Here is a 288,358-nt window from a genome sequence, read left to right as displayed (position 1 = left end):
TTAGGGGTTAACATGAAAAACCCTTTTTCAACATATCTGCCAATGATACCTTGGACAAGGGTTTGATTTCCAAAATATAGAAAGAACTCACATGACTCCACTCCAGGAAGACAACCCAATTGAAAAATGGGCAAAAGACTTGAACAGACATTACTCCAAGGAGGACGTAGTAGAGGGCCCAGAGACATATGAAAAGATGTTCAGCATCACTAGCCATCAGAGACATGCAAATCAAAACCACAGTGAGCTACCGCTTTACACCTGTGAGAATGGCCATCATAAACAAAGCAACAAACAAGTGTGGGAGAGGTTGTAGAGAAAAGGAAACCCTGGTGCACTGTTGGTGGGAATGCAGACTGGTACAGCCACTGTGAAAAACGGTATAGAATTTCCTCAGAAAATAGAACTGCTTTTTGACCCAGCAAGTCCACTTCTGCAATTATGTCCTAAGAACACTGAAACAACAGTCCAAAAAAACCCATGCACCCCAATGTTCATAGCAGCACAATTTACAATAGCCAAGTGCTGGAAGCAACTTAAGTGCCCATCAGTAAATGAATGGATCAGAAAAACTATGGTACATTTATGCAATGGAATACTACACAGCAGAAGGAAAGAAAGAAGGAGCTTCTACCCTTTGAGACAGCATGGAGGGAACTAGAGAGCCTTATGCTAAGTGAAATAAGCCAGGGGGTGAGGGACAAATACCATATGGTCTCACCTGTAAGTCGAACCTAGTCAACAAAACAATCAAGCAAAATATAACCATGGACATTGAAGTTAACAACAATCTGACAGTAACCAGATGGAGGGGGGAGGGGAAATGGGGGGTCAGGGGGAGAGGGTTTTCAGGAACAACTATAAAGAACATGTGGACAAAACCAAGGGGGATGGAAGCCAGGGAGGGAGGTGGGGATGGCTGGGGTAGGGGAAGAGTGGTGGGGTGTAAATGCAGACCATTGTACTTGAACAACAATAAAATAATTTTAAAAGAAAAGAAAAATCTTTCTTCATCATAGACCACCAGTACCTTGCCAGAAAATCACTGTGCTGCCACTGTGTGTGCTTCTGTCACTCTAAGTGGGGTGGGTGGGGTCAGCCTCCCCGCTCTTCGCTGGGCAGACTTAGGTGTTATGACAACAAACATTTGTTCCTCCCAGGAAAGCAGAGGTGGTCCGGTGCTGTGGTCACAACAAGAACCCAGCAGTCCTAAAATGTAATTCAGCCCCACTGTTGTAACCTCCATAGCTGATAAAAATTCCACAGATCCTGAAAGAAAACTTAATTATCAAACCTTCTTGGCTAAAATATACGAGGTCTGTCCAGAAAAAGTAGAGCTGTTGTTAATATAACAAGAATGGTTTGCGCAACATCAGTGTAACCTGGCAGCCAAGGAGAGTGGGCTGGAATGCTCATGTGTGGACAAGGATGACTTCACTGTACTAGTCAGTGGGGGCAGTAGATGCTGTTGAGTGAGCATGTGCACTGTGTGGTCATCACACTCAAAATGACTGAGTGAGTAGAGCAACACATTTGCATCAAATTTTGCATTAAACTTGAACATTCCTCCACAGAAACTACTCAGACAATTCAGAAGCCTGCAGCTATGGACAACTGGTGATTGACAGCTTCATCACGACAATGTGCCTGCTCATGTATTGTGTCTCATAAAGAATTTTTTGGAGAAACATCAAATCACCCAGGTGACTCAGACACACTACAGCCCAGCTTTGGTACCCTGTGACCTCTGGCTTTTCCCAANACTCAAAATGACTGAGTGAGTAGAGCAACACATTTGCATCAAATTTTGCATTAAACTTGAACATTCCTCCACAGAAACTACTCAGACAATTCAGAAGCCTGCAGCTATGGACAACTGGTGATTGACAGCTTCATCACGACAATGTGCCTGCTCATGTATTGTGTCTCATAAAGAATTTTTTGGAGAAACATCAAATCACCCAGGTGACTCAGATACACTACAGCCCAGCTTTGGTGCCCTGTGACCTCTGGCTTTTCCCAAAACTAAAATCACCTTTGAAAGGGAAGAGATTTCAGACCATCGATGAGATTCAGGAAAATATGAGGAGGCAGCTGATGGCGATTGAGAGAACTGTGTGAGGTCCCAAGGTGCCTACTCTGAAGGGGACTGAAGTGCCATTGTCCTATGTACAATGTTTTTTTGTATCTTGTATCTTCAATAAGTGTCTCTGTTTTTCATATTACATGGCTGCATACATTCTGGACAAACTCCATATATATAGGTCTATGTTGACTATATAATTTTAGTGATCAGTTTGGGATACATTTTAAAACCCAAGACAAAATACATTTTCAAAGGTAACTTCTGTATTTTTCACAAATGTAATTTTATTTTAATTACATAAGTAATATGTTTTTATTGTGGAAAACTTAGAATATATGGTCAAACAGGAGAAAATGAAAAATGCCTATAATTCTACTATACCCTTAACATTTATTTGTATAACTTCCAGATTTTTCTGAAAAAAGGTTTTGGTGCACACACAGCATTATTAAATAGATAAGCTTCATGTTCTTATACTGAAAAAGTCCTTTTCAAAATATGAGTTACATGCAAAAACACTGTTGGATAGATAGATACCTTTGTATTGGCACATTTCTTAACTATTACTGTGAACCCACTATTCACAAAAGTTCTGTCATTGAATATTGATTAACTGCTTTTTATGAATAACAAGAAAAACAAAAAAATGTGTACCAGGCTGCTGGTAAGTAACATCAGTCCACACAAAATAATGGCTAAAACTAAAGCCCCAAAGCTTCACATGTGACAGGTAGAGTATCTGCGGTTAACAATGTTTCTGTATCCACATGTTGTGAATGGGTTTTAGGATCAATCCCAGAGATGCTTAAAGTCGAAGAGAATTAGATGGAAACCTGGGTTCTTGGTGTCTGAAAAGATTGTTATTGCAGATTGCTATGTATGCAATTTCTCGATTATATCCATAACTTGACGTTCATTTTTTTCTCCTTAAGATGGTGCATTTGAAATAAAACTTTGTACAAAATGAGGGCAAATTACAACAGCCTTATCACCGTAACCCAGAAGTAAACATGAACTTTTTTTTCTAAACAGAACAGCAGCCAAAACCAATATTTTCTCTTTATTTGTTTAAACAACTAGTAAGTCATTTTGACCTGTTATTTTTTTTTTCCCTGAAGAATTACTGAACCAAAGGGAAACATTCAGATATCATCTGGACTGAATCTAAACTAGACTCATAGTGCATTTATTTTGAATTTCTGCTCTTAAGATCAGTGAGACTCCACACAAGCAGAGGAGGCATTTCGGGCGCGACGCCGAGTGACTGCTGATCTGTGCACAGGCACTGCGGAGTGGCCCTGCATGTGCTGTGTCCCCTGCCGCAAGGCTTTGGGGATGCGGGGTGAACACATGGACAGGCTTCCTACCCTCCTCGTTGAGTTCATTGTCCAGGAGGAGATGAACATTAAACAAACAAGTATTTAGTCCCAGTTGTGGCGAGTTATAAAGGAGAACAAATTACTTTAGGAGTGAATAACTGGAGAACCAATCCTTGCCTCCAGGCTCGAGGTAAAGCTTTCCTGAGTAAGCCTTCTCCTCCGAGCACCAGACCTGTGCTTGTGTGGGTCATCATCGGTACTCTTGCAACCTAGAGACACTCAAATTTAACATGCCCAAACTCTTTGACCGCCCCGCCCCCACCTAAAATTGCTATTCCTCTCAAGTTCCTCTCTTTAGTAAATAATTCCACCATCCTCCCAGCTACCTGGGCCAGAAAACTGAGAATCAGGCTTTGTTGTCCCTCTTCCTTACCCTCCACAACCCATCAGTCACTAAATCCTGTTGTTCTGCCTCTTTGACTGGATCTCCGCCTTGCACAGGCCCGCTGACACAATTTCGTTCATGTATTTCTGTCCTGAATTATTGCCTCTGATGACTTGCCCCACCACCAATCTTGTCTCCCACCAATCCTGCAGGATTTCCCCTGCCGCTGGGGAAATCCTTCCACATTGCGACTGCGACCATGCTTCAGATTCTCCAGTGGCTCCACTTTGCCAGGGTGTCCAAGCTTCGAGGTATGGCCTGCAAAGCCATGTAACATTAAGTCCCTCTCTTGGTCCTAAAAGGTATTTCTTGCCCTTTCTCCTTCTTTCATCTCCATCTTGCTCTGCCAGCACCATTCACAGTAGAACAAGGATGCACAGGAAGTATTTGGAAGATATATTTCTGGGTCACGTTCTCAGAAAAGTAGTTTTCTTGGTTATGCAGGCCCCTCACAATTCTGGGTAAGTGGGAGGGTCCCTGGAGCCAGTGTGCCGACGTTTCTGAAAGTTAGCCACATAGTGGAAAGGCTAAGTGGAGTCACTAGCCCACATGAGCGGAAGCTACAGCCATGCTTACTCATTCCAATAAAAGGGATACATTTCTGGAAATCTGGGCTGTCCAAAAAAATGAATGGGCAAGGTAATGATGTCCCCACCACTGAAGGCATTCGAACATAGATACTCGCTCCATGGTTATTAAATGCTTCAAAGGAATCATACACCTGAGCAAGTGTTGAATCAAACAGGCCCAGATGTCCCTTCCCTACTCTGATATTCTTATTCGTCTCTGAGTCAGGATAATTACACAATCCTCTGTTTCACTTTGGTTGTGGAGACCTCAACTTTGGGTAACAGATGGGAAGACAGACTTTGAAACAAATGGCCCAGGAATTAGTGTGCCTATTTTCATCAGGTGGCTTTGTATAATCCTGAGATTATAAAATACCCTGAAGAACGTTGTGTGTAGAATCAATTTCATCACAGTGAGTATGGTAACATTAAAATATTTTTATAATCAGGACATTGTCAAACAACAAATGATGAGCCACTATTATGAACACCTTTCAATGCACTGAAAAAAATGAGATCCTTTTTACTGGAGTTTGACAAGAATGCTTTTTTCCCTTATACTCTGTTGGGTTGATTTTGTGAAATAAGCAGCTGGTTGTATCCAGACGTTTAAAGCTCTGGGTTTCAAAATAAAGATCATAAAGCAGCCTTGAATTAGTTTAAGAATTCAAGCTCTGAAAAATTATGCGTAGTATTAGTTGGGATCTATTTAGGAAAACAAATTATTTGAATATCAGACAGAGGGAGCTTATTATAAAAATTGTTTACAAGGACGTCGGAAAGGCTGAAGGAGCAAGACAGGAGAATTAGGTTACTGAGAGGAAAGTCCTCCCCGGAAACCAATTTCTCCCTGAACCAGGGGCGCCAGGAGTCAGGAGCGGAGTCTGCGGGCCAGCCCTGTGCAGCTACCTGTGCTGTGGCGGCTGCTGATGGAGCTGCTGCCCTTTCAGCCCAGACTGACGCCCGAGGAGGGAAGAGAATCAGGTCTCTTCCTCTCTTCCAGGTTCCCTCCCATGGCTCCCCCGTCAGGGGAAGTTGGTGGGAAACCAGGGGACTGGGTGTGGGGGAGGGGCTGGAAAGCGCAGTTGCCAGGGTCCCAGCCCTTCCCCGCCCCAGCAGTGCACACAAGAGCAACTGAGCAGAGGGCGCATGAGTGGTGGCCCGGACCACGAGGGAATGGCAAACACTGTCCTGATTTCCACCAAAGGGCTAAAACTGATTTCTGGTAAAGAGCAAACCCGTGAGACTGACCCCAACCTCTAGCAAGATTCTTGAATGGATGACTGATGATTAGCATGCGTCTTCACACTTGGAGGGGAGAAGCCACGGGGACTGCTAATATCTCGGGGAACCAGATAATTGCAAGGGCCAAATCTTAGCGATTCAGAAAATAGCAAGTATAAAAATAATAAAATCTGAGAACTTGTCCCAAACCAGAGAGAGCAGATACTTTACACCAGCATATAGTCACCTATCCCATTGAAGTCCAAGCATAGGTGACATTTCACAGGTGGAGAAGCCTTTGCAGATTCAGAAGGACCACAGAGACCTTTTTTCTCAGGTAAGGGCGGCTGGGCCTCAGAACCGCTGAGCGCCTGTTCTGAGGTCACACAGCTGGCAAGCTGCAGGGCTGGAACTGCAATTCAGGTGTCCCAGCTGGTGGTCAGGGCTTACTGTGTGCCACTCCCCGAGAAGGGCTGAACACACTACACGGCTGTGTGTGTATCATCTTTGCGAAGGATGACTATGGTCTCTCCTGTTGAAGGGGGTGGGGGAAGGTTTGCAGGGCATTGCCCAAATACTCATTCCCCGGCCTGCCATATGACCAGTGGCGAGCACTGGTGAGGCAGTGAAGTGGATGGGGGCGGGGTTAAGGAGTGTCCTTCACACCTGGCTGTGCCTGGGCACTATGTGAGCCTCCAGGGCCCCCTAATTTGCATATCTTCTTTCTAGTTCAGCCAGAAACAGTGTTTCGAAACCGTCGTTTAGAGTAAAGGCATAGCTTCCTTAATTTATTAAAGTTGACCTGAATGCATTTAAGCATCACTCCTTTTTCAAAATTAAATCTATTGGGGTGACATTGGCTAATAAGATCGTGTAGGTTTCAGGTGTACATTTCTACGACGCTAGATCTCTATATTTCTGTATTGCACTGTGTGCCCACCACCTAAAGTCGAACCATCTTCTGTCACCGAGTATCAGATCCCTCCAGGCCCCCACCCCCCTACTCCCCACCCCCTTCCCTCTGGCAGCCGCCACATTGCTGTCTGTGCCCATGAGTTTCCGTTCTATATCCCACGTATGAGTGAAATCACATGGGTCTTAGCTTTTTCTGCCTGACTTATTTCCCTTGGCATTACATTCTCAAGGGCCATCGTAAAGGGCGGCGTAAAGGGCGGTATGTTGTCGTAAAGGGCGGTATTTCGTCTTTTCTCTCGACTGGGCAGCACTCCGTTGTGTGTGCGTACCGCGTCTTCTTTAACCGATCTGTTGACAGACACTGCGGATGCCTCCGCGTCTTGGCCGGAGTGCTGCAGTGAACACAGGGGCGCACATATCTCTGCGGAGGCACGTTTTGGGGTTTTCAGGTAGATGTCCAGGAGAGGGACTGCGGGGTCTTGGGGTGGTAACTGTAGTCTTAACGTTTTAGCAACTGCCAGACTGTTTTCCATAGTAAGCTTTTCTACTTTAAAGCATCTAGTTTACCTCAAGGAAAATGTAATTAAATTAAAAAATTTGGAAAGAAAACAGACTATGTCTACTGCCTTAGTCCATCTGAGTTACTGCAACAAAATATCACAGGTTGAGTGGTTTATAAACAACAGAGATTTATTTCTCACAGTTCTGGAGACTAGAAGTCCAAGTTCAGGTGCCAGCACATTGAGTGAGGGCCCTCTCCCACGTTGCAAACTCCCCCGGGGTTCACATACAGTGAGAGGGGCCAGGGAGCCCTGTGGAGCGTCTGGTGTTTTTCACAGGAAGGTTAATCCCATTCATGAAGGCTCCATCCTCATGATTTAAGCCCCTCCCAAAGGCCCCACCTACCAACAGTATCACGTGGGACTTTGGAATTTCAGCATTTAGTTTGGGTGTGGGGTAGGGGACACGAGCATTCAGACTCTAGAACCCACGTAATTCCCATTCACTAAATTACCACCTGCAAACCTGCCGTGTGCCTGGCTCTGACTGTGCCTTTTACACACACTGTTCAATATCCTTCCTACATGTATGTATACTGTGAAGATCACCCCTATTTTAAAGGTAGGAAACAGAGGTTCAGTAAGTTGCCACACAGAGTAGGAGAAGGAATCTTTGAGACTTGAACCCACTCCCTCTAATACTCTTTATTTAACACTTACCTAATGAATACATGTGAATTTTTGTCTGGAAAAGCCATAAAAGTTATACCTTGAGTACTTGAAAAGACGTTAAAAAGAAAAAAAGGAATCCAATTTTAAGGACAGGCCAGTGCCACATTCTAATAAAATAAAATAGGCCTCTACGTTCCTAAAGTGAACTACTCTTTCTGAAATAACCGTGTGGTTCCCAGAGAGAAGTTATTTAGCCATTACTAAAGTTCCAGGACTTCATTAACCTTAATAAAATTAGGTCTGCTCTTTAAATTGAACAAGCACAGTGCAAAGCTGAGGGCAACTTCTGGCCCAGAGTAAACTGTTGCCCTTGGCTGGTAGACACATTGCTGCAGTGACACCGCGCATCTGAAAGGGCTAGTGAACGTCTGCAGCCTGAGGTTAATGGGAAACCAGCTGTAAGACTAATGTATTGTTACTCTACTAGGAAACTGCTTTACCAAAGATAAATGATCTCTCTGGGGAGGAGATAAGTAAGAAAATAGATCACATTTTTTTCTTGCCGCATTTTTCCCCAAAGTTTCTCCTACTAACTGTCTGGCTCAGAAGTTGCCTACCTTTCTGTAAAGGACAAACAGGTAAAAATGTCAGGCTTTGCAGGCTATATGGTTTCTGCACGGCCATTGTAGCATGAAGGCAGCCTTCGACAACAGGTAAACGAATGTGTGACTGTGTTCCAATAAAACTTTATTTACAAAATGGGAGCCAGCAGGGAGACCTGTAGCGTCTGGTGTTTTTGCCTACCCTTGGGCTACAATGTCAGAAGGCACCAGATAATTACTGTTTCTTTTACGTGTATACCTAAGAGACTCTCAAACCAAAGAAGCTAAGTGACATTTATTAATTTTTTATCTGCCTGTGAATATTGGAGCATTCAAAGCCAATGCAGAACATGACATTTCTTTAATGTGAATGTTACCACACTTAGTTTAACTAATTTGAATGAAATCTTGGGTGTTAATGTATCCATTGTATTTCTTAATGGCTTTGTATAAAAATAGAAAAGAATCTAGAGGCAGGTGATGGACAGACCCCAGGGCGAGCATGTGGGTGTCCAGATTCCCACGACAAATGGCAGTGCAGGATCAGCCTTTGAGTAACAGGTGATGAGTAGGTTTCCAACTAACGTGTTTTGTCATCTCTGGGACTCCAGAATTGTGCAGACAAGCAGGCTAATTTCACTTGAATAAGTTATAAGAATATTCTACTGCCAAAGTATAGGCTAAGTCTTCTAAAGTATTGATCAAAATTAAGCAATTTTTCATGATGGTTCACGGCTCTGTGTGTATGTGGGCTTAACCACTGAATGCTGAATGGAGGTATCATTTTTTTAGATGGTGAGATAGTGATGATTACATATTAAAAAAGGTTTAGTGAAGCTAATACATTAAATCAACTGTAAATCTTTTCCCTAGAGCTTTTTTTCTGGATTATGTTTCTTGTAAAAACGATACTTATTTTATATAGTTTTTTTAGCTATGCTGGAGAACCTCTATGATAATATAGAAAATCCAATACATGATTTCTTGGAGTCTTAGCTAACAATCTCATCATAATGTCCTAGCATGTTAGTTATTGGACCTCACCTTTAGGTAGGTAGAGAGAAGAGATACCATCAAAAATTTTTAAATGATTTTGAAATCAATCATTTCATTTAGCAATAACAGTAGTACCATAGTAAATGCTACCACAGTAGCACTCAACATGGACTGAGCTACAACAGACAAGACACCATGCTAAGCAGTACACACACATTGTTTCATGTAATCCCCTAGAAGCCTAATGATGGAGGCATAATTTACAGATAAGGGAACTGAAGCCGAAAGACAGTATATAACTTAGTTAAAGTTATACAGATTAGTCTGATAGTCAAGTCGCTGACTTTAAGTCTCTGTGGTGATTCTCAGCGTGCCGTCCCTAAAAATGCAGCTCCAGCCCAACCGGCACAGGTTAGGGGTGCAAATCCCCCTCCTCATCAGCTGCCTGTGGGGTCAGAATCTCTGGGGAGAGGTCCAGTCATCCACGTTTTAACAAGCTCTCTCCTGGAGGTTCCGTTGTCCACTGACCTCTGGGAAACACCCCGCTGTGCTGGACTGTGTTTAGAAGAAGACTGAACTTTAAGTAGACATTAATCGCTCAATCAGCTAAATGCAGCAACAGGAGAGAACTGCCTAGCACAGTATGGGGCTCTCAGTGAGCATTGGTTTATCGTAGCTTAGCTCTATTGTATTAACGTCAGTCATTTATTCCTATTGCGAGGTTAGAGGAGTCGGCACTGTGCCTGGGCTGCTATCCGACTTAGAAATTCTCTTTTCTGAGTGAGAGAAGCCCCAGGGCAGTCTATTTGGGAGGAAAACAAGGGCAAATATGAATAAATGCTACTTACCGGTCAACCAAGGCCTTGAGAGATTATTTTAAGCTAAAAATGAATTCTATGTTCTTTGTCAAAATAGCGATTGCTTTGTCTGATTTCAGGGTAGCCATAAAGTTGCATATTTGACACCATTTCTTTGAGCGGGACTAAGAAGTGTTACTGGTGGTGGTAATCTGAACAGTGAGTGTGATAGTGACAGAGAGTAAATAAATGGTCACTAAAGAGACTTAACAACGTTTCGTTTTTATTTTTAAATTGAATTTATTGGGTGACATAGGTTAATAAAATTATTAAGTGTACAATTCTATGATACATCATCTGTATATTACATGGTGTGCAATATACTTTTTAAATAGTAAAATAATGGATCATATCAATTATGTACCTATTTTATCCTCACTTGAGGACATGCTTATCAATTATAGAGACAGGGGAAGGGAGGGAGAAAGAGAGGGAGAGAACATTGATGTGAGAATCATCAATCAGTTGCCTCTCACATGCTCCCCAACCAGGGACTGAACCCGAACCCAGGTATATGCCCTGACCTGGAATTGAACCCGTGACCTTTCGGTTTATGAGCTGACACGCCAACCAACTGAGCCACACTGGCCAGGACTCAAAGATATTTGAATGGATGTTATTAAAGATATAATTTAGCAGGCTTTTTCTAATGCTTTTTAATAAATGTATACTTTTATAATGTGTAAAATATTTCTCTCACTGCATCCTCTAGGTTCTTCTCTGTCAGGAGCTGACCAACAGCCGTCCCTTGACACAGTTGGGACGGATGAGATGCATCTGCACAGCGGAAGCAACTGTGGCTGGATTTCCTGTCTATCTCTCTTCGCATGTCTGTCTTTGCAATTCATAGGTGGTGGGATTTTTAGACACCTGCATTTCAGGTCCAATGATCTGCATAATTCCAGTGAAGTTGTACAAAATGATTTCTTGGCCATAGAATGAAAGTCCCCCCTGATGGGGTTGCCCCCGAACGTCTAAAAGTTGATGGAGTAACAGCCCCTCCTCCACCTTGGACAGGAATATGTATTAATGGGATTAGACAGGTAAAGAAACAGGGAAAGCTAGTTAACTACCACAAACTAAGCACGCAGGAACAATTTCTAAGGAGTTAGAGTCCAAGGTACATAAAGAAAGATTCTCTAGTCAGGAAGATAGATAGCTAAGTTAGACACCACAAAGGCCTTTTAATAAATTTTCTATAACCACTGTTCAGTCGAACGTATCCTTTTGACCCATGCCAAATTCTAAGAACTTTAATATACATCTATTCATCAATAAGACATTTAAAAGTCTGTACATACACAGCTATTTCTAATTGTCTGATTAATGGCCTTCCTGGTCAAAATAACCTTTGTTTAACTTAATTGAATCTATAGAACTTCCTGTATGTTTCCAAGTTACCTCTGTATTGATTTTTTCTGCTTAACTGATCACACCATGCACCTGTTCCTTTGATGCCATGTAACATTCTCTATAAAAATAAAGCTTAATCAAACTCTGAGAGTTCGGTCAGACCCACAGAGGCTGGCTGTTTTCCGGCATCCAACCGGGTGTCTGGCTCTTCATTCATCGCCTGCGCCGTCCATCCTTCTGGGACCCTAAGACCTGCTGAGGCTGGACCCCAGCACTTCTCTACCTCAGTTTTTACAAAACTGCTCATGTATGTGGCTCAACATGCAAAGTGTAATGGGAAAGAAAAACTCACTGCCATTGAATTATTGACATTAAAAACTGACATTGCTAAGTTGTGCTAGGAATCAGTTCATAATAATTGTTTCTCCCCCCAAATTAAACAAGGTGGGATCTAAAATTTACCTAAAAGGATGTGCTCAATGCTGGAAACCCCTGCAAAGGGAAAGTAGCACTAGCACTTTGTGCGAAAACAAGCCCAGAGCACACATTCCTGAAGATGCTCAATGCTGCCCACCTGGTGGCCTGCTGTGGCGGGAGCCTTGGACCGGGGAAGCAGGCTGCTGTCCGGAGCCCAACTCAGGGGCACAGTGCTTTCCTTGAAATGTTTTACATCCCCTGGTGTGCCTAACAGTCCACTTGAGTAAGACACCCTAAACCTGGACAGATCCCTGTGAGACCTGATCCCAATTTCTGTCCCTCAGAACATTCTTTGACCCTTGACCCTTGTGTGTGGTCACCACTTGCCCCACGGAGCTCTGGGACTCATGCTCAGGGGTTCGTAATTCTTGCCTATGGACTGGCCTGCTTCCAGGAGGGTGGGTGTGTGAGCTGATCATTTCCACTGGGTTTTGGGATGCAGTGTTTTTTTTCCCCAGATATTGTGCCTCCCAAGATGTATTGACACTGATTTGAGATGTTTAGGCTTTGGGAGTACCAGAGAGACCCCACTCAGCTTTGGGCTCGAGCTTCTGCAGCATCAGCTCTTCCCCGCCCCTGTTCCCACCCTGGCCTCCTCTGGGTCACAGCACCCAAGGGCAGCAGGGAGGCTGCAGGCATCCTTCACCTTGTGTACCCGCCACTGCTGGCACCCAGAGGTTGCCCCTGACCTGTCCATAGGTTCTGCACCTCTCCTTGTTGGAAGCCCTTGGAGGTGGCCAAGCCCATCTCCTCCAAGGGCTTCCCAGACTATTGCTTTAGAACACTGACGGGCCCTTCTGAGCAGGGTCCTCCTTTCCCTCCAAAGGATAGGGTGGCCCCCGTTCTCTCCTCGGGTGAGGGACAAACATTTCTTGCAAAATGCGATTGCTTTATTCATTCCTCCCGAAGGTCCCTCGCCTATCCTCCTGGCTGGTGGTGACGTGTGGAAGTCAGGGAGGGAGATCACCTTCTGGAACTACAATGATTTCTCCCTAGGGAGTTTAAGAGAAGACAGAGTTGGAAAACATTTTGCTCTACCTTAACGCTAAACAATTCCAAACTATAAATTTGATGCAACCTCCCAAATGGATTATTTTTCATATTTCCTGGAACTCTCTAGGCAGGATTTATTGGTGGTCATTATCAATGATGCTCTAATTGCCTTTGAGAGAGTCATTGGAGACCAGGACCCACAGGCCGCACAATGGGTGGTCCAATGTCACCCACAGGTGTTGTCACCAGCACTCCAGCGGTGCCCCGATGAGATTGTATGGCTTCAGCAAAAACAAGTTCCAAACAGATGCAACATTCTGAGGAAGAGCAACATTGCTACCCATTTTTTTTTTAGGATGGAAAACATGAAATTATCCAGGAAGGGCACGTTTGACAACCAAGAGCATGAAAAGATGATGCCAGGACCTAAACAAGAAAAGATGGTGCCTGGACCCTTGCAGGCCTGGACAGTAAGGAGTCCACACATTTTGCAAAATGCCCACACATTTTAATCAAAGTGTTTAGTTAGACAGGGCCTTGCAGAAAAAAAATACCACCTGGGGCCCTCTATACCCCACACAGGAGAAGCTCTGCTTGGCTGCAATCTTTTGAGTCAGAAATAACAAGTGTTAATTGATTCACTGCACAGAGCCATGTTCTGTGTCAGATGCCAGGGGCCACACCTCATCAAAACCCGTCTAATGCAACCACTGTCCTCAAGAACCACAGTCTTGTTAGTTACACAAGACTTGGACATGTGAAACCTGTCAAGGAGAACATAAGACCAGACATTATATGGTGTTTAATTAGCTACATCACAAAAAAACATACGGCAGAAATGATTCAATGCTCAGGGTGTAGGAAGGGGTGAGCTCAGAGTGGGCCGGTGTCTCCAAGGAGGCTTGGTGCTTTGAGATGCAAGCTGGCTGTGGACAGGCTCAGAAGTGTGACAACAGCAGACAGGACAGGGGCAAGAGTGGGGGTGGTCCCTTGAGGGTGGAGCCCCGCTTTGAAGTCAGACTTGAGGACGTTCTGACCCAGAGAAGGATTAGCCTCTGCTTTCGCGGAACTAGACTCTTTCTGAAGGGCGCTTAACTGCCCTGGCGTGCAAGGGCCTTGGCTAAGGAAGCCCTGCACTGCCCTGTGAACAGGCGACATTGACAGGACACCTTCTGGGCAGAAGTCTCTCATTAGAAACATTCTGGGTGGTTTCTTCTAAAGCAAACGCGTGGCATAGACCTAGCTCGCTGCACGCTCGCCTACCCCTCTCTGCACCCTGTTCCTGTCCTCCCGCTACCCTGAGGACTCGGGCGTGGTTTCTGTACTTGTCTGCCTGCTGTGCTCTCTAAGCATGAATACTTGTCCTCACCTTGCACTCCTAAGCAAGCTTCAGCTCAATGCGTCTATGACGGCACGAGCCCTGAACTTGACGTCAGAAGACCTGTGGTTGACGCTGGCTCTGCCAGGTACTGGCTCTGTGACCTTGGGCAGGTCACACGCCTCAGAATGCCTGTTTCTTTGTAAATGGAAGTAAGGATGATTTACTACTTATTTTCTGGGTGTTTGAGGAGAAAATGAAGTACTTTAGCTTAAAACAATAATGTTGAATCCTTAAATAGAACTCACTTTATGCCAGGCAACCGTCTAAGTGCTTTAGACATATTAGCTCTTCTCACGATAACCTTGTGAAAAAGAAACTACTACTATTGCCATTTGTAGTGGAGAAGTCTGGGCACAGAGAGATTCAATAGTTTACCAAAGATTAACACTTTTATTAAGTGTAAGAGCTGGGTTTGAAACCCTGGAAATCTGGCTCTGGAATCTGTTCCCTTAACAATCGAATTATCCTGTCTGATTATCCTACACTGTCTAAAAGCTCTAACACTTACGTGAGGCTCGGCACGTGCCAGGTATTGTGCCAAAGGTCCGATCAACTCATCTCGTCCTCACAATAGCCTCTGAGGTATCTGTGAGGCAGGTGCTGTTATTACCAGTAGTAAAGCGATGTGTAAAGGCTTCTGCGTGAGGGAAGGCGGACTGGATGTACCTTTCCCTAGTCCTCCCACTAAGTACAACCGAAAACCCTGCGCAGCATTCATACAACGAACAGAGGAAGGTTCTGCAAGGCGGAGAGGAGACGGCAGACAGGCTGGAGATCTCAGAATTCAAGGAACAACGTGGTGTGAGTCAGCTGGGCTTTTTTGTATGTTTGTGTGTTTGTTGTTCGCCTTAGATATCCCAGACGTGGAGCTGAGGAAGCTGGCAACCTGAAAATGCCAGTGAGCGTAAACCAAAAAAGCGCCCCCGCCAAAACTTGTTCTTTTTTGCCGAAGGAGCAGCCTAGCAAGACAGAAACATTTTAGATAATAACGGCTCTACTTCGGCCAAACACTACAGAAAATCTGAGACTCCACAACCGCTCCAGGAAGGCTGGTGGGGAGCCTAGATTTCCACTCTCGAGATGCTTTAACCAGGAGCCCGAACCTCTCGGCCAGAGCACTTTCAGAGGAGGCTTCACAGAGAGCCAGGACTTTCCTCCCTCGCAGCTAGTGAGGCCTCCTCCATGTGGTGTTGGAGGAGACTGGCCAGGCTCCCGGACTGGCGCCCATACTGGCAATAATAAGACTCCTGCCGCCTGGACACACACACACATACACACACACACACACACACACAGTGGGGGGGTGTCAGAGGAGGCCTAACGGAGAGCTGGGACTTTCACAGACGCCGAACAGCAGTGAGGTCCCCCCACATCCCCATCGGGGTGTCAGTGGAGGCTATCTGAGGAGCAGCAGTGAGGTGCCCTGTGCTGCCCAGCCAGGGAGGTGTCAGTAGGGGCCTAGTGGGGAGCCCAGCTCCCAGCTCCCACCTACACCTGGCAATAAGAGGAGCCCGCACCTCCAGTGTCAACAAAGGGGAAACCTGGACTTCTACCCTCACCTGGCAGTGATGAGGGGGTCCCCTTTGCTCCTTCCTGAAGTAATGTCAGAAGAACGCAGGAAAAAAAAGATACAAAGGTTTAAATAAGATCTAGAGTCATAACATAATAGCCCAAATGTCCAGGATTAAAAAATATTCTCCTATCAAGGACAAGGAAGATCTCAAACTAAATGAAAAAGGCGATCAGTAGATACTGGACCAGGATGGCAGAGGCTGGCACGATCTGACCAAGACTGCACAGCGGCGGTCATCCAAGCTTCTGCAGCTCACCGCCCTGAGCGCGATGCCCGCCCTGGGGGCCTTCGGTGGGAAGGGACCAAAAAGAAAAGAGGTCCACGTGAGCCCATTTTTCAAAAAATTTCCCCCTCTAATATCTTGAAGAAAGTTGACAACTTTCTGAACTATTGCATCTAAAGTGTTTCTTGAATGTGATGATCAGAATTTCTCTAAATCCATTAACCAACTCTCATAACAACCCAGAATATACGCCATAGAAGCAGGGATTTAAAGATATTTCAACATTCCTCACAGCCCTTTTTTCTTATACAATTCACTCCATACAACTTTATATTTTTATCTTCCCAAAATTCTTTTTTTAAATTTTAACAGCAATGTTGTGTCCCCCGAGATTTCCAACCTTGGTTCCCCATTGTTTACCCCTTGCCTGTTTTTGTCTGTTCCCATTACCACTGTAGGTAAATCGCGAAGTCCTCTGTACTTTAAGGATCTTGGTCACCATTAACAACCTCCCGTTTTCTTCTCTGGCTTTATATCTGGGTCTTAAGTCTTCCTCCGACTGTAATCTTCCTCTGTCTTCTGTTTTCTACTTTATTACCACTGTGGGACTTTGCTGATACCCTTTTTCTGTCACCACGATAAAAATCTATTAATATTTATTACTTTTATTTCTTGCCCTTGAGCATAAGAAAAGATAAATAGGTTTCAGCACCACAGTGTACTTTTTTTCTAAATCCCCTTAGGACTAGATGTTTCCCAAGTACCTTATAGAACAGAAATCTCAAACAAAAATCTTTTTTTTTTTCACTGAAATGAAGGGTGCCAGAGTGATCAAAGAGATGGAACCTTCTTTCCTATTCTCGAGTACTTAGAGAGAGGATCTTCCAAACAGGAATACAACTTAGAAATAGCCGGGATTGGCATGAGGTCTCTGCGGGGTCGTGTATTGAGGAGTGAGCTGTGTCCTAGGACTCTCGGAATAGACGGTGTCCCTGCCCACCCCACGCCCACATCAGCGCTGGAGTGTGTGGGCCGGTTCGGCCGCAGCTCAGGTGCGCTCTCCTTCATTTTCCTGATGAGGGCGCCTCAGCGGTGGGGCAGTCCTGGGGAACCACGGTATCTCAGGCTTCGAGGGCTCTGAGGCATTGATTCATGAGATCTGAATTTATTCCCCCAAAGCTGGCCGAAGATTCTGACAGCAGATTCCACTCAGATCAGCCTAATATAAAGAACTCATTTTTAGATCCAGAGAGATTCTGGAATGCTAGGGAAGTCAGACCTCCTCTCACAGGAACTGGAAACTAGAAAGGCGGAATCTAAGGTGCTCTCTCTGGGTCTCCCTCTCTCTTCCTAGAGAGGCCACCTGCCTGGAGGGCCACTCCTGTGCATGTACCTACTTGCTCTCTCTCTCCCATCCCCACCCCCATCTCATTCTGATTCTCTTTCTCTAAGGGCTTGTGGCTCAAAATGTCCATCAGCCCCAACATTTCATCATCACCTCCCTGTCCAGCCTCCTCCTCCAGCTGACTGATCTCAAATCCTGGAGGGGGAAATCTGGTCCAGGCGCCTGCTCTTGGAGCCAAGCCGTGCAGGTCTGAAAGGGTGGAACTGTCCCTGGATTTAACCTGTGACCTCTGGGATGTGCAGTCCCCACTCACCCAGGGCAGGGGCAAGAGGCAAGATAAGGTTCTCTGGAAATGAGATGGGGCAATTTAAAAAAATTACTAGTGCTCTCTTAAAGGATATTTGTGTATTTTATCCTGGCAACACTTTTCCCAAAAGTTCACTATTGGCTGTGGAAGGAGAAGTCACTTTTGCGCAATTCAGCCTGAACCCATCGGCCCTCTATGCACTGGAGTCTGTGGGGGCTGCTATGTCATTGTGATAATTGTGATATGGGAGGCTGGGCTACTGGAAAGAGGGATGGGTTGATGGGTGGGAATGCGAAGATTACTCCTGGATCCCAACATGATCCTAGTGTACTCTGTGACCTTGAATAAATCAAACCATTTCCTGGGATTTTTTTTTTTTTTTTGGTAAAATGAGAGAGCCGATGTGAATCAGTGGTCCTCATATGTTTAGAGTATGAAAACTCTTTTTAAATTTACAAAGTTATGGATTCCAGATAATAATGGTGTCAGTTTGGTGGCCCCATGAAAGAAGAACAAAATCCTATGAGTATGTGTGGGCTCTAAGACTTGCAGGAACTCCAGAGTCTCTGTGAGTCCAAATGCCAAGGCTGGAACCATTGGTCTGGATGACTTCGAGTTGTCTTCTGGCTCTGATATTCTGGGACTCCAGTCAGGGGAACGCGTGGTCCTTGGGAAACATTCACTTATCCAGGAGGAATGCTGACGTGAACTATTACCAGGTCCAAGAGCAGCACTAGAAGTTTCTAATAGAGACACATTAAGGTGGATTTCAGGGTCTCAGAACCTGAGCTGAGAGGGAAGATGGAAGGTAGGATGAATACCAGCTGCAGGGGGCAGCTGTGGGGTGATGGGAGGGGCACCAGGGTTCCTTAATGTGGCTCCTGGCAGGCGGAGGGTCAGACGCCCCGGCCGCTAATGGAAGGAAGCAGAGAAGTCAGCTGCAGCTCCCAGGAAAGGCAGATCAGCTCTCCTGCTCTTACATAAATATATTCTACCATAAGGTATTACATATAAAATAATATAACATGTAATAATATAGGTTCTATTAAATAATACCAACATGTAAAAGCCAGGATGGTGCATAGCAGGCTGGTTGTCCCCTCTCCTCCGTAATCGTAACAACAGTTGACATGTTACTTAGTAGCCTTCTGGTTAAACGAACTTCTCAAAAGGTGAGGACCAGCTGAGCTGACATCAAGCAGCCACTGGTAATGCCTCAGGGCCATTTCTAGGACACACGCACAGGAGACTCACTCTCAGAAAAACACACTCTTGGAGCCAGTCCCTACACAGTCTCTTTTATGTTTTTCAACGCTTTATATGCTTAATACCAAAATAGAGATTGATTCTTAAAAATACGCTGCTTTATAGCACTCTTGCTGAAGTTTTGAAGAGATCTGAACTTGAAAGTTTTTATTCCCCAAAGTTAAAAACGTATTTGGGCACCAGGCTGAGGAAACAAGGTCAAACTTCTACCCGAAGAGACATCCAACTGCACTGAGAAACAAAACAGGAAAACGGGGGCAATTATCGAGAGTTTTTAAGGTTATGAGTATTTTAATTCCCATATTCTAGCAAACATTCCCATAGAAGAATAGAAGCCCCCTCTATTTCTCCAGTAAGCTCAGCTGGAGGAGCTCTAAGAAAAACATAAAGCTTGCAAGAAAGCCTTGGTCTGAATGTGGGTCACACTACAATGTATGATATTTTGAGCAGCTCGTGGAGTGTAAGAAAAGTCGGCCTTTCACATTCTCCTTGAGGTTGCTCACGTGCACTGGTAGTTATAGTTCTTTTTTTTACGACTCACATTGCATTACTTGATTCTTCAGTGAAAAATGTACATGTATATACTCATGTATTGTGAATGGTGTGTTCTGTTTTCAGAATGAACCTTTAGACAAGTATGTTTGAATCTAAACCTTACAATTTTCGCATTGATGATACAGCTGATAGAATTTGAAAGTAGGGCAGGAGGAAGAAGGAGGGGGAAACAGGTGTTGACTTCCCCCTTTAACACAGATAAAGACTTCTAATTTGAAGATGATGGGAGAAAGACATTTCTATACTTTTGTAAATAGTCAGCAAAAGTAACAACAATGACAACAAAAATCAGAAACATATTCCAACTTTGCTGACACCAGGTAAGACACGGACCAGACAGTACCAGGTAAGACACGTTTATGATAAGCCATAGTATAGAAAGATGGATAGCAGTGCTTCAGTTATTTTCCTGAATAGCACCACACCCCCATAACTTTTATTAGTATATTGTTATCATTGTTCTATTTTTATCAGTAGTTATTGTTGCTAGTCTCTTCCTGTGACTAATCTATAAATTAAACTTCATCCTATGTATGTATAGGGAAAAACTATCTATAGGGTTTGGTACTATCCATGGCTTTAGGCATCCACTGGGGGTCTTGGAATGCATCTAATGCATCTCCCGTGGATACGAGTGCTGGCTGTGTTCCTATAAAGTTCTGTCGAAACAGTCTCTTCGCCCCCTAGTGCATTTCCAGATCTGACACAGTGACGGACGTAGTGTATGTTGGCCTGGGTCTGCCTCCCTTTGCTGGGAGAGCTCTTTCTTCAGGTGCTCTCTGCACTGGGCAGTGGTGAGTGTGCATTTCCTCACCCCGGGCCAGCCAGCCTCAGTCACCACAGTCTCCGCAGAGCCTGGCTCCGACCTGCTGTTGCTGCACCAGGATGGTGACGACGCCTCTTTCCCTCCGGCCTGAAGCCAGCCCTCCTACAGACACTACAGTACCACGGCAAGGGTTCTCTCCGCCAGTTCCCCAACCACTGACCCACCCACACAGAATTCCACCAGGTAGAGAAGGTGAGGCAGTGAGACTCTGCTTACATGACAGCAAACATATTGCGGGGGAGGGGAGGCACTGTGCCTGAGAAGTACTTAAGGATGGAGGCTCGAATTTGCTATTTGCACGAAATCAAACCCCTTCCTTCCTTGATTCTGTCTCTGCTCTCCCCAGTCTCCCTTGTGCTTCCCCCATGATGGTCTAACAGTACTACCCACCCCAGGGTCCTATCGGCCTCTATTTCTACTCCCATTACCCCATTTTTATTTCATGGATTTTTACGTGTCCTGTGTCCTTATAGCCTGCAGATGCCAGCAACTGTTCAGACGGGCACTTCTTTTTTTTTTAAGATTCTATTTATTTATTTTTAGAGAGAGAGGGAGGGAGGAGGGAAGGGAGAGAGAGAAACATCAATGTGTGATTGCCTCTCACGCTCCTCACACTGGGGACCACGGCCTGCAACCCAGGCATGTGCCCTGACTGGGAATTGAACTGGTGACCCTCTGGTTCACAGACTGGCTCTCAATCCACTGAGCCATACCAGCCAAGTCAGGTGGTCACTTCTTGTACCACTTAGCTTTTGTTATATAACAAATTATTCCAAAACTCGGTGGCTTCAAATAGCAACCATTTTCAGCTCATGACTCTGCAGCTCAGCCATTTGGAATGGGCTCACCCTGGTAGTTCTGGCCAGGTGGTGGGGGCTGGCTTGTTGGATGGCCATCTCTGCTTTCCATGGCTTCTTGTCTTCCAGCGGGCTCCCCTGGGCACGGTCACCTGGAGGCTGCATTGTTCCAAAAGCACAGTGTAGGAAGCTGCAAGGCCTCTCGAAGCCTAGATTTGGGACTTGTACACGGCAATTTCCACCATATTGTATTAATTAAAGTAGGTCTCCAGACCATCCTGGATTCAAGGGGACCCCATCTCTAAGTAGGAGGAACTGGTGCAGTATTATGGTCATTTTAACAGTGTCCCATATTTCAATGGAAAAAGCTGGAAGTGGGGGAAGAAAGCAGCAGACAACTTTTGCTTTTCATTTATACCATTGTTTCATTGAAATTTTAAAAATCATATATATATATATCCATACTATTTTTGTAACAATAACAATAATGATAATAATATTAAAATACGACTCCAAATACTTGTTGCGTTATTTTAGTTGCACACCAGAATAATAACCCACTGACATTTCAAAGGACCCATAATTTTGGGTCAAAACACTTCATTCGAGCTATATCTTTAGACCTCCTTTAACTGGACTTCAGAACTTAATAAGTCCTTAATAAATGTTTGTTGACTCTGAATGAGAAAATAGGAGCAAAAAAGCTGTATGAATCAGCGGAAAATAGCCTTAAAATCTGTCCTATTAATTCAGTGTTTATAATCCATGATAAAGTGGACTTTAATGGGCAAGAATATAAATTTGCCTTAACTTGCGTATACCTATAGCCATGGTTGTTGGATGAAAACTGCAGCCAGTCGGCCATCGCCATAGGCAACAGCAGCTGGGAAGTGTGGCCTAGGGCAGAGTCAGAAGGGCCCTTACCGCCTAGTCCTTAACCGATGCCATCGGTCTGGTAAAGAAATTGTATGTCTTTACAAATGCCAATGACACTCCCTGACTGTTTCATGTGGGATCCCGGAGAAGAGCACAGAGAAGCTATTTAAAAAAAAAAAATTCCTTATTCTGTTTAGCACCTGTCACACAAATTAGCAAGAAGTGCAAAGTGACCTCTGCCTTTTGTTTTAACAGACCCATATCCACTTTAGGCTGGTGTAAAGACAATAAGAATACATTAGAAAAATTCTTACTGATTTTTTTCTTGGCTGACTTTTCGTCTAAGATGTACTTCCCTAAGCCTTGCTTATGAACCAATTGCAAGAATAGGCTGGCTATTTACTTACTGACCATTAGAACTCATCCTGCCCCTTCCCAGGAAGGTCAGAGAGTGGCCTGTTATTTGTGTGACTAATTTAACTGAACAAAGGAAATTGCTTTCATCATTTTTACTTTGCCCTTCCTAACTGGATTGAATGTCAACTTTCCACACAATGTTCCCCAACACACACTCATGTTCCTAACCGCAACCAGATTAGATCATTCTGCACTTGTCTCTGTTGTTCCCTGGGACCGCATAAACATCAGATACATGTTCATTCTGTGGATTTTATTTCCATGCTAATTCAAATGCTAATTCCTGGAATTTCCGGAAGTTTTCAGCATGATCATCTTCCTTTATTCAGCACACGGAAACAGCAGCTTGCTGTTTATGACAAACAGCCTGTTTAAGGAAAAGGGCCAGCAGGAGAGCATTCATTTCTGAGCAAGTAGGTCTGTGAGAGAGGTCTTATCTTTGTGACGATGGCAAGGATAGAAAAATCAAATCATCTGGTACTTTTGCAATATGCACGGTCTCGGATAATTTTCTTTGAGATTAGAGAGAGTACAGCCCAGTAGATGACTCATTTGGTATCTGAAGACTTGAAATGATCCAAAAAGTAGCAGATGCTTTTGAATCTATATCAATTTAAGGGTAGGGTTGGCTGTGTGTAACAGAAAACTCAGTGCCTTTTACAGTGTGCCTTTGACGCTCTTTCACTTGTCCAAGATCACAGAGCGTCTCTCTCTCTCTCTCTGTCTCTCAGGTCTCATAAAATTAAGTCCTTCTCTTTTTGCCATGATCAGATCCCCAGCGCTTTGTAGCCAACCAGAGTTTCCTGAGGTTTACATTTCCTTCCTTCCTTCCTTCCTTCCTTCCTATCCTATCGTATCATATCTGGAATTACTGTCAAAGCAGTGTCCTTCTCCAAGGAGAGCAGTTCTGTCTTTGCTCTAAACTCGGTCTTCTCGCTGTTTTCTGTCCTTGAATCTGAAGGACTCACACACACACTTAAATGATCATTCCCAGTCTACCTCTGGGCTTGCTCTTGAACCCCATTCTTATCCCTAAAGAAGGTTTCAGGGCATCAATCTCCCCTCCCTCCTGGAAAGGTGTGGCACTCTCGCCACAAAGTACAAAGTTCCGAAAGCAGCACAGCTGGAAGACAGACCTGTTACGAGGAACTGCCATTTGGATTTACTGAAACAAAAAATCTTGGGCCACTGACCACAGTCTTACTTTCTGTTCAGCCATGTTAGCATCACATGGTGAAGTACAAGGTTAGAAACACAGGTAAATTATTTAGAAATAAGGAAGTAAAAGCAAGGGGCAAGAAATAAAAGGCTTGAGGATAGTTGATTCTGGGGATCGGATGGGGCATAGGCAGGGCGGCCCTTCTCCATCAAAGCCGTGCACGGTCCCTCTCATTTTAGAGCAGGTACCAATAAACCACAGATATAAAAACCATTGAAATGTGTATGAGATTGAAAAACACCTGGAGAGGTTACTGTTTCTATAAATTAATGCTTCTGAAGATTATACATATGGACCCGTTACATATTGCCTAAGTCCCTCCGTGTACCAGCCAGTCCTCCTGGTGCTGAGTACAGTGAACACAACAGAAAGGGTTCTGCTCTCCAGAAGGCTGTAGAGGGGTTGCCCTGGCCAGTGCGGCTCAGTTGGTTGGAACGTGGTCCCGTGTACCGAAAGGCTGTGAGTTCCATTGGGGGTCAGGGCGCATATCCAGGTTGTGGGTTTGGTCCACAGTCAGGATGTGCACGTGTGAGAGCAACCAACTGATATTTCTCTCCCTCCCTTTCTTCTCTCCAAAAATCAGTAAGGATGGCTCTGGGTAAGGATGAAAAGAAAAAATAGAAAAAGAAGGTTATAAAAGGGAGATGATAATGAATAAATTTATATGTAGCACAAAATAGATAATAAGTATAAAATAATAAAACAAAATTATATGAAAATATATAGAATATATTATTTGCTATGTACTAAGGAAATATATAAACAATATTAAATGTTGTATAAAATAAAAATATACAATAAATCAGGTGAGCACTACAAAGAAAATCAACTGGGGTCAAGGGCCCTGGTATATACTTGGTGTATTTGACACCCAGAGCAAATTTTTAAAATTCTTCCTTCTTTATGTGTCAGAATTATTATGTGAAAAGTTATATTTAATAATCATGAAATAAAACGTGTAGCAGACAGACTCTAAGGGGACCCCCATGGCACCCCTACTTCTGTTGTTCCTGTCTTTGTGAACCCTCTCTCCTTGACAGTGGCCAGTGCCTGCGACTGGCTTCTCACCAGTGGGCTGAGGCAAGGTGATGGGATGTGATATTGTGGCATAAGATTGTTGCCCATCTTTCCTGGAGGCCCTCTCTCTCGTCAGCTTTGAGGAAGCAAGGACCATCTTGGGAAGGCCCACTATTAAGGAGCTGAGGGTAGCCTCTGGCCAACATCCAGCAAGACAGAGGTCCTCTGTCCAACATCCCGTGAGGAACTGAATTCTGCCAACAACTATCTGAGCACGGATCCTTGCCCAGACTAACGTCAGTTGACACCTTGGCTGCAGCCTTGTGAGACCCTGAAGCAGAGAGCCCAGCACAGCCATGCCCTCATTCCTGACCCACAGACACTGTAATAAATGTGCTCCAAGACCCCCGTATATTGCCTGAAACTGAGGGTTGGTTTGAGCCATACAAAGACTATGTTTTTTCCCCATACACACATACCTATGATAAAGTTTAATTTATTAGTTAAGCACAGTGAGAGATGAACAACAACTAATGATAAAACAGAACAATTATAACGATAAACTGTAATAAAAGTTATGAGAATATTGTGTTACTAAGTAAAATAAGGGTCAGGCGAACACCAGCACTGCAATACCATGACAGCTGATCCGATCGTGGAGAAGGCTCCTAAGTGACTAGTGGGCGGGGGGATGCTACAGCGTGGAGGGACTGGACACAGGGACGAACCAGGTCTAGAGTGGGACGGAGTGGGAGGGCACAAGACTTTATCATGATGTTCAGAATGGCACGCAATTTAAAACCTATGAATTGTTTGTTTCTGTAATTTTCCATTTAATTTTTTGGACCACAGTCGACCACGCGTAACTAAAACCAGAGAATGTAAAAGCGTGGAGAGTAACCCCACGGACAAGGGGGACTACGGTAGCTAGATTTGTCTATTTATTGCTGCCCATGGTTGATCCTTACACAGGAACATGTCTGTATCACGGGGGTGGGGATCCCAACTACACCTAAAGCAAGCCTGAATGACTGAACTACTACAAATTAACTCATAGACAAAACATGTATAGCCCTGTCTATATCAGTTGCCAACTGTACAGCTTAGAGTTTCCTGAATTAACTTCCAAATAGATACCATGTTTGTTAAAGGATAAGTAATAAACTGTGCTAATTTAAAGTGTACATATAGATTGCTATAACTCAAAAATAATTGCAGAAATTATTTAGAACTTAGACTAACCAAAGATGGGTTTTATTTTTTCTCAGGAGGGTATTCCATCACCAAGGTTGTTTAGAATTCCTGGTGCATGGGGATGATAAAAAGCTGACTGAGTTTTAGTCCATTTTCTTATTGTGGTCTCTGCCTGGGCTGGTCTACTCTATCCTTGGTGTACTGCGGTAAAGGAGATGGGGAGAGATGAGGACCACTGCTATACAGGTTTCTGGGGACGGTGCTCTCTGACGAGGTCAGATTTGAGCAGAGACTGGAGAGAAGTGAGAGAATGAGCTGTGCCACTATCTGGGGAGAAGAACTCCATGTTCTGAGCCCCGAATGTAGCTGGTGTGTTTAAGCAACAGTAAGAAGCCAGGTGACTGAAGCAAAAGGAGTGAGGGATATGCAAGGGCGGAGATTAGAGGAGTCTGGGGTTGGGAAAGACAGGAGCACAGCATGTAATACCTGTTTCCATCCCAGTCCTTCACACCGGGCGAGCGCTGGCCTGGCGAAACCACACTGGATCTCCAGCTGGGAGACCTTGATCGAATCAACTATCTCTCATGTAATAGAACTCAGTTTCCCAGCGTAGAAAATGAGGACAGCCCTAACTGGTGTGGCTCACTGGGTTGTGAGTCGAGCATCCTCCTGCAAATCAAAATGTCGCCTGTTAGATTCCTGGTCAGGGCACATTTGGGTTTCGGGGGCCAGGGCTGTGTGAGAGGCAGCCAATTGATGTTTTTCTCCCTCCTTTCCCCTCTCTCTAAAAATAAATAAATACAATTTTTTAAAGATGAGGATAATAAAACCTATCTCACAGGACTACTGTGCTTATAACCTAAGTAAGATAATATTTGTGAAAGTGCTCCGGAGTCTGCAAAGCACCATGATAAGAACCCTTCTCGTTGCAAGTAGGGAAGGTAACGTTTAAGAACTCAAGAACCAGGAGGTGGAGCCATTGTGGGCTGAGCGCTCAGCTGCTGTGCTCTTCCCTAACTGCTCCATCCCATTGATTTCCGGGGCGTTTTGCACAGTCTCTCCTTCAGCAGGAGGCCTGGGTGAACACAGGCGGGCAAGCTTCTCATCAGCACGACAGGAGGTGTATATCCACCCACGGCGATAACGTTTAACCAAGCTAAACAGTGTAAGATAACCTTCATTTGCAAAGCTGACAAGCAAAATTACATGGTTCAGCTCTAATAGAGGAGGGAAATGAAGCTCAAGCTCATTATTTCCACATCTAAGATTAGATGGAAAATACAGTACATCTGTAAAATGACAGTGTCAAAGATACCCCTTTGTTTTGTTTGACACCAGCATGTGTCAAACTTCTCCACACAAAAGAGAAGTCACTTCAGGGAGTAGAAATGGAGACGTTGTTCTTTGAGAATGTCAGGTCCGAGGGGCATATCTGAGTGCGCACCAAGTGCCAGCCCAGGCCACCGTGACGTCATTTGTTGAAAGTACTGATCAAGGTTGTCGGAAAATATCTGCCAACGCAAAGGAAAACACGAGCTGTCTTTCCATTCCTCTCCTCTTTCCTGGGTCAGAAGAAAGTGTTCTTTGCCTGGAGAAATACTCCCGTATAGAAATCAAGTAGGGGGCACAGATGGGGATGGAAGGAATACATGTAGGAGTAAGAAAGAAGTTGTCTCAGGAGAAATAGAAAAGCATCTTCCCTACATTTATTTCTTTTTCTTTATTTCTTCATCATAGTCAGTCATGTACTGGTAGTCTTGTCTCCCAACAGACGTGGGGGCGAAATCTTGTTGTGAGACCCGGACAAGCCACTTAGCATTTCTGCATTCCCGCTTTCTCATTCAGGAAGAGGAGACGACAAGGCAGTCTAATGGGGCGGTGGTGTGGGTTAAACGGCCACACGGCAGTTCATCCGAGGGAAAAGACATGTGGATGAGGGAAAGTATTCAACTTTGACAATCATGCTTAGTTTCTCAGAAGTTATCTAACATGTATCTGCTATAATTCTTAGCTCTGTGAACTATTTAAAAAGAACATGAAGGAGTTTCTTTGAGGTAGAACATTTCAAAACATGCTTGGTTTAGGATTTTTTAACATATTAAGATTCAGGATGATGTGAATTACTATTTAAGAAAAACATGCATCACCCTGGCTGGTATAGCTCAGTGGATTGAGCACGGGGCTGAGAACCAAAAGATCATGGTTTGATTCCCAGTCAGGGCACATGCCTGGGTTGCAGGCCAGTTCCCAGCAGGGGCCAGCTCCCAGCAGGGGATGCATGAGAAGCAACTTACATTGATATTTCTCTCCTTCTCTCCTTCCCTTCCCTTCTAAAAATAAATAAATAGATATTTAAAAAAAGGAAAACATACATCATAAAGTTTAAATGATAGTATTAATATTTTTAGAGCAAACGCTACTTTTTATGTCACCAATTGAAATAACTATTATCAATATAGTAGGATCTTATTCATCTGGAGCCATGAGTAAATTAAGAGTTTATACCATAGAACTTGTCTAAATTACTAAAACAAAACCCTTAAACATCAAAACCTTAAAAATATTTTTAAAATGTATTTTATGTTATTTCTATTGTTTATTATAATACACACGCGTATATAACATTTATATAATATTTTAGTTGGCCATATTGGATGATTTGCTTTATTCCTAGTATTTTCTTCTTGGCTTTGCCTCGGCGATCTGCACATCAATTACAGCGCAGTGCGGAAATGGCGATGCCCTCAGGAGCCACTAAAGCTCCTAAGAGAGAAACTCACCAGCCCCAACGGCCTTGCATTAAAGAATTTTTCAAAAAGGACAATTAGAATTCTTTTTTAGTATTTTAGAAGAAGAAAAACTTTTCCATGCCTCTCTTCAGTCCCTGGCTGGGCCTGAAAATTAAGCTAACAAAGACAGATTAACAGGAGAAAAGCATACACATTTGTTTAATTAATATGAGTTTTATGTGACGTGGGAGCCTTCGTGAGGAAATGAAGACCTGAAAAAAAAAACACCTGAGTGTTTTTATATTATGGTTGAGGAAGAGTAGAAAGTCCTGGAAAATATGTCAGAGGACAAAAGGGTAAGAGCTCACGGTGGCAACCTGGGGAAACTTAGCAAGACCTGTTCGTTCGGACGCCCTCCACCTTCAGAGGAGAGGATGCACCTTTTCTCCGAGTACAGGAGGGCCCCTCTCACCAGGGGGGCTACAGCCTGCTTCAGGGAAGAAGGGGGAGGTCAGAGGGCCTTTCCTGAACCTGTTGCTTCTCAAATTCCTTCTGCTTCAAAGATCCAATATGCCAAGGTGATATATTTTGAGGTTGCGTGTCCTAGACCCTATAACATCCTTATCCTCTGGCCAAGCAGGGAGAAAAGTGGATTTTTTTGAAAGACAAATGGGAAAAGTGAGGTGCGCAGCTGCCCCTCTGTGTTCCTCAAGGTCACTCACATCTCTGTATTGGCCTGTGAATTTCAGAACACCCCTAATTCTCATATCTGAGCTTCTTCCAACCCAACTATTAAGAGTGGCCTTTTCCTACACGTAGGATTCATTAATAGGGAACGCAGCTGGTGGGGGGGGCGGGGAGGATTCTAAATCTCTTTCCAAGTCTTTGCCTGTTAGAATCCTGTAAAGGTGCAAATCTGAACTGATGATCAAATGCCAGCACATTATGGTTTCCATGGCCATTAACTACCACCGCCATCAGCAAAGACAGAAGGTCACCAGTCCAAGTGGCCCGTGGCTTTTTAATGACGGCGACATAATAGTCATTCAATGTTCTTAGTTGAGTTAAGGGCAATGTATTATTTTTTTTAGAAAAAGAGAATACATATAACAGTACTCACACTTATAGAGTACTTATTATGTGTCCAGCAATGTTCTGAGTGCTTATGAATATTTACTGACAACCCTCACAACCTGTGAGGTCCACAGGCCTTGTCATTCCCATTTTACAGATGTTTATTTATAATCATTTTATAAAGAGAAGTGTAGTACTTTGCTCAAGATCACTCAAGTTAGGAGATGAAATTCAACCCGGGCAATTCATGCTTTTGTCACTAATCCACACCGAGTCCATTTTTATGTAGTCACACTGATGTGTGCGCACAGAGAATATCTGGGAGGTTGCAGATGCCAAATGCGCACAGTAAATTCTATTAGTTCCTTCTTACCTATTTTTTGATCAAACATCTTTTCTAATTTTGTACTTTTTTCATTGAAATGTTTCATCTTGGTCTAGATAAGGTGAAATAAGGATAAACCACCCCATGTCTCCACTAAAGCAGGTATAGAGTCTGGACGCAATGCGTGGTGCAGCTGGTTGATGACCGAAAAGGAAACAGTGGCAAGAAGATCAGGAAGGAGGACCAGGATTAAAGTCCCACCAATCAGGCAGTCGGTTTGCTGTTTTAACGCTGGTTTCTTCTTAAACTCAAGCAAGGCTGAACCTGGAAGGACGTAAACAGAGAGCGCTCTGGAAGCCTTCCAGCTGAAGAGCAAGCCTAGGGATTTCTGATCTTCAGAGAGAGTGGGAAGCTCTTCATTTGTTTTCCCCCTTTTCTTCATTTTCTTGCTCTCCATTAATCCCCCAGCAATCCTGAAACAGTGGCAAGGACAGGGACCTAAAACTGAGCCAGAGGGAACTTTCTCTCCCATTGAAGAAGCTGAGATCTCAAGAAGGTAGAACAAACCCTTCCTTCTCTCCTGAATCCCCCTCCAGCCTGTACCAAACGCCGGTGCCCTCACTGGAAGTGCTCGGAAGAACAGGGACACTACAGGCCCGGATTCCTGGCCTAGGGACTGAAAGGGGGAAGCCCAGGGCCCTTCAAAGTACCAGGGAGCAGGCAAAGAGAGGAGTTTTAGAATATAACTCCATAAAATTTCTTTACAAACTCCTAGGCTTACCTCTGAACATGGGTTTAATCCTTAACACCGTAACAAGGGGGTTTGGCCTCTAGCCAGACCCCAGACTGGCCACCCCGTGTGGTGGCCACAAGACTTGCCTGCAGAGCACAGCCAGGCCTTTGGTAGGAGAGCTGACAGTGAAACCACAACCAACAGAATTTGCTGCCTGAACCAAACAAAAATATCAGCATCATCCACGGGATTCAGAAAAGACCCAGAGTCTCACAGCATCACATTCCAAAGGTTCAATTTTCAATCCAAGATTACTCAGCATATGAAGAACCAGGGAAATCTCAATGTGCACGGGAAAAAAAGAATCATAACTAGGTACCAGAACTGAGATGGCTCAGATGTTGAAATGCTCTGACAAATGGAATTGGCTTCCCTCCCCAATTTTGGTTTTCGCACCTGCACAGTGTGTGTGTGGGGTGGGGTGGGGGGAGCGATGCTAGGAAGTGTCTCGCCAGAGAGTGAGGCTCAGCCCAGGGGCGAACACAGTAGCATCAGCCAGCCGTCTCCTTAGTCTGTCCTCGGCTTCAGTCCAAAACACTTTCTGATTGAAAAACAATGTCAAAAATCAGTCTTAATTACCTAAACGCTTTTTATATAAGTTCCTTAGAAGATTATTTATAGCAAAGCCATTTAATATCATTAAGATTAATCTCATATGCACTTTTTTAAAAACTTACTTTAAATTCCAGTGATGCCTCAAAATATCTTTCCTAATTTTTAGGTTTCACTTGCTTAAAATAAAAATTTTACCCAAAGGCCTAGTAGGAATTTTGAAAAACAAATATGTACTTATGAGTGGGTAAATTCTCATAACTAAATCCTAATTTACCTCAGTACTGTGGGGAAAACACAAAGCTGTATAGGCAGCCCTCAGCAAAAGTGCACATAATAACCTCAGTTTCTTTTTCCGGAATCAGGAAAAATGACTTGAAGATTGAATTTTTATTATGAGGACTCATTTATTCTAAAATTTTAAAAGGGTGCTCTGGCCAGGTGGCTCAGTTGTTGGAGGCCCTCCCATACACCAAAAGTGTGGGGTTCAATCCCCAGTCAGGACACACACCCAGGTGGTGGATTTGTTCCTCGGCCGGGGTGCCTGTGGGAGGCAACCAATCGATGTTTCTCTTTCACGGGCGTTTCTCTCTCTCTCTCTCCCCTCGCCCCCTTCTTCTCTTTCTAAAAAATAAACAAACATATCCTTGGGCAAGGATTAAAATTAAAAAATTTTAAAGTCTTTACTTTGGGAGAGAGCTGGGGCTTTCTAAAAGAGTATGGTATAGCAGCATATTTTTATGTTTTGTTACACATGATAACATTTTAAATTTGTATATAGTAAAATGCAGAATTCTCTTTCTTGTGATTCCTTTTTATCTTTTCTGTGCCTAGAAAGTAGTTCCCCATACATTTCTCACTCATGTAATTTATCTTATTTACTTAATAAATACTGAGCATCTAATATACAAAACATTGTTGGAGGCATACATCAGAAAATAAAAAACAATATTTCCTGTTGTCATGGAACTTCCAGAAGGAGACAAAAAACATAGTAAGTACATTAGATGATATAGAGAAGGTGGTAGGGGCCACGGGGTTGGGGGGGGACTAGAGCTGGGGTACGGAGATCAGTAGTTGTGGGACAGTGGCTCAGAGGCAGGAGCTTGTCGCAATCATAGGCAAGGTGATCAGAGTAGAATGCATTTGAAGAGATGACATTTGAAAAAGATGCTTAAGAGAGGTAACTGACTGAGGCAGGTAGATATTTAGGGAGAGAACATTCTAGGTAGGTGAACAGCATGTACGAAGGCCCCGAGGCCAGAGGGGTTCTGGAATGCTCAAGGAACAGCATGGAGTCCGCTATTGCTGGAGCAGAGTGAGCAGATGGGAGAGTGGTCAGAGAGGCTGGGGATCTTGGGTGACATAGTAAGAACTCTGACATTTACTCTGAAAAAAAATGGAAGCCATTGGAAAGCTCAGGATCTCAGACTTTGACGGGATCATTCTGGGGTCGTGTTGAGAATACAGTAGTCCCACCTTATCAGCAGTATTGCTTTCCAAGGTTCCAGTTACCTGCTGTCAACTGCGGTATGAAAATATTAAATGAAAAGTCCCAGAAGGGAACTATTCATAAATTTTAAATTGTGTGCCGTTCTGAGTAGCATGATGTAATCTCATTCCTTCTTGCTTCATCCTGCCCTGGACATGGATCGTCCCTTTATCCAGTGGACCTACTGTGTATATACTGTCCATCCTTAGTCACTTGGTAGCACTCACAGTTATCAGATGGGCTGTCACAGTATCCAGAGTTTGTGTTCCTGTCACCCTTATTTTACTTAATGATAGCCCCAGAGCTTAAGATTAGCCATGCTGACAATTCAGATATGCCAAAGAGAAGCTATAGAGCTTCCCTTAGGTGAAGAGGTGGAAGTTCTCAATAAGGAAAGAAAAAACATCATATGCCGAGGTTGCTGAGCTCTATGCAAAGAATGAATCTTCTATCTGTGAAATTCTCTATGTTATAAATTAAAGGTATAAGCATGTTTATGTAGAAAAAAATAACATGTATAGGATTCATTGGTGGTCTTTGGAATTCATTGGTGGTTCATTGGTATCCCTTTTGGATAAGGAGGGATTACTGTTGACTCTAGGGTGACAAGGGTGGACGTCAAGCGACCGGTTAAGGGATTATCACAATAATGCTGGTGAGATGTGACAGTGACTTGGACCCCAGTGTAACAGTGGGAGTGGAAACAAGAACAGTCAGTCTGGGTAACGCGAAGGAGAGACCGGGATTTCCAGTGGAAGGATGGAGTTGTCATCAACTAAAGATGAAGAGCAGGGATAGAGTTGGGATGCACAAGATCAGTGCCACTTTTGACATGTTGAATTGGATGTCCACTTGACGTGAAATGAAAATGTTCAGTAGTGTGTTGGGTTAACTAGTATCCCTCCAAAATCCTACCCAACCAGAACCTCAGAAGGTAAACTTATTTGGAAATAGGATCTTTGCAAATATAATTGTTTAAATTAAGATGAGGTCCTACTGGATTCGAATGAGCGCTGGTGGTCTTAAAAGAAGGCCATGCGAACACATGGACACACAGGGCAGAGTGCGACCCAAGGACAAGGGCAGAGATTGGAGTGACGTGTCTGAGAACCAAGTCATGCCGAGAACTGCCACAGCTATCAGAAACAAGGGCAGAGGCGTGGGACACCTTCTCCCTCAAAGATTCCAGAAGGAACCAATCCTGCTGAAATCTTGATTTTTAAAATTTCCGGCCTTTCTGAACTGTGTGAAAATAAGTTTCTGTTTTATGCCACCCAGTTCATGGTAGTTCATTATGGTAGTCCCAGGAAACTACTGGGTTGGCCAAAAAGTCTGTTACATTATATCTGTGCAATGGTTCTAGTAGTGCTTAGTTGTCTTTAACTTCATTGGAAATAATTTTGTTAGATTGTATTGTGACAGCTGTCATATCAGCATGCATTAAAAAGAAGACTTATTAAAACTGGTGGATTTTTGTGCTACCATTTTAATATTGAAAGTGGAAGAAGATAAGCAACATTTTTGGTATATGATGCTTTGCTATGTCAAGAAAGGTAAAAGCACAACTGAAACACAAATAAAAGATTTGTGCAGCGTGTGGAGAAAGTGCTGTGACTGATGGAACTTGTCAAAAATGGTTTGTGATGTTCTTTGGTACAATTGATATTTTGGCCAAATAACTTTGCTGTGGGGACTGTCGTATGCATTGGAAGATGTTTAGCAGCACCCTGGCCTCTACCTACTAGAAGTCAATAGCGGAAGATGGCCGACATACTCAAAATATCCAAATCAATAAAGTTATTGGTGAAAATGAAAACTATGTCTTTTATTTTACAGAAAAAAAAGTAAGCAGGCTACTGAAAATATGAGAGTGTAGTTTAGGAAAAAGGCCTGGCTGGAGGTATAAATTTGTGTGTTAGAACCCATAGAGAGTATTTAGAGCCCTGAAGTTAAATTTTAATATAAATAGAGAAGCCCTGGCTAGTGTGGCTCAGTGGATTGGATGCCAGCCTGAGAACCAAAGGGTCACTGGTTTGATTCCCAGTCAGGAAATATGCCTGGGTTGCAGGCCAGGTCCCCAGTTGGGGGCATGTGACAGGCAACTACACATTGATGTTTCTCTACCTTTCTCCCTCCCTCCCTCCCTCTCGCTCCAAAAATAAATTTAAAAATATATATATATATATAAATAGAGAAGAAGATCAAGTACTGAGCCCTGGGACTCTTACTGTTTAGAGTTTGGGAAGAAGAGCCCTGGGTGGTGTATCTCAGTGGATTGAGCACGGGCTGCAAACCAAAAGGTCACCAATTCAATTTTTGATTCCCAGTCAAGGCACATGCCTGGGTTGCAGGTCAGGTCCCCAGTAGGGGGCACATGAAAGGCAACCACACATTGATGTTTCTCTCCCTCTCTTTTTCCTTCCCCTCCCTGTCTCTAAAAATAAATAAATAAAAATCTTTTTTAAAAATGCTGAGAAGTGAAGAGAAACAGATCTGGAATTCTGATGACATTGAATTGCTGAATTTATTAACCTGGAATCACTTATCTCTGGATTTCTTTTAATAAATAATAAACAAATAAACACGAATTTGGGAAGAAGAGAAAGAACCAGGGAAGGAGTGTGACCAATGAGATAAGAGGAAAAGCATGAGGATGATATAATTTTCCTTATGAGAACTCCAATGTGCACATAAAAATAGCAAGTAAAATTTGTAGTTTTTTCCCCATTAATCTGTTTTATGTCAGCTTATTTCTCAGGCCCAGCTGTGGAGCCCGAGAAGGTGCAGGAAGTTCCCCTCCCCTACACCAAGTAATATGCTTCGTATGTTAGGGCCATTCCTACCCTTCCTTACGGTTCACAACTATTTTCAACATACTTGCTTGTTATGACTCCAGATGAAATTTTAAGACATTTTGTCAAGTTTCCAAAATTATTTAGTAGAGATTTTGTCTGGAATTACTCTAAGGATTCAAGGTAATTTGGAAAAAAGCGACATCTCTACCATATCTTGTTTGCCATTCAGTATCTTAACACACTTTTCCACTTATTCAAATCATTTTCTCTCTCTGTAATTTTATAATTTTCCTTCTATAGATGCCACACATTATTTTTTTTCTTTCTTAGAATTTTTTTATTTGGGGTCCATTATTGCTATTACAAATGGAATATTTTTTCAATTTTTTCCCCATTTCTAGGTGGGGGATTCTAGTGTGCTGGAAAGCTCTGAAGTGTTGTATACGAAGTTTGTATTTTCTCTCTACGACCTGTAGGGACCTACTATGTTCCAGACTATGGGCAAGTGCTGATCTTCCCCACAACCATGGGGAAACTGAGATTAATTTATTATTTCAATAGTGTTTCCATTGATCCCTTAAACTTTCCTTTATATGCTATTATATTGTCTACACAACATAATAACCATGTCTCTATCTTTTCTATAATTACATTTGTTATTTCCTTCCTTTGCCTTTATTCAGGCCAAACGGAACATCGTTTAGCCTTTTTCGACTCCAGCACATCATTACGGGGATTAGCAATGCAAATAACTTATATTGGGATGTTTTGCCCCTAATTGAGATGATTGCCACTGCTGTTATTTTTTTGGATATCACATCTGTTTATTAGCCTCTAGCTATTCTACCTCACCTATTCTGTAGTTTCTAATCTGATAAATAAACTGTTAAGTCAGTAGGCTTCATTTCAGACTAATTTCCAGTCGCTGTTGTTGTAGGGTTCCACCGGCATGCCTGGTGGCTCTTTGGTGCTCCGAGGTGCTTTCCTGCTTGCTCTGAACTGTTGAGGTTATCAAAAGCCTGCCCTTGAAACCCAGGATGCACTTGCCTGACTACTTTTATTAAAAATCGCCAGCACAAGAGCTAGGAGACATGGATTCCCAGTTCCATTAACTTGCAATACGTGTCACTTCTGCCCTTGGGGCCTCGTCTATAAAATGGCTAGAAGTAAGACAACACTATTAATATTGTCTACTCCTAGAAATATGTCACAGGTTTCTGCACTTTTTCATACTATTTTATTTGTTCCTTCCAATAACTTTTAAAAGCGATCTGTTCAGGGACTATCATTCCCATTTCACATATGGGGAACTGAAGCCCAGGAGACTGGACTGTAGACTCGTAGGGGTTTCTAGAGGTTGAGTGTGAGCTAGAACCTTGGCCGTGTGTTTTCCAGTGCACTGCTCTTTCCTCTGCCTTGTGCCCTCTTTAAGCACAGGTTCCTTACACTCCACCGAAGCATTTTCCTTCAGTGTGTCCGTGATAACTTCCTTTCAGGCTTGCAGGAGGGTATAGTGAACACTGCCCCTCGTCCCCCACCAGCACCCAAAACTGGGGTACTCCCAGTCTCAGTATAGATCCTCCCCCAAGAGCAAACTAGTTCCTTATTTCCAGGGTCTGGGGTCTGAGAGGGTGCATGTGAGGAATTTAGGGCCAAGTGCAAAGTTAGAGGGCAAAGTCCCCAAGATTGTCTTTACTTTTGACAGTAATTGCAAGTTCAAAGGATTCCCAAAACCGGCCTGTAGCTTGGTATTCTCTAGGAAGGCTCATGGAACCCACTGAAAGCAGGAACATATGCAGTTATGGTTTACTACAGGGAAATGGTACAGACTAAGATTAGCCAAAGGAAGAGACACCTAGGACAAAGCCCAGGGGGTTCCAAGCGCAGAGCTTCTGGTGTCTTCCCCCTGGGAGTCAGGACACACTGCCTGACATCGGTGTGCCGCACTGCAGAGTATTGCCAGCCAGGGAAACTCACCCAAGCCTCTGTGTCTGGCTTGTGCTGGGGCTCATGACAAAGACGAGATTGATTGATCAGTTGCCCTCGTGGCTGATTCAGTCTCCAAGCCACCAAAGCCCCCGCCCCACATCACATTGAAGGCATTTTTGGCGTGGCCAGTCCCCACCCTGAATCTCACCGTTAGACTATCTCCATGCCAACCCCCCAGCGGCTCCCACCCTGCCCAGAAGAAAGACACTGAGGATTCCCTTCCAGAAGCTGCAGACAAAGGTCAGACTTATTTCACTACGCTGTGCAGCTGACATTTCTGTTTCCTGTGTAGTCCGGAGGAGAGCCCAAGAGCTTTAGCTCAGGAGACCCGGACTTTTTGAAGAGAGAGCTTGCTTTGGCTCCGCCTGAAAGGCGCTGCTCTTCAGTTCTCTAAGGAAATGGAACTCACCCGCGCTGGGAAGCAGCCCTCAGCCAATCCGTAACACAAACAGAATGCACCAGGAGGCCTTGGTGCACTAATCAGCAACCTGAGTCGCGCTGAGGAAATTGCCCTTAATGTGTCATCCAAATTTTATGTAGACCCAAATGTTTCATTTAAATGTAAAACCATGATAACAGAGTGTGTCCTAGTGAAATGCCCCTCTCTCCCAATCATGCCGCTCTTTCCCTGGCACTCAGAATCCAAACCCTGCTGAGAAGTAACCCTACAGCAGCTTTCCAGCCAGCAAAACACTCATCAGAGAAAGCCAACAAAGTGTTTCTTCAGCCCATTTCAGACAGATACAAACGTAGTCAGTCCGTGACCAAGCACCTACTTGGCCCCAGCAGGAGCTAGCGCTGGAGAATACAGAAGTGAATCAGCAGTGCCTCCTGCCCCCTGGGATCTGAGTGTCAAGAAAGACAAGGCACACGCACACACTCACAAAATAACCCAAGGGTGGAAGAAGAAATGGCACCACCCAGACTTTCGGGGACAGGAAGTGAGAAGTTCTCGCCTCAGAGCCCAGGACACAGGCTTATCTCTTGTCCTTTACAAGGCTGACGGGTCTTTCTCTCTGGCCTAGTCTGGAACATCCATTTCCCTTTGAAATCAGGCCTCTTCTTGGAAATCCTAGCTATAAAAGTCCAATACGGACCCATTCTAGTCACTGGAATGCATTTCCATGGGGTCAGGTTTTCTTACCCAGCAGCAGTGACTGTGGGAGAGAAATCATGAGGATATGCAAACAGGACTAGGGTTCGAAGGGCGCCCTGGGGCTCTCTCACCTGAGCTGCCTCACAGCTGCAATCTTGGGAGAGTTTCGAGGGAGACCTAGGAGGTTTTTTTCTGCAAAAACAAGACAAAGCATGGAGCAGTTGGCAAAGATGCTTCCTTCCCTACTGGCTTCATGGATGATAAAATTAAGTTCAAAGGTGTAGGTAATTGTTCTTTTTATTAAATTCTTCAGTGGAATTTGAGTATTAGATTATCTGTTTAAAAAGACAAGACTTTCTTTTTTAGTAATATGAAATATGGTTAGGGTGAGAGTGTGAGATGAGGCCACGGGGAGCTGCAGCCAGTACCGAAAACACGAGAGCCAGAAACCTGCCTTAGTCCATATGCAAATTGTGGGAAGCCCCTGAGCTGCTGCCTGTAGTGAGCAGCTTGCAGCCAGGCCACTCACTCGCCCCCATGTTAACTGTGCAAATGGCCACATCAACTTTCCATTACCTCAGTTTCCATTTGGGCTAGTCTTTGCTCCTAAATACCTGATATTTTTCCTTCCTAGGGCCTCAGTCTAACTTTCAAAGCTGAGCCTACCTGAGCTCAACCCCATCACCCAGCCCCACACCCAACCTCATGTCTCGACACCCCTCAGTGTTCTGCATTCTCAGCAAAGTCAGTGCCCTCCGGCAACGACGACCAGGAATGGCCCTGCACAGGCCCAGCTCATTACTCCCAGAAAGGAGAACACACCCCGTGGGGAGACATGGGTAGCTCAGTACCAGGCTGCTGGGAAGATGTAGGGGACTTAGGTTTGTGTTTGTAGATTTGGGGAGCAGTTGAGGGAGCAGGGCTGCTGTGGGTTGGATGCTGTCAGGAAGCTGGGTCATCCTATGATTGGTATTGTGCAAGTGGTTAGGGACTGGCAGGACAGGCTGGAGGGAAACTAAAGCTGTAGTTGGTCAGGAACAACTGTCATTCGTTTGACGGGGAGAGATGTTTGGTATTGTGCGGCTTGGATAAGGTTTCTGTTTTGTCTGTGTTCAGACACGGTTATGGAATGGTTTTGCTTTTCCCTTGATCCTTCAGGAACACAGAATGGCCTTGTGTGGTGCTGATGCTCTGTGGAATTGCTGTCCTTCACCAGCAGCTTGGTTGTTCATGTCAGGCGGCTTCCTGAATGTCAGGGCTGCTTCATCTGTTTTCCGTCTGGAGGGTGTCCTTGTTTCCCTCTGACCAAATCAGTTCAAGCCCATCCTCGGAGCTGGGACTAGGCTGAGGCCAGTGAGCTAAGAGGTGCCCGTAGCCGAAGGAGGAGCTCCCTCTCGGGAACCAGCTGTGCCCTGTGCGACCCGGACAGGGAGAGAGCTTCCTTCATTGCCTCGCCTCGGCCCTGCTCTGTGAGATCCTCTGCCCTTCCTTCTTCTCTCATCCCGAGTCCTACTCAAGCCAGACACAGACATATGGAGACCAGCCCTGGTATTCAGGACGGGCCGCTCCCGAGGACGGCACCTTGGCGTGTTGAATACTTTAAGCTGAAGAAGTTGGAGCAAAGGGCAGAGACAGGGACTTCCCTCCACGTCTTCCCCGAAACAGGTCATAAAACCCTCATGTGAGATGCGGTGAGACATGCCCTGCTGATACCTGGAAGCAAGGAGCGTCCTTATCTCCTAAGACAAAGGGTCACCAGGAAGAATCCTGACGAACAGGTTGCACTGTCTCCCACTTCCCCACACTCAACTCTTGCTCTCTGACCCACCACATTCCTCATGACCATCTGCTCTTCACCAGCCCAGCACGGAATCGCTCAGGTCTAACTTTTCTTTGGGTCTTCATTTCCTTCTCAAGGTTTCCATGTTGCATAAAACTTATACTAAATAAATTTGTATGCTTTTCTCCTGTTGATCTGCCTTTGTCTGTTTAATTTTCAGACCCTGTCAGGGACCCTAAAAGGACCAAGGAAAACTTTTTCCTCTCCCACACCAGTTAGCTCTGGCTGCCCCTCTGACTGTCAGTGCTTTTAGGATTAACTCCCCACCCCTCCCATAGCGTAGTAGCGCCTAATAGTTCGCTAATTGCTTCCTGCGGATTTGTTTGGTTTCCCCGAGTGCACTGCAGATCTTAGCCTGGCTGGTTCTTTCTCATCACTCATGTCTCAGCTTACATATGCCCCTGAGAAAGGACTTCCCAGCCCCCTCTAACTAAATGACACCCAACCTCAGTCATTCTCTGCCTTTAGTTTTATTTTCTTCATCCCTGACCACTATCTGAAATGATGTTTATGTATTTTTATGTTATTTTTTGTCTTCAGCAGCCACCCCAGTGTTAGTTCTAGGAAGGCAAGTGCAATACGTTGTCTGCCTTGGCCATCCTTGTATCTCTGGGGCTTATCACGTAGATGCTTTCCACAGTCAACCTGCCTTTGAGCTCGTGTGTGAGACGTGGCAAGTACCCCGTGAGTAGGTGCTGGAGACAAGGGAGAGAGATGTCCAGTAGAACAACACAGAATCCTNTATTTTTATGTTATTTTTTGTCTTCAGCAGCCACCCCAGTGTTAGTTCTAGGAAGGCAAGTGCAATACGTTGTCTGCCTTGGCCATCCTTGTATCTCTGGGGCTTATCACGTAGATGCTTTCCACAGTCAACCTGCCTTTGAGCTCGTGTGTGAGACGTGGCAAGTACCCCGTGAATAGGTGCTGGAGGCAAGGGAGAGAGATGTCCAGTAGAACAACACAGAATCCTCGCCTTCACACGGTTCACAATCCCAGTTTAATCCATGCTTGGATAATTGTGGGCTAAGCAAACAGGTGTTACAGGTTAAAAATACATCGTTCATATATATAAACACTGCTAATTGATGCCCTGATTAGCGATCATTTAAGAAGTCTCATGATCCTATTTCAATTCACTACATATAATTAGTAATTAAACTACACTTTAGAAAAGAGAATTTGGAAATTCAGGGTTTTCTTTTCTAGGTTTTCCAAATTCATGGAGTTTTAAATTCTGACTTGGTGAGGATTCTATGCAGTTCAATTCCTGATTCAATGCTTTGGAACAGGTATAGGTGATGAGGCTGGAATGGAAATAACAATCGTCGGAAGGAGGGAGGGCGGGCTGACAAACAAAATTTTCATTTGCTTGTTTAGGTCTCCCCTTTCCTGTGATCATCTTGTATGACTTTTTATAGTCATTTGTCGTGAGGGAACCTCCATTTTCATCAGCCGACCCTGTCCTCTATGCCTGCTCAGTCCAGCAGCTACTTGTTAGGCAATGTGTACAGAGTTCACAGCACCTAATGGGGCGGGGCCTGAGCCATGGATGTCTCTGCTCCTGGAATAGGGGCCTCTGTCACCTGTGTGCCTTTTTGTGCTTTGGCCTAATAATTCCTTTGGCCTTTGAATTATCTGCTTAATTGTTTAGGCTTTGTTGGCATTCAGTATCTGAGTGGAAATAGGTTGCAGGTATTTCTAAAATGTGAAAAATCTCACCCATCCACTCCAGTTTAGTGGTTCTAGATTGCAAAGTACTGATGATGGAATAAAATAGGAGCATCTCTATAGAAACGGGTCTAAAAGGCTACCCAGAATGACCTTGGGGGAAGAAGAAGGATTTGGAAAACAGGGTCAAAGGTAGACTTCGGTTTTATCAGTACCGTTTGGAATTTTTACAGTGAGAATGCAGTTGGATGCTATTTCTATAAGTAGAAGAATTCCAAGAAGTAGGTTTAACTGATGGAGAAAATTACATAATGAATACTATATTCTTAGATTCTATGCTGAGGCTGGAATTCATAGAGAAATCTCAACTGTCAGTGAGATTGTACATATTCTCATGAAACTCACAAGCAGAGAAAGTGTTCCTGACAGTCTTCAGTGGCTTCCTTGTAGGAAGCTGTGTCTCCAAAGCAGGTGTTTAATTGATGACTCATGGTGTGTAGTTCATTCCCCCAAGCACACTCAGTTCCCTATTGAAAACTTCTCTGCCTCTTCCTAGTTCTTCCCCTCCCCCCCACACACCCCCTCTCTACACAGCTACCACCCGGTGCCAGTGCCACTTCAGGATCTTTCTCTGCTGCGGCTGACCTGGGATTGATGGGAGATCAATTCTCGTTACTGTCAGTCATTGCCTGCCAAGTCCATAGCCTCTGTGAAAGGAGCTAGGTGTACCCACAGCTCTCCTGGGGTCACAAGGCCTGGTCGGATCCCTAACTCAAGGGCAGTCAAAACGTATAGGCCGGTTTAGAGCTTATGAGATATTCTGGCACGGGAAGTTCTTCCAGACAAGGATAAGTTAGCTTCAGCAGTCTGGTTCCCAGAGTTGGAATTAAGAAACACTGAGATGATACAGCAGTCCGCAGTGAAAGTTGTTCAGAATTCATAACAGAAGGAGTCCTTGAAGTAGAGTGGGCCCACGACAAGCCAGGAACAAGTTGAAGTTAAGAGAAAACAGGATCAATTGGTACACAAGTGCTATAAGCAAAGATTGAGCCCTGACCAATTTGGCTCAGTGGGTTGGGTATCATCCTACAGAGCAAAAAGTCACCGGTTCAATTCCCGGTCAGGGCACATGCCTGAGTTGCAGGTTCAGTCCCAGTTTAGGGCTTGTATGAGAGGCAGCCAATCAATTTTTCTCTCTCACATTGATGTTTCTTTCTCTCTCTTTCTCCCTACCTTCCACTGTTTCTAAAAATAAACAAATACAATCTTTAGTAAAAAAAAGAAAAGATTGTGAGTAAAAGGCAGAAAAAGCAATTGATAATGAAAGAGAATTGACATCCGTAGTGAACAAAGCAAACCTACAGAGAGTGACTGGGTCATGTATGGTGGCTGGCCATCCAGAAGTCCCAGAAGTGCCACCACCTGAGCTCCCAGAATGGTCTTGGCATCTAGATGACTTTCTCATTCCAGTCTCCTTGAGCCTGGCTCTGATACCGTTCTACCCTTTCTGAAGCTCATTTGTTCTGCTTTTCCTGGTTTCCTGGTGACTTGGTACGAAGCTGACATCACTGTTTCTTCTTTACTAAGAAATATACATAGCATGTTCTGCATTACTTGTGGGAACCTGAGTCTTATTCTTAAAATCAAAAGCGCCGAACTCAAAGGGCCAGCTTGCTATACAGGAATCCCTTCACCACAGAAGGCAGGGTGGACACAAGTGACCACAGTGAAAAAGGCACTTCTGAGCTGGCTGGGCTGAGCTGGGGTCCGGGATCTGCCGAGTGTGGGTTGTGAGGCTTAGGGAAAGTTACTTTACTTCTGAGACTCGTCCTTTCTACCCTGAAATGCCTCCAGCTTAGGATTGCTGTGAGACCCAAGAAGGATTTTTGTAAGCAGCTGGGTTAGTACTTAGTACAAGTTCATGCCCTTCCTTCTGCTCTTTGAATGCTTCCTGTCTTTCACAATAAGGCCCAACCCACCTGTCCCCCTTCAGTAGCAGCAGCTATGGTTAAAATTGTCTGCTTCCTCTCCCCTGGGTTCTGTGTTACTGTTTTGCGCTCACATACTTAAATGGTAAAAGTTAACCTGGCCAAGCTATAAACAAGGGGCCCAGAGCTTGGGCCCATTTCATTTCTCAGCAGACTGAGAGATCATTAGAAGAAAATGGTAAGAAGCCCCCTGTAATGCAATCACTTGTGCATGGGGGTTGGGGGTACACCCAATTTTACGCCTACACCCAATCAGCCTGCCATGGACAAATGCTCATTGGGTTGCTGTTATGTGCAAAGATACTGTCAAGATAGGAAGGACACAGCACTGCTTCTGGTGAAACTGTGGTACCAAGTAACTGGATCACAATAAGTTTATTTCAAGAGTTTCACTTATTTAGTATTTGCAATTGTATGCTAATATTTAAACAATGTAATAAACAGTGTAAGGGTATTGCTTGCTCTCTTGACTAGCTCTTAACTAGGACCAACTAGGATCTGATCTCAAAGTGTCTCCTGCGTAGTGCCACAGCGTCTTGCTCCTAGATAGGGCTTAGTAGACATTTACGGTCCAGTGACTCAGCAGCTACTCTAGATGCCGCAGTAATCACCAGACATACCTAAATCTTTCTGAACTAAACTAGGGCGTTACTATGTAGAAAAATATATGGTGGTATTGTAACTATAATGGTACCAAATTACCATAAAATAATAAGTTCAAGAGGCATCTAAACATATATTCTCCCTGAGAATCTGACTGTTTTCCCTGTTTGGACCTTCTTTTCCTGTAAGCTTGCAGATGGTAATCTTAGAAAAAGGATCTGTAGAGCCCTGGCTGGTGTGGCTCAGTGGGTTGAGCACTGGCCTGTGAACCAAAGGGCCGCTACTTCAATCCCCAGTCAGGGCACATGCCTGGGTGGCAGGCCAGGCGCCCAGTAGGGGGCATGTGTGAGGCAGCCGCACATTGGTGTTTCTCTCCCTCTTTCCCACCCTTCCCCCTCTCTAAAAGACAAATAAATAAAATCTTTTAAAAAAACAAAGAAAAAGGATCTGTATAAATATTTCTGGAGCTGCTCACAATAAATTATTTTCTAATAACCTCAGAGAATCGGCTTTTTGGGACCCGTTGACCTTGTTCTCTCAAAACAAAACAAAACAAACAGAAAGAAAACAGACTAGAAAACCGAGCATCTTCTGTAATCTAACCGGGCAGATTAGGTGACCGAAGTCAGCATCCACCATGGATGCCCCACAAGCACTGCCAGTTATCTTTCAGGCATAAAGGGCAAGTGAAAGTGTTATTGCTCCAACAACTTAAAGATCTATCTTGGAAAAGCACAAACCACAGCATCAGCAATTCTAGAAGGACAATGAAATGAGAAAAATATTTTATGAAAAATCAATGAGAAAATTTGATAGATAATTCACTCTTCCTACCACACACAAACGCTCCTGCAAAGGGTGTGTTAAGCCAGTCGGTATAAATTCCAACTTGAGTAAAGAGCAATGTGCGTTCTGCAGGAAGGTCACTGTGACTCTCAGCCAAGAAACACACAGTCAGACCAGGCCATGGTAAAGCTAGAATCTGAAGTGATATTTCCTTTTCCTGGGGGCACTTGTCATCTGTCATGTCATGTCAACAATATGTCCTGTGCCTTTGTCTAGGTGGTTGGGCAGAATATGTTTAAATCAGTGAAAATGTTATTAATTATAAAAACGAAATCATGAACTGACTTTTTGCATTGAAACCCTTCATTTGAAAAGTTCCCCAGCAAGGAACAACCCAAAACAGCTTGCCTAGGTGGCATCAAAATGTTAGTGCTCAAGGCGAGAAAATACCTCATCTAGAAAAGGTCAAGTTGAAGTAGGAGAGGAAGACATGACATGTAATTACCACTTCCTGACTTGCCATTTAGTTGCTAGGGAAGTACCACCAGACAAGATAACTGATGGAAAGGAACAACTTAAAGGGGGGTGGAAATCAAAACTGTCAAAATTGTTCAAGAAAGAGAATGACTTGGAATATGACCTTTAGGATCCATACTTTAGGATCCAATGAATCTGGGGTCATTACAAGGTTATGTTAAATGGAATCCAGTTATTTCTCATGATTAAGTGACTTGGGATGGGAGCCAAGACTGCATTTTCTTTTATTTGATTTTATTTCATTTTTAAGAAGACACGTTTCCTTTCATCATCATTGTCGTTGTCATCATCAATCATTTAAGAAATAACCGTGTGTTTCAAATAACTGTGTTTCAAAAGAGAGTGGGCCGGAGCATCTACTTGCTAACACAGTAAGGCTCTAATTCTGTTCTCCAATTCTTATTATTCTTTCTTGACCTGCCTGTTCCCTGACACAGTTTGCCCTGTACTGTCATGGGTGTGGAATGTTCCATGTGACTCCCTCATGCCTAAAGCAATTCCTGGTCTTACACTCAAGCCCTACTTTTCTCAACTTTTCAAGGACAGCACTGAGCATGTCACAGACTTTCCACAGACACCATCGAAGTGAAATGAGTCAAGCACCCAGGTTCTTCTCTCATTAGAGACATTTTCCATCCAGAATCCTCGCTCTTCCTTTCCTGTGCCTCGGCAATGGTAATGCCATCATTCCCATCAAGAATCCATACAATGAACCACAGAGATCTTTCTAACGATTTTATTTATTTTTAGAGATAGGGAAAATGGAGGGAGAAAGAGAGAGAGAGAAACACTAGTGTGTGGTTGCCTCTCATGCACCCCCTACCGAGGACCTGACCTGGCCTGCAACCCAGGCATGTGCCCTGACTGGGAATGTGACTGGCGACCCTTTGGTTCACAGGCCCGATGCCCAGCCCACTGAGCCACACCAGCCAGGGCTGAACCTTAGAGATTTCTTTTTCAGACAGGTCATCCTGAGTTTTCCCCTGAAGTCCCTTTGTTTTCTCAGAATTCTTTTGTTTTATGTTCCCTCATGTAGCCTCCAGTAACGGAGAGTGTGGGCATGCCTGTTTATCGTGCTCTCTCTATGGCCCCCACCTCTCTCCGCCTTGGAACTTCTTTTGAGCTAACCGAGTCTCTGCACAAAGTATTGTGCTTGGACAGACACACTGCCTGGCACGATGAAAAGCTCTGCGAAAGGAAGACTTTAATTTTATTCAATGAGATTAATCTGATTAATTATAATGCTGTCATTTTTAAAAACAGCACCTCAAGGAGACAGCAGAATTCAATAAGTTAATGCCTTATGGGGGTTTAAAGATACAAAGCATATTCACAATCTAATTATTATCTCCTGGAAACTAAAGTTCAGAAAGCCATTCTTTGCCTCCAAATTGCTGCGTTTCTCCCATATCAGACCATAAGAACGTGCCCTTTCCTCCATAGAGTAGACCCTCTGTTCATTTCTCTCTGCCTAGGTTTATTAATTAATTAATCAGTTAGCTAAATGATTTGTTAATTTGTTCCCTTAATACCTGCTCCTAAATCCCACTGCTCATTCCCAAAAGAATTTAAGGTAGATTGTTATTATTCGCCTGACAAAACAACAGGACAGTCTCATTCCTCAACATTTCTTCACCAAGCCCTTTGTCCTCAAGCCGGGCTTCTGCTTCTTATCTCTCTTAGCTGAGATGCCTACTCTGTGTTTTTGGAGATGATCTCATCTTTCTCTTCTAAAGCAGCTTCGGAGAAGCTGGTTAGAACAGGGGAAACATACCCTCCTTCCCCACTAGGGCTTCACTCTGAAAATAAATTGTTCATAAAAACAGCTCTGTGCCACTTAATGATGCAGATGCATTCTGAGAAGTGCATTGTGGGGTGGTTTGTCACATGCAAACGTCACAGAGTGCACTTACACAAACCTACACGGTCTAGCCTGCCGCACGCCTGGGCTTTATGGCGTAGCCTATCGCCGCTAGACCTTTACAGCATGGTCCTGTACAAAACACGAGATTGAATCACACACAAGAGAAAACGATGCGATCGGACACTTGGTAAAAAAGATGAAGGGATTAAGAAGTACAAATTGGGGCCCTGGCTGGTGTAGCTCAGTGGACTGAGCGCGGGCCTGCGAACCGAACAACCACAGCTCGATTCCCAGTCGGGGCACATGCCTGGGTTGCAGGCCAGTTCCCAGCAGGAGACCCATGAGAGGCAACCATACATTGATATTTCTCTCCCTCTCTCCTTCTCTTCCCTCTAAAGATAAATAAATAAATAAATCTTTTAAAAAAAAGAAGTACAAATTGGTAATTATAAAATCGTCCCAGGAATGGAAAAAACAGCGTAGGGAATATACTCAATAATAGTGTAATAACTGTGTATGGTGTCGGCAGCACTAGAGTTAGGGGGAATCACTTTGTAAGTTATATAAATGTCTAACCACTATGACGAACATTTGAAACCAATCTAACAGTGAATGTCTACCGTAATTTTAAAAATATTTTAAATGTTTTAAAAAGAGAGACTTTTTAAACATGACATGTACGCAGCTGATGCTGGAGTACATGGCACACTGCTTGATGGCCAACTTTTTATCTAAGTAGAAAGAGTACTCGCTAAAAGAGCAACGAAAATACAGTACAGTAAATACATAACCAACGACAGTCATGGATCATCAAGTTCTGTGTGCTGAGCCTGACTGTGTGCGCGCCGAGCTTTGACGCAATGGTGGCCCAGCAGGTGCAGGCACACCGGCACATTCACAGACACGGGAGGAATTCCGAGCGGTGTCGCCAGGTGACAGGAATGCTTCAGTTTCATTGTAACCTCACGAGAACGCTATCGTACATGCTGTCCATTCACCTGACATGTTGTTGCACGGCGCAGGACTGTAACTCCTTTGAACTCAAAATCCACATACACAAAACATTTGATAAATAAAGGAAAAGAAATTTCAGGCAGCCTCTCAGGGGCCTTCCCTAGAAACAGTGTTCATGTATTGAACATGCATCTGGATCGTGACGAACTGTGTCATGGGCTGGGCCCAGGAGAGTCTGTCCACGGACCCTGACAATGAAAAATGGAAATCTGTTCACACATTTTCCACATGTGTTGTTCATTTCATGTATGATAATTCTAGAACGATGGCTTTTAGAGAAGAAATATATGGCTCTTAAACTTCTCCCCCTTCAGCCCTGGCCAGGGTAGCTCAGCGGACTGAACGTGGGTTTCGAACCAGGAGGTTACTGGTTTGATTCCTGGTCCAGGCACATGCCTGAGTTGTGGGCCAGCTCCCCGGTGAGGAGCGTGTGAGAGTCAACCACACATTGATGGTGCTCCCCCTCTCTTCCTCCTTTCCTTCTCCTCTCTCTAAAAATAAATAAGTAAATTTTTTTGAAAATAAATAAACGTCTCCCCTTTCAATTGCCATAGTGAGGTCTAAATTCCTCTTGCCTGAGACCTAACCGTACCATATAAGTTTCTCTCGTATCCCCGTCGGCTTTAGGGAAAAGCCTCTGGTTTTCCCGGGGCTGTTTTTCCTGTAAAAAGAATCCACAGCAAGACAACACCTCAGTGATCAGCCCTAACCCTCTCCCCCTTCAGCTCGGACACGCTCTTTGCCATACGTCCGGAATCACGAGGAGATTCTTTATCATCTCGTCACATTCAGCTGTTGTTTACTTTTTAAGAATTAAAGTTGACAAATATAGTTTGAGGGCTTTTTTTAACAGCATATGCTGAACAAGATAAAATATTTAGAACAACTTACTTTGGACTTAGTAATTATGTTACATGCTTGCAACCCATTTATGACTAAATTAGAACATTTAGTAATGTTTGGTGACAACTCCCACACTTTATAAGCATGGAGGGAAAAAAATATAATTTATTCAATTGGTTTTCATTTGGAAGGGAAATAGCCCCATTTCAAGTGTCTCAGTGTTAGAAAAGGCATTATATATTCCCCACAAAAATACACAGATGCTCAGACATTTGGGAAATTAACATATATCTTCCACGAGGAAACTTATGAAGGCGATTTCATTACATTACAACTATTTCTTTCAACTACAGATTTTCTCAGGGTCACTACCAATCGTGTTCTCTTCCCTTTACATATTCTCTACCATGAGCCCTGAACTTCGGACAGATATGAGGTAATTGAATCATTGTCAGTTTCCGGGGCCACCACAGACAGACGAAGTGGCATCATTCACTTAATAAGCACTTAAGGAATGCCTACTCTATGCCAGGCCTATGCTGGGCACTGGAATTCGGAGATGAACTAAATGTAGTCCCTTCTTTAAAGAACTCGTGACTTAAAGGCAAAGAAGAACATGCACCATTACAATGTGTAGGACAGAGGAGGCACGGAGGGCGCCTTAATGAGCCCGAAGGGGACAGGGTGGCAGCAGGGCAGCTGAGCAATACCACCCAGTGCGGATGTTTGAGTGAGTGAGGGGGAGAGGGGAGCTTTATACAGTGATGCCCCACTGACCCAGAGGCAGGAGAATGTGCCCCTAACGGCCATTAGTTCACTGGGGAGCTGCGGGGAGAGGGGATTTAAACTGAAAAGTTAGGTGCAGAGCAAATGGTGCTGGGCTTTGCACTTGAACTTTTACTGTGAAGACAGTGGGGAGCGCATGAAAGATTCTGCATTTTCTCTGGTGTATGATCCAGGAGATAGACGGGGGCAGTGGCAAAGGGGTGCAAAGGAGAGGACAGATTTGAGTGAGTTTTCAGGGTGGATCAGTATGTTTGAAGTGTGGAAAACCTTGTTTTGGGTCGTGTGGCTAATAGGTAACAAGTCTGGGATTGGGACCCATGGCTATACGACCACACAGCCTGACCCTTCAACAACTGTGCTGCAATCCCAATGTGGTGGAGAAGACGGTCTAACAGAGCCAGTAGACCTGGATTAGGGTGCCAGGAAATCCGTGTTCTAATCCTAGCCTTGCTACTATCAACAATAAAGTTAGCCATGTAAATATTTGTGCTGTTCTCTGTAGTTCAGAGAATCAGGTCATGACGTGAGATGAAGTATGACTTTGAACTATGGGCTGAATTTGTGTTCCCCTCCAAATTCCTGTGTTGAAGTCTTAACCCCTAGTACCTCAGAATGTGGCCTTAGTTGGAGACAGGATCTTTAAAGAGGTATTTTAGTTAAAAGGAAATTGTTAGGGTGGGCCCCAAACCCATCTGACTGGTGTCCTTATAAAAAGAGGAAATTAGAACACAGATTTACACAGAGGGAAGAACGTGCTAAGACATGTTCTTAACAGGGAGAAGACAACCATCTACATGCAAGGGGAGAGGCCTCAGAAGAAATTAGCCCCACCATACTTTGGTCTCAGAGCTCTAGCTTCTAGAATGTGGGAAAGTAAATTTCTGTTCTTTAAACCGCCTGTCCTCAATCTTTTTGGAACCAGGTACTGGTTTCGTGAAAGACAATTTTTCCAAGGACCAGGGGTGGGGAGGATGGTTGGTGGATGATTCAAGCGCATTGCATTCAAGCTCGCCTCCTACTGTGGCCTGGCTCCTGACAGGCCACCCTGGAGGTTGGGGCCCCTGGTTTAAGCCTCAAACGAGTACCCAGTCTGTGGTGCTTTGTTCTGGCAGTCCTAGCAAATTCATAAAATCATGCGCAGTCTATCTGTGTTTTATCAACACAGTTTTTAAATTCCTCTTTACCCCAAGAACTATTCCAATTTTGTCATCTATGTTGATTACGTTAGTGAATCCACAAGCTAAATCACAGATGTTTAAATCCTATGGCTCCAAAGGCAATAAAACTAAGCCTTTTCTGTTACACGCAAAACAAATGCCTATACAGGCCTTAGGCATTAACTGGGTTGTCAGTGGCTGTAACTGGAAAGAGGGAAGGTAAGCGGCCGAGTTCCTGCTGATGACCTTATTTTGAGCTGGTCTCTCTGCTTAGTTGGGTAACTCGACTGCCTCAGGCTTGACTGAACTGGGATGACCCAGTAGGTCACATCAATACTGTTCACCCCACTGCAAAGCCCTAAGTGGTTGCCAAGGGAGGCCCAAGGAGAGGGAGCCGTCTTGAGGGTACTCATCTTGACAATGGAGAAAGTGAGGAGGGGGTAAACCGAAGTCCCCAGCTGGAGGACAAAGCCTTTGCAGAGGGATTCTGAGAGGGGCCTGGGGGATGGGGGCAGAGGACGACAACCAGTGGCGTAGAGACAGAGCTGAGGTGGGCAGGGAAGCAGGAGAGAGACATGGCAGGAGACATGCAGGGCGGAAATGTAAAGAATTGATGAAAGGCACTTAGAAAGGTTTTGGTGTGTGATTCGTGACATGAATTCCTCTTTAACCTATCTATAAAAATGCTGATAAAACGCTTTCCTGTTGAAGGTCGGGCTGGCTATTTGCCCGTTTAGCCTCAGACCCCCATTCCCTGCCTGGGCTCCGCCTGCTGCTGTGAGTCGTGATTCCCAGGCTGTCCTGACCATCAGCTCTAGGTCTGCAGTGGGAAGCACTGGTAGAGACTGGAGTTTGGGAGGAAAGGAGAAGCCAAGGTAATTCTGCCTTTTCTCTCTGCTTTGGGAGGCATATCTGGCTGCAACTGCTACACCTCTTTGGCTCTAGCTCCTGCCCCAAAAGGCCCCTTATGATGCCACTGTCAACCAAGTGTCCCCCGCTCCTGGGCTCAGGTAACACCATCTTCTTCATTTGTCCCTTCTGCCCTAAGGATGGGTAATGGCTGCCCAGTTACTAATCTGTGGGATGACTCATCTACCCAGGTTATATTATGGTTCTTCTCACACCTTTGTAACTAATTCCCTGTGCTTAACACCCTTTACTCAATAACCCTGGTGTGGACTTTGTTTTCCTGGCAGAACCCTGACTGATGCAGAGAGAGGTACCTTTTCTCTCCTCCTGGTGTCTAGAATGAGGATTTACCTGAATGCAGGCTTTGTCTCTTTTTGCCCCTTTACGCTTCCCACCCCTGGGGCTCTGGAGTGAGTAATATGATCATAATTTTGGAAGAATTGCTGGGACTGTTGAATCAGCTCTGCTTCTTCCTTTTTGGAGCAAGCCTTCCAAGGGAACACAATGTCTCCCTGTATCCTAAGTCTTGTCTGTTCCTGCCTACCCTGGCCCTGCAAGTGCCCGCTGAAGGGCAAGGCTGCCTAATTTCAGCCCACTTGGCCACCAGACCTAACGCCTAATCTTCCAGACTGGTCTTAAGCAGTAACGAAGCTGATTTCTATTTGCTCTATTTTTGTTTTATTTCCTCAGCTTTTTCAGAACCCAGGTGGAAAAGAGGAATACTAATTATTGAGGCTTCTTCAAAGACCTTAACATTATTCATTAGTTCTTTTGGAACTGGATTTATGGAGCTATTCGTTTGTTTGTTTTTGAGATTCTACAATAGCAGGAAAAGGCCTAAAGGCCAAGGCATCTGGGCTTAGCTGATTAAACATGTTCCCCTCAACAATTTCTGGAACTCTCCAGAACTCTCCAATTTGGCTCACATGTGTCTGCAAGTCTGCCCTGCTTATATGGCTTACTCCGCAACCGCCCTCGCCTGACAGTCTACAGTGGGGCCACTGGGCTGGAATATGTTTGCTAATGCCAGCTCGGTGTGGCCAGAATGAATGTCTGCCTGTGAGATTGGAACCCCACCAGCCGATGCTGTTAGAAGCAGAGTCCTGCTCTACGTGGGGGTCAGTAAAGCTGATTTCTAGTGTAAGGCGCCTCACTTCTAGAACCACAAAGCCTCCTCCCTCATGGAGCATTCTTCCCTAGTGGCGCCTGTCGTTCACTGTCCCTGTAACCTGGCTGCTTTGGTCCCCCTGGCATTCTCACACACACACACACACACACACACACCCCCCTAGATCTTCCTGGGTGTACATGATTCAAGTTTTTTTTTCCCTGGAGGCTCCTTAGCTCCCATGCAAATCAAGGATTCAAATATATATACCAGGGAGGGTTGTTCCCAAAACTCTTTCCAGAAGCATCCGAGTCTCAGTCAGGGCCTTGTCTCAATGTATATGAGAAAGCTGAGCCCCAGGGGAAGAGTCCTACCCCTAGGTACCCCCTGGGCTATTTTTCCATTCTCCATTCTTTTTGATCAATTCACATGAATATCGTGGAGAAAATTTGAGCTCCTGGAATGAAGTCAGATAAGAACATCTTACAAAAGAGCATATTTCTTCATAGTTTTACTTGAATCCCATGATGAGGCCAGGATTCCAGGACGAGAAGTAACCAGATCGAGAAACAGATCAGAATTCCGCTGCAGAGGGTGTACTTTGGCCGCCAGGGCGATGGAATCCGTGATAAAATGAGGTCATTCGTGACAATTCAACAGAGAACCCTGCAGGCTGACTTGAAGCTCCTTGCTTTTATTGTTAAAGGTTTTATCTATTTATTTTTAGACAGAGGGGAAGGGAAGGAGAAAGAGCAGGGGAAAAAAACATCAGTGTGTGGTTGTCTCTTATGCACCCCGCACTGGGGACCTGGCCTATAGCTCAGCCATGTGCCCTGACTGGGAATCAAACCAGCAACACTTTGGTTCCCAGGCTGGCGCTCGACCCACTGAGCCACACCAGCCAGGGCAGTTCCATGCTCGCATAACAAAATTCCAGTGATAGAGACCAATTTGCAGTGTGGACTCCCACTTCCTTCTTGTATTCTTTTCCCCAGCACTAGTTTAGAGGACACTCAGTAGGTGAGCAATCAACTATGAATGAATAAACAATGCATTCATTGAGGCCAGAGAGATTTAAGAGTTCTGGGAGAGAAGACAGCCAACCCTGCACAGCAAAGAGACTATTTGTCTTAAAAAATGTGCTATTTTAACCTTTCCCCTTTTATTGCTCAAACCTTATTTTTTTCATTCTCTTTAAATCTTTGTCCTCTTATTTTACTTTATTTTTCCCTTTAGGCTCTTATCTGTGGACAACAAACTCCTTGTTCTGCGATATGACTAAAGTAGAGGATGTTCTTTTCTGGTTAACAGACTCCAGAGAAAGCGGAACACCTCTTCCTGCCACTTCCAGGCTGCCTGTCAGATGGGCAGGTTGTTTCACCAACCTGGGCCTCTGACGTCTCACTCCTCAGCGAGGTTAGTCAGAGCAGCTTTATGAGTCTCCTAGCAAAGCATGAATGGAAGATAAAAAGACAGCTGAAAACACTGTGTTGGAAGTTAAGAGCCCTGTATTTTATGAGCTGATTATTATTCCCAGTGTGACCAGAAAGGGCCAACTGTAACAACTAAGCACGGTGAAACCTGTAAGACTTCTGTCTCTGAGGTCCTGGGGCCCCCAGGGGTCCTGTATGTATGCATTTGTCATCAGCATCTCATTCTTAGAATGAGAGACAGAAAAACACATCCCTAAGAGAAAGAAGCAGAGGTGGGCGAAGCTGTGGTTCTGTTGATGGTTTAGAGAGGGAACACCTTTCTTCCAATGTAAATAGGGGTTACCTGGGAGCTGGGAGGAAACGTCCCTGTGTGGCTCTAGTGACCTTCTGGGCAGGGTGGTGCGGTGTGGCTGCATCCTGGTTGTAAGCAGAAGAGAAGAAACAACTGAGAAAGAAGAATTAAAGATGTATGTAAAAGTGGGGAAATTGATAGTGTGGTCATAATGACAACTTCTATCAAGTGTCTTACCAAGTGCCAAGTGTTTTACAAAGCTTGGTGATATATTTGTGTCTCATCTTCCCACAGCACTATGAATTAGGCATTGTTATTCTTATTTTTCAGAACAGGACATAAGCTCAGAAAAAGGGGTCCCTAAGTTGCTGAGTCATTTAACTACTAAGTGGCAGAACGATGATTTGAGCCCAGATCAATTTTAACTCTTGAGCCTGTAGTTTTTGTTCTTTATTTTGTTCTTGGATAGACTGAATCTTTCAACTTCCACAAAATATGGAGGCCACTAGTATTTGAAAGAAGGAGAGAGGCGAGAAGGATGAACGGAGAAAGCATACCAAGAAATGTCCAAATGCTCTCCAGGTGGCCTTAGGGAAGGACCTGTTGTAGGTGTTTCCACCGTTGTATCCTTAGCACCTAGTAGTTTTAGCATAAAATAGGTGTTCAAGAAATAGTTTTGAATGAATGAAAAAGTAAAATATCACAGAGACTTTGAAGGGTACAGAAGAGAACATGAGGAACTTTGGATTGACTTCACCCTGTTTCTTCTAAGTCTTGAGAGAACATGTGAGGGTTTAAAACAAGTAGATCAGATTCAGAACAGCCATGTGGGGAATAAGATAGAGCCGTCAACAGGAGTTGAAATCAAGATGGCTGAGCAGTCAGGATGGTCCCGCAGCGTGTACGAGTTCTCAATCATTTCTGAATAGCACTCTCTTGGTGAGGAGACTGTAGAAAAGACTTGGGGTTTCTCTCTAACCTCACATAATCTGTTTCAGTATCATTTTAAAAATAAATTTTAAAACCCTCCCATAAACAAGGCATGTTATAAAAATATAAGATTGAGCCCTGGCTGGTGTGGCTCAGTGGATTGAGCGCCAGCCTGCGAACCAAAGGGTTGCTGATTCAATTCCCAGCTGGGGCACATGCCTGGGTTGTGGGCCAGGTCCCCAGTCAAGGGCATGTGAGAGGCAACCACACATTGATGTTTCTCTCCCTCACTTTTTTCCTTCCCTTCCCCTCTGTCTAAAAATAAACAAATAAAATCTTTTTAAAAGTAAATAAAATGATGATGTTGGGAATTATGATTTAATTAAGTGGTTGAGGAAGCTAATAAGTATGTACTAGATAGAGCCAGAAGTCGTCTGTTATGCTTGAAAGGTACATCTAAATATCTATTTAAAATAATAACTATTGCTACATATATTTTCCATTTCACCCATAATATGAGTATATCTATATATGGTAGAGATTCTTTTAAAAAACATAACCACAGTACTATTAACACACTAAAAAATTAATAATTATTTTAATGGCATCAAATACCCAATGTTCAAATTTCCCTGAATTTAATTTTTATAGGTTTTTTAATCAAATCAGAATTCAAATATGATGCATACATATGTTGCAATTAGTTTACATTTTCTAGCAAGAACTCATCGTAAGAGGTGCTGTGCTCCTATAGGAGAAAGTCAGGACGTTTCTTTTTGAGAAGTTTGCACTCACTGATCATCATGGCTTGGGTTAATTATTTCACTGAGGGCTGGGAAATAATTTTATTCTAATTCTATTAGTCACTCCTTTATTAGTTGAATTCTCTTAAAAAGAGAGATTTCTTCTTGTCTACAAGTTATCTTGAGGTAGCTCATACACATAAAGGTGGGAGGAATGCACGGTTCTTCCCATACTGGCCATTTTTAAAAACATCGGCGCGGTTCTGTGGCGTCCTCCAGGTTACCAGTGAGGGTGTGCGTTGTGGCTGTTGTGAGTGTGTTCGGTTTTTGTGTTCTGAGCAGATTCTGAAGCCAGACTGCCTGCAGTCAGAATCCCAGTTTTGCCACGTGACTTTGAGCTAAGCTTGTAACCTTTCCGAGCCTCACTTTCCTCATTTGTAAACTGGGGATACTTAATGGTGTCTTAATGACAGGGTTATTTTTGAGGATTAAATCACATACATATACCAGTCTCAATTAGAAAAGTGTTTGGAACAGTCACCCCGGTATAAGTGTTTGCTATCATTAGTGTAGCTACGGTTGTTTTTAAGTGGCCTTGACCGGATGCTAGGCAATAACTGTTTGAAATGTCCCCAAATGATTGCAGTGTGAAGCCAAGGGGGAGAGCCACACAATTGTGTAGTATAAAGAGATAATGGTCACAAAGTAGGGAGTGAAATGACTATCTTATTATTTTAAAAAGATAGCCCAGAGATTAACTCCCTGCTACTTCTACTCACTAAAAGTGTGGGGTTTGCGAGCAAACTTCTCTTCTCTCAGCCTTAGTTTTTCCATCGGAAATAAGATTAATCATAGGCAGGGCTCACAGAGGGGCTGCGACGATCAATAATTCTGCAGACACTTGGTACTAGAAGTGCCTGATAAGTGTTCCCTGGGGTGCGTCAAACAATCGCGCCGCAGGCCGCAGTCTGTGCGCCCAGCCGACGCTCCTCCTCTCCCAGCCATCGCGGCTCCCAGGGCGCCGTGTGTTCCGCCTCTCCACTGATTCTTCATTCAAATCAAAAAGGCAAGCACTGGACATCTGAGAAAAACATATTCCATACAACCAGCTGCAATAGAAAGGCATCTGTGCTCAGCGCGGTGAATAGCTACGTATACACTTACACTCCAGCAGTTAACAGAACGTTTTAATGTAAATGATATTTTAAAAGAGGGAAACGTCGAGTTGGCTAAGCACATAAATACAGGCCATTGGAACAGCCTCACGCTCCAGTCCAAACGGATTTTCTGTTATCTTATGTGTACTTCCTGCCTGATCAGATTTTCCCTTGCCCTCCCTTCGCCCAGCTCTCTGCCATTTGTTTTTGTTATCTGCACAGCATAAATTTGGGGCATTTCATTGGAGATGCTGTGTACTTTAAAAAACGTATTTTGTTTTTCCAATATTCTGTCACCCTCCGTAAAGACAAACAGACCAGATAGTCTTTAAGAGACAGATGCTAAGAGATGAATTATTGATCAAACCATAAACAAGTTGGAAGATGAAATGCACTTGCTAAATCGTTTTTTTTTAATCTTTTCTAAACTTTTTGTCCTTCTACACTAGGGATGTGTCAATAACAGAGGAAAAATGCCACATACACAGGTAGGACCAACAGAGACCATGTTTTTTTAAGGCAGTGCTTCCAAATATTTTCAATACTGAGATCCCCTTTTATGATTTCCCATCCCCATGGGCTTTGTGTTTTGAAAAACTGAATACCAAACTGCATTTATCAATATTTAATTATTTCCCCATTTTTAATACATCAAAGTCATTTGTGAAACATCCAGTATTAGTCATCCAGTCTCATCTGGTGTGAGGTACCCTGGGTTACTATAGTATATTGTTGGATTCTAGCTAAAAGCAAGAAAATGCTTGAGCTGACACTATTTTTAATCTGAAAACACATTGTTTTCTCCCCAGGCGTGAAGAATGGGGATGACAGTTTTGACATTCAAGGCTTTTTAATTTTTGGTTCCAAGCTGTGGTAAGCAGAATGGCCCCTCAAGTGTTTGTTCCCTGGAACCTGGAAATATGCTAGGTTTCAGGACAAAGGAAAATGAAGGTTGCAGATGGAATTATGGTTGCTAATTTCCTGCCTTTGAGATGGGGAGATTATTCCAGATTATCCAAGTGGGCTCAATGGAATCACAAGGGTCCTTAAGTGTGGAAGTGAGGGACAGAAGAGTCAGTATCAGAGTGATGTGGTATGATGGGTGTGGTAAAGACTCAGCCACTGTTGGCTTTGAAGATAGCCAGGCCCGGGAGCCAAGGAATGTAGGAATGTGAGCAGCTTTCAGCTAGAAAAGACAAGGAAACAGATTCTCCTTTGGAGCCTCCAGAAAAGAACTCAGCCCTGCCCACACCTCAATTTTCACCAGTGAGACCCAGGTCAGATTTCTTTCCTCCAGAGTTGTAAGATAATACATTTGTGGTATCTTAAACCACCAGTGTTGGCAGTTTGTTGCAGCAACCAAGAAAACTACTACATAATGTTTTCCTGCAGATTGTGGACCTCTATGCCCTTTACCAGTCCTGTATTCTGGCCAAAGCGGCCTCCTCCCGTGCCTGGGCGTGCTCCTCTACCTACTTCCGGATCCTTGTTTATGCCCCGCCCCTTCCCATGAAGATGTCATGCCACCTCCATCAGGGCACAGGTCCATCTTCCAGGTGGCTCTTCTGCCACAGGGTGCACTGTTCTTGCATCTGTCAGACGCATGCGGTCCCGTCCTCCTTAGGACTCCTACGTCACCGTCTCCTGTCACCGTCTCTCCTGGTGCTTGCTGCATGGACTCCTGCAGTAGGAGTTGTCTGTGCCCCTGCCATATCTTCTCCACTGGATTTTAAGCTCCTTGACGACAAGGCTAGTGTTTGATTAATCTCTAAATCTTCTACAATGTCTAGCCTCATACACGTATATCCTATAAACTTATAATAATTGTAGTCCTATATATATATACACGCAAATAACGTCATAGAACCACCGCATGCCCTTATAGGAATATGAGAAAAAAGAAAACTAAGGTTTTTCACCAGCTGCCACAAAAATGTGAAGCACCCCAGGCATACCTACTGTTTTCAGGACTAGCCGATACACTTGCCCCTTCACGAAATGGAGGCTGAAGAATAGATGAGTGTGGGGGAGTTTTTATTCCCCGACTGAGAAGATGCCTGAAAGAAATGGAGAGCTGTACTGAACACTCCTCAGTGTCCACACAAAGGATCTGAGCTAAGAGAGCAATGAGGGGTCCGTGAGCGACCGCAGGGAGGTCTTGGGCCAACAGCCTCAGTTTCCATTTTACTGGGGATCCAGCCACCAGAGAAAAATGCAAAACATTTTTTTCATGCAGCTATTGGTCAGTATCCTTCTTTCTAGGAAGAAAGGAAGAATGAAATGAAACAAGCCATCTCATCAAATGGCTGATGCTGCAAGACAAGGCTATTTTTTAAAAAACAAGCAACAAGAAAGTATGTTTTGTCTTCAAGATAAGCAGGTACCTTTGTGGCCCCATAATTTCCAGTTCTGAAAATAGAAAATTGTTAATATTTTGCCTATTACAGCAATTATTTTAGCTTTTGTCTTTCTAAAAGAAACATTAGTACTAGGACCACACATCCCTTCAAAGGCTATTCAAATCCTGGTATGTTTTTAGTTCTTTTTTTCTCTGAGTCAGGAAATGATAGTAACAGATGCATTTTTAATTGGTTGTACTTCTTTTATGTTTACTATATGCCGGACATTATGCTAAGTACTTTATAGATATTCTGCCATTTAAAACTAGTAATCCTGAGAAGTAGGCATAATTCTTTTCATTTTAAAGTTTAGATGCCTGAGCAGTGAGGAGTTTAGGTTCTTGAACAAGCTCTCATCGCCCATAAAACGTCCACTTGAAGCTTCGTGCTCAAGTGTAGTTCATAAATAAACTTACTATCTCATTTCCACTACATGTGTTGTCTCTTGGCTGAATTATTCTCTTGAAAGGAGACAAGAACCAAGGAGGCAGCCCCCTAATTTGGGTCTCCCCAGTAACATGTCTAGCTAGTCTATCTCAAACAATCAGCTTTTTGAAGAGAGCTCTATACCATCTTAGGCATGTTTAATCTCTGAATCCTCAGTTTTCTCATCTGCAAAATAAGGAGGTTGGGCTTGATTAGTGATTCTTAATCTTGGTTGCACATTAGAAATACTTAGAGCTTTTTATCACATTTATTTTAATAATGAAAAAGAAAAATATGTAGAGAACTTTTAAATACACAGATATCCAGGTTTTTGCCTCAGCGTTTCTGATTTAATTGTTTTTCGAGTAGGTCCTATGAGCTTGTAATAAAATACAAAAACAGAAACAAAAAACAAAACCTCCCACAGTTACTACAACATACCACCAGCTAGGGATTAATGAATTTAATGATTGCTCAATTTTCTTCCAGCCAAAAAATCTAGGCTATTCTGATATGATGAGCAGGTTAAATTTTTTAAAGTTGTTCCCTGCGCCCCACCCCCACCCCCAAGGAGAAAAGGGCATTGACCTTGAGCAGTATCCCTTACAACACTTGTTTTCACATTCTATTTACACAAGGAATTGGCCCACCCCCCACAATTCTGACTGTGTCTGTGCACCTGGGTGGGGCTACACACTGCACTTGCATCAAACATCTTAGGCGACTCTGATGGAAGTGGTCTCAGGAACACTGCGCATCATCTCAACCACTGTTTGTAGTTCCCACAGTCCTCAGTGCTTGGCCCTGGGCCTGTGGCTGGTGCTCTGAGTTGTTTGCTAAGTGGCTGCACCCCAGCCTGCCTGCACACTCCACTGCCTTGAGCCAGCTCCAGGGCTTCATGCCCAGTTCCCATTGTTCTTTGATCCCTTCTCTAACTTATTCCAAACATTCACATTCTCCTTTTTCTCCTCCTCCAACCACAATTATGGGCTTCTATATTAAAGTTACATTCAAACTGGGTTCGATATTAACATTACATTTGCAACCTTGATTATATGGTGGTAGTTAAAAACAGTAGAATGAATTTAGAACACAACTCTTTGAAACTGACTTAACAAATATTTTTATAGTGCTAACCTCTTGCCAGCCATAGTTGTTGAGGGCTTTATAAACCTTAACTCAGTTGATGTCCATCGATGATGATCCTATGAGGAAGGTGCTATCATCTTCTTATTTTACATATTAAGACCCTGAAATCCACTCTCATCTGTAGCACTGATTTTACTTAATGATTTGAAGAACAGTATTTTTTTAAAGATTTTATTTATATATTTTTTTATCTTTAGAGGGGAAGGAGTGGGAGAGAAACATCAATGTATGGTTGCCTTTCGTGCATCCCCTGCTGGGAGTTGGACTGCAGGGAACTGGCCTGCAACCCAGGCATGTGCCCTGACTGGGAATCGAACCGTGATCCTCTGGTTCGCAGGCCCGCGCTCAATCCACTGAGCTACACCAGCCAGGGCTCTGGAGAACACTATTTTTTAATAAAACACATGATACAGTTGAACATGGAATTTCAGTTAATATTTTAACATGAGGCATGAAATAAATCTAATTTTTGTGGTAGCCTGCTGCAGGCTGACTTCCTGTTAGAGACAAATTCTGTGTCTTCCACCATTAGAAATACTTCAGTGGAAAATAATGGAGAATGTAGTATTAAGGAATTACTTTGTATGCATTCTTAATTCATCCATGTAGGAATTTCCTTGAATAATCTTATGTAAGATGGCTTATCTAAGTTTTATCTCTAGCCCCGGCTGGTGTGGCTCAGTGGACTGAGTGCTGGCCTGTGAACCAAAGGGTCACTGGTTCAATTCCCAGTCAGGGAACATGCCTGGGTTACGGGCCAGGTCCCCAGTGGGGGCCATGTGAGAGGCAACCACACATTGATATTTCTCTCTCTCTCGTTTTCCCTCCCTTCCTCTTTCTCTAAAAATAAATAAATAAAATCTTTAAAATCAATCAATCAATCAATCAATTTTATCTCTTGCCGAGAAAATATGTATTCCCTAATAAGTATTTTTGTTAACAAATATTATTTGCCAATAAATAAGAGACTAGTATATTATCTGCCAATTGACATACATACATACATGCCTTCACTTTGATGTGTAATCATTTATTTGTTGACTAATTAGAAAAGATATATTTCTAAAAGATGACTCCACAAACAAAGGAGTATTTTCCACTTTTAAGGTCCATATATTAACTGCCTCTCTGGGTTGATGTCATAGTCTCACCCGATGCTCGGACTTTTCCTCCTCCCCATCTGCAAAACCTCTTTCCCACCTGCAGATGAATTTGTAGCAAGGAGGCCAGACACAAATATTCGGTCCATGAGTGTCATCGTCAGACGAGACCAGCAAGTTATTGTAAGTTTTGTTAAATGTGGCACTTATCTTGTGCTCATGTAGGAAAATGTCCTTAGGTCCCACATACGAAATATTTAAGTATGAAATAGTATGAATTTACTTCACTTCAGAAAAAAGGTAAAGAAGATATGACAAAGTTACAAACGGTTATAAATTTAGGTTATGGCCACACGAACAGCGTTACATGATTGTTTTTACATTTTGGTTTCTTCCGTGGTTTTCAAAGTGCGTCACTTACTAGAGATGCACCTTCTTGGGCCCTACTCTGGACCTACTGAATCAGAAATCCTGGTGGGAGAAAATGACAGCAGTGCTTTATGAAGCCCACAGGATATTCTGATACACTCTAGATCAAGTTTGAGAACTTCTGCCACAGGACATGGTGCTGTTAGGGGACAGTGGATGGTAGGGAAAAAACTCACCTGGCAGTGACAGGAGATTACTCAGGAGAAATATAACATCAAAAATTAGCCCGTGCTATGTAGACACAGAAGTGGAGACAAGAAGCCAAGCTCAGTAAGCAAGGTACCAGCTGGGTCTGAGGCAGCAATGACCATGATGCAGGGCACCCGTCCAGGGCCCAGACTGGCTGCCATGGACCACATGGCCCACACAAGCTATATCTCCTCTTTGGTGGGAGTGTCTGGTGCTGCCACTGCAGAACCTACTGGTGCTCTCATTCTTTGAAAGACAGGCACTGTGAGAGATTTATTCCCCCCCTTCACTGTTGTGGAGTGCGGACAGAGGGTGTTGTGTTGATGACGGTCTGCTCAGTTTCAGAATGCTGTTTGTTCTACTTCCTGTTACGGCATTCCACGCAGATGTATCTTGGGATATGCCTTGCTGGGCATCAAACACCATGTTCTGCTGCTGCACTGGACCTGCCCCAGCATTTCCCCCACCTTAGAGGAAGAGAGCAATCGTTCCTGGTCTATTTCACCCCATTTTGGTTAACCAGTCAAATCCCAGGCTTGTCTCAGGCTCACCTTGTGAATATTAGCTCATATTTGGGCACAGATGATAATGTTTCATTTTATTTTATCTATTTTATTTTTTACAGTGTAAAATTTTTATATTTAGAATTTAGCTAGCTGGACTCAGTTTAGATGATCCCAATTTTGTTGGCAATGTCAAGTGTCATGGTTGGGAGTCAGGTGAACAAATGCCTTCTTCTCTCCATTGGGTCTGATCAGTTGTTGACCTTTGCCACCTCAATGTCACAGAACTTCTTCACAGCCTGTTCAATCTGGTGCTTGTTGACCTTGACCTCTACAATGAACACAAGTGTATTGTTGGCTTTATCTTCTTCATGGCTGACTTGGTGGTCAGGGGAACTTGACAATGGCATAGTGGTCAAGCTTGTTTCTCCTGGGACACTCTTCAGAGCATATTTAGGCTGTCCTTTCAGAGCCACGGTGTCTCGGGTCATGGAAGTGGGTGACATACAGATCTTTGTGTGTGTGTGTGTGTGTGTGTGTGTGTGTGTGGCTATGGATGCCTTTTAGCACCACTTTCTTTGCCTTCAAAGCCTGTGCTTTGGCTTTGGGAGGGGCAGGGGCTCCCTTCTCTGCTTTGGGCACCCTCTTTGTGAAAAAGTTATAATGCTTCATTTTTAAAAAGCTTCATATATAAAATGTCACTAACAAACTTTTTTTTCTCTTCACTTCCCCTATTTATCATGCATTCTCTAGAACAATAGAATTCCCCAAAACGTGTTTTTAAAAGATGGTGCATGTGAAAATGGTCTGTGGTTAACAAACCTGGGAAATGCTAGGCTAATCACATTTAATCAAGTTTATTTTATGCATGACTTTTTGGAGTCTCATCCATTAGAACTCATTGTGAATTTCTATATGGGGCAGTTCCTTTTGTAAGCATCCCTGCCCACAGAATATACGCATAAAGATTATGGCTCGGGGCCCACATTTTAGAAAATTAATCTTTAAAGATTAACAGGTAAAGTCTTGTGAAAAAATATATCTATAAATTAAGCATGCAGTGATAGAGGGCTTTCTTGAAGTTGTGGGAATAGAAATATTATTTCTAGAGTTTACAGATACAAGCACACAATAGTTTAAAGCAACAGTAAATCCTCCCCAGCATGAGTCTTAATGACCTAAGTCTTCAAAATAACTCACCTTTGCAAAATTCACAAACACCAACTGTCAGAGGGGAGCTGCTGCTGGCACAACTCCAGAATAGAGCGTGAATGTCGCCTCCGGAGTCAGGCACTGCTAGGGTCTGGAAAGCAAAGCTCAGTGCTGACCAGGGAGAGGGCCCTGGTCCTGATGCCCTGGCAAGATGTAAGATTCCACTGGTTTTCAAGTGTTGAGCTTTGCTTTGTTTGTACTTATGAAAAAATAAAGTTATAGTTTTCAAGTTTCTGTCTTTGGTATATAACATAGTTTACCTTACCGTAGAATATTGTGAGACACATTTACTGCTTGGATAGTGTCAGTTTAATCATTAATTTTACTCTTTTTTTTCCTTTTTCCAGAAAACTTGAGATAAGAGTTAAGTATAAAAAGCTCTGAGTGCTGTCAATCCTTGAAGCTGGAGAACAGGCTGCAGGAACCCTGCATTTTAAGTCTTAACAATACAGCACTAACTTCTCTCATGAATGTCAAATAATTCTGGTTCTTTTCACCAGACCATCGCTTGATTGCACTGCTACTTTTCTTGAATTAAAGAGTAAGGTGACAATAGCCAAAATGGAAAAAAGAAGAAACCTTTAGGGTAGAAGATAAAGACCAGCGTATGTATGAAATGAAATGCAAGCATGCACTGAACTGTTCAGACTCTTACCCCCAGTGGGGCTGGAAAGGCCCAGGGGGCATTAGCCACCCAGATGACTTATGTAAAGTTGAAAACATGAAGAGCAGTGAAGAGAGTTCCCATAGAGTATGGCTGTACAATAATGTGAATGTACTTAATACTGATGAACTGTGAACTTTAAAAAAATGGTTAAGGTTACATTTTATGTGTATTTTACCATGACAAAAACTGAAATATACATATAAAACACTGCAGAGGCAGGTAGGAAGCCTGCCTGTGTAGGATGGAGCAGGAAAACAGTGAGGACTGTGCCCTGGGGTTATGGAGTGTGTACTTTCGAATTCCAGAACTCTAAGAGAATATGTGTCATTTTAAGCCATCGAATTTGTAGTATTTGTTACAAAAGCCACAGGAAATTAACATACCTGCTAAGGAAAAGCTTGTCCCTGTGTCTGTGACTGTCTGCACTCCTACCCACGTGTGAAGAACAGGACCATGATGTGACTGGTACAATTTAATCCATAACAGAGTGGGTTCATCACTGATCCAGTACCTGGTCCTCAATCCTGTGTATCTAAGAACTCCTTTTCTGTGGTTCATCAGGTATGGTCAGATTGAGGAGGAATAATACATACTAATTTAACTCACAAGAGAGACATAAACCACAACACCCGTTTATTGGTTTATTCATGGAAACATAAACACTAAATGCATCAGTTTACTCAGATTAGCAGCTAAAGGCAGATTTGTCTTGCCTGGGAAATGTAAAGTCAAAACAAAGGCTACTGCTAACTGGTCTTGAAGGCAGATGCATGGCCTGGAGCACTAATCTGCTCCATGGATTAGACCAGGGGTCCCCGCCCCCATCCTGTTAGGAATGGGGCTGAAAGAAAAGCTCACCTGAGCTCCCCCTCCTGTCCCCCCAATCCCCATCACTCCCCACCGCCTTCCACAAAACTGGTCTGTGGTGCCAAAAAGGTTGGGGGGACACTGAATTAGAACATTTAGATTGGTCAGACAGGCCCCCCTTCTCCTGGCTTTGCTGGGACATTCTGGCAAATTCCAACTAGTAGTCTCAACTTTTAGTCCTTGAAGGTCATCGTAATGCTGCTTTGGCAACATCCCTTCAGATGTGCTATAAGGATCACATATTTTTTTAGGTATCTCCTTAGAGACCTGGGCTGTCTTCTCACCAGGAACACATTCACACACCAACTCATCATTCATTCACTGATCCGTTCAAGGAAACATCTGATATTTACTAAGTGCTAGACATTGTACTAGGATGTGAGACACAAGACAAGATAAAAGCTTCATTTCACAGGAAGCTTCTGAGTTTTTGGTGATTAAAAGCTGCTGTTATTTCTTCTGTAGATAGCTAATCTCCATTTCCTGTGATTTCATGAACTTCACTTTTGACGGATATTATTTCCTTATCCTCATCAAATTTAGGAATGGTCCAATCAAGGAATGATAAACTAGTCAACTCAGTGAAAAAACCCACTATTCAGACAATATTGTTTTGACTGGTTTATCTAAGTATTAACATTTCCCTTATCTAGTGTGACAAAGGGCCCAGCATTTAAACACTTCCGGATGTTAACATTCCTACAAAACAAAGTGAGGGGTGGGGACACTGCCATGTGTCAGAGTTGTGTACTGGGTGGTCCCTTCCATCTCCTAGTTTTATTTAATGGTGACTCGTGTTGTCATTAAGAGCAACTGTGTTCTAATTTTTTCAAGTCCAAAATTCAATACTATTGAAAATATTCTAAAATCACAAGTACGCCATTGCTCTAGTTTACATACATAGTTCATTGCACATCTGACCACTAAACTTCTGGTGACTGAACTACAGGGTTTTCCCTGCCTGGATTTTCATAGAAGGACCATGTTTGGTAAGCATTCTTTCTTGGCTTGGTATTGCTGCAAGTTAGCATTGTGGTTTGATGCTAATATAAACTAGAAACCAGGATAAACTAGGAAAAGCCAGTAGAAGGTTGACATTCTGTGTGACCTGGAACAAGAGAACTCGCCTCTCCTGGTCTGTTTCTCTGTTGGTAAATGGTAGTTCAATTTGATGTCTTTAGTTCCCCGGTTCTAAAATACAATGATTTGTTTAGGAATCTCTGGAAAACATGATCACAAAAAGTCAATTTTTAAAAAAATTATCCAATCCATTTCATGGATACCTTCAGAATTATTTTAGACAAATTCACTTTGAGTAGTTTATCAAGTAGATGTCATGACTACTTACTTGCCCTTGCTCTTACAAAGCTAACTGGTTAATGGAAGGGGGAAGCACCATTAAATGTAGCCACACATACAACCCACAGCTACTTTTGTATAACAACTTTTTAATTTCCATTTTCTGTTTACAAAAAGGCAAAGAGAACAGGGAGTGAGAGGCAGGAGTAAAAACTGGTCAGCCCCAGAGCGTGGAGGAAGAGGCCACAGCCAACGAGGTCGGGTCAGACCGCTCTTTCCTGCTATTACTGGTAACAGCAAAGAACCAAAGGAAGTCCAAGTGTGGATCACCAACTTCTGTTAACAAGATCAGTCTACTGGGCAGAGTCAGATGATTTGTCAAGTCCACGTCCGTGAAGACAAAAAAGGCCCAAGTCCGCCTAATGAGGCCTTGGCTCAGGGTGGGCCCGAGCCTGTCTCCTGTAAGACTTGGGTGGCTGTCTCCAGGGCGCATAGGGGCCATGAGGCACACTCCGGGGAAAACCCCTGTGAACCACAGGGGCCGGCTGCTGATAATAGGGTGTGGGTCTAGGGGCGCTTGGAGGCTGGGGATCAAACATAAATTCAGCTTTGAAATCAAATCCTGTCTGCATAGATGAGGGGACACCTGACTGGAAATGGTTAAAGAATTGACCCGACTGGAAAGGCTGGTCTGAGGTAAAATAGGCATCTTGGGGATGCGGCAATAAGTGGGGGCTTACTGCTGAGTGACAGGCAATGGGAAGAGGCTGTGGGGGCAGAGGTCGGGGCAGGGGTAGGTGGGGAACTGGGAGAGGGAGCAGGGGGCGCTGCCTGGGAGAAAATGATGGGGATGGTAGTAAGGCCTGTTGTTTCCTGCTGGTCTGGGACTGTGTCTCAACGCCCTGTCCAGGTCCACTCCTGATCAACTGGCTCACAGGTTGGCGGCAAGGCAGCTCCACACCCCAGGCATCAGCCATGTGGGCCAACAGCAGCTGGGAGAGGTGTCGGTGCGCCCGTTGGTCCCAATGGACCCCATCTCCCTGCCGGTGCCCTTCTGCGTGGCGAAAGTGGAAGTGCAAATCCAATACATCAAAATTGTGCTTCTGTGCCTCGATGAAGCTGTAGAAGTTAGCTTCAATCACCTTTTTTTTCAGACCCAAGGACAAGGACGACTGCTTCCTCGGGAGGAAGCCCCCAGTGATCTTCTCACCCACGGGCATGGCCGTGTTCCACACCAGGAGGCATGACTCTGGCAGCACCTCGTCCAGGTGCCCAAACAGGTTCTCCAGGTTCTTCCGGTAGCTGCTAAAGGAATCCTTCCCATACCTGGAGATGTCCCAGAGACAGGAGTTAATGATGACCACGTCCGGGGTGTGCTCATAGGACTGCAGCTCTTTCAGGATGTCTTGGACATAGACGCTGTACACACGTGTGAGGAAGTAGAAGCGCACCAGATGGTGGTTGGTGCAGAACTCCCGGACTTCACGGTAGTTGGTGCCATTGTGCATGGTAGCCTTCTGTCCTCCATTCACCAGCTTGTCCTGTTCGAAGGTCAGCTCCCCCTTGACCTTGAGCTGCCTGTAAGTGAGCAGGCAATCCTTCTGCAGCAGGAGCACCAGGTCCTTGTACACAGACCTCTGGACAGAGTCTCCCAGGATGACAACAAACTTGTTGTGGAGCAGCTGCTGCACTTCGCAGGACCGCAGGTGGGCCATGATGCCTAGGTCAAGTGACGTAGCTCCTTCCTTTGCTCGTGGGTGGGTCTGCAGATAGCTAGGACAGAAGCAAAGAGCAGCTGGGATGAAGGAGCAGCCTGTGCAGGCAGGCCCTCTGCGTGGTTAAGACTCAGGACCAGGGATGAAGTTTTGGCCTGAGAAACCCTCAGGGCAGAACTCCACCGCGTTGAGGCTGAGAGAGAGGAGAAAGAGCAAGAAGGGAGACTGGAGTCAGAAGCCCTGCTCGGCCTGGCCTTAACTTGGGCTGGGATTTGACCTCTGAACTGCCTGTGGCTGCTCTCGGAGGCCCAGGTTCCACCTAGCCAGGAGAGGCCAACCTGGCCTGCCCTTCCCCGCCACCGGTGCAAAGGGCCACTGGGAAGGCGGCCCAGATGTCTGACAAATGGAGAATGGTTAGGTTAACTTTGCAGCTGCTTACCAATGAGTGTGAGTAAGCAAAACCATGGAGAATGCCTGTGTATGCTAAGGGGAGGAAGTTACCACATGTGTACCCTGTATCACTGAAACTACGTGAAATAGATATGCATAGATAACACTGAAAGAAAACACGCAGAAGCAGAGTTTTTAATAGTAGGAGAATGGATGAATTGCTTTTCCCCCTTTTTTGTAAATATTCTATATAATCTTATATTACTTTTAATAACTTAAGAAGAATTCAAATGGAAAGCAACATAAAGTAAGAGTACCTGTACCAATAGGTCTTATACAAAAGAAATAACCTTGGGCCTGACTGGTGTGGCTCGGTGGACTGACTGCCGGCCTGTGAACCAAAGGGTTGCTGGATGGATTCCCAGTCAGGGCACATGCCTGGCTTGCAGGCCAGGTCCCCAGTGCAGGGCGTGCAAGAGGCAACCACACATTAATGTTTCTCTCCCCCTCTTTCTCCTTCCCTTTTCCTCTCTAAAAATAAATAAAATCTTTTAAAAAGAGAGAGAAATAACATTGGAAATAACTCATGTGTGTTTCTGCTATAATACTCTTTGCTTTCCATTTGAAAATCAGAACAAGCTACCCCCAAATATGCCCCTTTGGCATAAGGATGATTCTGAGCTGAAGGCAACTAAGAATCCAGAGGCAGGAAGAGTTCTCTGCACTACCCTCACCTGCCTAAAAGCAGTGTATAGATTCCCCTTTGAGGAAAGGTCCTTCCCCCAACCAAAGAGTCAAGGAAGAAGGCAGGGAGGGGTTGACACCAAGATGAGTTTTCCTGTAGAGACCTTACCAAAATGGCCCAGATTTTCCATCAGTTTCCCCATACAGTTGCTAGTCACTTCCCCACAGTTTCTCATCCCCTGAAGCCCCAACCCTTTTTCCTTTGTTAAAATGGTATATACACTCCTGGATATTTGAGTTTCATTTCTTTTCTATGAACTTTAATGCACTTAAATATTAATAAAAATTTTGTGCCTCTTCTCTGGCTAACCTGTCTCTTGTTAGTTTAATATAGGGCCCCAGAAATCAAACTTAAGAGTCAGGGGAAAAGTTTTCCCTTCCCAGCATATTGAATAAAATGCTGAGGAGGCGCCACTTACAACCGTAGGTACTGATGGATAAAAGGGAGAAACACATTTCAATACTACGAACAATCTCAGATGAGGAGGAAGATGGCGTCCAGTGCACGCACTTACAAGAAGCCATTAAAATCCACTGTGGCTTGATGTCTGCAGGCTTTTATGCATTAATCAACATTTTAATAGGTGTGTGTGGAGAACTATTATTAAATGACACATTCAGTTTTTAAAAGCTATACTATTTGTGGTTTTAAATGGGTACAAATACAAAAGTAAAACCACAAAAATGAATAGGAGTTGCCTTAAGACAACAGAAAATAATGCCTTAATCCCCCCCCCAAAGAACCTCCATTAAAAAAAAAAAAGTAGCACTCTGGTGTGGCTCAGTTGGCTGGGTGTCGTCCTGTAAACCTAAAAATGTTGGGTTTGATTCACAGTCAGGACAGAAACCTTAAAAACAAACAAAACAACAGAAAATTTAACTTACTGTGGTGCAATAAAAGAAAACTTCATTAAAGAAAACTCCATACCCTACTTGTTTACAATCATTTATTTATCCAACTTACACTAACTCCTACTAAATGCACCACATTGAGGATATAAAATGAGTCAAAGTTGGTCCTTGCCTTCACGAGCAGATTAGAAATACTCATTGATAACTGTGACACAAAGCGGACAGTGCTGAGTGCCATGAAACAGGTGTCTTTGTGAACAGTATTTCTACACCCCAGACCCAAGTCTCCGAAGTGCAAAGCAACGGGGAAGCCCTCTTCCCAGTGTTTCCGGGGCTCCCATGCCATCCAGCTGTGTACCCTCTTTGGGCTGGCGCCGCGGCCGTAGGCTGTGCCTAGTCCTCCAGGGTCACTGGGCACCAACACCTGCTGCCATCAGAGTTCTCTCCCTGAGGTTGGCCGACCCGATAACCTACTGCTGTCTCTCTCTGCACTATTTTTAAAAAGATATTCTATTTATTTATTTTTAGAGAGAGGGGAGGTGAGGGAGAAAGGGAAGGAGAGAAACATCACTGTGCGAAACATGGATCAGCGGCCTCTTGCACAACCCGACCAGGGAATAGGCCCACCACCTAGGCATGTGCCCTGACTGGGAATCAAACCAGAGACCTTTCGATTGGCAGGATGCTGCCCAGTCCACTGAGCACACCAGTCAGGGCTCCTTCAGGGCCATTTTGCTTAAGTGTTCTAATGGATTCTTCCTCTGGGTATGAATAGCCTCAGACTCGGGCTCAACAGATGAGTCCAAATGCAGCAGGAAAGAAAGGCACTCAAGTACACTACAGGCAAAGATCACCGGCCCTGAAGTCACGCTGTAGGTTTCGATCCCAGCTCTTCCATGTGCTCTTAGTCCTCGGGCAAGTTATTTAGCCTTTCTCTGACTTACGTTCTTCATCTGTAAAATGGGACTTACAGTGCCCACTTCATAAATTTGACGTGAGGATTAACCATAACGTTTAGAACAACACCTGCCAAGTAGTAAGCACGGATGAGAGCTCCTATTATTACTGAGCAAGTTTGGGAACACCAGTTAACTGTCTGTGAAAAGGAGACTACAATATTTCTGCTGCCTGCCTTGCAGGGTTCTGCGAAGATTAAAGGAAATGATGGAAGTGAAAGATTTTGAAGAAAACAAAATGACTGTTTATTGAATGGCTACTGGATGGTAGGTGCTTTACAAATGTTATCCTACATATAAGCCAATCCTTATTATTCACCTTTTCTAGGGAGGAGTATTGACTGATGGAGCTAAGACTTGAAACCCCTGACTCTCAAATCTGTCTCCGTGGAAACCTCCTTCAGACCAGAACGCCCTGCAGGCTAGTCTCAACCCTGAAGCGAGGCTCAGGTGGGGGGGGGGGGGATGGGGGGATGAGATGGGATGAGGGTGTTCTGGTGTCTGCCTCCCGGTTCAGGCAGACAACCACTACTCTGCCTGCTCAGGAGGGTGGTCCATGTGTACTCGGGTGTGTGTGTGGGGAGGGGGGGATGAGGAGGGGGGTTAGTAAGGGTGGAAGTGGGGCTGCGTGTAAATAAAGAGTATACTTTTTTCATCCCATTCCATAATCTCAAGTGAGAGACATGCAAAACTTTAAAAATCAAACATCCATCTAAGAATGTTCTTCTACAGTGGAACATGTAGGCAAGACTGTGGAAAAGAAGGAGGAATAACCAAGAAGCACTCCAGTTAGGAAGTCCGTGCAGTTCTTGATGGAGAATGCCACAATTGTAACAGATTAACAAATCAGACACCCTCAGGACTACTGTGGGGAAGAGTCCTTTAAGCTCAGATGTCACACATTAAAACAAACCGACCTAAAAAAAAGGAGGGGGGTAGGGGGGTGAGGTTTGAGTAACGAATAATTGGGAGAGCTAAATCTCTCATCTTAAAAAAAAAAAAACCTGTTGGTTACTTCTAAATATTTTCAAAGCCCCTTTCAATTAAAAAACTGAAGCAAAAAGGGGATTTGAAAACAAGTCAGTGGTCTTTTTAGGCCACACTTCTTTCCTGGCTTCAAATTTGTTCAACTTACTTATTTGTTTTGGCAGCTATTTTACAGATAGATAGAGTGCCTCATTCATTCTTTCCTCCATTCATTCAGTAAGGATCACCAAGAACCAGATGCTGTGCCAGGCAGAGGGAGTAGGTATAAAAATGCAGTCTCTTCTCTCAAGAAGAGGGGGTACGGAGCCCCGGCTGGTGTGGCTCAGTGGATTGAGCACTGCCTTGAGAACCAAAGGGTCCCCAGTTTGATTCCCAGCCAGGGCACACGCCTGTGTTGCGGGCCAGGTCCCCAGTACTGGGCACATGAGAGGTAACCACACTTCTTTCCCTCTTTTTCTCCTTCTCATCCCTTCTCTCTAAAAATGAATAAATAAAATATTTTTTAAAAAGAGGCGTATGGAAAAGGACATGTGAAACATCACAGGAGCTGGCGGCTGGAACCGATGGATGTACAAGAAGTGTCAAAGCCCGTAGGAAAGGTCAGGGGGGAGAGGAGGTGTTTGCGCGAAGATCACCACGACCCGGGATCCCACCATCCAGTGAAAACCAGTGTTTACAGAGTCTCATGATGATTCCTCAAGTCGTGATTATAGGTAGTACCGCATTTTTCTATTTTCAAAGTAAAATTTGGCTTTTGGATAAAGCTCTGGCAGAAATATGCATTAATAATGGCTGCTACTATAATAAATGACTTTCGAGCATCTTGCTTAGATTACTGTTTGGGGTAATTAATTTTTTAATAGTTTCATAAGCCATAACTTATAAATCATTGAGTACTGCTTTATAACTATCACAAAACAAACACATAGCATTTGTTTTCCATAAATCAATGTGTTGTAGTAATTAGGCTAATTTTTTCTTTCCTCATTGATGTTTACTTACAGGGAGAGTGACACATTTAATAGGGCAGTCGCTCCAGAGGTCCTGTAGAGAGGTCTTAAATCACAGAGGTAATCACTAACAATTAGGATGTTGTTTCAATTGATCAGGTGTAGGAAGTCCTTGTAACTGGTTTAAAAGTTTCTTGCATGTGACTAACCATCCTAATGGTACATTATATTGGGACTATAAATAGCTCATCTCCTTCCAACTTCATTTTTGGTGGTCAAATCCATATTTTGAACTGTCCAAGATCCCCTTAAGTTCTGTGAAATAGATGGTACAAATAAGAAATAATTCTTTTTCATGAACTTAACAGCTTAGGTATATGTTGGCATTGCTTAATTTTCCAAGTGGAATTTAAACTTCTCAAAAATTAAATTGCATGTCATATACAGTTTTAAGAAAGAAAAAATGTTAAAAAGCAAGCAACTCTTAACTCCTTTTTGGGAAAGGTTAATGAATGGCCTGTGGATTGGGGGTTGACTCGGGATGAGTCAGTGAATAGTCACTCCTCCGCATAGCTTGAAAATGGGGGGAATTCGGGCCTGCTATTTTAAAAAGCGGTTTTCAGAACAAATTTTTAAAAATACATAAAAGTACTGTGAGACACTATGTTAAATAATGCAACAAAAATTATTTCCAAAAAGCCATTGGAAAGACAGATTCCACGCCCCTACCCTCAATAACCTCACCTCTAAAATAGGCCTCAGTTCTGCAGCCCATTAAGTTTTTCAGTAAAAATGTAGCGAACACCCGTGTCTACCTGGGGTGGCGACAGCGGTCGCTGTGCAAATGTGACTCGCACCTCAGCAACCGTCAGGGTTCCTCTACCCCAGCCCTCAGTGACCCGACCCCCCCCCCCACCATAGGGCCCACATTCCTAACCTGGAGGTTCAGTCGGTTCTAAACGTGATCTAAACTCTCACATACCCGTGACATAAATGGAACATTGAAACTGCAACAGTGATCTTCACATCGTTCTTGGGGAAGCAGGAGTTTTCTGAGAATCTACTCAATCTGTATCTGCCCCACCTCTACCAGGCCGCAATCTTAAATCTGTGACTCATTTTTAATAAAAAATCAACAGAGGAATTTCACACACTTTGAGAGTCTAAGAATCCCATGTTTAAACATCCTTAAGGCAGTGTTTTCTCCACAATAACAGTCTAATACAAAAATTTCAGTTGGTTAGAGCCTGGTCCTGACACCCCGGGGCTGTGGGTTCTATTTCCTGCCAGGGCACATACAAGAATCAACCAATGAATGCCTAAATGAGTGGAACAACAAATGGATGTTTTTCTTGCTCTTTTTTTCCTTCCTCTCTCACTAAAATCAATAAATATTTTTAAAAATTTTCAGTGGACTATAGTAATGTAGGAGACATTCTTTATAAATAAACTCGGGTTCATAATACCTAGTATGCAAATAACATCTATAAAAGCAAAAGATAAACTATGGAGCCTTTAACTTGAGTAGCTCTACTTAAAAAAAAAACCCAAAAAACATTTTTAACAAAAGGACTGCTTAACGTAAAAAATCAGTTTACATAAACAACAGGACTGGCTGCGACAAACTTCCACATTATGGTCTCAAACCATTAATTAAAGGACATTTGTTAGCCTCCTTCCTAGTCCTCTCTGACAAGAATGAAAGATATTGGAAGGCAGGGAGCTGGCTTTCCCTTCCAGGAAACTCTGAAGTCAGACTTGAACTCTGGCCCTGAACAGCTGTGTGCTCTTGGGTTAGCTGCCCAACACTCGGAGCCAGTTTTCGCTGGCATCAGACAGAGGTTTCATCACCGACCTCACTGAAGAACAGTGAAGATTAAAAGGGATCACGTCAAAATCTATCAGGGGCTCACTCAGTACGGGGCCTGCCATGCATTAGGCACTTTCAAACCCCCGCCACTGCAACCGCTCCCTCCTGGGACTCCAGAGAGAACCGGGGTCCCCAGACTGCAAGCCCCTCGCTTAGTCCCCTCCCTCACACCTTCAAGCCCAAAGACCCCTTTCCCACCCCCGACCCCAGAGGCAGAGCTGTACCTCCTCAGACGTGAAGGTGGTCCTCGGCTCCAAGGTAGTCTTCAGCCAGCTCAGGTAGCTCTTCCTCCAGTGCCTCAAGACTCTTTGCTCCAGGAGGTCCCTGCGGCGAGGGGGTAATTATGCATTCCACTTTTTCTTCAGTCTCCTCAGGCTGGCTCCTTGCGTAAGCATTAAATACATTGTAGTTTCTTTCTTAGAGAGAAAAAGGAAACTTCTTGGACTCCACCTCCAGGACAGTCCTATCTTTTGCCTTCCCTTCAAGGCCACTTCTTAAAAAGAGTTGTTTGCACTGGCTGTGTCTGGGTCCTCACCTCCTACTTACTCTTTCTTTTTTTTAATACTTGTATTTGGCTTCCAGAGCCATCAAACCGAAGAAATGTTTGTCAGTAAATCACCAGCGACTTCCCTGTTGCTCCTTTCAATGGCCATTTCCAGGGCCTGGTGGAATCCGCGGCATTCCCAGCGCTGGGGGCCGGAACCCCCCTGGTCGCTCCCCTCTGAAAAACCACTGGAGAGCCCGAGCTCACCTCTCCTCTCCGGCCTTCCCTGCTGTCTTTTGTGCGTTTCTCTTGCTCTGGCAATTCCCCAAATGTTGGTCTTTCTCAAGGCCCACTAATCGACTCCTTTCTTCTTTTCTTCCACATTCCTTCCCTCGGTAAGTTCACCCACTCTCCCAGCATCAGTCAATACACTGGTCCCAAGTCCCCGGTCTGCCTCAAACGCTTCTGGTTTACCCTTGTTTTTCCAGCGTAAGTCATAGCTCCCCTCCCCCCCCAAATCCCGGTTTGGATGCAAATAAATTATATGGTCCCCTTATCAATTACCATTTGTATGCAGATGACTCTGAATTGAGGCAATAAAACACAGAGGCTAAGAGGGTGGGCCCTGGGGTCAGCCCCCTGGGTTTATATCCTGCCCCTCAATTCACTAGCGGCTGAGAGCCTGGCCAGGTTAAGTAATCCCTCCGCACTTCAGGTTCCTCACCAAAAAATTAGGAACTACACTAGGGATATCTCAAGAAATACGGGTTAAATCAGCACGAGGCCTGCCCCATTTTCAAGTGCTCAACAAATCTAGCTAGTCCAAACTTGTCTCCTGAGTTCCAGACATATTCAGATTAAGTACAATAAAGTTCCAAGGCAGAGGGGAGGGGAAGGGCAAGGAGTAATCCGGTCTGTACAGGCCCCTTATCACTTCTAAATTCTCTAGATGCCCATTTGTCCTCCCAACAAACTGTGGCTGAATTCCTCAGATAATTCTCTCGTGACCTTTGAACGCTTGTCCTACAGGTTTGAACTATTGATCCTCAGTGGGAAGGGAGGCAGCGTTTTCTTGCTGTTTTTGAAGAGGCTGCTATATAATTTATGCTGGAAACGCTGGCGATAAGTAGGTGGAAATAAATTCTCCTTCTGAACTGCTGAATCAAGACATCTTTATTTTTCATGACTGTGGCTGTTTCCACTATTCCAGAAACATCAAAATGATACTGAATGATAGCCTGGATATATAACACTTCAACCATTTCTTGGCAATAAAAAGTAAGACATAACTCTTGAAAATATACTTCAGGGAGGAAAAGGGTGTGATTTTTGGGAAGCTGAGTTTGGGGAACAATTCCACCTCTGTTTTTAGGTTTTTATGGTTAGTTTCTTCTTTCTATAAATTACTTTCAATCCTTCAGAAAGGGTCTTAATTTGAAATACTTTCTAAAATGGTATTTTTTAATCTGTTTTCAAATTTCGTACCTTCACTTGCATTTGAAATGCTAGCTCGCATAACTCCAACGGTTTGCAGTAATGAACTTTGGTTTTTAACCTAGGCTACGATCCTTCCTTCTGTGTGGCTCCCCAGAGCCACAGGGTGAATGACAGAACTGGAGTACACTCAGAGAGCGTCTCACCTCCTCACGTTTGCTCTGCAACTCAGCATTAAAGGTTCCCTAGCTCCTTCCTCTACTGAAATTCTGCTCGTTCTTTAAGACCTAGTTTTGATGGGGGACTCGAAAGTTGGAAAATTTTAGTTCAATAGCTAATAAGCTTAGTAATCCATGCATGTAAAAGTTATTGTTCCAGGAGTCAAAGGTATGAACCACCCTGGCTCTGGGAGACCATAAGCAGTTCCACCTTTGAGCCTCAGGAGGGCTGCAGGCAATCAGGATGGGATCTGAGCCGTTGTGCTCCAGGGGAAGATGACCACTGCCTGGGGCGAGAATGTTGAAGTTGTTTTTTTAATCCAATTAACTTTTCCCTGAATTCCAAACCCCTTACCTACACTTTGTTCTCCTTATCAAAAGGGCCATTCTTCAATGGAATTTAAGACAGTCTGTTAGGGTGGAAGCCCTCTGTCTACTCAGATCACCAGCTATCTGAATACAGCACCCATCAAGTTTCAATCCCTGTCTCTGCTGACTGGGTCTGGTAGGTGACAGGCAGCCTGAACACTGGTTTTTCCAGGTACAGTTTAAAATGCAGTTCCGTCTGTGAGCCTTCCCTATCTCCCCAGACAGAAAAATCTCTTAGTCCTCTGACGGCCTCTACTAAGCAAGTGGTTCCATTTTGTACTGCGGTGAAATGCCCATTTGCTTTCTGCCCTAGTCTCTCCTGGTCTTGGATGGCCGGAGTGGGTTTCACTGGTCCTTGTCCCCTGGACAGCCCAGTATTTTACGCGTAATAGTTAGCTTTCATTGAGCATTTACTGTGTGCCAGGTCTATTTTACCTTCTCACAAACTAAGAAGGTAGCAACTGCTATTATCTTCCTGATATGGACGAGTAAACTGAGGCTAGGAGAGGTTATGGAAATAGCCCAAAGTTGCTCAGCTAGTAAAATGCAGAACTGGTCTTTTACTGCTGGTGAATCTTCTTGATTGATTAGGTAAGCTTAAGATTTTGTTTTGTTTTGTTTTTTAGGAGGAAATTTGGCTCCAGAGCCTGAGCTTTTAACCTCAGCTATAAATATGTGTTGAAACCTTGAGGAAAAAAAGTCTTATCTAGAAACAGATATCTGTATGTATTTTGCCTTTTTATTATCTGTTGAAAAACGAAACAAAGCAAAGCAATATTTTGTACACAGCTTTACCTTTTTCCATGAGAAAACGGAAAAGTATGAAGTCAACTTGGGGTAGTTTTTATCACTGATAGCTAATTTCTAGTAATGTGTCAATGGAAAACTACATTTTTATACTTATGCTGGCTACTCTAGATTCTAATCAGTGGTGAAATAAAAGGTTCCCATGGTTGAAAAGGAGGGTGATGGGGAGCCAGTAATGACCAAGTTGCTTCCAGCTGATGAACAGATTGGATTCTGAAATTCTGTCTCCACGGATGGGCATGAAAGCCCATTTAACCAGTGAACATGAGGCTGAGTCAGCAGGCTGGGGCTTCTGCTTCCTCCAGAGCTTCCTTTACCTCTGTTTTTATCCTTTAAATGGGAGATGATCTGTAGGGTCCTCTAAAGAGATGACATAAAAGAGCTTGTACAAACAAGAACAGAGACAGAATATCGGGGGAGTGTTTTGATGATTTCCAGATGGGAGGGGGTGTGGGGGAGTGGGTGAAGAGGTGAGGGGATTAAGAAGTACAAATAGGTAGTTACAGAATAGCCAAGGGGATGTAAAGTACAGTAGAGAAAATGGAGTAGCCAAAGAACCTATACTATGACCCATGGCCATGAACCATGGCCTGGATCCATAGACCTGAACGATGACCTGAGGGTTGGGGGGTACTGGGTGGAGGGGAAGCAAAGAGGGGGAAATCAGGACAACTGTAATTGCATATTCAATAAAATATAATTTTTTTAAAAGCGCTTGTAAAATGGATATTATTTTATTGTGGATGTTACTATTCATGATGCGGTTTCTAAGAGCCAGTCTCTGTCTGCCTTGCTCCTCACCTGTACTATTAGAAGGGTCTGGAAGATCTGGGTTCCCAATGCTGTGTGTGTTGGCAGCGGCACCGAGGACATCCCCCAGTTTTCAAGCCCTAGGACTGGGCACAGGAAGAGGGCCAAGTGCAGGAAGTGAGGCAGCTGACAAAACCAGAGTCCATGCTGGGGAAATAACACGCGAGGACACCAGGCTTTCCCCAAGTCCTGCTTCCCCGCTTCTGCCCTCAGTGTGGCCCTCCCAGCTCCTCTCTGGCCCTGTGCTGCAGGCCTCTCCCTAATCCCTCAGGAACAACACTAAGCCAACCGTTCAGCACTGCCTGCCTTAGGGTGAACTGTGGAAATCAAAGGAAATGCTCCGCAAACTTTACAAATATCAATTATTGCTTTCCTGAGCCACCTCAGCATTTGGGGGGTGGGGGCAGATGGGATCTAGTAATTAAGGCAGCGTCCCAGTAATGAAGTATTTGAATTATTATTATTTAGTAATACTAATTTAACTTGTTATTTAGTAACATTAGTTGGTACCCACTGCTTACATTACACAGTTTACCTGCTTACCTATTTATTCCTCGTAAGAACCTTGTGGAATTGGTACTTTTTTCTCTCCATCTTACACAGTCGAAAATGAAGTTTGGCAGATTGAGTCATCTGCCCGAGGTCACCCATTTTATAAAAAGCAGAGCTGGGAGTTAAAATGATGCCAAGCCTTTGTGGTCAACCACAACATATAAGATTGCATATATTAACAGATGCTTCACATCCCTTCTTGCTCGCAACCTACCATTTCCTCTCACTGTACATGTTTAGAGGTTCAGAAGTTTATCAGTCCCTCTCATTATGAAGTAACAGCTGTCTCTTCAGGGCTGTTCAGGTAAGTGGGGGCAGCATGGAGTGGACTAGGATGGACATTCCTTCCTACAGAAAGTGCCCGAGAAGTGAGAATGCCAAGAAAGGCTGCTCAGAAATGCAAAATTAAAGCTTGAAACAAAGTGGGAAAACTGAAAAGTACTTACTCATTAAAGTGACCGGTGATTTAAAAATGTACCTCTCCGTTGATTCTACACCTCCTTCCTAGAGACTCCCCTCTCGGCCTTGGGCCAGAGCTCCAGGTCGAGCAGAGAGCCCAGAGCCTGGGCTCCAAGGCAGATACACTCACTCCTGGGTGCTGCCTGCACACTCACATGTGTGAGTAGCGTCAGGGGAGACGATGCCATTTCCGGTGGCATCTGGGGCAAATGACACGAGTCAGCAATTATTTTCTTGCATTAGGAAGCGGAAGACTAATGACCGAAGCTTTAAGACTTGGGCAAGTATGAAAACACCAAGGGTTTAGTGAGTCCAAAATATGGCATCTTCCTGAGCTACGAGCTTGTTTCATTTCACATTTCTCAGTGATCGGGGTGTAGCGGCTAGGATTCTTCCTTCGTTTTCTTTTCCCAGTTCAGACCCTCTGCTCTCAGTACCCTGGCTCCTGTAGTGTGTTCACGGGTGAAAAATCCTTAGAATGGGGGAGGAGGGAAAGGTGGTGAGGGGAGAGAAGGGAAGTGAGAAAAGAGAAATGGGGAAAAGATAAAGAGTGCTCTCTTCTCTACTTTTTAGTAGTAATAATCCTGGACTTCTGTGTGGCGCTTCTCCCAGCGCCCTGTGGGTGGAACAGAGCTCACTCTGCAGCTTCAGAGAACTAGGGCCTAAGCTGCAGGTCTCAGGTAAAGGCAGGAAGCGGCAGGACAGGACAGTCTTCTGATTCCTCCTCCCATTCCATTTGAAACCACGAGGTAACTGGAAGGGGGCAGGGGGACAGGAAGTGGCATTCTGATTGATTAGATATAGATAAGCTGGGAACTTTGTTTTCTTTTCTTTTCTTTGGAAGGATATGATTTGGAGGAGGAACATCACCTCCTCTACAAATTCCAAGATGAAAGAGGAGGAAATGAATCAGAAGAAAAAAAAGGGGGAAATAAAGCTTTAAAACCCTTTTTCCCAAACAGTGAACCTTCCATAGGCGTTTTAAACACTGTAGGATATGACATTTCTCCATTGCATTAAATGGTATAAAATAACTAACAAATAAAAGTAACAGATTCCAAAACAATCCTGAAATGCATATGCATGCATGCCCTATGTGCTTAGTGTTTTTTTTTTAATACTATGCTATTTAGGGAAACCAGCTTATAAAGAAAAACATGGCTGTCTTTTCCCAGAAAATGTCATTTCATTTTACTTCATTGACTACGCAACGTGTGGCTTAAAAATTAATTCCACACATCGCACATTGTTTCTGTCCTCTCATCTACAGCCATTAAATCCAGTTATTTTACATTTTTCAATGATTATTGCACCTCAAGGCAGGGTTTCATTTAGAACCCAATCGATAACTTTAGTATTTTAAAATTTAGATCAGCCTGTTACATAACTTTGAAAAATTGCCATTATTTGATTCTAGCATATCTGTGGGTTGCAAATGTTTCCATCTCCTTAGATTTCAGCTAGTCTGTACACTGTGAGGATAAAAGAGCAATCTGGGGTTTGTGGGGGGGGTGACTGAAATTTGCATAATCATCACAAGACCAGAGAACAGCCTAGCTGTAATAATGCAAATGATAATCTTGATTATACTTGTTAAATTTAAAGTTGTTTAAGACCAAGAAACAGATTTTCTTGGTTCCTAGAACTTGTTATGCCACGCAGAGAGAGCTCCTTTTGCTGTTCTGGCCCCATTTCATGTCCCATAGCTCAGTGTGCTGTGTATTTCTTTATGTATAAAGAATATGTATATTTCTTTCTTATCCACCAAACTTTGCTTTTTCATAGAGGGTAATGAACACTTATGTATGTAGAACGTCTTCCATGTAGAATGTGCTGTCTTACAACTAAGGTGAGCTCTAATCATCACCTGAGGCTCTGAGAAAACCTGAGTGACTGTCACCTTGATGGAGCTGTGCAGGGACCCGGAGGCCTTCTTACTGCAGCTGGAGCGTGTCATCTTTGCTGGCCTCTTAGTGGGAGGCCAGACAGGACGCAGGCCATCATCGTCATTCTTAAATGATTTTGCTTATTTTTAGAAGGCATTTAATGCACATAGCACATAACTTCAAAAGGTACAAGGGGTATGAGTGAGAAGTCTTTCTCTCTTTCTTGTTCCCTAAACCCTCATTTCCTTCTAGAAGAAATGCTGTCATCGGCTTCTTGTCTACCCTACCAGAAATACTCTATATGTATATTCTAAATCTCTNCTGCAGCTGGAGCGTGTCATCTTTGCTGGCCTCTTAGTGGGAGGCCAGACAGGACGCAGGCCATCATCGTCATTCTTAAATGATTTTGCTTATTTTTAGAAGGCATTTAATGCACATAGCACATAACTTCAAAAGGTACAAGGGGTATGAGTGAGAAGTCTTTCTCTCTCTTGTTCCCTAAACCCTCATTTCCTTCTAGAAGAAATGCTGTCTTCGGCTTCCTGTCTACCCTACCAGAAATACTCTATATGTATATTCTAAATCTCTCGGAAATATTTTATTTCTTCCTTCATAGGAGTGATATTTTAGCTGAGGAATGAAAAGTGGTCTGACTCTGGATATAATCTGAAGGTAGAGGTGACAGGAGTTGCCTGGGGAGAGGAGGTGGGGTGTGAGAAAGGGAGAGGAGACAAGGCTGCCCCAAGGTTTTTGGCCCGAGCAACAGGGAGGATGAAGTTGCATCCACTTAGATGGAGAAAATTTGGGATAAACAGGTTTGGGGAGTGGAGGTCAAATGTCAGGTTTGGGCCTATTACATGTAAGATGCCTTGGACACACTGAAATTGAGATGTTGAGAGGGGATTCAGACGGATAAGCCCAGAGGTGAGGGGCGAGGCCAGAGATATTAATTTGGTTTGGATGCTGTGGCCGATGGGGAAGGTGAAGCTAGAGCAGACAGGAGGTCCAAGGACTGAGCCCGGGGGCACTCCAGGTGTAGGCGGTCGGGAAGACCGGAGGGGCCTGTAAAGGACACTGAGAAGGAAGGGTCAGTCAAGCAGGAAGAAACTATGAGGGTGTGAAGTTCTGGAAGCCGTGAGCAGAAAGTGTTTCAAGGGAGGGCGCACAGGAGGGCTTGCCTGTTTCCAAGATAGTTCATAAGCCAAGGAGGATGTTTGACCATTGGCTGTTATACATCCTGTGGGACTTTGGTGACCTTGAGACAGTGGTGGGGACAAAGGCTGACTAGAGCGGTTAAGAGAGAATTGGAGACAGTACCACCTTCCAAGAATTTCACTACAAAGAGAAGCAGAGAGTGAGAAGTTAGGTGGAGGGGAAAGTGGGGTAGGAGAGTTTTATTTTCTTTTATCATGGGAACAATAATAGGATGCTTGTATGTTTATGGGAATGATTCAGGAAATAGGGAAGAACAGATGATACAGGGGGAACGGGGGGGCTGCTGAAGCAACGTGCCTGAGTTGGTGAAAGGGTTTGGATCTCATGCCCCAGTAGAGGGGTTCACCTTGAATAGGTGCTAGGACAGATCGGGCAGAAAAAGGATGGGGAGACCAAGTGCAGGAGCATAATGCTGGTACATGGTTAGGTGTGGTGGTCCTGATTGTGTTTTGTCAGTGAAATAAGTCAAGGTCACCAGCAGAGAGTGAATCTGGGGAACGGGGTGGCAGAGCTCTGAGGAACAAGAAAATATGAAACGGGCGACTAAGAGATGGGAGAGGCTGTAATCATTGAGCAGCAGGGAGACCCACTGAAGCTGGGAGCCCTTAGTTGAGCTGAGGGTGCTCAGCATGGGGGTCAGGTTCTCTCTGGTCTGTTTCAGGCACTTGGGTGCAAGTCTAGAGTAGGCCAACATCACAGTCAGGACTGGAGTTTTGCCTTTTGGTTTCTATTAATGTACCTTAGTATGCCATTACCAATTTATAATTTATTTTAAGCCATAATTTATTTAAAACCAAACCCATAAAAGCCAGATATTTTAATTAGACAGTGAAAAATACTCTAAACATAAGGGCAAAAATAATGTTCCTTTAATATTAATAACCCTGTAACAGTTCCAGCCACAGATCAATTTAAACTTATCTTTAAAAGCCATTATCATTTTGTCCATATTTTCTATTTCAAGGAACAGTTATTTTCCTTATCTTCTTGGAACAGAGTACATCAAGTCGGCCAGAATCAGGCCACTAAATATTTACTTAGAAATAAACTTACTTTGGCCAGCTGGGGTGTGTCTGTGTTCTGTGCCTGACTACCTTAAGAAAAAGAACCAAATCTGGCAACTCACAAAACAATGCGTGTTTTATTTGCTTGTCTGCCTTGAAACAGTTTACATATTTTTGGTAGTTTCTCTTCGAAGCATCGGCACGCATGGACGATTTGCCTCTGTGGGAGCACAGGCACGTACGTCCCTGACATTAAGGATTTGGAGACTGGGGGTTAGACCTTCTCATGAGTTCCATTTAGTACCTGGACTACATTCTCTACGTCAGTACACGCAAAGTCTTGCGCTGTTGAGCAGCTATGGGAGGTTATGGGTGGAAAGGAGCCATATTTTTGGTTTTTCCAAGACAGATAGAATTTGAGAAGTGAATTTATAAAAGACTCTGTTCTGTTAGATTTCTTCAGCTTTTCTAAAAACTGTCTTAGAATGCTTATGTTTTATGCAAGTTCTGCATTATGCTCCAGTTTAGTTTTGGGTTCAGAGCACGGCCTGCTTGCAGGCAGAAAGAGTTCAGAGTCCCAAGTCTGGAACCCATGAGCTGTGTGATTGGAAAAGTTACTTAATGCTCTGGCCCAATTCCAGCTGTGGACACTGACTATGCAAAGTGCTAAGCAGAGGGCAAGGCGTTTCATAAATGCTCAATTTATTGTAGGAAGTAGTATACATACACCCATGCTTTAGTAAAATAAAATATAATTACAAAATTATATTACTAACTTAGTAATATAAGAGTGTACTTTAAATGGTTACCACTGAATAAAATGTTAACACGAAAAGTGCCCTGTGGGGTGGGCACAGCTCTGGGACTGGAGTGGTATCTTTCAGACTGGCTGTAGCAGGGGGAGGGGTGACAGAGACCACCCTCAGGCCAAGTGGAGGTCAGTGGCCACCTAAATCACACAGCCAGGCTAACAGCTCCACCTCGATTAAGAGCTGGAGTCCTGAGTCTTGGTCCCACAGTCCCAGCGCCACAGTTCATGAATTTCAGTAAAAAAATAAAAAATTATAAGCCCTTTTACAAAGAATAATTTAATACACTGGGAGAATTTGGCCTTGAATTATTTAGCAATGTCCTTCACCTCTAAACAATATTAAATTTTATTAGAAGACTCCAAACCACTGGCTTAGTTTTCTGATTCCAGTTCTGTCTCTCTGCCCTCTTTTCTTTGTTATTACTACCTTCACCACTCTAAGTACATGTTCAGTGGTGTTAAGTATATTCACATTGTTGTGAACAGATCTCTAGAACTTTTCCATCTTATAGATCTAAAACTGCATTTCCATTAAACAACAATTCTTCTTTTGTCCCTCTTCCCAGCCCCCCGCAGCCACCATTCTCCTATCTGTTTATGCATTTGACGGCTTTACATACCTCGTAGAAGGAAATCACACAGTATCTGTCTTTTCATGATTCACTTATTTCACTCAATATAATGCTCTCAAGGTTTGCTCATGTTGTAGTATGTGAAAGAGTTTCCTTCTTTTTAAAGGCTGGATAGTATTTCGTCATCCAGTTCTCTAAGTTTACCTGATCACCACATCTGTAAGGGGATGGCTTCGTCAAACCTCAGGCTCGTAGCTCTCAGACTCTCTATTTAGGTTTTATGTCACCAATTAGTTGACTTAGCTATTTATTAGTTACAACTCTTCCTTTCCTCAACCCACATTAGCATAAAGTAGGCAAATAAGAAAGCTTCATCCCAGACCATAAGTATGCTCGGGGCATCATCTCTCTTTTAGTCAGAGAGGCTGGCGGAGAATCTCCCTTTACCTTTCACATTCATGATCTGCATTTTAAAAATCTCTTCGGGACTTTTGGTCAAGAGGGAAGCATAGGTAAACACAGTATTTGAATCTTTCCACAGCCTCATTGAACTGCAACTAAACTACACAACAATCATTATTCAGAACCATCTGAAATCCAGCTGAATGGAAGTCCTACAAGTACGGATTTAAAGAAGCCACGTTGAGACTGGTAGGAGGGGGACAGATGCAGGAAGGCTGGTCCAACCCCCCACATGTTGGGTAAAAATTGGGAAGCATATCTCAGCTGTCAAGGTCACCACTGAGGTGCAGGGTGTCCCAGCCCCACACCAAGTTTCCCAGCCCAGGGTTCCAGTACTAAAAAGAGAAGTCCCCATAACTTCTGGCTGTAGAGTGTGGCTGAGTGTTACAGAGGCTTCTGGAGTCCTAGGCAGTTCCTCTTGAAGAGCCCGTGCATGGACCTACTCGGACTTGCTCCCTCTGAGCTCTAGCCCTGGGGCAGCAGCCGGAAAGGCACCAGGGACATATAGGGACGAAATTGAATTGTCTCGCATTGGGGTAAGCGTTGAAGGGGCAGCTTTCTGCCAGACTAAAATGCTGGCAGAGGCCATTGTTCCTTTTCTGAGATTCCCCACCACACATAACAGAGAGAGAGAGAGAGAAAGATTGAGAGAGCGAGCTTACTGGAGGGTACCATATCTGAGTGTCCATCAGCCTGGCTAACACTGTTGACCCTGCCCTGGTGATTCCCTGAGAACCTGACCCACCCAACTTGTGGGCCCACCCAAGCTGTTTCAAGTGGCTTTTCCATACAAACTGCCTGTCTTGGCTCCTGTTGCAGACTTTCTGAAGATCTCTCAAAGGTTCACAAATTGCAAAACAAGCAGCATCTGGCCTTGGCACACCCCATGCTTGCCTCTCACTAAGTGGCCCCAGGTCCAGCATTAGTGGCAGCCAGTCTCGGTTCAAAGCTTGGCCTTTCCTGGGCACCTCCAAGCCCAGCACAAGTAGCAGCCATCTGCAGACCCCACTATAGATCATATTGGGTGGCCCCAGGCAGGGCATAGATGGTGGCTGACTTTACACCTCCCAGGAGGTCTCAAAGCCAGTGCATCCAGTGGGCAGTTTCAGACCATGACAGATTACAAACCTACCACCTCCATGAGTGACACATTCAAGGGGCAGTCTTGGTGCATGTGCACCAAAGCCCACTGAAGCAAGTCCTGCTCTGCAGGGTTGGCTCCTGCCCAGCGGCTCCTCTGCTATAGTCACAAATGGACCTCACAGCCAACAGGCCTGGGGGTCAACTGCTCCCTATGTTGCTAACAGCAATCAAATCCCAATTATAAGGCAGTGCATGCAGCCCACACAGGGGTGCACCTGTAGCGCCCAGTTTGGGTGACTGGGGAGGCTGTGCCACTGAACCCTACCAGATACTTGCCTACCAAGCCTGGGAGACAGAACAGCTCCACCTAATATATAGAAACAAACATAGGGAAGCAGCCATAATGCAGAGACAAAGAAATAGGCCCCAAATGAAAGAATAGAAAAAATCACTAGGAAAAGAACTAAATAAAATGGAGGCAAGTAGACCACAGGATACAGAGTCCAAAACAATGGTTATAAAGATGCTCACAGACTTAGTGAGAACTTCAGGAAACTTTGTGAGAACTTCAAAAGCATGAAAAAGGACACAGAAACCATCAATAAAGAACTAGTCAAAACTGAAGAATATGCTAACTGAAATGTAGAATATTGGAGTCAACAGAAGAGTAGATGAAGCCAGGAATCAAATCAGTGATTTGGAACATAAGGAAGGAAAAAAACACCCAATCAGAACAGCAAAAAGAAAAAAGAACCACCCCAAATGAAGATAGTTTAAGGAGCCTCTGGGACAACTTCAAGTATCAATATTTGTGTCAGGGGGGTGCCAGAAGGGGAAGAGAGAAAATGAGAAATTGAAAATCTTTTTGAAATTTGGAAAGTATATCTCAGGATCCAGGAGTCCCAGTCCCACTCCAGGCCTCTCAAGCCAGGGTTCCAGTGCCAGGGAGATAAGTCCCCACAACTTCTGGTTGCAAAACCCAGCCAGGATTGAGTCAGTGGAGGAAACTGCTGGAGCCCTAAGCAGTTCCTCTTAAAGAACCCACACAGGGACTCACCTTCTCAGGCTCACTCCCTCTGAGCAGCAGCAGTGGGGTAGAAGCTTGAAAGGTATCAGTAGTGTTTAGGGAGAAACTGAAGTATCTGGCATCAAGGCAAGCAGAGGCCATTGTCCCATTCTGAACTCTCACCCAACTGAGCCAGCAAGGTGGTGCCATATCTGAAACCCCACCAACCAGGCTTACACTGTTTGCCCCGCCCTGGAGATCCCCTGAGACTCTGCCCCACCCATCTTACTGGCCCACCCAAGCTGCTTTTCCATATGAATGGGTGGTCTTGCTTATGCTTCACAACTTCCTAAATCCTCTCAAATGATAAGCAGCTGGCCTCAGAGAGACCCAGGCCAGCCCAGGCCTGGCACTAGCAGCAGCCAGTTTAGATTAACAGCTTGGCTCTGCCTGGAAATCTCCAAGCCCAGCACAAGTAGCAGCCATCTCAGGTTGCTTTATAGCTCAGGCAGGGTGGCCCTGGGCAAAACACAGGTGGGGGATGACCTTGCCCTGCACCACCTGGGAAACACCTTACCCGTGCACCGAGTGGGCAGCTACAGACCATGTCACAGCACCACCACCCTGCCCCTGCACAGCTGGTCCTCCACAGAGCTGAGGGTAGTGATCTGTGGTCACAACCAATCTCTGCAGCTGACTGGACTGGGTAAATGCCTCCCATTGATCTGCTAACAGCAACAAAGACTCAACTACATGAGGAGGGTGTACTCAGCATACCCGAAGGGCACAGCTTGAGTACCCACCTTAGGTGATAGGGGAGGTTGTGCCACTGGATCCTACAGGACACCTACTATATTAGGCCATGCTACCAAGACGGGTAGTTTAGCAGTTCTACCTAATAGATAGAAACAAAGACAGGGAGGCTGCCATAATGAGGAAGAAGAAGAAGAAGAAAAAACATGGCTCAAATGAAAGAACAGATCAAAACTCCAGAAAAAAGCACTAAAAAAAATGGAGATAAGCAATCCATCTGATGCAAAGTTCAAAACACTGGCTATACGAATGCTCAGAGAACTCAGTGAGGACCTCAACAGCATAAAAAAAGATCCAGTCAGAAACAAAAGATACACTAATTGAAATAAAAAGCAATTTACAGGGAAACAACAGTAGAGTGGATGAATCAATGATTTGGAACATAAAGAAGTAAAAAACAGCCAATCAGACATAAAGAAGAAAAAGAATTTAAAAAAATGAGGATAGTTTAAACAGCCTCTGGGACAACTTCAAGCAGTCCAACATTCACACCATATGGCTGCCACAGGAGAAGAGAAAGAGCAAGAAACTGGAAATCTATTTGAAACAATAATGAAAGGAAACCCCTAATTTGGTGAAGGATATAGACATGCAAGTCTGGGAAGCACAGAGAGTCCCAAACAACATGGCTACAAAGAGACTCATGGGAAAACACATCATTAAAATGCCAGAGGTTAAAGATAGAGAATTTTAAAAGCAGCAAGAGAAAAAAAATTGGTTGCTTACAGGGGAGTTCCCCTAAGACAGTCAGCTGATTTCTCAGAAGAAACTTTGCAGGCTACAAGTGACTGCAAGAAATATTCAGAGTCATGAAAAGCAGGGACCTAAAGCCAAGATTACTCTACCCAGCAAAGCTGTCAGTTAGAGTCAAATGACAGACAGAGAGCTTCCCAGATAAGCAAACCTGAAGGGGTTCATCACAACCAATCCAGAATTGTGTGAAATATTAAAGGGTCTTCTTTAAAAAGAAGAAAAAAAAAGACAAAAATATTAACAATAAAATAAATACATATCTATCAACAATTGAATCTGAGAAAAAATGAACTAACAAGCAGAACAGAAACAGACTCACAGACACAGAGAACATTTTGACAGTTGACAGATGGAACGGTGTTGGGGTGATGGGAGAAAGAGGTGAAGGGATGTTGGGAGCTGACCAACAGCCGTCCCTGGACACAGTTGGGATGGATGAGATGCATCTGCACAGCAGAGGCAGCTGTGGCTGAATTTCCTGTCTATCTCTCATGTCTCCTCCTGTCTCTCTTGCATGTTTATTGTTGAGATTAATAGGTGGTGGGATTTTTAGACACCTGCATTTCAGGTCCAATGATCCACATAATTCCAATGAAGTTGTACAAAATGATTTCTTGGCCAGAGAACAAAGTCACCCCTAATGAAGTAGCCCCTGAATATCTAAAAGTTGGTGGAGTAACAGCCCCTCCTCTACCTTGGACAGGAATATATATTAATTAGAATCAGACAGGCAAAGAAACAGGAGAAGCTGGTTAGCTACTACAAACTAAGCACATAGAAACAATTACCAAGGAGTTAGAGTCCATAGTACATAAAGAAACATTTTAAACAGAAAGATAGATAGCTAAGTCAGACATCACAAAGGCCTTATAATGAATTTCCTAACCTTTGCTTGGTCTAGCGTACCTTTTGCCCCATGTCAAATTCTAAGACCTTTAATAAACAATAAGACATTCAAACTCTGTACACAGAGCTATTTCAAATTGTCTGATTAATGGCTCTCCTGGTCAAAACAACTTCTGTTTAACATAACTGAAACTATGGAAATTATTGTACTTTTCCTGGTTACCTCTGTATTGGTTTTTTCTGCTTAACTGATCACGCCATGCACCTGCTCCTGTAATGTTATATAACAATCTCTATAAAAATAAAAAGCCTAAATCAAACTTTAGGAGTTCGGTCAGACCCACAGAGGCTGGCTGTTCTCTGGCATCCAACTGGGTGTCTGACTCATCATTCGTCGCCTGTGCCATTCTTCCTTCGGGGACCCTGAACCCTGCCGAGGCTGGACCTCGGCAGAGGGATTAAGAAGCAAGAAGTGGCTGTCATGGAATGGTCACAGGGATGTAAAGTACAGCATAGGGAATATATGGTAGTCAATGATATTCTGGTAACTATGGATGGTATCAGATGGGTATGAGCTTTATCAGTATGATGTACATCTGAAACTAACCTAATACTGTATTTCAACTATAAATGAATAATAAAAAATGATTAAGTGGCAAAAATAAAAATATTTTAACAATATATAAAATAAAATAAAATAAAATTTCTCTTTAAAATGACTTATGTTTTTTCTCCACTAGTCATCTATGAAAGCACTATCCACAACATTGTCAGTTTTTAAAGTCTGGATATTTCCAAAAAAAATGCATGCTTGTAAGTGACATTATAAATTAATGCCAATGGTGGTAACATTATTTTTTGTTAAAACAGATGGGTTATGGATGCAATAATTTTGTTTTTGAAAAAATTAAAAATTTTATTTACTTAGTTTTAGACAGGGGAGGGAGGGAGAAAGAGGGAAACAGCGATGCATCCTCTAAACACTCTGCTCAGTCTCCTTCTCTCTGCACAGCCTCCACCTCAGTGCAGATCTGAAATCCTGCTGCGGCTTCCTAATTCACCTGCCTACGTAATGTTCTTCTCGTCCTCCACACATTCTCTAACCTGCAATCTTTGCTCATTCTAAGATGCAGATCATCTAGTTTTGCTTTCTTTTCATAGGATCAACTTAACTTGTTAAATTGTGTCCAAAATCTTGCAAAAGCCCTGACTGGTATGGCTCAGTTGGTTACGTGTCCCACAAAGTGAAAGGTCACTGGTTCAATTCCTGGCCAGGGCACAAGCCTGGACTGCAGGCCCTGTCTCTGGTTGGGGAGCATGGCTGGGGCACACGGGAGAGGGAACCGATCGATGTTTCTCTCCCACTCTTTCTCCCTCTCTTCCCCTCTCTCTAAAAATAATTACGATCTTAAAAAAAATCTTTCAGGAAATACCAAACATTCTGCCTTTTCTCAACCAGGCATATTAGCCAAATACATAACATGACATCAGTGAGGCCTGAAGACACCAAATTGACAAGACATCTATCTAGGTGTCTTCGAATCACAATAATAAATAATGAGCATGCAGTGAGTATAATTCTGAGCACTTTAAGTGTATTGACTCTTTTTACAAAACCGACAATAATTATCCAGAATTGGATATATTATGAGCCTGTCCAAGTTATCATTTATTGGGAGTCTACTTTATACTCTTACGTCTGTTAGTTGTTACCTTTTAATCCACCCTGCAGGGTAGGTATTACTCTCTCCAGGAGGAATATGAGGTAGGGGAAAGGGCTGCTGGATGGCCAGGTTTTGCTTGGGCCCTTTGGCTTGGAAGCAGCAAGGTCCCGACCAGCCCACACAGGTCACCCTGCCCCCGCTCTCTGCCCATCCCCCACTGCCCCCTGCACGGGCACCACTGCCATGCCTAGAGTGGTGCCACCGAGAGAATGGTGATGCAAATGGAAATTAAAACATTGTGGCAAAGTCGAGCGGGCTGTCCTGTTATTGCGTGTAGGGGAACAAAGGCCGGCACTGAGTGGGAAACACCAAGTTTGTCACTTCACTTGCCACTGCTTGGGTTTCAGGTTGTCTGTCTAGTGACCGCAGGCTCAGAAGTCCCTGGCATTTGGTGGAGTCACAGAATCAAGACCCTGGTAAAATTTCTTATACCTTATTTACTTAAAATGTTATTTTAATTGTTTACACTCCTCGGGAAAAATAAAACCCAACAAAATGGGGGGCGGTAATATTCATAGATTTATGTTAGCCCACAGTCTGAAGGAGAAACTCTCTTTGGCAGAGTTTGATTAACCACAGACATAAATTTCAGGAGGAAGTAGGCAAAGAAAAGCTGACAAATCATGCCTGTCACAGGCTTAGTCTGTTAAAGAAAACTAAAGAGCAAGCTTATAATTTCTTTAAATGAAAAGAAAATGTTTTGTCTAGATAAGTTCTTTCAGTGGATGCCTCAAGAATAGGGGGTGCATGGTGGACAGGCAGGGCCCGGACCCGCTCACAGTCTGGAGCAAGGTCTTCCACCTTGCGGTCGTGTCTGATGACGAGGAACGCATACTTACCTGTTCATGTGAGGATGACTTCCTCATTGTCATGTCCCTTCATGGCTCGTCCAGAGGAGGAAGGAAGGGAGGTCAGTGGGTATGTCCCAGTGTCGCCCGCGCTAAGTGGAGGAAAAGGCGGTTGGGAGCTCCTCTTGGCTTCTTGCCGATCGGCTGGGTCATTCTTGTCCTATCTGGGGAGAAACGGCACTTCCGTCAGCGGGCCTGGGTGGGGGCAGCAGCCTCAGCCAGCTGGAGGGCATGCCCCTGCGTCCTCAGCCTGCTCCGCAGAGGTGGTTCAGGGCTTCCTCTTTCAGGAGCTGATTAGTACAGGCTGCCAGCCCCCTCCCCCCCTCACCTCAACCAATCCAACATGCTTATTCAAACCAACAGTGCGATTATACCAATCATTTCTTTTACATATTTGGGACAAAGGCTCAAACTAATTTAAGCCAAAGTCCTTTTATTTTGAGGCTTTGACCACAGGGTACCACCGAGGACCTGGAAAAATTTTGCCTTGAAGGCCCTCTGCTAGAAACCACCAGGGTAATCTCACCTATGCCTTCCCCAAGTGAGATTTTTGGCAATTGTTTACTAGCATCCCATTCGAAGCCTGTTGCAACGTTTTACTCCAATGCAATGCCGTGGGCTCCAGTTCCAATTTTCTTGGATGAGCCTGTCCAAGTCCCTCCTGTTCAGACCCCAGGTACTTATAGGGGGAGCCACCACTAGCTACGTCATCTAGTCACCTGGAGGTGCTGGCATTTGGGGGTGCACTGTGGAAGGTGGAGATAGAGCAGCACCCATGAGCACACTAAGATCTATTTTCTCACTTTTCCCCCCAACCATATACGGCCCTTTAAAAAATCTAGGATTTAAAAAATAAAGTCATGTAAAGAGAGAGTGACAAAAATGAATGGATATGAACAATGGTGTTGGGGTTGCCTAAGGGAGTGGGGGTTGCTGGGAGGGGACGAAATGGAAAATTGGTATAACTGTAATAGCATAATCAACAAAATAAAATGTAAAAAAGATTATAAAAATGGAAACAATTCCAAAACCTAGAGAAAAATGGAATGAAGTTTTGCCTTGTCTCCTCCAGTAGGCCGAAGGAGCTGCCAAAAAGAGAGGAGGCGGAGCAGAAATCCTGGGGCCTCATGCCAACTATTGACAATAATATTATGATGAATATTTATTGAGTGTGGCTTTTGTTTCTTTTTATTTTCCTTCCTTCCTTCCCTCTCTCCCTTTCCTTTTTTATTAAAAAATAAAACAACCCAAACAACAAACAACTATATTAGTTGTTAAATCATCAGCTAAATTAGTTGATGATTATTGCATAATCTATACCTGACCTCAATTACAAGGAAGATAGCATGATTAGGGAGGAAACTGAGCTAGGGTATCCAGACTCTTTTATACTGAAAAATCATGGAATATATAGCATTTATTGCTAAATTAGAAGAAAAGCTTATGGCCCATCTACAGAAATAAGCTTATTTGCAGACAATGACGCAGGCAAATGAGGGGAACCAATTAGAGCCACCAGAACCTTTATTTTTTAGGTGTATGACCTGCCTTTCCTATTTTTACACAGTAGTGCAGGGGCATCAAACTCATTTTCACCGGGGGCCACAACAGCCTTGTGGTTGCCTTCAAAGGGAGGAATGTAATTTTAGGGCTGTATGAATGTAACTACTCCTTAACTAGGGGCAAGGAGCTTGGCACTGCCACCAGGTAGAAACATGGTCCGGGGCTGGATAAAACAAGGTGGAGGGCTGGATTTGGCCCGTGAGCCTTGTGTTTGCCACCTGTGTAGTGGTGGACTAAGGAAATCAGGCAGCAAGCTAGGACTGGGGATAAATCCAGAGCATAATACTGTGTGGAATCAGAGACCACACAGAATCTGATCAAATTAGGGCAGCGGGTAGAAGACAGGCAAACACAAGCTACAGCAGGGCCAGGCATAGAGCATTCTGAAACTGTTCTTGCCTCAGACCATTTTTCCCTGCAGCTGTAAGAGAAGCCAGTTTCCCAGGCAATGTCCAGTTTGGCATAGCCTGAAAACATGTGTTTCTGCAATACAGCATCATGTCTTGATAGGTAAATGTTGGTGCAACTTCTCATAGTCTCATCAACCCAAGGTTGGAAGCGGAGATGGTGCTATTGAGTAGCAATTCCCAGTGGTGGTAAATTTTAACCCTTCTGTTCAGTACAGAGCTCTTAATGAATTTTCATTTCTTTGTAGCTCATCACAACCAGGTTCTCAAAGCCTTCATGCTTCATAAGCTTCTTTTAGTTGTTGTTTTTATTTTGTTTTGGTGCTCACAGAGAATGCAGATAATTGGATATTTGTAGCACCAATACGCTGATGTTACAGTTGATCTGATGGCTTTTGATATTCCTTCGCCACTGAGCAGAGTTCAATGTCCTGTTTTTAGACAGATGCTCTGGGTGGCTCAGAGATGGCCTTAAAAATACTGGTATTTGTTTCCTTTGCTAAAGAATAATAATAATAAAAATACTGTTAAGGCAGTATTAAAAATGGTACTATTTATAGCTTTAAAAAGTCTTCCAAATAACTTCAAACAGATCTCTATTTTGTGTTTAAGAACAGTGGGGAAATAGAATTTAAATAAACAACTGTGGCTTTTCATCCATAACTCCCGCGCCCTTGACTGGCTTGGTGACCTCATTAGTTTCTCCCACTCCCTGTCTAACAAGCTGAACGAAATCCCGTTACAGTGGTTGTCCCGACGCGGCCGGGGAATGCTAGCAGCACATTGGATCCTGGTATCAGAAAGGTACGTGGCAACACCTGTGAGGATGGTCTGATGAGTGGGATGATAATCATGCATGGGCTGGACGATAGCACATTTCAGTGCATTCACAGTCATCCATGTTCAGTATTTTACATGTTAGTCAACATCGATTTAGCGACTATTTATTTGATGCCTACAGTGGACGAGGCTGCTTTGGCTCTGGCTCTACAAGTCGGGAGTGATATGGATTTCTTTTTTCAGAGGGCACCGAGAAACAATTGGGGGTTTTAAAGTAGATGCTCCCTTCACACACACACACACATGAATTAATATACGTACATATATATGTAATTTTAAAAAGATAAGTCCAGCCTTGAGTGGAGAATAGATTTCATCCTCACCAACAGTGGATATTGCAATTAAAATAATTTTAAAATGTCATAGGTGAAACATGTTATTATAATTATCTTTAATAATATATAGTATGTATTAATGAGCTGCTTTTTAGGGCAGTTTTAGGTTTACAGAGAAAACTGAGCAGGAAGTACAGAGAGTTCCCATACATACTCTCCCACACCCAAAGATTCCTCTATTAGTAAATTTTGCATTAATGTTGTACATTTGTTACAATTGATGAACCAATATGGATATATTATTTTAACTAAAGTCCTTTGTTTACATTTGGGTTCATTCTGTGTTGTAAATTTTTTGGGAAAAGGTATATTTGTATCCACTGTATTTCTTGACGTCATGTATCATTGCATGTCACTGCATCACATATCTACCCATTACAGTATCACACGGAATAGTTTTATTGCCCTGGACAGCCTTGTGTTGCACCTACTTATCTTTCCCGCCACTTTCCCGCCACTAAAATACTTGGTTGGCAACCACTGACCTTTGTGTGTGTGTGTATGTGCCTTGGCCACAGAAGAAACTACAACCCTGGTGTGCTGGGATGACGCTGTAACCAACTGAGCGACCCAGCCAGGGCTCCTATGATCTTTTTACTATTTCTGTAGTTCGCCTTTTCCAGAGTGTCATGTAACCTAGCTGGAATTGTACAGAATGTAACCTTTCCTGACTGGCTTCTTTCACTTAGCAATATGCATGCGAGGTTCATCCTTCCGTCTTTTCACCACATGATAGCTCATTTTGTCACGAAATACTATTCCATTAGGTGGGTGTACCACAGGTTGTCACCTATTGAAGAGCATCTTGGTTGCTTCCTCATTTTGGAAATGAAGATAGGGCATTCAAATGCAGGTTTTTGTGTGGTCGTAATTTCCAACTCACTGGGGAGCATGATTGCTGGATTGTAGGGTAAGGCTAAATTTAGTGTTGTCATGAACTGCAAAACTGCCTTCTGAAGTGGCTGTCCCATTGTGCATTCCCAACAGCAATGAATGGGAGTTCCTGGTGCTCTGCCCCCTTGGCGGCACTTGCTGTTGCCGTTGCTTTCCATTTTGGCCATTCTAATAGGTGTGTCTTTACTGTTTGAGTTTGCAATTCCCCAGTGACATATGATGCTGAGCATCTTTTCACAAGCTCATGTACCATCTGTACCTTCTTTGGCAAGGCACCTGTTAGGATTTTTTGCCCAATTGGGTTTGTTTTCCTGTTGTGTTTTGAGAGTTCTTTGTATATTTTGGGTATAGGTTGTTTTTAAAAAATATATATCTTATTGATTATGCTATTACAGTTGTCCCATTTTTTTGGATATAAGTTTTTAATTAGATGTGTGGTTTGTAACTATTTTCTCCTACTCTGTGCCCTGTCTTCTTGTTCTTTTAATGAAATCTTTTATAGAAGTTCCACTTACCAATTTTTTCTTTCATGGATTGTGCCTTTGTGTTGAATCTAAAAACTCATTGCCAAATCCAAGGTCACCTAAATTTTCTTCTAAGACTTTTGTAGTTTTTGCATTTTACATTTAGGTTTGTGATCCAATTTGAGTAAATTTTTGTGAATGGTGTAAGGTTTGGATCAATTCTCTTTCTTTCTCTGTGTACTTCCTCTCTCCCTCCCTCTCTCTCTTTTTCTTTCTTTCTCTCTTTCTTTCTTTCTGATGCACAGTTGTTCCAGCACCATTTGCTGAAAAGATTGTCATCTCTTCACTGAACTGCATTTGCTTCCTAGTCAAAGATCACTTTATTGTATTTCTGGGCTCTTTATTTTATGCCACTGATCAATTTGTCTATTCTTTCACCAGTAGCATATCACTGTAGTTTCATGGTAAGAATCAAAGTCAGATAGTTTCAGTCTTCAAAATTTGTTCTTCTTCAATACTATGTTAGCTATTCTGGGTATTTTGTCCCTTCATATCAACTTTAGTATAACTTTCTCAATAGCCACAAAAGAACTTGCTGGGATTTTTATTAGGATTGAGTAGAATCTGTAGATTAAATTAGTAGAATTGATATTTTGACAATACTGAGTCTTTTCATCCATAAACATAGAATACCTCTCCATTTATTTAGATCTTTTTTATTTCTTTCTTCAGAGCTGTGTAGTTTTCATCATATACATCTTGCACATATTTCTTTAGATTTATACTAAAGTATTTCTTTTTCTTGTTGGTGCTAATGTAAATGGTGTTGTTTTTAAATTTCAAGTCCCAATTGTTTATTGCTGGTATATAGGAAAGCAATTACTTTAGTATATTAACCTCTATCTTGAAACTAATAAATGCAACTAATTACTCGTTAGTTCCAGGTTTTTTTATTGTTGTTGTTGTTGTTGACTCTTGGGGATTTTCCACACAGATAATTGTGTTTGTGAGCAAAGACAGTTTTATTTCTTTCTTCCCAACCTGTGTGCCTTTTATTTCCTTTTAAAAAAATCTTACTGCATGAATTAGAACTTCTAGTACAGTATTGAGAACAAGTGGTGAGAGGGACATAGTTGCACTGTTCCTAGTCTGAGGGAGAAAGCACGTGGTTTCCATGAAGTGTGCTGTTAGCTGTGGGTGTTTTGTAGATGTTCTTTATCAAGTTGAGGAAGTTTCCCTCTAAGACTCCTAGTTTGTGGAGTTTTATTTTTTTTAAATCATGTGTAAGTATTGGATTTTTTGAAATGCTTTTTGTTACATTTATTGATATAACCACATTCTTATTTTTCTTTTGCCTGTTAATGAGATGAATTACATTATTGATTTTCAAATATTGAACTAGTCTCATGTACCTGGAATAAACTCCACTCTATCATGGTGTGTAAATCTTTTTATACATTGTTGGACTTGATTTGCTAATATTTTGTCAAGGATTTTTGCATCTATGTTTATAAGAGACATGGTCTGTAGCCTTCCCTTCTTTCACGTTTTTGTCTGACTTTGCTGTTAGAGGAGAGTTGGACTCACGGACTGAGTCAGGAAGTATTCCCTCAGCCCCTGTTTCCGGGGGAGACTGAAGAGAATTGGTGTCATTTCTTCTGGGACGGGTACCTTCTGTTTCGGAAGATTATTAATTACTGATTCAACTTTTTAACAGATACAGGCTTATTCAGATTGTCTATTTCTCCTAGGTAGGAGTTTTAGTAGGTTGCATCCTTCCAAGAAACAATCCATTTCATCCAAGTTTCTATCTTTGTGGTCATGGAGTTGTTCATAATATGCCCTTATCATTCTTTTAAGGTTTATGGGATCAGTAGTGATGGCCCTTCTTTCATTTCTGATATTACTAGTTTGTGTCTTCTCTCTTTTTTTGTTTATCATTATATTTCAATACACAATTTTTATCGCAAGTGCAGATATGTTTCCACTTATCCAGTTTTATTTCTTTTCCAAACTGCCAATTTACATACTTTGCTTGTTTTTCTATTTTATTGAAAGCTTAATATACATTAAATATGTTAACTCTTTGCTCTATCACACATGCTACTAATGTTTTAGCTCAGCTTATTATTTTTCTTTTAATTTTATGTACATGTTTTTTTATACATAAGCTCTAGATAGTCTTTCAGTATTTTTAAATTGTTTATTTCTTTGCTGTTATAATACCTATAAATAATACCTAATATTTACTGATTATTTCCTGTGTCAGGCATTATATATAAACTGATCTACATATATGATCTAAATTAAACATCAAACACCCCATGTAGCAGGAGGTACAATTACCTCCATTCTGTGTACAAAAAAACTAAGGCCCAGGTAGGGGAGAACCTTGCCTCAGTAAAGGCAGGTACTTTAAAGCCAGAGCCTCAGCCCCTAAGCTCTTTCTAGTAATGTACTTCCACTGGAAGATGGTATCATTTACATATATGTTTTTGTAGTTTTCCTATTTTTTTAAAAAAAGGGTGTTTATAAACACTACTTTGAAAATGTTGAGATTTTCTAATTTCAAAACACAGAGCCATATATCTAGTCCTTGTAAATTTAAAAGAATTCATTTACTTTGGAATCAGAAAAGACGTATTACCTAGTTTGTCTAATCTTGTGGAAAATTGGACTGATAGAATATCAGAAGGTGCGGGAGGAATTGTAGTAGAGATAAAGAAAACACAGCAATTTTTCAAAACACAATTATTACCTACAGGGGGAAAGGCAGTAGTTAAATAAAAAAAAAGCTTAATCACAATGCCCTCAACCTTAGGTTGTAAGTACTATTTGCGTGGACATAATAAAGTGAAAAAATGAGTATTTAACTTCACAAAAGAAGAGTGAACAGAAGGCGAGGAAGTGGAGAATGGAAAAACTGGAACAGACAACTCTGACAGACCTAGGTACAATTTTCTAAGATCTTCCTAACTCGTCTCAACATCTGACCTTGAACTGTGCTGGGACTGTCTGAGCAATCTTCTTGTTTCCGGATCTCACGGTGACAAAATACAGGAACTACACCTTCTATGACAGGATCCCCACCCCGCCTCCCTCTGCTACCTGTCATGCAGTTTGGGGGGAGTTGCTACTCTAAACGAGGAAGACAATCAAAGGGGGAAGGAGGGCAGGTAGAGGGAAAGGAATAAACTTGCAGCCATCAATTATGAGACGGTATTGAGTCGTAAACATGAGTAATGAAAAGAGACTGTTTCATTTTCTCACAATCTTCATTGCCTCTTTTGAGACACAGCTCTAACTTTAGAAATATTCCTAAAGACTAATCCCAAAAGACTAAAACAGGTTTCTTTTTCTCTCCTACAAGAACACATTTCTTCATTTGGCGAGTTAAATATATAATGCTAATAAATAATTCACAAATTCATAATGAAGACAATAACTTTCAATGGAATTACAATACAGAATAAATGGCCAGTGCCATTTTTGAAGGAAATAGTTTCATTTACTATCTAAGGTTGCCAGATTACACCTTCCCCTGCCTCGCCGAAACCCTGGCCGTGTAGTACTGCCTCCCTCTCTGAGGAACAGCCGCCCTTTAAATAGCACACGGGACTCCCACCAGTGTGATCTTTCTGCTCGGCAGGTCATCTGAGAATATTAACCAGAGTACTTTGTTCCACGGCTCCCAGAAGAGCAAGAGACCTTAATACTTGGAGAAGTGTCATTGTGGAAACAGTCTGAGCAGTCTGCCAAAAATGACTGCTCAGTCCTTTGCTCTGAAGAAGTGTCTCTTGTGTTCGCAAGAGGTGGATATCAAAGGGACATGTATGGGTCTAAACGAGTTCAGTACTTGTAAAGAGACCCCCCTGAGACGAGGCAGGCAGTAGGGAGACCTGTTTCAGGAGCGTGGGAGCAAGCGATCTGAGGGGTGCTGGCAGCAAAGGGCAAGCAGCCAACGAGCACAGCAGGGAGGTCTTAACACGATGTGACCAAGTGTCCCACAGGTGGCAGAGCACACAGCATAAGGCATCAAAAGCATGAGATATTTATTAACATCAAGGTGGGTAGGCAGGAAACCAGGAATGCAGCTTAGTGAGGAGCAAGGCAAAGGCCCCAGCCCTGGAGAAAAGGAGCAATGAAATGGATTAAAACCAACAAGTCAGGAAAACAAATGCAGTCACCAAACTGGGGTCCGAAATGACAGACTCTGAAATAATCTGGTGAAGTGCAATCAGCAAACGAGGTTTGACTCTCAGAGACTCTCTTGTTGCCTCATATGACTGTTAGGAGCACAGCAGTGTGCTGATCCTCACACAGATTTATTATCACAAGGTGAAATTTATTATCGCAGAAATCTAACTTCCCAGCGAACCACGATTTAAGCTACTCAGGGCTGAGTGCATGGAAGCATGTCTTTGTCTCTAAGGGAGATGATAAGAAATGCTTGTTGTTTATAACGGTCACTAATAATTTAAAAAAATTATATTTTATTGATTATGCTATTACAGTTGTCCTGATTTCCCCTCTTTGTCCTCTCCACCCAGCACCCCCACCCCCTCAGGCCATCCCCACACCACTGTTCATGTCCATGGGGCATGTGTATGAGTTCTTTAGCTACTCTCCTTCCTGTGCTGTACTTTACATCATCCATAATTTTTAATCTTTTTGTTTTCGAGGTCAGCCAAAATTCCAAATTTTTCGCCCTATCTATTGTAGTAATCCGGGTGAGTGAAGATGGGGTAATTTGAATTATGGTGGTGGTCAAGAGGATGAGGACAAGGGGATGGACAGAGCAACGACCAGAATGGAGTAGGGTAGTAGGTGACCATGAGCCGGGAAATAGTGCAGTGAATGGGTCCCTGGTGTTCAATATAAACCAAGGCATATTAAAAATTTTGAGCTTACTTGAGCAAAAATCAATTTGAATGGGGAAGCGCCAAACCAGAAGTGGTCAGGAGTACTCCACCAAGACAGGCTCCAGGAGAGACTATTTATAGAGAAAAGAGAAGCAAAGCAAGGATGTTATTGATTGGCTATAGCTTAAAGCTCAGTTGGCTGTTTGTGATTGGTTGTTCTCGCCATTTTGATTTCACCACCTTCAGACATTTGCAGCCTTAGGTTTGGGTTTTCTCCAGAAGGGTATAGCACAGCATTAGACTCTCTTCAGTCTAATGGCCTCCTTGTTCAGTTCATTTAATGCTGGTTTTCAGGTTGGTTTGGACAACTAAGTGGAGAGTGATGCCAGCATAGAGTGGGGAGAGTCTAATGCTAGGATCTAAACCTGACTCCACGTTGTACTTCCTGTGTGAACTTGAGCCACTCAACTTCTCTGACTTCATTTGTAAAAGCAAGAGTTGTTCTACTGACCAAGTTGTTGTGAGGACAACATGAGAGACCACTAACTTGGCACATATATTGAGTGTCTGTTAATTACCAAGCCCGGGATTCATAGTGCATTCAGTGTGCCAGAAGAGACACCCCAAAACATTTAACACTATGGAGGCAAATAAGAAGCGAGGAAATTCCCTGATAAGTGGAAAGGGGAAAACTGAGACAGACAGTTAAACAGACACCTGAGCGATTAGCAGCCAGCTGATCGATTGCAAGATCTTATCCTCCCTAACCAAGGACATTCAGGAGCACATGGCTTACACCTCTCCCGCCCAACCAGAGAGTGAGTAGTTTATATCGCCCTAGTCAGGGAGATAGATAACAGAGACCCAGCTGGTGCCATTAGTGCCAGCCAAACCCCAGAATGAATGAAGTCAGGGGAACAAATTTAAAAAAACAGCAACAATTAGAGCCAGACAAATCCAAGATAAAAATGAAGCTGACCGGGGAATAACCCCAAGCTCCCCCATATGCTCATTTTGAAGCAACAGCATATCGAAGGACACAACTGGAAAGCTGCTGAATATTCTGTTGAGACCCTCCCTTGAGACGTCCCTAAAACTCCACCTTTAGAAAACAGATAAAAACACCTCAGACAAAGGATGCCAGTGCATGCTCTCCTTTGAGCATGGATGAAGCCCCCTCCTCTTTCCTCAGGTGTGTATCTTTCTTTTCTTTTTCCTAAGTGCTAAAGGTCCCCACAAGACTTGCAACCAGTGGAGCAGCAGGCAGTGGCAGCTCCTCCCAGCCTAACCCCCGAACCTGTCTCCAGGGATCCTCCTTCTGCCTCTCTAACTTGTTTCCTGAGTCCACACAGCCCAGTGTGGCTCCCTTCTTCTGCCTCTGTGACTCTCTTTCTCAAAGGGGCAAGGTGGTTCCAACCAGGCCCACACCGGTTACTGTGATCTTGCCTCCTCTATCTTAAGCTCTCCTCTGTCTTAAGCTTTAATAAATGTACTCTCAAAATCACTTGAACTCATATCTTGAAATTTTTCTTGCACAAAGTCAAGAACCTACACATTCCAGACTTGCCTCAGCCTGGTCCCTTCCCAGTGACACTGCAATGAGAGAAGTGCTAAAATACCAATGTGTGTGAAGTATTAGGCGAGCCCAAAATCAGGCTTTCTGCTTGGAGATGTGGGGAGGGAGGAATGAGCATTTGAGCTAGGCTTGAAAGAATATATTTCCATCAAAATGATCTCCTGTGGTCTTGGATAAATTAGTCTTTGTGCGCCTCAGTTTGTTCACTTGGGGATAGCAATAGTACCCATCTCAAGGAATGACTGTGAGGGTTAAGTAGAATAATGCCTGAAAAGCCCTTAGCACAGTGCCCAGTGCACTGTAAGGGCTCCATCAATGTTAACTCTCTTTGCTAACATTATTAGTGTGGGTAACTCTGGGGGGCATTGAGTTCTGATGGATTCAATGGCATGTTAAGGTCACAGCTAGTAAGTAGCCGAGCCTAGTGTAGTATCTAGGCTGCCAATTTTGTACTCAAAGTGAAGGCAGAGCTCTGGACTTAGCCAATTCTACTTTTTTTTCACTGGAGAGTCTAAAGCGAGTGTTAAGTTTGTATACCACAGAGACTCCAGCAACTTTCCCAAAGGAGAGTTTTGAATAAAATCACTTAAAATTTGAATGAGTTCCTGTCTAAAAGGATTACCCACTTTGACAGGTAATTAGTCTGCCATATGTAGATATAAATTCACTTTTGCTTACTAGGCGTACTTGGGTATTTTTTTCCAGGCTACATATTTCTCTTATTTCATCCCTCCAAGTACCCTGTTCTCTGTAGCCAATTTGACTTTCATATCAAAGGAAAATGAGAGCAAAAGAATACATTCTACTTGTAATCAACAACTATTTACTATAATTATGGTTTAAAAACTCTTTGCTGGCACTATGGAAAGAGACAAAGAACATAAAGCATAGCCTCCATTATTGAGATAGTTACCATTTTATTTAAGAAAACTAGATATTTATGCAAAGAGAAAACAATAATTCCAGAATAATGTGTTATTATTCCATGGTGAAACGGGATAGACTGGATGCACAGAGGAGACAAAGTGAATCTGCATTCTGTTCCGCAGGAGCTAATGAGGATGTACGGAGACAAGACACTCATCTCTTTGGCAAGAGCTGTGCTAAACGCTCCAGACTGTATCAGGGTGATTCTGGGTCAGCGCCAGAAAGTGGGAATGGATGTGGATCGGCAAAGAGAAAGGCAGGCGGAGTGAGGGGGGGGGGGTGTCTCATTAGAATCAGATGGTACAAAAACAAAAGATCTGAACCCACCCAGGCTCCAACCCCAGAGATTCTGTGTCAATTCCCCTGGGGTAGGGAGCCCAGGTATCCACAGCATCTGAAAGCTTCCAGGTGGATCTAACATGCAACCAAGCTGAGAACCTCTGCTTTAGGGCAAAGACCATATGCCAAATACTTTCAAGTCTGTGTGAAGAGCTTGTGGTGAAAATCCCCCATCCCCCTCATTGTAGTGGAAATATGGCTTCTTTCAGTTTACTTACGATGACGATGATGATGATGGTAAGGTGAGTGCAGTGGCCTGTGAATATGCTAATGTTTGATTGGGGAAGATCCAGGTGAGGATTTGGGAGTGGTGATCCTCTGAGATCCAGCAGGTTTGCTGGAGGTGATACTGGGATACAGAATTAGGAAGACACCTGAGGATTTTAAGCAAAAATTGTGCCTCTGTGGATGAATTTAGTTACATTTATGGCATTGTGAGGCTGTCAGAAGGTAAAGGGGTGAAGGGAATCTGCAAACAGACAGCTCAGGGCTTTGAAGTTGGCTGGATGCTCTTGGTAAATGTTTCTTAAATTCAGTCTCAGCTTCCTCACTTGTAAATGGGCATACTATAAGTAGCTCCCTTGTGTGTTTTTTTGTGAAGATGCATTAGGATAATAGGCGTAAAGCAGAGTGCTGTGCCTGTCACATCGACGGTAAAAAGCATTAGTTAATATTACTGTTGCTTAAAAAGAATATAGGTCTGTGTGAACAGATCCTGTATCCCAGACTCAGGATTGGGTGGTTGCATGTGAAGAAGGTTTCCCTTGGAAACTGGTATAGACATTGGGACCTATGTTTCTAGGACGAAGGCAGTTGGGAGAAATCAGTTCACCCTAAGCTTGCAGGGAGTTGACAAGAGGAAGAGGAAGCCAGATGACGATGTAGAAACCATGGTCCTGGAGACCAGGACACAGAGGCAGCAGGTAGAACAGATGGAGCTGGCATGAGCTCTGCACCCATTTTGTAGATTGAGACTCAGACACTGGGTCAGGACTTTTGCTTGTACCAACCCAACCCACACTTTAGAAAAGGACAGGCTGGGCCCTGGAAATTGTGGCTCAGTGGACTGAGTGCTGGCCTGCAAACTGAAAGGTCACTGGTTGAATTCCCAGCCAGGGTACATGCCTGGGCTGCAGGCCAGGTCTCCAGCTGAGGGTGTGCAAGAGGATATATCTCATGCATCGATGTTGCTCTCTCTCTCTCTTTCTCCCTCCTTCCCCCTCTCTCTAAAAATAAATAAATAAAATCTTTAAAAAGAACAAGAAAAGGACAGGCTGGGAGAGACAGCTTGAAAGATAATTGAATTTTACTAGTCTTGAGTTCATGCATTTTTGCTTTGGAGATTATAATTACAACTCATGATTACATGAACTAATGCATGTGGAAGTTATTTCTAAATAACAAAACACTTTGTAAATAATGCCTTACCCCTGTTTTTCTGTGTGGAGTTTGTACCTACAGATTTCCTCAAATGACACTGAATTGAAGTGTGCACATCAAACAGGTTTCCGAGCACACTCTGTTGAAGCGGGTTTGTGGGTTTGTAGGGAGGAGGGTCAGAGGGCCCGAAGGGAGCGCTGCCAGGGCTGGAGGGGCTGACACAAGAGGTTTCATCTGTGGATCCGAGGCCTGGAGCAGCAGAAAGTTACAATGAGGGCTTGCCAAACATCTTGGGAGCCTTCTGTTTGGAAATTTTACGGATGGCCATTTTGTCATGGCGCTCATGGAAAGTGAAAATGCCAAACTGGAGAGAAATAACAGATAGGATTCAAGAGTTTGGCTCACAGTTAAGGCTCATTCACTGTTTGCTGAAATGAAGGCAAATTATGCAGTGGTGGAGTAGCTCCAATAGGAAGGGACGGCCTCGCAAGTAAGGCCGTGGAGCTTGGATTTGGTGTTACTGGCAGCAGAGTGACTCTGCAGTCTTGGGAGGTGTTTAAGGTCCAGTACACTATTACATTTGAAGAAATAAATGTGTCCCAGGTCACCCATTTATTAAGTAAATTTTAAAGAAAAATATGCTCATCATGAAAATAATGGTTGCTGTAACGATTTAGCTAAGCAAGATTCTTCTCTGATCAGGACTGTGCAGGGGAGAAAAACTTTTCCTGAATTCTTGTCCAGGTTCTTTGGTCTATTAACTAAATCCACATAACATAGACCAACTAAAAAAAGTGATTTCCTACATAAGAGAGTCCATGGACATATGAGACTTGAAGGGACCCAAGCAGGCAGCTTTTATGACTTTTAGAAAAAGAAACAAGACATTTGTGAAGAATTCACAAGAAAAAGGGGTTTAGGCTGCAGGTAAAAATTGATGGGTAGTAACAAGGCTTGTTTATACAGCCTCATCGGCCCTATATTCCCTGTCTCTGGCAATAAGGATGGCTTCCACCCTCTTGGTTCAGGGTGGATACCTTTCACACGGGAGATTTATCTACTGCTTTCAGGAGGACAAAGGAGGGTCAGAGCATCCTTGCACTGGCTGTTTCTTAAATAACTTTAATTCAAAACAATCACTATACCAAAGTGGCACATTTTGGGGTGGCACATTTTGCACCCTTCCACCTGCACATTTTGGTTGGGCAGGTTGTTCATGGTGCAAGAGTAAACAATAGGCTCGGTCCTGAAATTAGTCTGCTCTCTGCTTTCGACGTGGAGCACCCTGGTGTGGGGCTGCATCTGCCTAGGAGGGGTGCCTTTTTTCAGTTCCACATAATGACACCCCGCGGAGGAGCGGCAGCCCATCTCTGAAGGTCTGAAAACACAATGCATGCGCTTCTGCTTGGATAACTTTTTAAGGTCCCTTCCAGACTGGGGTTGGAAACCAGTGATGTGATCAATAAGGTGGGGGGAAATGGAGACAAAGATGATCAAGTATAAGGCAGAAAAGTGCAAAGGAACGGCAAGGTGAGCTGAGTCGTGAGGAACAGTAGGAGGTGCCATGATAGGTGGAGATTCCGCCTTCACATTTCTGGTTTTGTGAGTACACGTAGAAAGTTCGCAGCGACCTACAAATTGGCAGCAATCGAAACAGGGCAAAAGGCCACTCATAAGCATTTTGCAGTAAAGACGCAACCTGAGCCTGGCACCTAAATCCAGCAGCTGTGTAACCAGGGTGGGAAAAAAGTCCACTTTACCAGCAACGAGTCTGCGCTTTCACCCAGACCGCCTTCCTCCTCTGCCCGCTCGGGCACCACAGTGGGGCTGGATGACAAGGCTGCATGTTCCACATTTCAGTCTGGGTGACTAGAGCGTCCACATTCTGTTCAGAGCCGCAAGGCCGTCATCGCACCCTGACTCGAGCTCTTTCAGCACACACGCGGAAGAGAGAGCCCTTCACTCTGACAAGCAGTGTGGTCTGGAAACTGCCCAAGACGTGGCTCAAGGCCCTTTCCATTTCTAAGAAAAACAGAATTTTCGCATTAGAAATGAAGATTACAACACCCAAGCATAGAATTTTATAGAAATAAACCAATTAGGAGCCCTGGCTGGTGTAGCTCAGTGGATTGAGTGCGGGCCTGCAAACCACACAATCGCGGTTCGATTCCCAGTCAGGGCACCTGCCTGGGTTGCAGGCCAGTTCCCAGCAGGGGACTCAGGAGAGGCAACCATACATTGATGTTTCTCTCCTTCTCTCCTTCCTTTCCTCTCTAAAGATAAATAAATAAAATCTTTAAAAAAGAAATAAACCAATTAGTACAAATGATTTTTGCTTTATGGCTCCCAGTATATTCTTTTCCACAGACAAGAAAGAATCTATGGCCAATCCCCTACCCGGAACCTTTCCCTACAAGACTTTAGTGCCACTGATCCTTATGAGCTCCAAATGAGGGATTTATAATGCTATCTGTTTCCCTTGGGATTAGCCTTTACTAATTTATTCATCCAATATTTAATAGCCTCCTATCTGTGTTAGATGCTGGGAACACAAAGACAGCTAACGAGTGGCCACTGCCTCGAAAGTTCTTAGTGAGGGGAGATAGATGTGTAATTTAATCAATGCCACACGATGTTATGGTGCCATAACGAATATACGTGGGGGGAACAGAAGGGACACCAGGGGTGGGGAGGTGCTCCCAGGCAGGGCAAACTGTGGGAATAAATCAGCTCTGGGTCAAAGAGTTTGATGTGGTCAGGAGCATATAGGTAGATCAGTTGGCCCATTAAAACCCTGTACTTGGGGCAGGTAGGATAAAGGATAGGGCCAGGTGGAAGAGATGGCAGACGGGACCTGACTGACACATACAGAAAAAGTCCAGTGGAAGTTCAACTTTAATCCATAAACACACACGCGGACTTTACAAGACTTGGCTTCCATATAACATGGCCTCGATGAAGCCGGTTTAATGTTTAAAGAGGAATTCCAGAAGGCAGAGAGCTGGGGGTTGCCTGGGAGATGGAAGACTCACACAGCGACTCCCCCATCACCTCTGGTCCCCAAAGCTGAATTCATGAGCATGTTTAGTTCCCCTCTTAGCTGTGAAAAATATATTTGACCACATTGATATATTTACTGTTTAATGCTAGGTTTAACTGTTTAAGCCTGTCACTGAATACAAATTAAAAATGAGCCTCTTTCTATATGTCACTGCCTAGAGTGAAAACATCCTTGTTTTTCTTTTTGTCTTTTCCTGAAACTGGGTTAATAATCCCCTTGGAGCAGGGATGGGAGATTTTCATCAGTACCAAATCATTTCACCTCCCTTTCTTTTCTCCTTCCTGAGATTTCCAGTTTCCTGACACTTATTTTTCTTTAAATTTACCACCCCTCTGTTAAATGAGACTCCATAGTCAATCCCTGGGTACAGCACCTCTCGATACCTTTACTTTTCTCACTTCTTATCCATCTACTTAGATCCTTCCCCTAAATCTATCAGAGCTTCTGGAGTATGTGAAGATTTTTTTGGGGATAAATCTCAAACACTGTTAAATAGGGCAGCATTTCTAAAGTACCACTCACAGAACAGCAAACTAGTCCATCTTGTAACAGTCTCGTCCACTCACTGCCTCCCCAAGGCCTTTTCCCCTCCTTCCAGTCTGTTCAGGTGGTGAGGACAGATCCCTTAATCACAGGGACAGTTGTCCCTGTGCTGGGGCCAAGGAAAAGTCAGGGTAGGTCTAAACCCATCATGGAAGTCTCCCTCCCCTTGGCCATGGATTATTCTGAGTTTGGGTATCTGACCCAGTTCTGGCCAGTGGGACATAAAGGGAAATCTAGAGACATTGAAAGGCAAGGCTCTGTGACAAAGAGGGCTGTGTTAGTTTCCTAGGACTGTCATAACCAAGTGCCACACACTGGGTAGCTTATAGCAACCTACACGTATTCCTTCACAGTTATGGAGGTTACGAGCTGGGAACCCAAGGGTTGCAATCCACATTCCCTCCAAGGCTCGAAGCAAGAACCCTCCCTTGCCCTTTCCTGAACACTGATGCTTGCCAGCAATCCCTGACGTTCCCTGGCTTGCAGCTTCTTTACTCCAGAATCAGTCTCCGTCCTCACATGGCCATCTTCCCTCTGTGCATTCTCTGAGTCTCCACATGGTGTTCTCTCTGTGTCCGTCTTTGTTTTCTCTTCCTATTAGGACAGCAGCTACTGGATTAGGGCCCACCCTAATTCAGTATGACCTCATCTGAACTAATTCCATCTGCAAAGACCTCATTTTCCAACCTAATCACACTCACAGGCACCTGAGGTTAGCACTTCATCACATCTTGTTGGGGGATCATCCAACCCACAGTAAGGCCTTTTGTCCATTTCCTTTTACCTTCCTGGAAGCGCAGTAGCCGCCTTATGATTATGAGGCTACAAGTGTCAGGAGAAAAGTCTACAACCAACTGCCTGGTGAAAAGCAAAGGGAGGGAAAGAGTAGGTATTGCCAGCAACCACCAACCTCTAGGCCTCTTGACATATGACAAAATAACTCTGAGCTATTAAGCCACTGCCAAGTATTCTGTCACTTGTACTGAAAAACATCCTAATGAATTTCCCTAGTTCATAACACATGTTGGAAAAATAAGTAAGGTAATAAAATTTTCATAGATCTCTGTTGACTAAATTTAAAGAGGTGTTCTTTATTCCAAAGTTACTTCATTCTTACTTTTTTGCTATTAAATTATTTTTTCTTTTATGAAATAGTGATTATAGATTACATTTTTTTTTTTAGTGTCTTTGCTCAGCAAAGGATGGGGGAAAAGGAAGGAAGGAAAGAAGAAAGGAAGAAGACAAAGATTTTAGAAAGTTAGTCTTTCTTTAATTTTCAAACATTGTTTTTTAAGCATGTGAAATCCGAAAGTCTGTGATGTGAAGAGTGCCGGCTGAATGCTCCTGGGAGACCTAAAATTACGGTGCGCTCTGGAGTCTCTGGCACTGGCTCATGCGAGCAGACGGTTACATTTCCAGGAAGCTGCTTGGCATCACCTTGGTAGCTAGAAATCCGACATGGTGGGAGTATTTACACCATGGAAACCTGCAAATGCTATAAATTGCTCCCTTTCCCCAAAGCTGGTTGCTTTCCAGCACACCACTGCCCTCACCTTGCCTCTTACAAATGTCCAAGGGGTAATCATGCAAAGGACAACTCATGCCAACTGAGACACTCATGAGGCTGAAATGGACTTTATTACCTAATTTAAAGTTTTACAATGAAAAATATTCTCTTTCATTGCACGTTCAATTATCTGATGATCTACTTCCCTCACTAAAGTCTCAGCTCTGCCTCATCAGGAAACATGTCTGTTCTACTCCCTCAATAGCCCCAACTGCTTAGCAGCACGGAGTGGGCACTGGTGCCCTGGTCTTCCTGGGAGTCATGATCAGAGATCCCACCATCATCAGAATCTCTAGGATATTCACCAGTGAGGAAGGACCGCAGGCAATGAGTTCTCGTCCTAGTGTGGTGTGCATTCTCAGATGGCTGAGCAAGGTAACAAAGGTGCGATGTATTTAGAACTGTATTTACAGTTATGTATTTGTGTTTTCACGGAGTGAAAATAATCTGGGTGTGAGTTTTAAACGAACCACTGCGGTGTGTTCAGTAAAACATTAGTTCAATAGATGGCTTATAGCTGTTAAAAAATTAAATGGTTTGCTAGCCAATAGATTTGGGACATGATGGTTAAGACAAGTTAAATCTATTTCTGTATTGCTTAACTTCTCAGAGCCTTTAATATGACGCTGACCTGCTTGTGAATCTTGACTTTGACCATGGAATCCATTTTTGAGTGCATCACCCATAATCCGTGTTCCGCAGAACACATTTTAGGTGTCAAATGATAAAATTAAAACAATTTAGTAATGAATTTGATGTCATTTATTCAAGGGAAATAAGGACACACAATGTCTGAATGGATGAGTATTGAGATCTTGTTTCTTTGTATGTCCTCTTTTTTTTTTTGCATTCTTATGGACAACTGGGTGTTTCTGCTCTGAAGGCATTAAGGTATGATGCAGTTACTGAGACCTGGGGCTCTGGAGCCCCCTTGGGTAGCTGTGCAGCCTTGTGCAAGTTACTTAGGCCTCAGTTTTCCTAAACTGTGCAATGGAAATAATAGCAATAACATCCGCCTCCTGAGTTATTGGAAGGCTTAAAAAAGATAATGCATATAAAACACTCAATGGCAAGTATTACTATAATTTTAGCTCTCTCAGTACTGTCGGTGTGTTGCTTACCATGACCCCTGCCTTGTGCCTTTGATTTCTTCCCAGTCCACTCTCTCTCTTATCCTAAGCAGTTCAGAGAACTCAATTCAATTCCTCACTGGGAGGATGTCCCAAGCTCTCAGCCATTTCTCTTTTCTGAACTATTTTCAAAGTTTTACTGGTTCTCTTCAGTTTTAGGATTTCTGACTGAGCTCAGTCTTCCGAAAAATGCCTGCTTAGAGAAACAGAACCATTTGTGACTTCAAAATTGCATCAGACTGTTCTTTGAAAAGGTTTGTGAGGCCTTCAGCCTTTCCATTATCAGTGGGAGTGAACTATTATTAGCATCCAGTTCCGCAGTGATCTTGGACTTGGCTCTGATTTTGAAGGGAGGAAATTACAGCATGTTTCTTGTGACAGGACTGAGACCACAGAGGGCTGTGATGGTTGGTAATGATGTTTTGTCCTCTGGTTAGCACTAACGGAAAGTTGAGTTATTTTACTTCTTCCTTTTTTTTTTTTTTTTTAGTAGAGGGGATAAATTAGACCAAGAAGGTAAATAAAGTTCTAGATTTGAAAAAATTTAGAGAGCTGACACTTTTCTCCATTAAGTATGGTTTTTCTATCTTGTTGTACTCCCTCAAGAGAAATGCTCTAAAAAAATACCTTTAATAGCCAGAAGCCAATTTCCTGGAATCGTGACTTAACTAAATTAGACATATATATTTCAGAAGAAAATATCAAATAACACCAAGCTAGCTGACCTCAGGGATTAATCAAAAGTCAGCAACTAGGATATGTCTTCATATAAGTCAGCTCAACCTTTTATTCTTATACATATGACATTGCACTAGAATTTAACCTCTATGGAAGAGGACATTTCTTTGCCTGTTCTCTGTGCCGTTAGCCTCTAGAAGAGTACCTGGCAAGTGGTCAGTAGTCAATACTTGTCAAATTGATTGATGAATAAATGCAAACAATATGTTTGGTACTGGAAAAATGGGAAGTGACAGTTCAGAACGAGGGGCAGAGGCATTGGAAGGTCTGTGATGATCATATAACATCAGTCATGTCAGAACGGGACTTTACCTCTCCGAGCAAAGCAGCTGACTCATTAAGTATTTAGAAAGATGCTGACCAAGGGCTGACTTACAAAAATAATCAGAACAATTATTTCCTCAAAATGGTCTACCAACTCCAACTAATTGAGGCCTTTTTTAAAAATGAAGGTGTAGGCACTGAGATTATGAATTACTATAATCAGTGCAAACTGCGCATTAGATAATAAAACTTTATGCAAATCTCTCCCTCGGCAAGCATTCCCAGGTGTTCCGATGAGCTTTGATGGTCTCTTGGTTCACCTTGGGGATATACCCCATATCAAACCCCATCTCCATTTTCTTGCATTTAATTGAGACTGACATTGGCACAGAAGGTCCCGTATGAGCCCTTCAGAGACACGGAAGATCAGAAGCGGAGGAGGAAAGGTGAAGATCAGCAGTTAGGGTCTAAATTGCGGCTGCAACCACGTGGCAGGTAATCGGGTACTTCGCAAACAAATTATGGCAATGCTTCCACTTATAATCTGTGTCATCTAGGTAAAAATTTATATAATTAGTCCTCCTTAAAGTGATAACAACTGCACATTTTAAATGATAGGTAATTGCTTTGGTGGTTTTATAAATGATGAAATTTGATATCATTCAGCATGAAGAGTCGGTCTTGCATTAAATTCCTGATACTGATACATTTAGGGTATCTTCCCCCCTTTTATTTTTTTGAAATCCTCACCCAAGGATATATTTATTGATTTTTAGAAAGACAGAAAGGGACAGAGAGAGAGAGAGAGAGAGAGAAAGAAACACCAGTCGTTGCTCCCATTTGTGCCCCAACTGGGGATCAAACCTGCAGCCCAGGTATGTGCCCTGACCAGGGATCGAACCTGCAACTTTTTGAACCATATGAGATGTTCAATGGTTGCCATTCCATTATTTAAAAGTGTAAATTGGCTGTTATTTGGGCTCACCAGCCCATGGAATTTCCTGTGGCAGTACCCCATCATATCAGATAGTAACTCAGCACAACCCCCCACCAATTGTCCCTATTTATTTTGGAGACTACCAAGAGGTGCTTCATACTTGCCCACAGACCTGTCTGTCAAACACAGTTGCTACATGGCATCCGCCTTCTGTGACTACGCTTCTTCATGTCTTTGCCTGTCAGCCATTCAATCTACCTCCCACTGCCAACCACCACTGAGTAGTAAGAACATCAGTGTTCACCCAAAGATGCCATATTCTCAGGTGTGAGAGATGCAGCGTTTGCGCAGAGGGGGGAAGAAAGGCCTTCTCTCTGGTTCTCTGTGACACTTGGTCATGTGGCCCTTCAGCAGATCTGAACGCATCCAGAGTCCTTTCTACTCTCCCTGCTTCTGGCCTTTACCCTCCCTCACTCAGAAGCTTACAAATTCTCCCCAGGAAAGAATTCTGTTAGTACCTGGCACTCATTCCTTGACAGAGCCTCAAACATCCTTTTAGAAATATTCCTTAAGTTTCCAGTTGCTTGCCTGCCCCCCGCCCCCCCCTCACCCCAAGCTGGGCCAGGCCATACGTTGGAGCAAAGTTGCCACATTCCACATCTCTCTCTCTCCTCACTAACCAAACTCAGTCACAAAGCAGAAGACTGCAGACATCACTTGCACGATGGTGTCTGATGTGAGTGTGATGGGTGTGCAGCGAGGTGACGGGGTGAAAGGGCACCTGAGCAGTCGGTGGCCAGATGCTTCCTACAGAAGGAAACCTCTATCTTGTTTCTGCCGTGATGAAACGAAACGTAGCCACCTTGGGCTCCAGANTACCCTCCCTCACTCAGAAGCTTACAAATTCTCCCCAGGAAAGAATTCTGTTAGTACCTGGCACTCATTCCTTGACAGAGCCTCAAACATCCTTTTAGAAACATTCCCTAAGTTTCCAGTTGCTTGCCTGCCCCCCCCGCCCCCCCCACTCCAAGCTGGGCCAGGCCATTCATTGGAGCAAAGTTGCCACATTCCACATCTCTCCTCACTAACCAAACTCAGTCACAAAGCAGAAGACTGCAGACATCACTTGCACGATGGTGTCTGATGTGAGTGTGATGGGTGTGCAGCGAGGTGACAGGGTGAAAGGGCACCTGAGCAATCGGTGGCCGGATGCTTCCTACAGAAGGAAACCTCTATCTTGTTTCTGCCATGATGAAACGAAACGTAGCCACCTTGGGCTCCACACGCAATGCAATTTCCTTCAGGGCACCACTGAGGCAGGCGCTGCCTACCGCCCCTTCCAGTGCTTGGAGTCAGTCACTGCGTTGTTGAATATAAAGGGCTTTATGAAAATTTCTTTTCAGAATTCACAGCTGATACTGGATCTCAGACCGCTCAGCTTTGCCAAAAGGATGGTCTTTTACTTTCTTTCCTTCACTTCTTTCTTTATTCGGCTTCAACTGTAACTTTTTGCTATCCCCACTGGGGGATAGCCCTTAATTCTCATCCTTACGTTTTTCTGATTTCAGCTGGTCTGCAATCCAGACACTTTAAAAAGGAAAAGTACTGATCGATGATGTCAATGAGAGAGCCAGCAGCTGGACACACCGATATTAAAGGGAACAAGCAGATAGGTTTCTGAGTTCCCAAATGGGATTTCTATACATTAGACATGGCTAGGACCCAACATATAAAAATCAAATAAAATTAATTATGAGGTTCAGCTCCTTTGGAAAAAGTCTTGAGTTAATTTAATTTGTGGATATGAGAATACTGTGAAGTTAATATCGATGTACCAACTGAGAGCCCAAGAGTAAATAAATACTTTTACAGCAGATTTAGTTTTGTTACCCAGATACTATGGGCACTTAGCCATTTGCTTCTAGGATAATGTAATGTTAACAAAAGAGAAAAAAATAAAATGAAAATTCTAAGATCAAATTCCTAAGACAAAGCCAGTACCATGTTAACCTAAATATTATGCTCCACTAGCAATTCAATTTTATCAATTTGTAATTCACTCTCCTCTACTCCACATCAAAAAAATAGAACTAAAGGGATTTAGTCCGGGTTGTTACAGGGATATTTTAAAATAATTATAAGTGTTATTGTATCTAGATATATAAAATTGTATATAGTTATAAATAACAATAATAAATATCTTTTATTTACGCTTATTATATACCAGATGTCTTTACAGGACTTTACTTATGTCATCTCATTTAATCTATGCATTAGATAGTTTTTAATGATTTTTATTTATTGATTTTAGAGAGAGAGAGACATGGATTTGTTGTTCCACTTATTTATGCATTCATTGGTTGGTTCTTGTATGTGCCCTGACCAGGGATCAAACCTATGACCTTGGTGTATCAGGACAATGCTCTAAACAATTGAGCTACCCAGCCAGGGCTGTATTAAGAAGTTTTAATTCCCATTTTACAGATGAAACAACCAATGCCCGAGTTACTACAGTCCATTAGTAGCAGGTCCAGCATTTGAACCTGCACATGTTTGACTGTTGAGTATGTGCCCTTAACCTGGATGCTATTGACAGAAAGTACAGAAAGCCACTTAAAGAAAAGGGATTAAGTTGTATAAACTGTTGTTTCATAATGTTATATGTAGTATAAGTGTATATAAATTGTGTTTTCTACCCCTTCATAAAACTGTCACATTCATTCAAAGTAGCCACGCATCTGAAGAGTAAATGCTGGAAAAACAAGGAGCTCCCAGTAAAGGGGGTCTGGTGTCCTCTGAGACCAGTGGTTGGAGTCCATCAGTGAGCAACCAACAGAGAACACAGAGGAGGCAGAAGGCTGAGCAGGTTGCGAATCAATGCGAGAGGGCGAGGAGGGCAGAAGGATGCTGCGGCGGGACAGTCACGCACAGGTCCGGGCAGGGGGCGGGGAGAGGGGTTGCAGGAGATGAGAAGGCACAGGCAGTAGCCAGAGCAGAAGTCTGACTGTGGCTGTTTATATCGGTGCCTCCACATTTCCGGAGAGCTCCCCATGTTGGTAACCAGTCCCAGCAGAATCAGTCTAAGCTTCTGGCACTGAAGTGGGAAAAGGTGGGTTATGGCTAAACTGAGACAGAAGAAGGGTCCACAGCATCTGAGCACAAGAAAATCCTGGCTAACGGCTGCATTTAAAAGATACCAGGCTAGTGCACTGTTGGTGGGAATGCAGACTGGTGCAGCTCCTGTGGAAAACAGTATGGAATTTCCTCAAAAAATTAAAAATGAAAACTGCCTTATGACTCCAGAGATTCCACTGCTGGGAATATACCCTAAGAATCCTGAAACACCATTCAAAAGAACTTATACACCCCGATGTTCATAGCAATGCTATTTATAATAGCCAAGTGCTGGAAACAGTTCATCAGTAGATGAGTGGATTAAAAAAATGTGGTACATGTACAGAATAGAATACTACACAGCAGGAAGAAAGAAGGAGCTCCTGTCTTTCACAACAGCATGGGTGGATCTGGAGAGCATTATGCTCAGTGAAATAAGCCAGTCGGTGAAAGACAAACATCACATGACCCCACTTACAGTGGGAAACTAATGCACAAAATAAACTAACAAGAAAACTAGAACCAGAGAGAAGGAAACGTGGAACAGACTGACAACTGTAGGAGGGGAGGACAGAGGGGAAGGGTGGAAGGAAAGGGGAAGGATTAGTCAAAGAACAAGTGTGAATGACCTATGGACACGGACAATGGAGAGGGGACTGACCGTGTGAGAGAGGGATGGGTTGGGTGGAGGGGGGAAACCGGAAAGAAATTGGGAAAACTGCACAGAATAAACAATAAAAAATCACTACATAAAAAATAAAATAAAATACAAAGATAGCAGGGAGATAAGTCCTAGGACATACAACATTCAGGGCGTTTTGCTTCTCAGCCCCCTGACGTCGACTGCTTCTACCAGACCACTACCAGATTACACTCATGTGTCTCCTCCCAAAGGCAAAAATCCGCTCTCAGAGACGACTCGGTCTGAACCCACAAAGAAAACATTTTCCTAACTACCCTGTACCTGACAGGGCCCCCTCTCACTGGTTGAATTCAGTGAGTCACAAATTATTCAGAGCCATGTACATACCACGAGTTAATCCTCATCGGTTCCCATCTTACAGGACCTGCTTGCATGGACAATTCTCCCCTTAGAATGCAGTACTGGAAACTGCACTTTTCATTCTCCATGTGGCTTGACCAGCAGGGAGTTCCGTGATTGTTGCTTCCTTAAACTGCACCCCAAGCTTTTAGGACTTATCACTTAGATTTCATTAGCATAGTAAGCTGCCACATCCCACCTGTACTGAGCTGGTCGCCACTGAAACCTGCTGGATCTCTCCCACACAAAGGGCACCTTTTAAGGCAGGTACCATCCTATGTTCATGACAATGCAGTTAAAAGGAACTTTTTCGTGGGTCTTCGCCTGGACTTCTGTTAATTTCTCCGGATTGCTAGGTCCAGGCCGGGCTCCAGCCTGCAGGGCCTGTCGTTGACACCAACAGAGCCAGCCCTGCGGGCTCTGCGATAGCTGCGGGTGTGAGGCATCGTCTTCTGGGTCTTCAGTGCGCTAAACAATTTTCAAAGCCAACAGGCATTTATTGAGCACGTATTCTGAGTCAGCCACTCTTCTGGATGTGAGCATGAATGAGAGGTCCTGATGACGTCTGCACGGACTCCACACAAGGGGCTGGCGGCACAAGGCGGGGGACAGGTGTGAATGTCGCTGGGTATAATAGCTACGAGTGAGGTTCTAGGAAAGCATAGAACCTTCAGCAACTTACCAAATTGCTTTAGGAGTTTTAATGTCTCGAGTAGGCAACCTTCACTAAATCTCTCTGTTTTCAAATCTCTAATTGGTTGGTAGGGTATTAATTCGACCTGAAGTGAGGTCTGCCTGGACCAAATGATTGACTGAGAATTGCGTCTCACCTGTGCTGATCACAGCAGAATGTGGGAATCCGATCTCACCAAGAATGTTGATGGACATGACCGATACGTTAGAAATACACAACTATCGCATTATACCATGTCTTGGTGTGATTTCAACTTTAAGACAACAATGTGCAAGACAGTGCACAAGAGAGTCATCTAACTAACATATGCTGTCTCTTTCAGAATGCAAAGAGAACAGGAAACAACAGGGAACCGAGGGGCCCGCTTCTGCAGGGATGAGTGCAGTAAGGAGAGCTGGCTCACTAAATGCTTTACAATCCCAGTAAGATTCATATGTGCCACCTCTCTAGATTTCTGCATCTTGTAGCCAGCGTCATGCAGGAACACACAGGTTTTCGGCAGCGAAGCTAAAAACAATTATTTGGTGGTTGACTAATTGTTCCTTTATCCTGGCTTCCAGAAAGAAGGAGGAGGAAGAGCAGAGCAAACCTCTCTGCCCTTGGTTTTTCACTAGGCTGCCAAATTTACATTGTATACTAGTTCATGTGCACTAATCTGAGGGTTAGCAAGAACAAGAGATTACCTCCTCAGACGTGGGGGCTCTTGGTATTTCACCCTGAAAATAACGACTCAAACCTGAATATAACTGAAAGGGGGAGAGAATTCTTTTGTAGCCACTAACCCTCCTTAAGTGCCTTCTTTTTTGACACGCTCTTCCCTCGGAGAGTTTTATGCAGCCTGGCCAGGGCTGTTCCCGGCCTCGTCCTAAGGCAGGCGCCACAGCTCTGCCTTTGCCAGGCAGGGCCCCAGCTCAGACCGTCCCTGGAGCCGGGGCTGAGTGTGAGGTTGGAGGCACACCAGGGGCAGTGGCCCAAAGATTTGCAATTAACCCCCTGTTTGTTTTGCTTTTTATTTCCTCCCTCCCTCCCTTTCCTTCCTAAATTATTCAAGTATTTTATTACTAAAGCATAAAACTCAGTTCTTAGCTAATGCTAGGGTGAAATAAATTCCTGGAAGATATAATAAAGATAAAATAACCTGGTAAGAGAAAGCCAATAGAACAAACGGAATCAGAGAACTTAAAAATGGTGCTGAACAGTTGGACATTCCCATGGGAAAAAAAAACCCAACCCCCCAAAACAAAAACTCAACTATATTTTGAACCATATATAAAAGTGAACTTAAAAAATCTTTGTGACCTTGGATTAATCAAAGATTTTTAGATATGCCCTGGCTGGTGTAGCTCAGGGTCTGTGAAGCAAAGGGTTGCCAGTTCTATTCCCCATCAGGGTACATGCCTGGTTGCAGGTCAAGTGCCCAGTAGGGGGCACGTGAGAAGCAACCACACATTGCGATTTCTCTCCCACTCTTTCTCCTTCCCATCCCCTCTCTCTAAAAATAAATAAATAAAATATTTTCAAAAAGATTTTTAGATATGACACAAAAGTACAAACCACAAACAAAAAAAGATAAATTGGACTTTATCACAATTAAAAGCTTCTTCTCTTTAAAAGACACTGTTAAGAAAATTAAAACAAACAAACAAACCTCCAATGGACAAAGCAACCACCGTGTTAGACATTTCTGGTGGCTGTAACCAAAAGGCAAAACGTGAAAAACATGAGACGCATTCGGAGGTTCCCATTAGAATTTTCCTAGGATCCAAAATCTTTCCTTTTAGGTGAGTTATATTCCAGCAACTGATGAATACAGTCTCTTATGTGGGCATTACATTTTTTCTAGTATCTAAAGATTAATCATATTCATCCTAAAAATTAGTGATCATTAGTATTTGACAGTATATCTCAAATTCCATTATAAATACAGGCATTCTGTTCCCCCATCACCATGTTCAAGGGAGAAAAATTTGTGTTTGTTTACAAAGCTGAAGAAATAATAAATAATTATTAATTCTTCCCAAAGGGTACTATAAGTTATACATTGGGTTGGCCAAAAATTTTGTTTGGTTTTTTCCTTAAGATGGCTCCAGTATAGCTTAGTTGTCTTTAACTTCATTTGAAAGAATTTTGTTAGACTGTGTGTGACAGCTGTCATATCAGTATGCATTTAAAAAAAACATTGAAATTGGTAAATTTTTGTGTGGCCATTTTAATATTAAAGATGAAAGAAAATACAAAACAATTTGACATATTATGCTTTATTATTTCAAGAAAGATAAAAACACAACTGAAGCACAAAAAATGACTCATGCAGTGTATGGAGACGGTGCTATGAGTGACCAAACGAGTAAAAGTGGTTTGTTAAGTTTTCTGCTGGGTATTTCTTGCCGGCTGATGCTCCATGGTCGGGTGGACCAGTTGAAGTTCATAACAATCAAAGTGAGACATTAGTTGGGAATAATCAATGTTACATCACTCAGAAGATAGCCAACACATTCAAAATACCCAAATCAATAAAGTTATTGGTGAAAATGAAAAATGTCTTTTATTTTACGGAAAAAACTAAATGGACTTTTTGGCCAACCCCATATTTAGAAATCAAGTACAGGGACTTATTTATGTCAAACCAATAAGATATAAGGAACTCTCTGAGAAAAACATTTATGGATTCATATGCCTTTGTCATAAAGATTAACACCTGAAAAGAAAGTGTCATACTCATGTTTTAAAAATGAAGAAAAGAAATGAACAAAACCAAACAAAAGTAGAAAATATAAAAAATGAAAGTAATGAACAAAAAAGCAAAGAATTAAGTAAAATAGTAGAAAGGCTATTTAAATCTCATCAGGTAGGCCCTGGATGGGTAGCTCAGCTGGTTAGAGTGTCCTAATATGCCAAGGTGGTGCGTTAGGTCCCTGGTCAGGGCACTTAAAAGAATCAGTCAATGAGTGTATGAATGGGTGGAGCAACAAGTCAAAGTTTCTCTCTCTCTCCTTTCCTCTGTCTCAAAAAACCAATCACTAAATAAATCTAATGAGGTAGATTGACAGGAATTTGATTAAGAAAAATACATAGAAACTAAGGAATGAGAAAGATAATCACAGATAGGACACTAAAACCTTATGGCAGGATATTAGTTTCAATGACAACATTTTTAAAAAACCAGAGGAAATAAATTATTTTCTTGCAAAAATAAAAACTGACAAAATTGACCCAAGAGGAAATACAAAACTTGAAATATGCCATAGAATATTGATAAAAGACCAAATGCCACAGAAGAGATTAGAAAAGGTTTAAAAAGGCTATTATTTAAAAAAAAAATCACCAGGACCAGATGGAGTCAGAGCTAAGTTTTAGCTAATCTTTAAAACTAAACAAATAAACCAGGTGATGTATACCAATCAGGTCATTCAAAGGTAACATACTTTGCCAGACTATAAAAAAGAAATATTTACTATCCTCTTACATTACCCTCTCCATCATGTTTCCCCTTTAATGTCCATCTCCCCCTCTAGCTCCCCCAAAACCACATCACCCCTTGACCCAGAAACACATACACATTTAGATGCCTTCCCAGAATTGCTGGTTTTTAAATCACTCCTCGTTCCCTCTCCAACCACCTCCCCTCATCAAAACAGCTGTGTCCTCTAGCAGCTGATCAGGCTGAGTCTTCGGAGGCCCGTCTTCCCTGCTCAGATCCCACTGACAGTTTTGCCCCTGATTGCGGGGGGGTGGGGCACGCCTTTGAGCTAGAAGACCCCTCTTTCCTCCCTGGAGAACAGTTTCCCTCTTGTGGGCTGGCTTCTTCTAGTGGAGACAGAAAACTTGCAGAACCTGTGCAGATTCCTATCTCAACTAAGATGTTTCTCACAAACAAAATAGAAACAGAGGCATGGACACATGGAGCAGACTGACAGCTATAAGAGAGGATGGGGGAAGAGGGACTGGATGAAAGAAGGTGAGGGGATTAGCCAGAGAACATACATGCATACCTTATAGATGTGGACAACAGTGTGGTGACGGTAGAGGGAGAGGGAAGGGAGGGTGAGGAAGGGGCAGGGGTGGGATGGAAGAGGGACATCTATAATAGTGTGAGCAATGAAAGTAAAAAAAAAGATATTTCTGGCTTCTAGTAACAGAGGACCAACTCAAAATTCATAAACAGTAAGGAAATTTGTTATCTTATGTAACTTTAGCAGGGGCAGGTTGCACAGGTGGTTGACTTAGGCTCTCGGTAATATCATCTGGGATCCAGGGTCTTTCTGTTTCTCTACTCTGCTAATTAAGTCACTAACTCTGCGCCAAGGTTAGTTCCCTGGTTGTCATAATGTGGCTACCAGCACAACTGGGTCCAGGTGCGTCCTTGTCCACACGCAGGATGTAAACTTCACAGGCAACTCCAGCGACCCACACCTCATGGCTCATTCGTCCAATCCCAGGAAAGGTGCATGGCTTTGTCAAATTATCTGAGGAGATACTGTTGGAGAGCCAGCCACAACGTCCACTTCAGTCCCCATCTCATCTCCCCAGTTTGTCTGTTAGGAAATCTAGCACAACCCGCCTGCCCCCGCAGCCCTGCCCCTCAGGAATGCCCAACAGAAATTAAGTCATCGCCAATAGAAAACTGAACCCTTCTGAGAAGGGCAATGCCTTTATTTTTGACTACAGGGCATCTTGATTAGTTACCTGTTTGCAAAAAGATGTCGCTCTTGGTTTCTTTCACTTTATGGTGGGAATGATCGAGATGACCAGGGCATTATTTCAAATTCTCTCACTAGAATGGATTATACATCACCTGGTATCATGGTTGGGGCCAGATTCTACTCTCATGAATTCAGAGACTGTTCCTATTGACATGTTTCTGAGGTGAGCTAAATGTCCTATGCATCCATATTTTAATTGGTTTAGTTTGAGGTTGGTGCCGGACATGTTGAAGAAAAGCAGAGATGGACATTAGTTAAAGGAGGTACAAACAGACTTCCTTCAGGAACTACCACAGACAGTAGAGGAAAGGACTTCAGTATGGAACTGAGCTCAACTCCACGCCATGTAGAGATGGAGCGACCAAGTGGGGGCTTGAGTCCGGGGAAGCAGAAAATGACAGAAAGCAGGGAGGGGCATTGGTTATAGTGATCAGGCCATTTGTGCTCGTTAATTACCATTTACGGAAGTGAAGCTTCTACCCTCCCTCAGAGACTGGGAAACCAGGACCCTATCTGTTTAGTCTTGAGCTTGCCAAAGCAGGAACTTAAGGGGACCTGGTTGTCCCAGGGACTTGGCCTTGAGCTGTTAGAAGCCATGTTAGTGTTTGTTCAAGATCTTAATGCAGAGGGGCAGGAGGTGAATGAAACTCTTAGTGATGAGAGCAAAGGACAGTTCTCAGCTACGCAACCTAAAGAACTCAGGATACAATATTGATCTTAATATGTACAGCCGTTACCATATGATTCCTCATTGTCACTCAATTCATAACCTCATTTACATAAACTCAATTAATACTATGTATGAAACTTTGAGTCGAGGACCAACTGTACCTTATGCTTTAGCAGCTTTGGAAGACATTGCTAAGTAACAGCCTAATATGTACATAACCAGTTCCAAGGGAATGGCCCTGATCCAGCCACCTAAACAACTTCTAAAACATAGTTTTGTGGGGGTCTAACTCAAATAGTCAACCTTTTCCCACCAACTTTGAATGGTGATAGAAAATCAAAGAGTTAGTCACAAAAGTCTATACATACACAATTGAAAAAGTAAGTAGAGGGTGGAAGTGTCTTGCCTCATGAATCCTTTCATTGTAGAAAAATTATTGAAACAACTGGCACTAAATGATCTCTGTTCTCTCTGGAGTTATAAAGATTATGTGCCAAATTAGTTATCATAACACTTTCCCAACACACTTACACTCTTTGGAAATAGGTATGTGAAAATATGGAAACCTTCATAAAGCTGACAAAAATGAAAAGCAGTTCTAGAGAAATTGCCCATTCTTCATTCATTATTGGCTGTGGAGTTGTTTTATCTTTGCAATCACAAGAAGCACTACATGGGAAATGAAATAAACATTTCGATAAATCAGCTATTCCCCTGGTGAGGTCAGTTCTGTACTGCACACGCAGGTCCAATGAGAAAAAAAACGCCACCTTATCATGGATCCTGTTTGGGCTCAGATGATGCCAGCAGATCTGGGCGAAAATGAAAGAAAACAATCCTAGTTCAAAATTTGCAAACCCATAGTCAAATATTTAGTGCCCAGAACACAGTAGGCATTTGGGAAATAAATGTTAAGTGGAGTTTTCAAAATGTGTGTTTTGGCTACATGCAACTAAAATCTCTAAGAGATTGAGCAATGTTTACATTTCAGCCAGTTGGATCCCACCCCCACCCCCAGTAAGTATCTTTTTTAAAGAGATGATGAAAGGGAACAAGCTCACAGTGTTCAGTTACGGAGAGGCCATGTTGTCAACCCCATCCTGGCTCACTGTTACAACGGAGCGTTTAATTTATTTGGATTCTCCCAGCACCAATCTCCCCTGTGCGGAGCAGAGCCGAGACCAAAGAAACAAGCAAGATCAGCTTCGGAAGACCCAGCTGAGGCTCCTACAGTCAGAGCCAGCAGGACAGGAGCCCTTAACATAGAAGAAAGCTGATTCAACCCCATTTAGTGCAGGACTTAAATAATTTTGTTTATCTGGTTTCTATGCCAACAGGTTAGAAGGTTTTTTACAAAATGAGAATTTCCTTGGTAAAATTCTAAAGCAACCACGCTTTAAGAAATACTAGTTCCTACTTGGAAACCTGCTCACTTTTCTCCCCTGTCCTATTTCTGGACTTTTTCTCCTCTCCCCAGTGGTCTCCTTTGTGCAGTTGTTCACAGGTCTATCTTCTTTCTCAGGGTAGGTACTTCCTATGTCCAATCAATATTTCTATTCCTCTTTCCTTCAAAATCTTTTCAAAAACCTTGCACTCTGTATGCATACAATAAATGTTCATTGAACACAATGAATCAAAAATAAAAAACTCGAAGAGGTGGTATCTTGTCGGAAGCAGCTTGAAGTCACATATGGTGGTTAACAGTGTAGAAACAAAAAATTAAATGGAAGGACTGACGTGTGGGAAAATGAGGCCATCCAGGGCCATTCAGTGCTGGGATGAAGAGCTGCACATACCTCCCGAGCCCCAGGGCGTTGCTCGTAGATGCAGAGGGTGGGGCACTACTGGGTGGGCGAGCTGTGGGATGGGTGGGGAAATGAGATGCCATTTTCATCAAATTAGCAAAGGTCCTTTCTTAAAATAAAATCCGGTGTTGATAAGAACACAGTAACATGGGCATCTTATAAACAGTTAAACAGTGGGGACAGTCTTAGAGAAAAGTTTTGAGAACAAGTAAGACACTAGCAAAGATGTATGATGCAGGGATGTTCATTGCATTATTAACACTCACTATAAAAATTGCCCATCCATACAGAAATACTGTCCAACAAATATTTTAAAGAGTTAAATTGGAACAGTTCAATACAATATAAATGTATACCTGTGCCTAAAAAGAGGAAGCAAGCGTGTGTGACGGGAGAGACATGGACGTAGGAACAGTGGATGGTAGCATCACTGGTGGTTTTTATTTTGTTCCTTATATATAATTCTGTGTTTTCCAAATGTTCACCAACAATTATCTTATAATCAGAAACAAGAAGGGATTTTCTGTGTGTGTGTGTTCTGGGGTCAGCTTTAGTTATGAGCAAAATCCACTCATGTACAGAAACCCATTCTTTGATCGTACAGTGTTAGGTTGTTAGGAAATGTCTACCATGCGCCTGATGTTGGCTGGGCCCTGAATTTTCAAAATCAGACAGGGTCCTTGCCCTCACGGAGCTTAGACTCTATCTGAAGACAAGTTTTTACTCTACTGTGTGTTGAACCTTCACTGGTACTAAGTATTTTGCTGATATTATCTCATTTAATCCCCACAATAATCCCATGAGGTAGGTGTAGTTATTATGCTCCTTTCACAGAGCAAGAAACAGGCTTAGAGAGGTCAAATGATTTGCCTAAGATCACAGTTAATATGTAATGAAGGACAGCTTTAAATCCAAGCAGACCAATTCTAGACTTTCTTCATCAGGACTATTTATTGTATGAGCCCAGGCTGGTGTGGCTCAGTGGATTGAGTGCCAGCCTGTGAACCAAAGGGTCACTGGTTCAATTTGCAGTCAGGGCACATGCCTAGGTTGTGGGCCAGGTCCCCAGTAGGGGGTGTGTGAGAGGCAACCACGCACTGATGTTTTTCTCCCTCTCTTTCTCCTTCCCTTCCCCTGTGTCTAAAAATAAATAAATAATATCTTTAAAAAAAAAAAGACTGTTGTATGGAACAGACTGACAGTTGTCAGAGGGGAGGAGGACTAGATGAAAGAAGGTGAAGGGATTAGCCAAAGCACATATATGCATAACCCATAGTCAACAGACAACAGTGTGGTGACAGCCAGAGGGAAGGGAGATGGACATTGGGGAGGGTGGAATGGGGACATCTGCAATAGCGTCAATAATAAAAATAAAATTAAAAAGAAACTGTCGCAAGCACTATAATCAAGAGGATATATGCTGAGACGGTGGTAAATACAGCATTATTGCAGCACTCAGGCCATGTTCTTGACCCATAGTGAGTGGAGGAAAGGGTGGGGAAGGCTTTCCAGAGGAGGCCCCACCTTCACAGTGTAGCCCATGAAGAGGCGCTGGGTCTGGGACAGGTGGTCCGGGGTGTTCCAGGGGAAGAAGCCACGTGGGCCTGTGCTCAGAGGCCTGAGATACATCGGAACACTCAGGCCAAGATGTGGTTCCCTGCGGCTGCAGCAAGGGTGTGAGGGGACTTGATGGCCCCGGGAGCAAGCCTGGGACCTCATTACAAAGGGACATATTTGTTGCATCCGATACTGTTGGGCAAAACGAAAATTTTTCTTTCAGTGTTGCCCTGCTGGGTAACAAAAAGGGTTAAGCAGGCTTTGAAAATCCTATTCTTGTTTGACTGATCACTGCCATGGTAACCCAGCAGCAGCCAACACTTGTCAAGGCCTCTTCTTGGGATACAATAATAAACAGCGATAAAACATTACCTCAAGGCTTTATGTTTTTGCCATCAGTTAAAATTCTGTTCTTGGCTATGGCGAAGACTTCTTCAAATCAATCCCCCGCTCAAAAATGAGGCACATTTTAAATAATGTACTGGAAATACTTCGTACATATGCTTTAAGAATCTGGAGCCCTTCCCGTTTCAGGCCCTTGAAAAGGCCAAAAGCCCTGTCGATGCAGAGAGCTGTGAAAGAGCTCTCTCCTTCCAGGGTGGAGAGACGTGACGGAAGGTAAACAATGACGCCGCACTTCCTGGCCTCACGAAGCATTAGCCCCATTATGTCTGCAATGATTTCTGTGCAGGTGAATCGCCACCCCCGCACCCCTCCTTTCACTTGTAGCTCTAGCCGAGAGAGGAGATGAGCCTCACAATTACTGCTGTGTGACAGCTGTGCGATGGGTAGAAACTTGTTTCTGAAATAACCCATGTATATTTAGATTTGGTACCCTTCTCCCAGCCACTCGGCTCAGGCAGCTTCTTCAAAGAGACAACGCCTCAGAGTAACTGAAAGCTTCTCAGCTTGGAGAGGAGACTCGGCTGCATTCAGGTCTCAGCTCCCACTCCTGGCAGCTTCCCCCTCGTACTCACCTGACCCTAGCAGCGCAGTTTCCTGCTTTGTACAATGAGATTTATACTCATCTTCGCAGCAGAGCCAAAGGGACTGGAGATAACAGATGTAAGTGTGGCGGCCCATACTATGTATTCAACACCTGGCTTGCAAACTCAAATGATCAGTCCTGTAACAAAACACTGTGCAAGGGCCTACGCACAAAGTGTGCAACCCACAACTTACGCATCCTATTTTATTGATTCTTAGACACACGGTTTTTGCATTTTCACATCTCTGAAACTGGGATGCATCTGGTAATAAAAGATGTGTCACAGTGCAGTTGGCAGTGATTCTTCTTTCTTTGTAGATCATACTATGATGGAGCATCTCACACTGGAGGAAATCTTGGATTCCATGAAACAGGGTAGTCCCTTTCACTTTGGTTACAGGCCAACAGATAAAAGAAGGGGCCAAACCCTCCTCCCGCTCAGTAAATCTCAGGCAGAAGATTCCTGGCAATTATGTGTCCCCTTCTGAGCTACTGCAGCCTGGCCCCACATCTGTCCCCAGGAGAAGATCCATCGGAGTCACTCATTTATGGGGTCTCCTGTGTGGTCTGTGTCGTCCTGAGCTGCCTGGCCCTCTCCCCAACTGCCCTTGCCCACCTCATGTGCTGTGGCTCAAAACCACACAAAACAAAACAGACTTAGTCTGAAATCTTCAAAGCTGTTTCTAAAATGAAAGAAGGCAAGGATGTAATGGAAGTAATTTTCTGGGCTTGCAGAAACGTGTTGATCATAGCAGCGAGGCTTACTGTCGGGGAGGAAGCAGGAAGATGCGAACAAATACATACACACATGTACACACATCCCCTTTGCCACATACTATGGAGTTTTGCCCGAAGTCTTCCTATGTCCCTGAAACCAGGGCTCTGGGGGAATGTGGGTGGTTGGGACCCTAGTGTAGCTGGTGTCACCTGCTTGGGGACAGGTGGTGTGCACACACACACATTTTTCTTTCTATCTATCTGTCTATCTATCCATCTCCATGATTCATACTGACAACTCTGATTTTAATCCAACACGTGACAGGGTTCATTGTGGTCTCCCCTTCCTTATCTGCAACTTCCTTCTCCGTCATGAAGAGAGCTGGCTCTAATTATCCACAATTACTTACTTATTTGCACAGTCTTATAATGCACATAAAATAGTTTCAGAGTTGCTAGCTCATACCCCTGTGAAAAACAAACTTATCAATTCAAATAAAATATTTCTGTACCGTTCTTTTTAGTTTTAACCTCACAGTGTGTAATGGTTAATTGTATATGTCAAGTTGACTGGGTCATGGGATGCCCAGGTATTTGGCTAAACACTGTTTCGGCGTGTGTCTGTGAGGGCGTTTCTGAGTGAGATTAACATTGGAATCCGTAGACTGAACAAACCACATCACTCTTCTCAAGGTGGGTATCAAATGCAACCTGCTGACATCCTGAATGAAATAAAAAGCTAAGAGAAGTCTTCCTCTCTGCTTGACTGTCTTTGAGCTGGCACACTGGTTTCTCCTCCTCCCTTTGGACTTAGATTACAACTTGTACCATCAGCTCTCCTGGTTCTCAGGCCTTAGGACTCAGCCTGGAACTGTACATGGGCTGTCCTGTGTCTGCAGCTTAACCGAGATCCCAGGACTTCTCAGCCTCCATAACTGTGTGAGCTAGTCCTTATAATAAGCCACAGATGAATAGATAGACAGACAGATAGATACTACATGGGGTGTGTGTGTGTGTGCATGTACATATGTGTGTATATATAATTTACATATTTGTGTGTGCCTATACATATACAAAATTATATGTATATACATATACACACACATATACAGATTTATACCTATATCTATCTTATTGGTTTTGTTTCTCTGGAGAATCCAGATTGCTAATACTAATCCAGACTACTAATACTGTCAAAACACTCTTTTCCAAAATTATGTAAGTCAATGCTTTTCTTCTATATTCACTGTTCTTTAGCCACGTTGTTCATCTGTCATTGTCCATTTGTTACCATTTACATTCCTTTTAAAAATTTGGTCAGATTGTATCTGCCCCAAACCCTCCAGGACTTTCCACCTCACTCAGAGTCACACCAGAAGTCCTTCCATAGTTGGAGCCCTACCTGACCCGGGCTCCCTGTGCCCCTCTGACCTCGTTTCCCTGCCACGCACCCCCCTGCTTGCCCAGTCCAGTCACGCCTGCCTCCGTGCTGTTCCTTCAACACTCCCCACACGTTTCCACTTCAGTGCCTCTGCCCCTGCTTTTCCCCAGATACCAGCACGGGTGCCTTGTACATTTATCCCTTTGTCTTAGTGACAGGGACGTACGTTCCATGAGGGTTTTGCTCTGCCCACTGCCATACACCCTGACCTAAACTGCTACCTGGGACCTGGTAGGGACTTGTCCATAGTTGTTGTTGAATGGCTGTGGAATTAACCTGCCTAATTTTTGAAAGAAAATATTGCGCATGTTTTAGACATCAACGGCAAGCGTCAGTTTGCTAACACACCGCCAGCATGCGGACTGACAATGTGTGTTTTCCTCGAATGCCTATGACAATAACTGTGCAAGTACAGGATGTGATTCAGTCTTATTCATTAGGATGTTTCCCTTCAATATACTCCCCCACATCTCTTCTAATAGCTGCCTTTTCCTCCTAACTTCTCTACTGCGAACACGTATTATTTTTGTAATCAGAAGAAAAGCAAAAGCTATGAAAACAACATGCTCACATGTTAAAAGTCTAAGTCCTCCTTGAAGAATTATTGTGATCCCTTTCTCACTTCTCCTACCCCTGAGAAATCTCTCCTGTTGACAGGTTCCAGAATCAACTTCTAAAACATGAAAACATGATCACAAGGTAGTTTTGCCCCTGCAGGTAAACCAGCTACTATTGTGTAAGCCAGTCTGTAGAAAGACAGCTGGCCCAGATCATTCAATAGGGAGAGGCAGAATAAGGAAGGGTGCAGCAGCTATTGTGCGGGTCTCGGGGAGCACCACAGAGGGAGAGAAGTGGGAAGGGAAAAACGAGCTCTAATGGGGGTGAGGGTGTCAACGTCTCTTCTTGCTAAACACAGGGAAGGTGGTGGGGGCTGGCACAGCTCTGGAGGAGGAACACTTAAGATTTAAGTGATACGTATTGTCAGTTCTGGGGTAGAGTGTTTGAAAGCCAGATACAGAATAGTAAAGTATGAAAGCAACTGAGTGATTTCTGAACTGAATAATGATAGCTAGAAAGTTGTTTCCACCAGTCGAGAACACAGATTTGTTTCTGTAAATTAAAAAAAAAATAGTCAAAGAGTTTGTTAGATGAATAGAATCTTCCACTGGAATGTTACCAAACCTGAAGGTAGGCAGACAATGGAAAATGAAACATGTGCAGGGAAGAGAAAAGGGGACAAAAAGTCCTAAGTTGACAATATCTCATGAGGGGAAGAGTCTTAAGCGCGGCAAATGTGGAAAACAGCCGAGGCACCACAGGGAACGGATCCCTCAGAGATCTAAGGGACTCGAGTCAGCAGACTCCGGGACCGGCCAAGGGGGCAGGCACGTCTGAGTTAGGGACGACTACATTTGTGAAATGAAGGCTGTTTCTTCCTAGAGGACATTCCATGGTGGCAGATACCTGGACGAAGAGGGGGAAAATAAAGCTTATAGGCGCATCAAAAATGGCTCCTCAGGCCTTTGTGTATTTTTCCTGTTAAGAATCAATTAACTCCAAGAAGGTGAGCTAACAAAGGACCCCTGGAATCTGCTGGAGGAACAGAGATTTTGGAAGCCGTGGAGAATCGCAGCTGCTGTGCTATTTCTACCTGCGAATTTGTTGCAGCAGCGCCTTCGGCTGCTTCCCAAGAGCAACCCCTACTCCCACTCTTCCAACAGAGCCTGAATCTGTTCCAGGGTTTACACTTTTCCAAGAAACCATGGGCTTTAGGGGATGTTGGTCCCATTCCCAGTCCCAGGTGCTGAAGTTCACTTACACTAACCCAATGAAGAAAAAATTCATTCTTTGCCAGTGATTGGCTTAGGAAGAAGCAGTTTTGGCCAACAGGACATGAAGGGAGGCCAGAAGGGAAAGGTTTCCTAGCTCTCTGAAAGAAATACAAGGAAAAGTCCCATTTTTGTGTCTATAATGGAGTGTGAAGATGTGATGCCTGGACCTGCTGCAGCCATTTTTTAACCACGAGGAAAGCTAGCCAAGGCGCTCAGGATGGAAGAGCCGAAGAGAGAATTTGAGTTCTTGATGATGTTGTCAAGGTGCTTAAATGAACAGCCCAGGGGCTATACGTTGTTGGGCCTTCTTGTTATGTGTGGCAATAAATCCATGAGATGTTTTAGCCATTCTGAGTTGAGTTTCCTGTCACCCGAGTCCTACCTACCTCATTTTCTTACTCTTGAAATTTTGAATCTGCTAACAATAAGATCCTTACTTCAGAGTAGATTATTGAGTGATAGCAAAGCCTCTCTCCCTTTCACTCTGTGGGAAGTCTCCCAAGGTGGGGAGAGTGTGACACCCTTGGAATGCTAACGGGCCCAAAGTAGGAGTAGGGGGCTCCCATCACAGCTAGAATCAAAGGCAGGCTTTCCAGGTTTTAGTCACCCATTGCAATGGCTTAAAATGCCCCATTGGCTCAGAAGATTGATATATAAGTCAAATTTAGAAATTGGGTCTTGGGCTCACATTTGGGCTCAGTCTGCCCGTGGCACCTCTCGCGGCACTCTGACACCTTCAGGGTGCCTGGACACTGTGCCTCCGCTGTACTGGAGAGGACTGGTTCGGCAGACTTGAGGTGCTCAAACCTTACCCATCCTAAGGGAAGAACTGGCCTTCACCAGCTCCCGGGAGCCCTTAGAATATTCGTCTTGATAGGAGTGTCTTTGTATAACAGACCTTGGGCCACGTCAGAGAATTGATGCTAACAACGTGAGACTCACGGTGGCTGCCTTTTTCGTCTGCCTGGGGCCCTGGCCACACACCGTAACAGTTTCTGACTTCTGGAGGCCTGGAAACTGAGTAGTTAAGGTCAGTCACTCGGGCGCCTCATGCCCACGTGACAAAATGGCCCTGGACACTAGGGCTCAGGGGGACTCCCTGGTTGGCAGCGACAGTTTGTACGAGTTAGCACACGCTGCTGCTGGGGAACTAAGCACTGCGGGCGCAACACTGGGAGAGGGCAGCTGGGAGCTTGTGCTTGGTGGCTCTTTGCCGTTACTGATTCTGACTTATGTACTTGCACTGTCACAAACCATCGTCTTGGGTACAACAGCTTTTCTGAGTTCTGTGAGCCCTTCTGGTGAATCACTGAACCTGGGGGTGCTCCAGGGGGTCCCCAGCACGACCATTATACAGAAACCTAAAACTTCGTGGGATCTCTTCTATTCTTTCCATAGTCACACATCAACTCAATGTTATACTGGGTCAATCAGCTTCCTGGAAGGAGCAGCGGGGCTTGGAAGACGCAGATTCACATTGCAGTTCGTGACACGGCAGTGCTGGGGACTTGGGGAAGCCACGGATTTTCTCTAATCCGTCCTCTTCTGCCAAATGGGACAATATCTGCTCTGTCTATAACAATAGGTTTGGGGAAGCACATCAGAAAATGTATGTGAAGACACTTTGAAAACTGTATGGATTTTAAATTATTAGGTATTATATACTTTTAAAATCTGCCATAAAAGTTCAATACTAATAGCTAATACTAAGTGCTAAATTTGTACCAGTTCCTTTACATGTACCGGCTCGCTTAATTTCCACTCTCCCATCAGCCTCGTGCTGTATCTGACACAGGAGCTTTGTGAGGAGGAGACCAAACAACCGTCTGAGGGCTCTATCAGCGGACAGGAGAACATCAGGACTCAAGCCACAGCCTTCTGACGGCAGCATCTAGCAGTCCACCAGTTCACCTTGCAGGTCCACCCTATTGGTGACCTCCGGCAAGTTCAGTCTCTTAAGTATGAAATATCTTCAAGATGTGGAGTTTGTCATCTGAAAGTACCAAGAATATCTTAGGAACTATCCCTGGGTCAAGGCCACATTAGGAAGCGCACCAGTTTTACCTAAGAAGGTTTGGTTTGGGGTCAGGGTATTGAGCAAGTAAACATATCTTGGCACACTTGGAGACACGCCAGTCATTCACATACGAGAGCAGGGGATTCTCTGCCCTTGATTCCTCGCCCTGCTCATCTGCATATTTTGGGCAGACTGTCTTTTTTGCATATAACCCTCAAATTGTGACTAGGGGAAAAAGTCTCTTATGTTATCTGTCAAATATACGACGCATTTTTCACAATCTTCTTAGATAACATATCTTGGTGGTGTTTTCTATGTGGGTCAAGATGGAGACAGTAGTTATTTCATTTCACTGATTAAATGAAGAGAGAGACTTTGGGTACAGATACTAATGCATAAAACAGAGTTGAAAGTGACAGTATTTTGCCGCCCTGGACACTTTGATATATATATATCTTGGCAGCCCAAGATGCTAGGAGCATAAGGGACTCGGTGATATAGGTCAAGATAACTCAGGCTTTCAAACCCACATTTTTACCACAATTATAAACAAATGAATCTTAAAACTTTGCACTCATTTAAAATGTAGTATAAATTTGATGTGGAATCTGTGTTTGTGGACAATGTATCTGCAATGCTGTAAGGTCTTGGATTTCAAAGGTCATGATGATGTAGCAGAAGCAAAACAGAGTTCTTTCTCAGAAAACATCAGTGCATTATTTTAAATCTGGGTTATTTCATTAAGCAAAATGCCTTATTAATATGCACTGACATATACAAAGTGGCCTTTTAATACTGTGAGCTTGTTCGGAAGGAAATGATCAGAAATGGAATGTTTCTTTTGTTTTCAAGCTGACGTTTTCAAACACCCTGGCAAGATGAATTTAGACTAGGTTTCATTGTAACGAGAGTTGTAATTTTAATGTATGTGTACACTACCACCCACATGCACACCCATGCACACATGTGCGCCATCCGAGGGCATTTGCCACCCAAAATATGTCTCTTTGGGGGATAATGATTATTAAAGCTGATTATTTTTAAGAAAACAGCACAGTTTCAGAATGAGCCCCCCAGAAGGTGCCACCATAGGGCATGGATTATTTCAAGCTAAAGACCATCAAAACCAAGCAAACTCAAGAAGAGCTTTTTACCTCCCCCTTACCTGCCTACAGGAGTTCAGGTGGAAAAACCTGTCCCAGGAAGGGAGCTATCACCTTAGCAGAACGTGAACTAGACGTGGCAGACAGATAAATCTATTCCCTGGCTGTTCGTGAAACTCCCCTCTGTGTCCCTGTGTTTCTGGGTGGCCCAGCAAGAATTTGCTCCTTCTCATCTACCTGTGAATTGCCTAAACTTCTCCCTCCCTTTCTCCTCTATACACTCAAGGTGGCATATGAACACAAGCTTTAACTGTCTTCTTATGGAACCCCTGCTCTTATGGAGCCCCCCTATGTACAAACATAATTACATTTTGTCATTTTCTCCTGTTAATCTCTCTCATGACAGTTTAACGATTATACCAGCTAGAAAAACTAAGAGGAAAGGAGGTGAAATTTCTGCTCCCTATTCCACAAATACTGCCCCCCAACACCAAACACACATGCACAAGGTCAACATCATACACATACACATACACCCACACAGCATATCACACACTCACTACACATTCTATACCACACAGGTACACTCCCCTCCTCACCAAGCACAGATAAATATATTACATATACACATCATACCGTAGCACATACAGCTCATATACATACATCTCCCATCAAGCCACACACACATCACACTACACAGCACACAAACACAAGATTTCACCACATACACCATACTACACACACAAATTCCTTTTCCTACCAAACACCCATACAGTCTCCCTTCCTCACCCCCCACAGACACGATCTGGCCACTGGCTGCCTCCCAGCCCGATTTCTAATTCTCCCTCCCTTGTTTCTAGCTCCGCTATACCTTCTTTCTTGACATTTCTTGAACACGCCAAGCACACTCCTGTCTTCACATCTGTAGTTCCCTAAGCTGAATTTCTCTTTCCCGGGATATGCACATGGCCCACCCAGATTTCTCTCCAGAGGAACATGCAGATCACTTACTCTCTGTGTTATCTGCCTGTCTTCATCGCTCTCCAAGCTGGTCTGAGTTATCTGTACCCTACATCCCAAACAACAGATATGAATGGTCCTTAGAAATCATCTAATCAAGTCTAGAGCTCTTATTTTGCAAACAACAAAATGGGCATCTCATGAGAAATGACTTGCCCAAGGCTACAAAACTCATCCATTCAGCAAATATTGAGTTAGCTCCTTTGTGCCAGACACTATTCTAGATCCTAGGCAGGGGAAGGGCACAAAAAGGGCGATGAAATTTACATTCTATTCAAGAAGATAGGTAATAAACAAATAAATACCCAGTGTAATGTCAAGTAGTGATTAATGCTTTAAAAAAAAAGCAGGGATAAAAAAGAGCAAGAAGGAGCCAGGAATAGTGGAGAAACCTTATCCCAAGGGCACATGGAAATACAGCCCATTGGAAATTATCCAGATGTAAAAGCATCTGTGCATTCAAGGTGTCAGGCTAACTTGTGAATGCAGAAGGTTTAGCAAGGGTTTTTGTTTGTTTGTTTGTTTGTTTTTAATTTGAAAAGAAGACACAGCTTCTGAATCTTGGCCAAGGCGAGTATAAAAGACCTTAGATGGTATAAAGACTTCCCCAGCAGCAATAATTGCAGTTAAGATAAATGGAGAAATCTGGACTGAATCCATTCAAAACATTGTGAATAACAAACCATCTTAAAGTTCAGACACTCTTGTTAATATCATTTACTGGTAGTGGCTAGAGATAACATGAAATCCAGGAACACAGAGAATCTTCTGAGAAAACAACCAAGTCTAAAAGTGAAAGTCTGGCTACTGAAATTGGGGAAGTCAAAGGTCTTGCACAAGGCAAGACCAAAATCATACTACTCATCAGGAATGCCTGATCTACACTTATTCTAACATAAAAGTTCCCTGGTGTCATCAGGAGATGAGACCAAGTAATTTAAAAGCTAAGCAAGGCAGATACGATCTGAAAAAAGAGACCAAGAAGCAAGGATTCCTGGGAAAATAACCTACCAGGAGTTCAGAGACTCCTTTAATATCCGTGTGCTTGAGGCGGAAACATCTAAGCATGTCGGTGCATGCACGTGTGTGTGTGTGTGTGTGTGTGTGTGTGTTTGTAAAAGAGATGAGAGAGTTATATTCTTGGGGTAGTCCCTACATTTTTTATGATAGGCTCTATCTGTCATGACTAGTACATTTAACTCAATTCTTCTTCTGTATAAGAAAATCCTCTTAGGAATGGTAGCCTGGGTTTTTATGCAACGTGACCCTTCTGAATGAGGGTTCTCTCTCAGATCATCAGAGATCTCAACAAAACAGGCCATTTGCACTTAAAAAATAAGGCCCTCTTCAGTGACAAGATGAAGTGTTTCTGAATAAAGTTTTAAATCTCTCAAGTGGCCCAAACCTCTCAGCTTTAATATAAACGTCTCTGGGCAAAACGTACATTTTGAGATTATACAATCCTTATAATTTTAAAAATCAAAAAAGTTTCCCTTTTGAAAGACAAAGAAGCTTTCCACAACACTTAGAGATTACGATAGGAACATTTTAGAAATACTTCTTATATAGAAATCTAATATCATTCTTATAGGTCTTACTTTATATAACTTAAATATTTTATTTCCTACAACATATAAATCATTTTTGCAAAGAAGTGCTTTGGATTTGTTGATAATTTCAATTCTAATGGTTCCTATATTTAAGACATATATTGACCATGATAAGAAGCTAAAATGTGTACATTTAATCAAAAGATGTCATTGTTGAAGTAAGAATAAAATAAAAATGAAATTAAGGCTGTGTTTATACCCATTTCATGGGAAGATTTTGCATTAGGTTTGGTGATCAGTACCACAATCTTTCACAAGTTAGAGAACAACCAGGGAGCCAGTGAGACTCTGCCGAACAGGCAGACAGGTATGTTCCTTTCCAACAATTCAAGTAGTCGAGAGTGCTATACAGTTTGCAAAATGCTTAACCATGAGTTCTTTAATGCACAACAGAGCCTATTTGATAGGTGGAAATGTGATTATTTTCATAAAAATGGGAAAACAGACACAGAGAACACAAGGGAGGTACCTCGGGGTCACACGGCAGGGAAGTGACAGGCACGTCTGGAGTCCAAGTCTCTCAGCCCCACTCACGGCGGCCTTTCTGCACAGAGCATGTTTCTCTTGCTGCATTGGGCCTTCCAGTATGACGTTGCTGTCATTTTAGCTTAAAAAGTTGCTTAATACTATTTTGTAGTGATGCCGAGATGCTCGAGATGGTACTAAAAACATCAGCAGCATCACTTATAATTTGAAAGATTTGATTCTGAGTGCCATCGAAAAGCTACATAATACGGCACAGCATAGGAAATACAGTCAGTAAGATTGTACATAATAACTAAATATGGTGCCAGGTGGGTACTGGAAATATCTGTGGAACACTGTAAAGTATATGATTACCTAACCACTGTGCTATACACCTGAGACTAATACAAAGTAACACTGAATGTAAACTGTAATTGAAAAAAAATTAAATTTAAATTATGTAAGTAAAAAATACTCGACCAAAAAAAGAGAAAAGCTCCATGAAAGAAACAGTTTGTTGAAATTCTTGGGTGCAGGTTTCATGCAGATTATAAAGGCATGAACATTTGGTTGCTTTCCCAGCTCTGATCGATCAAATTTCCCTTGAGTACATCATGCTGCCTTCTTACTGCTCACTTATCCCTCAACGTAAGTAATAGTTCGGCCTTTGTCATCTCCTGTATCTCATTTTTAAATGGAATCAGGCTGAATTTTCTTTTATAAGAGGGCTTAATGATTTCACCTGCTATGATAAAGAAAGATGATTTATTTTTATCGTTAGAAACGTTTGACAGATGGACAGGCTAGTTTTCTTGATTTACAAAGAGCTCATTCAAATGAGTACTTGCAGATTGACTCGTCCCATCACGAAGCAGCCAGGCCTGATGGAGAACACATCTTAGAAGTCACCACTGGGATTTTCTCTCCCCGCTGCCCTGACGAGGGAGACACCTGCTGGGATGCACCTTATGCTTGTACTGTGTGTGATATTGATCTTCAAAGAGCTGTGATGTGCTTCGTATGCAACAAGAATGTATTAGTGCATGCTCTGAGTCCTAACCAAGGCTCCTCCCTTGACCATATTCTCAGTCCGGCTCCTCTGAGCCCTCTTGCCCAGCCTCAGCCTCGGCCTGTGAGAGCCGCGGCCCCTCCGCACAGTGATTCCGTCCACTCTGGCCACCTGACCAAACACCAGCAGTTTCTAACAGTGCAGGCTGTGCTCCTCCCATGGCCCCAGCCCGTGTACAGTACCTGCCTGGGAAAGGATGATGCTTCCAGGAGACGTTGCTGTTTGTTCCAGGCCAAAACCTGGGGATGGGTGGAGAGGCCCCTGAACTCCCCTCTTTGAACGGATATTTTAGAAAGCTGCAATTACAAATCCTTTCTCTACCTTTGAAATGTAATTCTACTACCCAGAGCAGGTTTTTCAAAGAACTGGGAGTCTGTGAAATGCAAATATCCAGGAAGATAACTCTCCCACAGTTCTGTGAGGTGACCCAGGCCCCCGCCTCTGCGGGAGCCTTGCTTTCCCTTGCACTCTACCTCCTGTCTGTCCTAGAGAGAGGAGACATTTGTTTCTCTCCTCCATAAGCACCAGTGAACAGACCCAGGTCACCTAGACACAGGGACGAGCCCCCTTAGTCCCCTTGAGACCTTGCCCTTTGCACCACCCTCCCTTTGAAAAGTCTCCTGCCTTTTGCTCGGGCAAAGGTGAATTCAGTTCTGGCTGGACCCTCTTCCCTATCTCGATAGATTATTACTGAGTAAAATAGATTCTCGCCATTTTAACTAATGTCTGGCTTTGTTCTCTCTAACAACAGGTCTCAGTAAACTGTCAGGAGATCCCACCCTAACCCCAGAACTCCCAGTCATTCTTTCAAGTCTCATGGGCAGGATGTACCCCCCGCTCTTTCCACCAGTCCACTCCCATAATTAAACCTAAGCCATTATAGTCGAATTGAAAATTATATTAACTGCTTTAGGTCCAATTATCTGCTCATCTTGTTTCTGTTGTTTCAGGGTCCGTATAAGGGAGGCCACATCAGGGCATCCATCAAAGCAAATCCTTTTAGGAGAGGGACAGAGTCGCTGTTCACCTCCTAATATAATAATTCCTCCTACAGAAATCCTGGGCACTGAGGTACTTGAAAATGTGTTTGCTGATATCACGTTGCCTTATTTAGTGTAGCTTCTCAAGGGCTGAATCCCAAAACTTGTTGTGTGGTTTTATAAACATCTGAAAATAGTCAGCAAATGTTTGTCTCAGTGATTTAAATCAACTTTATTATTTTATGAAATATTGTCTAGGTCCTCCTTTATAAGAAGGAGGGGGAGATCACTTTTTACACTGTATTTTTAAGCTTTAACTATGAAAAACTTTGAAACCTGTCTGAAGGTAGAATAGTACATGGAATCGCTGTCTACTCACCAGTGCAGCAGGACTACCACTTTGTCACACTTCTTTCATTTTCTCCCCCTGAATATACTGTATTTCCCCTTCAGTCCTGCCATATTTCTAACAGTAATCATGAACAAAAAGAGCTTCTAACTTAAATAGCACAGATGTTAATTTGGTACCAGCTGGGTGTTGGTTCCCCTTTGGTAGTGATTCAGCTGGAAGGAGATGGTCCTCACCAGCCTAAGAAGATGGTGATTTGGGTTTTATTCCGGCAACAGTGATGCATTTGGGCTGAGTCATGCGCAGTCTCCTCTCCAGACTCCCTTCTCACTCACAGCACAGTTTTTCAGGTGGTTGGCTAGGGTCAAGAGTTTAGTTAAGGCCAATGACTTATTACAACACAGTTCAATGGCAAAACGGACCTGACTGTCAGACCCCACTGTCACCTGCCCCTTAGCCTGACAACTTCACATAAACCAGGCACTCTAACAAGATTCTAGGAAATAAGACCAGCTGAATAACTTTCTGGCAAAACCAGAGATACAGTCAAATTCCGAGAAGAGGAAAAGGAAGTTCATTGCCTTGTATCGGTAAAAGAGGGCACTTGGGGGCATTCTAAGGGGAAGGATCTGGGGATACATTTGCTCAGTCTGAGGAGTGGAAGACTTAGAGGAGGGTTTTATTCGACAGGTCAGCAAGTAGCAGCGGCTTGACATTTTTATTGGATGAGTCACCTTTTAAGGAAGGGACAGGTATTGGGATGCCCCAACTCACGGAATAAAGACATAGCTCTTCAGTTATGAAAGTAATTCATATTTATAAATACCATCAAGATGGCTTCAATTTGAAACAAGTCCTTGGGGGCTGCCAGGAGGCCACTGCCAGAATGTGTGGCCAGACCACCCTGAGCTAAAAGAAGTTCTTGGCAGATGACCACTCCATGCTAAAGATTGAGCAGAACAAATATGATTGCTATGATAAAATATAAAGTATGCATTGGTCTGAAATATGCCATGCGTGTTATCACTGTGATGTATCCCAGTTTACCATAAGTGGTTCATTCACAATGTAACTAGCAATTAATATGAGCTTTCACCCTAATGTAGTAGTTCTGTATCTGTAAACATTATCAAACAAGGCAGCCGTAATAATATGTTATTTTAACTCTTTGAATTTGTTATCTGTTCATTGGTATCAAAATTTTTATCCTACTCTTTTCTTTTTAAAGTATTTATTTATTTATTTATTTTAGAAAGGTGAGAAGGGACGGAGAAAGAGAGGGTGAGAAATGTCAATGTGCAAGACATACACTGACCAGTTGCCTTTATCACTCCCCCTACTGGGGAGCTGGCATGCAACTCAGGCATGTGCCCTGACTGGGAATCGAACCAGCAACATTTTGGTTCACAGGCCACCAGTCAGTCCACTGAGACACACCAGCCAGAGCAGGTATCAGAATTTTTATCCTACTCTTGAAAAATATTGACAGTCATAATTTAACAATTTCCCATGATAACATCCAAGACATAAAAATAGTTGAGATGAAGAATATAATGTTAAATAATCTTATCCTATTTTCTTGTTTACCTTTCCCAGAAGCTTTTTACAGAAAACTTGGGTAAAATTTATTAAGTCTTCTGTAAAAAGTGACACCTTTATCTAACATATATTAACTCTTATTTAGTCTTCAAAAATGGAAGTGTCACTACTTAAAAAATATTATACAAACAAAAGTTTTTGTACTCCTATAGCTCAGTGGGTCTCAGTTCACTGTTTGTGAAGAGTTGAATCTCATCTTCAAGTAAAACTTGATTTGAAAATCCAATATGTAAAAATGAGCAATATGAAACTGCTCTGGTTAAAAAAGGGCGTAGGGAGTTTAGAGTCCTACCTACTAAGTTCCTCCTTAGTGAGAAAACTTTCTTCCAAGCACAGTCTGAAAACCATTGCTTTTGTCCATCATAGGAAATCTGTTCTTCATCTGACACCAGGCAAGCGCAATCAGTGTGCACCTGGTTGGTGAAGATGGCTGTAATGGACAGGCCACATTCCGTGCCTGGGAGGTACGCTGCCCCCTGCTGGGATTCTTCAGAGTTCCTGCCAGACACATGCTCTCTTCTTTATCCTTTGTTCCTTAGATTCTGCCACCTTAGGTGACTAGGGATGGGCACCTGACCTAAGGACAGCTATTGATTGGCTTTCCAGGGGCATTTAAGAAGCAGGCATGAGCATTCTACCCAAGGGGGGCGGGCACTCCATTCTGGAGCATCACTCTTTAACCTCTCACACTCTCTGTGGGGATTTTGAACTTGAGATGTACAGAGAAGAATTTGCAATGAGATATACAAAAAGAAGGCAACAAGCAGATGCTGTGAGGCAAAGAGAATTAGTTTGTCATGGCAGGAGTAGTGGCAGGGAAGGAGAGGGCAGCTAGGTCATAAAGATGGTGGAGGACAGAGAAGGGAGCAGTGGACACCTGTTTCAGAGTTCCCTTGTCAAACCAGCAGGATCGCTCACCTGTCACAAAGGAACTACAGGGATGGCTCTAGCGCTTCCTCACTTGTCCATAGATCCTTATGAAAATCTCTGCCTCCTACAAGGTTACCTAAGAATTCTCTGTTAATTCAATTTTGAAAAGCCTAACTAACTCTGTTGCATAATTTTCCTACTTTAACAAACATATAATTCAACTCAGGAGATAATCACGTGAAAGCAGGCTGAGACACCAGATTTGTCTTTGTCTCAAGACCAAAAACATCCAATGCATAGCATGTGCTCTTCCAGTTCCCATACCCGTACCCTGGCAGACATCAGCAGTTGAACCTGAACCTTAATGTGACTGCAGAGATGAGAAACGATTTCAGAAATTTTGTCAAACAGCTCCTTGGCCAGTTCATTAATCAATATACTTGATGCAAAAGTTGAAATCTATTTACCACTCCACTTTAGTACTTTGAACGGCATCATGCTTTCTTGTTTAGCACAGTACTGGGGTAGGTCCACAGTTTTCAGTATTTTCCATGGCGTCTGAAGCCTTCAGCCGGCTGTACCAGGGACTGCCTCTGAGGGAAGCAGAGTGTAACTCAGAGTGAGGTTGAGCAGGTGGAGTCCAGATAAAAGTGAAATACCTCCATTTTTATCTGCTATATCTATTGAAGTTTCTGAAATTCTATTTTAGGGAAGGTCTCTATAACTGGGAAAAAAGCGAAATCACTAAACTATTCTATTGTCATAGTGTTCACAGCATTGAATTATTTCGAAGATGGATTTGACTGAAATTGTCAACTAGCATAATTAGCCAACTATTTAAACTTCTAATTTCAAGATCTAAATCTGCAGAACATCATTTGTGAGTACTGTTTCCAGGATTTTTTAAATTAATGAAGTATGCTTTCATACCTGAATGATACCAAGGTCTTCCATAGTACATTCATAGAATCATTCTCTTTATAAGCATTAATGAAACATAAAAAGGTATCAAATGCAAAATATGTACAGCCACTCTCTCAATAATTGATGGCCCTAACAGGCAGAAAATCAGTACAGTTGATGCTTGAACAATGTGAGGACTAGGAGCACTGACTCCTGTGTAGTCGAAAAACTGTGTAACTTTTGAGTCCCCATAAACTTAAGTTGTTCCTCAGTGCCCACAGGGGATTGGTTCCAGTACTTCTCAGGGGTACCAAGATTTGTGGATGCTCAAATGCCCTATATAAAATGGCATAGATCAATGCATATAGTTGAACCTCTGCATCTGCAACACATATTTATTGAAAAAAATTTGTGTATAAGTGGACCTGAGCAGTTCAAATCCATGTTGTTCAAGGGTCAGCTATATATAGAAAACTTGAACAACACTACCAACCAATCTGATCCAATTGTAACTTACAGAACAGTAGAACACTTCACCCAACCAGAGTGGAATATACATTCTTTTCAGGTACATGTGGAACATTTACCAAGATAGACAGTATCCTAAGCCATAAAATATGTTTAAATAAATGTAAAAGAATTTAAGTCACGCAAGCAAAAATACTTACAGCTAACATCAGGCTTAATAATGAAAGACTGACAATGTTTTCTCTATAATATTAAAAACAAGGCAAGGATGTCCACTCTCACTGCTTCTACTCAATGTCGTACTAGTGGTGCAAACTATGCAATAAGAAAAGAAAAAGAAAGTATGAATACATATAGTGTTGGATGGGAAGGGGGCTTAGGGAAATGGGTGAAGAGATGAGGAGATTAAAGAGTACAAATAAGTAGTTACAGAATAGTTATAGGAATGTAAAATATTATGTAGGAAACGAGGTGGCCAAAGAACTCATACACATGACCCATGGACATGAACGGTGGTGTGGGGATGGCCTGAGGGAGTGGGGGTGCTGGGTGGAGAGGGATGAAGGGGGAAAATCAGGACAATTATAATAGCATAATTAATAAAATATAATTTAAAAAAGAAAAGAAAAAATAAAAGGTGTTTTTTTAAAAAAAATCGGAAAAGAAAAATAAAATTGCCTGTCTTTGCAGATATAGAATGTCTTATATAATCTATTAGAAAACTACTAGAACTTAATTGAATCGAGCAAAGTTACAGGATACAAAACCAAAGTGTAAGAGTTGGTTGCATTTTTTATATAGTAGCCATAAACAATCAGAAGTTAAAATTAAAAATGCAACTTTATTTACAATAGTATCAAAAAGATCAACTACTTAGGGATAAATCTGATTAAAGATGTGCAAGACCCATACACTGAAAACTGCAAAACACTACTGAGAAAAATTAAAGACCTAAATAGATGGAGAGATGTACTATGTTCATGGATCAGAAAATTCACTATTAGTAAGATGTCAATTATCCTCAAATTCATCTATAGATTCAACACAATATGAATCAAAATCCAAGCAGGCTACTTTTGGGGGAGGGGCTTGGGAGTCACAATTGATAAGCTGATTGTACACTTCATGTGGAAATGAGAAGAATCTAGCCAAAGTTAGAAAAAACAGAAGTATTGGGCTAACACTGCCTGACAGTAAGACACTATATAGCTACAGTAATAAAACAGCATGGAATTGCCTTGCAGATAGACAAATAGTTCAGAATAGCAAGTCCACAAAGTCCAGACCCATATATACATATAGTTAACTGATTTTTCACAAATGTACAAAAGGAATATTTACTAGAGGAAAAAAGTCTTCTCAATAAATGATAATGAAACAATTTGCAATCCACATGCAAAAAAAAAAAAGAACAAAACCCCCCACTTTATTCCATACCTTGCACAGTGTACAAAAATGAACAACAACAACAACAAAAATGGATCATTGACTTAACTGTCAAATCTAAAATTATAAAACTTCTAAAAGACAACAGAGTGGCCCTGATTTAAGTGAACTTAAATTTCTTAAATATGATACCGAAAATATCCTCCATATAATAAAACTTCATGAATTGAACTTCACTGAAATCAAGAATATCTGCTATTTAAAAGACATTGTTTTGTTTGACTGCTAAAAGACAAGCCAAAGACTGGGGGAGAATATTTGCAAGCCATCTGTCTAAGATTTGTATCCAGAATATATAAAGAACTCCCAAAATTCAATAACAAGAAAAAAAAAACAAAATAAAAGAGGGGAAATTTAGACAAGCATATCACCAAAAAATGATAGATATATGGCAAATAAGGACTTAAAGCATTGTTCAACATCTTTAGCAAAATGCAAATTAAAATTACAGTGTAGTATTACTTTATCAGAATATCCTGGTGGATTTACTACGGAACTTAGGCGCATTGTTTCGTTGATTTTAATAAAAGTATGCATATCTCAAGCATAGATCGAATAGGACCTTTAAAGAGCAATGTTTTTGCAATCTCTGTTTTCCATAGATAATTGAGGTTATAAAAAGTTAAGAACATGCATAAAATTCAACTATGCCTGGGCACACGTGGATATATACGAGGCTGTGTTTATGCACCAGTTAGGAGGGACATTCTAAAGCTCAAATAATGCCGTTACATCATTAGTGTTCAGAGACATGAAAACAGTTTTTTTACCCACTAAAAGTTGTGGGAAAGTTACTAATTATAACTGAACATAAATCTCTATAATGTGGCTGCTGCCAAAGGCTGCCGCTTCTTTTGTGAAAAACTAATTAGCTTCACGTTTGGTCACATAATCTAGGCATGATGTAACTGCATACTTATCCTAGAAAGTAGGATCTCTCATTCAACAAATGGTAAAGTCTTCATTCTATTCTAATAACTTTATTTTCTGCTTTCCGCTTTCCATACTATGGTGTGCTTCCCTTGAAACTTGGATGTGCCCCACTCTGAGGAAATAAAAGAAAACGGGCATATGGTATTTGTTTTTTATTTAGGAGGATATAACCTCCAGGAGGTCAGTGACTAATTTCTTTGTGGCATCTCAAAAGTGGACAGGACATTGCAGAATTCTTAATACATCTTTAATCACCGAACAGGTTTTTGACAAGATTTGCACCGTACTGCCAAGCTCTATGAATGGGAACAAGCTAGACCTGTAAATCGCTTATCACCAAAGTACCAAGGACTGTACCTGTCTTCAAGTTCTCATTTTCCAGACTTGAGGGACTTAACTACAGCCTCCAGAGAAGCTGCTCAGTGCCTGTGGAAGATGTTCACTTTCTAAATAAGAATTGTAAATGTTGAGAGCAGAGGCTGGAAGGAAAGATGCCCCACCAATCCAGCTTTCCATTCTACACCAGTATATCTTAACTAAAAGATGAAGCAGCTGCAAAATGTTTAGTGAGTTTTTATTAATGTGAACATAAGGAAAGTATTTGTCTTTCACACTTCATGAAATATAGTTTGAGAATTTATGTCAATTACACCGTGACAAAGTGAAATGCCAAGCTCTGGATCCAAGTGTGTGTGACTGGTTTTTCCGCCCTTCTTCAGGGAAACATCAGATCAAATTACCTGGGAAGCAAATTGTCTACAGTGTAAACACTGAAGTCAGTGGTGAATCTGCCATGGCACTTAAAAACAAACAAACAAACAAACAAAAGGGCAGAGTGAATCAATAGATAGTACATTTTTCTTCAATAGAATGTGTATTAGGCTAAGTAATGAATGCCTACTTTAAAATAATAATGATTCCCTGACCAGTGTGGCTCAGTTGGTTGGGTGTCCTCCCTCAAAGTGATAGGTTGCCAATTCAATTCCCCAGTCAGGGCACATGCCTGGCCTGCAGGTTTGTCCCCAGTTGGGGAGCATAGGAAAGGCAACCAATCAATGTTTCTCTCTCATATCAATGTGTCTCTCCCTCTCTTTATAAATTTAAATAAATAAATAAATATCTTTAGAAAATAAAAATAATAATGATGAGAAGCATTTAAAGTGATGACTATATACAAAATGTATCAATTTCATTATTCCAATTAATGTTTTTATAACTTCATGAGGACTGGACTATAGTTATTCTCATTTTACAGATAAAGAAAGGGAAGTTGAGAACATCACTTACAGCTTATTTTGACAGAGTCAGAACAAAACTGTAAGTCCATGGGTCTCTTATCCACTTCCCTACTGCCCCTATCAGCAGGCTAGTCAACATAACATCTTAAAAACTCTCTGGAAGCTTAATTAGATTAAATTATTGATTTATTAGAAAATATATTAGGACATGCTAAGTACATTCTTGTTCTTGGACTTTGAGAAAAATGACAAAAGGAAGATTTCTTTAAAAATGACAATATTTTAAATAAATTAAAAAATTCAATTTACCATGGACTTTGTTTCACTTATAATTTTTTATAAGACCTGGGAGTAGTCCATGGCTTTTAGAGCAGTTTCCATCTCACAGGACAACAGGTGCCCACTAATATCATAACTCTGAAGCCAGGAAAAAGCCCTGGGAAACCGCAGGGGAACCCCCGCCTCTTGCCATCCCCCACCAGGTACCGCCGTTGACGGTCTTCTTCCCAGTGTTTAAAGAATAGAATATTTTTCACAGCTTTACTGAGATATAATCCGCACAGCATATAATTTATCTATTTAAGCTGCACAATTCAGTGAGTTTCAATATATTTACAACATGTGAAACTACCATAACTTTAGAATATTTTTATTGCTAAAAAGAAAATCTTGTACCTTTTAACAACCTCCCCTCCAGGGCTCCATTTTTTCCAGCCCTGAGCCACCGCTAGTCCACTCTCTGTTTTTATAGAGGCACCTACTCTGCCCATTTCATGTAAATGGGATCGTGTAATATGCGGTCTTTGTGACTGGCTTCTTTGACCTACCATAATTTTCCAAGGCTCATCCATGTCGTAGCACATATGATTACTCCATCCCTTACAATGGCCATGTAATATTCCACCGAATAAATATGTGGCATCTTGTTTATCCACTCACCAGCTGATAAACATTTGGGTTGTCTGCACCTTTTGGCTATTATGAACAATGCTGCTGTGAACAGCCACTAAACCACTAACGCTGCGTATGGACATACGCTTAATTTGGGGGGTTATATACCTGGCAGTAGGCTCACTGAACCATACAGTAACTTCATGTTTAAACATTTAAGGAACTGCCAGATTGTCCTCCAAAGTGGCTGTACCATTTTACATCCCATCAGAAGTATACAAGGGTTCCGATTTCTCCTTGCCAATACTTACTATTCTCTGACAGCTTTACTCTAGCTGTCCTGGTGGGTGTGAAGGAGCACTTCATTATAGTTTTGACTTGCATTTCTCTTAAGACTGACTATTGATGTTAAGCATCTTCTTACGTGCTTACTGGCCGTTGGTTGTCTTCCTTGGAGAAATGTCTATTCAGATCTGTTGCCTATTCCATAATTGTGGTATTTGTTCTTTATTATTGAGTCATTAGAGTTTTTATGTATTCTGATCACAAGTCCTTTATCAGATACATAATTTGCAAACATTTCTCCCATTCTGTGAGTTGTCTATTTGTTTTCTTGATGGTGTCCTTTGATGCACCATTAAAGTTTTGACAAAGTCCAATTCATCTATTTTTTCTTTTATCGCTTGTGCTTTGGGTGCTATATCTAAGAATCCATTGTCAAATATGAGAACATAAAATTTAACCCTATGTTTTCTTCTAAGAATTTTATAGTTTCAGCTTTTTAGTTTAGCCCTTTGATCTGCTTTGAACTGATTTTCATACATGGCATGAGATAAGGGTCCAATTTTTTCATGTGACTATCTAGTTGTACCAGTACCATTTGTTAAAAAGATTATTCTTTCTCCTTGACTGGTCTTGGTACCTTTGTCAAAAATAAGTTGATCACAGACACATTGGTTTACATCTAGATTCTACATTCTATTCAATTGATCTTTATGTCTGTTTTCATGCCAGTGTGAGTACTGTTGTTTTATAAAGAATAAGGTTTTTGCCCTGGCTGGTGTAGCTCAGTGGATTGAGTGCGGGCCTGCAAGCCAAAGGATCACAGTTCGATTCCCAGTCAGGGCACATGCCTGGGTTGCAGGCCAGTTCCTGGTGGGGGATGCATGAGAGGCAACCATACATTGAAATTTCTCTCCCTCTCTCCTTCCCTTTCTCTCTAAAGATAAATAAATAAAATCTTTTAAAAATAAGATTTTACAAACATTCATGGTTGACACAGTCTAGGACTGTACAAGCCCACTATTTTCAATAAATGATTAACTAGCATTTAGATGGTCAAATGACCTAATTACTACAATCTTACACTACATGAGTAGTAAGCTATTATGAAGTTGCCTGCTATCTACTATATTTAGGATAAAATTTATATGACAAAAGGAAGTCATATTTTCTTATCTGATCATGCTTTTTGAAAATAAAGTTCTCAAAGTAAATGATACAGTTTTGAAATTGGAAAAAACTTAGACATTATCTAGGCCAAGCTCTCTGTTTTCACTCTTGTTTTTACAGATTAAAAAACAGACCTGGACACTTTTCGTAATGACGATGCCCTCTGTTCCTAACCTTCGACCTAAGAAGCACTCCCTCCCTCAAGGGCACTCGCTTGCTGAAACGACTTTGGACGCTTCGGCAGACACCACCGGTGTGTACGACGCGGGTCGCTGTCTCCTTGGAAGTCAAGACCGGTCACACGGAGGGCGTGCCAGAAATGTTCAGATGGTAGAATTCTAATTTGTTATCTGAGTACTTGGCACCATGTTGACCCACATAAAGTTTTACTAGTAAAGGTAATTTTAAAGTAGAAACATATTGAGATAACAATGATCATATTCTGAAATAAAACTCTGAAGAAATAAACTAAGAAATAATGGAATGATTGATTCAGAAATATTTTCTTCTATATATCTTGTGTATTTAAATTTTTCATTCATCTATTTAAATAGATTTCTAGTGTATTAACTTAAGGGTACGTGTTTTTACTGATATTGATCGCAACATGGACTAAATTGTGTACCCCTAACATTCTTACGTTGGAGCAGTAAACCCCAACGTGGGTATATTTGGAGATGGGGCCTGAGCGGAGGTGATAAAGGTTAAGTGAGGTCATGAAGGTGAAGCTTTAGTCCAATACGGCCAGTGCCCTTGCAAGAAGAAGATAAAATGCCAGAGCTCTCATTTTGCCCTGTGAGGGCACAGCAAGGAAGCAGCCGCCAGCAAGTCAGGAAGAGCTTCCTCAACAGAAACCGAATCGGCCCGCGGCAAGGTATGTGCTTCCCAGCCTGCAGAACTGCAACAAATAGGTTTCTGTTGAAGCCATCCAGTCTATGGTATTTTGTCATGGCAACCTAAGCTCATTAATTAATGCATGATGCTCTTAGATGAAAAATATTATACAATTTCTCCACATTGGAACAAAGCACAGCAGTTCCCACTGTTGTATACAACTGTCTCTCATAGTAGTTACACACAGACGGAGTGATTATGTGAAGATGTGTGAGGTATAAATCAGAAAAGGGTACCTTCAATATGCTGTGGATAACCATCATGTCACTTAGGAGAATAAACAGTTTCACAGTGGACGAATATAAAACTTGATTTCTCAGATGAATGAGATTCAATCTGTACCACGTTTTTTAACAGCAATGAAATAGATTCTTTTCTAACTGAAATATTTGTAGAAGAAGGAGGGGAAGTGGAAGAGGAGGAGGAGGAGGAGAAGGTGGAGACGAAGAAGAAAAAGAAAGAAAATATATAACCTTTTTCTTATTTGTAGGCGTCAGATGGCTCTGCCTTTGAAAAAGTTAAAAAGCATGTTTCGGTATTTAAATATCGGTACAGGAAAGTGACTCAGTCACATGAGGCCACATCTAAACTTAGGCCAAGAACTTACATATTCCATGTGAGCTCATGCATGGTTGAAACAAAAGAGTCCCAAGATTACTGAATATTTTTAAGGAAATTTAATCAACATTAAGAACAAGAATTTTAATCTTAAAAAGGGAAGCTATTTCTGGAGTTATAACAATGTACCTGAACTCACGCAACCCAAGGAAGAATTTTAACAATCAAAACTCCAGGAACTAGAAAACCATTGAAACATTCTTTAAAATATTATAGATTTTTAAATTCCCAGTTGAGATGTGTCAAAGGAGATGCAAGACTGCAGGCCAGGTGAGTAAAGCCATCCTATGTACCTAACTTAACTGCTTCATTCATTTACCTGCCAGTCCATTCATTTAGCTGTTGTTCTGGAAGATTCCTGGTCAAATCCCCTTTTACAGTCCTGACTCCCATAACACATACGACCCAATGGGGTTATCTTTCCTCTTGTGAGAGACAAGTGGGATTAACAAATGGGACGACTATGATTGCACTAAAGACTCACTAAGGCATTTCCAGAGGACATTAACAATTACTGCCAGGAACAGAACTTGTAGTGCCTTTAAAATTCCTACGAAACACCCTTAGCATCCACGGGAAGGATCTGCTCCTTGAACTCACTTCCACTGCGGTAAAAGAATTCTCCCCAATAGGAGGTAAGTCAGCATTCACAATGCCTTCTTTTTAAAAAGCAGTTTGCAGTAGTACTTTGTGAGCTTGGCTGCTTTAAGACAAAACCTTTTGTGTTTGTTCCTTGAAAAGTGCCAAGTGGAAGTTCCAGATAGTGGTGGACAGTTCACGGGGAAGAGAGGGAAGAGGGGTCAAGGGGGGAAGAAACCACACCAGCAGAGGCCGGAATGGATCGCAGATGCCACGGGAAGGTGATTTAATATTGGTTCTGGAAGGGAATAAATGAGCATGCAAAGTGGCTTTTAGCTGCTCTGATTCTTGTGCCTGACATTTCCTCCCTCGTTGTGATAAGGATTCCAAAGTAGGCCTAATCCGAAGACCGCTGTCACCCTTGGTTTTGGCGAAGTCCTATTTTAGCATTTGTGCCGCTGAAGCGAGCCCAGCAAAGCCCTAAAAGCACTGTCCATTTATTCCTGTACAGAAACATGCACTGATGACCTATGTGACGGGCTTGGAACATCGCCTTGTATCAGACCACAGCGAATTAAACTACAACCGCTGAATGCGTTGTCCTTCTGAAAAATGACACTCACTTTGGAGTAATTCAAACAAAAGTTATAGTTTTAATTTGCATATAGTTTAAGCTCCCAAACTCTTCCGCCTGTATCTCCAGACTATGTTGTTAAACCTTGCTTCATGGACAGCTGGAAACATGAAATTAGAATATCTTAAAAAAAAACAAACAAGCAAACTTGCTGTGCCTTGGAGTAAGAAGATCGTGATGGAATGCCAGGCGCTGGCATCATCCAGTTCTCAAAAGCTCACCCTGAGGCCTGTCCCTAAGTGGGAGCTGCTGATGGTAGGAGCCTCTGTTCCTGCTCCAGCTGGAGGCTCCGTGGCAGCAACTGGAAGGCCTCTGGGATAGGAACATTTCCTTTTTCTTGAGAAAGTCCAACAGGGGAAGCACTAGCAGATGAGGCAGGGAGGCAGCCTCTGCTAACGCAGGGCAAGCTAATTTTCAGCTAGAACGGGCGTATGCTCTGTGGTCCAGATCTGGAGCTCAGGGATAATGTTCCCTGTCTCCTGCCTGGTGTGCTGACGCGATCAGCAGGATGGGAAAAGCTGCAGTACCAGCTTCGAAGGGCAGATTGTATTTAGCTGAAAAGCCCCTGCTTAGATCTCGAATGCGTCTGCTGTTAAGGCACAAGCTGCGCTGAGTTTGAATCTAAGTTCCATCACATACTAGCTATCACGGCCTCAGTTTCCTCACTTGTCAATATGGGGGGCAGTTATCATCCAGCTCCCAGGTTTAGTATGAAGATAAAATAGTAAAAGATAAGCCTGTAATATAGTGGCACATAGTAGGCACTCAAGAAGGTGTGCTGAATATGAATTTTGATCAACTGCTCTCTCTGCATAAATGTGCCTCTCTGCTTGTTATAGCTTTTTATCGCTTCCGATTCCCAGAAAATCTCTAGTAAATTAACCCAAATCCCAACCTCAGTTATTTTCCCTCTAACTGAAATCACAGGAAGAAGAGAGAATTATGCACACACAAGGGGCTTTGGCAGTGTGCTTCTCTAAACAAAACGTGCGACTCCCAAAACCACATTCTTTTCAAAAAAATGCATCTGGGCTACCCTTTTTGGCACATATATTTCTCTGCATACATGTCCCACAAATTTCTGATGTAAACTAGAAGGCAGTCCAGATCTGGTGAGAGCTGATTGTCTGCAGTGTTCCAAGCTTGTTCCTCCTTTTCTTTGGTAGAGTGTGGCGGGGTGGTCAATGACAGGACATGAGGCGCAGAGCGTTACCGGCATGGAATAAGCATAAAAACTGAGCAGTCACACCTGGACAAGCCTCAGAATCCTCATTTCTAAATTAGGGGGTAAAAATGCTTGAGAGTTGTGAGAATCGAACTAGAAAATATATGTGAGCTGCCGAACAGCGCCTGAATCACAGTGCATGTTCAAGGAAAGGTGGTTGTTTGCACCCCTCATCTGTAAATCCTAAATTCAGAGACCTGCCATCTTTTGAATCCCCCTAGCCTCCTCTTAGAACATATATTATACCCTGACTTGTATTGTGGTAATGAAGCGTAAGCCCCCTCCCTCCTCCTTCCGGACGAGGAGTCTCTCTGATCCATCTTAGCGCATCCCAGCAACCTCACTCAGTACCCAGCATGCACTTATGCGATGGATAAGACACCCCACATAATTGGGATGAGACTGTGTGCGATATTAGGCTACAAAGACAAACCTACCAAGAGTGGAGGGTGTTAGTTAAGAGGAAAGGAAAGTCTTGAGATGCAGGGTCAAGATGATGGAACAAGTAGATCTTGAACTCACCACCTCCCACAAACAGACCACAATTACAATTAAATGTAGAACAGCCACCCCCCCAAGAGCCAGAACTCCTACAACTAAGAATATAAAGAAGAAGCCGTGCTGAGGATAGGAGGGGCGGAGACATGGCCTGGTCAGGTATAGCAATTCACAAACGGGGAGGGAGAAAACAATGGTGAAGGTCCCCAGGAGGGGCGAGGGGTCCTAGCCCCACACCAGGCTCCCCAGCCCAGGGCACCTGTGCTGGGAAGAGGAGTCCCCATTAACTCCGACTTTGAAAACCAAAAGGGTTATGTCTGAGAGAGACAGAGGGCTATGGGAGACCAAGACACTGCCCTTGAAGGGCTCACACACAAACTCACTTGCTCCAAGCTCCAGCGCAGAGGCAGCTGATTCAAGAAGTGCCTGGGTCCTGTGGGGAGGAACTATATTGACTAACATTAGGGGGAGGGCTGGAGGGGCAGGCGTTGGCAGAACTCTCTGAGGAGGGCAGTGATGGTGGGTACCATTGTTCCTTTATTTCTTTTGCAGTGCTCTCCTTCCACCTGGCTGACCTGGAACAGTCAGGTGCTAACCTTGTCACTCTCCATTAACCCGGCTAACGTTTGCTCACCCTGCCCCACCCTACCTGCTAGCCCCAGCTGGAGCCTTCCCCAGGTGTGTTCCAGATCTTCCACACAAGCAGTGCTGGCGTCAGTGCTGGCGAATCACAGCAACTATTCAGCAGTCACAAGTTCAAAACAAGCAGCAGCCAGCCAAGGCTGGCACCAGAGCCCCACCCACATGGCTTCACAACCAGCACAGGCAGCTGGGGCCACCATGGGGCCCCTTCCAAATCAATCCCCACTGCGCGGGCTCAGCCCTCACACACCAGATCATCCACAGTAGTCCTGGCCAGCCCTCACAGCCTGTCACCTGAGAGTCAAGCCCACCCACCTGCACACCTGCGACAACTGAAGCCCAACTGCAACAGGAGGGCACACACCATCCTCACAGGGGATATCCTAGGAGCCCCTGGCTCTGGTGACCAGGGAGGACTCTGCCACTGGACCCCACAAGACAACTTCTTTAAAAAGCCACTTCTTTCTTTTTTTTTTAAAAAAAAGATTTATTTATTTATAGAGAGAAGAAAGAAGAAAGAAAAAGAGGGAGAGAAACATCAACTGGTTGCCTCTTGCATGCTCCCAATTGGGGAACTGGATTGCTAGGCATGTGCCCTGACTGGGAATTGAACTGGCAACTCTTTGATTCTCAGCTGGTACCCAATCCACTGAACCATACCAAGGAAACAAGGCCAGTTCTAGACTGGAAGACGTACTGGATCTACCTAACACGTGGGAAGAAACACAAACAACCAAATGAGGAGACGTAGGAATAACGTCCCAAACAAAAGAACAGAACAAAACCCAGAGAAATAACTAAATAAAACAAATAAGCAATAAACCAGATAAAAAGTTTCTAACACTGGTTATAAAAATGCTCAACAAAGGTGGGAGTAGAAAAACTCAGTGAGAAATTCAACAAAGATACAAAAATATATAAAAAATGACCAATCACTGCATTCAGTCTATAAACATCTAATCACTATGTTGTACACCTGAAGCTAATATAATATTGCATGTCAACCATAATTTTAAAATAATTTTTTAAAAAGAGAAAGGGAAAGTTCTGTTTGGTTTTGTACCCAGCGGGGCAGTAGGATGTGCCAGGGGCAGATCAAAGACTATTTCTCATGTAACCCAGAAGTTCGCTGCAGATTGGGACTCTCCACTGTGGAAACGGAACTCCAGTCTGCCCGTTGAAGGGAGAGGCACTGATGTGTCTCAACACTCCCTGGAGCTCAGGGGAGAGCTGGGACTCTTTTAAAGGGCATAAGAGAAAGGAGAGTATTATGTCTGTTACAAACACTTGCAGATAATGTGAATTTACGAACTTTTGTTAAAGGATCACAGCATTGGATAGCATTAAGGTAAAATAATGTACCTAGGAAGTGGCTTTCCTATGAAAAAACCACGAATTTCTATTTGCTACAGTCCAATACATGGATTGTGATTAAAATTACAAACAACCCTTTAGCTGAAATCATTGCTTTGTTAAGTAGAAAGAGGAAAGGATGTAGTGAGTGGAAATGGTTACTTCATTTCCTGCAACAACACTGCAGAATACGGATGGATATATTTTCCTCCAAGACAGAAACCTAATAAAGTATAGTGAGATTTGCCTAGAGACTCTTATTGAAATAGCATTTACCTTAAAAAAAATCATAGCTCTGCTTTCAGTGTTTAAACAATCAAGACCCTGCATTTGAAAGGCATTAGGACTTGGATGACTCAGTGCCCCGAAGCAAGTTGTGTGGCAGCGTCCCTTGTGTAACAGGCAGAGACTGTGTTGGAGAACTCCAGGTCTGTGCTGTGCTTGGTGCCGTGTTGGCCATATAACCAGTGTTAAATAAAATAACAGCAACATGTGACACAGGGAGCCTGAGTCTCTCATTCTTACTGCTAAACCCACATAGCAGATGGTTATACACACCCGTAATCAAGCGTGGAGCCGTGTGGGCCGGGGCTGGTGTGCAGCTCTGAGTCAGCCTGCTGCCTTCTCTCTCCCTCTTGTGGAAGAGCTTCACAACCTCCACAGACATTTTTAGGAGTGGGGCTGGTGCTTTTGAGAGCTCACGGAGCCTTGGAGGTGTCCACACACAACTCATGAATGATGCCGATTTCCCTCAGGCAAAATGACATTTTTACCAGCTCTTTCATCACCAGAGAGAAGTGACTTTCTAATAACATCTGTAAAGAGACTGGGACACTTCAGGTGGAACAAGCACAGTTGGTTGTTTGTGAACAACCAACTTGAAATATTAGTTCTTAAAAAAAAAAAGAACAACTCCCTGTTGAGGACATTATGCTGAGTGAAAAAAAGTCAGTCACAACAGGACAGATACTGGATGACTGCACTTGTATGAGGTCTCTAGATCAGTCAGATTCATAGAGACAGAAAGTAGAATGGTGTTTGCCAGAGGCTAGGGGAGCGGAGTGGGGAGTTGCTGTTCAGTGGGTGCAGTTTCAGTTTCGCAGGACGAGAAGTGTTCTGTGGGTGGAGGGTGGTGATGGTAGTGGCACAATAATGTGAGCGTCCCCAACGCCACTAAACCGTGCACTTAAATATGGTTAAGACGGCAAATTTTATACCACATGTAAGCGGCTTTCCTCTTGAATGCAGGACAGAGTTGCCCCTGGAGCTCTTCGAGGACAGGGTTTTTCATCTCTATGTCCTTGTCACTCAAAATATGAGGTTCACAGTGTCCCTGGGCTTTCATGACTAAGACAACCTGAATGTTGAATATATTCTCAGGCCTACCGAAAATTAATTTTAAAAAAATCAGACTGCTTCTAAAGCAACTGAATTAAGTGGGAGGAGAAATGTATTTTTCTTTGAAATATGAAGTTATGTAAGTCAAACTTCAAAGAACAGCAGCACATTCTTTTATGCTGCATATGGTTCTCGAACCGAAGAGCTCCACACTTGGCTTCTCTAACCTCATGTTCCCCCGCGTCTGTGGCCTGGGGAATTGAACTTCGCATTGGACCAATCTCTGCTCCGTGCTGGCTGGTAATCGACTCAGCAGAGAAAAGCCTGATCAATAATTACCTGAAAGAAAACAGTAGTGTGATCGCAAAATGAAGTTCATGTTTGGATGATCAAAGCAACTTCTTGGGGGCCTCAGACCCCCGCACTGATTCAGGTCCCAGGCGGTGACTCAAACCCCATCTCGCCTGAAGTTCATGGAAAGACTGTTTTTTTGCCCTGATGGTCTCTGTTGTGAAATAAAGAGGAGTATCTTTGTGTGTCTTAAAATTTTTGTCCTCCCGGTAGTATTCTAAAGTTCCTTGTGCAGGAGAGACGTCATGTTTTGTTAGTGAATGGGTGCTAGGCTGTGTGCAGGACCACTGTCCTGGTCAACCACAAACTGTTATTAAGCACTTCCTGGGTGAAATATGCTTGTGAGTCACAGCCAGCAGGTTGACCGATGACTGTTGATTGCATAAAATGTGTTTACTGAAGTGGGTCTTATTTTAACCTCTGTGCTTTCCTCTTCGTTGACAACCACGCCTGCCAAATTCGAGTTACACACGCTAACCCATGATCTTATTTTCAGTCGCAAGGTGGGGACAGAAGACGTGACGTTGGCTGTCCTCTAGATGAGTGATTTGTATGACACACTGACCATTTCTTTACCCCTCTTTGTTCATTACTTTAAAAGAAACTTTCTTTTTACTGTGGTAACCATAATTCTACTTTTGGTCTCTATTATTTTGACTATTCTCGGTACCCTGTATGTGGGGAACCATACAGTAATTTTGTGTGTGTGTGACTGACTTACTTCACATGTAACATCCTCATGTTTAATCCATGTTGCAGTATATGTCAGCGTTTCCTTCCTTTTTAAGGCTGAATGCTATTCCATCGTATGTATATCCTACACTTTGCCTCTCCATTCATCTTTGATGAACACTTGGGTTGCTTCCAAGGTTTAGCTATTGTGAATAACGTTTCTATGGACATGAGGATGTGTTCATTTACTTCTTAGTTCAACGAAAGCCCACGATAATGTTCCCTTTAGAGACGTGAACACCGTAGGAGGAGTGGGAAACGCAAGAGAACTTACAAAGGACTTCAGCCACTAGCAGATACCTGCCAAGCCGCCTAGTTCGGCCAGCTCTAAACACCACTGCCTTGTGTGGAAAAATAGAGTAGAATCTCCATTTTACTAGATTAAAATCACTGAAGGGTTTGATACACTGCCTAAAATCTCCATATGCTTTAGAATCATAAAGATGTTTGCTACAAGGGATGTTAGAAATCCCTGGTTCGGGATTGCCGTCTTTAGTTGCACATCAAAATCACCTGGGTTCTTAAACATAATACTGATGCATAGATCTCATTCCTAGAGACGCTGACTGAGCTGGCCAGGGGTGGACATCAGAATATTTTGTTAACTTTTTCAGGGAGTTCTAATGTAAAGCCAGGGTTGAGAATCACTCTTATAGTTTACCCCTCCCCTTTTCATTCCCATTTAGAGAGAGAAAAGGGAAATAATTTGCTAAAAGTGCTACAGATAATGGTAAAAAAAATCACTGTATTTTAAAAAATACTTTATTTTTTAGAGAGAAGGGAAGGGAGAAAGAGAGGGGGAAAACACCCATGTGAGAGATACATCAGTTGGTTGCTTCTCACACACCCTCAACTGGGCACCTGGCCCACAACCCACGCACACACCCTGATGGGAATCCAACTGGTGATCTTTTGGTTCACAGGACAGTGCTCAGTCCACTGAGCCAAAAACCCTAACCCACCAGGGCAAAATACTACATTTTTAACCCCAAACATAGTACTCTAAACTTCCTGAAACTTGTTTTTACAATATTTTGCCTCTAACTGTGTTCTTCAGAAAGTGCAAAAGTAAAATATTATGAAATAGGTCATTTTTATTCAACCTTGACTGATTTAAATGGAGAGTAAAGGCATGCTGGGAAGTTTATTTTAGTTTTCATTTCCATATCTGAATCGTGATGAAACCAAATTTGAAAGAATTCTACCTATAATCAGAAATCTGCCAAAGGAAGACAAAGTCTGTGTGAGCCCTGAGATGTTATACACTTCTAAAATTAAACTGAGTAAAATTAAATAGAGACATAAAGATTAAAGAGAAGGTGAAAACTTCAAGAAAATAACAGGTCTGAGTCTAGAGATGGTTCCATTCTATCGTAAAAGTGAAGTCATGGAAACCTAAGAGCAAATGCAAATGACAGATAAACATATGAAGAGGCCTCTTCTAGGGGCCTGGCCGTGACACCTGCCACTGGCATTCACCAGCCGGTGAATCTTTGGGAATCTTTCGTGAATATGACCCCTCCCCGCACTGACTCAGAACAAACAATTAGGGTACGTGGTGCAAGGAAAATTTTCTTTGAGGAGAATAAACAAAACCAGAATTTCAAGGGATTCACTTCATATACGCAGGCCAACCACATCTGATAATCCATCCTAAGAAATATTCACACTGTTAACAACTTGCTTTCTGTATTAATGTGAACTCACCATTAGGAAGTGACAGAAATGAACTCAAACTCAGCTGAGCTGGAAATAGGAATTTAAAGTCTCCTGTATCCCAGTCGGAAGTACTAGTGGGGACTTTGAGGGGGGAGGAGGATGGGCATGGACGACAGCAGCCTGGAGCCACACTCTGCTAGCCTAGCATCAAGGGGAAAACAGTCCCAGGGGCCATGCACAGAAAAGTCCTGGAGAAGGATTCAAACAGTCCTCTTTTGAATCACGTGACCATTTCTGGTAACTGGAAGGAGTTTTGTTACAATAATAAAGAGGAAGGAGGGCTGGGCAGAAAGTGAAAAATGGATGTAACAATTCTAGATAATGAATAAGTGTTTCTAAAACACACACTTATTTTAGTTTCATCAGAATTTTTTTAAGTTTAAATAGGTTTCTGCAAAAAGAATTCCAGTTGATAAATTTGTAACTATTGGGAATTTTTAAAAGACTTTATTTATTTATTTTTAGAGAGAAAGGAAGAAAGAGAGGGAGAGAAACATCAAAGTGTGGTTGCCTTTCACATGTGCCCCACTGGGGACCTGGTCTGAAACCCAGGCATGTGCCCTGACTGGGAATCGGAGCAGCACCCCCTTACTTCTCAGGCTGATATTCAATTCACTGAGCCAAACCAGCCAGGGCTGGAAATGGTCTTAACTTTTTTGCCCTCTGTTCTATTTATTACAATTTTAATTACATACTTATATGATCATTTGGTTATTGCTGGTCTCCTTAACTGGAATGGAAAGTCAGCGAGGGCAGGAACCACAAGCATTGTCACTCATCACGATTTCCTCAGCACCTAGAACATTCTTGGCATGTAATTTGCATCCACCACATTCTGTGAATGATGGAGCGAAGAAGCAACTCCATCCTGATGCCAGATTCAATACAAGTCAGCACCAGATGATTCCCAAGTTAAAGAATCAAAAGTTAGGAAAGGCTGACAGACAGGGAGAGGAAATGAGATGAATGCCTAGAATCAGAAGATCCAACTGTCCTCGCCATTCATGGCTTGACAGGAATGTGTAGCACAGAGACAGGGCATAAATGTCTGAGGAGCTAAACATCAAAGACAGGAGGTGGTCATAAAAGAAAAAGGTTCAAAGTTCCAGCTAATCCTGAAATTTTTAAAGTTTACAGAAAAAGTTGGCGTTTATAATATGTGAAGAATGTATCTAAACTTAAGAAACTTACCACCTATCACCATATCTTTGTGACCCAATTATGAAATGGAAATATCAGGAAGCCAGACATCCTTTGTTTAATGAAACAACATCCTAATGAAAACACACTACAGTAAGTTCTCCTGCCGTGTCATTGACAGATTCCTGAAATGTAAGTGAAACTACGCACCACGAAGCCCATTTACCATAGGCGCATTGGTATAAACGAGAGTTAAATTTCTATGGCACCTCATCCCCATGATAACAAAACGACACTGAGAAAATGACGTTGTTTAGGGCCTGCTGTTCTGGAGTACCTCACTGGGCTGTGCTAACCATTCTGGTCTTTCACAGACCTCAGTTGCTCATGTTCTCGCCCTCTGTATACCCTAATATAACACAACTGTGTGAGTTTCTGTTCAGCTCACCACTTCTCTTGACCAGGACTCTGTGCCTGACCCTGGGCCAGGTCATGGACGCGGTGGAAAGCAGTCAGCAGCAGTTACCCATGAGGGTTCCTAGGGCACCCCCTTCCCAGCAAAGGTTCTTAATACACAGAGAGAAACAGGTCTGGGGGAGAAGGTGCCCTGCAGAGGAGGCTGAGGAATCGGGGCCCTGATGTGGGTGTGCCTATGGTGGAGAAATGCAGTTTCATCCGGATGAGAGTCAGGGCCTGAGAAACAAAGAAAAGTTGGAGGAAAAAGAAAACAAGTAGGCTCTGACAGGATGAACTTATTTTTTCTTTAAACTTTTTCTAGGAAAGGTGGACAACAGGGAATTGAGGCTAATGGGTTCCCTGTAGAAAGCAGACACTCCTGCAAAGTTACGGGGAAGGGCTCTGTGATACTGTGATTTGTAGTAGAAATATACACATGGTTCTCTTCCCAAGTCCCTGACGCAGGGCTCCTAAAACCTTTGCGAATTCCCAAGTGATAGGAGGACTGTGAGCATCTGTTTTGATGAGGCGACCGACCCTGGGTGTCCCCTGGATGAGGACTGGGTACCAGAAAGACCAAGTCACGACTAGAAGCCTGAAGTTTTCAGCCGCATCCTCCAGGGAGGAGAGAGGGGTGGGAAATGGAGATAACAACCAAGTAATTGATCATGCTTACATGAGAAAGCCTCTATAAAATCCCACAAGTGTAGAGTGGGGGTGGGGGCTGGGCGGATGTGTGGAGATTCGGGGAGAGAGAAGCACCCGGAGAGAGCAGGGAAACTCTGCCCCCTTCCCCCGTGCCTTGCCCTGTGCACCTCTGCCATCTGGTTGTTCCTCAGTTATATCCTCTTATAATAAATCAATAATCTAAGAAGTAAAATGTTTCTCTGATTTCTGTGAGCTGCTTTAGCATATTAAAGGCAGGAAGTTGCAGCCTCTGACCTATAGTCGGTGGGTCAGAAGCCCAGGTGACAAGTGGACTTGAGATTGGCATCGGGAATGGAGGCGGGAAGGAAGTCCTATAGGACTGAGCCCTTAAACAGTGGGATCCGATGCTACCTCCAGGAATTGAGCTGAGCTAAAGGACATCCACCAGGTGATGGAGGGTTGGTTGGTGGTGTGCAGAGCCCTGCCCCCATGTTGCAGCTGGTACTAGAATCATCTCGGAACCCCCTCTGAGTACAGAGGAGACTCACACAGCGGGGAGCGTGCAGTGAGTGGCCCCTGTGACTTTCTGGCAGAGGTTCCAGGCTCTGTTCAGGGACCTGGGGTGGCAGTCCACGTGGGCATTCGTGGGTTTCAGAGCCAGTGGCTTGCTGATGCTTTGTGAACTCACCTTGAAGCCCAGCTGAGCGAGCTGGCCAGACTGCTTTCCTACACACCGACTTTCCTTCCCTCTATGCGTACTCTCCCCACCCCAACCGCCGGGTTAAGATATCTTTAACACGAGTATTACTTCACCATTAATTATTTAGTTCCATAAAAAAGAAAAAAATATGCACTTTCAGAAAGAGAAAATGGAAAACACCAACTCTTCTGTGTGGGCAATGACGTGGTCTCTGGGGATTCTTGTGGAAAAGTGTAAAGAGCACTAGACCAGGAGTCCAGGCGGTTACCTTCCAGCACCGGGTCTAGCACACGGGGCTGCGAGGCTTTGGGTGGGGGGTTCACGCTCTCGTCCTGTTTCCTCTTCTGTAAAAGGATGGAAGTGTATTTCAGTTCTCTTCCCGATGTAATTTTTCTAACTTTCATAAGCTTTTCAATCAAAAATGGTAAAACTTGCTGACTACATTATCATCAGCATACTTTCCTGCACTTTATGGGAAGAGAGAGAATGTGTTTTCCAATATCAACGTGGGAACAAAGTAGCCACGAGACAGAACCCTCCTGTGAAGTGTCAACTTCTTGTGTGATCTTTGAGAGACACCAGCACTCTGTCGCTCTTTCAATCACTTGCACTCCATGCACCTTCCCCTGTGACTTCCTTTCTTTCGGAAGTGGTTTTAAAGCTGCTTCTCACTAGAACCTTTTTTAAAGGGGCAAAATATTTTCCCCACAAAAATCCAGTTGGGATTTACTGAATGACAGTTTGGGGTATAGCATTGACAAGATGAATTCTAAAATTCAGTTTTGAGCAATGGCTTCCACTCCCTTTGCATGTAATCAACGGGTATAGTCATGTAACCACCCCAGTGCTTCTTATTTCCCTTTGTCTATTTCCAGGTCTGCATTACTTCAGGCTCTAGGCCCCTCTTACTAAGCCTATCCCCACCAATTACACTGGCACAACACTACACACTTTCCCCTTCTAACATGCCGCCTCCACCACCCCAGGCCTGTTCTGACTGCAGAATAATGTCTAAGGCCTTAATCCAACCCTATCTCCGTAGCCCAGCTGCCATTACTCCCTTTACAAGTCTATCGTCCAGCTTTTGGAAAGATTCCCTGTTCGAGGCTCTCCTCATCGACTTGGAACGCCTTCCTTCCTTCCCTCTGACAATCTGAATGCTATTGGTCCCAGCTGAGATCTCCCTTCCTCTGTAGGTAGAGCTTTCCCGAACTCTGCATCTTGCAGGGCACTCTCCATACTCCCCACAGCCCACTCTCTAGCAGAGGAAAGGAAATGACCACAGGAGACTTGGAAGTATTCCCTCGGTGGGCCGGGGCTTTTTTAGAAGGGCTGAGTCCACTTTTGGTCATCATGGGCTTCAGGTCCCCCTACAACAGGGGAGACAGGAGTCACAGGACAAAGGTGGCCCCCTGACCAATCTCAACACAGCAAGACTGGGAGGCGTAGGGTAAGCGGCTTCCAGCGAGATGGGTATGGGAGGAAGGGCAGAGGCATCTTCTCTCACCAGGTGTGCTCTTCTGAGTGCCATCCATTGTGTCTTTCTACTGCCTCCACCCTCCCAAACATCTTTTTAGAGTAATTTGAATTCCCTGAGGCCCCAGAGGTATGGCCACCTGGGTATTTTTTTCCTCTAAGGCCTAAGACAATTTAACCTGAACCTTTGCCTCAATGAGTGACCCACAAAGTGAGTCAAGTTCATGCAAACAGTTCTCTAAGTTGGTTATTATTATTTTCACTTTGCAAAAAAGAAAATCATTCATGTCCAAGGTCAGCTGCCTTTCCCCAAGTCACGCAGCCAGTGAGCAGCAAAGACGAGCCAGATAACTGTTTCTATTTTCACGTTGTTTTGTATTCATTTAGTGGAAGAGCCTCAGCAGAACCTTCCTCACTGCAAGGAGAGGTAGAGAAACTCATGAGCTCCCGGAGGAGAGAAACTCACGTGCTCCCAGAAAGCAGTCTCCCACACTTTCCTGTCTTCTCTCATGGCTCCTCTAGGACCTCAGGTCTTCTCATTATCTGAAATATGAAAATGGCATGGGTTTAATTATTCATTTTCCATCACCCTTAATGAGGGGATTAACTGCTATGGGAAACAAGGAAATAGCCTGACCTTCAGGCTGTCAGGAAGTGATAATTAACTAAAATCCCAAGTCAGTTTCGATGGACAAATGAAAAGTGTTTCACTGATCTTAGCACAAATGGGCGACCAGGGCCCCTCACTGAGTCATACAATGGAGTGATGACAATGAGAAAGTAAACATGTGCTAAAAATAAACATGTTTTCTTATAGATGTTCACAGGTGCTCCTCAGGAGTTTCCAAACTGACCTAGGGTTTAGAGTGAGGAGGAGAGAGGGCTGCAGGGCTGGGCCTGCAGGGCAGACAGACCGGGGGCGGCCGGGGAGCAGGAGTCCCACCGGCCTCCCTTGCAGAGCAGCATCAGGAAGGTGAAGACGAACGCGCGACCTGTTAATCACAGCTCTGAGACCAACTGGTTGGTTTTTCATTAATTGGCTGGTTGATCTGGCCAAAGTTACTGTGGGAATGATTCACGGAACCAGTCTGCTGTGCAGTATGTAAACACGGCCTTCCAATCCAGAGCCTCGCTATTACAATGGTCATAAATAGCTGTGAATTACTACTGTTGTGCGACTCGTGACTTCGCCGTGGCTTCTGGCAGAGCAGATGGGAGCCACGTTCCAGGCACTGCCACAGCCCCCGCTTTTCCTCAGCATTTAACGGTGCGGCGTGGTAGGTGCCACACGGGTGACAAAATGGCACCCTCCTGGCCCTGCTCTGTTCCCAAATAACACGTTTTTCAAAAAGCCATCGAGCCTTGAAAGCCTCATACACTCTGTGTGCTATATAAAAATGTAACTGCCCAAAATACGGCAAAATGAGTCACTATTAATAACTCAGAGTCATGGGGATTCAGGCAGTCCAGTTTGTGTGCCAAAAGTTCAGAATGTTTGCCGGGTGCTTTGATTTGTTTTGTTTAACTCTGTTGTTGCTTTGCTTCAGTACATCTCCTATGTAGATATTCGACCCAGTACGTGTCATACTGTGACCTCATACTGTTATCTGTGACCTTACTGGGGACATACCAGAGCGTACAGGACAGGAGTAGAAGGCCTTCGACACTGTGGGGGCTCTAAAGATGGTGCTTGCTGAATATTTTCCATTTCTCTCGACCACAGCGACCGTCACCTTTGCCGCATAAGCAGAAATTGCTCAAGAGAAGCGAAGAAACTCCCTAAGTTACTTACATCAATAATAATGTGTTATTCACTATTCGTTGAACATTTGCTATTGCCAGACACGGTACTTCTACAGGTGGTTGCTAAGCCTCACATCAACCCAGCAAAGTAGGTGCTGTTCCCAGTTCCCAAACCAGCGTGTGCCTGTGGCTCTGGGGGCTGGAATTCAAACTCAGAGCTCTTTCGCTTGCGCCATAGGAAACTACCAGTGGGCAATCACTGCTGACCAATGGAAATTTTATGGTTCAACAAACCACTGCAATGCACTAGTCCTGAAAAGGAACCTAGAATCCCTCCCTACCCAACATGACCAAGGCGACGTGCAGACTGGCAGTGTGTTGACTGGAAAATTGTACAAAGCAGTTCTGGCGAGGAACAGCAGGGAAAAATATAAAACTATTATCTTTGCACCAGGTATTATTACTATAACAAGGCATGATGACAATAGCACAAAAATGTTAAAACGTGTCACAAATACTTTAATCCACTTATATTATCTGATACATTGTATCTGAAAAGCTCCACCTGTGCTCATACTCACCAGACTTTTCCAAGCGTCGAAATGTTTCTAATGACTGAAAGCTAATGATATTAAAATAGGAGTTTGGTAGTCTATATGTCTACGATATGGATATATTAGGGAGATAATTTGGTAAGAGCAATTTAGTTTCTTGAGAATTGTCTGAGAGTCAATAGCACAGTGATTTTATATAAAAATTTAAAAATAATTTATGGTATTACATTTGTGCCCATTTTCCCCTGTTGCCCCCTCCTCCCAGACCTCCCTCTCCACAGTCCATCCCCCACACTGTGGTCCATGTCCATGGGTGATGCATACATGTTCTTTGTCTAATCCCTCCTCCTCTTTCAGCCAGTCTCCCCTTCCCTCTGACAGCTGCCAGTCTGTTCCTTGTTTCTGTGCCTCTGATTCTGTTTTGCTCTTTAGTTTATCTTGTTCCTTAGATTCCAATTATAAGTGGGATCACATGGTATTCATCTTCCATTGCCTGGCTTATGTCCCTGAGCCTAATAGTCTCTGGTTCCATCCAATAGCACAGTGGTTTTAGATGGAAGCTATTACCTGAGATTATTTCTCAAGAGTTATTTTCTTAGAAATAAAGCCTAATAAACCCAAGCCTTCTTTTTAATTTAGTTTTCAACCACTGATATATTTAGAATGAGAAATATTAAGGCAGCCAATAATAATGATCACAATTAATATATGTTGGCTACTGAACAGTGGATTGTTAGATGCACAATAATCGGGAAGAGCTAATGTCACAAGTTTGGGTCAAAAGACAAATAAAAAGAAAAGGGTCAATGAATCTTAGAATGAGATTTCAGTCATGAGAAGAATCTCATTTTACTAAAGTGAAAACTGAGGTACAAGAAAGCCAAATACATGATGGAAGGTATTCAACTCTCTGGGGACCCCACAGTGATGAGCATTCAGTTCTCCTGACTCTCAGGCCAGTGTTTCCCCATTCAAATCATCGTTTGGGTCCAAGTAATATTTTTTTCTTTCTACGTACATTTTTGAAGCCATCTGGAACATATAATAAAAGATATGTCCTAAACAAAGTAATACACTAAAATAAACTCAAATCCTAGGTGATCATATTTAGGATGGGGTAACTAGACACTTCAGATTTATTGAAACAAGATGGACAAATAATAATCAAAGTCAACTCTTTGGGGTTTATTACCAGAATCTAAAGTGTAGGTGGCCTTTGTTGGACCAAGAAAACTTTCCTTTCTATCCTCTCCCTCCTGGACTCTCTGCTTCTCTCCCGTATGGAAGGCGTCACACCTGCGATGCTGGAGGATCGGATGTGACTGGTTTCTGACTCAGGATTGTGGACAGGAATCTGAACCAAAGCCAGTGGTAGCTTTACCATTTTACTTGTAAACCAAACAAAACAACCAAATGAGAAAAGTACTTCAAACGAAAAAATTCCTAACATCTTTTTAAATACAGTGATACACACGTCTGAGAAAAAGAACTGTATTGATGGAGGGATGGATGATTCAGCTGGTTTCTACGTTAATAGTGACTGATTTTGTAAAAATGGAAATGTTTAGAAAATAAATGATACTATTACACCAGAAAAGACAAATGCATAAAGTGCTAGAGAACCAAACATACTCAAAACGCAATTTTCTTTTATTTCCATATGTGATTTTTGAGAGTTCTGAATATTACTCTGGCTTTTAATGACACAGGAAAGGAAAATAAATTGTTAATGGTTGTCTCTCAGAAAAAGCAGTCATTTATGCACGAAGATAATTTTTCTAAAACAGTGTTTATGAATAGTCCTCTACTTGAGAGTTTATATTAGTTTAATAGTCCCTCACTGGCCTTAGATCAAATCTGTGAGACTGGCCTCTTTTCTAAGGAAATTGCTGAACACTGCACTCTGGAGTCACTGGGTTTATGTACGCACACCTGTGTCGATGCAAATGTGCGGTGTGCCTGCCGAGTCTTCCTCGAAAAGTCAGGTTTACGGCTGACACGTAATGGACGTGAGCCTGTGAACTTGTGGGCTGATGTTGGGAGTGGCCAGATGGAAGGAGAGGTTGTGTTCTTGGCTCAGAAAATTCCTTTCAATGGCCTGCACTGCCTGCTTTCATTATGACTTTGTGATTGTGGCTGGGCCAGCACTAAGTCTGCTTTTCCTGGGCTAAGTAAAGGCTAATAACGCAGAGCTCACAGAAGACCAAGGACACAGGGAAGCCTAGAGGAATGGTAAAGGGAAAAAGAGGGTTTCTGAAAGTGGGATACCTGAATATCGGGCTCTGACATCCTCAAAAAATTCATGACAGGTAGAGAAAGAATATTTGCTCAAACTACATATATACCATGTATCATTCAAATGAACGCTATAGTTGTTAGACATTGTACTAAGGTGCTAAGTATGCAAAGATGGAGGAGACATAAGCCCTGTTTCCAGGGCACTTACAGTTTGATAGAAGAGGTGATACGGTACGTGTGTGGTGTGGGGGGGGGCAGGGAAATGTTCATCTGTAACGGTAAGTATCCCTTTGAGGCAGAATAAGTGGCCAGCTATGGAGATCAGAGGAGGTACTCTGGGAAGACGCCTCCTAAAATGGTATCATGACTTCTTATTACTTAGTATCTAATGTTGCCTTCTGACTGCAGTGCTTTCCTAAAACGTTCCTGGAAAAGTCAGCAAAGCAAGTATTTGCCAGTGTGCCAGGTTTCAGATCACTTTCCTTCCTCACAGGAGAGGGAGGGCCCCACAGAAGCAGTGCGTGCCTGAGAGAAGGGAAACCCATTAGGAAAGGGATTGTTTGTTGGTTGCTAGGAATCAAATCTCGCTGGAGTTAACTCAAATTACAAAGAGGAGTTAACTGTGAAGATAAAGCCAGCAGTCTTCCAGGTCCAGAAGCAGGAAACAGTCCAGATGGACATCACAGCGGCGGAAGCTGAGAAATAGTCAGAAACTCAAGTCGGTTGGACTCTGATCTTTTCTTTCATTTTTTGACTCTCTCTTTTGACTCTTCTCCTTGCCTTTTAAAGCATTTCTTATTTCTTTTCTCTGTAGACTTGCCTTCTTCCGATTAGTTCTAATTTTGTTCTCAAGTAACTTTGGTTGTACTTGACTTTGGTGTGCTCTGAGGCCCACCTCAGCCCCCACTGGATGTGAACTCTCAGTGGTGGTCCATAACCACTGACTGTAGTTTCTGTAAGGTGGCTCAAATTCTCGAGAGAGATTCTGCTGCCCCTGAGTATACTCGCTCCTGGTCTATTCAGAGTGGGGTGAAGTGGATATGCGCTGGGGTCAGGGCTACCTAAGTCTGTCCTCTATAGCAGAGACGGAACAGCAGGAACTCTCAGAGACAACAAGTGTGTCAACTACAACCCCAAACCACGCACAGTGTGGCGGTGGTCAAGCCTTCCTTGGAGAGGGGCAGGGCGCTCCCGGCTGACACTCTCGGCCACAGCATCATTGGAGCAGCAGTCTCCTTCCTGTTAAATTTGTCGTAGGGGGAGAAGAAGGACGGAGAACCAGAAAACCCAATTTTTATCCATGCTCCAAACACTATCTTGCTTTGTGTCAGTACTTTGGGTAAACTGAGGAGATAAGCTATTCGTTTACTCAGTTACCCTCAGCAAGCACCCAGTCTGCCTTACGCTCCATGAACAGAACAGCCTGATGCACACCAAACGTTTCTATCATTAATGTTTCTCTATGGTATGTGTTTGTTAGCTTTCCCCTGACTACAATCCAGATTCCATCAGTGAGAAGCACCCAAAATAATCCTGGAATCAATTGTACCTAAAAATTTCTATGAGCAGAGTATTAATAACTTTAGATACATAAACAGTCATAATTTCTGGCTCTGAAACCTTAAGTTCAGTCCAGTGCCTGGAAGGGAAAACTAAGCAGAAAGACAAAAATAAACATTATATTGTCAGCCTCACTTTCCCTCCCCCACAGATACCTGGCTTCCCAGTTGTGAGGAGACTTCCACGTGTGCCACAGGCAGATTTTCACGTGTGCTTTGATTTTTAAAAACCTAGGAATAAGGAGCTATAAGAAGCAGGAAGAGGGAGATCGTGTAAGAAGTTGGAATTAAACTGTATTTTGAGGGATGTATGTTCTATAGGCACATTTATCTTTACAGGCACAAGTTATTTTAGGTATTTTTAGTTGTACAGAGACTCAGAGGATTGAACCAGGCTCGAGGGACTCAAGTTCAAGACACGGTGTATAACTGAGGGAAAATCCCTTTCCTCTTATCCCCCCCACCCCCACCTCCGCTTTGTCTTTCTGGCTTGCCCATCACGTTATTAATGGGATCAACCCAGGGCTGAATGTCAGTGCTCTCTGAAAACTGCAAAATACCATTCAGTGAGTGTTTGAATTTGACTGAGTAAATTCAGAACTTTATTGAAAAGTCAGTATTGCCTGAGATACCAGAGTTATGTTACTCAAACTTACAATCTATTTTTGGTGATTGTTTAAACAAAATTTCATCTCAAATATATTTAAACTAGTACACTTAACTTAAGTAGTGGCTGTATTGCAGTTTATTTCCTAAGAAAATAAAGGAAGGAAAAAAACATTGAAAAGGATAAATATATAGATATTTATAAATTATTACTGACTGTACAAAACAATAATTGTAATGTCCTTTGTAGTATAAAAACTATGTAGAACTGAAATGCAAAGCAAACACAACACAAAATTCACAAGCATTAAACAGTATCAAAGACTTAAGGGTCTAAGAATACCAGAAAAGTGGTAAAAATAATAATTTGTATAATTTTATAATAAGTCAAGGATATATGTTGTGATCTCTAGGATATCTGCTGTTAGAATAAGAAACTAATATATAATATATAAATTGTTAGGTAAAATATTACATAATAAAATTTCAATAATCTAAATGAGGGAAAAAAAAGGAGGAAAAGGAAGATAGGAAAAAGGAACATAAGAAAGAAGAGCCTAATAGAAAAAATGAGTTGGTAGCTGGAACCTCAATTGTGTGAGTAATTACACTGAATACAGTGAACTAAATGTGAAGTAAAAGACCATGGTTGTCAGAGTAGATGAAAACAAACCCAATTATACGCTTTAACTATGATGTCAAAGAAATGTTTAATGTGAAAGACAAATAGACCATGCAAATACTACCAGCAACAAAAAGCTTGTGTGACTACCAATATCAGGCAATGTGACTTTAAGGCCAGAATTTGTATTAGAGGGAAGAGTGAGAGTTCATAATTGTAAGTGGGATCGTCCAAGAAGGTAGTACAATCCTAAATCTCTGTGCACCCAATGGCATTGCTGCAAAGTAAACCAAATGAGAAACGGATAGAACAAAAAGGAAAAGTACAAAGTCAACAATCACAGTGGGAATCATTAACACATTGTTCTGAATAGTTGGTAAAACAAATTAAAAATTTCTTAAAAATCAGGAAGGACATAGAAAATATTAACAGCACAATGAACAGGCCTGATCTAATTGCAGTGCATGTAAAATTGCAGCTGCTAATGACCAACTCACATTCATTTCATGGCATATTTATTAAAACCAATATATTGTAATATAAAGAAAGTCTCAACAATTTCAAAATATTGAAATCATTCAGAATATCTTCTCTGACCACCCTGGAATTAAACTAGAGCTCAATAGCAAACATAGGAATATATGTTGTGATCTCTAGGATAGCTACTGCCTAGCCTAACTACCTAAAAATTAAACAATACACTCTAAATAATCCATGAGACAAAGAAAAAACCCAGAAAGTAGAACATATTTTAGACTGAATAATTAAAAAATACATTTCAAAGCTTATGGGAAGAAACCTAAAATATTGCTTAAAAGGAAATGCATAGCCTTAACTGCATATATTAAAATGAAAAAGTCTAAAAATCAATGATTAATATTGATTTCAAAAAGGTAGAAAAAGAACAGTAATTAAATCCCAAAGAAATAAATGATAAAGATAAAAGCTGAAATCAAGAAAATAAAAAACTGAACATATAATAGAGAAAATCAGTAAGCCCCCCAAATTGTCTTTAAAAGGATTTAACAAAATTGATAAAACCCTAACAAGACTGATTTAAAAAAAAATAGAAGAACCATAGACGAGCAACAACAATAGAAGAGAGGACTATTGACTGCACAATAAAAAGTATTCTAAAAACAATATTATATAGATACATTTGCAATTTGGATGAAACACACAAATTTTTTGAAAAATGCAACTTACTAAAGCTGGCAGAAGAAGAAAGAAAATATTAATAGTTCTGTAGGTATGAAAAATTTGAATCTATTATTTAAAAATCTTTCCTCCAAGAAAAATCCAGGCCCAGATAACTTATCAATGAATTCTTTCAAACATTTAAGGAATGTCTTGTATAATTCTTCAATAAGATAGAAATAGAAGCAGAGATTTCCAGACATTTTAAGAAATAAAAGCAGCATAAACTTGACTTTAAAAATCTGACAAGCATTCTGAGAAAAAAAAATGGAAACTCACCTTTCTCATGAATCTTATTAAAAAGTTCTTAACAAAAATATTTAGGAAGTCAAATTCAGTGATACAGTAAACAGAGCAGTTTAGTCTGGGTGTGCAAGTGTGGCTTGATATTGAAAAATCATAAACTCTGTTTATCACATTCAAAGAAAAAAATCACATGATCATCTCAAATGCAGAAATAGTATTCAATTAATTCAACATTCATTTGTGATAAAAACCTTTAGCCAACTAAAAATAGAACTTCCTTAATGTGATAAAAGAATTTACTTAGAGCAGACATCATTCTCAATGGTAGAATACTGAAAACATCCCCATCATACGGGGACTGAATCAAGAATGGCCTGGGTAACCACTCCGATCCAACACTGTAACTGCAGGTCTAGCCAGTGCAAAAAGGCAAGAAAAAGAAATAGAGGGTATGCAGATTGAAAGGAAAGAAATAAAACTGTCATTTCTAGACAAGAAGATGGTGCACACAGATTTCTAAAGAATCTATAGGCAAATTCTCAGCATGAATAAGAGAATGTAAGAAGGGCACTGAGTATAACGTCAACATACTGTTTACAGAGATTGCATGATTGTGTACTGTCCAAACCTCCTATCTGAAACCCACCCTCCAAAGTTATGGTAGCAGGAAAGGGGGCATTCGGGCGATGATTGGTTCCTGAGGGTGGAGCTCTCACGAATGGAATCACTGCTCTTGTAAAAGCCCCTGCCTATGAATGAGAAAGAGGGTACTGGTCAGATACCACTTCTGCCAAACCTGAGCTTGGGCTTCCCGGACTCCAGAACCGTGCGATACAACTTCGTGTTGTCTATCAGCCAACCACTTTATGGTACTTGGCTACAGCAGCCTGAATTGACTATATCTGTGTATAACGTCTATAGTCAAATGGAAAACAAAACATTTTAAAGAGCATCCACAAACTCAAACACCTAGAAGTAAATCTAATCAAAATGTGCAAGATCTACTGAGAATTACACAATATTATTCAACAAAAATAAAAAAGAACCAATAAATGAAAGTATACACATCATTATGGGTTGGATGACTCAATGTTGTAAAGAGGTAAGTTTTCTCCAAATTAATATATACTTTTCTGAATTTTCAATCAAAATCCAAGCCACAGTTGTTTTTTTTTACAGAAATGTACAGTCAATTTTCAAGTGTATATGAAAATGCAAAAGGCCAAGAATAGCAAAGGCATCCTTGAAGAAGAACCAATATGTAAGACCTAACACTGTGAGGTATCAGGAACTATTGTTGTAAAACGTGGTAAACAAAAACTGTGTGGCACTGGTGCGAGGACAGATGACTGTGCAACGAATAGACCCACACAAATATGATCACATGACTTGTGACAAAAATGCGCAGCACAGGAAGGAAAAGGGTGGTCTTTTTAATAAGTTGTGCTGAATCAATTGGACATCCACATGGAACAAACTGGATATCCACATTGACTTTAGCCTCACATTACACACAAATATCAATTCCAAATGTGTCTCAGTCTATTAGGGCTGCTATAACAAAAAAACCCATAACTGTTGGTGTCTGGGGAGGGACTGCTCCCTGCTGTGTCCTCACATGGTAGACGGGGACAAGGAATCTCTCCCCAAAGCTCCGGGTCCTGCTGCCCTCACCTTAGAAGATGCTATTTCAACATATGAATGGGGAGGGGCGGGACACAAACATCAGACTGTAGCAAAATGGACTGGAGATGCAAATTGACCGGTAAAACAATAAAGCTTTCACAGGAAAACATTGTTACGCCCTTGGAGTGAGCGGTGCTTTTTAAAAATAAATATGAAACAAAAACCATAAAAGGAAAATGTGATAAACTTGACTATATTAAAACTAAGAACTTCTGTTCACCAAAAGTGAGTAAAAAGGCAACCACAGGGTGGAATAAAATATTGCATATATTTTTTAAATTATTTTTTATTTTTCAATTACAGTTGGCATGCAATATTGTATGTTTCAAGTATATAACCCAGTGATTAGATATTATATAACTTACTAAGTGATATATATCATATATATTATGTGTGTATTCATACATAATGTATGATAAAAAACAAATTTGAATATAAAAGAAAGAAAAGACAGGTCAACAGCAAAATGGGCAGAAGATTCCTAAAAGAGGATATGTAAACAGCCAATAAACATGAAAAACTGCCCCAGTTTATTACAATAGTCCTCCCGTACCTGCGGGGGACACGTTGCAAGACCCCCAGCGAACACCTGAAACCATGGACGGTACTGGTCTCCCACCCCATACACATTCATAACACATACACATTTTCCGTTTATGTCTCCCACCCACAAATGTAGCACCTTCCCATTTTAGTTAAGCACTTATCACGCGCTGGGGCTGTAACTTCTGCAGGTCAAGGTGCCACAACAAAACCAGCAAGAAGTTTTTTCCTTCTTGATGGTTTCAGAGAGAAGACTTCTTACCGCAGAACTTACATAATTACAACCTCAGTACATACTTTTTTCCTTCCTATTAAGTCTAGAACTTTCAACTTTTCGCTGTAAGACAACACTTTACGGCTTCCCTTTGGCACGCATCTCTATGCTTGAATGCAAGGGCCCACATGATGTAAAACCAGGGCTACCTGAACGCAAACACCAGGGCACAGGAAGTGATCGCACAGACGGCTGCTGAGCGAGGAGGAGGCCAGGAGCCTGACAAAGAGATGAGTCGAGAGGGGTGGGATGGAGCCGACAACACAAGACTTCATCACGCTACTCAGAATGGCAGATGATTTAGAATTGATGAATCCTTTCTGGAATTTTTTCATTTAATATTTTCTGACCCTGGTTGATAGCAGGTGACTGACCCTTCTAAAAGCAAAACCGTGGATGGGGGTGGGGTGGGGTGGCTACTATAGTCATTAAAATGTAAATTAGAAGCACCATGGACTACCACTCCCTATCTACCAAAATTGTCTTTTTTTAATTTTTATTTTTAAAAATATTTTATTTATTTATTTCTTGAGAGAAGGTAAGGCAGGGAGAAAGAGAGAGAGATATCAATGTGTGGTTGCCTCTCATGCACCCCCTACTGGGGATCTGGCCTGCAAGCCAGACATGTGCCCTGACTGGGAATTGAACTGGTGACCCTTTGGTTCCTTCAGCCCATGCTCAATCCACTGAGCTACACCAGCCAGGGCTCCACCAAAATTCTTAAGAGAAAAGATGGAAAACATTAGGTGCTGACAAGGACATGGAGGAACAGAAATTCTCTTATAGGAGAATAAATTGATATGACCACTGTGGAAAATGGGCAGTTATTACTGATGTTGAATGTGTGTATAAACTGTGACCCAGCAAATACGCACCTAGCTACATTCCCAGTGGAAATGTGTAATGTGTTCTTCTTCAAAAGACATGTATCAGAACGTTCCTTGGCAATAGCACTTGTAATAGACACAAATCGGAAACTATCCACATGCTCATCAACAGTAAAATGGCTAAACTGTGACTTATTTAGTCACCTGGGGGAACACTATATAGCAGTGAGAATGATCTGCAACGACACACAAAAACACAGATGACTCTCTCAAACACAAAGCTGAGCAATAGGAGCCGACACAAAGAGTATCCACTGTCTTTCCCGAAAGTGTAAGTACAGGCGGGACTGATCTGTGCCGCTGGAGTCAGGAGGGCGGTTACCACAGGGGGCGAGAGACTGGAAGGGCACGCAGGCCTTCAAAGTGCTGGCAGGTGTCCTGTTCCTCCCTCTGGGTGACATGGCCCTTTCTCGGCTCATCCTCTTTTATTATATGATTTCTGTCTTGTAACTGTCTCTGCTGGAATATTTTTTAATCAGAATGCCTGGACAGAACTCAATTTCTGCTTATGTAACTATTCAGTCTACTTTCTTTAAAAATTTTTTTAAAAAAATCCTCACCTGAGGATATGTATGTTGGTTTGACAGAGACAGAGAGGGAGAGACTGAGAAAGAAACATTGATTGGTTGCCTCCTGTACGTGTCCCAAAGGGGGACTGAACTTGCAACTGAGGTATGTGCCCCGTCCAGGAATCGAACCCATAACATTTTGGTGCATGAGACAGCACTCCAACCAACTGGCCAGGGCTCAGTTTCCTTCCCATACACACATTTGTCATTGTGCTTTATAGAGGTTCTACAAAACGCCTGCTTCTCAGGACTGGCTTTTCTCTCCAGGTGGCTCTGCAGCTCCCTGATGTCTCTCTCCAGTAGGAGTCCTGTGCTCTCTGTCTGTCTGCCTCTCTTCGGCATGACCGCGATTCTACCTTATTTGTAATGCTGTTCTGCCTTCGCATTTCCCCTATGCCGCTGGTGAAGGAGGAGGGAGACATGGCCTTTAATAGAGTAATTTTCTAGTTGAGGCAGAATCATGATGTTACTGTGTGTCTTGCACAATTTAAAATCTCGCGGAATAACGGCTTGGTAGCTTCTACCTAGAGACGACAGGGCCACATCCAACCAGCCTCTTTCGTGACAATGGGTTTGTCATGCTTGATGCCACTAAACATTCAACTAAGCAACCTGTGCACCCTTCCCTAGTATTTCGCACTCACCAAACATTTCTGATCGTACACTCGGCTGCCCAAAGCTTTCTGATAGGCAGAGAATACGACTAGGCTCACGGCAAGTTCCGATCCACTTGACTTTTGCTTTAAATTGATAAGTACGTAATCTTTAGGTTTATATTAGAAATCATTCTGCATGTATTGAGCTAACTCTGGGACACCAAAACCAGCAAGATTCTGGGCCTGCTGAGCTGGGCGGCGTTGATGTTTTCAAGGTGACCCTTTCTGGACAGCCCACCACTGAGTTTTACCCCAGACATCGCCTACACACAGACGAACACGTTTTGATACTACTTACTGGGTCAACGCGTATTCTGCAGTGGAAACAGAACTAAGAGGGTCAGTGCCTTCCCAGCAAAGGGAATCTAGAAAACAAGAATTTAGATGTCCAATAGTTTTAATAAATACGATGGAGTCCATGAAAAATTCTGCTTTGAGATGAATGTGGACAACTCTCCACAGCAGCACATTTTCTTGCCATCATCCTGCTGTTTCTGGACAGAGAAAAATGGCCATGAGCAGGTTCATCCTAGTGCAACTTGGTTAGAGCTGGGGGCCTGCCCTCGCCTGCACAACGGCTTCCAAAGAAACCTTCCTCCGCTTCCTACCAGGCATTTTTTCGCAATGCGAGAAGCGAATGGCAGCATGTCAAATCTGCTCTCTGGAGAGTTGTTGGTGTTATCATCATTATTAATTTATTTTGCCTTTCCCTGTGTTTCAAACCCCTTTCGGGTACTGTCCAGGGTATACTGAGCTTGTTAACCATCACCCCTAACTAAAGGTCTCTACCCAGGATGTTCTCCACAACTTGCCAGCTTGAAGGAGAGGTGCTGAGAAGCCCGGGCGTGGAGACTGGTGTCTCACTCCAGCCCACGGCAGCTGAGAGAGCACCATGGAGAGCCAGGCAGGACCAAGGCAACAGCAGGCCCTCCAAACGAGGATGGAGGACCTGCTGTACCATGGTACAACGGGGCTCGGGGGAGCCACATAATTAGTACAAACACGGTGGAGACACTTCTCCAGCTCTGTTTATTCTGTACATAAACCGAGCTTCAGTTCCATTAGGTTCAACAAACATTTGTTAAACATCTGTGCTGTGTAAGATCAAGTCCAAGGCACAGGGCAATAAAGATGAATAGCACACAATGGGGCCTCACTGTCATACTCTTTTACAGCTTTCTAGTTCCCCGAGCACTTTCCACGCGGTCATCTCAGCTAGCACGGCGAAATGAAACTGTGTGTGCCTGCGTCTCCATTTTACACATGGGGAAGCTGATAATCTGAAAGACCGGGCCACTTACCCAAAATCATACATACAGTTAATAAATGAAGGTTCTGGCACCAGGACCCAAAGATTTGATTATTTATTCAATGCTTTTTTAAAAAAAATACATTGCCACTTGGCATACAATTAGAGGATGTTTCAGATACCTCGTATGTGCCATGAAAGAAATACGACTTTCTTTTTTCACAGTTCTTTTTTTTCCGTACAGTTCTTTATTGTGAGTGCAATGGATAAAATGAGCCAGAGCGTTCATATCATTGTTACTTAATTCTGAGACTTAATTTCATCCCTGACCATTCAAACGGTTTCTCCCAGGATATTTTTTTTATTTGCAACAATTCACTTTGTTGAATTAGATACATGGTCAACAAGAAATGAGTGTGATCTGAGCGTCTGCTTGTGTTGGAATTTTTAAATACCCAAGGTATATTTTCTGTTGCAAATATTTTGGTTCTTGGTTATATATCCTATAATTATTTCAAATGAGACTACAGATTCCTAAGGGAGAGCAACCCCATCACGGCTCTGGGAGTGTGGCCAGGACTAACAGTATTTGCTGAATGGAATTTAAGTTATGGCTGACCCTACTTCTCTCTAATGGGGAGCATTAGAGCTAATCATTTGGTATGAAATCAGAGTGAGACACACTTCCGTAAGAGATCTGGTTCTACCTCTAATCTTGGGCAAGTTAAAGAAAACAACTAAGCCCCAGCACCCTCATTAGAAGAACGGGGTTGTTAATGGCCATCTCTTTGAACCCTTGTAGGAATTAAATGATGCCCTGGCTGATGTGGCTCAGTGGATTGAGCTCTGGCCTGTGGACCGAAAGGTTGCTGGTTCAATTCCCAGTCAAGGCACATGCTTGGGTTGCTGGCCATGTTCCCGGCTGGGGACGTGAGAGAAGCAACCGATTGCTGTTTCTCTCGCACATCTCATTTCTCTTCCTCTCTTTCTCCTTCCTTTCCCCGTCTCTAAAAGTAAATAAAATCTTTAAAAAAAAGAATTAAATAAGAAGGCTGGTATGTAGTGAGAATGCAATAAATGTTGGGTCTCATTTCCAAGTCCACCTTCCTGGATCTGTGCAGAGGTCCTCTGCCTCCCCTACCTGAATGTGATGTTTCTTTTCACTGTCACAAACTGGAAGAAAGGTCAGAGCTGCAGAGCCAATTACACATGGAACGTCTACTACAGAAGGATTTGCATTTGCTGAAAATAACTGAGTAAGTATTTGCAACGGTGCTGGCATACCCTTGGGATGTTACTTTTTCTTTCAATTGTATTTTATTTCATGTTAACGGTGGCTAGTAATTAATGATGGCTTCAAATCAGATATTCCTTTGAATAACCAGATACCACCTTTACAAAGTTATTTTAAATTAATGGCTGTTACAGAAAAGCATATTATTTTTAAGGACTTAAAGTGGGAGTCTGAATGCTGCATATAGTTCTCTAAGCTGGTTTTGTTAAATAGTATCTGTATTTATCAGAAGATAAAATTAGCCTCAGTTTTTAGAGATATAATAGCATTTAGGAATTCAATTAGAGGCTCCCCTCAGGCTAATGATGAGAAAAGTGAAATTAGAGTGCTTACCATTTATGACCAAAATCTCAAGAAGTGACTGTAATGTTAGAGGCATGGCTTTGACAAGCTGGATTTTATAAAGCAAATTTTCCTCTGCTTATTTCATTCTGGTGGCTGAGGATTTCAGGGCATTTAAGACAGAAAAGGTCTGCTTGTTTCTCTCATTACATAATTATGACAAAGAGAAAATCATCCTTTTGCAAATGTCTCGGGTTCCTGACTGCCACAAATTTATTCTTTGAGCAGAGAAAAATGTGTGTTATCTGTAAGATGAATGGCATTGTCTGGTTCTTTACATTTTGTTCTGTATCTCCCAATTTTCCTACAGTGAACACAGGATTTTTAAGGTTAGAAAAAAAAGGCCTTCCGTTTTTTAAAAATTTTTGTCTCTCATTGAACAACGAATGGGGGTGTGGGGCAGGGGACAGTGCTACAGGGGTTCGTCTAACGCTGTGTTGTGGGAGAGAGTTCGAAGAGGCTGGGAGGGGATCCCAACCCAGGACGCTGAGTTCCAAGCCTGGGAATGTGGACAACTGGCCACTAGCCAGACTTGTGCGGCCAGCGTAGCGCTGTGTGCACCTACGATTCTCAGACTAAAGAACAGTGCCCAGCACACAGTATGTGTTCAGTAAATATTTGCCAAACAAATGACTATTGCAAAGAGGGAACAGCAATCACCGCTCCTCAGATCAGGGGAAACCAGAGCTACTTCCTGCCTGGGAAGCGAGAAGAGGCTTTCGCCCTCTGAAACTACAGCTGCTGAATAGTGAGTGGGAATCACACTAAAGCCGAAACAGTGTTGCATGTGACTGAATCATAGGTCACTTTAAACAACTGTAAGTTCTCACGTGCTTTTTCTTACCACAAAAGTATTGTAGGAAATAGAAAATACAGATAAACAAAGAGAAGAAAAATTTTTAAGTTCTGTTACGATGTAGGTATGTACTCTTTCAGATGATCTTCTATGCATATTTATAATGAGGTCTGTCTAGAAGGTATGCAGCCATGTAATACGAAAAACAGAGACATTTATTGAAGGAGATACAAGACACAAGAAACATTGTACACAGGACAATGACACTTCAGTCCCCTTCAAAGTAGGTACCTTGGGACCTCACACAGTTCTCCCAGTTGCCACCAGCTGCCCTGTTGTATTTTCCTAAATCTCATTGATGGTCTGAAATCTCTTCCCTTTCAAAGGTGATTTTAGTTTTGGAAAAAGCCAGAAGTTGCAGGGCACCAAATCTGGGCTGTAGTGGGGCTGAGTCACCCGAGTGATTTGATGTTTCATCCCAAACTGCATGAGACGTGATGCATGAGTGGGTACTTTCTCATGATGAAGCTGCCAATCACCAGTTGCCCATAGCTGTGGCCTTCTGAATCATCCAAATAGTTTCTGTGGAAGGATGTTCAAGTTTAACACAAAATTTTTGCAAAATCTGATGCAGATTCGTTGCTCTATTCACTCAGTCATTTTGAATGTGGTGGCCACACAGCACACACACATGCTCACTCAACAGCATCTACCACCCCCACTGACTAGTACAGTGAAGTTGTCATTGTTTACACATGAGCATTCCAGTCCCCTCTCCTTGGCTGTCAGGTTACACTGATGTCACACAAACCATTCTCATTATATTAATAATGCCTGAACTTTTTTGGACAGACCTTGGTATATTTCCTTTTACAACAGTTGAAATAGTGGCCATTTGTAACTTTTATCTCTGTTACTAGATATTTCTCTGACACGTTATTTTCAATGACAATGTAGTATGACACCAGATGGATGTACACTAATTTATTCACCCACATCCCTGTGGCACATTAAATGTGTGACATATTTTTCAGTTAGAAATAATGCTGCAATGAATGTGTACTACTCCATCATAATCAAATATTTAGGAGATATCTCAATTAGAGAGATATAGCGGATACTATACCGTACTATACTATAGAGTGATAACTCAGCTGTAGACAACTTGCCCCAAGCCACTCTTCCGGAAGCTGCAGTGGGACCGACACCATTCCCAGGAGGAGGAGGAGCCGGATCGCCCAGGGCAGCGCCATCCGACCAGCTGAGGAATGAAACCCGGCCCTGACTGCGGGTAGTACCAGCCCCGAATGCTGGTGCCTGTGCTCTAGTACTGTGCGCTCCCGGGGCCCATGGTCACCAGGCAATCAGATGAACGTTTTGACGTTGAAGGGAACTTAGGACATGGTTAACTGTTATATTCTTAATTGTTTCTTGGGGTTTATGGAGAGGTTAAAGTTAAAGCATTTTTTTTTTTTTACCAAGACTAGAACTTAGATCTCCTCAACTCATAAAGCTGCTGGGTTTCTGTAACCACACAGGGGTTTAATGGTCTCAGAATTGAAGACTCTGGGTAAATGGGACTTTGGGCCAAGACTAACTATGACAGGGCAGATGCCCCACATTCTAAGGTCAAGTGTACCTAAACCAAATATGCGGGACTTTCAAAGGGATGATCTTGACCATGTACAACCCATAGCCAGAGAACCCCATCCAGACCTTGAAAATGTCATGCCAAGTGAACGGAGCCAGCACGGAGGCCACGCGCTCTACGATTCCATTTATGTGAAATGTCCAGAACAGGCAGATCCACAGTGGAAGAAAGGAGGTTCGTGGTCGCCAGGGGCGGGAGTGGTGGGTGGGAATGTCTGCTTAATGAGTCAAGGCTTCTTCGGGGGATGATACAATGGTTCTGGAATTAGAATTACTGCACAATAAGGTGAGTACGTTAAAATCACTGAATAGTATTTTTTAAATGATCGAATGGTGTATTTTATCTCAACTAAATGCTTCGTTTTATTATTTATTTATTTTTCATTTTTATTGAATTTATTGGAGTAAATGTTTTTGAAAAACAGCCTATCAATGAAGACCTCTACCCCATCCCCACCCCCCACCCCCATCCCTTCCATTTCTAGTCTAGGGAGCTTCCAAAGAATGAAGCCACGTGCGTCCTGGAGTTCAGAGGGCACAGGGGCTGGAGCTCATCTCTGTACAGTGAGAAACACACTACCGGGCAAGAGATGGTTCTGCCACAAATCTTGGGCAACTTAATAAATCACCTGAAGCGGGCCAAAAGAAGAAGGGGCTTTTGCAGGAGCAGAGGGGGCAAAGGTGTGTGTTTCCTGTGGGCCAAGGCTCCTGTCACATTGTAAAAACCCTGCCAAGAGCGCCAGGCCAGGGCGAGGACACCTGGACAGAGAGCTCTAGGGAGCAGTCAGTCTCCTGCAGAGCCAGAGGCCCCAGTGAGCCCTGCCTCTGAAGAACTCCAATGTGCCCCCCAGGTTAAAAAGGAGGCAACATTCAGCATCTGCTGGTGTCCCAGCTATCCCTGGTGACAGGCACAGGCTATAATCACGTGAGATAAGGCATATGAGACCCTTCACAGGACATAAAGTGCTATTAAAATGCTCATTAGCAGTAAAAGTGACTCCAAACTATCAAGCTAGTGATGCAACCATTTCTTGTCTCAGATCTCTAACTTCTTCACATTTTGATCGCAACCTAAGAAATTCTGGAAATCACAGAGCCAGAAGAACACCAGAGATTTCATCTACTCAAATACCCTGCCCCCAGGTAGGCATTACTTCCAAACTCTGCACCCTAGACTCAGAATCATGTCAGATGTCAACCCACTTTCTACTGTGTGTTGGAGTCATTCCTGAATAGTCAAAAATATCAAGAGATTGTCCTGACCCATGTGGCTCAGTCGGTTAGTCACGGTCCCCCAAAATGAGAGTCTCCCACTTCGATTCCTGCTCAGGTCACAGGCCTGGGCTGTGAGTTCTGTCCATGGACAGGGCGTGTAGGAGAGGCCACCGATCAATGATTCTCTCTCTTTTTTGCTCAGTGTTTCTCTCCCTTTCTCTTGCTCTTCCCTTCTCTCTAAAAATTAGTACAATCTTTGAAAAAATATCAATAGATTGTGCCATGTGGGAAAGGCCAGAGGAATATCTATCTGTCCTATTTCAAACTCCTGAGAAGACAACTCAACCATCTGTCTGGGCAATCCATTCCAGGCTGGAACCACCCTGTCAGAGATGTCCTTCTTCTGTTTAATCCAAGTCCTTCAAATGGAACCTCAGACTAAATTAGTCTCATTCCATTTCAAATAATTTGGAACACGGTTGCCATCTGGGTGATAGGATTATACAATGTCACAGGGTTATGGTGAGCAGTGAATGGAATAATGCACGTAAAACACAGAGCTCAGTCTCTGGCACATCATATGGCCCAGTGCCTACTTACATGGAAGCCAAACAAAGGGAGGGGGTGGAGAATGTAATTAAAAAGGAAGTCTCAAGTGCAGTGACCTCCAGGACTGCAGGGTATAGGACTCAAATAACGTTGGCGGGGCTCCTCTCTTCCCTGTCCCCACTGGTGTTCACACAAACATTTGGCGAGCATCAGGCAGGATGGCGACCAGCAGACTCAGGTGGGGTAAGCCCTGAATGCGTTCTTCGTTTATAAGTTCATTCATCAAAAGTTTTGAATGCCAAGCAATTGTCAAGCAGGGTTGCAGGAGCTTAGAAAAGAGGAGTGAGTAAGACAACATTTCTGCCCTTTTGGAATTCGCCTTCTAGTTGACAGTGGGCCACCTAAAGGTGAAGGGATGCTAGAAAGACAAAAAATTGCCCTCCACAAAAATACAGTGATGCCTTACACCATTACTAAGGTTAATTCTGTGCTTTCTCTTTTCCAAGCTTGGTGAACCCACCCCTTTCACAGCTCCTTCTCCTTGACAATGTGCAGAGTCCAAAAATCAGGTATTCAAATACGGAAATAGAGTTGCCTGTGGATTCTGAGTGTATCTAGTTTATTTATACTGCATAATCTCTGCATGATATTTCTGTGATGTGCCGGCAGCTATAGTAGCAGAACCTGTTTCCATTTTGAAAGTCACTTATTCTCCTGAGACTATATTTTTGTATTAAATAGAAGCCTTTCTTTCGTCCACCTTCAGGGTTTCCTTTGAATAGAATTTTCCTTGGTAAAACACTGCAAAAATTTATTAGTCATTTTAAAAGTATTCCTCTGAGTAAAACTCTTTAATTCTATTTCTCTGTTAACCATTCTAACTGTAAAAAACGAAGCTTAGAGACCCAGTTTTTTGAGACCCCCAGGACGTGTTGCCTGAGTTTACGAAAACCTCAGTCTCTGCTTTGCCCCTGGGAGCCCCCAGGGAGGAAGTATCTCAGGCTGTTGGAAATCCTTTTAGGGTAACATTCAACTTTTCATGAAACTGAAACTCATTTGAACCAAGCTGTTCTCACCTGAAAAACCTTGATTTACCAGTGCTGTTCCAGATTAATTACACAAACAGGCTAAGTTAATAGTGCACACAATTTCCTTTAAAATATAGCCTTGGAGATCGGGGCTCCCGCGGGAATCCGTTCACGGACAGTGTTAGGGATCGATTCGCCTTAAATGCAGTTTGCTTAAGTGCCTGTGTGTGTGTGCGCGCGCGCGTGTGTGTGTGTGTGTGGGGGGGGGGGGGGNTGTTAGGGATCCATTCGCCTTAAATGCAGTTTGCTTAAGTGCCTGTGTGTGTGTGCGCGCGTGTGTGTGTGTCGGGGGGGGGGGTTGATGGTCCCCATCATCTTTTAGTCTACATTAAGTAATATGACAAGTTATATGTCCTGCTCACAATTGTTTGATCAGTTGGTCCCCTTTGCAGTCTTCCCATCTCTTTCGATTTGTTTAGTATCTCTTGTCAGGACAGTAATTTATTTATTTTTTAATCCGGATAAAATAGGCAAATGGACCATTTGGCGCAGTCAAATCCCATCGTTAAACACCACCTTGAATTACACAGGAATGGATTTTTAATCTAAACGTTCATCAACCCCACGCCTTCCACCTCCTATGTCTACTTTTTCTTTTGGTCTGCCGCGGCTTGCACCGGGCCGCTCCAATCCCGCGGCCCAGGCCCCCTGCATCTCCGGAAGGGACGAGGACTCTCGGAGCAGAGGCTCTGGGATCAGTCCGAGCCCAGCGAGAGCCGGATGTTTTTTAAAGCTTAATGCCCTTATCTTTGTATTCCAGCCACGAGGTCGACTCCAGACCTTCTTTCCGCTGCTCCTGCTTTGAGAACTGGCCACCACCCTGATGCCCCTCCCGAGTGAGAAGAGAGAGAGAACTTTTCCAGGCAGGTCGGAGGTGTCCCTACTGCGCCGTCCCAGTTCCACCCCCCGCAGAGATCCCCGCTGCACCTCGGGGACCGTGCCCGCTCTCCCTGCCCCCCCTCCCCAAAAATGGGCGGAGACGGAAGGCTGCTTCAGTGTTTATTTTGTAAACCTTTAAACCCACTGCACTTAGCGCCTTGGAAACCTGCCTGGCCCTGGCCCCAAAGGAAGACAAGCGGTCGGGGGTGCAGCTGGCCTGACAGCCGCGACTAACCAGCCTCTCCCAGGGTGCGACCTCTCCCTCTCGGGCTGGGTGTGTCCCCCTTAATCTTCCGACGCCCCACCTTCACCGGGTTCTGGATTAAACAAATGGACGCAGTTGGCGGGAGTGGGTGAGCACGTCCCCACTAGGGAGACCCCTGCCAGGCGCGCTCACCCTCGCGCTTGCTCTCCGACGCCCGAGCAGGCCCGAGGGAGGGCGGCTGCGGGACCTCGGGGTGGGCGTCGGCTGCCGCTCCCATTGGCTGTGCTGTCGCCCCTTCCCGCGCCGCGGTGCCCCGCTCCACTCGTCCCACCCGCCCCTGCCCTCGGCCTCGGAGCTGGTTCCCGCAGGGGTGGGGGGGGGGAGGGTGCTCAGGGGCGGGCCCAGCCCTCCCGCTCCGCACCCGACCCGCAGCGCGCGGGGATAAAGCCCGGGTGGCGGCGCGCGGGAACCCAACGCCCAGCAGCCTCCAGAGCGCGGAGAGGCGGGGCCCGGTCCCTTCGGCTGCCGGCGCCCCCGCCCCTCGGACCGGGCTCCTGGACCTGGGCTCCCGGCGCGCGGGCTCCAGACGGCCAGAGCGCCGAGACGGTACCTTCCCTGGGCAATGACCAGAGCCCGGGAGAACTCACCGGAGCCGGCGGAGACGTTTGCTGCGCCCGGGGTTGCTGCTGCCGCTGCGGCTCCTTAAAACTCCCAAAGTTGAGAGCCAGCGAGAGGCTGCCGCCCGCCGGGAGCAAGAGGGAAAGGAACTCGGGAGATGCGAGAGTGACAGACAGACAGACGCGCAGACCTTCGGAAGGCATCCCGGTCGGCAGTCTGTCCCGAGTCCGTGCCGAGGCTTCGCAGCCCTGTGAGTGGAGTTCTGGAGGGGTGGCTGGCTAAGTATTTCCGCTGAATTGTTTATAGCATGCGTTTGTGTATTTATGCGTCTGTTGGAGGGAGTTGAAAAAAAAAGCAGGATGCACCTAAAAAAATATTGTATTCCTGATGTTGAGACGGTTGTATTTATAGATTGTGTGGCTGTAAATGCCCGTCAGCGGGAGTAACCCAGGAAAAATTGCACTTAACAGTAAAAAAGCAACGGAGGCTCCCCAGTGTGAAATTAAACCTCCATTTCCAAAGTTACTAGAAAGAAAGATGCGACTCTCAAGGGTTAATTGGTGGTAATTAACTTTGCTTTTTTTTTTTTAATCTCTCTTTAAATACTGATTGTGTACCAGATTCCCTGGTGGGAGGCTGAGCTGGTGGCGGAGACGCCTGGAAGAGCCTGAGAGAGGCGACCATAATGTCTTTGCGTTTACGCTCGCTGCCCAGCCGTCCTGGAGTTGTGAGGCCCGGCTGCAGGGGACTGCTGTGCCTGCTGGCGGTCACCGCGGCCGTGGGCCCCGGCGCCTCCGGGGGGTGCCCCACTGCTTGCATCTGTGCCACCGACGTTGTCAGCTGCACCAACAAAAACCTGTCCAAGGTGCCTGGGAACCTTTTCAGACTGATTAAGAGACTGGATCTGAGTTATAACAGAATTGGGCTTCTGGATTCGGAGTGGATTCCAGTGTCGTTTGGAAAGCTGAACACCCTCATTATTCGCCATAACAACATCACCAGCATTTCCATGGGCAGTTTTTCCGCAACTCCAAATTTGAAGTGTCTTGACTTATCCTCCAATAAGCTGAAGACTGTGAAAAGTGCAGTGTTCCAGGAGCTGAAGGGTCTGGAAGTGCTCCTGCTGTACAACAATCTCATCTCCTACCTTGATCCTTCAGCATTCGGAGGACTTTCCCAGCTGCAGAAGCTCTACTTAAGTGGAAACTTTCTCACCAAGTTCCCCATGGATTTGTATGTCGGGAGGTTCAAACTGGCAGAACTGATGTTTCTAGATGTTTCTTATAACCGGATCCCCTTCCTGCCAATGCAACATATAAATTTGGTGCCAGGAAAGCAGCTGAGAGGCATCTACCTTCATGGAAACCCGTTTACCTGTGACTGTTCCCTTTACTCATTGCTGATCTTTTGGTATCGGAGGCACTTTAGCTCCGTGATGGATTTTAAGAATGATTATACGTGCCGCGTGTGGTCTGACTCTGGGCATTCCCGACAGGTGCTGCTGCTCCAGGAGAGCTTTATGAATTGCTCGGACAGCATCGTCAATGGCTCCTTCCGTGCCCTTGGCCTTATCCATGAGGCTCAAGTTGGAGAAAGGCTGATAGTTCCCTGTGACGGCAAGACTGGTAGTTCAAATACGGATTTCATGTGGGTGCGTCCCGATAACAGACTGCTAGAGCCGGACGAAGAGGTGGAAAACTTTCACGTGTTTCACAATGGAAGCCTGGTTATAGAAAGCCCTCGTTTTGAGGATGCCGGAGTGTATTCCTGTATCGCAATGAACAGGCAGCGCCTGTTAAACGAAACTGTGCTCGTCACAGTAAACGTGAGCAATTTCACCGTAAACAGATCCCATGCCCACGAGGCATTTAACACTGCTTTTACCACGCTTGCAGCCTGTGTGGCCAGTATTGTTTTGGTACTATTGTACCTCTATCTGACGCCGTGTCCCTGCAGGTGTAAAGCCAAGAGACAGAAAAGTATGCTGAACCAAAGCAATGCCCACTCGTCTATTCTCAGTCCTGGCCTGGCTGGGGAGGTCCCCGCCGAGGAACGGAAGGCAGCTGCAGGGAAAAGAGTGGTGTTTTTGGAGCCCCTGAAGGACACCGCGGCGGGGCAGAACGGGAAAGTCAGGCTCTTCCCCGGTGAAACGGCTATAGCCGAGGGCATCTTGAAGTCCCCCCGGGTGAAATCCGACTCGGATTCAGTCAACTCAGTGTTTTCAGACACTCCCTTTGTGGCACCCACTTAATGTTGTGCCTACACTTGTACCCTGTAGTAAATTAATCTCTCCATCTTGAACTTTGTGTGTGGTCTGCAAAATAAATAGCAGGCCTGAAATTATGTCTGCTTTTTGAAATACAACCATATGGTCTTTAAAAAAAATGGTTGATAGGAATCGTGGTTGACAGGAATCTGGTAAAGCACTTTGGTTCCTCACTGTGCCCCAGAGAGATGGCATTGTTTCCCAAACTTTAGGTTCTAGATAATGCTGTCTTAGTCTTCTAGCCCCTTTGATCCCTTCAGAGCTGCCCTGGAGGTGATTGGACTGACATCGTCCTTTCATTCAGGATTCTTGAAAGAAAAAATAAACTTTGTGTATTATTGTTCTTGAAAAAGAGGCTTTACTAACTTACTAGGATCAACGGTGACTTATTTTAAAGAAAAGTTTTAGTGTCCTCTTCCAAACAGCCATACTTTATGAAGCACAAAATAAAAGTAGATTTGGGAATAATACAGCTAAATTCAGAGTAAGCAGACTTCACTGATGAAAGGTACTGGGTACTGTCACGTCCTGTATGATATTAGGTAACGAGTGCAATAAAGGTACATTTGTGTGACTGTCTTCTCCATTCTGTAAATTCCCTATTCTTGGACAAAAGATCTTATTGAAAGTTTAAAGTCACCATTATTTGTTGCCATAAATATGTAGGTGTCAATACCAAAATGTCTAAGTAACTTCTTAAATCTTTGTCCTAGTAGACTAATATTTGTTTACATGCTTGTGTGTATGTAAATCTTAATTTATGTGAACTACTAAATAGATAGTACTGTATCGTGCTTTGGACATTTGAATTAATGTAAGTATATGTATTCTGTGACTTGATGTTCTGTTTTATTTGGCTGTTTAAAAACATAAATCTACAATGTTTTATGTGATCAGATTGCTCTACTTTGTGTAAAGCACCCACTATAGCAACTATATCTCTAGAGTTCTTGGAGTTCTAGTATAGAGTTTATTTGACTGATTGATTGATTTCAGAGAGAAGGAGAGCAAGGGAGAGAAACATCAAGTTGTTGTTTTGCTTATTTATCATTCATTGGTTGATTCTTGTGTGTGCCCTGACCAGGAATTGAACCCACAACCTTGGTGTACCAGGATGACGCTCTAACTAACAGCTCTCTGGACAGGACATAAAATTTATTCTTTTAAAGGGGAAAAATGGCTCTAAAATGATCTACATCAATTCATACCTTCTATATCACATTTTGCCCTGATACTATTTTGTATTTCAGCCAGGTTTGGAAGACGCATGAGCTTCGATTTTGCAGCCGGAGAGAGCCCGGGAAACTCCCTTATCATCGCCATCATCTGCTGTGAGGTAATAGAGTACCTACCCAGTGTGGACCAGGTTTCCTGGTGCAGAATGAAAGTTCCAGACTAGGCGATGTTTAAGGTTCCTTCCCACACTGGGAGTGATGATTTCCTGGTAGTCTGAGCTGCACCCCAGACCTGCGCTGGCTCTCTGAAGCCGTGCACTGACAGAAGAATACAGGAATGAAGGAGGACAGACTAGCGTAGGACCGCAGCGCTCCGAGGTAGGACCGCAGCGCTCCGAGGGACGCTTCGGATCATCACCCACCCACTTCCCTTTCTCAGGGACAGACGGAGCGCAGAGAGGGTTGTGGGTTGTCTCATGCCACACGGTGAATTAGGAAAGCTCCGTGTAAGCTTTTTCTAGTGAAGATAAGAGAGTCAAAGAATGTTTATTTTTAACAGTGGGCAGGAGAAGCACCCAAGAATGACAAAAGAGTGGTCAGAAAACACCAAGTGAGATTCAGACGTGTGCTGTCAGAGAGAATTTTTACAAGATGGGAGGGGGCAACAGCGATAAACGCGATAAACACGGCAGAGGAACAGAGAAGGAGGGACGACTGACTTTGGCAGTGATTTCGCGAGAACAGTGGACACCTGGTGACAGCTCAGGAAGCGCCCAGCCAGGCTCCCAGTAGCAGACACTGTTCAGCACGGGATTAAGGAGTGAGGAGCCAGGGTGTGGGCCTTAACGGACAGGATGCAGACCCACTGCTCAGGAGTGTTGAAAATCCTTATTGCACAATGGGAAAAAATGACTGCCTATGCCTTTCAAACACAGACCTCACCTGTTAGTTAAGGTCCTCCAGACCAAAGATACTCTGGGCAAATATTGCAGTTACTGCCATTTAAGTAATTAGGAAAAATCCTATCATTTGTATGCTCTTTAAAATTATCATTCCTTTCAGAAAGAAGTTACTGAGCTTCCTCCAGGAAGTTCCATAGAAAAACTCAGACTCAGAGGTGCCGTGGATCTGCTTCACAGAGCTGGTGTGGACACCAGTAAAAATTCTTGAACCACTGACATTGCGACAAGGGGAGGGCTGCATCCAGGGGTCATTGACCCCGACTTGGGGTGTGCAAAGAGCGGGCCCTTATGCTGGTGGGGACGTTGCAGAGAGGAACTCTGGACTGACTCTTCTGGTCGGGCTCTCTACCGTCCTTCGGCCCTCGAGCCCTCCGTCTCAGTATGCCCGTTGAGTTTTGCAGGGACGTGGACAGTGCGGAGGGGGGAGTTGGAAGGGCCTGATCTTGGCTGGTCCTAATAAGCCTTGGGTAAAGGACAGGCAGACACTGAGATCAAAATTAACATGCTTATAACCAAAATAAAAAAAACCCAGAAGTCCTGAATACTGAAAAAATACTTTTGAATAAAAGTAGGAAGGCACGGTGATGAAAAAGCATAAAACTGAATGTTATGCAGAATTTTAAGAGCTTAGGTGTATCTTCTTTCTTTTTTTGTACAAGCCTGATTACATGTATTTTAAATATAGGAACAGAATGAATCTGTGCTTTACAAATTTGTCCCACTCAAAACTTTTATATAATTTTTGTTCCAAATAATAATTTGGATTTATGTAACAGGGACATTCTTTTAAACTGCTTAGTATTTTTTATTTAGCAATTGTGAGAAAGGTGGGTACTCTTCGGAGGAACTGAGCAAAGATCGTAGATGAGAAATTGTCCTGGACTTAGAGTATTTTTGTTAGTATAATTCTTAGAAGATGCTGGTTTGTGATAATATACTCTATAATTAATGATGAGTTGAAATTGTTTTTTTATTAAAGATTTTATTTATTTTTAGAGAGAGGGGAAGGTAGGGAGAAAGAAGAGGAGAGAAACATCAGTGTGTGGTTGCCTTGTGTGTGCCCCTTACTGGGAACCTGGCCCTCCACCCAGGCATGTGCCATAGATTCGGAATTGAACTGGTGACCCTTTGGTTCGCAGGCCAGCACTCAATCCGCTGAGCCACACCAGCCAGGGCATGAGTTGAATTTCTTCAATATACTTTTAGGATTTCTAGTCTGAAAGGATGGCCTAAAACATTTTCTTATTTATAGTTAATTTCTGCATTAATCCTCACTGGCCCAGAGAGATTTATATATATTTATTTTTTGGCTTTAATTGCTTGAGTTATTTGTTTAGGAAAAATGGCTTCTTTTATTTTTCTAAGTAAACATCGCTCTAACATGGAAATCAGAAGGGATGTAGGTGAAACTTATGGAGGTGAGAATATAAGAGACAAGACACGTTGTCACCCCAAATTCTGCAAAGACCCCTGCTACGCAGGTGCAGCCTGAACATCCTCCAACCTCGTGGCTTCTCCGTTGCCATAACAGCTGCTTGGTCGCTGTCGCCCTTTAGTGTCATTTGGCTTACCAAATGACCTGGCAGTAGGTCTAAAACCAGGCTGGCTGAGTCACGGAACGCTGGATGAGCAGGGTCTCTCGTAGTGATCCGCTGCATACCCCTAACCAGAGCGCTGCTTCATGCAGTTTGGAGTGAGGCCTGCCGTCATGTTAAAGGGAAAAATCCCACGCAATTCTGATTCTGCCTGTTTTGATGAAATGCATTCTAGAATGACACTATGGCAAATTTGTGTTTGAGCTATGTCAGAATATTATTACTTGCTCCTGGGTTTATTAATAAAAAGAAGAATCTTAGTGCAGTGCTCTTTAAAAAATTCTTATATGCTGGGAAAATGAAAGAGTTTGACACTAAGTGAACTCAACAGTAAACTGTTGGCTGTGAGTTATGATTTATATTTTTCTAAATTATGAAATACGGAGTAATTATTTTGAGATGACTAAATCTCTGAGTCTTTCATTTTTAAGCTGTTTTTGGTTTGAACTCAGCACAAACAGCTTTGGAGCTTTCAAATCCGATTAGATCAAAGTGCAGTGCGGGCGGGTTCCAGGGGTGTTTGTGTGTAGAATTCATCTCCTGAGAACCACACTCCTTGTTTTTTGTCAACATACAAGAAATATTTTTTGAAAGAGAGTACTAAGGTTCTCTTTTTGGTTCTCTCATCTCTGCCCAGGGCCAGGCCCCACATGTGAAAGTTAGTGTGGAAAGGTGATGACTAGTTGGCCCTTGAAAGTGTTAGTGGATGGTAATAAGTAGAAAGGAGCACTAAGGACTCCTGTAATAACCTCCTGAGTCACTGAGATGACTGCTGACAGGGACCGCTGCTCCTGGTGGTGGATTCTGGGTGGGGAGTGTGGACGGGGAGGAGCAGAGTTAGCGCAGTAGAGTGAGGCACCCTTCGCAAATTGTGATGCAACAGTTACACTGGCTTTAGTCTCTTAAGTACCTACTAAGTGTGAAGCCCACCGTGAGAGGTGGTGTTTATTTATTATTGTTTCTCATCACAGCAGCCCTGAAAGATAGGAAATGTTACCCCCAGTTACAGATAGGAAAAAGAGGCTCAACAGGGACAAACCATTTCCCCAGGTGACTCAGCTAATATGTTACCTTTATCCTGGTATCAATCTACAAAATAACTCCCACAGGACTCTTAGAGGTGCTCTGCTGCTAGCGTGACTTTGTAAAGCCTGAGTTGGCCATAAATAAACATTTTATAAATGTCAGAGCATGAGTGAATTAGTGTTCACAGCAAATCTGGGAGAAGAAGAATGGAAGACCAGGGATCATATCATTCACACATGATAAAGGTGGAAATGATTTTTTTTTTTCCCTTTGTAAAACACAGGGCATCACAAGTAGCAAAAGCAGAAATTCTGAGGAGACCTGGGTTTAGCGGACGAGCTGACCTCCAGTCCGCCAGCTCTTCTTGCTCTGGTCGCCCTTGACACGTGAAATTGCTTAATGTGCAAAACAAATATCGGCTTCATCATTATAAGCTACATATTCAAGACATTTAAATGGATAATTGATTAAATTTAGTCTTTTTAAATTGAAAAAGTCCTAAATTTATAGGGTAAATAGTTCTATTGGAGGGAGTATGTAAGAATTTGTTATAAATTTCTACAAGAGTGGTAGGGACAATTTTAGACCCCATGAAAGATTTTTCCAACTAATTAAAAAATTCGTTTTCTCAAAAAAACTTAAATAGTTATTTACTTATTTATAAAGGGAGGGGAAGGGAGGGACAAAGAGGGGGAGAGAAACATGGATGTGAGAGAGAAACATCCATCGGTTTCCTCTTGCATGTGCCCCTGTTGGGGACCGAATCAGCAACCCAACCACGTGCCCTGACCAGGAAGCAAACCCAAGACCTGCTTTGCAGGTCGATGCCCAGCCAACTAAGCCATACCAGTCAGGGCTCTCAAGATAATTTTAAAATTATTTCACAAGGTAGCCTCATTAGCTTACCTGATTAAATTTCTCTGAGATAATATGACCACAGAATATCAAATATCATACTCTTGGGGAATTGCGTAGTGCCGATAGGGTCCTAGTGTCACGGAGTCAAGGGTCAGAGGATCAAGGGTCAAACCCTTGGCAATGAATAGCCAGTGGTAACCAAGAGAAGATTATTGAGCTTTGCTAAGATACTCTGGTGGCCATAAATGATGCATAATAACTATACTCTTCCTTTAAAGGAGATCACAGCCCAACTGGGCAAAGAAGCAAACAAACCAAAAACAATTCAAGAGCAAGAACTGATTTGTCTACCAGTGGCTATACAGGCAAATAGGAAGTAAGAGGAGGAAGCTAATTGGCAGACCCTGCTTTAACCAGCTGGGCTGGTGGTACAGGCTTGAACACCAGATAGCCATCCTCTAGACACCCCAAATTCTGCCTTAGCTGGGATCCTTATCTTCAGAGAGCTCATGTGGCAGGGAGATGGTGCCAGCTAGTTAATAGTACTCTGATGTGAATGCCAGGGGTGCTATTAAAATCCTACAGCTGATACATTATCATTTGCAATCAAATCTACAGGAGAAAGAGACCTAAAATTATACATTACTCCTCTATCTACGTTCACAGCTGCAAACCTCGGTTCCATCACAGTCAGGATGAAGCCTACGAAATGTGTCCGAGTCATAACAAAAACAGTAAGAAGACCACTTTCAGATGTAAGCGCCATGCCTCTGGCTTCATGCATTTTCTGTGATTCCATTGAGGAAGTTATCCTTACACCCACTGTACAGATAGGAGAACTGAGGTTTAGGAATATTGAGTGATGTGCCCAAAGAACATGTAGTAAAGGAGTCAGGTTTTGAATCCAGTCTTGTCTGGCTACATCAGAACCCCGCCTTTGAATGTCTGTACTGTAGCACATTACGCTAATGCTTTTCAGCTCCCTAGCAGGACCTTGCCCATCACTCCCCCTTGGTCCCCATGCCTCCTGTGTCTCTGGGCTGCCTTTCCTTCCGGGCTCTGGCTCTGCTTGCAAGATTCTGCTCCATACTCTTGGCCTGTACCAACCTTGGCAGCTCACTGCTTTGGCCCTTCACCAGTCGATGCTGGCTTCTGTTGTTCTGCCTCTCTTTACATGCCCTGTCTTTGTGATGAGATCCTCAGGCGCCAGACGCTATGTCTGCTATCTCTTTATCCAGGACCTAGCGCATAGCAAGGTTTGTGTGTCTTTGCTTTTCAATTATATTCATTTGTTTATCCAACACAGTATTAATAGGTGCCCGCCCTTGAGTTTGACCAGGAGACCAAAGACCATCAAGGTACTCCCAAGCTTTGAAGAGAGGCAGACATACAGTTTTATCACGAGGTGAATGTGCTGATGTGGAAATGCCCAGAGACAGGGCGGTCAGGGAAAGCTTCCTGGAAGAACCAATGCCTGAGCGGAGGCTCCAAGGAGCTCTCCGTGTTTAGAGAGGTCTACTTTGATTCCACACTGGGACATGCAGCACAGTGGAAGATGAGACAGGCAATGTGCCCTGGCTCTGGGGGGTGTTTTAGCTGAAGGGGCTGTAGGAAAGGCGGGTACCAGCACCTATGAAACGGCCTTTGGTAGCTTGACCTCTGGACCCTGTGGATGGGGTCCAGTGTGAACCTTCCTCGTTTCGCATTCCACTCTGCACTGAAAACATGGCTGCAAAGTAGTCCCATCACAGGGCCCTTCAGACGGAAACAAATTGACTCATGCAAATGCTTATAGCATATTTCATAGGTTACAAAGAGTTAGAGATATTAGCTTCTCTTGTGTAATGTGGGCTTAATACCATAATGATGAAATAAGCCCACTTAATTCAGTTATCACTCTATAGACCAAGAAATGTCTTCGAGCCAATGTTTATCCAAGCCTCACGGTAATTAAATTTTATTGCTAGCCAGATATTGATTTGACTAAGCCAGTTTTATAACAGTGAATGATTTGGGTGGGAAGAGAAAGGAAAGATGTGATTTTCAAGGGGAAAAGTCCCCCAAAACATATCAGACTGACCTGCAGGATTAAATTATAATAGTTCAGGCTGCTTGGTGAGCATTTGTGCACATTTTTGCCCTGGCTTTGCCTGGTTAAATACTTCTCCATGGTGTTCATGCTTCAGTGAATTTTTCTCTAAGTCTAGACTTAGAGTTATTGGACAATTTTTTCTTAAAATCTATTTTTGTAAAACTGTATCTTTTTTCCAAAGAAAAGCATTTTGCCTGAGGTGGAAACATAACGAAAGGTCTGTGATGTGAAAGCCTAAAAGAAAGTGTTTATTTTTTATTTGTTCTCAGTTTTTTTTTCATATTCATACTTAATTACAACCTTAGGGAAGCCTTCAGCTCTCAATCTGACCTACTTCGAATCAGGGGAGAACATAGACTGTCTCCCCTAAGCAACCATTTACAACAATTTTGGCTTTTTCCTAAAACCCAGAGGAAATGTACTCTTGATCCCAGGCCAAGTTGTCAGGAACTATTTCTGTTGATAAATCTTACACACATAAGAATTCAATGGAAAAACCATATTGTTAATTATATCATAAAAATTGTATAATAAGGACCTTAAAAAGGACCTTAGTTAGTGATATAGTATGTAATGATTTAAATGACAAATGTTAATGACATTTTTTTTCCTGCTTAATTGGTCAACATTAACCATCCTAGGAACTTGGCAGGGCTTTTGAAAACGAAATCACAGGCATCCTTGGACAGGGTTCGAGATTTTCCTAAAGAACTGGACCCCAGCTTTGCCCTTCAGGGACTTCTCTACTCACGACGGTGAGGTGGCTACCCACCTGCTGTCTGCCGTCAGGGGTGTTTTCTAACTGTTCAGTGCCACACACTCGGGAGACGACAGAGCGTTTGCCGGCGGCAGACACCCCACGCACCTCTGGAGTCTAGGGGCAGATGCCCGCGGTGCTGCCAGGTGTGGAGGGAGGCCTCTTCCCGCAGGGTGGAAAGATTTAGAGGAGATGGAGGCGGAGGCATTTCTGGGAAGTTTTCTAGCTACATCTTCATCTCTTCTACTTATTTCTGGAGAATGCTTGGAACACGTGTTTATGACTTTCTATTGAACCACCTTAAAGGTACTCAGTGATAGAAACTCGCACTGTAGCCCACCCACTTTCTCTCAGGAGCATTACGGACCCCTGGAAAGCGCCCGGTGCCCGGCACTTCACTGCCTGAGGGCATGTCCGTGCAGCGTGTTTACATTTGACCTCAAATGCCTCTGGATTGTCCCAGAAATGTGGTTCTCCCATGGTCTTTTCATCCTAGTTCAACGGCAACTCTCCCTAACTGCTCAGGCCCCAAACCTTGGTGTCACACCTGTCTATGCCCAATCTGTGGGCAAATTCCCTTGGCTCCACCCTCAGAGTATACCTGGAGTCTGATCGCTTCTCACTACCTGCACCTCGTCCCGGTCCAAGGCTCCAGCATCCCTTGCTGGTTTATTGCAGTGGCCTCACTGGTCTCCCAGCTTCCACCCTGGCCCTGCTAGGTCTGTGCCTTAAACTGTAGCCACCGTGGCCCTGTTCATAAGGTGGCCACGTCCTTCCTCCACTCGGAGCTTTCAAACTCTGTCTCAGCCCCCGACTGACTGCTCTCTGTGGGGCACACCTGGCCTCACGCCTGGTCCACCTTTCCCACCTCCTTCCCTGTTTTATTTTCATCCATCACCCTCCATAGTCTGTATATTTTACTTACTGTGGACATTCAACAGGGCAGGGCTGTTTATCAGTTTTATTTGAGGGTGTGTTCTCAGTGCTGAGAGCAGAAGCTGGCCCAGCAAACAAACATTTATCCAGTGAATGAAACACGCTCAGGAAGGAGCCGGAGGACTGCCCACTGTCGTGCGTGAGCAGGAGGCGAGGAAAGGCCACATTGCGATTTCCGTGTGGCACGGTGTCTGCTTTGTCCCACTGTCTGCAGCGCTGTCCTTCACCCCTGGGAAGAGCAGGAGAAGGGCCTGGCCATTTTCGGTGATGGATTAACTGTCTAAATGCCCGTTTCTCCTGTATTTCCCACTTGTCTAAGGCCTCCTGTTTGGTGTTTATGAAATGGCATGCCGAGCACTCGGGAAGCAGGAAGCTGATGTCTGTCCCCTTTCTCAGCATCTGCTACCCGAGTGGTGCCAATTAGCGTGTGTCAGGGGCCTGAAGGGAATCAGACTGGGCTTAAAAGGTGTCGGGCAGTAGGCCTGACACAAATTTAATAAGCTGTCTCCTACCTTTGGGGCAGGACTTTTTTTGGTATCTAGTTCTGTCCAAGGAAGTCTGGCTGCTTTCGCGGGTAAGCAGCGGGGGTGCTGTGTCTGCCTAGTGACATCCAAGTGCAGCTGCTGACCTCTGTGGAGGTCAGTAAATGAGGTCAGAGGTCCCTTCTAAGGGAGGCGAGGAGGGAGACGATCACACTGTGTTCACCCCACCTCCGTGTTACCTAACCCTAAATGTTCCTGTAGGTGCATAAAATACCTCATGATATTGTCACAGCCCACATTCACAATCATGATAGCTAATACTTCATAGGTTCCTGAGAAATAACTATGTAACCTTAAACTAATTCTGAAAACTATATAGGTCACTAGCACATTGATATTCAGATTTATTTTAATGACAAGACACTTGTTGACTGACTGACATAAGGCAACATCAAGTATTCCTCAGTCCCTGCGGGTCTGGGGGTGTAATCTGGGTGTTCCCATCCTCAGTTCACAGTTTAAAAAGCATTTTAAGACTAACATGAATGACACACATTCTATCTTTCTGCTTCAAGTAGTTTAAAAAATTAAAACCACTGCTTTCGTTATTGGCCCATAAGAGAGGATTCACGCCACGGAAGGGCCCCTTTCCCTGGGGCAGAACTGTGTATTCTGGGGCACGCCGCGTGAGAGGCTTTCTCCGGGGCCTTTGAATTGGAGAGCCAGCTCTTACCCAACGGAGCATGCTCTAAATGACCTATCGCTTTCTCTGAAGACAAAAATATTTTGTGGCACATTTTATTTTCCTTTTAAATCATGGCACTCTTTTCTCCTATTGTTTTTATTATTCTTATTAGTTAAATTATTTTTTGAGAAGAGGGTTATCTAAGAGTAGCATTGATATACCTTGAAGCATTAAGCATTTAAACAGGTGCTGTCTTTGGTGAAGTATTATTGCAATGAATGGTTTTCTTTTCAAAATTTTTTCCCTAGGTCAGTCAATATCTCAGTAATTTTCACAACAGGATATTAAAACTGGAGCTCTTAAAATTATTTCTGTCTGCTCCTCAGTTCTCGCCACCCCTGCCTTGCCCCTGGCTTCTCTCTGGCGTTGCTGTGATGAAGAGTTTTCAGTCTTTTGGGGCCCTAGGTATGACTTGTCACCTTATAATTACAATTAAAAATAATTCTTTTCATTTCACATTTAAGTTTTATAAACTGTATGAGGTAGGGAAATTAGATGAAGGACTCAATTTTGTCTTGCATAAAACACGTTTAAAGGTGCAACGCTCCAAGACTGCATTTGGAATCCACCTCTCATTGGCTCCAGGCCATTTGGCCAGTGTTCACCTCCACAGGGCTCCCATCCAAGCAGTGTTTTCCCATCTGGCCCGTTCAGGGTCTGTCAAGAGGCAGTCAGACACCCTCCCTAGCATTTCCCACTGATTGGTGGTTTATTGATCCTAAAAGACCCAGCAAAAATCCCACTTCTATGAAGCCATCTTCAACCTCATTCATTTCTTCAGATGTTAAAGCAGCATTTTCTGAACCAGTTCTGATTTAAGCCCTCATTGAAAGATCTTTCTGAAGCAGTGAAGGGATATTCATTCCCTTTGCGTCTGGAGAAGACCCTCTGGTAGTGAGGTGGGCCTGAGCTGGGTGTGGAGAAGGCAGGGATGGAAGCAGGGGGACCAGACAGGGGCCTTTACAGTAGCAAGAGGGGGACAAGTTGTTGAAGAGATTGGAGAGGCACACTTTGTAGGACTTCGTTGATTGAAGTTAGACCAATCATTTCAGGCTTACCAAAGGGAAATAGGAAAACTGCACAAAGCATTGTGGGAGAGCAGAGAGGGTGGTGGTGCTGAGTGTGCAGGCGGGTTTTCCTAGGGATACAATACCCCAGGACAAGCCCTGGAGAGTGGGAGTGTAGGGTGATTCCAGTTCAGTCGAAGAGGGTAATGTGGGAAAAGGCTGAGAGACCAGAGAGAAGGGGGTACATCCAGTGAAGGGCGAGTGGTCTGGTTTTGCCAGAACAACAGTGGAGGGTGGGTAGAGGTGGGAGCTTTGCAGAGGAGAAGCTGGGAAGTAGGTGAAAGCCAGATTATGAAGGGTTGTGTGGGCCACCCACATCATTTCAGCCTTATTCTGGGGGCTATGACGTGGTCAGCCTGTGAACGGTTTTAGCAGCTGGAGTGATGGGAACAGGTGTGTCACTGGAGTGTAGCAGGTGTGCCACCTCAGAAACGCTACTTTGGCATAAGGACTTTTTTTGCGCTGAAGGCAGTTAAGAAGAAGTAGATACCAGAGCAGCTTGCTGCCCTCCCCCACTTGCCTAAAAGCAGGACATAAATTTGTGAAAGTGTCCCCATTCCCCACTCTTCCCGAAAAGGCAGCAGTGAATCACCAGAGACGGACTGGATCCTTGTGGGCCCAGAGACGGTGCCAGAGGAGTCCACACCACGAACTTCACTCACCAGCCCTTTTCTCCCATTAGTTCTCCCTCTCACAGTTCGCTGTCCTGGAATCTCCAAGTCCTCTCGCTTTATCTTGTTACTTCTCTAAAAATGCACTGTTCTTTTGTTAAAACACTACGTAAGCCCAAATTCTAACCACTGTTCAGGTTCCTCATCACTGAATAGGCCCCTGTGTGTGCATTCCCCACAGGTGAGGATACTTTTGTCTTTCTCTGGTTAATCTGTCTTTTGTCACTTTGATTTGTAGGGCCCCAAGCAGTGGACCTAAGAGGGGTCTGGGGAAAACCATTGTTCTTCCCCCATATAACTTCGGTAGAGCATTCTGACTGCAGCGGGGAGAGACTGGCAGACCAGTGAGGGGACTGGGAGGGGAATCGAAGGAAGAGATGGTGAAGGCCAGAATTACGAGGTGGTGTGGAGAAGAGCAGGAGGTGGGAGATGCGAAAGGGCTGGGGTTGACGAGATGGCTGCCTGATTAGATGGGGGAAGGTAGAAGTGGAGACCAAGACTTGCCGTCTGGTTTATAGTTTAGATGGCTCAGGAACGGGTGGCGCTCTTCTCCGAGATGGGGCATGTGTTCGAGGGAGAAGGAAATGCGTTTCCTTTTGGACCTGTTGAGTGTGAGTAGCCTGTGGGGCATCAAAGAAGGAGCGTCCAGGACAAAGATGGATGAAGATACCCGGAGCTCAGGAGGAAGAACTGAGCTAGAGATCTAGATTCTGGTGATTGGCCAGCATTTAGTTAGTAGTTGACGCCATGGGAGTAGATCAAGCAGATCAGAGGCCATGTGGCAAGAGAAGAGGATGGAATAGTGGAGGTAGCAATGTTAAAGTTGTCGGAAGTGTAGGAGACAGAAAAGGAGGAGTCACCGAGGTGAGAGCCAAAGCGGAGCAGGACAGAGTCTCTGAGGCCGGGTGAGGAGGGGAGGTGGTGTCCAGCAGGGCCAAATGCATGAGATCAGGGAAGAGGAGTCTGCAACTGTTCGCTGGATTTAGAAACAGGTGACCTTGGCACAAGTAGTGAAGTGGAGGAGGAAGACATATGGCTGTGGGTTGAGGAATGCATGAGAAATAAGGAAATGCAGCCATCTCTTTCAAGAAGTTTGGATGTGGGTGAAAGATAACAAAAGACAGAGCCTGAACTATGCAGGGGGAATAAAGAACCGAGAGAGAGAGCTGCTGAAATTCTGAAGGTTTGGGCATACTTAAATGCAGGGGTGGAAGAGCCAGTAAAGGAGAGAAGGAAGCTCTAGCTAAGACAAGGCTTAAAGGATGAAGCAGAGGCATGAGACCAGAGGGAGGGAGGGAGGGAGGGAGGGAGTATAGGGGACGGGAAGGCAGGAGGGACCTCGCTTCCATTCAGGGAACAGGGAAGCAGAAAAGGGTGGGTGTAGGCACAAAATAGATCGGGTCTTGTGAATTAAATGGACAAAAGGCAGATTTTATTCACATATATACACAGTTCACAGAAAAATGTGACTCAGGCGGTGATCAGAATTTGAGGCTTCTGTACCACCTTAGAAGGAAAAGGAACAGGGCAGAAGGGCACTTACGGGGAAAGCAGTGACTTTTAGGAAAGAGAAATGAACCCCCTGGGAGAAGATCGAAGGCGCGATGGTTTTGTGGCCATGTCCGCTCAGGCGATCCCCGACGATGAGAGTTCGGTCCATCCCCGGGAGGGTGGTTCGAGGCAGCGGAGCTCTCTCTAGAGGCTCTTCTTCCAGGCGGATAAGGAGAGCTCCGAAAAAACGTTTTGGCTGCATCTGTTGCTCCACAAATGCCTTCAGCTCAAAACAATCTTTGTGCGTATTCTGAACCCCTTCATGAGAAGTAAGAGAAAAAGATGGCAAGATAAGGGAAATGTAAACCAGGAAAGTGTAAGGGGTTTTCAAGTTGGAAGCCACAGCATGTCTACACATTTGTGCGTGTGTGTGTCCCTCGCAGTACCCAGCAGGGTAAGCACAGGAGCAGAGAAAGTGGCCCTAGGACTGACCCATGTTTAGTTTCTGCAGACGAGAGTGACGGAAGGACAAATAGTCACGGGAGTCAGGGTACTAGTTAGCTCAAGAGTGAGCTTATGGGTCATTGAGAATAAGATGGTGTTATGACAATGTGTGTGCCCCCTAAAGTTTATGTTTGAAACCCTAACTCCCAGTGTGGCCATCTATGTTTGGAGAGGGGCCCTCAAGAAGCAGTTCAGGTTTAGTGAGGTCATAAGGGCCGGGGCCCTGATCTGATAGCGCTGGTGTCCTTATAGGAAGAGACAGCAGAGGGCGCTCCCTCTCTCCACGCAGACACACCAAGGAAAGGCTGTGTGAGGCCACAGTGAGAAGGTGACTGTCCCCCAGCCAGAAAGAGAGCTCTCATCAGAAGCTGACTCTGCCAAAACCTTGGTATTTGACTTCTAGCCTCCAGAACTGTGAGAAATAGATTTCTGTTGTTTGAGCCACCTAGTGCTTGGCAGCCCCAGCTGACCAGTGGGCAGGGAAGGGTACAACAGACCTCGAGGGGGCTGAGGGACAAGTGAGTGGTGCAGGGCAGGGACAGGCAGTTGTGGTGGAGCAGTGTTGGGACTCACCATTGGGGAGGAGTAGAAGCTCCAGGGAACGATAAGCTCTGGGACGGAGTCAGTCAACGGCAGTAAAGGGAATGGGGCTATGCAGATGAGTGGTATTCAGAGGACCTGGGAGACTAAGGCTTCGAAGGGTCATTCACAGGGACAAAGAAATCACCTAGGATGATGGCAGGAGCTGGGATGAAAAGGCCGTCTGAGTAAGGAGAAGCAATGCTTGCTGCTGTGAAAAGAAGCCCCCAGTTTCAGTGGCTTACCGAAAGAAAAGCTTATTTCTCATGTCACAGTCCAGTTTTGGTCAGGCAGCTCCCCTGGTAGCTGTCCTCCAAGCTGAGATTCAGAAATACAGACTTCTGTATGTGGTTCTACCATCTGGGGTCATGTATTTCAACTGGGGTAATAACCCTGATACAAAACAGGAAAGCTAGCGCAAAAAAGGGCACCACTATCTCACTTAGGAATGTGGACACAAACATTTAAATAAAGTATCAGCAGTAATAAAAGAAAAATACAGCATGACCCAGTAGCGTTTATTTTAGGAATGAAAGAGAGGGCATATCTCTGTGGGCCTGGACTGGACGGAATGGAAACATTTGCTTTGCTCAACCTTCTGCAGTTCATCCAAACATTTGCATATCATAAAGCCAGAAATATTGGTCCTCCACCTCAGCAGTCAACAATGAAGTAAATCTGTGAGACACTGTACAAAACTGAGATGCACTCTGTAGGAGTGAGGGATTTTTGAGCGCATAGGGCCTCGTGCTGGGCGTCATTTAGGACAAGAAGTTTAAGAGGTGATTTCTTTTCTCCTGGGTCTTACGGTCTGGTTGGGAAAGATAAATCATGAGAAGATGCGCACAGCACCATGTGATGGGGGCCTAGTCGAGGGACAGAGAATACTGAGATGGAGAGAAGATAATTTCCAGGCATAGTCTGTTGCAGAGAAACCAAACCATTTCAAACTCTTCCTGGGCACAGGAAAACTGCCTTTCTCAGCCCCCACTGCTTCTAAGAAGAATCAAAGGACAGCTCTGGCCCCAGGAGTACGTGCTGACGCAATGTAGGCCACCACTGNCAGCAGTAATAAAAGAAAAATACAGCATGACCCAGTAGCGTTTATTTTAGGAATGAAAGAGAGGGCATATCTCTGTGGGCCTGGACTGGACGGAATGGAAACATTTGCTTTGCTCAACCTTCTGCAGTTCATCCAAACATTTGCATATCATAAAGCCAGAAATATTGGTCCTCCACCTCAGCAGTCAACAATGAAGTAAATCTGTGAGACACTGTACAAAACTGAGATGCACTCTGTAGGAGTGAGGGATTTTTGAGCGCATAGGGCCTCGTGCTGGGCATCATTTAGGACAAGAAGTTTAAGAGGTGATTTCTTTTCTCCTGGGTCTTACGGTCTGGTTGGGAAAGATAAATCATGAGAAGATGCACACAGCACCACGTGATGGGGGCCTAGTTGAGGGACAGAGAATACTGAGATGGAGAGAAGATAATTTCCAGGCATAGTCTGTTGCAGAGAAACCAAACCATTTCAAACTCTTCCTGGGCACAGGAAGACTGCCTTTCTCAGCCCCCACTGCTTCTAAGAAGAATCAAGGGACAGCTCTGGCCCCAGGAGTACGTGCTGACGCAATGTAGGCCACCACTGATCGTCGCCCTTAGATATCCCACTGGTTTTCATTTTCTCTCCCTCTCCCTCCCCCATTTGTGCACAGAACAAGCAAATGTCAATATCACGCATACACATGCACATAACTTGACAAACGGTCACACGAACTCTTCACTGGTCTGCTCTAGGCATGCTAGAATGGAGTCACGGAGTCCACACCATTACCCACCCAAGCTGCTTTGTAAAAGTCTGGCAGGAAAGCAGCAATTAGAATGCAACAGAACCCCCAGTTCCACCCACACCTGGAGCCACCCAATCCTCATTCCCTCTCAACAAAGCGATTTGGTCTAAGAAGGGTGAGAAAGACAGACTTGCTTAATGTGAGGCTTAACTAAAAGCCAAAGAGCTGAAGCCACTGGGAGATCCGGGTAGCACCTGGCACTTGGTAGCTACTTAGTACGCTTTTGTGAATTACCAAACAAGTGAATTCTGACTTCAGATCATGTGCTCTTCCTACCTTATGCCCTCACAGTGTTGTTGTGTGGCTGAAATGTGAAACATGTGAAAAAGTGTTGCAAACCAGCCATGCTAGATATTTTTATCACACTGGAGTAGGTATGGGAGATGGTCCCGTAGTCTGATTCTAAGGTGTAGTACTTGACAGAACCACGAGAGGGCAGCAGCCCCACTCCATTGCTCTGAATAACCACTTGATGGGTACAGTTCAGATGGGGAAGGAAGGGCACTTGCTGGATCTCTGGATTTATCCAAAGCTCCTTAAAAGGACTTTGTTTTCAGTGCTCTGTAAGATTCCTCAGATTTATTCTCGCCTCTCCGTATATAAAATGGCTGAAAAATGGTTAAGGAAGAGGTCAGATTTGGTGGCGTCTGGGTCTCATCTCTCCCCCCATTACCCCCATGGGGCTGCAGACGTTTAATTTCTTCATCCCTTTAGATTAATCAATCTTTGAGAAAGTGATCAGTAGATCAACAGTCTAATGTGATAGAATTGTTGATTTCCCTTAACATTTTAGGGCTAATTCTCTCCCATGACATGGTCTCATAAAGAACTGCTGGTAACACTAATTACCCCATGACTTTGTACCAGGACCTGTTCTTGGTGCTTTACGCGAGGCATCTGTGATGGTTCTCTCCACTTTATACATGAGGAAGTTAAAGCACCGGAGGTCCCGTAACTTGCCCAAGGTTGCCCAGCCAGAGCCAGGTTAGGAAGCTCTGTGGTTTGGCTGAAGAATGTGTACTCCTAACCACTGGACTCTACTACCCTTCAGCCATGAAGGCCTTTCCTGACTCTCACACTTGCAGCTAGATTACTGGGGCAGCTTTGCACCTAACTCCGAACATGGCGTCGCGCTGAAGGCATGGGTTATTTTCAGATCAACAGGCTTCCTGGTAATTGGCATCGTGTGGGAAGCAAAGTCTGTTCTGACAACTCAGGTGCTATAGCGTCAGCTAACAGAGACGCAGCTTTCCACAGAGCTGAAGTGTGCGGCCACGATTTATTTTAAAGGAATTATGACTGTTTTCAGAGTAAAAGATTATAAACTTTAGAACTTGAAAAGAGACCTTAAACATGACTTTCCTCAAACTCTGAGAAGCTCAGTGACTTTGAGGCTCCACTGGCAGAGTTAGAATTTGAATCCACAGACTTGAAAATCCCAGTTTGATGAGCAGACATATTTTTAACAAAGCTTTTCTGCCTTTACAACAGATTTCTCATTCTCCTCAGCCCCCTTCTGGGGTGTTAATATACAGATAGAAATAACCAAGACATGTCTTTCACTGTGAACTTAGCAAAACATATAAATGAACTTCCTGAGGTCCCCACTCACTCAGCTAGACTGCGTGCCTCCCTTAGTTGCTTCTGATAGTGGGGAAATAAACGTTTCAGATCTGTGTCAAGAACAGCAAAGGGTCTAAGATTTTACCAACCTGCAAGCTGACAAGTTCCCTGGCCACAGTCTCATGGGCACTGGTAGAAGACACGAGTCTCCGGGGTCAGAGGCGAAGGGCTGCTTATTATTAACAGAAACCGTGGTAGCAGAATGGCAGCATTTGTGCTCCAGGTCCCTAAGCCCCAGCTCCAAAGGGCCATGTGAAAAGGCAGGATGACACCCGCACACGCAGTGGGCTGTGTTACGGGAGAGGAGCTCTGACCTGCATTTCTCATAATGAACAGCAGGTGTATCTGTTCTGTGCCCCGAAGACAGACCTTACAGTTCTTACACTGGGGAGCCGACAGTCCTATTCTTTGCTCCAGTGGGAAACCCCTTCCTTATCTGTCAAGATTTTCCTCTATGCAAACATCCTTGAAAAGGTAGTCTGCCACAAATGCCAACCCGTGCCTCTGTTTGCAAGATGTGCAGTTACTGAGAGACTCCCTAGCCGGCGTGAGGTCCACGGAGCATTGCCACCCACTAGCATGAATCTACGAAAGCTGGCCCTCCTCAAGCCACTGAATGGTAAGCTGTTTTTAAAGTGCCTACGGTAACTGAATTACTGGATAATCAGACATCACTTTCATATTGTTTCAATAATGGCTTGTAGCAAGAAAGCTGATTTTATACCCACACCAACAAAAATAATTAAATACTATTGATAATTTTTTAAATTATGGAAATACATTTTTTCTATTTCCTCCTTCCTAAAGAAGGAAGAAAGAAAGAAAACTTTAACACACAACTGCACATAACATATTTTCTGGTTTGGCAAGTGAAATGGAGGACAGAGGGCAAGTGATAAGCCAATTTCTCAGCAGCGTCACATGCAGTGTGGATTTTCACGGACAGCACCACACTGGGGTGGTATTGCTGTGCCAACGTATGTAAATAACACCTGTGTTACCATATTGATTTATGTTGAATTATTTTGCATAATGAAGTAACATATACCATCATACATTTACAACTTTATACAACCTATATAAATGGTTCAAATTTATGACTATAATTCTTGCCTTCATGCAGCAATTTCTTCTCTCTTGTTATGAATAGTAATACCAGCTACCATTTATCATGCACCTAATATTCGGGTACTTTGCATGTTTTACCTCATTTGAATTCTACTTGAGGTACACGAAGGAACAGAGACACACACAACCAGAGACAAAGGAGCCAGGACTCAGAACGGCCAGCCTGGACAGCTGGTGTATTTCTAACACGTTACTCGGCCTTGCTGTTACCTGGACCGCCTTTGGCCTGGGGTGTGGATTTCCAAGCTCTTGAAGCATTACCCTCCATGTTGCTAAGTCCCTTCACGTGGGCATGCTGGCATTTCAGCAGGGCTTACGTCTCCACGGCTCAGGAACATCACAGAATCTTGGAGGTGGAAGGGATCCCAAGAGTCTCCAGGCCACAGCGTCCCCCACGGTGGCCCATCTGTTTTCCACGTCGGTGCTCTCTTTGTTGGGAGCTCTGGTAATTAGGAGTTCTGTCTGCCACTTTGCCATCTGCACACAATGTTCTACATCTGCTCCTAAATCTCCTTCCTCTTCTAGAAAGATCTCTCGTGGAACCAAGAAACGTGTCTTTAGTGCAGCATGCTGAACCAGAGGCAATGATCTGGGAGGTTTGTACAGTTATGTCTTTAAATATATTATTAAACATTACACTATAGCCACCCTCATGCCAGTGAATCACTCTAGGATCATTAGCAACAGAAAGGGGGTATGGCCAAGTTCAGTGAAATGCTTACTGGTGCTAATCCATTTTCTATATGCACCTAACAAAGTTATGAAAGGGAGTCGTTTCAGCAGAAACCCAACACTGAGTAAATGCTGAGAAGCAGTTTTCAGTGACTGCCCCGTGGAGACTTCACTTTCATTCACACACTCACGTTCAATCATGTAGCGGCTTCGACAGATGATCTGGTCAGCGGTCGTCCCCCCCAGAAGCCGCCATCTGCAGCTGCTAACAATCTCTCGTCTGCGGCCTTTCGACTCCGACCCGTCTATTTTTCCCAGCTGAATGCTTTTTAGAGCAATTCCACCTTAAATATACTTCATTACCTCGGATCCAGGACAAAGTATGAAGAAATTCACAAGTCTCACTTAGGAAGGCTGTTTTTTCATACATTTCCCATCTGTGGTTGGGAACCCGGGTGTTCGGGAGGCTGAGACGTAAAGCTGGACCTGTGACTGCAGGGCGGTCAGCGGCCCTGCCCCTGTGCTGTTCACGGGTCAGCCGGGTCAGGGTTTGGGGGTTGGTTGGTTGGTGGGTTTGGGGCAGTTGTGCTGGGTTGTATAGTGTCCCTTAAACATTCAGTTCATCCAGAACCTCAGAATGTGACCCTTTTGGAAATTTTTAGATGTTATTAGTTAAGGGTCCCAAGATAAAATCATCCTGGATTCAGACTGCGCCCTGAATCCTATGAGTGCTGTCCTTACAAGGAGAGGACAGGACACAGGAAGACACACAAAGAAGATGCGACCATTGAGGGCGAAGATCAGTGTCCATGAGCAAAGGAACGCCAGGGGTTGCCAGCCGTCACCAGGAGGGAGGGAAGCCGCACAGAACAACTTTTCTCTCCGAGCCTTCAGGAGGAACCAACCCTACTGACACCTTGATTTTGCACATCTAGCCTCCAAAATGGTGAGAGAATAAACTTCTGCTAATTAATAATATTCATTAATTAAATCAATGAATGAATTATTTATTTATTTATTTATTTATAGAGAGAGGGGAAGGGAGGGAGAAAGAAAGGGAAAGAAACATCAGTGTGTGCGAGATACATGGATCGATTGCCGCTCGCATGCCCCCCAGCTTGGGACCCAGCCTGCAACCCCAGCCACGTGTCCTGACTGGGAGCCACACCAGCAGCCTTCCGCTTCACAGGCTGGCCCGCAACCCACTGAGCCACACCAGCCAGGGCAAGTTTCTGTTATTTGACACCACGGCGTTGGAGCAGGTTGTCATGGCAGCCCTGGGAAACCAGCACAGCAACATAACAGCCATTTAAAATTGAGAAAGCCTAAGCGCTTATCAGTAAGTGGCGTACCAGTCAAACAAGATACACTGAGACAAGTGAGAAGGACTGGCTGGGGGATGTCAGCAGGTCTGAGAATGTGCTGCTGCTGGTATTGCCTTGATTAAAAACATTCTTCTTCATCAGTAGCCTGCGAAGACAAAGGGACTGCGTGGCTTGTTCTCACTGTTACTCTCCGTGTCACTGGTCACATCGTGTTGAAACGATGTTATCTTTCCCAAGAACGCTTCCTCACACTCAGATGAAGCTCCGTGTCCCAGCAGGGGGCTGGCACGTGCTGCCTACAACAAATGCTAACTTGGTAGGGCGACCGTGCGTCCAGACTTGCCTAAAGCGTCCTTGTTTGGACCTGTTTCTTATCATAAACATCCATGGTGTCCTTTTTCATTTTCAGAAGTGTCCCATTTGGGTAAAAAGCTTCATAGTCATTCTACCAATAGATGTTTATTGCATATATGAAGTACGTGATCTTGAAAAGCTGGTGATGAGTCTGTTTGACAAAATGAAAGAGCAAATTTGTCCCTTTGTTCGTTTTTATTGTAAGATTCATGTATGGAATTAATGTACTTGGAGTGGTCCCGTTAAAGTGAATCTGATCATGTCTTTTTGCTGTTCAAAGTCCTTCCATGCCTTCTCACATCACCCAGGAATATCCAGAGTCCTTAAAACAGCCTACAAGCCCCCGCGGTGGCCCCTGTGTGATCTGACTGGTTCCTCCCCGATCCCATTCATTGCCTGGTCTGTTCCAGCGGCCCTCTTTGTTGAGATTCAAACATAGACACATATGTTTCTGAGTCAGAAACGTATTGCTGAAACTTGTTGCTGATAATTTGTGGCATGTAGTTAGAAAAGTAGTATGTGGGGCCCTGGCCGGTGTGGCTCGGTGGATGGAGGGCTGGATTGCGAAGGAAGGGGTTGTAGATTGGGATCCCAGTCAGGGCACATGTGTGGGTTGCAGGCCAGCTTCCCAGTAGGGGGCTCATGAGGGGCAACCACACACTGATGTTTCTCTCCCCCTCTTTCTTCCTCCCTTCCCCTCTCTCTAAAAATAAAGAAATAAAATCTCTTAATGAAAAGTTTTTAAAAATAGTATTGTGGTATTAATAGACAGAACCGTATCTATAATGGATGTAAGAAGACAGAAACTGAAGACCTAAGGTTAAAACTCAATTAGCTAGAACAAAACCACCAACATCCCCAAAGGCAGTGGTCAATGTGGAGACGTCCAGACCTGTGGGGAATTTTTGCAAGAGTATTCCTGAGCTAAACTGAGGACATCTGCTGGGGATCGAAACCTGAAACACTTTGGAGAATAGCGGTCTGCAGTTTCCTTTGTGCATTCGAGATTGGGGGAACGTCGGGACCATTACAGGAGGTGGGAGAGAGCAAGGTGGGGAATGGATGACAGGATGGTTAAGATGATGTGCTCTCTGGAGGGTGGTCCGCTTTAGAAGGAGGGCCCTGAAGAGAGACACTTCACCAGGGTGCTACCCTAGGTGCCCAGAAACAACGGACAGGGCTTGTTTAAGGCACAGATAAGCTCTCGACTAAGGAAGTTACAGGCTTGGGGTGTGACTGCCCACAATGACCTGCCTGGTTAGGAACTTATGGTGTATTACAGCACCATTTCTTTGTCCACACAGTGAGAATTTTTAAAAACCGATAAATTAATAAAATAAAAAACCGTATAGAGATGATGAACACAAAAGTGGCTATTTGAAAAGACTAACAATTCTGCCAATTTTTATCAGGAAAGATGACCGGAGCTAAATAAATGCTATTGAATTAGGCATAAGGAATAAGTTCTATTAGGGATTGTTAAGTTATAGAAGAATAAAATAAGGAAGTTCTGACAAAAATTTTGAAAACATAAGTGAAATAGGTATTTTTAGGAAAAATAGAAATAATGAACACTTGCTGGTTTCAAAATGTACATGGATTAGCAAAGAACCAAGAATAACCAATGAAAGGACAAAGGACAAACCCATTTGCCATGGTGGCACCATTTGCAGAGCAGGCCTGTGACCTTGTTAAACGTGATTGTCATGTCACTCTTCTGAGCTTGTCCCAGGACTGGAAACTACTGGAAGGAAGAATAGAACTAACCGTTCTCCGCGGTCACAGACAGAAGGTGACATTGGAACAAACTGCAGCCTCACAACGCCCCCAACAGCCCAGGGCCAGCACAATAGCAACCCCCCCACCCCCCCGCATTTTTAACCTAAAAGCTCAAAGCCCCCATACTCCTCAGTGTGGGTGCATCTGCCCACACCATGCCCCTCTCCTTTCTTGGAGAGTGAATAAAAACTCTATTCTCCACACTTTCTTCTCTTTGTGAATTCGTGCACAGCCCACATCACTGACCACTCTAACAACCAAGACATTTCTGAAGATGGGGTCTTGTATAATGAAATATGCAGATTTATTATAAAGCTGTAGTAGTTAAAACATGGTGTTATGGCACAAAGCTAGATCAATGGAACGGACTAACGTGCCCAGTAAAAACAGACCTACATGCTGTAGTCAGTAGTCAGTGTTAGGGGGAGCGGATCCCAGGAGGAAGGATGAGAAAGGAAGGGAAAAGGTTTGAAAAACGTATTGGTCTCAGTACATGTTTGACCAAGGTTAAAACGGCTTTTCTTACTATTTGAGGAATGGGGGCTATCCCGTGTGACCCAAGTCACAGCTCAGTTTTCACGCTAAGGAAGAGGGTCAGTTACACGATTTGTAAGGCCCATTACAACATGTAACTAAATACAGGGCTTCTTGTTAAAAATTATTAATAATTTCAAGATGGTGACAGCAGAACATTAAACCAAGGTGAAGCTCTTCTAAGCGTGGGGTCCAGTGTGACTGCATATGTCATATGCCCATCAAGCCAGCCCCACCCAGGAATTATCTTGATAGGGGAACTCGAGAGTCAAAGATTTTAGCTTCAGTCACAGCTAACAGGCGTAAGTGATTAATGCACGTGGAAAACTGTCGTTCCAGGAACTGGAATGCAGGACCTACCTCGACCCCAGGAGGTCGACAAGCAGTTCAGCCTTGGTGCCCCGGGGGTCTGCAAGCATGGAGGCAGGATCTGAGCCGCTGTGCTCCGGGGAGAGAGATGAGGACTTTTTGGTCAGCAGATACAGAAGTACTAGGAAAATTGCCTCTGGACTGCAACTCTTATCCAGTTAACCTTTTCCCCAACCCCTCACCCACCCTTTCATCTCCTTATAAAAAGGTCAGCTTGAGATGAGATGTTAAGAAGGTCTTTGAGGGTACATGACACATTGTTTCCTCAGTTCCCCAGCATCTGAATAAAGCGCCCATAAAGCTTCAATCCTTGTCTTTCCTTACTGGTTCTGGTAGTGACAGGCAGCGCAAACACCGGCTTTTCTGGTCTCAATCCTACAGGTCCCTTTGTAGTGTGGGGTCTGAGGAATGTACTCTTATGAACCCTATGTACATTGCTGTGAATGTTGTGAGTGTCAACTAATGTGAAAAAACTGCTACTTTATGTCAGTGTTTTCACTCATAACAATACAGAATATGCTCTGAAATTAGGGCAAAGAATTTCCTACATTTTCTCCAGTTATGTTACTCAAACTCACTTGTAACTCAATAACCTCATATAAGGTTTTCACTCACAGACAGCTGCAGGGGCATAGCCTAGTTCTGAGCATTTATTTAGGGAAGTACTTTAAATTTTCTTTCATTATCCTGATAAATTTTCTGCTGTTTGGCATTTTCCTGTGGCTTTCATTTTCAAGTTTATTAAACTTGAAAGATTAATAAACATTTCACCAAGGCAATGCCTATTTTATTGTGGGCTGCTTTATTTTTTTACTGTCAAATAAAATGAATAAATCAGTGTCTAAAGTTATAGGAAATATGATATATTAATGTGAATAATTGGTAATGCATAAAAATTGATTTTCTGGAATGGAGTACAGTTGAACTATACTCAAAATTGGTCTTTATAAATAAAAAAACATCTGGTCCAGTTTAAAGAAAATATTTTGAAATAGATAAATGTATAGAAGCTTCTACTACATTGGTTTGACTCTTCCAAAGACTGACTGGTTGTTTTAGTTATTATTATAATGTGCATAATGTTTTCCTATCATCAGTAGACTCTCTATATAAATTTATATTTGGAGTTCAAATATTTATATGTGCAGTAGTTTCTTACACCAACATAGTGCTTCTGGGGCAATTTGGGGTAAATTCTCTTGCAGAGTAAAGTTTTCCAACGGAGTCTTTTACCCCAAGTGAAGAGTGCAGCTCACTCTCAGAGAAGTCCCTAAAGGGATGACTGTGCTTTCCGGCCACACAGCCACTCTCAAAATGCTGCAGGGGATTTCACCTTTGTTTGCAGGTCAAGTCTTGTTGCAGGTATTTCTCACTGGAGATTCTAGCTGAAGCCACGAGCTAGTGTTTTTAAGAAGTTAAAAAAGGGTAGGAGGTCATCTGCATTTGCCGTTATTAGGTGGCCACTGCGGAGTGATTTTATTTGACAGCCTCATCACCAATTGATTGCCTGAGAATGCAAGCTGTTAGCTGACTCTTCAAGGAAAATTCAGTTTGCAATGTGCACTTTCCACACTTCCTCTCCACCAGCTAGCAGGTCAACTGCAGACCTCCATGCAGCCCCCAGAGGCACCTTTACGGGGGAGAAGGAACCGCCTTAAACCTCTTCCAGAGTAATCCTGCTTGGCCACCCACAGAGGAACTGGGTTCTGTGACCCAGGGCGGAGTTAGTGTATGGGCGTGGGGCAGATTTAATGAAAATTCTAAAGCCCACAGAAAAGTGACAGATTTTCCCAGGACAAGGACTTGTCCCAAAACTCTCAGTTAAAAATAGTGGAGCATTATTAACTCTCTCCCAAGTGATTTTAGCTTCCTTCCTTCCACTCGCCTTGTTTACCAGTTAGCAACAAGGCTTCCATGTTTCTGTCTTGTCTTTTGCTTTTTGGTTTTTTTCTTTTGTTGTTGTTCTGAGAAATTTTAATATCATAGGAAATGTTATTGAAATTTTTATCGAAAAATGTATTCAAATTCCATTTGAGTATTTTCTTTTGTGATTTGCTTTTATTCATTTTTCTATGGGGTTGTTTACCTATTTCTTATTAATTTGTAGATGATATTTATGTCTTTGGAATAACCTTTTAACTATCGTTTGTGTTGTAAATATTTTCATCTCCTTCGGGCTTCCCTTTTCACTCTTAAAGGTGTCTTTTGGTGAATGGAAGTTATTCATGTCAATTTAATTAAATAAGTGATTTGTAGTTCCTTTATGATTTTATAGTTCCTTTATGGTTATCACTTGTAATGTCTTACTTTAGAAGTTTTTTCTACTCTAAAATCATATTCTCTTATCACAGTTTCTTGAAGTTTTTAATTTATTTCTTGACATTTATGTCTAAGAAAATCTGAAATTATATCTGTATTGTATACAATAGGGGTCAAGTTTTTAACTTTATATATGGATATTCGATTGTCCCACTATTATTTATTAAAGAGACCCTCTTTCTTTGCCACTGCTCTACAATACCACCTTTTTCACAAGTCAGGTGTCCAGGTGTGGCCACCTGTTCCAGTGGTCCCGGCGCGCTCTGTACTTCCCTGGCCTGGTTTTTTCATTCCATGCTGTTCTCTCAGTTGTGCCTGTGTCTCAGCAACTCTGATGGCTCATAGTTTTGATGGTCAGAAATTCAGCTTTACTCTTTTTCTTAAAATATTGTCTTGACTATTCTTGGCCAATAAATTTTTCTAACCAAATTCAGAAACAGTTGGTTAAGTTTCACTTAAAAAGAAACACAGTGAAAAGTGTTTGCACTGAAAATATTTATTTATCTGGGAAGAATTATTCTTTATCATTTTGATGCTTCTAACCCATGAATATGGTACTGCCTATTAATTATTTAGATATTGTTTTTTTATTTTTAAATATCTTTTATTTATTTATCTTTAGAGGGGAAGGGAAGGAGAGAGAGAGAAATATCAATGTAGGGTTGCCTCTGGTGTGTCCCCTGCCAGGAACGGGCCTGCAACCCAGGCACGCGCCCTGACTGGGAATCGAACCGCGATCTTAGATATTTTATTTGTATTAGTCATGTTTCATGGTTTTTATTTTGTACTGAGGTCTTGTACAGCTACTGTTAGATTTTTTCTTTGATACTTGATATCTTTTTAGTTACTATGAATATTGTCTCTTCATTTGATTTTTTTGTTACTAGTATATAGAAATTTAAATCAATTTTAAAATATTGTTTCTAGTATAACTTTGCTAAAGTCATTAACTCTTTTACTTTTAAAAGGCCACAGGCACTTTTCAATCTCTCACTTACATTATCACATCATCTGTGAACAATGGTGTTTCATTCCTTCATTTCCAATAATTATGCAATTTCCTTATTTTTCTTTTCTTTTTGCCCTGGTTAATACCATCCAGTCCTACAATGGTGTATGTTGAATTAAAGTGGTAATAAATCCTTATTTTGTTCTAGGCCTCAAGAAAAATAACTTTCAATTCTTTTACCATGAAGTTTGACTATCAGCAAAGGTTGCTTTGTAAATACCCTTTATTAGGTTAAGAAAGTTCCCTGGACGTGTAAGTTTGCTAGGAGTATTTGTTTTTACACGAAAGGATATTGAATTTTACCAAATATTTTTAGTACAACTAGTGACATGGTATGTGGTTTTTCTCTTTCTGTTGATGTAGTGAATTACACTGATTTTTTTCACGTAAGACCAAAATTTTTAAATTTCATTGTTGCAATAAACCCAATGTGTTCATAGAATATTCTTGTTTATATATTACTGGATTCTATCTGTAGCCCTAGAATATAAGCTTCATGAAGACAGGGCCCTTTGTCTGTTCTGTTCACCGCTGTGTTCTCGTGGCACTCACGTTCACATGGCATTCTCGCTGAATGAACCCTCAGGCCTGTAACACCCTCTCCTCTGCCTGAGAACAAGAGCCTGAGCCCCTGGCTCCCGGGGGTGGGGCCATTTCTCCAGGCTGCACAGGGGTCACATCTCAGCATCAGGCACTACATTAACCCCATTTTCTAGACAGCATAGGAGGAGGGACCCCCGCCCCCAAAACTGGAATTATCTTCTGGAGGGAGGGCCCCTTGTAGTACAGGCTTCCCCCACTGGGTGAGTGTTCTAGGAACCCATCTTTGTCAGTGCACCAGCTGGTGTTGTTGTGAGAGGCTGTGTTCAGCTTCAGTGAATTGTTTTGAAGACTCCTTCAGTTTGTTTGCCCATTTCACGATGGCTGATTTATAAGCACACCTGCCCTCACTGCACTGGCATCAACAGTTTTTGACCAAAAATGGCATTACCTTCATACCCCACCCTCCCTGTTCACCTAATCTCACCCTGAGTGACTATTTTTTTAATTTGTTTCCCTGATGAAAACAGTCCTCAAAGGGAAGTGTTTTGGCGATGTGGAAGAGGCGAAACAGAAAAGTAACAGGCATCAAAATGGACAAGTTCTAAAACTGTTCTGAGCAGTGGGGGGAAAAGGTCTCAGTAGGTATATTGCACCAAATGGAGAGTCCTTTGAAGGTGACTGAAGTTGAAACATGTAAGAATAAATACACAAAGTTTTATGAATTCTGTTTTTTTTTTGGTCACCTCCCACACCCAAACAACTCAAGGCTCACATCTCCTTCTCTTTTGGTTTCTCGCACAGGCAGCTCTGCCTTCTCACCCCGCCCCCCCCACCTTTCCTTTGAATGGGGGCTCCTTGCGTTGTGCCTCCAACATTCAGCAGAGCGGTGTGTCACCTGCTCACTGGCCTGTGACAGGACTTGCACAGTGGCACAGATGCCTGAGGGCCAGAGAAGGTTCAAGGAGAGAGAGGAGGAAGTTCAGTGATCTTTGTATGACCCTGGAGATGGTGCCCAGAGTCCCGTGTTCTGGGAAAGAGCTCTGCTCTGTCCTGCAGAACCCACCCCGGAAAGCGGACTCCGAATACACCAGCACGGCTCGGGCGTGTACCTGCCTTTTGCCAGGACTTGTGAAGCGAGGGGAGCCAAGGCTGACGTGCGCTGTCAGAGACAATGGAGATGCTCGTCTGCTTCCCCGTCGTAAACAATCATAAGAAATATTGTCGAATAGTAAGCAATTCATTTCCAAACAATTTAATGAAAAAATCTCATTTTAAAATGTACCACAAAGTTAACAAACTAATTTGAAACAAAAATGACATGAGCTATATTATGGCTTTTGTTTTTAACTGGTGACATTGTGAATCTAATTGCAAAAAAACTAAATCCACGAACAAAACACTTAACCCCACGTTGGCTTAGAGGTTTACAAAATTCTTTGTGACTCAGCTTCTGCCCCTCCTCCATTTTCTCCTCCAGCTTTTGGGATTCATTACCACTCTCTAGTAAATCAGGCCTTCCTGCCTCTACACCAGTGCACACACACACACACACACACACACACACACACACACTCTACCTGGAACAGCCTCGCCCCTCGGTTTCTCGGCCCATTTCATCCCCTCAGAGGGCCCTAATGTCACTTCCTCCTGGAAGCACTCCCTGGCAAGCTCTCCACCTCCACCCCCAAATAGGAACCAGGCTCTTGTGCCTTTATAGCACTTTGAAATTTTCCTACCATGTCATTCACCAAATTTCACTTGTTTGCTTATCTTCCCTAAACACTGTAAACTTGAAGGGGAGGGACCGTGCTATCTTGCTCACGGTTGAATTCCAGGCCCTGAAGTAGTTCCTGGCATGTGTCAGAGGGTTCGATAAATGCTTTTGAGTGCGCATTAAAATCCTAACCCATCTTCTGCCCCTGAATTGCTGGTGTCAACCATGCACCTTTCTAAAAGGACTGGAGCTGGCGCAGGGCCTGCTGCCTGGACCAAACAGCTCCCGAGAACGTGACTGGGCTGGCCCTCAGGTTAAGTGAGGCCCCCCACCCACCGCCCAGTGAGAGGCCCACTGCCTGGGTTTGAGTCCCCAGCACACTACTTACTAGCCGTGTGACCCTGGACAAGGGACTGAATTCTCAAAAGGTTGTTGGTGAAGGATTAAAGATGCCTAACACAGTGCCTGGCACATAACAAGAGCCAAGGAACACTGTGCCCTTATTTGACAGTAAGTGAGGGCAGTAAGGGATTTTCAACTGGTGTGCCGTAAGGATTTTTAAAACACGCAGCACCTCACTATTTAGCCAGGGGCACTGACCTCTTTTCCCTTAGACTGTCAAATAAGAAAATGGTAACAGCCGATACAACAATAGCCACCCAGTGTGAAGGAATCAAAATTATCTCTATTTTTTTTTGTCAGATTGGCAAAAAATATATTTTTTGGTGTGCTGCAGAATTTTAGTAATTTGTGTACATGTGCCCCGAGATGAAAAAGGTTGAAGATCTGAGTTAGGGGATTTTTGGAGCGCCCGGAGTGCCCAGGAAGGAAGGGCTGTCGAGTTTTCTCATGAAGACGCGGCGGGGACACCAGTGAGAGGGTGAAGCATCAGTCACCTCCCTGGGAAATCGGGTTGCAGCCATCGAGTTTCCTGCAGCCTCAAACAGACACTGAGCACCAAAGAGGACAAGAGCATGTGGGGAAGCAGTGCTTTTTCTTGAAATCTCCAGTTTAATACTGAAAGACAACACTCAGATCAGAGGGGGCAGCGTTGGCTCGGGCGGGTGGAAGAGGCCAATGCAGAGCTGCGGGGCACATGCGTGTGTCTTGCTCACCTGATTTCTAACCCAAGCTCCCTTCTCACCAGCCTCCTTCTGCAGGGGTGGACGTGGCTCTGACAAATGAGACATATTTATGTTCACGGGCTTTCGGAAAAAATTTTTGCTTTTCTGGTGAAAAGGAGACAGAGTGGGCTAGCATGTCTCATGTTGCCCTTTGTCCTGCCTCCTTCTCCCTGTCAGAGCCTGGAGAGACGTGATGTCTCGAGGTGTACCAGCCACTTTGTAACCACAAGGCAATGATCACAAAAGCAAACACTTTCAAGCTAAGGGCAGTGGCAGGAACGATAGCACAGGCTGGGTCCCTGAGGGCACCATGGAGCTGCTGCCCCAGCTCCAGACTGCTGACCCTTCCCTGTGGTCCTCTGAGACAGGGACACGCCTTTTGGTTCAGATGAGTGTCAGGTGAGCTTCCTCGACTTTGAATGGCCTCCTAACCAATAAATACAGCCTGTAGCCCAAAGCTTTAGAACAGATGACCCTCCATTGCTGTACTTACCTTAGTATCTTCTAAGCACTAGTTTTCTTTTTCTCTTACTAGACCTGAGTCCCTCAGGGGTGGGGATCCGGCCTTATTTTAGTTCTCTATCTGCAGCCTGCAGTAGACACTCAGTAGGTGTGTGATGAGTGAGTCCATTTCATTGGCTGTGCTGTGATTACTGAGTCGCAAGTCAGAAACTGGTGCTGTGGGAAGGTTTTCCCAGATTCTGTGAGAAATGGGGGAAGGACTTGCCCGGGGAAGGACTACGGTTCTGTAAGAAACCAGGGGTGCCTGGGGAGACATGAAGGCCCACGAGCCAGCAAATGAACTTGCATGGTTTCTCTTATTTCTGCATGTATTATGACAAAAACATGAAGTATGCTGACAAACAGAAACATTCAGATAGTTTTACTGGCAATAGAAACATACGCTCGTCTCAGAAGCAGAATTAACCTTAATGGGAGAAGGAACAACAAAACAGACAAAAGGGTAAAACAACTTCTCTTCTCTTACTAATGTGGCTGCCTCACTCGTGATAGGGACCTCTATTCTCCCAGAAAAACCTAAGCATTTGTATTTTAAAGAGTCTGGAGCCACGACTGATTAAGAAATGGCCACTCAAACCTTATCAGCCTCATTCAGGGAATGTTCAGGTGGCCGCCTCAGGACACAGATGTGCTTGCAAAAGGTTATTTCTCAGGGCCCTGTCTTTCCCCATGGCCTTCTCCTCTGCCGGAGGCTGATTTAATTTCCTTCAAGCATCAAGAGGCTTCTGCCCGGAGCCTCTCTGCCGTCTGCATGTCAGCTGCCAAGCTCTCTGCATCGCTTCTATTTTAAAATGCTTATGTAACAGCTATGGGTCTGCTGGGGTCTTTTGGCTCTTGAAGATTTTAATCAGATTGGCTTGAATACCCGCTTGGTTCCCGGGGGGGCTCAGCGCCGGCCTCATGGGACGCCGGCTCGTACTTCCCACCCCTGAGCAACTGCTGCTTCCCACTCTGTGCCTGTGCTGGCTCCTCATCTCGGCTCTGGCCTTGACACAGACGTGGGTGGGACTCAGGACCTCTCCTCAGTTTGTACTTTGGTTGTGAATAAGCCGACGAATGTGTAGCACTGAATACAACCTCTTCCTCCTAAGAGACATATCGAACTTCTTCAGTGCGTCTGTAGGTATTAGGCACCTATCCTGAGCCTGGCATTGTTATGCCAGGGACACTCTAAGGGTAGGAAGGTCACTGAACAAGAGATCCACAGTCCCTGCCCCTGTAGGGCTGCAGACAGGCCAGCGGGAACACCAGTGCAGGGTGGAAGTCACACGGCGGAGCACTGTGGGTCTCAAGAGCCCGGGACAGCAGGGTGCACTGTGCAGGCCCGTGTTTGTCAAAGGGTCCATGCAGCACCCATTCCTCCTTGTTTCTTGTGCTGATCAACTCAGCCAACTGCAGCCTCGCTTCATTTCACTATTTCTTATAAACCGGATTTCTTTGCTATAACATTCCTGCTTAGAAGCTCTAATAAGCAGGTCAAAACTGGAGAGCAAACTACTCGTACATTAGCACCTACAAAAATCACTCCCACTGAAGACAAGTTGATTATTATGGGAGACACTTGTATGTTCCCAGAAAGAAAAGTGTTACCAACCCAGAGGAATACCACTTGATTCTCTCCCAGTAAAGCCAACATAAGATGGTCCGTAAGCCTTTGTATGAATTGGGGTTTTTTCCTACTTTTTCCCAGGAATAAATGACTAGATTTTTTTTCTTCTGCTTCTTGCCAGTTTATCTGTAACTGTGTGTTGGTCATTCCCTTTGAAACGAACACCTTCTGGATTTAACGTGGGTTTTAGGGCCCTCTAGTGGCTTTTTGAATATGAAATCCTAAAAGTTACCATTAAGCGGAACAAGAGAAAAATACCCACAGACATATTCTCTCTTTAAACTTGCTCCACATAAGCCCCTAGAAGCTTTAAAGGCAGATGATAGAACCTGTGGGATAGTTCACATGTATCCTTTCTCACCTTTCAAAATTGAAATACGTTGCTCTCTTTGCATTCCCGTAATAGTGACATAGGAAAACAACCCCTTGCCTGAGAGCATCTCGCAACGCGAGGTTCTAATATTTTCACACTTGGAGTCAGCACACTCCGCCAGAGCGACTGCACATTGCAAGACCCATCTACCTCTCTAAGCAGCTCATTCAGGTGTGGGCATGGTGACGGCCCACGCGAGCCCCTGGCCCTGCAGGACTCCACCCTGACACCAGATACGACGACTTCGTGCCGCTCTGTCCGCTCCATTTCCGAGGCTGACATACTTTGTTTCCCAGTCTTAAGTAAGCTGTGTTTCTGAGGGAGGAAGGGTGCAATGTGTCAAAGAGACCGCACCACACATTTGTTAAAAATGACAGGACAGATTTTCTTTGAGCTATTGAAGTAGAGGAGACAGACTTCGGTACAGAACTGAGCTCCACTCCAGACAGAGCACGGGCTGCCCAGGGTTCGTAGCCAAAGGGCAGGCTGAGGAGATGCGGGGGCATTTAAAGCGAGAGACTTGATTAGCCATCCAAGGAAGGGGAGCAGGAACGCGGCTGGGTATCGGGGGTGGTGGGAGTCTCTTCACAGATGTTTGGATTTCTGGCTTCCTGGACTAGGGGAAGCCCTACAGTTAAAATGGCCCACAGGGCCAAGCCTAAGGCATTGTTAGGAAGAGCCCAGCTAAAGTTAGATCGGGGAGACAGTCCTTGTCCGGAACATTTGAGGGTGACACTGGGAGAGTGGGTGCGCACGGGATCCCGGTTGTGTGGGATCCAGCTCCAGTTCCCTCACTTCGAAGGAAAATCGGCCTCTGATTTGAGTGCCCCTACCTCCCCAGAGTCGGGCCTGGTGTTAGGAATTTGCAGGGGTGCAGGCCCGGTGGCACCAGAGAGCCAGAGGCCATGAGGCCCACACCAGATGAGGCTGGCCGTGGAGCCATTGCATTTGTGTCGTGGCTTTCAAGGCACTGGTTTACTAAATGCAAACATTGAAAACACATCACAGTTTCGCAACGTCGTGTTGTCCCCCTGCCGTTTTTCCATAGACTGGGAGCCTCCGTGTAATGTGAGTTGCCAGCACCCGTCTCAGAGAGGCCTTCCGTGGCTGGCTTCTGGGCATCAGTCCCACGGATACCGAAGAATCCAAACATCTGAGCAGTGGCCTATTACCCACAGTCCTCTGCCTACCCTGTCCACGGACAGTCCAACCATGGGTGAGAGAGGCTGGGAAGAGTCTGGCTTGAGGACTGGAGACTTCCTCATGAGGATGGCATTTCAAGTCATGTGACCAGATAAGGTCACGTAAGGAGTGAGGGCAGGTGTGGAGAGTGGTCCAAGGTGTGGGCTCTGAGATGCTTCAACTTTCAGAGGGCTGGACCCGGAGGAGCGGTGGAGGAGATGATGAACACAGAGGGTAAGGAGAACTACGAATGACTGTGGAACACTCCGCGTCCTTAGTGGCCTGCACTGAGTCAGGTCCCTCCTACCACAGGCATGGATTCCTCCCATGCCCACCGATTCCTCAGTTCCCGCCTCACATACCGTGAAAGGGGAGGCCCTGTGTGGGTGCACCATGCTCACAAACAGACCTCCAGTAACGCTCACCCCACTTCAGGTCTTTCTGACGCATAGTGGGGTCATAACAGACTTAGTCACAGATGTTGAATCACACGTGTTTTCATTAATAAATCAATCAGGCTTCTTCATGTTGCTGTTCGGATGTCACATCCGAGTTCAGTATGTGAAACAGAAACCAGTTTAGAATTTTCCATCAGGAAGACATTTAATAGCAGGCAGCTAGGCTCTCACAAATTCATTGGAAGGTTACGGGTCTGCCGCTGGACTGTCAGTCACCATCACTAACCACCACTCCTGCTGTCACGGCTGCTGCCACCACACCTGCTCACATCTGTGGAGCCGACAACGGGACCCACGAAGAGTTCAGCCACCACACAGTCGTGGTGGGGGCAGGGGACTTGCCCTCGTCTACACCACAAAGCTGGGCTCCCCTGAAATTCTACTTCCTATGTCTCTCTGAGTACAAGTCATTAGCCAGGCCCAAATCATATTTGAAGCTAAGCTCCGCCCTGGCCCGTGGCTCAGTTGGCGGGGGCGTCCTCCTCTAACTGGAAGGTTGAGGGTTCAATTCGCAGTCTGGGCACACGCCTGGATTGCGTGCTGGGGCCACAGCTGGGGGTGCGTGGGGGGCGACCGTTCCATGTATCTTTCGCACATCAGTGTTTCTCTCCTTCTCTTTCTCCCTCCCTTCCCCTCTCTCTAAAAATAAATAAAATCTTAAAAAAAAAACCCCTAAGCTCCAAGTGATTCTGAAAAATACAGTTTTTAGACTTCTAGCTTTTGAAAGTCAAAGGGCATGCAAAAGAAGGTAAGGCTACATTCCAAATAAGACTAGCTAACACGTAGCCCAAACATGTTCAAAATGATGCGAATCTTGTAAAAGGTTGTAAGGCTTCACTTTCTAAGAAGTGCAACTTCTACATAAGTATTTATTTCATTATCCCTTAGTGGGGAAAACCTATGGTTCTTACCAGTTTGATATCCTCTGGTTTTACTCTCTGCTTGGTTTCCAAAGAATTCCCACATCTTTCTCAATTATAGTGTATTTTTTTGTTTTCACCCAAAGACATTTTTCATTGCCTTTTTCTTTTTTAAGAAAGAGATAGGAGGGGAGAGAGGAGAGAGAGAGAGAGATTGATGTGAGAGAGAAACATCAATTGATTGCCTCTCATATGTGCCCTGACTGGGGACTGAACCTACAACCTGGGCATAAGCCCCGACCAGGAATCGAACCCATGGCCTTTTGGTCTATGAAAGTATGGGGCAAGGCTCCAAGCATCTGAGCCACATTGATCAGGACAATTATAATATCTTTTACTCAGCACTCTCTTAATGTACTTTAAGTAAAAATGTTTTGGACCATTTGTATCTAAGTGCCTTCCAAACGAGGCTATGGTATTGATATGCGTACCTCTTTCCCTGGCCCTCCATTCACACAACCATATCATTAATCTATTGATTGGCTGCCCAAAATATCAAATATCAGAATGGTTACCGAGGGGAAGGCTCATAATCTGCCAAAGTCTGGCCTAGGAGTACAGCCTCGCCTCATGCACTGTTTCCAGGTTGCTCTCTTATTCCTCATTTCGTCATAGATTAATCTTAAAGCAGCAGTCCAACCTGTGAAGTGCCCAGACTCAATAACTTATAAAGCAACAGGCAGTGCTAAGTTCTTTTCGAAAATAAAATATCTTTTGATATTCCCTTTTTGTTGTTATTTTTGCATCTTCAGCCTTTTTAGGAAATTAAAGAAAGAATACCAAGAAATAAATAAACCAAAAACCACAACTGCCAAGGAAAATAAAACCAAAAATATTTGATCTGTTGTAAAAACCCCTCATAGTTTGTTTCCCTGTAGACTTGACAAAGGAGAGTCGTAGGTGCATCTAGAAACACAGGCCACGGCCAGGACGCCCTGACTAGTCGAAGTGTCTTCCACGTGAAGACCCAGCAACCCAAATAATGATGCCTTCCCTTGCGAATACTGTAAGACTGCTTATATACCTGTGAATGCAGTAACGCTATGCAGTATGGACTTCTGAGGTCAGTGATTTGAAAACAGGAATCCCCCGTCACTTGGTCGTCTGCCTCCTGAACCGAGCAGGAGCTTCTTGAGGACAGCCGTGAGGCGGGGTGTGCCCGACCTGTGGCAATGGATGGGGCCGGGCTGAGAGATGCCCCTCGGAGGGACTGGTGGAGATGAACTCCATGGCGAGCAGGGAGTCAGCACACTCCAGGCAGAGGGCAGGAGCAGGACAAGTCTGGGAAGATTCGGGTGGCTTAGCAGGACTGGACCTTTGGGACTTGTAGGTGAGTGGGGACAGAAGGGTAGGTTCATGGCACATAGACCCAGGGTGCGAAGGGGGAAGGGTCGGCTTTCCCCTGAAAGCCACGGGGAGGGGCTTGATCAGGTTGACAGTGGGGAAGAAGCACTCTGTCTGCTGGGTAGAGGATGCCCTGGAGAGGGGGCAAAGGTGAGAGACAGGGCAATCCACTGGGGGGCATTGGTTTCTGCCCGGCCGGTGGGAATTGGCCAGAGGAGACTCTGTTGTGTCACTTTTCAGCGTCTGCACCTGCCCAGTGACAGACCTGCTCTGCCACCGGCCAAAGGCGGGCGTCCCGGGTCTGAAGGGAAAGCAGGCAGTGACGAGAATTCTGTGTGCAGCTCGGGAGGTGATCTCTCAGGCTAGGATAGGGACACACGTGACGATGCGTGGGAAGACTTTGCATTTGATACCAGTGGTCTGCGTGAGCATCTTAGGCTGTGGTCGGGCTTCGCCTAGGGCAGATTTTAATCATTCCTTGAATCACTTACCTAAAACTAATAACAAAATCAATGTTTGAAAACTAGAGAGATATTTGACATTTTACAGCTAGAAGCAGTGAGTTTGCGTGTGGCCTCCTGAAGGTTAAGCCCCAACTGGCAAATGCTCCCTCGCCTTTCACAGCCACAAAAATACTGCTTTAAAAAAAGCGATGAACAAAATGAGGGCTATCACGTTTTTCTTTCTTACTCTTCCTGTTAGCGACGACTACTAGACTTAGGCAATACAAGTGCTAGTGGGTAAAAGAAAAAATTTGTGGTATTTTCTGTTTCCCTAGTGGTTACTGCCTTACATATTTTCTTCATTCTTTCTCATAAAATCTAAATGAATCGAAGGATCAAAACCATACATTTCCATTGTCCAATGCCCCCAAGTTGTAATTATATTCTTTCCCTCCTCTCGTGGTTTCAGCCCTATGGAGAGAAGTGGCAAGGGGAGCGATGACTCACTCTGTAGCCACATCAGCGAGGCCTATCCTGCCCGTCGACAGACAGGGCGGAGGTTGTGGGCCCACGGCTGCATTTCCAGCTCCCCGTGGCGGGGGATGCACGTCCATCACACTGGTTGATCCATAAGATGCATCTGATCTTGAACAGTTTTTGGCTTATAAAAATGGCAGTTTCCTATGGTTCAGTCTAGTATACATGCAAGGTTACAGATAACAGAAAACTCGAACCGTGGCTTAAACAAGTAAAGGTTTGTTGCACGTGAGAAGTCCGAAGTAGCCACGGGATAGTATAGCTCTTTAAGATACTGTCAGAGACCAAGGGTCTGTCTATGTTTCTGCCCTACCAGCCTTAGAAAGTTGATATTGGTCCTTTGTACACCATCTCATGGTTACACCTGTCTGCAGTGCTTCCAGGCACGGTGCCTGCATCCCAGGAGAAGGGCAGAGAAAGACAGAAGGCTTTGCCCACCGAGGTTATTCATGTTAGTCAAAAGACAAAAGGTTTCCCTGAAGCCCCACTCAAAAATTTTCATTTGTATCTCACTGGCCAAAACCTGTCACCTGGTCACCCCAGGCAAAGGAGACTGAGATTACTAAGAGAGGCGTAGACCAATCAGGGTTCATCTCTGGCGCCGGTGGCAGTCTGTTCTCTCGGAGAGGGAGGGAGCAGACTGAAGTTCTGCTGGTCGGGTAAAGCAGAGAGGGGGTGGCTCTAGGGGGGACTGCAAAGGGTACCTATCACCACTCCCTGCTGGTTGTTAACTAGATAACTTCAGCTTTTAAATAAACTTTGACAAGATTTCCTGTCGCTGGGTGTGAATGTGTGAAGTGTTAGGAGATATATATAACCTTTTAGACGGGTTGCTTAGCATTGTGCCTGATTCCCATGCAGTTCAAAAAAGTATTTGCTGCATGTGAATCAGTTTTGCATGTTTATGTGATCACGGTATTAAACTCCGTTCTTGAAAGCTCAGCTTTTGGACTTCGGTTTGTGTGTGGCATAGTGGTCTGTCTATAGCTTCAAACTTTGTGCTTTAAACAAAAAGAAGGCTAAGGGGGATCCTGAAATGAGGTAAAAATCAGTGACCTGGCACCATGGTCTAACAGATAATTGAAAGAAAATAATGATATAACAGATGTTACAATATAAATCTTTCTGAATAAAAAGCCTGATGCCAGTCATTTTGAGGACGCCAGAAAAAAGTGCGCTCTCCTGCAATGGTGACTGTATCCTGTGAAAAGGCCTTCCTTGCTCTTTAGGAGTCACTTGACTCAAATGATAGGGAGCCTTGCCTCTGCGACAAAGGCAGGTTGGCCACCACAGAACCCCCAGGGCCATGCCAGTCCGAGTGTTAACTGCTGTTTGCCCTTGGCCGTCCCCCTGATTTACTCATGGCAATGAGGGGAGCGCATGGCTGCTGGCGTGTGGCTGGGCTTTGTTGAGAAGTGTGGACAATGCGGAGTTTTGTAACAGGGCTATAAAATACTTCCGGTCATATTTATGAGCATGAGGCCCAGAACCCGACACACGCAGGATCTGCCCAGAGGAGGCCCTGTGCTGGCAGTGTGACCTGAACAAGTCTCGTAACAACTCATACCTCAGCTCCTCCCCACGGTGACACTTTGTCAAACTGCCGGAGGAAGTGGAACGGAGCAAGTCAGACACACATTTCACGTATGTTAAGAATTTAGGGAGTGGAAGTTGCTCTTCTTGTACTTCTGTGTTTGATTCAAAGAAAGTTCTTCAGAAATGATTGTATTCATAAGCGTCTCCTTAATAATAATAATATGTTTTGCTGTAATAACTGCTGTTTCCAAGGGCCAACACACAATAACTAATTTTTATACATTGTTCCAGTATTATTATCGTTATCTGTTTAGAGAATATAATTTTGCTTCTTGTTCTTTTAGCTTTAACAGTAAAACCGCTCATTTGCTCCTAACTTACCTTTAAAAAGTGCGTAGGAATGAAAGGGGCCTCTCCTATCACCTGAGATCATTGAAAAACAAAGCATCTGAAGGTGTTTTTATAAAGATGAAAACCATGATTTTTACCCCTTGATCTCTGTTTAATACTCATGAAGAATAAGGCAATGTGTAAGATCGTGTGGTTACAATTCTATAAAGGGTTAATTAGAATGTGGAGTTGCCACCACTCACGTCGAGTCCTGTAGGTTTGTCCTTTATAGGTACAGAATCACATTTAACTTTAAACCCAACCCAAAAGTGAACCATTTCAAAAAGTCATTGAAGTATATACATCTACTGGACCCTAATCTATATGAATAACAAGAATGAAATGAAATCTAACTCAAGTTAGGATTAAGTTTATTTTGTTAGCATTCTGGGTTTTGCTACACTCCCAATGTGCGTGTGGTTTGTGTATGGTGATGCAATCAATTAACACATTCAGTTGTTCTGAACACGTCATTTCTTAATTATATCTGCTAAGTAAGAATTTACGCACGATCTACTGTGAACTTTTTGGACGACTCAACATTTTGCCATTGGCTATTTTATATAACAGTCTTATCCTCACAAGTTACCAGATAAAGAATGTCATCAGACCTTTCCGCGTGCTCGTCTTCTACCTCAACAAAGAAGAGACAATAACACACCGTAGCCACTAGATGGCGCAGGAACAGCAGCGATGGCACTTGTGGCATCAGGAGGAAAAACATTTTCGAAATTTATAGTTAAAATGATACGAGTACAACTAGATTATGTGGGTAATTTATATACCACTGGATGAATATGAACATCAAAAGGTTGACCGTGAATGTGGATTTCCATACAATAAATTTCCTTTTCCCAATGACTTCTATTATGAAATCAAGGACACGTTTCTCTAGAAAATGAAAGTGAATGTGGGAGCTATAAATTATCATGTAGATAGCAACATCTTTTATATTAACATACGTAAAGAAAAATTCGATTTTAACTTTGTAATAAAGGTATTAAATGTCAAAATTTGAATGCTGTTAGTTAAGGCTAATTTCACGTGTGATACAACATGTAAGTCTGGAGGGATAAATGACATTTTCACGGCACCAGATACATGGGGCTAAAGTTCCCATCCGTAATTCCTTTGAGAGTCTCTGGGCAGTTCCCGGTCATCACTGGCTGCAGATGAGTTTAGGAATACACAGCCTGGGCCAAAAGAAAGGGAGAAACCCAAACTCAGCAGAGCGGCCATTAAGCAGAACGGCGAATGGGCAGATGCGGCAGCAGCAGCCCCTGCAAGTGCAGGGAAGTGACGGGAAAGCACACTGAACGGAAGAGGAGTCACGGGGACGGGGACGTGAGAGCCTGTGACACCAGTCCTTGGTGACGCAACGGTTGATTGTTTTTTAGTTGTGAAGGGGTGCCTGAGTGAAAGCCAGGTTCATTTCCTAGTGAAGTAAACATTTTTCTGAAGCTACCTTATTTGACTTACACATCAATTTTTGTCAAGGAACTCATCAGTGTTTATGAAGTAACTCTTCGTCAAGGTCTGATTTATAGCTGTCTCATAAATTAAACTAAAAATTCAAAATGATGGGGTCACTGTTCCCCTACTGCCTGGCCCTCTGCCCTCACCTGGCTATTCTCATCCACTGGGAAGCTCCCTTGCATATTCCAGGCAGGCAAGTCTAGAATTCTGGTCTCACCGTGGCTTGACCTCCCACCTCCTCTGCTTTGCTGCGGCAAAGAAGGTGACCTCTCCTTCGATAGTCTAGGGCTGTTGCTGAGAAGTCCTCCCCAGCCAGGGCCTGCGTTTCCCAGCCCCAGCCACCCTTGTGTCCAGGCAGGACTATGTGAAGAGTCCTTGCCAGTGGGACAGGAGCAGGAATGATGTGTGTCACTTCTTGGCCAGGGTGATGAAAAAGTGGTAGTGACTTCTCTGTGCTTCCCCCCTGCATCTGCCCGGTGGATGTTAACAAATGAAATGGTGTTGGAATCACTGCATTGGCTTAGGGCTCTGTGTGTGGAGCAGGGCTTCCCCCACGCTACACCCCACCTTCCCACCCGGGAACGTCTGCGATTCTGTGTGAGTGAGAAATAAACGTCTACTGTACCAAGTCATTATAGTTTTTTTTTAAACAGCATGTAACCGTACCTCAACTGCTTTATTTACAAAAGCTCTTTTCCTATGTTCAATGCCTTTTACAGTAAAGGGGGAGACAGAGAATGTTTATTGAGCACCTACTACGTGCTGAGGACTGAGGACTAAGAATGGGAACGAACATCTTCATACTGATTTCTGCGTGGTGTCACATTTCAGACTTCCCCACCCGGGGAGCTCGATATCACTGTGTCATCTGCACAGCCTTGGCATATGCTACTGGGTCATTCTGCTCAAGTGCAGACAGTCTCCGACGTGTGAACATTTTACATTAGGAGGTCCAGCTGGGGACTTAATTCACTGATGAGAATGGGACTGAGTGAGCCCAAGACTGAGGAGGGAAACATGGGAAGGGGCCACATAGCATCCTAGAACACGGAAGTGTGGTTGTAGTACAGATGCAGGCTCGGGCTACGTAAGGAGATAACAGAGAAACATTAAATTGCGAGGGTAGGCTCTAGACCCAGAATGGTCCTGAATGCTGAGAAATTTGGACTTTGCTCTATCGGCAATTGGCGGGAGGGGCGTTGCTAAAGCTTTTGTGTAGTCAGTGACATGAACCAGTCTCTACTTTAAGGAGATTTATTCACCAATAGTATTATACACAGCTAACTTGCACATGAACTTTTATAGAAGTGTTTTGTTATTGTGATGGGTTTGTCCTGCATTGTAGGATGTTTAGAAGCATCTTTGTTCTCTACCAGCTAAACACAGTAACCACTCCCACCTCCCTCAGACTGTGACAGCCAGACGCTCTCCCGACATTGCAGAGCATCCCACGGAGAGCGAAGTCAGAGCAGGCTGAGGTGCACAGTTCACCAAGTGAAACTTGTCTTCAAGTATTTTTACTGGAAGACACATCGTGCCTCATCCTCTTATACCAGGACAAGGGAAGCTCCTGTCCCTGTTCCTACCTCCTTCCCTGCCCATTGCTTTCATCGGAAGGCCCAGGGGGAGGTGGTTATACCCCTCCCATAACACATAGGGCATCGGGACCACAGGTATATGGCCACCTGTAGCTCATGCCCTCCCTTTACATACTCCAGGTTCCCATGACACTTTGCCCAGAGCCTCATCTTCTAAAGGATGGGGCAGGGGTGGGGGTGCACTGAGGTTGGACATGTGTGCTGCTGTGTCCACGTGCCTATGCCTGAGGCCCCTCATAATGCTGGACAGATTAAGAGGAGGTGTGGATCCTTCAATTTCCAGTGAGGAACTTCAAAACCCCTGAGAATTCTAAATTTGAGTCTGATCCTCGAGTCTTGGGCTCTTTTGAGAAAGTTAGCAAGATGATGCCAGAGGTAGTAGGAATGAGCAGGGGCTCCTTATGGCCAGGAGTGGCTGTGCTTAGTTGCACATGGTGGAGTGAGGGAAAACCTGAGCCATGTGGGACACAGTGACTCTTGCCTCAGAGTCACAGGTTGCACTTCATAATCCAGTTATGGTGACATGGTTTGGAGGAAGAGCTTGGGACTCTAAAATCGTATGTGTCCAGGATACAACCTGGTTCGGTCTATAGTATCTGTGGGGCAGCTGAGCGAGGCCAGGAAGGAGTAGAATGTTTGACCAGGCAGAGGAGGGGGAATGGCATCCGGATGCCATTTGCAGGATGCTTGAGCGTTTGGAAGTTTTCTGGGGAATGGAAAGACTAAGGGTGTGGTTGGGGGACAGTGTGCTTAGAGGAGAAGGGCAGGGGGTGAGTCTGCAAGGACCCTACACAAGGTCCCTTGGGCCACTCAGAATGCTGAGGCCTTCTATTGCAGAAACACAGAGCTCTGGGGTTGCTGCACAGACCAGAGCGTCTGGCTCGGTTCTGGGTGGAAATAGAGAGACTGGACAGGCTGGGAGGTCCTGTCAAGAGTTGGTGAGCTGAACAGAAACACCGGGTCTCAGAGGAAAGAAGAGGGAGAGGAGAGGTTCTTGTGAGGGGAGAATTGCCCCTGAGAATGACAACGATTAGTATGACCCTGAGCACGCTGCAACATAGGCCTGTGGTTTTGGTGTTTAAGATTTTCGACATGAAGATTTGTGTTTTCACATGGGGTCACACCATATTAAATTTTCAAGTAGGATTTAAAAATTTTGCTTTTCTCTTTCTTTTCAGGACCAATTTGTAGACCTTTGCACTGCCATATGACTTAACATTTCTGCATTTCCTCTTGTGTGTGCATGTACATGTACATGTACATATGTGTTTATCTATTTAACCAGGTATAAAACTGACTTTTCCATAAATATAATTCCAAAAGTAGAAACTCAGCACCTGAAACCTGTACAGTTAACTAGTATCACCTCAATGCATTTCATAAAGAGCTAAAAAGAAAGCGAGAACAAAAGAAACTCCAGGCTGAGTGAAAAGCAGAGGTTGTATTTGGAAACAATGGGGTGTTTTGGGTCTCTGAAATCACTCAGCCTTGGCGCCCCCAGTGCTGCCAGCCCAGACCCCTCCTCCATGTCACTACCCTACAAAGGAATTAGCTTCTCAACCATTCAACCAACATACGGAAATGAGACTCTAAGGATTATAATATTCCAATTTAAGTCAAGAGAACAGATTCCTCTGGGCTTCCTTTTTCAGTAAAAATCATCCGAACTGATCATTAATTTGAGTCTATATACAATTGTTTCCAGTTCTCTTCAAAAGAAGGTAACTTGGAAAAATTTGACAGGCAATCCTACTCCCATTGACCTTCTGTAGGGGCACCTGCTGGAGTGAGACGTCTCTGAGTTATTAGCATTCTTCCCCACAACTGGAAAGTTCCATCACTGCAACAAGTTTTCTGACTGTCTCCTTTGGGTCTGATGACTGCAAAATGACAATTATAAAATCACAGACAATGGGCTCACAAGCCCTGGATGCATTTCAAATGGTTTCGTGGGCTTCTCAAGCCTCCTTCTGGACAAAGGAAGAAATGTGGGAAATGCAGCAGTCGCTTTAAAGAGCGTCATTGTTCAGCACTGAGACGCCTCCGTGCAGGGTGTTTTCATGTTCTGCTTCCAGGTTCATGGAGTTGGGGCTTCTCGAGTCAGAAAAGGCCTTGCAGTGTTGTTGAAGCCTGTCATTCCTTCTCCCATTTTGTCACAGATATGTCGGAATCAATGTGTTGAATCAATGTGCATTTTTTTTAACATTTATCCTGTGCAAGGTGGGGAGGAGTGTGATGGAAAGGGATAAACGTCCCTTGCAGTGAGTCCGGGGTGGCAGGCTTAGCAAAGCCTGGAAAGGTAGGAGGTGAAGTAGGAAGAGTTGTTCAGCTCAGATCTGTGTGGCTGCGCTACAAGAGCATGTGAGGCGAGGGAATGAGATGCAAAAATGTGTGGGGGTGGGAAAAACAAAGCTGGTCAGTAGGACATCAGTTGTATCCATTTGACCTGGTAGAAAGTTTGTGGAACCAGGAGATGCGGCAGGGGAGGCCCATGCAACCGTGAATTGACCGGCCATTGGACTGTTCTGAAAGCAGTGATGAGTATCAGAGCTTCTTGGACAGGGGCATAAACAAGAAATCTACCCCGTGACCGAGGAATTTACTCAAGGAAAAAGATAGATTCTGATGTAAGAGAAACTAGCATGATATTCCGATGAAAGAAATCTATAATAATGATTTCACTGATGCTCCATGAGCCATGATTCCCACAAACTAATTTCTAGGAAACACGTCCTGTTCCTGCCACGCGTAGAAATCAGGCGAAGGAGCAGGGGGGAGAGGAAGAGAGAAAGCTCTCCTCTTTTTATAGACCTACAGCACTTGCTAATTAGGGCCCCACTATTATGCCCTCATTTTACTTTAGTTACCTCTGAAAGACCCTCTCTCCGGACAGAGCCACGTTGGGGGTTAGGGCTTCAGCGTAGGGATTTTGGGTGCAGGTTGTGGGACGCAGTTCGGTTCATTGCAGGGGCTTAGGTGCAGCATCGAATCCACTGAACGCTGGGGATTTTTCACTTGCTCCAGATTTGAGACACCACGTGAAAGATCTAAAATCATCCTTGCAGCAGGCAAGAAAGTAATACTTGCCATTGCATCATCTCACTATTTTGTAGAACTTTCCCATAATCCTAAAGTGAATAAAGACTGCTCTTTTTATATATTAAAATTATGCAAATCGCAACACAGGATTAATGAGCTATTTTTAGAGCTGTATTATAGTTATGTGGAATGAAATAGGCTGTCCAACCAAGCTTTTGCTATAACAATTTCCATTTACTCCATCATTGGCCTGATGCCGGGGTTTTCCCTACGTCATCCCATGAATCTCCACGATCACACCAGGACGTAAAGATCTCCATCCCACGGAGGGGGGTCCCTGAAGCAGCGGAATCTGGGTAGCAGTACAAGAGGGAGTCAGATTTCAGACTCTGGCTTGGGTCATTCCCAAACCCAGAAATTTTCCTGTCCTATCTTGCCATGCTAGATACTATATCGTATTTCTTTTGCATTGATGATGTAACAGATAAAAAAGGGACATTTAAAAAAATTGAGATCTTAACAGGATGGGAATGACAACCCTCAAAATGACCTAGTTTAAAAAAAAACAATGTAGTTCTCATCTCCCACCACAAAGCAGCATCCCTAAGGATGACGTGAAGGGGTCTGAATTTCACAGGTATGTTGGCGATTCTAGTGACTGCACAAATCTGGGACCGCAGTGGGCAAATGGTAACTTCCCAAAGTTATGTCCACCTCCTGGGTGACAGAAACAGTGACTGTGACTTCATTTGGAAGGTCTTTGCAAATGTGGTCAGGTTGAGGACCTGTAGATTAGGTCATCCTGGATCACCTAGGTGGGCCCTAAATCCAGGGGTCCTGACCCAGCGATCCAGAGGAGAGAGGGCCACGTGAAGATGGAGGCAGAGATTAGCTATGTAGCTATGAGACAAGGAAGGCCCGGAGCCCCCAGAAGGTGGAAGAGGCAAGGAAGGATCCTCCCCTGGAGCCCCCAAGGGAGCGAGCCCTGCCAGTACCTGATTTCTGACTTCTGGCCTTTAGAATCATGATAGAACAAACTCCCGTTGTTTAAGCTACCAAGTTTGAGGTAAGCTGGTGCAGTAACTTGGTAACCTAGGAAACCAACACGGGGACCTACTGATGCAGGTGACACAAAGTGGCAAAAGTGACTAAGGCAGGACTGAACGTGGGGGTGAGAGAGAGGATGATTGAGAATAACATAGGACGTATTTTGCCACTCAGAAATGTTCATAATGTAATAGGCTATTTTGATTTGAGTGCTCCACTGTTCAAAGCTCCACTCACACATCTTTAACCACTTCCAAAGTATTGAGCAGGGTTTTGTAAATTGTATTTATGTTGACTGGGAAAGGTCATTCAAGTCTATGTCGTTAAATCCACTGTGCGTGTAGACTTTATGAGTCCTAGTGCCTTAGGAAAGCATTATAATTGAATTATAATAGAAATTCAGTTCTCTCATAGGCAGGTAGTGGTAAGGTTAGTACCGTAAAACAGCAAAACCAGACAATGACCCAGACGCACTGAGAGGGCGGGAGATCGGGGTGGGGGGGGAAGCCAGGGGGATGCGCCTCTTTTACCTTGTGCCTCTGGAGTGACAAGTGCCATTTCTTTCTCTCCCTCAGGAAGTACAGCTCCCAGGGAGGAGGGCTTTCCCACTCTTGGGCGGACAATACGAGACAGCAACACTTCTGTGGTTGGCATGACTGAGAACAATGAGTGGAAGACAATTGACTATGGTTTTCTTGGGTATCAAGCCAATACTTCTTTTCCCCCTAATAATGTTCTTAAATATTATGTCATCTTTTGGAGGAGTCAGAGCTGGATATCAATTACTGTTCTACATGTCCTTTAAACAAAAACGCTATGTATTAAGTCCCATTTTATAGCCAATTAGGAAGTTAGTTATCTGGCATTATGTTGGGCCATTCTAACATGATATTGCCTTGATTTTACTTGGATTCTTGAGTATAAAATATCCTCTTGAGATTATACTAGTACAGTGTGTTAGAAGTGTATTAACTTGGTTTCCCCAGATTTGTATTTCTAGCCCCAGTATCTTCCATAAATTCCAGACTGAACATTCCTAAACTCACTTGGCATCTCCACTTAGGTGAATAGTCAAACAAAACATAAAAAACAAAGCCTTTTGATTTCCTCCCCCAGTCTTATTTTCCCCTCAATGTTTCTTATCTCAGTCAGTGGCAACACCATTTTCCCCATTGCTAGAGTCAAAAATTACGAAGTCATTCTCTCTTTTCCTCTTTCTGGCAACCCCCTTACCTCACATCTGTAGGAAATAACATTGGCTCAATCTTCCAAAAACATCCCGATTCCCACTACCTCTCTCCACCTCACCTGCTCTGTCATCATTTCCCTAGATTACTGAACAGGCTTTTAACTGGTCACCCCGCTCCTGCTCTAGCCTCCACAGTTTATTGTCTACCCAGCAACCAGAGTTTTAAAATGTAAACCTGGCTCTATTTAATTCTGTCTTTCTGCTTAAACCTTGCAGTGACTCTGGTTTATTTAGCATATAGGTAATTGTTAACACTAAGACTCCCAAATAACTAACTGCAGCTTTACCAAGAATGGAAGGACTGTGAATGAGGCCTTCATAGGTCAGGGACCCAGCTACCCATATCTTATTCTTCTATTATGCACCACAGTCTGTCACCTTCATCTGCTTGGTCCAAGATGGATCAATGCCAGCACACCTGCTTTCAGGCCGGTATGAAGTGGAAAAGAGGAGGGTATGCCTCTTCTTGTAAGGGTGTAACCTTGAAAATGTGCCTATCACTTTCACTCACATCTATTGGCTAGAAATTAGTTGTATTTCCAGTCTTAACTGCAATGGAATATTTATAATCCATTCCAAAGAATGGCTTAGGAATATTATTCCATAGTCATATGCTCATAGTTATATGAGTTGGAAATAAGGGGTTCTGTTACAATAGCAAAAAAGGGAGAGTGGGTATTCGGGGTGTTATGGTAGATTCGGTTATGGTAAGACAGACTGAAATACCTTGTGGCTCAACAAGACAGAAGTTACTTTTTCTCACATGAGGGTTTTGGGTGAGTGAACTGCTTGTTGGCTAGACTTTGCTCAGTGTGGTTACTAGGGTTCCAGGTGACGGAGGCTCTGTCCTCTTCAATATGTGGATCTGAAAGCTGCCATCAACATTTCCATCCCAGAGAACAGGAAATGAGAAATGGATACATGCATGGATGGTTTGTGTTGGCCAGTTCTGGAAACAGTGCCCATCACTTCTATTCCCGTTCCACCAGCTAGTTCACATTCATATGACCACATCACATTCATAAGAGCAACACATACTGAGAAATTTGGTCACGGTATGTCCCCAGCAGACAGAGAAGAGAGATTTAGTGAATCTCATACAGAACCTCACAGGGAATCAAATCCAAAACTCTTACCAGACTTAAAGCCCTTAGAAAATCTGGCCCCAAGCTATATCTCCAAAACATCCTCCAATCTTCCTCCCGCTGATTTCGACCCGGCCTCATTGGCCCCCTTTCTTGTCCTGGCGCTTACGGAGCCTCTTTCACACCAGGGCCTTCACAATACCTGCTCCTCATTCTGTCTGGAACCCCCTGCCCAGTTTCCCACGTATCTCACTCTCCCACATCACAGCTCTCAACTGAAAAGCTGTCTGCTCCGAAAGACCATCTATAGCCACCATTTCTGCACCCGCCCTGTCCTTGACCATTTCCCATCACTGTCAAATCCCTTGTCATGTTTCATTTTCTTCACAGAACCTGTCATTTATTCACCTCTTTGTGGCCTGTGCCTAGCCGTAACCCGTATTTATTGTGATGATGTTACCTATGTTGTTTGTTGCATATCCGTAACCACCTAGGGATATTGAATATACTAATAAATATTTAATAATTAGCTACATAAGCATACATTAGATTAATTAATTAATGTAGAAACTCTCTTAGTTACACATAAGATTTAACTTATCTTAGCATTCTATGAATGAATACCTTTCCACCCTTATAAATTTTCTTTCTTGAAGAATGTTCTCCAAATGTTTGATATTTGTGTCCCTTACTTGCAGAACGAGGGAAACCATGTACCTTTGCCTTAGAACAATTATCCAGATGATGCGAGATAATCTATGTGAAATGCTAAGCACTGGGTGCGGCCAGGGTGCGGCCCGGGGTCCCAGGAACAGCCTGCGCTCAGCAAGTGCTGGCCGTGACTGCCGCTGCTGCCCCTCCTGGCCCTCACAGGGAGGGGGGCAAAGGGGCTAAATGGAAAAGGGGGGAGTCCCTTCATCATTAACACATTCCTCAAACGTTACAGTATCTAGATTGAGGCGGAGAAAGAAAGGATCTAAAATCCAGCTCTCGGCTACCCTGATGGCAAAGTGACAAGTGGGCAAGTTTGGAACTGCTTTCTATTGATTGAAGTTGTCATGTTGTAAGGAAATATCTAGACTCTTCTACCTCCCAGCACCAGTTTGATTGCAATAATATAATAGTTCAGAATATTACAGTCATTCTTCCAACATGACCTATGGAAGAGAAAGCAGAACAAAATCCTTCTGGTAAGAGTCTGTACTGAGTCTACTGCATTATTGAACACTACAGGGATTTCCATTGGGTTTTTATTTTCAAATGAAGACTACATCCAATCACAGGGTTGATGAATTCCATCTGCTCTATTCCAGTCGACAGAACCACTAAAGGTGACGAGGTTGCGCTAGTGAGTCCAGTATCTCGAATAATTCCTGCAAGAAGCTGTGATCAAAACAACCCCCATTGAGAGGAATCAACCAGGAAATGGTTCCCAAACACTAAAAAAAGCCTGAGAATACTTAGCTAGTAAAAACACTGAAGTAATTGTTTTAAAATAGAGACTCATTCTATTTGTTTTTGTAGCAATGGTTTTAAAAAAAAACTCTCCCTGACTCTTTAGTTTAAATGCCCCTTTTTCTGATGTTACTGGATAATTTTTTAGGCCTCAGGACTGGGTTACCAACAGGTCTAGTTACTCAGGTGGTCTTAGTTTCCCTCCCTGCTTGCTCAGGGGCTTGAAGTTTTCTCTCTCCCAGATCTTGCCAAAGAGGGTTAAGAACAGGGTTAAGGGTGCTGTATATAATACCCTATAGGCACAGCATACAACTTCTGGAAGGAGTTGGGATTTCTGGCAGCGACTGAAACATCATTCCAATGAAAGGGTGGTACGTGAGAGACCTCACTCCTCCCCCAGGCCCCAACATTCACCACACAGTTTCTAGTATGATCCCCATCCCCACCCCTACCTGGTATTCATCACACTATTATCCAGGCTCTCCTGCTTCAAGCTGAGCTGCACGCTGGGAACTCTAGTCTCTGAATGGATATAAAAACAGAATTGCTGATGGGGAAGAAAGACGGGTAGTGACTTTGACTGCCTCAGATGACAACTCTGTTTTTTCCGGTCAATGCGACTGTTTGCCCTGGAGTTAGGGTAGTGGTGGGGAGAGTCACAGTCTTCTTGCTTTGGGGTCATTGTGGCCGTTCTGGTTCAAGGGCCAGTGTCTGTGCCACCCGAGAAGGTTTCTCAGTCCCTCCCCACTGATGATGTGGTCAGTGGTGCATCCCTCTGAACTTTAACAGATCTTCTTCTCTAATCCGTAGTTCACAATGCCCATGCCAGATTTTTATCTTTTCTGCATATTTCAGAGGTCTGTTATCTCTGGCTAATTTGCTGCCACATGAACCTGAAAGTCTGGCCATGTTATTTTTTTGTTTATTATTAAGAAAGATCAATTGAGCAGACTAATTGGACCTCAGGCTGAATGGATCATAATGACCCTCTAAAGATCAAGTTTAACATAGAAGTGAAATTGGACATCATGTACTTCATGATGTACTTTATCTTAAAAACATGATGGCCCAAGAGGATCAATGACTTGCCCAGGACACAGTTAGGTAGGGCTGGAGACCTGAACAGTTGCTCCACACCAACTAGTCAATCTTATTCTCCATCTTTTGTTACAACTCGAACTTGTTATTACAGGTCAGGCTTTTGCCACAGGTCTTACATGACTCTTTGTTTTTATCTTCATCCAAACCTATGAAAAGAATGTGTTATTATCCCTATGAGGCCAGTATTATATTTTCATAAAAAGTAAGGGATTTTTAAAGGTTTTGCAGAGCAACTACTCAAATAACTAAATACATTTATCTAAGAAAGTAAAAAACAAAAATAAGAGATCTTTATCTCTAATCACCAGACTGTTTGTGTTTCTGTCCAGGGTACCTCCTATTCATATTGAGGTAGCTGGGGACCTGAGTTAGTAAGCAGAAAGTCACTCTGTAAGTACCATAATACAGAAGAAAGACTGTGGATAAACTGGAGGAGTATTTTATTAGGGAATCAGGCTCTATGAACTGTCCCTACATCAACAGAGCACACACACTTAAGTAATGATATCCGTGTTCAGCCCAGGTCCTCAGAGGATGTAGCTTGACAAACAGTGTCATGACTTGTGGGCTTATCTCTGCTTCACATTGGCCACCCCCTTTGGTTCTCACAGTCTTTAATAAGAGAGAGTAGAGTAAAGTCGACTAGGTTTTCCTCCCTTCGATTATGCTATGCCCTTGATTGAAGTTTTGGTCGTTGCCAAAGCTCTTCAAGCAAATATTTACAGTCTCTGCATTTACCACCATGGTGACCAAGCTCATTCATTCTATGTGGATTAGGCCACTTTTTCCTCCTACAGGGCAACCTTTCTTGTTTCTGAAGTTTTAGTAGCTACTTTTATTATCTCACCCGTGTATTTACTACCTAGATTATTGTGGCAATGTAATCACATGGTAGGATGAGTTAAAGTCACTTCCTCTGTGTAAACGTGAATGCCCAGAGCTCTGGAAGAGACCTTAGGATGCCACCTTGCCCAAGACTCTCTCTTAGGTGAGTTAATGTCTTGTATCTTGCATACCACGAGCTCACCTCTTCTTCTCTTAATTAAATCCAGAATGGACACAAAACAGTTTCTTTGGGAATGAACTTCAGGTGACATTTTATTTTGCTATTTTTTCCAATAATAAGAGAAAGTTTATTTAGAAAGTCACAAAGGTAGTAAAGGTGAGCCAGCTGGACGGCATGAGCTCAGGAAGGAAATAAGTTGCAGAGGCAAAAGAAGGGCCTTTGGAGCTTGGAAGAGAGAAGGGCAAAGGTAATGCACCTGGGGGCCATTTTACATTTCTACAGTTATAATCCGATTTGAGAGAAACACATCACTCCTGCTCCCCCAATATAGCGGCTTAGGTATAGCCCCCAGCTCACTCTCCCCCTAAGACCACCAGGGCCTGTGGAGGCCGTATCAGGAGAACGGGTGGTTAAGGAAGGCATCCTGAAGTAGCAAATGCCTCAGCTACACCCTGAGGAAAGAGGAGACCCGTCCACAAAGCTAGACCCTCACTGCACACATAACTCACTGCATTGCCACAGCAAAGGCTTGGCCAACACCATGGGTCTTTACCCAAAGTAGAAACTACTAAATCAGGGTCCTCCCCTCGGCTGCGCCAGTGCAAGGTCTGCAAAGATCATCCCCATCGCTCCTGAGGCTTTCCCGGTTTGACTGCCAAGGCTTATCCTGACTAGCTTCAGTGAAGAGAATCCAAGCCATCCCAAGAGTGAGGGCCAACTGAGACAACTCTCCGACTCATTCCCTGGAGGTTCTAAGTCAGGCTTCAACTATTTACAAGACCAGTGGTGCCTGCCTCGTTTGGCCAGGCTACTGCATGACCTGAGTATGTGATACCTGAAGGAGAACACCACGTGTGTTGACGGCCAAAGCCAAAGCCAAAAATCAAATTTGATCCAGAGGTGGTCAAGATGGTTCAATGTGGCGATAAGCCTGGATCACAATGTGATGGGGGGAGCGACCCCTTGTAACTCTCCTCCAAACAATTCTTCTGGAAGCTTTTACAAAACTGAGTTGCCAACTTTAAAAGTCCCCAGTTTCATCATGCGCAGGTTGAGTTGTTTGAACTATTTGATGTTCCTCTCAGGCCCCTGAGAGTGTCTGATGTAAAACAGTAACTATGCTAAAGGACTTCCCTCCTCTGAGAAGTTTCCTGGAGATTCCAGGTGTTAGGTGCTTCCTCCTGTGTGTTCTCATAGCATCTGGTTCATAGTTTCCTTATTGTGGTGCAGTCCAGATTGCATGAGAACTACACACTGGTGTGGTTATTGGCTAGGGTTCACCCTCCCTTCTCTGAAAAGCAGGACCCTTGTGCTGTGCTTCTCTGTTGACCTTCAACTTGGAAAATGCTTGGTACTTAATAAGTAAGCATTGGGCTAGTGAATGTTGTTACCTCAACAGAAATACTTCACCCAGTCATGGGAGAGTATTACTATGCACTAGGAATCACTTTTTTCCCACTAAAATAAAAATTATGGACTCTGTTACAGCATAGCTTAAAATGAGACAGTGAAACCTATTGAATAAAGACAAAGCTGGCATTTTTCTTCTCTGGAAATAAATCCAGATTTATGATGAATACGCATAAGGATGAGCCCAAGACAGTCAGCACTGCTTGTCTTGACATGTCCTGAAAACCTGGGTGAGTTTTTGGACTCCTCTGAGGTTTGATTTCCTCTCCAGGGCAAGCCAGGGGTTGGTGAAAAAAATCCTGCTGTAATTCTGCTTTCTTAGGATAAGCCCTCTGGGGCAGATGTGAACTGAAGCTCCCTAATCTAGATGAATAGGATGTAATTCGAAGAGCAGTGACAATAGAATTCCTGGAAGGTTGGATTGAGAAAGCTCTGTGGCCTGTTTAGTGGACTTCATGATGGCTGAGTGGTAGCCGCCATAGTTGTAGATGGAGAACCAGATGGACTAAGGCTGTGTGTCCATCCTTGCTCTAACCACTTTCCAATCCAGGACCAGTTACTACAAATGGGTCCTAATCATTTCAAACTAGAGGAACACAGCAATGATGAGTTCACACCAAATACTTCTTGTCAAAAACAGCCTCTAAGTTTCATAGAGGAGCGACTAGGAGCTAAAGACAATAAAACGTCCTGGTACAGATGCTTCTCAATGTGCCCTTGGCAGTTTTGGCTGAGTGTAATCCCCACAGAAGCCTTCGCTGTGAACTGTGGACATGGAGCCAGTTCCTAAAAGCCAATTGCTGCCTATTTGATTGATTTTGTTGATTGCACAGCCACTGACCTACCCATGGCAATGAGGGTGTTGCTCCTTGGCAGTCAAGGGGAATAATAAGAGGAAAACCTGCCAGGGTGAGGCATTTGGCAGAACTTCCCGGAACCTTTTCTATTTCTAGAACTTGGAATGCACTTGGACCTCAAAGGCACCAGGGAGTCACTCCGGATAGTCCTTGGTGTACTTAGGAGGAAGTGTTTGCACTCTGACTCCACGTGGCCTGTGCAGGTACTACATCGGAGCATATCTCAAACGCCTTCTTCCCACAGGTGGTGAGTTGTTTCCCCTCCACTGCCCTCCACCAACCCAACGTCCATGACTTATTATATGCACATATGGAAAAAGAAAAAGTTGAAATCTTTAAAATAAAAGCAAGATACTAACAAGGTCATTTTTAACTTTGAAACGAATGACGTAAGTATCAGGTCACATGAGCGGAAGGAACATCGACATAGTTTTACGGGTGCGGCACATGAGCCATGATTTTAAAATCTCCTCATGTGGACTTGACTGGCCTTTGGTTTCTTTCACCAAACCACAACCCAAACATTTGTGATTAGGGCTCCACCAAATACTTCTTCCTGATACCAAACCCTGCATGGAGAATGGCACTCTTTCTTCGTAGCTCTCGCTCGCTGCTAATCAGACGCACATAAGAGACAGCAGGGAGCAAGGATGAGGGTTCTTTGTCCAACTGCTCAGGAAGACGAAGGGCACATATCTGATGAACTTAGGATGCATCGAACGGAGGCCTGCCGCCAGCAGGTCAAAGGCACAGAGCAGGAATTTTAAAAATCTTGACAATTTAACAGAAGAATTTATGTAAAGCTCATCAGTAAGCACATAGCAAACACTTGATACACAATCATTGAATTGAACTAACATTTGTTTCAATTTCTTGATTTCTCTCTCAATGCCATAGAGTCTATATTAGATTTCAGGTGACTTCTTTTCCTTTGATCCCCTCTCTCCCCAACCAAAAGAAGTTCACAGGCATCATCGACACACGAAACCATGCAATTTTTTAGGGCAAATCCTAGCAGCCACTCATGAATTCTGCGTATAGGAGTGAGTCTGCAGAGGAAACCAAGGACTCTGTCTGACATTTGTCCCCCAGTTAAAGGGAACTAACACACTGTTTATAGGAGAAACTTCTCTTTTGGAGAGATCTGTTTGGTTCATCAAAGAACCACTCTCAACAAAAGGTCTTAGACTTTTTAGGAGCTGCTCTCCCTAAGTTCTCCAAGTAGCAAAATGTAATAGGCAAACAAATATAGGTGATAGTCTAATATTTTCTTTTTTATCTTCTTATTTTCCAAAGATGAATGCATATTTAAATGTTTTTACATAGAATTATGTGAAATGAATGTTTTATTTGTAAAATATATCATAAAGAGTATAGCAATTGCGTCCAATGTTTTTGAAATAAACTGATTTTAACTATTTAAGTGTTTTAGTTTTGTTTACTTCCCAGATAATCAAGAGAGAACAAACCATTTCAGAGCAAATAAGCAAGGCCAGAGAAATAAAGGAAGTTAGTGGCTGGTCGTCAATGGTATCTCTTAGTGGGAAGCTAAGAAGTATTCAATAAGGAAGTTAACTCTACCTGTACAGTGACCCTGGTGTCTGCCCTTTTCATCCCACTGTCCCCAAATAAGTCCTCATCACCTGTTGTTGGACTGTTGAGTCACCTAACTGGCCTCCCTATGTCCCTTCTCTCCCCTCTTACATCCATCCTGTTTGAATCACTTAGTCAAAAAGTATGTAATAAGCATGTAATAAGCATCTACTATATGTGAGGCATATTTTTACAATCCATTCAAACACCATTATAGGGATCTTTAAAGATAAAAGGCTTTTAAGAATACTCATTGAATTGACTTTCTTTATTTTTTATTTTTAAAAAAGAATGACCTGCAGGCATACTCTGTCTACCAGATTTGTCCCTTCAGGATCTATGAGGAGGAGGATGTGGGGTGTGTGTGTGTGTGTGTGTGTGTGTGTGCGCGTGTGTGTCCCCTCTCGATGAAAACCTGATATTTGTTTGCTTTCTTCTTCTCTGAAGAAGAAGTTTTTTCAATCATTTAGAAGAGCATTCCAACAAGGGCCTGATACACAGACACAGAGTAAAGCTTTGGCCCTGGTTGATGTTCTCAGGTGTGAGGAGACTGGATAGCACTGTGGTATAATCACCACCACACTTCTCCAGTCACTTAGCCCAGTGTAATGTCAAGAAATGACAAGATTCTTGGTCTTTTCAAATTTCATATCAAATATTCTTATGCCCTTTTTTTCCAAAAGCATCTTTGAGAATGTTTATTGTATATAGTTTTGATATTTCTTAGGTTATTCTAGTATGAATTTTATTTTGCATGTAAAGTATAAATCTGAGAGGTTTCAAATACTATGTGAATAATGCCTGGCTGTTTTAAGATGTTATTTCTTGGATCTTAAGAAGCCTCACCAATTAAAGTACCTATAATCCTTAGGAGAAAGACCTCATTTATATTTCAAGACTGAACATTGCCTTATTTCTTTATGCTGATGAATAGGTGCTATCTGTTTGAGATCTATCACGTGACACTGTGAAAAATGCCTGAGGGCTGGAGAAGACTTGGCTTTAAACCCATTCTCTCTCTCTGGCTGTGTTCTCCTGGGACAGGTGCCATGGATATTCGTGGCTCGGCTTCTTCCTCTGTAAAACATCAGGGGTTGTGGCTGAGGTACTGGTTTGAGAAGGATGCCTTGGGGCAGTGGAGTCTGTCCCTGAGAAAGGAAGTTGAGACCAGCTCCCCTCACTTCCACCTCGTCCTGTCTGGGAGAGGTAGTCTGTTCCTGGATTTTAAAAGTATATATTGCACCAAAGAAACACCAAGGATTGTAAGAAAACATTATGAACAACTATATGCCAACAAATTGGACATCTTGGATGAAATAGATAAATTTATAGAAATACACAATCTTCCAAAACTGAATCAGGAAGAATTAGAGAATCTGAATAGACAACTACAACTAGAGAAATTGAAGCAGTAATAAAAAAAAACTCCCAAGAAATAAAAGTTCTGGACCTGGACTTCTGCTGAGGATTTTAGCATCTACGATTATTTGGAATACTGGGCTGTAATTTTCTTTCTTTGTAGTGTCTTTATCAGGCTTTGAAATTAGCATAATGTTGGCCTTGTAAAATGAACTTGGGAGTCTTCCCTTTTCTTGAATTTTTACTAGTTTGAGAAGGATAAGTATAAGTTCTTTTCTGAATGTTTGATAAAATTCACCTGTCCAGGGGAGGGGAGGGGAAGGAAGGGGAGGGGAGGGGAGGGGAGGGGAGGAGAGGAGAGTAGTGCCAGGTTGAGCTTTGAAGAAGCCACTGAGTTGTAACTTCCAAGAACTTAAAAAAAAATCATTGATTACTCAGTCACTCTTCTGAGGAAAAAAGTAGGAAGAGACTAATTCCTGAAGACTTATTTCTGCCATCTATTTGGTAGAAGAAAATGGAACTACCATAGTTTGAAGTCTTTATGCATCCCTTTCATCTCTTATTTTTCTGTTTATTTGTATCAACCACTGTGCTGACCACTCACGAAGAGTTATGGTGGCAGGGAGTTGAGAGTGGTAGAAATGTAGACGAATCCAAGTTCTACTGACCAGGACACTCACCATCTCTAGAGGAAAGAAATAAAACAGATGAGGCGCAATGATGGGCAGGCTCCCACTGCACTGGGAGCTCACGTGCCTCCGGCTGTCCCGTCTTTTCTGTAAGTCCCTTTCTGTAAAATGCTTGAAGCTCCCCTATACACCCCGCAATGCTGGACACAGGGCAGGTGACCCGAAGTGCTGCCTGCATTCCATTAGTTCAGTAACCATCCACTTCTTTTTTCTGCTTATTAAGTGAATTCATACAGACTTAGTATGTGTATGAGATACGAGACCTTGAACTGTTACAAAGCAACTTTCCTGTAATTCAGTAGATTTTATATATTTTTAAAATATTTCCCACTTACCAGCCCCCAGTTAATCATGCCAGTAGTTGGGGGGGGCCATCTGTTACATAACAGATTGTAACAGATTCTCCAGTCTTCTCAGTAGCTCAAAGGACAACAGTTAATGGTTGATAGATCAGGAGAGGTTCTAAAATTTTGAAATCAGAGTGTGATCTACAAGGGAACTATGTTCCAGGGGACACACACATACCTAGGAGTCTACATTTAAAAATATTTTAAATCTTAAATAAACATGTTGTCTAAGTCTTATTATTAAGGCAATATTAATGGAAATTACCAAGTGGCATGAAACTTCACCTTTGAAATTTTGACACTAATTTGAGCCTTTACTACAGCCATTCACTACTTTACAATGGGGACACATTCTGAGAAGTGCACTGTTAGACGATTCTGCCATTGTGCCCCCCGACATAGAGTGTTCTTAAGTAGACCCAGATGGCATACCTACCACACACCTAGGCCAGCTAGTATAGCCTGTTGCTCCTAGGCTGCAAAGCAGTTCAGCCTGGTCCTGAACTGAATACCCTAGGCAACTGTAACACAATGGTAAGTACTTGTGTATTTAAATAAAGAAAAGATACACTACAAATATGACATAAAAGATAAAAAATGGTATGACTGGGGAGGGCACTGTGAGTGGAGCTTGGAGGACTGGAAGTGAATTGGTGCATGAGTTGTGCATGAATGTGAAGGCAGAGGACTTTACCCTGTACTTCCACAGACTTTATAAACAACTGTATACTTGGGTTATACTAACTTTGTAAAACAAGATGAAGCAAAACCAACCACAAGAGAAAGGATGAAATCAAGAGATGCCGCAAATACAAGACGAATGGGGCTGTGGCCAGTGTAACACGCCACATTCTTTTACAGCAAACTTTTTTTAATAAGTACGAAGAGCACACTCTAAAATGATGATAAAGCATACAGTATAGTGAATACATAAACAACTAGCATAGTCATTTATTTTCATTATCAAATATATATGTATATACATTACTGTGTTGCTAAATCTTTATACAGTGTAGTAGGACTGTGTACACCGGCTCCCACAAACACTTGAGTAACCTGTGGTGCCACGTTGCCATAACAGATACTATATTAGAAGGCAATAGGAACTTTTCCTTAAGTATATTTTATTGATTATTACAATTGTCCCAATTTTCCCCTTTTGCCTCCCTCTGTCTCCTACCCCCATTCCCTCCAGCAATCCCCTCCCTTAGTTCATGTCCATGGGTCGTGTATATAAGTTCTTTGGCTTCTCCATTTCCTGTACTGTCCTTAACATCCCCTGTTTTGTACCTACAGATTTGTTCTTCTTAATCCCCGCACCTTTTCTGTCACGCTCTCCTTCCCTTTCCCAGCTGATAACCCCCCAAATGATCTCCATGTCTATGATTCTGTTCCTGTTCTGCTTGTTTGCTTAGTTTGTTTTTTAGATTCAGTTGTTGATAGCTATGAATTTGTTGCCATTTTAATGTTCATAATTTTGATCTTATTTTTCTTATATAGTTTCCTTTAACATTTCATATAGTAAGGATTTAGTGATGATGAACTCCTTCAGTTTTACCTTGTCTGGGAAGCACTTTATCTGCCCTTCCATTGTAAATGACAGCTTTGCTGGATAGAGTAATCTAAGTTATACATCCTTAATTTTCATCACTTTGAATACTTCTTGCCAGCCCCTTCTTGCCTGCAAAGTTTCTTTTGAGAAATCAGCTGATACCCTTATTGGAACTCGTATGTAGGTAACTATCTTCTTTTTCCTTGCTGCTTTTAAGGTTCTCTCTTTATATTTAACCTTTGGTACTTTAATTATGATGTGTCTTGGTGTGGTCCTCTGCAGGCCCAACTTGTTTGGGACTCTCTGTGCTTTCTGACCTTATATGTCTATTTCCTTCAATAAATTAGGAAAACTTTCTTTCATTATTTTTTCAAATAAGTTTTCAATTTCTTACTCTTTCTCTTCTCCTTCTGGCACCCCATATGATTTGGATGTTGGCAATTTGGAGATGATCCAGAGACTCCTTATTCTATCCTCTTTTTAAAAAAATACTTTTTTCTTCTTGCTGTTCTGATTTAATGCTTTTTTCTTCCATATGTTTCAAATCATTGTTTTGATTTTCAGCTTCATCCCCTCCACTGTTGGTTCCCTGTAGATTTTTCTTTATTTCACTTACTGCAACCTTCATTTCTGCCTGGGTCTTTTTTATACTGTTGCAGTATCCAGTGATTTCTTTGAGTATCCTGATGACCAGTATTATGAACTCTATATCTGATAGGTTGCTTATCTCCATTTCATGTTGTTCTTTTCCCAGAGTTTTGTTCTGTTCTTTCATTTGGGCCATATTTCTTTGTCTCCTCAATTTGGAAGCCTCCCTATGTTTGTTTCTGTGTATTAGGTAGAGCTGCTTAGACACCCTGTCTTAGTAGCATGGCCTATTGTAGAAAAGGCTGTAAACTGTAAATTCACAATTTACATCCCACCTGTAAATTGTATGGGATGGAGACTTAGGTAATTGTCCAGGCACAGCAACTTGTTTCACTGCCTTGTGGCTCCTTGTTGGGGAGGGCACAGAGAGGGGACAATGCCACTGCCTGGCCTCTGGAGGTTGCCTGAAAATAAGCTGTCTCCTGGCACTTGCACTTCACTTTCTCCCCATTTGCCTCTGGTTCCCTTCCAGCTGTTTCCCTCATACTGAACCCCAGAGAGGTTGGGTCTGCTTGAGTCCTAAGCCTGTTGTGGCCCTTTAAGAGGAGTCTCTTGAGACTCCCACAGTTTCTTCCACTGCCCAACCCTCACTAGTTTTTGTAGCCAAAAGTTATGGGGACTTATCTTCCTGGTGCTGCAACCCTAGGCTGGGTTGGGTGGTCTGGTCTGGGACTGGGATCACTTGCTCCTGAGGTGCCCCTCCCGATTCTTATCCACTACACGTGAGTGTGGGGCCGCCCATTCCACTGCCTCTCCATGCCACTTCATGTCTCCAGGCCTCTCAGCACTTCTCCACATCTCCGCCCCTTCTACCTGCCTGAATGAATGTGGCTTCTTTGAATCCTTGGTTGTCAGACATCCATTTAGCTTGATTTTTTTGACAAGTATGGATAATATTTGCTTTGTAGTCTAGTTGTAATTTTCAATGTAGTTGTGCATGAAGGCAAAGCACATTTACCTACACCTCCATCTGACCAGATGGCAATAAGAAATCTTTCAGCCCATTATCATCTTGAGGAACTGCTATCTTATACAAGATCTGTCCAGAAAAAGTCCAGTCATTGTTAATACAATGAGAAAGTTTGTGCAGTATCAGTGTAACCTGGCAGCCAAGGAGAGTGGACTGGAATGCACATGTGTATGGGGATGGTGGCTGCCATTGAGTGAGCATGTGCACTGTGTGATCATCACATTCAAAGTGACGGAGCAAATAAAGCAATGAATCTGCATCAAATTTTGTGTGAAGCTTGAACATTCATCCACAGAAACTACTTGGATGATTCAGAAGGCCACAGCTATGGGCAACTGGTGATTGGCAGTTTCATCATGACAATGTGCCCACTCATGTACCACATCTTGTGCAGAGATTTTGGTGAAACATTAAATCATCCAGGTGACTCAGCCCCCCTACAGCCCAGATTGGGTGACCTGCGACTTCTGGCTTTCCCCAAACTAAAATCACCTTTGAAAGGGAAGAGATTTCAGACTGTTGATGAAATCAGCAAAATATGATAGGGCAGCCAATAGCAACTGGAAGAGCTATGTGAGGTCCCAAGGTGCCTATGTTGAAGGGGACTGAGATATTGTTGTCCTGTGTACAATGTTGCTTGTATCTTATTCAATAAATGTCTCTATTTTTCATATTACGTGGCTGGATACTTTCTGAACAGAACTCATATGTGGTTTGTTGTTGACTGAAATGTTATGTGGTACATGGCTATATTTCTTTTTTTTTAAATATATTTTATTGATTATACCATTACAGTTGTTCTATTCCCCCCCTTTAATCCCCTCCANGTCCTGTGTACAATGTTGCTTGTATCTTATTCAATAAATGTCTCTATTTTTCATATTACGTGGCTGGATACTTTCTGAACAGAACTCATATGTGGTTTGTTGTTGACTGAAATGTTATGTGGTACATGGCTATATTTCTAAACATTTTCTGATCACATACAAAAAGTTAAAGTTGGATGACAAATCTAATAGAATAAAGACAATTTACAAAGCGATCAAAAATTTTTTGAGAAAAAGGGTGTAGTTGAATTTCTTAGCACTAAAGAAAGTGTTATAATCATTCATTTCTACACAGCACAAGAGCAATGGATTGTCCATGAAGTTGACTGGTTACTTTTTTCTCTCTCTGATTCAGGTTATATCTCTTCCTCAGTTGTAGGATGGGACCATCATCCTTTCTCAGAGATGGGCACCTCAAGACCTGACTAGATGAGGAATGACTACCAAATGAAATATTTGAAGAACTACCTGAAAAACAGAACAAGGTCATGATGGCATCTTTCCTGTTGTGGGTTGAGAGGCGATGAAGCGGGTGCACGTGGGGGACAGGTGGGGCATGCCTGGAGAGGGCTGACTAGCTTCCAAGACAGTTGCTCACAAGGACCCTCAGTGAGTTAATCTACCACTTCCCAGGGAATGACCTCAGACTTTTGGGCCCTGAAACCCATCAGTAACTCAGAGTTCTTTGAACTTAGAAATGCACTTTATGCTAACAAATTGATTATGAAGTAGAAACACAAAATGCCAATCAATTAAATTTTAAAGAGAAATGTAACTACCAAGGAGATCTCATATTCAAATCAGTCTATTCATGCAAAATACATAAGGAGTCTATGTCAGGGAAAAATAGAACAGATCGAGGGGAGTTAGTTCTGTGCACAGAATGTGCCACAAGCAGTGACTCTCACAGCCTGCCCCGTCTGTCTCTATGATGTGAATACACTGGCCAGGTGGAGTGCCTAAACCCACTTGTTGCCATTGTGTGGACATGTGCAGTTCAGATGCCCATGATTTGAATGGGACCTTATATATTTCTCTTTACTCCAAATTATGATGGACTTCTTTTTTAGTTTAAATCTCAAAAAACAATCTTCCTTCCCCGATTTTCAGACTTTTGAGGTCCATTCTTTTGTCTCCCCCAGGGGGCTGTGTTGGGAAGAAAGAAACTTTCCTCTACTTTTCTTGAATATTTTGGCCGGTCAAATAATTAAATCGACATGAGGCAGATTAGCAAGAAAAAAATAACCAAATTTAATCACACACATACATGTGGGAACCCCCCCCACATGCGGGAGGTTCAGAGACAGACATGTAAAATGAAGTATCCATGACATTCTGAGCTAATAAATGAGGTAAAAGGTCTGAGGCTCCAGAGGGGAGAAGGGTAATCCACAGGACAGTAAGAACAGATATTCAGGAATAAGGTGTTTTCCCTGCCCTATAGATAGGACATAAAAAGTTATCTTTAAGGGAGTTGTAAATGTTTCCCTTGGGCCTGCAGGGTCTCAACAGCCTTCAGTGCAAAATAACCCACATACCATAGAGGTATATCTTGGGATGACGTGTTCTACACCCCTACAACAGTCTGCAAAATACTTGATCAAAAGACCAATTCTGGAACACTGCAACAGTGAAATGTGTCTGTGATGTCCACACAGTCAAAAAGCACAACTAAAATAGAACCAGGCCTTGAAGAGATAAGCAGTGACCACCAACCAGCATGCTGGACAGCTATATGCCCTTGGTCTAAGACCAGTGGCCACTTCCGGCATGCCTACCAACTGAGAGAAATCCTCCAGGGATATGGAAGTCCTGAAAATAATTTCTCTACATTCCATCCTTTGGTTCACAGAGAAACTTTCCATCAGATATTGAGTCACTTGCTAGCATTTACAGACACAGTTAAACACTGAATTTTTCGTGCTCTTATCCTTCCTTTTCTCCTTTCCCTTTTCCTTAATGGGGTGGAGCGGGGAGGAGTGGGCAACCGAAGCTATGTTGGAAATCTGTTCCCAGGCCATTGTAATTAGATAAAAGCCAAACAAATACAGTACTTTATGTAAACAAATGATCAGAATTCTCTTTGCTTCTAGCCTAACTAGGAACTAACTATGCTGAGTACTTAGGAAGTTTCTTCAAGACAAAAGAAATCTTCTAAAATCTTTATTTTTTCCTTTTTATTGAAATTATTGGGGAGATATTGGTTAACAGAATTATACAGGTTTCAGGTGCACTGTTCTACAGCACATCATCTGTGCTCTGGGCTGTGTATTCACAGCCCCAAGTCAAATTACCGTCCATCATTAGCTACCCACCTGTACCTTCCTTCGCCTTCCCCACCCTCTCCTCCAGCAAGCACTGCACTGTTGTCTGTGTCCATGAGTTTTCTCTCTTTTTTCTTTTTTGCTCAATTCCTCTGCAGCCCACCTACCCCCTTCCCTGCCAATAGCTGTCAGCCTGCTCTCTATTTATGAGTCTGTGTTTATTTTGCTTGTTAGTTCATTTTGTTCATTAGAGTCCACATATGGATGAAGTCATATGATATTTGTCTTTTTCTGACTGGCTTATTTCACATAGCATAATGTTATGTATAATGGTCTGTCCATGCTTTTGCAAAGGGTAAGATTCTTTTTTATGGTCAAGTGGTATTTCATTGTATAAATATACCATAGTAATTTTATCCACTCATCTACTGCTGGACACCTGGGCTGTTTCTAAGTCTTGGCTATTGTAAATAATGTTGCCACGAACACAGTTGTGGATATATTCTTATGGATTAGTAATTTGTGTTTCTTCAGATATATTGCCAGAAGCAGAATCACTGGGCCATAAGGCAGTTCCATTTTTAATTTTTTGAGATAACTGCATACTGCTTTTCACAGCAGCCAGGCCAACCTGCATTCTCACCAACAGTGCACAAAAGTTCTCTTCTCCACATCCTCACCAGCACTTGTTTGTTGACTTACTGATGATGGCCATTTTGACAGTTGTGAGGTGGTATGTCATTGTAAGCTTTTTAAACTTTTTTATTTTATTAATTTGAGAGAGAGAGAGCGAGTGAGAGACTGATGTGGTGTTCCACTTAATTTATATATTCATTGATGGATTTTTGTGTGTGCCCTGACTGGAATCAAACCTGTAACCTTGGTCTATTGGGACAACACTCTAACCAATGGAGCTACTCAGCCAGGGCACTCTCATTGTGGTATTAACTTGCATTTCTCTGAAGATTGGTGGTGTTGAATAAACACATGATTTTCTAACCACTATGCTATACATCTGAAACTAATACAGAATAATATTGAATGTAAACTAAAAATAAAATAAATTTACATAAAGTATAAATGGCTAATATACTAAAATATTGTTCCAACACAGCATATTTTAATTCCTCACCAGGAGGAAAGATTCAAGCTGAAGAGGCAGAGCGGGGAACACAAAACAAAATAAAACCTTGGTGTGGGTTTGGAACCAGAGAGGACCACGGCTCCAGTCCGGCTCCAGTCCGGCTCCAGTCCGGCTCCAGTCCGGCGCCAGAGGACCACGGCTCAGTGATCTGGGCCTCCGTTTCTTTCTCTTCGGGATAGAGTGTGGGGAGGGGAAAGTTTTCTTTGAACCTCTTAGCATCCCTGACTGAGTCTAAAAGTTAAACTGACGAAGAGAGGTTAACAGGAGAAAAGAGTACAGATGTGTTCACCATGTTGTACATGACCTGGGAGCCTTCATAAGGAAGCAAAGATGTGAAGAAACAGACTTGAGTGTTTTTATGCTGGGATGATGGAGAGTGGGCAGTTGTGGAGGAACACAATAGGTTAAGGAATGTGAGATAAATGTAGTAAACCGAAGGAACGTAGCGAAGCCTATTTGTCAGGACTCTTCTTCGCATCCCTCTGTCTTCGGGGTAAGGACGCGCCTGTCTTCTGGATTATAGGAAGGGCACCTCCCACATGAGGGCTTTATGACTTACTTCAGGGAAGGAGAGTTAGGGGAAGGTCCGAGTGCTTCCTGCTTCTGTTGTTTACTCAAACTCCTTCAGTTTAAAATAGTTAATATGCCAGAGTGCCATATTTTGGGGTAGCATGTCCTGAACCCCATCACAGGGGTTTGACTGGGGTGTTGAGATACCTTCGAGTTTATAATTCTAACAGGCATTCCGACAGAAGGGGCAATGGCGGACCCCAGGAGCCTAAGGGGCAGGGGTAGTGGTAATAAGGAAGGGAGGAGGGGCCAGGAGGATGAGGGCTGTGTTGGAGGAGGGGATATTAGAATTTAGGACTCAACACTGCGGCAGTTTTCAAAGGAAAGGCCAGGGGATTAAGAGTCTACAGTGAAGTAGAAACAGAGACCATTTCAGTTTCGGTCAGAAAATGCTGTGGCTAGGATGAGATGGATCCCCCACACAAATACTGAAATTCCCCAGGGTGAGGCGGAGGATGAGGGTGAAGAAGAAGGCTGTAAGCTAGAGGCCAAAAGCTCTATTGGACATAGTGCATGACCAAGAGATGGTAGGGCGCAGTGCAGTCAGGTGCACCTGCATCAGTGCCAGACAGATTTTGGTTCAAATCACGTATCTACCACTGACCACTTCTCATCCGTGGGTTCCTTGCTTACCATGGCAAATTACAGTCTACTCAACTATCCCACAGGGCCATTCTGCATAGTACAAGAGAACAATGCCCACTCAACAGCCATTCATATTTTCCTCCTTGCTAACAGAACACAATCCTCCATGAATGTTCTGTGAAGTTGGCTTCAGCCTTAGACCCCCTTAGTAGATCTTGATTTATCTTAACCAATCGTGGTGGTTTCTTCTTCTATTTTAATAATTGACTTAGGAAGGACCAATACTGAACAATGAGATGTAGGATAAACCTACTAGGATGACTTCTGGGAAATGTTCTTCCTATTGGTTTGTGAAGATGTGATGCCAAGAGCTTCTGCAACCATCTTGCTACCATGAGGAAACCCAGCAGGTAAGCCAAGCATGTAAGCACAGAGAAATAAAAATGACCCCTGATTATTTACCAAAGGACTATTTGGAAGGCTAGTAGCACAAGTTCTGAAAAATCAGCTGGGAACTTGAGAATTTAGATTGAAATATAAACTAAAACTTATTTCTTCTTAGTCCTTTAGAAGAAATTGCATTTTTAACTTTAAAAGGAGAGCAGAATCTCTGAATAAACTAACAGATATGTCTTTTAAAATCAGCAGTGACTGGAATGTAATGAATAAATTATTAGATGCTCTGTAATTCTTCTCCCAAAGTCGTCAAGTGTTTTGAGAGGTAAATTAATGTTGGTTCAGAAAGTATAAAGTGAGTCATAGGAAGAGAATTGATGTTCATGATCTTGAAATGTATTAGATGTCAAAGATGATAATGTAAAGTCTTCTTTCTCGTTTTTTGCAGGGTGCAACCCATTATCTAAATACATTTAAGAGGCAAAACAGGCTATTGACCTAGAATGATTCAGACAACGTGAATTTGCTCACAGAACTTACAGTTATTGATGCACAGAGAGTGATTCAGAATGTGCACACTGCAACCCTGGCCTCATTCTCCTGCCTTACCATTCCTCAGAGGGATGAGGCTTTTGGACTCATTCGCTGAAAGCCTGATAGACACTTTAAATAATTTACCAAAGTTGAGTCTGTACTTCAAACTTAAACTGAACCAAACAGGCAACCCACACATGATAAATGGAAATACTGTGCACATATATTTGGATGCATGGTGGTTGCGTTTATATTAAAAATATTTAATAACCATCGTGGCATGAAAGCCAACACTCAGAGTGAATGCCAGCTGTGGGCTGGGGCAGGGCCCTGTGAGGCCCCTATTGTTCCAGCTGCTCATCCTGCAGTTTTTACATCATACAGGGATGGGAGGACCCCAGGGAGGGCCTGGGGTGACTGGAGAGGGGGTACTGTTTACCAGGTGCTATGTGACTATGTATTTTGATAATTTAACAGAACAGTGTGGCTGCAGTGGAGTGTGCCAAGTAATATTTATCGTGAATAAAGAAACTCAACTAAGCTACCTTTTGACCACCAACGGGCCTGACTCAGCATGTTACTGACTTGCCCAAAGTCAGATCCAGTTAGTTGCACGGCCTGGGCTGTGTCCCAGGTTTCTTACTTCCTAATCTTCTACTCTTTACATCATACTGAATACTCTAGGGAAAAAAATTAAACAAAAAAAATTCATTCTTTGACCATTAAATCAGATGAAATGTCCAAGGCCATCAAGGGAAGAGCCATTTCGAGCATGAACTGAGGTTATCACTACACTGGCAACTTGACTGATGACACCTATTTTCTCTGATTAGTTAAACCAAATATCTAATTCTAATTTTGAAGGGCTTATTTTAAATTGTGCTGTTTTGACTAGTTATTCTTTATTTCTGATATGGAAAGAAAACCTGTCAGGGAGAGTAGATGTGATACAGTAGTAAAAAAAAAAAGAATTAATTTGGAGACAATTCATTTGAGACTGAGTGGTCTTCCACCTATTAACTACGTGAAACTGAACATGAGATTCGGCTTTGCCGAGTCTCAGTTTTGTAGTCACTGTCGCGGAGAGGAGCAGTAAGGAGGCGTGAAGTGCAGTGGTATCGCCCTGGCGCAGAGAAACGGTTGGCTCACGGTCAAGTCACTCCTCAGCATCGGGAGCCATCAGTGACTGGTGTCGTCCCGTACGGTTCCCACCAGTCACGCGTGGTTACAGAGCACTCGTAATGAGGCTCACGCAACTGAGGAACTGAACTTCAAATTTATTCAATTTTAATTTATATTTAGTAGTCACGTGTTTTGCGGCTGCCATGTTAGAGAGAGCAGTTATATACAAGGTGGGGCACAAGTAGGGTCACAGTTGTTTGTATAGATACAATCATACAATGATCAATACATAATAATACAAGAATAAACTCAGCGTTTGGCATACTCACAACTGTAAACCTACCTTTGCCCCACCGTGTACAAAGCCAGAGAATGACACAGATGTAAGAAGAGACCTAAAGATGCCATGAGGTACCGAGTGAAGAGAAAAGACAGTCTTTTTCTCTTCTGAGAGAACCTACATGTAAAAAGTCATTCTCCGCCCTGGCTGGTATAGCTCAGTGGATTGAGCGCGGGCCTGCGAAGAACCGCACGATCTCGGTTCGATTCCCAATCAGGGCACATGCCTGGGTTGCAGGCCAGTTTCTGGCAGGGGACTCACCAGAGGCAACCATACACTGATGTTTCTCTCCTTCTGTCCTTCCCTTCCTCTCTACAATAAATAAATAAATAAATAAAATATTTTTAAAAAGTCATTCTCTTAGACTTGTTTCATCTTTGGGACTTTACATAACATTTTAATAATGATTTTATTTGCAAAAGCATCTTTGCAGGGAGGTGTCTAGCTTATCACTAATGGCTTTGGAAGTTAGTGGTAGACATTGTCAGTTCTGTTAGATTTTTCCATCTTGCTTACCACCAGAAACATCCCGGCCCCTTCGCCGTGCCAGCGCTGCGCCCACCCTGCCCTCGCCGCGGCTGACGTCTCGCTGCAGTCACCCGAGCGCATCTGTGCTGGTCTCCGCTCCTTCCAGGGGCCCTCGAGGCAGCTTTGCTGACATGAAGGGAGTCAAAAACCAACACGTCTACCAGCAGAGCGTTGTACACCACGGAGATTATCTTCTGAAAAGGCTTAAAGGTCCAGCAGATTCCTCGCAAAGGGTTAAACAACATCGGTGCTTAGTAACTAGGAGGGTGGAGCGCCATAGCTGTTTTAGGGGCAGTCCATACCCTTTCATCTTGACTCTAGGTCGTACCTCAAACTGAAAAAAATTGATTAACATCTTCTATGGCTAGGAGATACTAAATCTTCTGTTCTAACTTAATAATAATAATAATAATAGTAGTANTCAGCGTTTGGCATACTCACAACTGTAAACCTACCTTTGCCCCACCGTGTACAAAGCCAGAGAATGACACAGATGTAAGAAGAGACCTAAAGATGCCATGAGGTACCGAGTGAAGAGAAAAGACAGTCTTTTTCTCTTCTGAGAGAACCTACATGTAAAAAGTCATTCTCCGCCCTGGCTGGTGTAGCTCAGTGGATTGAGCGCGGGCCTGCGAAGAACCGCAAGATCTCGGTTCGATTCCCAATCAGGGCACATGCCTGGGTTGCAGGCCAGTTTCTGGCAGGGGACTCACGAGAAGCAACCATACATTGATGTTTCTCTCCTTCTCTCCTTCCCTTCCTCTCTACAATAAATAAATAAATAAATAAAATATTTTTAAAAAGTCATTCTCTTAGACTTGTTTCATCTTTGGGACTTTACATAACATTTTAATAATGATTTTATTTGCAAAAGCATCTTTGCAGGGAGGTGTCTAGCTTATCACTAATGGCTTTGGAAGTTAGTGGTAGACATTGTCAGTTCTGTTAGATTTTTCCATCTTGCTTACCACCAGAAACATCCCGGCCTCTTCGCCGTGCCAGCGCTGCGCCCACCCTGCCCTCGCCGCGGCTGACGTCTCGCTGCAGTCACCCGAGCGCATCTGTGCTGGTCTCTGCTCCTTCCAGGGGCCCTCGAGGCAGCTTTGCTGACATGAAGGGAGTCAAAAACCAACGTGTCTACCAGCAGAGTGTTGTACACCATGGAGATTATCTTCTGAAAAGGCTTAAAGGTCCAGCAGATTCCTCACAAAGGGTTAAACAACATCGGTGCTTAGTAACTAGGAGGGTGGAGCGCCATAGCTGTTTTAGGGGCAGTCCATACCCTTTCATCTTGACTCTAGGTCGTACCTCAAACTGAAAAAAATTGATTAACATCTTCTATGGCTAGGAGATACTAAATCTTCTGTTCTAACTTAATAATAATAATAATAATAGTAGTAGTTAGAAATGATGGATGTTCAAAATTCGTTATTGGGCTTTGGGAAAGCCACTCCTAGAAAATGAGAATAAAATGTTTATTTATGTCTAAATTCGACTGAGAAAATAACCACTAACTGATTAACGGCTTCAAAATGATACAGAAACATTAACTCTAAGACCCATTGATGTTTAGGTCTCATTAGAATACATTTCAAAACACACATTATTGTTATGTGGGTGCTGACACATTCATATTGAAGACAGGCACGCAGAGATATCTCTCCTGCTTCTGAGACAATCTACCAATATGATAAAAATGCACCAGTCAGCAGTTTGCCTAAATGGAGCACAATTATCAGCAAGTTGAACAACCTTTGAAGTCCTGTACCTCACTGCGGGAAACCTCACTGTGTATGTGACCTGAATAAATACAATCCGGTGGAAAATTCCATAAACACAGAGTAACCCAGGAGCACCCAGCAGCTGCCTTGCTTTTTCGAAATAAAACATAAGGGATTTCTGGAGAATAGCTCCCCAAACCACTGGGCCTTTTTAGAATTCTCTGTCGTTTTCATCTCTCCATATTAATTCTTAAATGGCATCCATTCAAATTGCTATGCTTCAACTCTGAGGAATGTAAATACTGAGGGAATTATGAGCCTTATTTTCCAGGGACACACATTTAAATGATTATCTGAAAGTCAAATGTTAATGTTACAAAATAGAGATGTAAAACACAGTTAATGCATTTTGCCCATAGTTAATAGGCTAAAACAGAGCCAGCTACGGAACGCTGCAGGAAGACTTAAACGTGGAGACTGGCAGTGCCTTTTCATCACTCAGACGCTGCAGAGCAGCAGGCGTGTTTTATTTGCATGTGTCTCCCACAGGGACGGGGGGACAAAGCATAGGAGGCAAAGGAATCAGAAGGACATGTGGGGAGACTGGGGATGGACGAAATGTGTGCACACGACTGGGCAGGGGTGCAGGGGGACGGAACGACTTCGGGCTCTGTCCTCCCACTGAATCTGTCAGAAGCTCAAGGACAACCAGCCACGTGCCCTCTGAGACCCTTTCCTTCTCTGGCTTCTGCTTCTATAAGTCTCCCCTCTTCCTCTCTTCTATACCCTACCCCGTGCTTTAAGCTGATTTGAATAAATATCAGTTATAAAATCAGTGATTTTCTTAATTATAATTATGTCCTATATTTTTATCCATTATAGAACTATACTCTCAGGGAATTTATAAAATAATCAAGTCTGATTGTTATGGATTGAACTTACCCCCTCCCCCCCCACACACACAAATAAAAGATATTTTGAATTTCTAATCATCGGCATCTCAGAATGTGACCTCATTTGGAGGCAGGGCAGCTGCAGCTATAATAAGTGCAGATGAGGTCATACTGGGGTAGGGTGGGTCTCTGATTCAGTAGGACTGGTGTACTTATGCAGAGGTGGCCTGAGAAGACACGGAGATGCGCAAGGAGAATGCCATAGGAAGAGAGAAGCAGAGATCGGAATGACGCATCCACAAGCCAAGGAGTGCCCAACCAGGGGAGCGGCACGGAGCAGATGTTCCCTCGGAGCCTCAGACTCTGCCAACACCCAGACTTTAGACGTCTAGCCTCCAACACTGTGAGTCAGCAGCCTTCTGTTCCCGTAAGCCACTTGGTTTGTGGCACTTTGTCATGGCAGCCCCAGGCAGCGAATACACTAATATTTAGAAGAAACCTTAAATTTTCTCTAGATGACAATTTAACTGCTAATCGCTCAATAACAAGAGTAACTGCTAGCATGTACTTCTTGCTGAATACATGCCAGACACCGTCAGGGCTCCTCCCAGGGCCTGCCTGACTGTCCTACGGACACCAGGCTACTCTTCCCCACGACTCGGGTCTCCGATGAGCCTGCTCTTGGTCACCGATGCTCCACTTAGCTGTCATAGTTCTGTGGTCTCCTGTATGTAGTTCTCAAAATCTCCAAGAATTTCCCTGTCCACTCCAGCCCATATACACATTTTCTCACTAAAGACAGACCACTGGAAAGTTAAATAGTCAACTGACCATCAGTTGGGGAGCACGGACCCGGAGAAAGATGTTTTAGATAAACTGAATCTTCAGTGGCCCCAGACAGACCCACTTCACGATGAAGACAGTCTTTGGGATGAAATGTTGCCATTTTCTCCTCTGGTCAGAGGAGCGTGAGCCGAGATGTTCAGGTTTGTGTTGGTACTGGGAAGCAAATTTGCCTCCCTCAAGTATGTCTTTTCAGGATGAGGATTATTTTATGTTTTTAAAAAATAAGAGACTCAGGAAGAACCTTTGACCTCTCCCCTTACTGCCTAAAAGAATTCAGACAGAAGGCCTATTCCAGGAAGGGAGCTGTCACCAGAGACACCTGTGGCACAAAACGAAGTCGGTGGGTGCCGGAGACTCGGCAGGGCCTGGAGACCAGCATCTGCCGTGTGTCCATTTCGCTGTGCACAGTCCTGCTACCGTCTGTTCACCAAACACTTGCTGTTTCATCTTCATATGAGTTGCCTTCTTCCTCTATGAAGTTCCAAACCTCTATCCCCTTCTCTTTGGCTCAAGATGGCATACCAGCCCCAACTGCCCACCTCACCCTCTGGCCCCATATTTTTATGGAACCGTCGTATGTATGATGTGATTAAGTTTGGTATTTTTGCCCTGTTAATCTGTGCCACATGAATTTAATTCTTAGACCAGCCAGAAGAACCTAGAAGGGTAGAGAAAAGTTTCTTCCTCCCCAACAGCACACTTGGCAGACCTCCCTAAGCGGAGCAGCCTTTTGTTGAGAGTAACGTTTTCTCTTAGTTATATTAATATACTCATTAGTCAAGTTACAGTTTGGTTGGTGTGTCGTGCCAGGAAGAAGCTGTCAATAGGCGACTCAACATGCATGGATTTCACAGGGTAGGGAGAGAGGGAAGGCTGGGAGGGCCACTGCACTGTGATGAGGTCCCGACTTTCAGAGAGGGAAAACGCGTAGGAAGGGAGAGTAGAAGTGTCCCAGACTGCCACACAGTCTAAGGGACTTTCATCAAGGCTGGCTGGGCAGGGGTAGGGTGGGGCTGCAGCTAGACGTAAAGGGGGCTGCAGGAGGAGTCCCCCGACTCCCAGAAGGTGGATCTGCCTTAGCATTCCTGCGACACTCCATCATGGGCTGAGAGCAGCTGTGGGTGACGGGGCCTCACGGTTGACACGGTGAAGGATTCTAGAATGCCAAGGCAGGCGCTCGGCCAGTCGTGCACTCTGCGGTTGGTGGTCTCCCCGTGCCCACGCACCACAAGCTGGGACCCGCCTTTTTCTTTAAGGACACTTACTGCACATCCTGGTAATGTGTTGACTTAAATTTTAACTTCCAGGAGCAATTTTACTTCCTACTTCTTGGAAGAATCCTTATTGTGGCCTGACTTCCAAGTATGTGTCATACCTATCTTATTTTATTCCATGCACCCATTACATCTATAAACAACCACCCAATACATATACTTGTCTATTTAAGATCTACTAACACATGCAAAAGAGAGGGAGAAGCTGCTGAAGCGGAACACCCTCTAAGAGATGTAACTTTCCCCAAACCCATGGTAAAATAGCTCCGAAATCGAAGGATCCTGTTCTAGTGCCCTGTGTTGCACTAGTAGATATCACGCAAATGCACGTCCATAATAGCATGTCAAGGTAAATACATGCCTTACAGCATAGATCACATTTAATGAAACACCTAGCTAGGTTTTAAGAACACTGTACTTTCTTTAACGAGAACAGATGTTGTCCTCAGAAATAGCAGTTCATACAACTCCCAGCACCCAGAGTGGGTGAAACAGACAACAGCGAACATCAGTCACACAGCGCCGAATGTCATGTAGAGATGATGTGTGAGAACGTGTGCACACGTGGATTCAGTGAAGCCAACGCGACTGCACACCCAGGTCCATCTGGGCCTCAAAGTGATGTGAAGTAGACAGCACCCAAGGGGCAAGGGAAGTGATGAGAAATACCATCTGCAATGTAAGAATCTTTGCTCTCCGGCTTATTTTCAAACCTTAGATAAGTAACTTCTTTGTGCCCCATTCCTCTTTTGTCTGAGCCGCCTTCACCTGTGTCAAATCCACGGCAGCTTAGGTGGCACAGTTTAATCCACACAGAACCGCCCTGGCCTCATCATTCCCCAACGCCATTTCAACGGCCAGACTTCCTCCATATTTTTTTCTAGGTTGTTCGTCCCCTTTACAACTTGTTCATAGTATTTTTCAATGATCTGATGTAATGCAAAGAAAGCAGACCTGAATAAAAGCAAAAACAATTTGAACCTCTCTTTACGTAGCCATTAGTCATTATTTTAGTTACAGAAAACACATATGCTGGAAGTTTACCTCAAGTCCCTGAATAGGGCAAGAAGTCTAGAATAATAATAACCCCCAAAATAGAAACCTTCAAATAATCAGATTTTTGCCTTTCACTGTGAGCACTCTAATTTTACGGGGAAAAATTATAAGCAAACGATTGTAACAACTCCTAAGGAGATTTTAATATTCGTGAACATTTTCATTTGCTTACAGTTGAAAATTGTGTTATTGAACTATAACACACTTTGAACATATATTCAGAATTCTATTTGCTAAGGCAATGAATAAAATCATATATTTCATAAATCATTTTCATAAGAGAAGACTCAAGAAGGATTTTGGCATTTAGAGAGAAAACCGTTAGCAGATCAGAAAGTAGAATAGCCAGATTCTCTCATTCAGTTATCCTTACAACTTGTTACACTTCTTCATATGTATGGAAGACACACGACCTCTTACAGGTGGTCACAGCCTCTCAGGGCAGCGAGCACCGAGCCAGTTCCTGGGGGCCAAGGAGCACCAGCAGCCTACTTTCCTCCCGTGCCCCTTTCGGACTCCCACACTTACCCTGTGTCTAGCCGACCCGAGAAATCATTCTATGCCGTGTAGTTTATTTAAGAGAGATGACAAAGGAAAAGACGACAATGCTCCCCAAGCTCCCAACCTAAATCCTGATGGCATCTGTGCTCCCATCACAGACACCCCCCCTCACACTGTATGTTGCACCTTCGTCACTTTTTCCCTCACTGCGGCCCTTGATGTTCATTTGAACCGGACTTTGCACACACAGTGTTTATGGGCTAAAGAGGACACATTTCGAATGGACAGTCTTGAGTCACGGATGCATCTAAGAAATCACGTTGGACCCCGTGATTTAAGCAGGAGCTGAACGGACATGGCTGCTCTCCCCCTGCGCTGCTTCCTCATCGGGAAAGGAAACACTGCCATCGGTGAGGCAGTTCTGGGCCCCCTCTCCGCACACACCCAACAGGGATGCCTGCTGTCCCTCCGAGACCCGTGGCTCTGATGGCTGCACCACGCTGACCACCACGTGCAACCGCGTGATGGGGGTGCAGATGGCCGATCAGCTGGCCAAGCCCACTCCTGTCGTGTGTTGTCAAGTTTTTCACTTTCGTGAACATAAAAGGGACTTCTATGACACAGACTGGAAACAGTGTTGTAGCTTATTGTGGGTTCCAAAATGCCAACTAAATAAGAGCAGTTGTACAAAGAGTGTTTCAAGTATATCTGTATGAATAAAAGAAGTATTTTTATCATTTTACCCAGAAGAACGCAAGTACTTTAGCTTATTTAGATCTTCCACAAAGAATGTTGGCTACCACCAACAATATTTTAAAAAATGAATTTCATGTTAAATACTCAAATAACAGTAAACCGAAAAAACGGAAAGAAAGGTACGGTTAAATTAGCCTATTTGAATTGTCTTGAAAACAGGTGAGGAAGAGGGCAAGACCGTCACCAATTTCTTTGTGTTCCCCACGTGGGAGCGCAGTCAGAACTTCACGGTGCTTAGAAACGAGCCCATTGCTCTGAGTGAGTGTTCATCTGTCAGATCAGCAGCAGCAAGAGAGAGAACGTGAGAGCAAGGCCAGAAGACCACACGGCTCCATCAGATGTGTGTTGGGATGAGGTTGATAATCTTCCTAAGAGCCCCAAGTCCTCTTGTCCAACCTCTCATGCCCATCTGTCCTCGCCCTGGGTTGACAGCTACAATGAACAGACATCAGGTACGGACGTTGCTGCTCGATCGTTACAGAAGTCCTTGCCTAACGACAGCTGTGACGCGCAGCTGGTTTGTTCTGCACATAGTGAGGATGAGTGTGTTCCTCTTTGATGGGAAGAAGTTCCACCTTGGGTCTCCTGTCCCCAGTCTAGGTAACAGCTGTTAATGAGACACATGAGTAACTGTGAGGTGACGGAATGTGAGACCTCACAGAACGCACACCTTTTAAAATAGGCATAGTGACATAATTCAATAGCTATTTCCCAGACTGGGGTGGAAATCTTTCCAGGGAAGAGAAAGATAACCAAAACAAAAGGCAGATAGCCCATTTATATTCTAGAGCAAAGCCCCAGGGCAGGAGAAAGACCCAGGTCAGGGAAGTTTTCTATTCTCCTTTTCTCTCTCCCTCCCCTAAAGACACTCTGAAACCCAGGAGCCAGGTCGATTCTTTCTTCCAAAGTCCAGGGACAGAAACATTACAAGAGAAATAGAGTGGGAGGTTTGTTGAAGATGCCAGAGCCTTCGGAAGCCTCCTGGATGAGAATAACGAAATCTCTCCTGACACTGTTTTATCTTCTGCCTCCAGAATCTTTAACATGTTTAGCTTACAAAGTGTCAAGTGATTCCCTCGTTCCCTTTTCAGCATAATGGAGCCTCGGGTATTATTGCCTTACAGCCACTCCTACATCCGCAACTATTGCTGCCCACGCCCAGCTCCTTACAAAGCACGCTTGTGGCAAAGCGATTCACACTCAAGTTTTAACAGTAGATGTCAGCACTACCCTTGCTCATGCAGTTTCGCAATATATTTTAAGAGGCAGAAATCATGTTATTTGTTCTATGGTAACATCTTAAGGGCAAGAAATATCTAAGTTGTTATTTTTAAAGAAAATAGGTAATTAGATGCTTACCTTAAAAAAAAATTCCAAATGTCCTTTCGGTAAGAAAGACTTTGGAGAATTTGCCCACGTTCATGGAGACTGATGAAACGGAAATGGAGATTTTGTCTCCTTTCAGGTAGACTTGCAGGTAACTTTTCTTGCTCATCAAACTCTCAGACAAATCTACTCATTATGAGATTCCTGAAAAAAGTAACAGACAAGGCTTGATCAAAAAGAGAAAAGTGACTATTTTGTTACAAAAAATTTATATCTTAGAGTCTGGCAGAGTTAGCTTTAATTATGCTTTTTTGAAATATTAAATCTTAATTTTGTTTTAGGCTATTTTATATACAGAACTGTGTAGTGAGGTGATTTATTGTGTTTTAGGCTATTATATATATATATATATATATATATATATATACACATAACTGTGTTGTAAGTTGATTCAATCACTCTTATTAAGCAAATTGTTTCTCAAATATTTGGCAAATGCTAATTAGTAATGGCTTATGTTACTTTCTTTTTTCTTTAATTTTTTTTAAATTTAATCTTTATTGTATTTTTATCCATTACCAATTAGTCCCCTTTTATCCCCTTCCACCAGCAATAATTATGCTCTTTTAAACAGACTTTTTTAAAGAGCAGTTTTAGGTTCGCAGAAGAACTTAGTCGAAGGTACAGGACCTCTCAGCTGCCCACTGCCCTGCACAGCCTCCCCTGCTGTGGGCACCTCACACCAGGAAGGGCCATTGTTGTACTGGGTGACCTCCCACTGACACACCCTTGTCCACCCGGAGCTCACAGGATTTACTTGGGGGTGTGTTTTTTCTGGGTTTTGACAAATACATAATGGCATGCACCCTTCANAGACTTTGGAGAATTTGCCCACGTTCATGGAGACTGATGAAACGGAAATGGAGATTTTGTCTCCTTTCAGGTAGACTTGCAGGTAACTTTTCTTGCTCATCAAACTCTCAGACAAATCTACTCATTATGAGATTCCTGAAAAAAGTAACAGACAAGGCTTGATCAAAAAGAGAAAAGTGACTATTTTGTTACAAAAAATTTATATCTTAGAGTCTGGCAGAGTTAGCTTTAATTATGCTTTTTTGAAATATTAAATCTTAATTTTGTTTTAGGCTATTTTATATACAGAACTGTGTAGTGAGGTGATTTATTGTGTTTTAGGCTATTATATATATACATAACTGTGTTGTAAGTTGATTCAATCACTCTTATTAAGCAAATTGTTTCTCAAATATTTGGCAAAAACTAATTAGTAATGGTTTATGTTACTTTTTTTCTTTAATTTTTTTAAATTTAATCTTTATTGTATTTTTACCCATTACCAATTAGTCCCCTTTTATCCCCTTCCACCAGCAATAATTATGCTCTTTTAAACAGACTTTTTTAAAGAGCAGTTTTAGGTTTGCAGAAGAACTTAATCGAAGGCACAGGACCTCTCAGCTGCCCGCTGCCCTGGCACAGCCTCCCCTGCTGTGGGCACCTCACACCAAGAAGGGCCATTGTTGTCCTGGGTGACCTCCCACTGACACACCCTTGTCCACCTGGAGCTCACAGGATTTACTTGGGGTGTATTTTTTATGGGTTTTGACAAATACATAATGGCATGCACCCTTCATGATAGCGTCCTAAAGTGTAGTTTCTCTGCCTTAAAAACCCTTTGTGCTCCACCTGTCCCACTGATTTATTTGTCTACTTCGCCATTACTATGCTGTTTTATTGTAGATTCATGGTACGTCTGGAAGTCAGGTAACATCAGTCCTTCAACGTTGTTCTCCTCCCTCACGGTTGCGTCGGCTGTTGTGGGGCTTTTGCTTCTCCACGTAAACTGTAGAATCAGTCTGTCAATATTCACAAAATAACTTGCTGAGACTTTGAGGTTGGGTTGAATCTATAGTTAAGTTGGGAAGAAATAAAATCTTGACGATGTTAAGTCTTCATATAAATGAACAGAGAGTATCTTTCTATTTAGTTTTGTTTATTTCTTTAAAGTTTTATAGATTTTCTTATATAGATCATGTACACATATAGACTGGTACCTAAGAATATTAGTTCAAGGGTTTGCTAATGTAAATAGTATTGTGTTTTCAATGTCAAATCCCACTTACATAGGAAAGCAATGTAACCTGGTTGTAATAGCTTACTAATTCCAGTTTTTTCTTGTCAGTTCTGTTGGATTTTCTGCACAAACATGCCATCTGGAAGCAAAGACTGTTTTATTCCTTCCTTCCCAACCAACACACTTTTCATGGCCCGTTCCTGCCTTACTGTGAGAGCTAGGACTTCCAGTGTGGTGTTGAGAAGGAGTGGGGGGAGGGCACATCCTCGCCTTGTTCCTGACCTCAGTGGGAAGGGTTCTAGTTTTTCAACGTTAAGTAGTCTGTTAGCTGTAGACTTTTTGTAGGTGTTATTTATCAAGTTGAAGATGTTCTCTTCTATTCCTTGTTAGCTTAGAGTTTTTATCATGAATGGGCATTGGACTTTGTCAAATGCCCTTTCTGCATCTATTGATGTGTTAAATTGCATCTAACAATTTTTCTTTTTGTAGCTTGTTGGTGTGATGGAGTAATTTGTGAATGTTGAAACAGCCTTAATTTAGCAGGATACTGTTTAATCTTGAAATATATTGAGATTTTTTAGTTATTTTTCTGTTATTGGTTTTTAGTTTAATTCCATTGTGGTCTGAGAGTAGACATTGGAATTATTTGTATTTTAAAATTGTTGCCAAAAAAACTAGGAAATCCTGCCATTTGCAACAGCATGGATGGACCCTGAGAACATTCAGACAGAGAAATAAATACTGTATGACCTCACTTGTATATTGAATCTTAGAAAGACCTTGTAGAAAAAGAGATTATATTTTTCATTACTCGAAGTGGGGCGAGGGAGAGGAGAAGTTGGAGGGAGGTGTCAAAAGGTATAAACTTCCTGTTACAAGATGAATCCGTACCATGCATATAGTAACAAAATACAACTGCAGTTCCCACTGCGGTGTGATATATGAGTTACTAGGAGACTAGATCCTGAGTTCTCTTCATAAAACAACATTTTTTCTTTTTTTGGGTATCTATATGAGATTATGGATGTTAACTAATTTTTATAGTCATTATTTCACAATACATGTGAATCAAATCATTGTACTGTATACCTTAAACCTACACAGTGATCTACATCAATTATATCTCAATAAAGCTGGGAAAGTTTGCTATGCTGAGTGACAGAATGTGGTCTCTCTCGGTGAGTGTTTCATGTGAGTTTTAGAAGAACGTGTTCTGCTGCTCTTGGATGGAGTTGTCTATAGCTGTTAACAAAATCCAGTTGATTGATGGTGTGGCTGAGCTTAACTAGGTCCTCAATGATTTTCTACCAGCTGGATCTGTCCATTTGTTAAAGATATTTCATTTATTTATTTTCAGAGAGAGGGGGAGGGAGGGAGGGAGAAAGAGAGGGAGAGAGAAACATCTATGTGTGAGAGGAACATGAATTGGTTGCCCTTCGCATGTTCCTAGCTGGGGACCTGGCCCACATCCCAGGCATGTGCCCTGACTGGAATCAAACCAGTGTCCTTTTGGTTTGCAGGCCAGTGCTTAATTCAGTGAGCCTCATCAGCCAGGGCCAGATCTGTCCATTTTTTAAAAGGTTTTACTTAATTATTTTTAGAGAGAGGGAAAGGGAGGCAGAAAGAGAGAGAGAGAAACATCAGTGTTTGCCTTTCACGTGGCTCCCACTGGGCACCTGGCCCACAACCCAGGCATGTGCCCTGACTGGGAATCGAACTGGTGATCCTTTGGTTCACAGCCAATGTTCAATCCACTGAGCTACACCAGACAGGGCTGGATCTGTTTATTTTTGATAGAATTTCAAAGAATTCTGAGAAGAATTTCAAAGTCTCCAACTGTAATAATTTATTTCTCCATACAGATAGTTCTATCAGCTTTTGCCTTATGTATTTTAACTCTCTGTTGTTTGGTGCATATACATTAAGGATTGTTATACCTCTTGGAGAATTAGTCCCTTTATCACTATGTCATGCCCCTCTTCATCCCTCATAACTTTCCTTGCTCTGAAATTTGCTCTGTCTAAAGTAAATACAGTTACTCTTTCCTTTGATTGATGTTAGCATGTTATATCCTCTCCATCTCTTTATTTTTAGTCTATATGTATCTTTATACTTAAAATAGGTTTCATGTAGACAAAATATAGGTGGATTTTATTTGTTTAATCCATTCTGACAACCTTTGTCTTTTAATAAGTATAGTTAGACAATCGCTGTTTAAAGTGACTGCTGATATAATTGGATTAATATCTACCATATTTGTTATTGTTTTCTACTCATCTTTTTTTCTTTATTCTTATTTTTGTCCTTTATTCTTTTTTACCTATTGTGGTTATAATTGAACATTCTACATGATTCAATTTTCTCTTCTATCCTAGTATATCAATCATATTTCCTTTTTTAATTAAAAAAAGCATGAAGTAGCTGCCTTAGGGTTTTCAATATACATTTACAATGAATCCAAGTCCACTTTCAAATAACACTGTGCTATACCATTTCATGGGTAGTTCAGTGCCCCATAATACCAGAACGATCACAACCCTCCCTCTCGTCTTGTGGAATTGCTGTTGTTCACATCGCTTACAGAGAAGTATACATATTTAGATATATTGTTGATACTATTACTTTGAATAAATTGTTTGAGATCAATTAAGACCAAGAATTGTCAAGAATAAGAAAAATAAGTTTTGATTTTACTTTCACTTATTCCTTCTCTAATGTTCTTCCTTTCTTTCTGCAAATCTGAGTTTCTGATCTATACTATTTTCCTTCTTCCCTAAAAACTTTTCTAAATCATTTTTTGCAATGCAGGCCTACTGGTAACAAATTTTTCTTCTCTTAGAAAGTCTTTATTTCTCCTTAATTTTTGATAGATAGTTTTGTAAGATTCAGAATTCTAAGTTGGTGTTTTTTAAATCACAATACTTAAAAAAATTTCACTTTGATTTAGAAGGAGACTTGACCTGGAGTTGTGAACACACAAAACAATATACAGATAATGTATTATAGAATTGTACCTGAAACCTGTTTAATTTGATTAACCAATGTCACCCCAATAAATTCAATTAAATGTAAATAAAAAATAAAAATTTTACTTTCTTCTAGCTTGGGTGATTTCTGAGAAATCAGATGTAATTCTTATCTTTGCTCCTAAATAAGTAAGATATTTTTCTGTCTTGGATTCTATTAAGATTTTTTTATTTTTGATTTTCTGCTGTTTGAATTATGATATACCTAGGTATAGTGTTTTAGAAATGTATCTTCTTGGTGTTCTGAGTTTCCTGAATCTGAAGTTTGATATCTGACATTAACCAGGGAGAAATTATTAGTCATTATTGCTTCAAATATTCTCTGTTCCTTTCTCTTTCTTCTCCCTCTGGTATTTCCCTTCTGAGTATGAGTAGTTGTCCCATAGTTCTTGGATATCTTGTACTCTGTTCTTTTTTTTTCTAGTCTTTTTTCTCTTCAGTTTTCCATTTTGGAAGTTTATCTGGACATAGCCTCAAGCTCAGAGATTCTTTCCTTGGCTGGGTCCAGTCTGCTCCTGAGCCCATCAAAAACCCTCTTCTGTGACAGCGTTTTTGGTCCCCATCATTTGTCCTTGATTCTCCTTTGGACCTTCATTCCTCTGCTTACGTTGTCCATCTGTTCTTGCATGTTATCCACTTTATCCACTACTGCCCTTTGAAAATTAATCCTGGTTGTTTTGAATTCCTAGTACTGATAAGTACTACATTCCTGTCATATCTGAGTCTGGTTCTAATGCTTGCTCTGTCTGTTCAAACTGCATTTTTGTGTGTGTGCTTTAGTCTTCCTTGTAATTTTTTGTTGAAAGCTGATGTGATGTACTGGCGTTCTGGTAAATGGACCTTTAACGGTATGGTGGTAGGATATGGGGATGGGAGTGGGGAGAAACGTTCTTTCATCTCCTGATTAGGAGATGAGCCTGAGTGAGCCTGTGCCCTCGAGCTGTGAATTGTATAAGTGCATCTCAGTTTCCACGCCCTTTAGCTGGTGGAGGATAGAGAGAGTCGGCTGGAGTTGGGTATTTTCCTTCTCCTACGTGGAAGGATAGAGCTAGTTATTTCTCTCCCTTTGCTCAGTTAGGCCCTGATCAAATCTCAATAGTTTATGCTCTGGTATAGCAGTTTCTCATTAGGACAACTGTAGTAGAATAAACAGTAAAGAAAACTGGAAGAAAAATAAAATGCCTAAGGCCATGGGATTATTTAAATAAAACATAATCCATATGGGCAGTGAAGTAGTGCTTAACTTTTGCATGGTGATCAAAAATATTCTCATGGGAAAGTGTTTAAAATGTGATTTAAAAGCAGGCTATAGGAAGGCAAGTACAATATTTTGTGATATATATGTGTGTGTGTGTATAACATATCAAAACCTTACTAGTAAATATGTGTGGGTGGTGGGATGATAAATGATTTTCAAAATTAAAAAAAATAATAATTTCTCTCTTGAGGGTACACTAACTATGAAGAACAGAATACCCTGGAGTATTTCAAAATGTTACCTCCCGCTCCATCTGCAGGAAGCACGGGGGTGGGGGCGCCTCTGATCTTCACTTGGGGTCCTGCAGTGTGAGAACCTGGTACAGCTCTTGCAGGTAGAACTCACCAGCGTGCGTGTGCACGGGGGCGGGGCTCCCCTGTGATGGCGGGCCCTTCCCGCTGGAGGCATGCGCCCTGAGCCTTCAGCAACTTGCCAGTGGCAATTTAAGTTTTCCTGCCCTGGCACTAGCTCCAAGAAGGTTTCTGCTCCCTATTCATAGGTATTTCTTATTCCAGGAAGTTAGGATTCTCCGTATCCACCTTGTCTGTCTCTCCAGTCTTAGGTGCAGGAGTTTGCCCTTGACAGAGACAAGGAGAGTTGTTGATTTTTCCGTTTGTTCAGCCTTTTGCTTGTTATTCGAGTGAAGGGACAACTTCCAGGCTCTTTACATGCTTGACAAAAACTGAGGAGTCCCGGTAATGCGTTTAAAGCGTTTGCCTTCCCCTTCGTTTGGATCTGCGCTGTGGAATTACGTACTCCGGGAGGCACCCCCCAAATACCACATTGTTCATTTTCTTTACTTTATAAAGAGCTGCGTAAACACTGATTTACAGGCTAACAGGCTGTTAATGAAGTGATCTTATTGTAGAAACCATCCAGTCCAACTCTCGTGTTTGTAGGTGAAAAAAATAAACATGGTCTAGAAAAACGAAGTTCCTTGCTCAAGGTCATTCAGTTAGTGAACGTGGAGCCCACTCTCCTGGTTGGTCTTGTGCTTTTTAACTACATTCCACATCTCTCCATTTCTAAGTTGCTTTATTTGCCAGTCCTACTTCGATTGAGGTTTACGCAGTCCACTGTTTTATGTAAAAGTCTGACTTAATCTCAGAGAAATGTCTGATAGAAAACGGATTGTTATTACAGACTCTGCTATTTGATTACTTAATGCTCACTCCCCACCTCCACCCCAATGTTGTGGTAGCGCCCACTCCATCCGTCTCCCTCCCATCTCAGACGGCGGTGACCCTGTCCTCAAGGCAGATAGTGTTTCGTCTAAACCCAGCCTGGAAGTCCTATTTTCTTTCCAATGCCTAGGAATGAACATGTGACCCAATTTAGGGCACTAAATTGGGACACAGGGGAAAAGGTTTCTGGGAAAGATCTTATTCCTGGAGGTAAGAACAAGAAAGGAAGGTTGCCACATCAGAATGTGAGGCCCAGGGCTTCTGCTGCCCTTTTGGGTGCATAGGGAGAGCTGGCCAGAGGGCCCGAGTGACCGGCTAAAGGACAGGGAGACGGAAGAAGCCAGCTTCCTGAGGACACTGTTAAGCTGCTAGACTCACTGCCATGTAGGGTACTAAATTGCCTTATTATTTAAGCCAGTTTACTTTGAGGTTTTATGTAATTTGCAGCCCAAGTTAGCCTAATGAAATAGTTACTAAATGTTTATTTTCTTATTTCCAAATTTATCTTAAACATATACTTTTCTTAAATTTGCTATAAACCTAATGCCTAAATATAGTGTCTGGTCCACAATAGAGCTATTTTCAGAGGACTCTAAACACTGTCTAATTTCTATGCCTGCAAATCATGACCACAGTTCTCTGTCCTTCTAGGGCCAGATGGTCCAAACCAATGACCCACTGCCTCTAACCAACCTGCCAGTTTTGGATTGCACAGGAGAGTATTTCAAAGTCTGAGTTACCTGCCTGTAATCCAGACACACTGCCACTGCTCCCTGTAAACTTGTGTTCTCCTGCTTTACAAATATATATGACTTCATAGGCCCTGGAGATATCTGTATTTTAGACCCTCACAAACTGCTTTTCTCAGAGGTGCTTTTTTTTTAAAATCTCTAGTCCCAACACCCTTCACTCCCACAAGTGACATAAATGAAGGTCGCTTAGAGGCTCTGCATCTCAAGTCACCAGGGTCCCTGTATGAGCCAGGGGCACTCAGCCTGACCGCACACGAGAACCAGTGGAGGGAGGTCCAGTCCTGATGCCTCACCCTAGATGAAGTCAGTTAGAACCTCTGGGAGTGGGGGGGCATCAGTGCTCTTTCTTTCAAATTTTAGGGTTTAAAATTTTTTTTAAATAACACGATGCTTGCAAACAAGTTGCAAAAGTACTATAAAGGTTTTCTGTATACCACCAATTCAGATTTTCTACAGTACCTTTATGTTCTCTTCTTCTCCCTCTCCCTCTTCTGTCTGAATCTCTCTAAGTGATACACTTCTCTCTACACATGCATGTTTTTCCGAAACATTTGAAAGTAATTTGAGGACATGACTCCCCTCTACTTCAAAACATGTTACTGTGTATTTCAGTGTGGATTCCCTAAAAACAAGAACTTCTGCTTACAGGATGACAGCACTATTATCAAAACCAAGACTTCTGCAGTGATACAATTATACTATGCAATCCACACACCTTTTTCAGATTTGTTCAAATGTCCCACTGATGTCATTTTTCTGGTTCAGTTTCTAACCTAAGATCCAGTTCGAGTTCACCATTACATTGAGTTATCATGCCTATTTAGTCTTCTTTAATATGGAACTGTTCTTCATATGTCTTACAACCTAAATTTTTTTAAAAAGCAAATTAGTTATTTTTGCATTAATTTTTTTCAATTGCAGTTTACATTCTTCCAAGGAAAGGCAAACACCCCGATTTCCGATGTCCCAATCAATGCTAAACATTGTATTACAAAGTATACAGAGGTATATTGTAGTAACTGGATTACAGCTACATGACATTAATTGGTACTTTTCCAAGTGAATTAAGTGACAAACACTGACTAGCAGTTTTTTATTCAACATATGTATCAGTTAAGGGTGCTTTTGGCTGTAACCAGTCATGTTCTGGAAAATGCTTAACAGCCAGGTTTTCAGTGGAGGAAACCCCCCAGTTCACATCACTTGCTGATTTCCAAGTTGTACATGGTCCCATCACGGCTCATTTCAAGCTAACAACATGATGTTACTGAATACGGATTTGGGAAGAGACATGCACTGTCAGCTGCAGTGAGCTCAGAGCTCCAGCACTTACTGTCAGTCACGGTAAGTAACCAATCAAACTGGCTGATGCTGTAAGGGGAGATACTGGTTCACATTACGGGAAATTGGGAGGTAGGGTGAGAGTTAAGGCTTTCTTATCTATTGGTTCATAGAACAGATAAAAGATCCAAGTTCCTTCTGGCTCTCTGTGCTGCCAACAACAATGTTGGCTTGAATCTGAGGCTCTGAACTTCAGTAGAGTGCTTTGAGCACTCTGAATCTTATTTTGGTCAGAGCTTCGAAACTTCAACTTGACATCAGAGACCTTCCAAGTAAATAGTCCTTTAGAATCTGATTTCTCTCTCTTTCTTTCTTAGTCTCAATATAATTTTCAAGTACAAAAATTGTACAAGATAATGTGTAAAGTCCTATCAGCCCCCAAAGAGTTATGGCCGCTCCCATGACTTGTGCTCTCTCCCGTAATGATCTCATCTTCTCACATGGCCTCAATTATTGTCTCTGTGTATCTCGTTTCATTCTAAAATCTATAACTCCAGAACCTACATTTCCAAGTGTCCAGTCAACATGTCTTTACATAGATATCTCTCTGACTTCAAACTCAACCTGTCTATTCCAAAGAAATCACTCTTCCCTTGTCTGTTTCTAAGAAATAAACCAAACAATACGAACGTTTTCCTGAAAGTGTCAGTCTCTGTTAAGGGCACCGCTCCTCTGCAAGGTTTACAAGTAGACTCATCTTTTAATAATCAAGGATGGCGCCCAGATGAAAATCTGATTTCAGAAACTAGAGGGCGGGGGGCAGGGGGGGGATAGGTTAGCTTACTGAGACAGGAAAGAGTAGAGGATAAAACGGTTTGTGATGGCAGGAGCCGTGACAAAGGAGTGGAGTACCCATGATGAGTTTAGTTTGGGGACATGTTAAATTTGAAGTCTGATTGCGGTGCCCAAAACAGGTTGCCAGGGAGACGGTTATACTTGCTGCTCGACCCTCAACTCAAGGGAGAGATCCGGGCTGGAGAGGAAGAAGGACTTGGTGACGCTGGTGTGGTGGGGTGCGCCCAGGTGGCGCCAGCAGAACAGGAAGAGAGGAGCGGATAGGTTAGAGCCCTGAGCTCCACATTGAAGGGAAGGGGGGGGGGGGGGAAATTCAACTGAAAAGAAGCAGAGAGATCAGAAGAAAGCCAGGACAATGACATGGTATTGAAGTCAAGAGGAGGGATTGTTCAAGGAAAAGTTGTGGTCCGTGGAGTCAAATGCTGCTGAAGTGTGATGTGCCGTAAAAAGCTTGTACGGTGTTCTCTGAATTAACTATGGAGAACTGATGGGCAAGCTTCCAAACAGCATTTCCCTGGTGAGCTGGGTGCAGCGGCCAGAATGTGTGGTCAGTGGGGAGTGCAGGTGTGGCTATTTAACAAACGACATTAGGAAAAGTGATAACTTTGGGGAGGAAGAATCAACAAAGACTCACTAAATATCTATTAGGTGTGAAATAAACACAAACAAGAAATAAGTTCAAGGGCTTGTCCTCCAAGAGAATGTAAGAGAAAGCTACACTGCAATACAGCCTAGAGTGCCCTGGCATTCTCAGGGCTAGAAATGTGTAGAGAACATTTTAAATACCCGAAGAGGCACCAGAAGAGGTGTAACAACAGCGGATTAGGGTCCCTACTAAGGAGATGTAGGAAAGTCCAGTGTGTTTTGAGCTGAGTTTTAGAAAAATTAGCTAAACTTAACCAAGGCAGGCAAAAGAGAGGAAGCCTGGAAGCAGGAACACTGGTTAGGAAGGTCCCTTCCAATGGTACTTTTCACTGGCATTTTAACATCTTCGGTCCTGTCCTGTTTGAGAAATAACCACCACAGCACCGCCAGAAAAGTTCCTTCCTGCAATGGAATATTTTCCCTTCTAGCTCTGGCCATACTCTCTTGTCTTCAAAACCAAATAATTCTTTCTACCCATGGATGCCGATCTCCGTAAAGTCCTCTGGAGTCCGTTTCGAGGTCCTGCCATTTACCCCGATGTGCCTTTAACATTGATCTCCAGGGCCTTTTCCATGGAGGAAAGAAGAGAAGGGAGTGCGGGCTGCAGACCAGTGCCGTCACGGAACATGCGCAGGACTGGCCTCCGAGTCTCCGTCTGGGAGGGCGATTCTCTGCGCTCCCCTTGGCGGCTGTCCCCACCCCCCAACATCCCTCCTCCCTCAGTTTTACCTGTCGTTGGGCTTCCATCCTCTCCCCATCTTCCAGATATTTTTTGAAACTTTGTTCAGCTCCGGTCTACTTTCTGTTCTCTTTGCTCTTATGAATTTATCCCATTGTTATGGGTCTTGTAGGGATGGACTTGATTATATTTTTGAAAAGTCTGAGAATAGAAATAAAACAGTTACATTTTCTTCTGCCAGATTCCTATTGGCACGCCTTAAAATGAACTTACATCCAAAGACAAAATCCATCTTCAGACTGTGGGTTAGAGACTGCTAAGCTGCCCCCTCTTTAGGGCCTTCACCCTGCTCCTCCCACTCCTGAGTGTTCTGGCCTTCCCTTGCCTCGCCCCTTCTTTTCACCTAGGATTCTGCTCAGGCCTCACTCCTCAGAGAGCCCCTCTGGAACCACCAGACTGTGCCCAGTCACTCTCCCGTCACCTGTGTTGTCTTCCTGCAGGTCTCTTGCTTCTCTTGTTCATGGCAGAATCCCAGGAGCCTAGAGCAGCGGCTGGCCTGCAGTAAATGTGCAATAAAATTATCTGTATACTTTATTCATTGAATGAGGTGCATTCACAATTGTTGTAGCTTTTATATTCGAATTAGGTCATATTCTTTCCCTCCCTTCTCAAACATTAGCAGAAAATACAGTTTAACTGGTTGGTCTGTAGGTCCTGATTGTGGCATTTAGGTCTTTGAAAGCTCCCATCACTGCCACACTCCAGGTCAAGGACAGGTGTGGCAGAAGGTGCAGAGACAAGACAGTCTCTGAGTCCCGCTGAGCCGCCCGACGTGGTTCCCTGTGCCACGTGGCCTTATGGGGAACTTGAACCTGGCCCCTAAGAGCCTCTACCCTTCCTCTCCAGCACTTGACCACATACCACTCTTCTTCAGTTAGCTCATAAATTAACCATTTGGGGGCTTCTTCTGAGTCTCTTACAGCATATTTTCTTTCCACATTATCAAATCTGCGTCATCCTTCAAGCCCTAACTCAAAATTCTTTTCTCCACATGTCTTTTCCAACATCTTCGGTTTTTATTGTCGCTCATTGTCTCTGAACGTTCAGAGTCTACCGTCTGGCACAGAACACCAGCTGTGTCCTGCATCCTTTCCTGCTGTAAGTCCTGACTCTTACTGGATTGCAAACTTCTAAGGAGCTCACAGTGGGAGCTCCCCAAACATGTTCTGAGTGTCACCTGACTCAGTGTGCTGAAGCAGGTTCATGCACTAGGAGTAGAACAAGATCCTGGGCGCTCTTCCAGAAAACCCTACCGTGTTCTCCACCTCCACCAACTCACACCCTCTGATGTGGTCACGAAAGTCTCTTCTTCCACTATGGGCAAACAGGTTACACTGGGGACGGCCCAGTGACCCTGCAAATCCTCCCAGCCTGCAACATCCTGGGCCTGCATCACCAGGATGACAGGATCTTTGGAAAGATTAAAGTGATGAGATGGAGGAAAGGGGAAGATACAACGGGACGGTTTGAACAGGCGATTGCAGCCCCTCCTGCCTCTCACACATCAGGCACTGAAGTGTGTGTGTGTGTGTGGTCCAAAGAGCAGTGAGAAAGGAAGGGTTCCGAGGCTGTTGGTATCGTCACGCCGAAATATCCACATGAAGAATTCAGCCAGCTGTGCAGACGGTCCAAGCATCAAATGCCAGACACCCTGATCTGGGGGAGCACCCAGTGACGGTTTTTGCATTTTGCCCCCGATGTCTTGGTGGGGTGCAGCTGCAGCCCGATTGCTGGGCTGCAGGGCCAAAATCACCTTTTCAATCCAAAGGCATTGGTGGACACTTTGGAAAGGGTTTTTATTATTATTTTTTGCTAGGGTACTCCTCAAGCAGGAATTATATTTCTGACTTTTATTACTTATTTAACTCAGTCAGTAGAGAGATAAAAGGCAGACAAGTCTTTAGAAATTGCTATAGAAATAAGCAAACATTGCAACCTCAAAAACAAATGGTGTATGTCAGGTCAAAGTTTTAAAAAGAGATTAAAAGAGTCCCAAGGGGGAAAAAATGTACAGGCTGTTGTGATTTAAGTTTTCTCACACAAACGTACGAAGTGTTAACAACA

The 288,358-nt window shown here is 43.4% G+C and overlaps 2 protein-coding genes, 1 long non-coding RNA gene and 1 pseudogene across 12 annotated transcripts; 2 read left to right on the top strand and 2 right to left on the bottom strand.

Annotated features, from left to right (window-relative positions):
• Nucleotides 1-64,796: 64,796 nt before the first annotated feature.
• Nucleotides 64,797-65,374, bottom strand: LOC118997463 (60S ribosomal protein L23a-like; annotated as a pseudogene).
• Nucleotides 65,375-68,879: 3,505 nt separating this feature from the next.
• Nucleotides 68,880-192,543, bottom strand: PCED1B (PC-esterase domain containing 1B). Of its 10 annotated transcripts, none has more exons than XM_037061110.1 (7): nucleotides 192,468-192,543; nucleotides 169,640-169,716; nucleotides 167,966-168,041; nucleotides 159,002-159,051; nucleotides 95,359-95,527; nucleotides 77,383-77,627; nucleotides 68,880-70,520 (listed from the first exon to the last, which is right to left on the bottom strand). In XM_037061110.1, the coding sequence occupies exon 7, from the start codon at nucleotides 70,460-70,462 to the stop codon at nucleotides 69,167-69,169; it is 1,296 nt and encodes a 431-aa protein (XP_036917005.1). In that variant the 5' UTR covers nucleotides 70,463-70,520; nucleotides 77,383-77,627; nucleotides 95,359-95,527; nucleotides 159,002-159,051; nucleotides 167,966-168,041; nucleotides 169,640-169,716; nucleotides 192,468-192,543; the 3' UTR covers nucleotides 68,880-69,166. The 10 variants fall into 10 exon arrangements, 8 of the variants coding, with proteins under 8 accessions (XP_036917005.1, XP_036917003.1, XP_036917004.1 ...); XM_037061108.1 differs by having other exon boundaries at nucleotides 77,436-77,627; XM_037061109.1 differs by having other exon boundaries at nucleotides 77,436-77,623.
• LOC118997442 (uncharacterized) lies at nucleotides 70,372-75,046 on the top strand. Its single transcript, XR_005068669.1, has 3 exons — nucleotides 70,372-70,453; nucleotides 73,588-73,671; nucleotides 74,902-75,046. It is a non-coding gene; the product is annotated as an uncharacterized LOC118997442 (long non-coding RNA).
• Nucleotides 192,544-193,107: 564 nt separating the features above from the next.
• Nucleotides 193,108-195,659, top strand: AMIGO2 (adhesion molecule with Ig like domain 2). Its single transcript, XM_037061102.1, has one exon. The coding sequence runs from the start codon at nucleotides 193,124-193,126 to the stop codon at nucleotides 194,687-194,689; it is 1,566 nt and encodes a 521-aa protein (XP_036916997.1). The 5' UTR covers nucleotides 193,108-193,123; the 3' UTR covers nucleotides 194,690-195,659.
• The last annotated feature ends 92,699 nt before the right edge of the window (nucleotides 195,660-288,358 follow it).

This window comes from Sturnira hondurensis, unplaced genomic scaffold (genome assembly GCF_014824575.4).
Source record: "Sturnira hondurensis isolate 20B ecotype Veracruz unplaced genomic scaffold, ASM1482457v3 Scaffold0013190, whole genome shotgun sequence".
Lineage (NCBI taxonomy): Eukaryota > Metazoa > Chordata > Mammalia > Chiroptera > Phyllostomidae > Sturnira > Sturnira hondurensis.
Note: the sequence above shows the minus strand (reverse complement) of the source record. Positions and strands in the feature narration are given on the sequence as shown.

What these genes read in the sequence shown, in the direction of transcription:
- AMIGO2 (XM_037061102.1), top strand. Translation starts at nt 193,124, where the DNA reads ATGTCTTTGCGTTTACGCTCGCTGCCCAGCCGTCCTGGAGTTGTGAGG.